General features: G+C 37.8%; 18 protein-coding genes and 1 long non-coding RNA gene across 34 annotated transcripts; 14 read left to right on the forward strand and 5 right to left on the reverse strand.

The window, feature by feature from the left end:
• The first annotated feature begins 397 nt into the window (after positions 1–397).
• Positions 398–6900, forward strand: cyld2 (cylindromatosis (turban tumor syndrome) 2). Its single transcript, XM_079596798.1, has 13 exons — positions 398–882; positions 1257–1383; positions 1623–1867; positions 1968–2130; positions 2242–2374; positions 2461–2568; positions 2753–2832; positions 2955–3021; positions 4089–4221; positions 4363–4471; positions 4593–4711; positions 4849–5053; positions 5879–6900. Exons 1-13 carry the CDS (start codon positions 460–462, stop codon positions 6070–6072), a joined length of 2106 nt encoding a protein of 701 aa, XP_079452924.1. The 5' UTR covers positions 398–459; the 3' UTR covers positions 6073–6900.
• Positions 6901–8126: 1226 nt separating this feature from the next.
• top1a (DNA topoisomerase Ia) lies at positions 8127–21907 on the forward strand. The gene is made up of 21 exons (XM_079596874.1): positions 8127–8353; positions 8756–8780; positions 11752–11848; positions 12085–12208; positions 12367–12413; positions 13951–14040; positions 14223–14304; positions 14407–14504; positions 14698–14813; positions 15180–15301; positions 15388–15510; positions 15601–15788; positions 15866–16010; positions 16746–16889; positions 17115–17300; positions 18247–18315; positions 19538–19652; positions 19756–19883; positions 20006–20100; positions 20218–20367; positions 20461–21907. Exons 1-21 carry the CDS (start codon positions 8321–8323, stop codon positions 20561–20563), a joined length of 2280 nt encoding a protein of 759 aa, XP_079453000.1. The 5' UTR covers positions 8127–8320; the 3' UTR covers positions 20564–21907.
• Positions 21908–22515: 608 nt separating this feature from the next.
• On the reverse strand, positions 22516–66518 carry zhx3a (zinc fingers and homeoboxes 3a). Of its 4 annotated transcripts, XR_013795841.1 has the most exons (5): positions 66393–66518; positions 64033–64172; positions 24186–27295; positions 24003–24104; positions 23204–23655 (listed from the first exon to the last, which is right to left on the reverse strand). XR_013795841.1 is itself a non-coding variant. In XM_079596872.1 (4 exons), the coding sequence occupies exons 3-4, from the start codon at positions 27134–27136 to the stop codon at positions 23622–23624; spliced, it is 2985 nt and encodes a 994-aa protein (XP_079452998.1). In that variant the 5' UTR covers positions 27137–27295; positions 64033–64172; positions 66393–66518; the 3' UTR covers positions 22516–23621. The 4 variants fall into 4 exon arrangements, 2 of the variants coding, with proteins under 2 accessions (XP_079452998.1, XP_079452997.1); XM_079596872.1 differs by lacking the exon at positions 24003–24104 and having other exon boundaries at positions 22516–23655; XR_013795842.1 differs by lacking the exons at positions 64033–64172; positions 66393–66518 and adding an exon at positions 33581–33809 and having other exon boundaries at positions 23519–23655.
• Positions 36342–43106, forward strand: fam83d (family with sequence similarity 83 member D). Its single transcript, XM_079596875.1, has 4 exons — positions 36342–36920; positions 41312–41479; positions 41604–41728; positions 42112–43106. The coding sequence occupies exons 1-4, from the start codon at positions 36447–36449 to the stop codon at positions 43034–43036; spliced, it is 1692 nt and encodes a 563-aa protein (XP_079453001.1). The 5' UTR covers positions 36342–36446; the 3' UTR covers positions 43037–43106.
• On the reverse strand, positions 59080–60826 carry mafbb (v-maf avian musculoaponeurotic fibrosarcoma oncogene homolog Bb). Its single transcript, XM_079596879.1, has one exon. It carries the CDS (start codon positions 60500–60502, stop codon positions 59552–59554), a length of 951 nt encoding a protein of 316 aa, XP_079453005.1. The 5' UTR covers positions 60503–60826; the 3' UTR covers positions 59080–59551.
• On the forward strand, positions 62112–65833 carry LOC306990272 (DEP domain-containing mTOR-interacting protein). 3 transcript variants are annotated; one of them, XM_079596876.1, is made up of 9 exons: positions 62112–62328; positions 62541–62719; positions 62880–63003; positions 63770–63948; positions 64087–64293; positions 64860–64997; positions 65173–65243; positions 65321–65425; positions 65520–65833. In XM_079596876.1, exons 1-9 carry the CDS (start codon positions 62246–62248, stop codon positions 65643–65645), a joined length of 1212 nt encoding a protein of 403 aa, XP_079453002.1. In that variant the 5' UTR covers positions 62112–62245; the 3' UTR covers positions 65646–65833. The 3 variants fall into 3 exon arrangements, with proteins under 3 accessions (XP_079453002.1, XP_079453003.1, XP_079453004.1); XM_079596877.1 differs by having other exon boundaries at positions 62112–62302; positions 62620–62719; XM_079596878.1 differs by having other exon boundaries at positions 62123–62302.
• adnpa (activity-dependent neuroprotector homeobox a) lies at positions 66409–71724 on the forward strand. Its single transcript, XM_079596873.1, has 4 exons — positions 66409–66865; positions 68234–68346; positions 68487–68576; positions 68674–71724. The coding sequence occupies exons 2-4, from the start codon at positions 68239–68241 to the stop codon at positions 71371–71373; spliced, it is 2898 nt and encodes a 965-aa protein (XP_079452999.1). The 5' UTR covers positions 66409–66865; positions 68234–68238; the 3' UTR covers positions 71374–71724.
• Positions 71725–74112: 2388 nt separating this feature from the next.
• On the reverse strand, positions 74113–78991 carry gata1a (GATA binding protein 1a). The gene is made up of 6 exons (XM_079597438.1): positions 78871–78991; positions 77023–77230; positions 76166–76657; positions 75937–76082; positions 75207–75332; positions 74113–75121 (listed from the first exon to the last, which is right to left on the reverse strand). Exons 2-6 carry the CDS (start codon positions 77228–77230, stop codon positions 74837–74839), a joined length of 1257 nt encoding a protein of 418 aa, XP_079453564.1. The 5' UTR covers positions 78871–78991; the 3' UTR covers positions 74113–74836.
• A 5487-nt stretch (positions 78992–84478) lies between these two features.
• LOC306990457 (ras-related protein Rab-7a) lies at positions 84479–86551 on the forward strand (the record flags this gene model as incomplete). Its single annotated transcript, XM_079597333.1, has 5 exons — positions 84479–84645; positions 85183–85309; positions 85484–85702; positions 85961–86086; positions 86462–86551. Exons 1-5 carry the CDS (start codon positions 84593–84595, stop codon positions 86549–86551), a joined length of 615 nt encoding a protein of 204 aa, XP_079453459.1. The 5' UTR covers positions 84479–84592.
• Positions 86552–88164: 1613 nt separating this feature from the next.
• Positions 88165–110846, reverse strand: hcfc1a (host cell factor C1a). 8 transcript variants are annotated; one of them, XM_079598516.1, is made up of 29 exons: positions 110675–110846; positions 109349–109553; positions 107259–107407; positions 106578–106738; positions 106285–106493; positions 106096–106180; positions 105892–105998; positions 105259–105438; positions 104776–105114; positions 104494–104645; positions 104202–104396; positions 101187–101405; positions 100987–101091; positions 100673–100886; positions 98144–98286; positions 97913–98045; positions 97580–97776; positions 96085–96945; positions 95877–95979; positions 94325–94452; positions 93210–93542; positions 92719–92944; positions 92361–92630; positions 91736–91839; positions 91501–91638; positions 91213–91398; positions 89674–89971; positions 89515–89578; positions 88165–89097 (listed from the first exon to the last, which is right to left on the reverse strand). In XM_079598516.1, the coding sequence occupies exons 2-29, from the start codon at positions 109542–109544 to the stop codon at positions 89058–89060; spliced, it is 5535 nt and encodes a 1844-aa protein (XP_079454642.1). In that variant the 5' UTR covers positions 109545–109553; positions 110675–110846; the 3' UTR covers positions 88165–89057. The 8 variants fall into 8 exon arrangements, 6 of the variants coding, with proteins under 6 accessions (XP_079454642.1, XP_079454643.1, XP_079454644.1 ...); XM_079598517.1 differs by lacking the exon at positions 110675–110846 and adding an exon at positions 110458–110584; XM_079598518.1 differs by lacking the exon at positions 110675–110846 and adding an exon at positions 109912–109987.
• LOC306991060 lies at positions 110782–117187 on the forward strand. The gene is made up of 4 exons (XR_013796022.1): positions 110782–111444; positions 112384–112761; positions 114583–114639; positions 117147–117187. It is a non-coding gene; the product is annotated as an uncharacterized lncRNA (long non-coding RNA).
• A 3444-nt stretch (positions 117188–120631) lies between these two features.
• opn1sw2 (opsin 1 (cone pigments), short-wave-sensitive 2) lies at positions 120632–124016 on the forward strand. Its single transcript, XM_079598520.1, has 5 exons — positions 120632–121544; positions 121697–121865; positions 122030–122195; positions 122989–123228; positions 123365–124016. The coding sequence occupies exons 1-5, from the start codon at positions 121172–121174 to the stop codon at positions 123470–123472; spliced, it is 1056 nt and encodes a 351-aa protein (XP_079454646.1). The 5' UTR covers positions 120632–121171; the 3' UTR covers positions 123473–124016.
• A 3618-nt stretch (positions 124017–127634) lies between these two features.
• On the forward strand, positions 127635–130387 carry LOC306991057 (red-sensitive opsin-1). The gene is made up of 6 exons (XM_079598519.1): positions 127635–127968; positions 128371–128667; positions 128785–128953; positions 129119–129284; positions 129367–129606; positions 129705–130387. Exons 1-6 carry the CDS (start codon positions 127866–127868, stop codon positions 129801–129803), a joined length of 1074 nt encoding a protein of 357 aa, XP_079454645.1. The 5' UTR covers positions 127635–127865; the 3' UTR covers positions 129804–130387.
• A 1085-nt stretch (positions 130388–131472) lies between these two features.
• LOC306991059 (red-sensitive opsin-2) lies at positions 131473–133281 on the forward strand. The gene is made up of 7 exons (XM_079598521.1): positions 131473–131547; positions 131629–131738; positions 131831–132127; positions 132215–132383; positions 132465–132630; positions 132721–132960; positions 133062–133281. Exons 2-7 carry the CDS (start codon positions 131639–131641, stop codon positions 133158–133160), a joined length of 1071 nt encoding a protein of 356 aa, XP_079454647.1. The 5' UTR covers positions 131473–131547; positions 131629–131638; the 3' UTR covers positions 133161–133281.
• A 1276-nt stretch (positions 133282–134557) lies between these two features.
• gnl3l (G protein nucleolar 3 like) lies at positions 134558–149422 on the forward strand. Its single transcript, XM_079596549.1, is given in 23 exon segments — positions 134558–134688; positions 134786–134826; positions 135224–135331; positions 135479–135595; positions 135890–135973; positions 136100–136235; positions 136320–136423; positions 137140–137284; positions 137366–137453; positions 137558–137792; positions 137798–137830; positions 137834–137976; positions 138533–138669; positions 138771–138934; positions 139094–139265; positions 141907–142133; positions 142691–142915; positions 143813–143908; positions 144902–145013; positions 145122–145178; positions 145271–145346; positions 146181–146328; positions 146464–149422. Coding segments are annotated over 23 exon segments (3105 nt in total). The 5' UTR covers positions 134558–134675; the 3' UTR covers positions 146908–149422.
• Positions 149423–149686: 264 nt separating this feature from the next.
• LOC306990872 (uncharacterized protein) lies at positions 149687–153667 on the reverse strand. Its single transcript, XM_079598192.1, has 6 exons — positions 153551–153667; positions 153034–153062; positions 152377–152521; positions 152158–152295; positions 151865–152086; positions 149687–150402 (listed from the first exon to the last, which is right to left on the reverse strand). The coding sequence occupies exons 3-6, from the start codon at positions 152492–152494 to the stop codon at positions 150089–150091; spliced, it is 792 nt and encodes a 263-aa protein (XP_079454318.1). The 5' UTR covers positions 152495–152521; positions 153034–153062; positions 153551–153667; the 3' UTR covers positions 149687–150088.
• Positions 153668–153949: 282 nt separating this feature from the next.
• cxxc1b (CXXC finger protein 1b) lies at positions 153950–159473 on the forward strand. Of its 2 annotated transcripts, none has more exons than XM_079597009.1 (14): positions 153950–154202; positions 154644–154759; positions 154841–154941; positions 155068–155207; positions 156598–156753; positions 156827–156964; positions 157153–157263; positions 157354–157532; positions 157749–157956; positions 158085–158195; positions 158299–158348; positions 158757–158853; positions 158971–159123; positions 159204–159473. In XM_079597009.1, exons 1-14 carry the CDS (start codon positions 154200–154202, stop codon positions 159348–159350), a joined length of 1710 nt encoding a protein of 569 aa, XP_079453135.1. In that variant the 5' UTR covers positions 153950–154199; the 3' UTR covers positions 159351–159473. The 2 variants fall into 2 exon arrangements, with proteins under 2 accessions (XP_079453135.1, XP_079453136.1); XM_079597010.1 differs by having other exon boundaries at positions 155068–155192.
• Positions 159474–160412: 939 nt separating this feature from the next.
• Positions 160413–169957, forward strand: mbd1b (methyl-CpG binding domain protein 1b). 2 transcript variants are annotated; one of them, XM_079597098.1, is made up of 17 exons: positions 160413–160543; positions 161035–161822; positions 161952–162089; positions 162184–162307; positions 163298–163659; positions 163760–163842; positions 163976–164007; positions 164670–164840; positions 165453–165515; positions 165604–165636; positions 165724–165804; positions 166623–166787; positions 167389–167613; positions 167688–167762; positions 167963–168058; positions 168511–168651; positions 168740–169957. In XM_079597098.1, exons 2-17 carry the CDS (start codon positions 161068–161070, stop codon positions 169214–169216), a joined length of 3021 nt encoding a protein of 1006 aa, XP_079453224.1. In that variant the 5' UTR covers positions 160413–160543; positions 161035–161067; the 3' UTR covers positions 169217–169957. The 2 variants fall into 2 exon arrangements, with proteins under 2 accessions (XP_079453224.1, XP_079453225.1); XM_079597099.1 differs by having other exon boundaries at positions 160432–160543; positions 167389–167571.
• An 8170-nt stretch (positions 169958–178127) lies between these two features.
• On the forward strand, positions 178128–193095 carry ccdc120b (coiled-coil domain containing 120b). Of its 2 annotated transcripts, none has more exons than XM_079597439.1 (11): positions 178128–178271; positions 183144–183249; positions 183340–183435; positions 183779–183909; positions 184298–184405; positions 184479–184599; positions 189882–189938; positions 190061–190217; positions 190312–190413; positions 190924–191937; positions 192824–193095. In XM_079597439.1, the coding sequence occupies exons 3-11, from the start codon at positions 183393–183395 to the stop codon at positions 192921–192923; spliced, it is 1833 nt and encodes a 610-aa protein (XP_079453565.1). In that variant the 5' UTR covers positions 178128–178271; positions 183144–183249; positions 183340–183392; the 3' UTR covers positions 192924–193095. The 2 variants fall into 2 exon arrangements, with proteins under 2 accessions (XP_079453565.1, XP_079453566.1); XM_079597440.1 differs by having other exon boundaries at positions 178130–178271; positions 184479–184566.
• The last annotated feature ends 13174 nt before the right edge of the window (positions 193096–206269 follow it).

Genomic DNA, 206269 nt, shown 5'->3' on the forward strand with positions numbered 1-206269 from the left:
TGGTAGACAACATTGATATAGCCTATACCATATAACATTGTTATTATTTTATTTTATTTGTTGTTGTTCTTGTTGTTTATTTTATTCATGTTTTGCTTTTTATTGTTTTTTTATTTATTATTACTATTATTAGGTAGGCCTATTTATGATTGTGCCAAAACAGATTTAAATAATTCATTAATAATCGGTTTAGTATTGGTTATTGGAACACTTTGAAATATGTATTGATTATTTAAAAAAATCTCTCATCTTAAAAATCAATGCATTTATTAGCCTATATTAATAAACCAATGCATACAAATCTATGTGTATTACACTTTTTGTATTACCGATTTCCTGGTTGACACAGATGGACATCTTTAGAGTCACATGTCAGCAATGAAATGCATGACATCACGACTGTAGATAACTGACTCTCTGTCTTGAGCGACCGCTGAACACACACACTCATCATTTAACATGGAGCTGGACATGGAACGACAGGAGCGCTACTTTATTGTAGTGAGGAGAAGCAAGAAGGGCTTATCTCGCGGGTCAATTTTGCGCGCGGACGCGGAGACAGCAGCAGGAGATCTCATAGGAATGGTTCATGGAGGAGGTGGCAGTGCCAGGAGCAGTGGTTCGGTGAAGAAACAGAACACATACCCTCTCTCACGCCATCAAGCTCAGCTACTTTTGTTCGTTTCTCCTGCCAGCAGAAGACTGGAGCTCATGTGCAACGTCCAGCTCTTCAGTGCAGTCTGTGACCTTACTCAGGATGATCTTGTTGTGGTCAAACACAAGAAGGATTTTCAACCATGCCTGGTCAAGAATCTGGTTCAAATAGGCAAGAAGGACAAACCAGGAGTCTTGCAAATGCTGGGATTTGAGCTGAACTTAATGGTGAGGAAAGGCATCTTTTGTTTTTGCCTATTAGGCCTAATTCATACAAAGAAATGCACTAATATATTGAAATAGACTAAATTGTTTAAAATAATACGTTTTATTATTGTACATACAATTTGTATATACAGTTTTGCATATAGAGGAAATGTTTGTCTGTAGTTTTACTTTAATGGGGAAATCCCTTATCAAAATTTGAATCAACATATGACTGTGTAACATTACATAATCTAAACATGCATTTTCCAATGGTGACGTAAGTGTCGACCTTTTGATCACACAGATAAAATACTTGAAATGCAAAGAAAATAGTCATGTTAATGGCGTAAAGAATCCACATGGATCTGTTGACATGCAGTTGAATTTTTTCACAGGAGGCTGAGCAGGATATTTTGTCGAAGAAGACTGTCCCTCTTCCCTTCTTCAGTGCAGCTGACATTGTCCAGGTGGTTCCATCACATTCAAACACCAGGCAACCGCTGAGAATCAGCATTGATTTGGGTCAGTTACTTATCTTTTTAGCCCTTAAAACATATTGAAAGTATCTAGGATATTGGATTGGGTACTTTTGTAGATTAAAAGAGAAAAAGATTGCTATCTTAAACTGGAAAGACTGTTCTGTCATTAACAACTCATAGCATCTATCATGCTTTATATCAAGATTGAATGGGGTCAATCATATGACTTGAGAAATGTCAGGTGATGATATCTGCAATAATATGATTTACATATCTTTTTAGGTTTGAACAGGAAAGCAGTGTTGCGCATAAATTCCATGCCAGCTCTTAACTTACGCAATGCAAAAAAAGGAAGTATCTTCTCCAACAAGGATGTGTCCAACTCTGTTCAGGCCTTGTCCCATTATTCTTTGGAGGTGGGGTCCATGGCAGAGGCCATATCTTTGAATGGACTGACTGTATATGGGGTGATCAGATGGATTGGAGTTCCAGATGGAAAGACAAATGACTGGGCAGGACTTGAGCTGGTGAGCATCTACATTTTTTTATCTTATTACAGAGCACATGCTGATTATGTTGTGTTTTGTGCATGCAATTGATAAAAAAAAATCTCTCAAATCCTTTCAGGACAATGAAGCAACGACCTGTTCGGGTGGGACGTTTGGTACAATACGGTATTTTACCTGCGAAGGAAACAAAGCTTTGTTTGTGCCACTGACCAACTGCAAACCAGACAGTAGATTTCTGTTCATTCCTAATGAGATCCAGAAACCACTTGAACCTCCCTCAGGTGAGGCCTTTAATTTTGCTATATTATTCCACTTCTAGAAACAGAGTTTTAAAGGCCTCAAAATATATACTGTATATATATATTTCTTAAAGTACCTTTTTTCCCTCTTAGTCACACTCCTGGAAGATTTGGATGAAGATGTTCCCCCTGTTGCTGAGCAAGATGTTTTGTCTCATCTGGTGGGCAGAATGAAAGGGATCCAAGGTCACTTCAACTCTTGCTATTTAGATGCCACTCTCTTTAGGTAAGCCTCTTAAGAAACGCATGTTATGTCTGTTATTTCACGTTTCTATCTCTATTTTCATTTTCTTTTATTCTCTGCTTTTACAGTCTCTTCACGTCATCCATAGCTTTCAGCAGAATGTTTAACAGATCAGCCGATAGTGAGGAAGGCATTTCACACATTTTAAGACGGGACATTGTGAACCGTTTACGCAGGTAAAAGCTCCCAAACCCCCTTGATGTAGGATAGTGTGATAGTACATAAGAAAGTCACATTACAAAGCTAATGCACAGCCATATTTGTAGAGCTTGAGTAAACACTCATGCTCATGTGGGCATGTGTTTATAGTCATCAGGGTACTCACAGTTCATTTCATATGACCTCTGCCTCCCTCGACAGATCGGGCTTTGTTCCAGCAGAGAGTGTGATGAAGTTTCGTAAACAGTTGGGTTGCAAATCTTTTGCTACAGAGGAGAAAGGTATTACTTGTCACATAGCGGCCATTTACTTTTTTGATGTAGAGCTGCAAGTTTTTAATCTATGGCTTAGAGGAAACGTTACTCTGATACTAAAATAAAATATTGTTACTCCTATCCTTCAGATCCAGAGGAGTTCATCACCCTACTATTAAAAAATGTTTTACACATAGAGCCATTGCTCAAAATCAGGTAAGTTTCAGTTGCACTGCTTGTCCATCACTCTAGATTTGTTTATCTGAGAAACAAGGCTGAGTTTTTTACATTTTACTACAATTACACAACCCTTGAATGAATATGTTTTGCGCACAGGTTAAAAATTTATATGTACCATATTTATTAAAACATTATTATATTATTATACTGTATTATATTAAATTATATAATATTTTATTTTATTTATGTTTTTGAATGTATACATACACAATGGTTCACAAGTTTGGGGTCAGTAAGTTTTTGAAAGAAATACTTTTATTCAACAAGGATGTATTAAATTGATCAAAGTGGAAATACTTTTGTAATGTTACAAAAGGTGTCTATTTGAAAATAAATGCTGTTCTTTTGAGCTTTGCATCCATCAAAGAATCCTTATCAAATATGTAATATTATACCACAAAAATATTAAACTGTTTTAAACATTGCTAATAATTATTTCACAAACGGTCGCAGTAAGGATGAGATGAGCAGGATCTGTATGCAGCAGTCATTTTATTAAATACAAACTAAAAGAAACAAAACACTCAGAATACGCAGGAATAGCAAAATACAAACAGAACAACCGTTACACACGGACGAGATCAGACCATGAACAGAACGAACTCAGGGTTTAAATATCAAAGAAACGAGACACAGGTTCACATGAAAACAAAATCAATAAGAAACCATAGAAACCAACTCAAACACAGGAAACGTGCAAAAAAACCACACAAAAAAACAGACACAGACATTCCCTTACAAAAAAATAATGTTTCTTGAGCAGCAAATCAGCTTATTAGAATGATTTTTGAAGGATCATGTGACGCTGAAGACCTGGAGTAATGATGCTGAAAATTCAGCTTTGGCATCACATGAATATTTGAATTTGAATTATAATATTGCGTTTTTACTGTATTTTTGATCAAATAAATGCAGCCTTGGTGAGATTAAGTGACTTTCAAAAACAAATTTAACTGGCCAATCTTTTTTTAACGGTAGTGTACATTCTGTGTAAACAAGCTTAAACTGTATTTCTTAACACCTGTGTGTTGTGTTGTTTGTAGGTCACATGGAGAGTCTTCACAGGATGCCTATACGCATCAGATCATTGTAGAGAAGAATCAGGTGGGAGCCGTGCCTTCAGTTCAACAGCTGCTTGAGATGTCTTTAGTATCAAGTGATCTGAAGTTTGAAGAGGTTTGTTCATTTCTTAGACTCTACTGTAAATTAGATGATTATTTATTATATTACAGTTTGCATACCCCATTTTTGCCAACTACCTAGTAGATATATTTCAAACAAAAGTATGCATTATTAATCAAAACTTTTTTATTTTAGATTCCATCTTGCCTTATAGTTCAGATGCCGCGATTTGGTAAGAAGTTCAAGATGTTCCCTAAAATCATTCCCTCAACGGAGCTGGACATCACAGATGTCTTACATTGTTGTGAGTTTAACTAGCATACTTCCAAATGAAATCTCCTCCTGATCATATTTGTTTAGTGGAAGCAGATATTGGACTGTTGCAGATACAATATCTCTCATGCTTCTCCTGTTTTCTCTGGCAGCTCCTCGGGAATGTTTTCTGTGTGGTCATATTGCTGAATATGAGTGTGGCCAGTGCCTGACGGACCATAAGCTCCAGCCTGGCAAAATTAAGCAGTATTGCTCTACCTGCAACACACAGGTAGTAAACCTAATGCTGAAATCTTATTTATGTACTTTGTATTCCAACAGTTCTGTGATATAATGTATTTTACATGCTTTTTTCATCCACATGCCTTCTCCCACAAACACTACCAAATATGTTTGCTCTTTCTACAGGTTCACACCCATACCTCTCGACAGGAACATACTCCTCACAAACTTACAGTTCCAGATCATCTTCCAAAAGATGCATCAGTACAGAGGCACCAGATGCAACTCTTTGCAGTTCTCTGTATAAACACCAGCCATTATGTGTCTTTTGTCAAATATGGGCCTGACCCACGGTCCTGGATCTTCTTTGATAGCATGGCTGACCGATGCGGTATGTCATATATGCTATATTTCAGTGGCGTGGAGAGTAAGGCCGGTGGCATTAGCTTTTGACACGACGAACACAAGTTTCCCATCGCATATCAACTCTAACAATAAAAATTAAGAAAATATTCAAAAAGTGAAATTATAGTGCCTAACCTGTATTTAATAGTGGGAATAAAGTGTTTAACGGGTAGGGTTAGGTGTAGGGCTTTAGGGATAGTGACAAGTAATGTCCCAATGAGGCAGCTTTCATATGATCATATACATTAAATATGTTGTTATTATACTGTTTTATAATATACCACAATACACTGAGGTGCAAATAGTATCTGCCATAAGTATAAATAGCATCTAACAACTATTTACACTTAGTACAATTAGAAACAAACTACTATAGCCTACTCATAGTGCACAGAAAATGCTGCTGTTTTGGTGTAAAATATCTAGCCACTGCCAAAAAATAAATATGGTATCTGAAAGTTGCTTTTTGTGATCAGTTTGTGTGTAAATGTACAGTTTAGTCCAACTTTTTCCACTTTTGAATTAATTTCTAGTGCGAAATTAATATTGTAGTAATTAAATATTCGCTTAGTTATCACCAAAGCTTTTGTTGTACATCATTAAACCGTTATGCTGCCTCAGAAGTCTGTCTGAAATTAGTTTTGTGAGGTACCTTCATGTACAAACGCTAAAGTCAGCTGCTTAAGATTTCAGACACAGCTTTTCAGAAGGTTTCACAAGCCCTCCATTACTGACCAGATAAACCCAGATAAAATGCTGACATAGGTGTTGGAATTTAGTTCATTCCTGACCATCTTACTTTTATCCTTAGGTGATGATAACAATGGCTACAACGTTCCCGTGATCAGGTCCTGCCCTGAGGTTGGAGACTTCCTTTGCCAGTCTGAAGAGGAGATCTCCACAGCAGATCTGAGTCAGTGCAGTGAGCTGGTGCGCAGACTGCTGTGTGATTCATACATGTGTCTGTATCAGAGAACAGACAATCACCCTCAGCTTCATCAATGAGCAGAGACATTTCTGATATCTTTGTCCTACTATATCTATTGTGTCATTGCATCATGAGAGTTGACACATGAAGGATACTGATGTTTTGCTTTGCTCTGTTCTTTATCAAATTGTTCTTGTGATTTATAATGGAAGTTGATTTGTATATAAAAGGGCTCCCAGCTGTACATTCAATTTATTAGCCAGAGATATGCATTTATAAACAATCAACAATACAATTTGATTTAATATGACAAATAGTGCCAGGATGTCATATGAAGGTTCAGTATGATTTTTTTTTTAAATATGATTTATTGTTAGATAATTTAAGTTTATTTGTACTTTTTTAACATATTATATTTTTATTGAAATTTATTAAAGTTGTAGGATGTTTATATTTGCATTAAAACATTGTTGTACCATCTGTATTCATTTTATCCATGGTAGATATTATGTTATGCAGAGTTTTAATTCTTTCCTAACTTTTACTCTTTGGGTCGTATTTGTATAGTTTATGCGTCATTGTTGACAAGTATAGGTTACAGAAATAAATTACCTAAAAAAAAATAATTAGAAAATAGAAATGTATAAAACCTGGGATAAGTATTGAGCATTGGTGGGATTGAATGTATTGAAGGTCTAGCTCTAGCTGAATAGAAGTAGGGGCGATGACGCCCTCTATTGGAAACACCAGCATTGACTCCGATAACGATGTTTACAAAGACTTTACCACGTTCTAAACTGTGACGTCTGATTCTTAAACGAATCGTTCTTTTGAATTGATTTGCCAAACAATTGAAACGAACTTATGATTATATTATATTATTGTAATATTAAAATATCGTTTCTAAAAAACAAACCAGGAAATATTATTATTCGTCGTTCATTTGTGAGTGTATATGCACAGCAGTAAGTTTAAGTTAAAAAAGAAAAAAGAAAAAAAAACTGTTTGTTTTTAGGCCCAGTTGTTGCAGAATCCAGTCACATTTTATATTAAGTGGCCACTATGTACTAACATTAATACCTGCAAGACTATGTGTTCACTATAGGCTACATGTTGTTCAGGAAAATTTCCAGATTTACTGCTAATCATTTTGAGGTTAGGGTTATTACAAATATGAATTGCATGCACATACTTTAAATGTTATTACCATGCACCAACATGTATGTACATAATAACCTATATTGTATGAAATGGATAAGTTGATATCACCTTATAAGATGTGACCCAAAATTCTGTTACTGGTCATTGTCCTTTAAATAGTTAACTGTGAAAGCTATCATTATTTAAGTTATAGTGTACAATTAGTATGACAGTTGCCTCACGAAATTCATAAATAAGACGTGGTTGTGAAATGCGAGTCTTTGCCTTTGTACATCTGTTGTCTGGACAGAGTATAGCCCTACTGCCGGTTTAAGATAAATGTGGCCATTGAGGAACAAGGCATCATACTTTTTAGTAAGCACACACACACACACTCACTGTCTGGTTCGCTATTTTTGTGGCTCTCCATAGGCGTAATCATTTTTTTACTGTACAAACTGTATTTTTTATTCCCTAACCCAAACCCTACCCCTAAACCTATACCCATCACAGAAAACGTTCTGCATTTGTACATGTTAAAAAAAATATAACTTATTATGTTCATTAACCCATTTCCCTGGTGGGGACCGCTGGCTGGTCCCCACATGTAGGTAAGCAGGTTTTGCTACTTGTGGGGACATTTGTTGTTAACAGAAAGAACTGCGAGTATTGTCGAGGCTGATGATTGAACTTGTTAAACCAATCAATGATGTGCCAAAGGTTTCTTGATGCCTTATTACTTTAATATTCTAGAGTAGGCCTACTATAAATGTATAATAGCTAGCCATGTGACAGTCAACTTCATTCCATCAGAGAAGGCTTTGTAGCTAGTATTTTGTTAATCAAATGTTACAAATGTATTGTTTATTATTATTATTACAATTGTTATTATTATTATTGATAATAATCATTGTTTTAACAAGCTTCTCTTCACTTGGTACCACGTGGCTCTTTACCACCATAGTAAATGAGGGGAACGTCACAGAGCGGAGCTGTATGGGAGGAGCCAGGGGCAGGAATAACGCCTTTTTATCCTTTTAAACGCGTCTGACATGCGCAGTACTTTAAATTTCGGGCTTGGTCTGTTACACAACTGTGTCTTTCTTCATTCTGCCTACAGCTCCTCGCCGGCATTTTACTTTAACTGGCTTTTAACTGTGTTATTTCAAAATAAGACACATAGAAATGAGTGGGGACCATTCCCACAACGATTCCCAGGTAAAGTGTTTGTGATTTAACGTTGTCAATAATTTTTTTTCTTTCTTGATGGTTTGTAGTCACTAGCTCGGCTGTTTAAATTCCATCCGCAGCGGCAGTTTTCCCCAAGCATGCTAAGCTAACAGGCACCAGAAGTCGGCTTTGAATGTAATAATTTAATATTTTCAGCCCCTGCTGTCCTTTGCCGCTTTTCTTACATTAACGTCCACTAACAAATTATTAATTTTGGGAATAAAAACTTTAAACAGTCCCCTGGCTTCCGCAGCGGTGGTGTTTAAACGCTGTTTTATGAACAGGCTTGTTAGCTCGAGCGCTAACTCCGACTAGCATCAAGTTGAAAGTTAGCAGCCTATTGACATGGCACGGTTTAACATTAACTTATACACCACTGTTTTTCCGCAGATCGAGTCGGGATCCAGATATAATGGTGAGTGGGTCTTGTCTAATCACCACATTATGATAAAACACATACGTTTTATACATTTAACGTGATCGCTCAGCAGCTTGCCTGACGACCAGTTAGTTTTAAGGACAGAAATGGCGTCCCAGAGACTAAGTCCTCTCGCTCTCTGACAAGCGCCTATTGTTCACATTGAGGCCTTCTAAATCATATTTATACTACTTTTAAATAAACGAGAAACGGCGAATTTGAAAGAGAAAGAGTTTTTTTGTCAGTTAATGTAGCTTGATCGTTTTTAGAGTTAGAAAAATGGTTAAACGGGGGTTGTGAAAGTGAGGGTTTGGGGGTTGAGGACTTAGTCTCTGCGCCATTTTCTTTTTCTGTCTAGCGGTCTGAATGTAGTGAACGTTAAGTGCACATCGACGTGATTATGGAGGAGAAGGTTTGAGAAACGTGTGTGACCTGTTTCGAATCCTCGCTCGAGATAAACACTCTAGCTCAAATACACTTTTATTCGACGAGATCTCATGAAAAATGGACGTTTACCATTTACACATTAACTGTAATTATGCAGGTATTTAGTATCTATAAAACTCATCTTTTGTTATGGTGTACTGTATACTGTAATCTAATCTGCGTCAAATGAACAGTCACAACCAGATATAATTAATTTAAATGGTCCAGTTCTGTAGGATTTTTTGTTGTTGTACCTAAACCTGATTTCACACAACTGTCATTTGTGATCATTAGTTTGGTCATGCAGGTTCAAAATATGACCAGCCAGAGATATTACTAAACTCACAGCCTTTATTATAGTTTTATTTATTTATTTTTTAAACCTCCAAAAGATCAGTGACTAATGAGAGTATTTCCTATTTCTATGCAGTTTAAAACTTTTTAGCATGCCATGACAGGAAATTCCACTTAGGCACCAGACACTTGTTTCTTTTTGTGTTATGCAATGCATTATAAGGGTGCCTACAAGTGCTTATTTAAAAGACAAAAATGAAAACTCGTGATTTTAATTGATTTATTTTCATATTTCTGACACACACGTAAATAATCAGGTTTATGCACTTTATTTCACACACTTCTTCCACTGCCTATTATAAGTGCAATGATGTTAGCTATAAGTCAGTCATCATGCATTTGGATAATTTTTTTTTTTTATTCCACTGGGAAATAATAGATTCAACAATGAGGGTGGGTAAATTATTTCTGCCGCAGCATTTTATCTTCTTCTTCAACTCATCTCAAATAAATGCTTTTTTAATATTTTTTTTCTTGCTACACTTAAAATCCACACAGTTCATACTTTGAATGTGCATGATGCTTCTGGTAATCAATTTTGCTCCCCACTATCAGAGCATTTAGGATGTTTAACTGATGGCTGTGTTGATGCACAAGCTGCCTGTTTACACCATGCCATTCCATTGAGTGTCCAGCAAGTGCTTGTCAGGGTTTGGGGATATATTAAAAAGCCACGTTCAGCCCTGGAAACAATAAAATGAGACCATATTTTTAATAAAACAGTGACACAATGTGTAGAAATTTGCTTTTTTTTCTAATTTTGTGTGTCTGCCAATATTTTACTACATTTGCATGCATGATATGTACCATAAACAATGTTATATATCTGGTATCATAGTGGCAACTTTTTGAAATCACACAAAGAATGTATTGATTCACCAATCTTAATAAAATATATGTAAGGACAGTTTTTGCATTGGCCTAGCATGCACAAAATCTATTTTTTTGCCGTTTGCCGGTAATTTTAGTATGATGCTTTTCTTTTGCGTTTCCTTTGTGTGGTTCGTTCAATGCATTCACGTTTAGTCAAGACTTATTTCAGACTTCATTACTGTGGATTTGCTTTTTGTAATGAAGCTTCATTGTCAGCAGAATTGTTACATGCTGAACTTGTCCACTAGAGGGAACAGTTCACAAATAAGTTCTCCCACAGTCCCAGATGTGCATGTTTTGCTGAAGTGCAAAATGGACATGGTGAATGGTTGGCTCATAGTGAACGTTCCTTTTAAAACGTTATTAATAACATGTAGCACAAAGCTAAAATGTAACCCCCACACACTTCTAGATGAATAATATGCCTGAACAGGAGTTCAAGTAAGGATGCATATCTAGAGGTAGAGGAAGGTTTGTCGCATTTGGTAAAGCGCTCATGCGTACTGTAGAAGATAAAGGATTTGATTTCACGTCCTAACTGAGCACTCCTGTCCCTCTTAATGCTTGAATGCACCCTACTGTAACATGAGTTTAATTGTTTCTCTGTGCTCTTAAAGGATGACATTTAAGTTTGTTTGGATTCTGAAGCCTCGTATAATTCCCGTTCTTTTTTTTGGTCCTCGCGATAGAAGGTGAGATCGTTTTGCCTTTTGGGAAGCCTGTTACTAAACACCTCCAGCTTTCTCACTGTCCGATACAGTGTTAGTAGGATATGCCTGGCTCTCGTGTAACCCAATCCAGCCTACCAACCTACACATTTCCTAAAGCAATAGTCCTCTCAGAGTAAACAGCCTTAGCTGAACCTTGCGAAGAATGGCGTGTCTATAAACACCATACATAGCTGAGAGCGAAAACTGGACACTTCACCTCAAGAGGTAAAGTGCCAAAATCTACAAGGTGTGATTAATGTGTCTGCAGTAGGTCAGCAAAGACAACCCAAAATGTGCCATGCTGTACTTATTTCAAACCAGTTGTCTGTAAATGGTCTTCAGCATTTGACCATTCTCAAATGGATTTCTCATTTAGGTGTGAGGAAAATGATCCGCCATAGTTTTTCCAGGTTTTTGTTTGTGAACACTTATAGCACCAGAACAATGTCAATGTAGAGGTCTGTTTGATTTAATTCTTTTGTACACTTTCAAACCCCCAATTTTGCTTTTAAATCTGTCTTTCCTGTTCCAGGGACATGCTTTTGTTGCCAGGTGTTCGTGGCCTTTTGAATGTGCTACATAATCTTTAATTTCTTTGTTGGCAGATTCTCACAAACACAAAGATAAATACAAGGACAAAGAACACAGACACAAGGACCACAAGAAAGACAAAGAACGTGAGAAATCAAAGTACAGCAACAGGTATGACGTCACTTTTATTCTACAGTAGATATATAGGCGGTTTATAGCCCAGTTTGCTCTTTATGGAGTGTGTTTGATAAGCAGGGCGTGGCCTTTAGTGTTCAGACCACAGGAAGGAATGTTGGCTTTACTGCAACTTCCTTTGTAAACACTATCATCTATTTGGAGCTGATTTTGTTGATGGACCAGACCATTGTGGCAATTAGATCACAACATGTTTTATTGCATTTTGGCAGCGAACACAGGGACTCCTCGGATAAAAAGCACAGAGATAAAGATAAAGAGAGGCTGAAACTCAAAGATGGATCCTCCTCAGACAAGCAGAAGGACAAACACAAAGAGAAGAAAAAGGAGGAACGGGTGGGCAGAATCCTCTAACTTTTACATTGCAGCATTTTTATCTGACCTGAATCCTCTGGCTATGGAGGAGTTGTAAATAGTCTTTTGTGATTCACACAATTTTGAATGCTGTTATTGACCGCTTTCTCTCTCTTTTTTTCTGTTTTCTTCCTCAAAAGTCTTTTGATGGCAAGCCCAAAAAAGAGAGGGAGAACGGATTTGCAAGGTGAGTGAGAATCCTAAATCTGACGTAAATTATGCAACCGTAGCCATAAGAGTAGATGTTCATTTTAAAGTGGTCATCATATCACAACTTTTTTTTTCCTCCAATATTTTGACATGACTGGTTCAGAAAAGTTTGTACTAAAATAAGCCACACAAAACAACCCTCTACAATGCGATTAAATTACTTGCATATGCGACTAAATCTTCACTCTGGGCGACTAATATCTATCATTAGCTATTGACTAATAAATTCTTAGATTTTACTCGCCTGTGTGCTAGAGTATAAACTTAGCATAGATATATTTTCACTCACTGAACACTGAGCGCTTGAGTTTCACTCTCCGTCAAGCGTTCTGTACTAGTATTTTAGTTCATCTCAATGGATGCGCAGTATTTGATGTACCGTAAAGTAAGCTCTAGTGCAGGGGTTTTCAAAGTGTGTGGCGTGCCTCCCCAGGGGGGCGCCAGAGCATACCAGGGGAGGCGCGGCGAGTGGTAAAAATTATAGCCTAATAATGAATTAGTTTAAATTAATAAATGTAAAAAGTTAAATTGTTATTATTCTTAAAATAAGTCCTCGTTTACACTGCAGGTCTTGATGCCCTATTCTGATTTGTTACCTTTATCCAATTTTTGCCATTGGGTAAGTTGTCAAAAGGGAGGCCCACTGTCTTAGACTTAAAAAAAACCTGCTCTAGTGTGAAGGTGCACAACTCGCCGTCACTTTGCTGAGAGTGCTGTTTTTCTCTCACACACACAGAGAGAGAGTCTTGCATACCACGCAGAATCAATGCGCTACGTTTAAACAATATATTATTTATTGTATTTTCTTGTCAAAATAATACAAGCCGAAGACATGCCGGTTCCTTCCGTGGGAGCTAATCCGCAAACAGCAATCTCATTGGCTGGCGCTCATCTATTACATCCCTGTTTTACTAAAGTTTTATCATTAAATAGAACTTGATTATCATATCATAATATAATGCTCGATTGACTGATGTTAAGTGTACATTTATATAATTAAAAAGCTGTGCCTTTTTACAAAGATAAGCTGATTTGGTGGAATTATTATATTAGTATATATATATATATATATATAAGTTTATAATACCAGTCTGGCTAGTAAACAAACATTTTCCAGCCAATGGCGATTCTACTGCCATGGTGTGCGTAGAGGGTTGCAAAAGATCCTACTTAACTGATCAGCAATCTTGGTATACATAAACTTCATCTGCCAATATTGGGACTTATTCAGCTGCTACATACACCAGTGTTGGCAAACTTTTTATACCTTATTATTACTCGTGAACTTCTGTTTTGTATAATAGCATCTATACTGCTTTCTCTGAACACTGAGTTTTGTTTATCTTACAAGATCAAAGAACATTGTTTTCTCATATGATCCCTTTTAAGACCAATGGCATGGTTGTAAGCACATAATTCAAAACATGAATTTATCTTGAGACAATTTAAATGGGTTCTCAGTTTTGATCAACTGAGCAAGAAAATGAATAATGAGTGTCCCATTCTTTATACAGCCCTTTTATTAAGTCTGAACCCGAGAATGATGACTTCTACCACTCTCCTAAGCACGAGAAGTCTCTGAAGAGAGAACGCGATGATGACGAGTAAGTGTTCGCAGGCCATCTTAAACTGACTGTAATCACAAATGCATTGATTCTTTGTTTATAACGTAAAGCTTTTGAGCAAATAGGAAGTGATTATATGGTAACTGAAAGGTGTTGGGTGCCAGACAATTTAAACAAAATGGATTAAATATATATATAGATATATTTTTTTAATCCTTCAGTGCTGAGGTCAAGCCCAAAAAGATTAAAACCGAGGATGACAGAAGTGAAAAGAAGGCAAAGAAACGGAAACAGGTAGAAGAGGTATGTTTAAGGCGTTGGCTTATCTCTCCCAAGTTAGATTTTCCAAGATTTTTTTTTTAAAATTTTTATCATTGATAATTTGAATCTTCTGTTTTGCCATAGGACATAAAGCCCAAAAAGAAGACAAAAGACAAGAAAGGAGAAGTTGCCACAGATGGCAAGAAAAAAGCAAAAAAGGAGCCAGAAGATAAGTGGAAATGGTTAGTCTCACATCCTCTCATGGTCAAGTAATTGTAGTCGGACTCCTCGTCTTGAGTCTGTTTTGATTTTATTCAGAGATATGGTGCAGATCACAAATGTCCTTGTTCCGGCACTTTGCAGAGCCATTGTGGTTGCCTGTATTGGGATGTTGGTTTACTACCTTCCATTTATGTGCTTTTTCATACTATTTAGGTGGGAGGAAGAGAGGTACACAGATGGCGTGAAATGGAAATTTTTGGAACACAAAGGGCCAGTCTTTGCGCCTCCATATGACCCTATTCCCAGCAACGTCAAGTTCTTTTATGACGGTAGGTCTTTTAATGACTCAATGGCTGTGTGTGAGGTGGGTAGACCATCCTGTTCTGGAGTTATTCTGATTGGATGGCCATCAAAACTGTCGGAGAAGCAGATGTTGGATTGTGTAAACTTCAAATGTTTTAAACAACTCTGTTCCTTTGAGTTTGGGTGGAGTCTTTAGCAATATACTAATGGAACAAAATCACAGTGTGTTCAAAGTTCTTTACAATGGGCATTGGCCTTTATCTTCAGTAATTGGCTTTGTAGTTGAAAGGTTCAGACGCTGAGGCTTTAGTTACGTTGAATGATCTTGATGAGAAGATGGATTTAGCTCTTTTTGCAGCTGTCCTGAACCTGCTTTTATGGTCTGTCACCAGGTAAACAAATGAAACTCAGCCCTGAGGCAGAGGAGGTGGCCACCTTCTTTGCAAAAATGTTGGACCATGAGTACACCACCAAGGATATATTTCGGAAAAACTTCTTCAAAGATTGGAGGAAGGTAATGTTGCCATGGTGTCATCCTCCCCGCTTGCTTTTTAAAAGGTGTGTGACTTTTATTAATCTTGCATGATGTTGTCACTTTAGGAAATGACGTCTGAAGAGAAATCCAAAATCTCAGATCTGAATAAGTGTGACTTTTCTGAAATGAGCGAATATTTCAAAGCTCAATCCGAAGCCAGGAAGGCCATGACTAAAGAAGAGAAACTGGTATTTTGATGCTTAATTTTACCCAAGTAATTGTTGGTAAAATATCTGGGTGTTTTGTCTCGATTCAAACTTTCTTTTTTCCACCTTAAGAAAATTAAAGGGGAGAATGAGCGCCTTCTGCAGGAGTATGGCTTCTGTGTTATGGACAATCACAAAGAGCGCATTGCCAACTTCCGTATTGAGCCTCCAGGCTTGTTTCGTGGCAGAGGTGACCATCCCAAAATGGGCATGCTGAAGCGTCGTATCCGACCTGAGGACATTATCGTTAACTGCAGCAAGTAAGGAGCATTCCTCACAGCGCAACATCAGCCCATCTGCTGAGAATGTTTTTGTAATCCAATGCTTCTCATTGTAGGGACTCAAAACATCCTAAACCACCTCACGGGACGAAGTGGAAGGAGGTGCGTCATGACAACAAGGTGACGTGGCTGGTGTCCTGGACTGAGAATATTCAAGGCTCTATCAAATACATCATGCTGAACCCCAGTTCAAGGATTAAGGTAAATTATAACCGGCATCTCATTTGAATAGAATTAGGATTTCAGTAGCACTGACTTTGATTTGTTTTATACAATTCAAAATATTTAGATGTACTCTACCGTTGAGAAGTTTGCTGTCAGTATTATTATTTTATTTTTTTTACGTTTTGGAAAGAATTTTCTTATGTTCACCAAGGCCGCATTTATTTGCTCAAAAGATAATATTGTGAAATAAGTTTTTCTATTCGGCAGCCATTACTCCAGTAATCAGTGCCACATGATCCTACAAGTAACATTTCTTTCCAATGTAGAAAACTGTTATGCTGCATAATATTTTTATGGAAACTTTTTTTCAGAATTTCAGAATTGAAAAGAATATTCAGAAAAGGCAGAATAGTATTTATTTATGGAGATCTTTTGAATTTTTTTACATCTTCACTTCTGCTTATCAATTTAATGCATCCTTGCTAAAATTTAAGTAAGGTTTTCAGTATTAATTTCCTTTAAAAAAAAAAAAAACTTAGTGATCCCAAACTTTTGTGTAGTAGTATATATTGGTATCATCTGTCTTAATTTATTGTTTAGATTAAAATTCCCAAATCTGAGATTTTAGGTTGGTTTTATTTTTAAATAGACAAAATGGCGTAGATTTCAGCCATTTTAAATATCAGCCATAATGTGAAAGTATTTATCGACTTAAAATATTAATTATCGGAATATAATATCAGTGCGTACCTTGTGTTGTATTTCTTGCAGGGAGAGAAGGATTGGCAGAAATATGAAACAGCCCGTCGGTTGAAAAAGTGTGTAGAGCGGATCCGTTCGCAATACCGCGAAGACTGGAAATCAAAAGAGATGAGGATCAGACAACGTGCTGTTGCTCTTTACTTCATTGACAAGGTTTGCATTGCTTAATCAATGTAACATCCTTCACTTCAAGCTCATGACCCTGAAAGCATGTGATGAATGGGTTCATTCAGATGTACTCTATAAAAGCTCTTGAAGCATTTGGTTCAGTTAAAAAAAAAAATGTCCATGGTTGTACATTTTAATGCAAGGTTTGTAATATATTTTTGAGCTAAAGCAAAATGGTGTTTTACCTCTCCTTTTTTCTATGTGGTGTAGCTGGCTCTGAGAGCAGGTAATGAAAAGGAGGAAGGAGAGACCGCTGACACAGTGGGCTGCTGCTCACTTAGAGTGGAACATCTATCTCTCCATCAAGAGATGGACGGCCAGGAGTTTGTTGTGGAGTTTGACTTCCTCGGTAAAGACTCCATTAGATACTACAACAAAGTCCCTGTCGAGAAGAGGGTAAGGTTTTTTTTTTTTTCTTCTCTCCTGTCCTTCTCTCTATTACATTTTCTACATTCCGAACAATGCTTTAAGGCATCATAGGTACACATCTGAAGGCAAATTTTAGGTGAACCATAAGGCAGCATCACATGTATCCTTCACATAAAGTGAGGTTTTTGTACCCTATAAGAATCAATCTATCCGAGATGGGGCAATATAAACATTGATTTATAAGTTCTTGAAAAGATTATGCATAGGCTCTTGTGGTGTGCAGTTTGCTGATGTAGAGCGTTCCAAATCAGTCACTTGTAAGGTTTTTTCAGTTAGGATGCTGCCTGAGGCATCTCATTAAGTTTTTGGTACAGAGCTAATATATCCAAAACTCTGCAGCCTGTGCACTTACACCAAAAAGTCCACTCGTATCATTCTCCAGCAACTTCACCAGGTACTAAACGCAGGCAATAAAGTTCTAATTACAGTTTTTAATGCTCGTCATGGGATGTTGACCTGAATTGATTCATTTTTATGCCATTGTGCACACTTTGAACCTCCGTTGCCAAGATATTAACTAAGTTTTGATTGTCCTTCATGGGCATTAGATGCTTCTAGGTGCCCATAGACTTGGGAGTGCTTTCCTTCAGCATCTGTGAAGTTTTGCCCCCCCCCCCCCATATTTTAATTGTTAAAACAATGTTGATTGCTTCTCCAAACCGCAGTCATCAATTCATGCCAGTTGCTCTTTCCAATCCACTTTTTTGTATTTTGTTGTCTAACAAAAAAAAGAACAAAATCTTTTGACAGTCTTTTGTACATTGCAAGTGTCCTTGGGTTTGTGAAAAGCGGTTTATAAATCAAATGTGTGCTTCACCAATTTACTGTGCCATGTACAAATGAAAACTCCTTATCTGAGTGCTATTGATTAGCAGTTCTACCTTTTGTTAAAATCCCATTTAAAATGTTACAGGTTTTCAAAAATCTCCAGCTGTTCATGGAGGACAAGGAGCCGGAGGATGACCTCTTTGATCGTCTCAATGTAAGTGGTCTTTTTCACCAGTCTGTTTATTGCTTAGAATACCCAGTAAAATGCTTATGCTAAATCAGTGGTACTCAAACCTTTTACACAAAGTACCAACTCAGAAAATATGTGGCTCTCCAAGTACCACCATAATAACCAATATGGAAATACAGTAGCGTAGTAGACCTAACTATTCATCTACAGTTATGCACAGCTCAAAAAGGAGGTAGTCTTATTTCTAATAAGAATATTTATTATTGCCAGCCACTTTAAACATTGTAAAAACACAGTTTGAATATTAACACTGCTCTGTGCTGCTTGCATACAGGTAAATAAAAAACATAAATAATGATTAAATTAAAATGTATTGCACCTAAAAGTGAAATAAATACTGTAGCCTACTTATAGATTATATTATGAAAATGTATTGTACTTAAAATATAGTTTTAAAAAAAGTACTGTAATTAATCCAAAAAAATGAATACAGGCTGTGTATTCATATTTAACCTTTTTACATATACATTAAAAAAAAATTCTGTCTGACCCCCATGAGTTTAAGGCGACCGTTATTTAGAACTGATCATGTTATTGTTTCCATGGTGATGCGTCATTGCTTGCTACGTGACACACCGCAGCCACAATATTGATTGATGATGATCTGCTTATTTCCTTTTTTATTAAAAATAGTCACAAATTTGTTAGCTATACCACAAAATATGTGATTCCGGTTGTCAAATATGTGCATGTGGAAGTGTTTTGTTGTTTAAACACCTTTATAACGATCGCATTAGTTGAGCTTTATGTGCAATGTGCGGCGCCATGTTAGTTTGTGCTGCAGACGCAGTTCAGAGAATTGGGATCTGTTTTTGGGATCACAGATTTACAACGCATGAATTCATCCACTTCTCCCGAAATACATGAAAGTGAGTGGCTGGTGAACTGGGAGAAGAATAGAGTAAACTTTAAAGTTACTTACACGTGTATCTGATATGAATAAAATGTGTTGAACAAAACATGAACAAAACACTGACCGCTCTACTCACACCGGTGTGATCGTACACTCTAGGGACCAGCCAAGACTGATCACACTGGTTTGATCGTACGTGCAAAATTCAGTCATTCCTCTGCGTACCACTAGAGGGAGCCTGCGTACCGCGTACCACACTTTGAGAATCGGTGTGCTAATGCATCAAATTAAGACCAACATCCTCAATTGTAAAATGACTTCCCTCTATTGCAGACATCGATTTTGAACAAGCATCTTCAGGAGTTGATGGATGGCCTTACGGCTAAAGTGTTCCGTACTTACAACGCCTCCATCACACTGCAGCAGCAGCTGAGCGAACTCACAAACTGTAAGTTCCGTTCACTGTATATAAAGAATTAGATTGTGTCAAGTTACCAGAAATGGAGTTGGTTATGTACAATATGTGACTTAAGTTTATTAATTGTTTTTAGCGGAAGAAAATGTTCCTGCAAAAATCCTCTCCTACAATCGGGCTAACCGAGCAGTAGCCATCCTATGTAACCACCAGAGGGCACCACCCAAGACGTTTGAGAAGTCCATGCAAAATCTTCAGACAAAGGTATGAGACGTTTGTGACCTTGTCCTCGTTGTCTTTATGCTGGTATTTTTTTTGTTAGTGCAGGGTCTGTTGGACCATCTAAATGTTTGCCTTTCCTGCATTCACTTGTTCATTAAAACCAGATTGACGCAAAGAAGGAACAGCTTGCTGATGCTAAAAGAGAACTGAAAAGTGCCAAGGCTGACGCCAAAGTACGCAGAGATGAGAAATCCAAGAAGTGAGTGTCAAAATATTTGCTTGAAGGGCGCCCAACTGAATTTGGCCCCTTTGACGCTCATTGTGCGTTTGTATGTGATTGTATGCTGCTTTAATGTTGATGGTTTTGGCAACCCAGGGCCGTGGAGACCAAGAAGAAAGCCGTGCAGAGGGTCGAGGAGCAGCTGATGAAGCTGGAGGTACAAGCCACTGACCGGGAGGAAAACAAGCAGATTGCCCTGGGTACCTCCAAGCTCAACTACCTGGACCCACGCATCTCAGTAGCTTGGTGAGATGACATTTTCACAGGTTGTGCAGTAAGTCTTTTGGATTTATGCCCCTTTTTGAGTTTGACATATTGTTTCTTTTTATATCCTTCCAGGTGCAAGAAGTTTGAAATCCCGATAGAAAAGATCTATAACAAAACTCAGCGTGAGAAATTTGCCTGGGCTATTGACATGGCTGAAAAAGACTTTGAATTTTAAATCCTCCTTGCGATTTTACTTTTCCCTCCACCCCATTCTATTTTTTTTTTGTATAATTCTTTTAGTCTAAGTGATTTCCGGCAGGTTGTGAACCTGGCAAGGGAAAGATGTGAAACAAGCATAGTGTCGAGAGGAGGCCTAAATGCCATGATTTGGGTGACTGATTTTAATTTTTTTTTTTTTTAGGCTGTGACCTGTAATCTTGTAGGTTTTATTGGGTCGTTCTTTTAAGAATGACGTATGGAGAGTCTGTACGCAAGGTTGCATGGTCTTTAAGCCATGAACTGGAAAATCAGTGGCCGACCTATTGAACACTTTTACTGTCTCACTCCCCGTCCATCTCTGGACAAAGGGGCCCGAGGATGTCTGAACTATGAACTTGCGTGGTCCTATAGCTACTGTATTCAACTACAAATTGCTTTGTGGATCATTTCATTTTTAGTTTTGCTGTATTTTTAGCCCTCCTGTATTAATAATGAATTCTATATTTTAATAGAAGATTAAAAAAAAAAAAATCAAAGAATTGCTTAAGTACACCCACACGCCTTTTTAGGAGAAGAAATGTGTACACCAGGTGTGATATTTTATGGGAAATATGACCATGTAAAGCTGTGTGTTTGAGTGAGTGTTACATGAACTGTTCATTTTGAAACTGGAGTTGGAACTCTTGTGTAAACTATATCCAGACCACAAAGTAGGATGCTTGGATGAGCTACGGGATTACAGCTTCAACTATTATTTCCTTAAACATGCAGAATGTGAATTGCTTTTTTTTTTTTTTTTTTACAGCGTATATATCAGGGTCTTGTTTCCAATGTAAATGTGAACCAATTTAACCCCCCTCCCCCCCACACACACCTTTTTGTCTCCAGTATCCTACAGATTGTCTTCATGGCTTTGAGTCTCCATCTGGTTTTAACTTAATGTGTAATGACTGTTTCCATAAGATAAAAAAAGATAAAAAACACAACTGTATCTGTTACTTGAAGATATCACTATTAGGATGTATTATTTCAGGGTATGGCAAAAGGTTTTTTTTTTCTGAAGGGTATGTGAGGGAAATCAACTTTGCCAAAAACAAAAGTCTGTTCTAATTTTAAGCTGTTTTATTTTGTAATTGTTTTAAGAGTTAAGGATAGACTTATTTTAACATTAACTTGAACAGAATCTTTATTGTTTTTTTCCACTCCAGTCTGGAAAGAAATGTTAGTGACAGCCATGTAACTTTTTCCAACTTATCAAGCTCATGCCATAACTTCTGATCATGTTTTTTTTGTTTTGTTTTGCTCATTTGTAGGTTATTTAAAAATAAAACCCTACAACATGATTTATACGTTGTTTTCAAAGAAACTCGCTTGGTTTTAGCTTTTTAAAATCTCTTCTAAAATCGGAACATCGTTTCATCTGCGGGTGAGATTTTGCGAGAACTCAATGCTTAAAGATGTTTTCTGCTTCGAATAATGGGTTGAAGAACTTCCTGTGTTCCCAGAACCGCGTGAAACGAGCACCAAGTCTTGCTTTGAGAACAGGCCTCAGGAAGATCTCAGAGGGGGAGCGTAAAAAGACCCAGCCTGTTTGTCTTGGAAGAACGGCCTGTATGATGTATTAGCCAAGCTGTAGTCTTAGGCAAGGTTTCATTCCTTTTGAAAAGCGCACCGGGGACCTCTCTGTGACTCTTGTGCTCCGCAAAGTATTCTAATCATTTGTTCCCTTGGTTTCTTCTTCCCAGATGGCGGCTTCTCCCGCTTCAACGTTAATGAAACTGATTGAAGCGACAGTGTGTTGATCATTTTCATGTGCTTCATTTTAGCCCAAGAAAACGGCAATTAACGTAAATCCTAGCAATTGTGCATTTGAATTACTACATTGGAACTTTTGTTAGAAAAGACCTTTGCCAAGTCATTGTGTACAACTTTCAATAACCCTGAAATGCATTCAAGACGCCAGTTCTTAAATTTGACATTCTCCATTTATTACCAAAAGATTTGTAATGTGTAGAAAGGATAACACTCCAGTGCACTGTGTTCTTTTAGACAGACCTGCACAATGGGAACGGACGGGAAGGTAATACTGTTAAGTCCAGATATTATCTTTACGTGTTAACTTTTAAAAGAGAAACCACGTTCGATACAAATGCAAATAATAAGGGATGAAAAGCACCTGTTATTCATTTTGGATGGTCTGAACTTAGCAGCATATAAATGATGCATAATGTGTGTGAATATATACTATATATATTTATATCGTAGCCCAACTCAAAACACGGAATATCCAGTTAGCAGAGCACTTGATATGACTGTGAGAACTGTAATACCCCTCAGATTGTAAGCACAACATTTTAAACTTTCTCCACCATAAATTAACATTTCTTGTTTCTTTTTTTAAGCTTTTCACATATATAATTGTCTTCCTAATGCTTATTAAAAAAAAAAAAAAACACTTCCGAAGATATAGCAGCAGTTCTGTTGGGATTTCAAACCCTCAATTTATACACACATCAACACAGTTGCTAAAAAGCTTGTTTGTGCAGCCAGTCATAGAAATAGAAAGGTGACAGTTTAAGGCAATGTCTGGCCAATTCGTTGTGTGTGCAGACAGACACCACTAAAGCGAGTTATAGTGCATGATTTGTCACTAACTGCTCGATGTTGTGTGGAAAAATAAGCCATGGAGAACTTATTTGATCTGGACATGAAGGAAAACTGGTTGGAATATCCCAACAAATATCGTAAAACCCAAGGCATTGCAGAAGTGCTGATCATCTGACATATTACAAAGTATCACAATATCTAACTGACATTCCTAACGTCCAGTACACCCTCGATAGTGCAGTTTCAAGCATATACATCATAGTTTCCTACACAAAATTTACCTAAATCAAATCAGACCTACATTTGGAGCGGCTACTCTCTGGATTGGCCGTCTTCCAAAAACTCAAGTCCATTGACCATCACAAATGTTACAATCTCATCTGCTGTCATATTTAAAGAAAACTAGAAATGTAATGTTCAGGATGAATATGGGATCCTCTGCCTTTTCATCTTGCGGAGTGAAGTCCTTAAACTTTCAGAAGCTCTCCTCTCAGACAGTCTCTGTAGGGAAAAAGAAAAAATGTGTAAGATCAGCCCAAACACAACGAACAGCATCACACCATGAACTCCACAAGAGAGCCAAGATTCCAGCACTTTGTTACACACAATTTTCATTATTTATTCACGTTAAGACACACTTTGAGTAACTCTATAATTCATAAGCTCAGCCTTCACTAACACCAAAAATAGCCTTTTAAATAAAGCGCATAAACGTTCGTGCCAGTGACTAATTCAAAATACTGTATCAAAAATCAGTTGATCAAAAGGCCAAAAGCTGTTAATATGCACATAATTTAATTCACATTTCCCAATTAAACTAATTTTAAAATTTGTGCTACTTTGATTACCTCAAAAAAGTAATGTGATGTGACAATCCAAGAGTAGTAGACAGCAGTTGAAGACTCAGTCAGTCTCAACAAGTCAGTTGCTAGAAAAACTACAATGGGTCTCTTGGGAAAATGCTCAAAATTAGCTTTTTTTATTTTTCTTAAATAAACTGATTAATGGTCCATCAAGTCTGCAGCTATTACCTTGATTGACTGTCTTGCGCTTGATGCCCCCTCAAACTCTGGTTGCCCATTGGTTGCTGATGCTCCTCATCCTTTATCTCCCAGTAATCTTGTTCTCCCGCTGGTGATTTGTCTAATTCCGCCATAGCCTCTTTTGATTTTTTCTTTATCGGCAGCATTGGAGTTTCAGAGTCTAGACTCTGAAAAATACTTTTCTGCTCCGGGCGCAGATCAAGTTTAACTTGCTCTGTTTCAAGCCCCACAAGGATATCTGGTTGATGTGGTTCGGTGTTACCTATATCAGATATACGCTCTTCAGCCTCCACCGGTATGTGCCGATAGCTTTCGTGCCATTCTGAAGAGTCGTTTTTATGGCTGGGACCACTGACATTGATCAAGTTTTCCAACGGCTTGCTGATTAGCTGCTTGCTGTTGGTCTTGTACAAACTATCTTCATTGTTCAACGCTATTACGTTTATCTTCATAGGGCTCAAGCTTGACTCTTCAGGATAGTCGCTGTTGCTTTCCCATTGGTCCACTTCTTGTATGTATTGACGTAAAAGCGGCATGCCTTGTTTAGCCTTGTTAGTGTTATCATTTGTGAAGCTATGTAGTGTGTTAACAAGGTTGTTATGCTCGTTCTTGTCAGACTTGTAAAATGTATTCGTAATTCCGCTGTGCTGTTGAGAAACCCTTTCTTCGTTTTCTTTTTGTGTTATGTTTCTGTGCAACCTTTCTTTATCAAAATTTGATTGCTTGGAGTCTTTGTCTAAGGCAGGTAAGTGCTTGGGGTCATGTTCCTTGTAATGAATGGCAGTAAAGTCTGTGGACTGGACCTGAGGTGCTCCCAGCAGGATTTTTGGAGGATGTTGCTCCTGAGGAGCAGAAAGGGTTGGAGAGGAGTGCTGATTCTGTTCCTCCAGAAGATGCAAACTTGCTGCAGGGTTAGTTTGGAGGGAGCTCTGGGGCAGGTTACTAAACGGGCCCCCCAAAGCAGACTGGGAGTCTGTAAAAGTACGTACATGGTATAGTTGACCTTGGGGAGCAAGAAACTGCTTTTGTTCTGGGAATGAGTTTTGGATCAAGCTTTTTCTCAGAGTGCCTGGTTGCTCAGGTAATACCTTGCCCTTTCCAAGGGATGGATCTATGAGACTTCCAGGCTTTGGGACCAGGCTATGGGTAAGGGGTGGTATGAACTCTTTAGTTCGTATGTTGCTGCTGCTGCTACAAATGGCACTAGTGTCAGAGTTGCTTTTGCTGGTGTGATCTAAGATATTTCCCTCCCTTTTAGTGCAAATAGTACTGTGGCTGGTGCTTTTGTAAGTGCTTCCATTGTTATATTTGCTGGTGGTGGCGAAACTGCTGTTACTGCTTTCTTTCGCATTACTGGATGCTTTCTGTTGGCCATAAATGGAAGTTGGACTGAAGTGAGATTTGCTGGTGCAATTTGTGTTCCTGTCATTGACTTGACAGTTAATTTTCCTGACTATGTTCGTCAGATTCATAATGCTGCCCTCACTGTAACTGCTGTTTTGACTCTTGGGAGTGCCAGGCAAGCAGCTAATGCTAGTCTTGATGGATGAGCTGAAGCCAGTCTCACCTTTTCCAGTGTGTCCATGATTGCTCACGCTACCTCCTCGGCTTGCAATGTTGCAGTTCTCAGCTGTCCGACAAGATAATTCATTTCCAGTTTCCTTGGTGATGACAGCAGGATGAATATTTACCTGTGGCGTCTGGACCACTGAATGCTGCTGCTTAAAGGATGTAGCCTGGGTCACACTAGGCTGGCTGACTATGACCCCTCCTTTCCAACCCATTACACTTCCCTTTGGTATCTGTTGTATATAGTTAGAACTCAAAGAAGCGGATCGGACAGAAACACAGTGTTGGGAAATGTGGTGATGCGACTGATTCTGTGACGTTTTCGGTGTGGCTTGGAATACAGTGTTGAACATTTTTCTACGTGTGTCCTCAATTTCCTCAGGAGACCAACTGATCCCTTGCTTTAGCCTTTGGGCCGTGAACCAGAGCTTGATCTGCTCCTCTGGGAAGCCAGAGACCACTGTCAAGTAACAGAGCTCTGCTTTGGTAGGGTAAGGAAACTTACCAAAGGACGTCTTAAGAAAACTGCTTAAATCCATGGCTGGATCATAGGTAGGGATGCTACTTAGAGGGATCATGACCTTTGGGAGATCAATGTTTGAATCAGGTGACGACGGATTAGAGTTCCACAGAGGACCACGTTTATGCATCCCTGGTATTCCATGTGTGTTTGGGAATTTATGGACCGGAGGGGCAATAGTGCCACAGATGATATTTGATGTTGTTAGGGGTAAGGTCCATACTGAAGTGCCATTGGTTACAGTTGCGGGCTTTTCGCTGCTAGGGACGGCCCGGTGTACCTCAACAGTATGGGAGACGACAATTTTTTTGTGCCCCCCTTTGGTCATTTTCATTATGGGTGTCTTGGTAATAGATATTCCAGATTCACTGAAATCCTCTTCTGTAAACAGGGTTTGCTCCACTGTGATAGCCCCATCTCTTTTGGTAACCTGCAAGGATACTCTCTTGTGCGTGGTATGGAGTTCTGGATGTGATTTTGCATTATGTAAAGCAAGACCTTCAAACTTCACTGCTGAAACCTTGCAAGACAGGCAGTAAAAGTTTGGTTGAGCATGAAAGTCCATGTGACAGTTGTCCATATGGTGAAGAAACAGGTTCAAGTCTCCGGACTCAAAGCAGCACAAAGGGCAGCTATATGTTCCCCTTTCCCAGCATGAAGTCTTCGGTTCGGCTTTCAAGAGATCATGGAATCGTTGTGTATCCTCATCTTTTGAAGAGATACTGAGAATGCTGTCTTCGGGTATTGTGGGTAAGAGCTCAGGTAAGCATCCTAATATTATGTCCTCCCGCAAGTGCTTGTTTTTTGATGGAATCATACAGGGAACGGTGGATTTCCTCTTGCTGGCCATAGTGTAGGATTGTGCAGTGTAAAGAGTCAGAAACAAATACTGGAATTGTATGAAGTTGAGGTGTCATCAGCCAGCCGTGATGAACCAGCAATTGGTAAAATTTTCAGCTATCAGGACTTCCCATTGTAAAAGGGAGCAAAGTAACAACTCCCTGTGAACCTAAGGAGAGAAAACATGACATTTTTATATAAAACACTGATACAAAATAGAAATTAATGTCAGCATGGAATATGCATCACAATATTTGTCCTAGACAGTTTATTGAAATGCTCTCACCAACCACTGTTAAATGTTTATTATAATAAAATCAGTAATATGAAGTAAAAACTCCTTTTCTCTTTGTCTAGTAGAGCTAAATACAGTTCCTTATTAAGAGCAGAAATATTGTACTGATGCGCTGAAATAAAATCGTTTTTTTATGAGCCAAGAAAATGAACAAAATGTACTCGTAAGGTTTCATTATAAGGGCTCTAAAATAAACAGATAGCAAGATTCTTGTTTCTTGTTATAAATATACTCCAAAAATGTTTGTTTCCAAAAATGTGAGTTTATTTTCCTGCATAGCGAATCAAACCCAGTTCTACACACACACACACACACACACACACACACACACACACACACACACACACACACACACACACACACACACACACACACACACACACACACACACACACACACACACACACACACACACACACACACACACACACACACACACACACACACACACACACACACACACACACACACACACACACACACACACACACACACACACACACACACACACACACACACACACACACACACACACACACACACACACACGTTTTGCTATACTTGTGAAGACATTCCATAGGCGTAATGGTTTTTATATTGTACAAACTGTATATTCTATCCCCTTACACTGGCCCTATCCCTAAACCTACCCATCACAGGAAACATTCTGAATAATTTTTACATTTTTAATAAAACATTGTTTTTTATATGTTTTTTAAGCTATTTGAATCATGAGGACTCATGAAACGTCCTCATAAACCATGTTTAAGTTGTAATACCAGTGTAATACACGTTATTATACAAATTTGTGTCCTCATAAATCACATAAACACACACACACACACACTCCTTTTGCTGCACTTTTCCACACACAACACACGTTGGGCAGTGTAGGAGCATTTCAGGATAAAGTTAATATGTGGTTCACATTTTTCCGCCAGTTGTTTTTAAAAAATAAATAAATATCTTGTAAAGATTCTTACATTTACCATGTGTAGTCGACTTTGAAACTTAAAATATAGAAAATTTGAAACATCAGTATCAATGAATGTGTGTTAATGTAAACCTATAAAAACAAATAATCGCGCTATAGATTGATAAAAGTATGTGTTGTCTCCATCTTGGAAGCTGATAGCAGAGCACATAAATTAGTTTACCTTGTTTGAGCAGTTTCAATAATTCAGCTAAAAACTAGCTGGTGAATAAATCTAGTAGGCTATAGCCTAATACTTGATTTTCTATGCGTTATGCATCTGCAAAAGATTCTAATTAAGCCACCCAAGACTTCTGTTTGGTGTTTAGCTCTAAATTTCCTTGACCTTCTCTTTCATCAGACTACAAATAAATTTTGGATGAAAACAATGTGGTGTCCATGTGTATATATATATTTTTTTCAATATGGCCAGCTGTCTTTAAAAAAAAGAAGGGTAAAACCATTCAAAAGTAAAAACATTGCCCAAAATACACAGTGCTCCCAGACATGGCAGTGACGTACTCTTTTGCAACTGACTCTTTTATTTCTCATGACGGCTGCCTTCCTGCCAGAAAAATAAATAAATAAATACAAATAAAACTAGGTCACCAGCAACTTATGCTGTAATCCTGGTTCCCTGCATCCAGACGTGGGCATTTACTGTATGTTCAGCCTGCTTATGAGTGCATGATACTCAGATTTCATCAATGGATGTTAACCCCTGACATGAATCAGGGTTACTGAAATTGCACCAGACTGCTCTGAATAGAAACTTTACAAGAAGTTGCGTAATAATATTAACAATGTTCATAAATGTGTGTGTACTTGTTTTTGGAAAGAATAGAAGAAAAATAAATCTATCTTTGTTAATAAAATATGTGCAACATAACTTACACACAAGTTTTATATTTGTAATAAAGTTATAGAGGTCTAGCTGAGTTAAAATCATGTGGAGTTTGTCTGAACGAATGAGGGCACCTACTATTCTTTCAGATGGTAACAAAAATCTGCTCTCCAGATTCTTCTATTATAAACCATAAAATGCTAGTTAACAACAACAGACATATTAATATCTAGATGAAGCTTTGAACGACTAGCCTGATTAGCACCGAACAAGTAGGAGATGGTTCAAAAATGTTATATAAAAAACAGGTCACCCTTCAAAGAATGGGATGCTTTATCTGGCAACCGAGACGTGCGATTAGACACAGGACAAGAGGTTTCCAGACAGTGAGCTATTGAAAAGGGAACTCAGAAAGAGAGGCCTCGTGTTTCAGCACCGGGGTGAACCAGTCTCACACAAAACAGTCTATCCTGCTACTGTGCGTCTCAGTACTTTCGTAGCTTTAGCGGCGAAACCGGAGGCCTTTTTATCCCGGCAACCTGTGGAGTCAAGGCATGCAGTAGATTTGGTGGAAAATTAGCACAACAACACTGACCTACATTTACGTCTTTGAACCGTTTGAAACTAAAATATTACATCATGTTAGATGTTTCACATTTAATAAGTCTGGCTCTGCTTAAACATTTTAGATAGTGATGCACAGTATTAAATGCAGTGTGAGGGCAAAGGCCTGGCATTACGGGCCTTACATAATAAAGATCCTCTCTCTCATTATTGATTAAAGGCCGAAGCATCCCAGACTGGACGTCCTTTATTACATAGGACGACGCTGAATAAGCCTGCAAAGATATCAATAGATTCTCAGCATGAACATCTTTAATAAGGCAGCTGTAATAAAATCTAGATTTGTCTGCGCAGCAACAAAAAAATGTTTTTCATGATAAGGGGTCTAAAATAAACAGAATGTTATAAAGTCACATTTTTTAAAGCCGCGAGTATGTTTGTATTCTTACATGCAATATTGCACCCAGTTCTCTTTTATTTGATCATTTGCTCACACACACCCACACCCCCCTAAATCCTCTTCTTTTTGGTGCACTCCTCCACACACACTTCAGGCAGTGCGGGAGCATTTTAGGATAAAGTTCATCTGCGGTTCACATTTTTGTCTCCAGTTCTCCAGTAAATATCTTGCATTGACTGTTAATCTGAGTGTCGACCATATGTAGTAAAGTCATCGCTGTGTATATATATCCTAATATATATCTTCAAATTCATTAAAATATTGGCAGAAGATTTGTGCGAGTAACGTGCACTGATTAAACCTTTGCTTTTAGCTCTGAATTTTCGTGAGCTTCTCTTTCATCAGACTATAAATACATTTTGGGTAAAAACAATGTGGTGTCCATGTGTATATATTTTTTTCCAATGGTTCCAGCTGTCTTTTAAATAAAGGAGGAAACCATTCAGGAATTAGAAAAAAAACCCTGCTGACGACCCAAAATACACAGTGCTCCCAGACACGACCATGACGTCCTCTTTTATTTCTTAGACTGGATCTGCTTTATTACACGAGGCTGATCTGAATAAGCCCATAAAGATTTCAGTCAATTTTAGCATGAACATCTTTCATAAGTGCTGCATGAATGTGACTTTTGTTTAACGCCAAGAAGCCATAACAAAGGTCAGTGAGCACATGCTGTAATAATTATATTTCTATAAGTACAAGAAGAAGAAAAAAAAACGGGTCATCATAAGAGTCTGTCGTGATCATTTTTCTTCATTCTACACAATGCCGCTCCCATTTATGAGGGAAATATGACACTGAGCCGGAAGCCATATGCAGTGCCCTCAATGCTTGCATGCCATTGAAATATTTCAATGAATGTGTGTGCCAGTACTTAAGATGGGCATGTGACTACATGCCATCATTGTCCGATGCTGTTTGCGAGATATATCAGTGACGGCGTCAAACACGTCCATATTAATTATGTAGATACTGAAGTGCCGCTGAGGCATCCTACAGTTCACCTTCATTATAGGATGCGACTCATTAGCAAAATGCCACCAAACACAGGCGTTTTTACCTTCAGCTATTTCTAGGCTGCCCGTGTTTATGTTTAAATCCAGTCAATGAACCTTATGCGAGTAGTACTACAGAAAGCTGGGTGCCATTAGAAGTGCCCGCTTTGCCCCCCTTACCTCGGTGACTGCTGCACGGACTCTTGGGAGGCCAGTCTGCGCTGCCACTCATGTGTTAACATTGCCATAGCAACCCCTCTCCTTTCCCTTTCCTTGCCCACAACACACAGAGGGGACTAAATCCTCTATTCTTCACCAAAAAAACACACACACTTGGGGGACATTTTTTGTAGCCCTCCAACCCAAGAGAAACAAAACTCCAAATATTTTATTTGACTGTGCTATTTGTTTATGCCAATATACAAATTGGAAACAAATGAGGATCCATCCCTTTTTCCGCTCTGTAATCATGGCAGTTTTTCCCCCCCACTAACAGAGCACCCCAGAATTTTACAAAAGGCGGTATTTGCGTTTTCAGAACTACTTTACCAGTCTTGTGACACACAAATCTGTCATTAAAGGCACGGAAAAGATTCAGAAATCCGCATGTGAAATAAGTACTTTGTACGCCTTCAAATAGGAGAAATAATCATTGATGTGATGTGCTGAGTTTGATCACCGGTGCGACACACTCATTAGTTACAAAAAAGAAAGATGGCGGAGCACCATGAATTGTACTGAGTCAAGTGCCAGGTCTCGGCGAATGCCAGACTCCTCCATACAAAACCGCGCTGGAACAGCTGAAATACTTGTATGGCCGACACTCCGCCGTTAAGCCAAAAGTTTGTCTCAAAAAGTACTGAGGTTAATACGGGCTTTACGGGGAGGTTTTGGGGATATACTCCTATTGTGAAGCTCATTCCTGTCTGTTACTCCACGACATTCATCCACTCTTTAGATTTACAAATTTAATAAGGTAATGTGAGATATCACAGAAGGGCATTTTTGTTATTACATGCACAGTGAGCTTTTCATTATAAATAATTTAATCATTTTGACTGCTTTTATAGCACGGATAGAGGACATAGAGCCTCCATAATTATAATTCTGCTTAGAAAAAAAAAACAGTTGGCATTAGACAGACAATTCTCTTCTCTTAATTCAAAGAATATTACATAAACCGGCAGCTTTTACTGGAAATCAACATACAATAAAGTGCACACACAAGCGACTTAACATTTAGTCCTTCATTTTGTGCCGTCATGCTGTTCTAACTGGACACAATAAGAACAGAGCAAAGTGTGCATGCATGTACAAATCACATTTTTCTTTGAAGATTTTTTTTTGTGTTACAATACTTTGGGAAGGTCACGTTCTAAATGGTTTACTGTTCTAATTGCTCAAAATCGGGATGAAAGGCAATATTGCTATGCCTGATTACAACACTGCAGACCAGAACACTAGTCCCACAAGGGAACAGACGCTATAGAGAGCATGCATACTATAGCCTACTTATAATACATTTAACAATGCTATTCTGCATGCTGACTTTAAAAAAAGTAGTGTACTTCAGCAGAAAGTGATGTTTATTGAACAGATGCTTGCGAAAGAGAGTTGAGATGAAATGCCCTAAGAGCATATCATTCTAAATAATGATTTATTATCTGTGATATCAGAGACAGGGTTATGATCTGGAGTTAAATCTGAGTTTGAGTACATTCTGTACCCATTCACAGTTGATAGCGCGTGCTTATCCAGATCTGCGCCAGCTTTAAACTACAGGAACCCCCCGAAGCGTTCGTCATAGTAAAGATCACTTTTGGAAATCGATTATGTGCCAATATTTCCGTGCTCCTCGCCGGTGATCAATCCGAGTCACGGGTCTCATTTTGACCCCCGTTTGAAGTAGGAATCTGACGCGTGACGCTCCGAAATGGACAGACTATAGTAACATCACACAGGCACGTTGTAGCGTGCGAATAATTAAATTGAAAGCAGACGAGAACACTGAGTAACAAACTGTAACAAACTGGTAAGTTAACCCCTTCGCTTCGTATTGAGGCAGTAGTAACCTCCATCCGGCTTGACGTTTTTATCGGGAGTTTGAGTCTATAGCGCGGCGCAATATTTTGGCTATTACCAAAAATTTTAACTAAGCACTCCCATCTACTGTCGCCATTTTATACATAGAGGCGACTTCACGCGCCGCATATGAGTAGAATAACAAGGCACGCTTCTCTATACTAGAACTACTTTTGAGGACTGTTCACGTCACCTAAATAAATCGCTTTCACTTCTTTGAAAAGTCAAAGTTCCCTACCTTTTCGTCGGCTCTGGTGACTGCGAATGGAAATCCGTTATTGATACAGAAATGAATAACATTTAGGTTTCGCTCCGCTCCGGGTCTCGGGGGAACAGGAGGGGCCGAGACCTCTCCTCAGATGAACCCTGTGAACTAACGTGAACCCGTCGGGCCACCGCGATAAGGAGCATCTACTGCTTTATGGCACACTGATTATGTGCCCGGCTGACATGGGCGCTGCTGGAGTGGCGAGAAGGGAAAGAAATGCACGCCAGGCGCTCTCAAATAAGGGCACGTGATTAAAGCGCGTCACCCAAACCCAAAATCCTGATCCTACCCCTCTCTGTTCTAGGACGGGCTGAGCAGACACACTGAAGGGAGTGACTCATGCGCAAATGTCTAATATAGCCAGAAATATGGAGCAGCGCTTTCGGTCAGTAGGTCGTATAAGGACGAGGGGGGAAAACAACCTACTATAACGATCATGAACATGTGCTTACTACATATAGGCTACTACGATCGCATGTTTGGAACAACCGTATGAATAGAAAATAGGAAATGTTGCGCGCAGTTTTACAATAGAAAAAAAGAAAAGAAAAAAAGAATAGATTAGAATCTCTATAGCCACACGACCAAACTAGAAATGATTGCGCTACATGTAATGTATTTTAAATGCATTAGGATACATATTATTAGAAAAAAAATCGAATATATAGCCACAAAACCAAACTGGAAATTGTTGTGCAATGCTATACATATTATTGTTAGAATAGAATATGATATCAATTGCCACACAACCTAGGGGCAATGAATGTGCGACATGTAACAGAATACATATTATTATTGGTATAGTATCAATAAAATAGAATGGAAAATCTCTATTTCCACACAACCATGATTATGTGGAACATACAATTAAATTCAGATTATAAATAGGCCTATATCAATCTTAACCTATTATTATTATTAGAACAGAATAAGCGACTATATTGCCACAATAACCAATTATTATTGATGTTGCTATCTTGGAGTAATAATCACCAGAAATATTTATACACATTTTTTATTACCAGTGATAATAAATATGCACAGCTGCATGTGTCCTTGGTTCTGCCATATTATTACCACTGAGACCACGAACAGTTTCAGAAACACTGATTACAATATATTTTGAGAGGGTCATACAAGGTGAAAGTAAATCTGAGAGTTCCCATACTGTTGTGCTCTCTGGACTGATAACAACTATAGTCAACCATGAGCAACAAACACCAGCCTGTCTATTATCAACAGGTTGTGTGATACTCAGTCCTTTCCTTGTATGTGGGCACACAAAATACGTATAATGTTTATACGTATAATATAAAGTCTTTACTTTTCTTAGGACGTGGTGCGGTGGTGGTAGACCTGCTATCCAGGGGCTCCCCCTCACGCCACACTGGCAATTACACCTTTACGTGCAGCTTTTTTGACAGTACAGGCAGAGATGAATCTGATTGGATAAAGCACGAAAACACCTACTGTCCATTATGAGACGGTTGCCATGCGGTTTGGGCTTTTCCTTCATTAAGGCCTCGGCTCAAACTTGTTTTTTTGTTTTTTTTTTCAGTGTGAATGCATGGTGGAAATAGCTTAGCTTTATAAATATTATATAGAGGACACTGGGGTTAGTAAGTTGTCACAATTACTATATCTCAGTAATACGTTTTTTTAGCCAAAAATCTAAAGGCATACATGTGTTTTCTCTAGCACTGGTTTTGTTTGTTGATTTTAAACACCTAGTTCAAAACATCTTAAATCTTAAACCATTTAATGAATTTTGTCCACAAAAAAAAAAAAATATTTTTTTTTGCTATAGGCTACCTGTTGAATAATCAAGTAAACATTTAATCACACTACAATCAAGAAAGGGTTAACTATATTATGAAATAAACTATTGAAAGGTATGCAGTGATAAACTGTTCTCAGGACTAGTTTCATGTCAAGTTGGGACGAGTCATGTATTTTAAATGCTCGAAATGCATACAATTTATTAATTACAATAAGTAATTACTTACAAAAAATAATGTTTTAGTATTTAACATTAACTTCTACTTTATTGGTTACATTAATTATTTTGTTTCACAATTTATTTACAATTTTAATTTTGCTCAAAAGCCTGTTTATTATCAGACTGACAACTTCCTCAATATAGTGGAAACCCTTTTGACAAAAAGTCAAAATGTGTTAAATTATTTTTTGTGTGTGTGTGTGTGACAACTTGCCCCATTCTGCTCTATGCTGTAATCAAAGGCCGGGAAACTGCAATAATATTACACACCAACTGTTATATTGTAGCTTTATATTTTAAAAAAATGACTGATCATTGGATTATTTATTATTAATAACATTATTATTGTTAAAATGTATAATAAAGCATGAAATATATTCAGTAATAACACTGCTGAATAGGCTAGCCTGTCTATCAACATTTTAAAGTTAAAATAACGAGTTACTTTAACAATGGGAGTTATGGGTGAGGGCTACTTAGACATGCTGCCATAATCTCAGCAGATTTTATATCAACTGTTTATATGGAGTATCATTACCTGTATTTTATGAGGCCTTTTAGTTTTCCAACACAACACCATCGTGAATATTTCACATTCAACGGGGAGAATCACACACACGCCGCATTTGTTTGCCTCCGAATTCAAACTCTTGGCCAATAGGCGCAGGGCAGATTGTCCAATGGCGTTCTTACTCGGCGGACACGTGACGCAACAACTCGACTGGCAACAATGTAGCGACCAATGGCAGTCTGGCGGTGGGATGGGTCCTCTCTGAAAGTACAGGATACAGGTGTCATTCCATTTAGGAAACGTTAGTGATTGATAAACTTTCAGTTATGGCTCTATCCCAGTGTCTTGAAGATTCGCCGGGCTGGCGGACACCGAGACCAGCCCAGGATCTAAACGTTAAAGAACTTTACAATGAGAGACACCGACTCGCTCTGGAGGAGCTGGTCGCTGGTGGAGTCGATTCCTTTATGGGATTCCTGCAGAAGGAGAGAATCCCTAACTTTCTCTCCGACGACGAGATCAGGCGGATTTCTCGCGCTTCTGTTGTGCCCAAATCACTCTCTTCGATCGGAGACGATTCTCATTTGGACCATTCTGGCACACTGGACTGCTCATCTGTCACTTATTTCCCCGAGGTCTCTGACATTGAGCCCCCAGTTTTAGAGATGGGCTGGCCAGCGTTCACTACAGGGTCGTTCCGCGGAGTAACGCGTGCAGTCGCCTACTTCCAGCCGTGTTATGGAGAGTGCATTTATAGCTGCAAAGAAGCGGCCAGGAAGATGATAAAAAATGCAAAGGAGGTATGGCCTGTACTGTTAAAAAAGTTGGTAACACTTTACAATAAGGTTCATTAGTTAACATTAGTTAACTACATTAGTTAACGTTAACTAATAATGAACTGCACTTATAGAGCATTTATTCATCTTTGTTAATGTTAATTTCAACATTTACTAATACTTTATTAAAATCTTGTTAACATGAGTTAATGCACTGTGAACTAACATGAACAAACAACGAACAGCTTTATTCATATTAACTAACATTAACATAGAGTAATAAATACTGTAACAAATGTATTGCTCATTGTTAGTTCATGTTAGTTAATACATTAACTAATGTTTAATAAATGAACCTTATTGTAAAGTGTTACCAAAAAGTTGTATATGAGGCACAAATAGACTGTTACTTAATTCATCTGTAGCAATAATTCATGTTTATCCTTGTGCTATGACAAGCTTTAACATTTAATCATTAAAACTATGAAGTATCCTATATATATATATGGGTCAGTGACGTGCCGCACTGATTTGCACTTCCAGGAGCAATAAATATTATATATTTATATAAAATAGGTTTAAAATTATATATATGTTTTAATCTCACATCATTTGTCCTCCTCACTGTTCATAATTGTGTGAAAATTTAAAAAATAGGTAACTTTTAGACTATTAATGTGGTCAAATGTCATACGGTCAAACGGAATTCACTTAAAGTTATTTAAGACAATTGCATTTAAAATTATTAAAAATGTTTCAAAATTATACAATTTTTCATTTGGCATATTTTTTCAAGTCTTAAGAAAAGCATATTAAAGTATCAGTAAGATAGACCTTTAAGAAATGGCATTAGTATCTAAAACAAATTGTTCCGCAAAGACACATTTTCTCTATGTCATACGGTAAAACAAAGTTTAGAAGCCATTTTGGAACTGAATATTAATGACTTAAGTCATGTGACATTGGATGACATCACTCAGAGGACCCCCTGAAGACCAGCCAAGTTGAAGGTAAGTTTAAGATTTTGCTCCTACATTTGAGGTAATTTCATCTTTTCCAAGTGTTACCATGTGTCACAGATTTGGGTGTCATATGGTCAAACGTCAAAAAAGGGTTTAATACATTTAAAATGTGAAAAAATATTGATTTACAGGTGAAATATAAAGTTTAAAAGTCAAGGTTAATGGTAAAGGTGGAAGGAGGTGGCCAAGCAACTGCCTGTTATAAATGACAAAGCATGAAACTGTCATAAGGGCAAACAAAAAATGTCATACAAACAAACGATTTTACCGTATGACATGTTGTTATACCATATGACACAGAGCTTTTAACTGAATTATTTAGTTATTTCTTAATTGTTATATCACATATATAGTTTGTACAACTAATATGAATTAATATTAACATATATAATATATTTCTGCCTATTTTAAGCATTTTTTCACATTATTACAGATGTCTCTTTCTAGTAAGGAGAGGGGTGCACATTTCCGTGCAAAGCTAAGGGCAGATCCTGCATCTAGAGAGGAGAACCTAGCCAAGAGGAGGGAAAGGTATAACTGTGAGAGTATATGATGACATAGTCTCTCCAGCGTGTCCTAGGTCTTCCCCGGGGTCTCCTCCCGGTGGGAACAGATCCTCGAGCCACCTCATCTGACCCCTCTCGATGTGGAGGAGCAGCGGCTCTACTCTGAGCTCCTCCCGAGTGACCGAGCTCCTCACCCGATCTCTGAGCGATCGCTCAGCCAACCTGCGGAGAAAGCTCATTCCGGCCGCCTGTGTCCGGGATCTTGTCCTTTCGGTCATGACCCACAGCTCATGACCATAGGTGAGTAGGAACGTAGATTGACCGGTTAATCGAGACGACAGACCGGTACACCGACCGCATTACTGCAGAAGCTGCACCGATCTGTCTGTCAATCTCCCGTTCCATCCTTCACTCACTCGTGAACAAGACCCCAAGATACTTGAACTCCTCCACTTGAGGCAGGAACTCTCCACCAACCTGAAGTAGGCAAGCCACCTTTTTCCGACTGAGGACCATGGCCTCGGATTTGGAGGCGCTGATTCTCATCCCAGTCGCTTCACACTCGGCTGCAAACCGTCCCAGTGCATGCTGGAGTTCCTGCTCTGAAGGGGCCAACACGACAACATCATCCGCAAAGAGCTGAGACGACATCGTGTGGTCCCCGAACCCGACACCCTCCGGCCCCTGGCTGCGCATAGATACTCTGTCCATAAATATTATGAACAGAACCGGCGACAAAGGGCAGCCCTGCCGGAGTCCAACATGCACCGGGAAGAAGTCTGACTTACTGCCGGCAATGCGAACCAAGCTCCTGCTTCGGTCGTACAGGGACCGGACAGCCCTTAGCAAAGGACCCCGGACCCCATACTCCCGGAGCACCCTCCACAGGCCGCCACGAGGGACACAGTCGAATGCCTTCTCCAGATCCACAAAGCACATGTGGATTGGCTGGGCAAACTCCCATGAACCCTTACTGTTCTTTTTAAACTAAATGTTAAAAACTGATTTTTTCACAAGTTATCTCACTGTTGTAAATCTGAATGATATTGTCATGTATTACATATAGCACGTCCTATGTGTTCCTTGTATTGAAAGAGAGTTGAGTTGACTAAAATAAATATTCATGTGTTGGTAAATATATTCTACTGTTAATAAAAGGTTCACTTGAGATGCCTTGTGTTTCTTTGAAATCATTTTGAATTGGCCTACATGTATTTATTACATTAAAAATGCAATGAAACATTGAAATTGTACTATGTCATACGGTAAAACAAAATATGTCATATGGTAAAACATTGCATTTTAAAATAAATAAAAATAAATACTTTGTTTGTTTACATGGTTCATGAAAATAATGGAGGAGAGCTAGTATGATATAAATATATATATAACATCAAGGCATTTTTGACTAATTTCTTTTAAAAAAATAGAACAAATGTCCATAGATGACATGCTGAAGTTGTTAAAAAACAAAATATTTAGTATTTGTGGTGTAGGTGTTTACATTTTGCAACTTGTTATAGAATACTTACAGATCAACTATTACATTCATGGTTGTATTTAACTGTGTCATGAATATCAAATTTAATTTATTTCTAAAAATCACTTCGTTTTACCTTATGACATTTTCAAGGACTGTATACAAAGAAACACATTAAAATGTCATATATTGTTATTTTTTATAAAGGGCACTAATAAAAACAAAAAATATACACATAGATTTACACAAAAAATGCTATATTTAATTTGTCCTTTCATTTTTATTTTTTTACTGATTTGAAATTCTAAAACGTCACTGACCCATATATATATATATATATATATATATATATATATTACTAGTAGGTCTATACATTCTGAAATTAGTAGTAGGCTATATAATCAATAGTAAAAAAAAAAAAAAAAAAAAAAAAACCAATAGTGACAAGTAACTATTCCAATGTAACTGGTAACAGATTTAAATTGACCAAATTTAATTATGTGGGTCACATATAAACTTTTGCAACTCCTATGTGTTCCAATTGTTGCTGGGACCTATTTTATTACTTGTAAATATTTAGTTATTATTCCATTTTTCTTGTTCTTTTTGAAAATGCACTAGTACTAGTAGTGTAAAAACAATGGTAGCTAACGAATAGCAACTGGTGAAATGGAAAAAGGAGGATTGTCTCCGTTTGAATGATTCATTGAAAAAAAAATATATATAAGGAATGTACAAATGTATTGTAACATGTTTTTATTGTTGTTTTTTTTATTGTAAATAAGTTCATTTTCAAGTTCATTAGTAAATTAATTTGCTCTCAGATTTCCCTGCTTAAACTTTTAAGAGGATTAAATAATATATATATATATATATATATATATATATATATATATATATATATATATATATATATATATATATAATAAATAAACAAGCAAGCCATCTTGAAAAAAAAACTTTATTTCAGTTGTTTTAGTCAAAGTTCAGTTTTCCAGGTGATGGAAGGGTAAGTGTGTGCTCTGGATCTTAAGTGTGGAATGGGAAGAATGTGCAGAAGCGTCTATCGCACTGAACTGTTACCTCTAAGGGTCTGAACCTGGAGGTGCCACAACAGGCTCTTCAGTCCTTGAACTGAAGGGGGTTTTGAGTTGAATGTATTGAGATTATACCTCCAGGCAGTCTGGATCTGTTTCAGCTTGCATGTACTTAAAGGCCAAATGTAATAAAAAATCATCAAGGTGTGTAGCCAGCGGCTGTTCAGTCATGACAGTCATACGAATGAGCTAGAACATCGAGTTCACGGATGCGGAAGCTCTAAGCTGTAATTTCAGTCCATGTTTAGCCCGAAAAGAATAGTAATGCTTTGTTAATATCTAATTAATCATAAGTGATTTTTATCCTTAGGTGATTGCTATTGTAACAGACTCCTTGACAGACCTGGATATCTTCCATGACCTGCAGGAAGCTTGCACACGCCGCAGAGTTCCTGTCTATATTCTTTTAGACCAGTCTTCTGTCCACCCATTCTTGCAGATGTGTAAAAACCTTCGTGTACAGCTTGATGAACTGCTGGTATGAGTTTACAACTTATAGCTATGTCACTTTGAAATGTCATTATTATCTGTTAAATAGCCTATTAATATTGTTGTTGTTTTCATATTTAATATATTTAGAATTGAATACTTCTTTTTTTTAGCAAATGAAAGTACGGACCATAACAGGCTCTACCTACTACATGAGATCAGGTGCTCGGATCACTGGGAAAGTTCATGAGCGTTTCATGCTGATTGATGGGAACAGAGTGGCTACAGGTTCATATAGGTATTAGGACTCCCTTTCCACAAATCTTGTACATCTTAAAGGGATAGTTCAACTAAATGTGAAAATTACATGTTCCAAACATGTATGACTTTTCTTTCTTCTGTGCAACACAAAACAAGATATTTATAATATATTTAAGAAATGTCTCAGTGTTTAAAGTCAGTGGGGTCCAATATTGTTTTGGACCCCATTGACTTTCTTTGCATTCTTCAAAATATTTTCTAGTTTCATTTAGAGTGGGTGTGACCTTTTAGACAATGATAAATAAAATGATCATGAAACATTTTGCAGTAATTTAATATTGTTTAACTGTGCAAATGTCAGACAATTGGTACATAATAGTCTTGACTAAATGTTTATTTTGGCACCTTTTTTATCTACAGGTTTAACTGGACAGATGGCAAACTCAACAGCAGCAACCTTATCGAGTTATCTGGCCAGATAACTGAGAAATTTGATGAAGAGTTCCGCATCCTCTATGCTCAGTCCCTACCGCTGCCACCGAATACAAGAGCTCCCTCTAGTGCCAGAAGCAGCGTTTTATATGACCATCTTGTCCTCAAACCACCTGGTACGCCTCCCTCCTTCTTGGCACGAACAACAAAGCCTCAACCAGAATGTCTGACGAGCACTCCAGCCAGACTTCATACCCCAGAGATCCAACAGATGAATAAAGACATTGAAGATCGAGACAAAAAGAGTAACCCAGTTTCTGATACTTCCACTGTTGGTGAAGACTGGATCGAGCAAGAACTCAGAGAGGAAGCGCTCACCTCGGATGACCGTCCTCGTTTGCCGGCAACGACTGTTACTACTCAGACCGAGACAGTCGATGTGATGATCTCTCTCCCTGTACCTTCCTGCCACATCTCAACACAAACGACCTGCCACACCGTAGACACGAGTGTGCAAACATGTGCCGACAACAACAAGCCTCAGAGCTCAAGCCCTAAATCGCAAACCTCCTCCAGCAGCAACCAGATCAACAACAGTGCGACGTCCGCTTGCAACCTTCAGGAGGTGGACTGTCACCCACCTGTCTGTCTTCCCCCTCAAGACGCCAACCTGAGGGAATGCTTCCTCAAGATCACTAAAGAACGACAGCACCACTACAGCTCCATTCGCTCCAAACTCGACCACATGGTGACACTGCTCTCTCACAAGAGGGAACTAGTGGACCTCACCAACCTGATGCTGAGGCCCGGCCTGCACAGAGGACACAAAGGTCAGCAGGAGGGCAGGCAGGTTCACGGTACACATGACAATGTTATTATGGGAACATGGCCCAGTTCGAGATGTCTGCAGTAACATGAACTTAGGAGAACAGCGCTGGTGGTGGGTGTATTGGTGTTAGTCTGCTGTTTTAGTACTGCACTTTTTTAAAAATCAGAACAAATTGTAGATTTATCAGAATTTTTTTTAATGATGTTATGTGAGAATGCAGTGTAAAAGTGACAAATGTGCAAAGATACTGATTTTTATTTTTATTTTTTTTACTTCATCTTAATTCTACTTATTTTTTTAGGATGAGGGAATTATTAGCAGTCTTTAAATACTGTAGTCAAATGAACCAAAGTACTTTTCTTTTCAGTGCTATTTTGAAATCCAGTTTGTAAATGTGTATTTGGTTGTCTCTGTTTCTTTCTGCGTTGTTTGTTTAAAGTTGTGAAGTTATGAAAATTACTTTTTTGAACACTATTACTGTTATATTCATATAAAAAAACAGTCACTCATTGATATGTTTGATGTGTTTTGCCTTTTGGATGATGTTAGTGAAAGGACTGAATCAAAGCAGTTTTGCTAAATTGGAGACTTGATACTTTTACTATGCTTGAGGCAGTTGAATATTTATTTCACCAAGGACACAGATAAAACAAAAGTTTAATTATTTATGATTGCCTCATATTAATAAAACATTAACAATTGTTTATTGTACATTTTTGTGAGGTTGTGGAACTTATTTATAAAGGCTCAATTAGTATAGTATATTACATTCAGCTTTAATATATTTTTAAATATGTAAATTCTAATATAGAGAATTTATAATATACACTACCATTCAAAGGTTTGAGGTCAGCAAGATTTTTTGAAAGAAACTAAAGGGGTGGTATAATGCCCTTTTCACAAGATGTATAATAAGTCTCTGATGTCTCCAAAGTGTGTATGTGAAGTTTTAGCTCAAAATACACCACAGATATTTTTTATAGCATGTTAAAATAGTCACTTTTTGAGGGGTGAGCAAAAACGCTGTTTTTGTGCGTGTCCCTTTAAATGCAAATGAGCTGCTGCTCCCGGCAGAGAGGGCGGAGTTTTAAGAGCTCATGTTTTAGCAGATCCTATTACCTCACACAGACTGACACACACTGAAAAATTCAAAAACTGTTAGCCTTTTATGTTCAAACTGGAGTTGGACAAAGATGGAAAGACTCAAGAAGAAGTGACAACAGAATGAAACAGGACATTTCTGAATGGTTAGTTGATGAATTTATATAACTGATGTGGAGTTAACTGTCTTGTAGTCATTGATTAGCATAGGCCTATTATGTCAAGGTAATCTATATAAATCGCTTCCCGGGGGTGGGATTTATGTAAATTTTAGGGTTAGTGATGTCACTAACCCATGAAGAAGCTCATTGTAGTCCCTACCAGCCGTTTGTAGTCCTTAAAATTAAAAAAAGATTTTTTGTAAAAGAAAATATCTCCCTTTGCTTTAAACTTTGAGCGTTGTAACTTTGCACATGTTGTTTATGCTCATTCAGCAACATTACACACTAACTAAAGTTAAAAAAGTTCAATCATAATCAACCACCCCTTTAATACTTTTATTCAGAAATAATGCATCAATTTAATAAAAAGTGAGGCTTTTATAATGTTACAAAAGATCATTTTGTATAATTTCAGTTGTTTGCTATCTATTCACCAAATGTATTATGGTTTTCAAACATTAAACCGGCATATTAGATTGATTTCTTAAGTATTTTTTAAAATTAATATTATTGTTTTTACTGTATTTTTTAACAAATGAATGTGGCCTTGGTAAGCATTAGAGACTTCTTCACATTCAGAGTATCTGCTGACCCCAACATTTTGAATGGTAGTGTACTGTATATTTTAAAATGTATATAAATATAACTTACCTTCCATGCCTTTGTTAACTGAATGAGGTTGGGTTATGGTTTCTAAATATGTGTAGGCCTTAATGCTTCCTCAGAAAAACCCTTGATCTGCTTGATCTGATTGTATTAACCATGAGAGTGAATTCAGGTAAAGTGGGCTATTCATCTCAATTAATTTTTTTTTTTTTAGGATTTTAAATTAACGTAAAATGAACGAATAATGTGATTTCTGCACTATTTTAGGTCACTATTCAAATAAGCAAAATTGTGACACATCATGTGAACTAATTTGTACAAAAGGTCAGATGATCTTGTTTCCACTGAATCGCTCAAGAAAATGTATGTACATTTTAAAATTCAACTTTCTTACTCAAATCATCATGCTGGTAATTTTAGACCAGACCTGGACCCCACCGTAGTTAAAATAATGTAGTGGATCTCGCATAAAAGATTCTCATTCTGACTCCATTGCAAGAGTTATTTAGGCAGATATAAACAGAAAATATATAGGCTAAATAAAAAAACAGTAACCCTTATTTTAGATCAACAACTGTGTTCACAGAAAGAGGAATTCTGGGAAGTCTGTCCTCATGTAATACCAGCAGTAGTCCTCTGCTAACTGAAGAGGGCGCTATCATCTTGCACCTTGCCAGTATACTTCACGACCTTGATGTATTGGATACCATTGTGGGAAAATGTATACATACAATCTAAGTCATACTCTAAAATCACTTTGGATGCAGGTCAAGACGATGGTTAACTGATAAACAAATCAGAGGAGAGAAGGTTTGGTTATTTTACAAATAAGGCACACACACACACACACACACACACACACACACACACACACACTGTTCTAAAGAAATTGATACATTTATTCTATTTTTTACTATACTTTTATTGAATTAAACTGATAAAGTCATTAAATATATTTATAATGTTACTAATTATGTCTGTTTCAAATAATTGCTGTCTATTCAATAGTATTCACCAAAGAATCCTGAAAAAAAAAAAAAACCTTCCAAATGTTAAGGATCATGTACTGAGGATTGGAATAATGGTCTCTGAAGATTCAACTTTGCCATTACAGGAACATATACATTTGAAAATATTTCATAATATTACTGTTTTCACTGTATTCTTTCTTAAAATGCACTCTTCACTAGACTCTACTTATTCTTATCTTAATCTTACTGACCTCAACTTTCGAACGGTATTTTATATTTGTGTTTTTCCCACACAGGAGTCTCTTATTGATTACTGGATCATTTGGAAGATTTATGCATACTGCCTCATAGCCTAAGTGCCAACATATTGACGAATGACCCTCTTAGATATGTGTTGTTTTCTGTAAATCTGCAGTGTTTGTATATAATGGATTGTTTATGGGAATTGTAATGACATTTTAGCATGCAAAAGTGCATTTTAAAAATGAATAAACAGAACATAAATATTTTCAACATGAAATTCAAGCAACGAATTAATACTCAAAACAAATTAACATTCAGATGCTGTTTAATACCTTGAATTATCATACTTTCAAAAGCCACCCCTGAGGTTTACTATTAATAGCTTGATTAAACAGAACAACAAGTGATTGTTGGCGGTTAATTATTGATCTTGTTTTCATGAGTGTTTTGAGCCACAGCCGCCCCCTCAGGTACCGCTCAACGACTGTCCAATGATCGCAGCCTTAATCACTCCTCTTGAGTAATGAAACCTGCTTGTGTTTTTAAAAGCAGTTGTTATACAGTTCACGCTTACTCAGAACACTTACAAAGTTTTTAAACCCAACCATGTGTAGGCCCATAATTCAATAACTGTTAAAAATGCGATGAATCTATAAATTACAAATGGAATTATGATCATTTGTGCATTAAAATGGCAGCTAAGTTGCTAATTTTATGTATTATATTTATGTGAACATTTATGTGAACTTAGATGCCATTTTAATGGCTATAGCCTGATAGGGTTGTTTTTAAAGGAATAGTTCAACCAAAAATTAATTTACATGTTCCAAAATGGTATGACTTTTCTGTGGATTATAAAAGAAGATATTTTCAAGAACTGTTTTTGTCCGTATAATGAAAGTCGAAATAAAATTGGAGAAACTTTCAATGTGAAAGTCGAAACTTTCAATGTGGAGACAAAAGAAATTTTTGCGTTAAGAAATAAAGACAGGCTTCGAACAACATGAGGGTGAATAGTAACACTTTACAATAACTTTACATGAACTGACAACGAGCAGTGTATTTTTACAGCATTAACCTTTGTTAATAAAAAAATTCTTGTTCATGTTTGTTCACAGTGCATTAACTAATGTTAACAGAGTACAGACCCATCTTTTGATCGTGATAATGTATTAGTAAATGTATGCCATTAATAAGTATTGTTCATTAACTAATGAAACCTTATTGTAAAGTGTTACCGGGTGAATAAAGGATTTTTGCGTGAACAATCTCTTTAATTTCTCGACAATCCTTTACCGAGCATGGATAGATATATGCCCACAGAAATGGATGCAAGAAACTCATGGCAAGATTTTTGCTAGGTGGAAAACTTTACCCAAAATAAGTGTTGAAAGGTTTGTATGCTATTGGCAATTCTCTTACCGTTCTAAGGGGATATGGTGCTAATTTGGCAAAACATGGGTGTAAATCCATCCCTAATACAGGTATGTGTCATCCCAATTAAACTAGACTCGCAGGTGGAGACCTTTTGTTACCCGTCTGCCCTTGTCAGCTCTTCTGCCCCCTCATTGGCTCTGGTAAACATCTGACTTTCCATCAAGAGGAGACTAGAACAGTCACCATCTGGAGGAGGGTGTTTGGCCCGAGGATACAAAACAATGACATGAAAATACAAGTCAGGGGAAAACAATGTGATGACGCGTGCCAAAACGGCCCGGCCACGTCTTTTTGTAGTTTACAGGAGAGATTTCGGTTTCAGCGCCCCCGCTCCTATTTTCGTCCTTCAAATGATGATGACACACGGTTGTTTTCAATCCCTGTGGATCCGGCGGAGCGCAGCATGTTCGAGTTGTTGACGGCCTGTGTAAACTTTTCTGCTCGTTCCCTGGTGTAACATGTTCTTGCCCTTCGTTTCGTATCTGCTCCTAGTACTTTTAGAGCTCGCCGGTTCATTTCAGACTGTTCCTTTGGCCAAAAAGAGCGGACATAAATAATAACACGAGAGCTATTCGTCAGTGCTTTAGCTTTATGACCTTGATTCACACACTCTCAGCACATGAGTAATACAAGCCACATTATAGTAACTGCTGTCAGTGAAGGTAACCACTGCTACTTCTAGATGTGTGTGTCAGCACCACTGCCGAACCGTGCTATTAATAGAAGGCACAGTGTGTCTCAGGTGAAAGCAGTCTTTGTGTCCTGTGGTCTTTGCTGTGTGGGCTGTGCGTGTGGCTCGGGGAAGGTGACAGGTGCAGATCTGTGTTGTGGCCAGCTCATCTGTTTTACACTTTTGTCCTTTTAATGCAGAAACAGTGCAGAGAGTATTCAGTCCAGGAGGAAAAGTTCTTTATATTATATATGGGACGCACAATGCACCATATCAGTCAATATTAAAGATATTTCTTTTTCTTTCATCTAACACTCATATACCGACAATAAATCGGATGGATTCATACAAAACAGATGAAGAAAAAAATGCAACATAAAAGTATAATTTTTCAACTTATCGGTCTCAGCTGATTTCCCCTATTCTTATATTTAGATGACTATATACTTATATAGACTATATATTTATATACTACTAATAAATCTGATGCATTCATACAAAAAAAAGAATGTTCAATATAATGCTTATTGGTCAATATAACTTTTTTCAGTATTAGATCATATTTATTTAGTTGTGGATATTTAATATTCATGTTCTCCTATTTTTACATTTAGTTTACCTCTGCTGTCATCTAAATACTTTTTAGTGTTTTATTTTTAATTAATTTAGAATTTTAATAGGAGTCATTTATCGGTTATCTGCCATAACATGAATATAATTCCTGGCTTATTGTATCAGCCAAATATTTTGATATGAGCATCCCTGATAAAATTCAGCAAAAAAGCATTAGTATTATTAAAAAGTTAAATAGTGAAGTACAAAACGGCATTACTGAAACACTATTAGCCCCTATGGCTCATGACCACAAGTTTCGGTTTAAATTTCAATAAAGATTAAGGTAAATCATGAATCTTTTATCTTTTTTTTTTAAATATTAAGATCAAAACATTTGATTGCATGCGGTTAAAGAGATGCCTGAGAGGACAGCGCTGTTGAAAACAGATAAGGCCCCTTTCTGCTTCACTCGCTCACCCTCATCCAACGTTTCCTGCTGCCTCATAGAGTCTTTATCTCAACCCATCTCCCAACTCGGATACACCGCAAACCCTCTCACTCTCACGGTTTAACCAGTCGCAGTCGAGGAGGCGTGCTTGCTCTACCAGCTCTCTTTCCATCTGTCTCATCAGTTTAAGAGTGTGAAGTTACAGCTGATCCTTGAGCTGTTAACGCTTTTCTAAAACATCCACTAGCTGTGACCAAATAAACAGTTGACATAAATATTCGCTTTTAAGATAAGGAAAATCCTTATATGTTCATCACATTTCAACTTACTAAAATGAACGGGTGGGAAAGTAGTTGCTGGTGCTTGGCTAGCTGTTAAATAACATGTGTACTCTTGGTCATTGATCAGTGCCTGTTTCACAGACTCTCCATGCACTTATTGATTCATGCAAATAGATTTCATATAGATTTTGTGATGTAATCTATTAGCTGCTCATGTGTCTGCTAAAGGCTTTTAAATGATCAGACGAATTGAGCTGTCGGCCGAATGAGGTCAAGAATAATGACCTGTGATAAACTGCAAAGAGACTGAAAATGAAACAAAGAAGGTTATAAAAAAAATTAAATGAAGCATTATGAAATTACTGAGATAGGAAACAGGGAAGGTCTAGTTGATTTAGATGATTTATATTGCATAAAATAAAGCTCGTTTTCAGAGTATATGTTTTTAATTACAAGTCTATTGACATTTTTTCTTTAATTTTAAGCATAAAAGTTCTTGTCCTGTGTTTAAAAAACTATTTGCCAATGGGGTAAACTTCAAGATATATTCTCTTATTATCTTTTAGTATTATCTTTAAAGGGGTGGTTGATTATGATGTCACTTTTTAAACGTTAGTTATTGTGTAATGTTGCTGTTTGCAACATCTGCAAAGTCACAACGCTCAAAGTTCAAAGCAAAGGGAAATATTTTCCTTTAAAGAAATTGTTTTTTAAGGACTACAACAAATGGCTAATAGGGACTACACAACATTCCTACCGGGTTAGTGACATCACCAACCCTAAAATTGACATAAACCCCACCCCCGGGAACGCGATTAAAGATTATCATGACAGAATATGCTAATCAATGACTAGAAGATATCTACACATATACGCTACATAAATTCATCAACTTCAGAAATGTTGCCTACATGTTGTCACGTCTTCTTGAGTCTCTCCATCTTGGTCTGACTCCGGTTTGAACATAAAAGGCTAAAAGTTTTTGTAATTTTCAGGATACAGACTGTTGAAGCTCCGCCCCCTGTGCCGGGAGCAGCAGCTCATTTACATTTAAAGGGACAGACACAAACACTGCGTTTTTGCTCATCCTCAAAAAGTGACAATTTTAACATAAAAATTTCTGTGGGGTATTTTGAGCTAAAATTTCACCTACACACTCTGGGGACATCAGAGACTTATTTAACATCTTGTGAAAAGGGCATTATACCAGTCCTTTAAGCATTTTTGGGTAACACTTTATTTTGATGGTCCTGCATTCCAATTGCTTTGGGCCTTATAAGTCTTTTATTTAGGGTGGCCAAGGTCAATGATCCTTCATGATTATCTAATGTTTTACATTAAAAAAATATACTAAGATTAATTTCTTATGTAAAATGGTAATATTGTTGTATAACAACAAGGAAGCAGCAACTGCGATCACATTATTAAACAGCCAGCAGCAAAATAGCTTTTTTATTCTGGCTGACCTTTTGCAAAATGTACAATATTTATTCTTTAAGCTCAAAATCAGTTTCAAATCACACTTTGGATTCCTCAGCCAAAAAGCTTTTGGATGAAAGCAGACAACTATGCATTTATAAACATTTACTGTCCCTTTAACAGCCCAGGGGGTTACATTGCATGTTTGAAAGATTGAGAACTTAATGCAATCATGAAACAATTAGTCAAAAGCACTTGTGTGAACGCTGTCTGAATTATGCAGATGGTGCAGATCTGTATTTCTCCTGTGAGGTGCTATGAACTTGAATTAAACTCAAGGGTACGGCCTGCTCTGCAAACCGGCTGGCCAAAAGAACAAAACAAATCAGGGTGACGTCTTCTACACGTGCTGGCGTTTATCATGCTACATTCACTGGCAGTAATGTGTTTAGACGCATGTCAGGACCACTGTTGTTGGGATGGAGGGGGATGGGAGACTTATCTAGTACTGCTAGATCAGCACAACTTTGATTTCATTGATTGAGTCGACTGCAGAGGACATCTTAACAGTCATAGTACACAAAGAAAGAAATGTAGCTTACATATTCTGCTGTCTATATAAACATCACGCTCTTCTTAAATAACAAATACATTTAAAGCATAAATATTAAATTACCTTAATAAAACTATGATATAATATAATATAGTTAATGTAATATAACTGAAAAAAATTGGCTACATTTCAGATTTGTGTTTGAATTACATATACAATTTTCACCCATTTTGATTACACAGTTTTAACATAAACCAATAACAATTAGTGTGATGAATATTTGTGAGTCATATAATGAAACTGGCAAGATTTCTGTAAACTGAATGTTTTAAATAGACAATAACCAGGTTTATATATTTATCATCAATAAATCTAATTTGTTTCTCTCATACATTTTAATAAGTGAAAATTGCTTGTTCCAAAGCCAGCCGCATGTTCATAGTTTTTCAATGAATAAATTTCATTGTTTTCACAATGAACAGATTTATGCTGATTCTAAAGCACTTGAAAAAAAATGCATTATTTAAAAAACAAAACAAATATGCAAATAGTTTCTAATAAACTATACCAAGATTTTTTTGAGTGCAGAAATTGTGTTTAATTTATGTATGACTTGCAAATATGCATCACATCAAGTAAATTAGTTTGCTTATGTTAAAACTGTGTAGTTCAAAAACATAAATCTTACATTTTGGCCTAAATATTTTTCATAACATAACATAACATATATAAAATAAAATAAATAAAAAAATTATTGATTAATTAAGTAATTTAAAAACAACATTTTTTTTTTTTTTTTTTTTTAGCATAGTAGTATTTATTTTAATTTATTTTTTCCAATGCATCTCATTATTTTATTTTATTTAATATATAATATTTACTGTAAATGGAGTGATGACATGGATAAAATAAATTAAATCTGAGTGAATGCCTAAAAGTCTGTTGATATTTCCCTAAATTTAATAGGCCTAAAACAAATCTTGAAAATCCTGGTACTGCATTATACATTAGGACACGACTTCCATGGAACACCCTGTTGGCCAATGTCAAGCACTTTTGTAATGACTTATGACTCATTATGGAAGCATAGATAAAATAAGACCCTCTATCTGTGTAGTTTAAGTGTTTTACTCATTTGATTTCTGTCAGATCATCAGTACGAGTTATTATGTATACAACAACAGACATCACAGAACATCCAAATCCTGTGACTGACAAACATGCAGTTTCTCACACCACAGAAAGACTTTCTGCCGACTCAGTGCTTTGTTTATCGGCGGTATTTATACACTTCTTCTTTATGGTGGCTTGACAGCAGGGAGTGGCACGCTACTGTTCTCAGTATCACAGTTTGCTGTGGAGGTGACAGAGTGGATCTTTTCCCATACTTGTATATTTCGTTCTCTCTCCAAAACAGAAAAAACTAAACGCTTATTTACAGTGCAGTGAGATGGATATTTGCATGAATTTGATAGTAAAACCATCAGCAGTTACAATGAAAGGGGTCTGGGTTTTTTTTAAACATGGCGTCTGTCTTCACACTTGTGATTGAGGTTTCCCCTGCTGACCATGAAGTTCTGTGCATGCCAACTTTAAGAAGTTCCATGCCTATAGATTTCAAAAGCTGTCTCATCGCATTGTACAACCAGCCTTTTGGTTTAAAGAGAGATGAGCCGCTGATGCATAAACAGATAAAATAGCTTGTCACTGTGAAGGCCGGGGGCCGAGATGCCAGATCCACTCTCACTTGGCTCCTGTGGGAAGGTGGGTTTCTTCACCTTTCCATCAGGTATGAAAAAACAAGGTCAGAGAGCAAGGAGGAGGAGAAACACTGACTGGGGACGGAGCATTTGCCTGTTCCTCAGGGTGTTTCTACGGGCACTTTTGGCTCAGTCGATTTTTAGAAAATAAATTCTTTAAACATACTCTCCAAGTTATTTTGTTAATTAAGTTTAGGTTTTTGTATATATTTGTTTGTTTTGTTTTTTGTTTCAAGTAATGAAAAATATTTTTTAAGGTTTTGGTTTTAGTTAATTATAATAACCCTGCTGCTATATCTTTTACATCTCATATTTGATTGTATGCATGCTTATTACTGACCAAATGCTCTCTTAAAAAACTTTATTAAGACCCAAATTTTTGAGGGATAGTCATAATTTGTGTTGAAATTTATAAATAATTTTTAAACAATGAATATTGAAATGGTTTATTGTAATATTTTTTTTATTTATCATAGTTTTAATTAAAATAAAATAGATATAAATAACAATACAATCTATGCAGGTATTTAAAATTTAGCAAAAATTAAAGCATGCTAACGTTTCCAAGGGAGTTTTAATATATCAGAAAAGAAAAGAGCCTGTAGTTGAAAAAACACCCATGAAAAACTAAGCTTTGTTTGATTATATGGTTTTGTGTATTGCGGTATCTATTACAAAAAACTATACATCATGCAGTCTCGTTTCGAGAAACAATAACGCAGATATGTGGTTCCAATTTGTAGCTGTGAAATGTTACCTCAAATTAACACATTACTTCCCCATTCTGTTGAAGCACAAGCCAGAGTGAGAGCGTCAAATGCCCTTGGTGGTGAAAGTGCTGACAAGCCACTTTGACATGAGATGGCGAGGCCTGATAACACCTTTTGAAGCCTGATCCCTATATGCCACCTGTGGGAAAGCTCGTCTTCTCTGTCCCCCATGTTCTTTCCCCATCATGGTCCTGTCACACTACACGAGCTGCTTTCAAGATCAGCAGACAAACATGATATTAAGGAGACAAAAAGAGCTGATTCATTATTTGCAGGGTTATTATCATATGAAAGCCATATGAAAATCCATTACTTGAAATATAATAAACATTAACCAAAAAACTAAACTAAACTACAGTTAAGGCCACGTTTCTCATTTACATTTAGTACTAAAACAATTCAAAAACAAAAAAAGCTACGTGAAAATATATATAAAAAAGACTAAAATGAAAACAGAAAATATTAAAATAAAATCCCATTCAAAATATTTACTAAAACTATAAAAGTACTGATGAAAATGATTCTGTGGTGAAGTAAAGAAATTAGCAAAGAAATTAAAGTGTAAATATCAACGTTAGTAAATTAAGTAAAACCTACTCAACTTTCTGATACTGGTGTTCCCATCATGCACTGGGGCAGGAATAATTAATAAGGTTACATGTTTTCACTATCAATGCTTTTGTTGTTAGGTTAGGTAACTTGCTGTTTTATGCATCTGGAGTTCATTTTATACTCAAAATGACATGTTCATACTGATCCATGATCCAACGAATGTTACCGTTATTGTGTATTGTGTACACAATACTGTTACCGTTATTGTGTATTGTGTACACTTTGGATGTGTAAGTTTTAGACAATACAATTAAGAAGATTACTGCTACATCTGTATATATCTACCTATTTGCTTTATACGAGGAACCACTGTCATTTATTCCATTACACTGTGAATTACTCCATGTTATCCGGCTACATTTGTCCCATACATGACATTAAGATGAAGACATGTTGAAAGTCTGTTTTCTATGAAAAAACTTCTGTCTTCAATTCCATGGACCATCGTGACACATTTCTGAGCTGATTGGGTAATTGAACTGTCTAGCGGATGTACAACTGCCAGCGAAGCACTGCAAATCTATAAAAGCTCTATGTTTACTTTTAACATCTTTTGGCTCCAGATTTAAAAAACAAATCTTCTTCAGAAGACATCAGCCGGACACGTCTATCTCACTGTTTTGTGTGCTGAAATATTCAGGATGCAGTCTTTGCGGCTCCAGACTTACGGCCTTGAACCTTTTGTCAACTCAGTGCTCATGAAATGTTCAGTGTTTAAGTTTGTGGCTTTAAAATAAAAGCGTGCACATGAGGCTTTAACAAAAGCGTGACCCAGTGAGCTTTTATGGCCGGTTTAATCTTGTACTTTAGTCAGGCTAAAAGACAAGTGTATCAGTGGCAGAGGTTTGAGAGGGAGAAGGAAGTGACAGTGTGGGAGGAAGCCTGAATTCTCCTAGTGGGTCATGTGTATGTTGTGTGCTCATAAAGTGCTGTCATCAGTTCTGACGCACAAGAGACCAGCCAGCATCTGCTTATCTGAGGTTTTCTTCTGTAGAAATGTACAAGACACTTGAATGCAAAAAATCGAAGCTTCCACTTATTACAAACCCTATTAGAATGCATCCAGTAAAATACTCAAAATGCTCGTCTAGTTCACCCAAAAAGTATTATTATTTCAGCCTCATGTCATTCCAAAAAATCTATGACTTACTGGTTTTTGTCCTCATACCATTAAAGCATGTGAAACTCGAAAAATGTGAATATCGTGCAAAAGTTCATTTATTTCAGTAATTCAACTTAAAAGGTGAAACTAATATATTATACAGAATCATTACATGCAAAGTGAGATATTTCAAGCTTTTATTTGTTATAATTTTGATGCTTATGGCTTACAGCTATGAAAACCTTTTCACAATATTCTAATTTTGAATTTGGGGTTTTCATAAGCATAAGCCATAATCATCAAAATGATAACAAAGGCTTGAAATATCTCACTTTGCATGTAATGAGTCTGTAAGATATATTAGTTTCACCAAGTTGAATACCTGAAATAAATTAGCTTTTGCACGATATTCTAATTTTTCGAGTTTCACATGTAGGTCTAAAACAACATTGGACCCCATTGACTTTCATCAAAAAACATATCAAAATATCTTTTATTTATTTATTCCACTGACGAACGAAAAAGTCATAGGCTACATGTCTTGGAACGACATACATGTGAGTAAATGTTCATTAAAACTATCCCTTTAATCTTCATGTTTGACTTTGATATTCAGCACTACACTGCTGCATATTGTTGTAGTAAAATCAGTTCCTAGAACTTACCGAAACTGAGACGATTCATTGATTTAAATTGCTTGTGAAACGGTAAATCATGAATCACAACACCCCCACTAGCTGTCATTGCTCCTAACGCAGAAACAAGTGGACATCCTGAGCGGAAACCACTAACCCCACCACCGCATTGCATTCCTTCACTTCATCTCCCCTCACTCTTGAACAAAGTCACTTGACCAGACCCCTATTTAGGAAGTGAAAGAGGAAGCTCCATATATCCCCATCCATCCTCACTGCCACACGGCTGCTGCTGTTCACGTGAGGGGTGAGAGAGATAGAGGACATTGGTATTATCCACACTAAAAAACAGCCTGAAAGCAGGAACAGACCAGTTCTGACCAGCCAAGTTCTGCTTGAGAGATCAGGCACTTTTGACTCAGTGTTCGGCCAGAGGATGTTACTTGCTATAACTGCAGGTGGACAAATGTACAAAAAGAAAAAAGAAAAAGAAACACTAGAACTCAAAATGTTTTACAAATAGCGCAACTTTGTTCTCATTTTAATATGATAAATCAATATTATTACATGTCCAATTTTAATATAAAATTAGAAATGTAAATTATATAAAACATTATGTATAATACATGTTGTAATAATGTAATTAATGTAATACATACAATGCATCATAATTTAAAATAATAATTGAAATAAATATAGGCGACATTATACAGTTGTAAATCAAATTATAAATGTATATTACATAAAATGTATAAATATATTTATTACATTTATACATTTAATATAATATGCATTTATATTATACTTTATAATATATATGTATTTCATTTATAATTGTAATATTATATTCATTATAATGTATATTATATTAAAATTACAAATGAAATAAATATATACAATTATACATAAAAATGAATAATATAAATGCTAAAATAAAACAAATGCTAGAATGTAAGATGTTCTACAAGGCAAAATGTAATTCTAATTTTAATATAATTAATCAATCATTATTCATTATAGCCTATATATATATATATATATATATATATATTATTGATAAAATGTATAATAATGAATAATATTTAATGATATTGATTAAAATATATATATATTAAAATGATCACTGTATTGAAAATAATATTATATTTAATATATACAATTGTAAATGTGTAATAAACAACGTACATAAATACAGCTATAAATTATATTATTATAAATAATACAGTTATAAATGTAATAATAATAATCAATAAAAAAAAATAAAAAAAAATGTTCTGCCAAATTATATAGTTTTAAACTGGTAAACTTTAAAGTCGTTTACAGTTCCCGAACATTGTAGCAAGCAAACAAATGTATACACAATAATAATGATCATCTCATCCGATCAAATCACAACCCGTTTTACAACCAGAATGTTTACAAGTAAAAAAGCCACTGTTAGTCTGTTTTCAACTCTTTTTGCGCTTTAGCTTGTTCTCGGTCTCTTCCTGCCTCAGTGTTTCAGTGACCCTCTGGTGCCACAGAGAAGCAGACACCTTGGGTAGAGTGCTGACTCAATGGACCGAAGGCAGAGTGGGGGAAGGAGGGGACCGAGGGCTCAGACATTAGCCACAATATCTCATGCGCAGGGAGAGAGGTTGTTAGTGACTTTTACAACTGCACTGCGTATGCCGTGATAAAACACTGTACATCGAGTCATTTCTCACTACAAGAAGAGCACCGTATGAAAACAAAGCACCAATGATATATAGATTTACCTACATTTCAAAAAAGTGATTGTCATATAAATGCAACCCGAGAAATGATGATTATGTGACAAATCCACAGCAGACAGCTTAAGAACGAAAAAATGATTTGAATGACTCGCTAAAGTCTTAAAGTCACATTATTCCAGTTTTTATTGATCAGAGTCCACAATGCTTTCAATCATTCTCGCTTATGAACGACAAACTCGCCCTAAATGGGATGAGAAAGAGACCATAAATCTGTTGCTACGTGAAAAACTGCTTTTGCACCTGTGACCCTGTATTGCACAGGTGGCACGTCATTACAAAGAGGTCAATCTTGCACTAACTGTTAAGGAGCAGTTGACAACAAGGTCGAGGGTTAAAGGCTGTTTTGCCACACATGTTGTTTGGATCCCGAGAAAAGGAGAGTTGTGTAAACCAAAAATAACAAGATCTATTTATGTCAGTGTTGTGAAAGTGCATCAGCACTGATGCTACTTATTTCATTTACTTTTATTGACAAAGTGTGCAATCCATATTTGCCTATAGTTTAGGTTTGCATATTTAAATCCTTTTAATTTATTACCAAAAGTGCAAATATTCTAAAGCTTGTTTGTAATTTAGGGTTTAGATTACTCATTGTTCTTGTAAACTGTTATTGGAGTTATAGTTTACGTACAAGAGAAATGAAGCGACAGTTCGGATGGATGGCCCTTGCTTTCCTCTTAAGGAGAGGGCAGAGGGCTAAACTTATTTCCACCTTTGTACAATCAGTGCCGTGCAGCTCTTCTCCGAGTCTCTCGAGTCATTAGAAACACAGTTGTCTCAGGAAACAGCCGCTAAGCAAGGTCAAAGGTTGCTGCAAGTAGACATACCTGCGTTTCTTTTTTTTGTAATGCTCACATGATATTTTATGTGTGTGTGCTGATGCATGTGTGTGTGTTTCAGGTCAATCTGGGTTGACTTTTTATGAACAGTGTGGTTGATGGGTTACATATAAAACATCCCAGTGCATAGGCCTACACATACAAAAGTAAGAAAGATTAGGGAACTCGAATACTTTTTTTTTTGCTTCAAAAATTTATTCTGGAGGTAACAATGCAAATCACAATCATTTACTCTTCAAAAGTTGCAAGGAACAATTCTTGAAAATGGTACAACTGATTAATGAAACAAATGAAAGATATAGAAAAAATGTTCAAACAAACAAAAATGCCAATGCAATGCATCTATTGCCAAAAGGGTCAAATGTCATTTGCATAGCTGAGATGGCTGATGGTGGCTGTTGTGAAAACTCAAAGATAAAAGATACATTATCAAAACCAGCTTGACATGTCAGAGATAAGGTCGAGTGAAAATATAAAATACTGAATAAGAGAATTAAAACTTTCTCCTCCGCTGACAAAAACAAAACAAACAACCATAAGATGGTTTGCTGGTCTTGAAGCTGGTTTTAGAGGGGTTTAGGGGCATCAGACCAGCAAACAATCTTATTCTGGTTTAAGATGTTTTTAGCAGAAACTTTAGAAATCCTGAATACATTTTGAACTACCGCAAAAACTCGGGCGATGATGGATTTTCACAAGAGGGTCCGTTACTCTGGCAGTTCATTCCGACAACTAGCCTCTCGCATTTGAGTTTATATGCGTCCCTCTCGCGCACCAGCCGACTGAGCTCGTGCTTCAGCTGCTCCACTTGCGTCGCGAGGTTCGTCTTCTCGTGCTCCAGTGTGTGTTTCTGCTGAACACGTTTGTGCCGGCACGACTGAGCGTACCCGCGGTTCTTCAAGGTACGGCGTTTCTGCTTCAGGCGGATAATATCGTCCTTGCTCATGCCGCGGAGGTGTCGGTTGAGCTCGCGCACAGACATGGACACCAACTGCTGGTCGGAGAAGCGGCTCTCCGCGCGCTCGCTGCGCCTGTGGTGCGTCTGATGGTGGGACTTCATGTGCGTCGCGCCTTGAGATGAGCAGTCGATATGCTGCATTAACTGATCCATGCTTTTGCTGTGCGCAAAGCCGGGATTGTGGCCGAGCTCGGTGTACTGCTGCTGCTGATGATACTGATGCACGCTCGGCGCGTGGAACTGACCCATGCTCCTGTATCCCTCCATCTCTGCCTGGTGGAGCTGAGGCGGGTGTGCATGCATGAGATTCGCACTTAAGGCTTCCCGGACATCCTCGGGTGTTAGTTCAAGACAGTGCGGATCTGCGTGCTGTGGATAAGTCCCCGTGCTCAGGGTCCAGTAGAGATCGTCAGCACTGCTTCTCTGTCCACTCGGGCTGAAGCTCGGCGATGAAGGCACGGAGCTGCACGGGGTGCTCACGGGTGTGCTGGACACGGAGCCTGGCACGTGTAGACCGCACTGCTGGATAAAAGAGCGCTCTGGTCCCAAAGCTGCAGTCTCCTTCTTCACGTCAAACCTCATGTCAAAGTCACCGTAGTCCATATTCAGCTGATTTTTTGCCAGCTCCAGAAGACCATGATGCTCCGCCGTCATGATTTCTGCTGATGTTTCGATGAAGTGAACAACTTATTACTGTGGTTTAGGTTGCATTAAGGTTCTGAAAACACCACTTGGGCTATGAAATCGAGCTGGATGTGAAGACACCGCTTTCAACCACCCTCCTGAACAATGTAGCCAACGGAAAGTTAGCAGGTTTTCGCCTTTAGGTCTCAGATGGTCTCTCGTTGACCAGCGCAGGATGTATGTTGAAAAGAAAGTAAATCACGCTGCTTTAAAAGCAGCCGCGCAGCGAGACCACGCCCTCTTTCCTATCACAGCTGTCACTCTCACCAAAACACGTCTAAGTTACATTTACCTCAAATCAAAAGAAAAAAAAAACAAGAAGTTGTATTTTGCACAACGAAAAAGAAACCTATTAATGAGGTTAGCATACATTTTATTTTCAATTTTTTCAGGGTTGATTCTCAGTAGCTATATGATTCTCACTGTAATAGCCTAGGCCTATTGTTTTTTTAATTATATTTAAATAAGTATATACACGTCAAAGGCAGTGCAATAAACAAGCTACTACCACAATACACTTTCCAGTATAATGATCTGACAGTCACAAGCATTACTGTATTGTTGTACAGTTTTGGTGACTGTATGCCATATAGGCTATTTCATAGTTCCTATAATTGTTATTAAATTAGCCTACATAGGCCTAATGTTAACAGGCCTATTTGAGCTAAAATCTGATTGTCATTGTAAAACGTACTGGCTGGTGCAACGGAAGGCCACACGATCCCTCTCCAGCAACTGTGACCAATAATAACAAAGAGAGAGCACAGTCTACACAAGACCATCAGGGTAGCACATGACACTAAATTAAGGCTATAAGCATGAACTAAATAACATAAAATGCAATAAAAATAGGCTACTCCAATGTACATTACAGATAACAAAAATAAAATCTAAACATCTAAAAAGTCTGGGAATGCCATTTCCCCTATTCATTGAAGCTTTACTTAAATAAATCCCCATAATTGTTTAAAAATGTATTACATTTGTATTACTATGTGTATTGCTGTGTTTAATTTGACAGGTTTTTACTGTTGTATTTTTAGTGTATCATAAAAAAAAATGCATTGCAGTAATGAGAATGCAAAAATATTATCATGATTTAAGCGTGAGATACCTGGATGTGTTTCAGTTTTGTGAGATTCACACTGCCAGTGAAAACCAAAACAAAAAAAATTATAACTCCTCTCCCCTCAGCCATGTAAGACAGTGCAACTATAATCCTGTACTGAAAATAAAGTTTAAACACTGCAATTTTGAGATGAGCCAATATAAGTTAAGATGGTATTTGTACCCAATGATTAGTCCAGGTTAGAAGATCCTCAGAAAACGCATGCAGTATATTGGTGTATGTTTCTCTGATAACTCTATACTGACACCATGTGGCCATTATGTGAAACGGCTGATTTTTGTAATTTACATTTACAGTTAAGACAACATCAGTCAGTGCATCTGATTTTAAATGTATTATCTGGAGAAGGTTGGCTGTGAAATCACCCTAAACTTGGGAAAATATTTAAAGTTCTTGTGACAAATGTAGAGAGAGCGAGAGAGAGAGAGAGAAAGAGAGAGAGAGAGTGTGTGTACATTTGTATACACAACATTTCAAAGCGTTGAAAAACTGGTGCCTCGGTTCACTGTATATTTAGTAAACACAAAAGCACTAATAAAGCGAAGAAAACAAGTGCACAAAAGCAGAGTCTTGACAGAACATTCATGGAGCAACTGGGAAACATTCAAAGTACAATGATGACAAGACACCAAAAAGCTGAGGTAATGATTGCCGGAGAACAGCTAAGGTACGCTATATATTCACAAAGCTTAGTCCCAGGAGGACATTTACACAGTTATAAATCTCACCTACTCACACTTGCAAGACTTATATATTATATATTGTATTATTTGTTGGATATTGAAACACTATTCTGTTATACAGTAGCCTAGGTAATATAATCGTATTTATTTATTCATTTTTTACATAATAACGGTTCTAATAATCTGTCTTTTGAAGATTACGACTACATGATAGCAAGTTGATTAAGGACCACAGACACCATTTGCGAACGTACCCGAATTGTTTTGTGGCTCAGGAGTTAATTGATTGGCTGATTGCTCATAAAGAAGTGCCTGACCGAGAGACTGCTGTCCAGCTCATGCAGTACCTCATGGACCATGATATCATTCATCACGGTAACATTATTTACTGTACACCAAATAACAAAGAATATGATACAGCAAGGTCATTTCTGCTTTCTGTGTTGTCTCATATTGGGACCTATTTATTTGACTCTTTGTGTTTGAATGAACAGGTTGTATCAATGTATACTTTACAATTTTCTCATCTTAATAGTGTGTGATAAGTGGCCCGTGTTCAAAGATGCCAAATACTTGTACAGATTCAGAAAAGATGATGGCACATTTCCTTTCAACATAGAAGTTAAGATCTTCATGCGTGGACAGACGCTGTATGAACAGTAAGACATTTTCACAGGAAGTAAAAAAAAAAATCTTAAATGTTAATTTAGCTTTAAATTGCAGTCATTCCTCATTAATACTATACATAATATACTTTCCACCCAGTCCATTATGTTGTCCAAGAGTTTTCAAGACCTTCAGTCTGTTCTGAATTGGTTTATCTTTTTTATTTATTTTTTTGGTAACACTTTATAAAGAACATTTCTTAATACATTAGTGTACTTAGTAAATTTAAATGTTAAAAAAGTTTGGGGTCAGTAAGGGTTTCGTTGAAGGAAAATAATACTTTTATTCAGCAAGGATGATTAAATTGCTCAAAAGGGACAGTAAAGACATTAATAATGTAATAAAATATTTATATTTCAAGTAAATGCCTTTTAAAACTTTCTATTCATCAAAGAAATCTGAAAAAATGTATCACTGCTTACCAAAAATATAGCGCAATTGTTTCTTTAACCCCAAATCAGCATATTAATGTAATGATTCCTGAAAATTCAGCTTTGCCATCACAGGAATAAAATACAAATGATATTAAAATAGAATGATAGAGTTATTTTAATAATATCTCAGAATATTACTCTTTTATGGTATTTTTGATTAAATAAATGCAGCATTGGTGGGCGTAGATCTTACCGACCCCAAACGTTTGAATGGTTGTGTAGTAGTACATGTATAAATTAACATTAACCTACATTAATAAATGTTTCCATTATTAGTCTCTTTTTCAAAATGCCTGTATCAAAAATGATCTGTTTCTTTTAACAGTCTGATTACAAGCAAAGACTCCATCTTACAGCTGAGACAGGAAAAGGAAGTGGCTTATGAACGTTCTTTCCCTGGTTACATGTTAATTGATTGGTTGCTACAGAATGGTGAAATAGAGAGTCGGCGGCAAGGACTAGATCTCTGCAAGGCCCTACTGGAGCATGATATCATTCAGCATGGTAAGAAATATTATGATAGTGTGTGTATTATTTTGCCATTATGTCAAAATGCACTGCGTGTGAAGTCAATCTATTGCAACATACCTGGGTATAGCGATAACTATTTCAAGCTACTCCACTTTTCATTTCACTCTGCAGTCTCTCTGAAGCACCACTTTTTTGACAGCGGGTTGCTGTATCAATTCTGCATTAACTTTCGCCGGCGTCGCCGTCTCTCTGAACTGCTGCATGAGACAGAAAATGAAGAGGTTGAATGTATAACACAACATAACCAAGACCAGGCTGACAGTCCCTTCACACTGCGCAAAACGTCTTCATCTGAGAGCAACAGTGACTTTTTATCTGGTATTAAAATGATAAAAAATGCTACAAATAATTTACATGCATTGATATGGAGAGATAGAGTTTGAGATGTGGTACTTAGGCAAATAGCTCAATTTATTCAGAGTGACTTTCAGCACAATAATTGCTGGGTCAGCCCCCTCTGGAGCAATATAGCAATATGAAGTTAAGTACCTCGCTCAAGGGCACAGCTGAGATATCACAGTATAATGAGCGCAGTAACTCAACATTTCCGTCCACATCCATATGCAACCTGCAACCTTTGTGTCAGCAAGCTAGCTCCTTAACCTAGGGTTTCTCATTATTTTATTTTACACCAAAGGCCTCTTTTCATAACCCCAAACTATTCATGGACCCCCAGACACACAACAAAATGTAATACTGGACTACCATTTGGCCAATATAACAATATGAGCAAATTACTGGAAAAAAAAAATCTATAATATATACTGTACATTACTCTGTATTTTTGATTTAATATGCAGCCTTGATGAACATAATACACTTCATTCGAAAACAGATTACATGAATAAACTTTTCTAATTCATAATTCTGATTTCTAATTCCAGTTGAACCTGCCAAGGATTTAAATGTGCCTACAAATGGACACTGTGGAAGTTTGACCAACCAGCAGCATAGTTCATGTGGATACCCACTCACTGTTTCTCTTACCGCTGCTCTTGCAGTACGATGCAATCCTACATCAGGTTATAAGACAACATGTGCATGCTTTTGAACATTTGTTACAGACACAATTGTTATATTTCAACATATTTTTTAAGAGAAAAGGTATTAAAAGATTGTCAAAAATAAAACGAGTGACATTATTATATCTGTTGCCAAATTCTGACCACAACATAAGTGTATTATTGTTATTGACAGTGCTGAAAAGACATGTAACCTGTGAGGAGCTGTTCTCTCCAGGTGCTCCTTATACAAAAAGAGTTCTTACGGTAAGTCTTGCATATCATGCTCAGCTAGCCATGAAAAGAACCTTGAACTACAGTTTATGTGAGTTTTATAATTAAAGATCCTCGGTGATGACCTAGGCTGGGGCATTGTAGTACGGGGAAAATCACCTTGTTATGTTCAAGCGGTGGATCCTGGAAGCCCTGCTGCGGCAGCAGGAGTTAAGGTGATCATAACACGTAAACACATTGCTTAAACAATAAAAAATTAGAATCCATCATCAGCTGGTCTCCAATCTTTTTCTCTTTTTTTTTGCTAAGGTACGCCAGTTTGTGTGTCGAGTGAATGGACGCAGTGTGCTTCACCTGGACTATCGTACCCTCTCAAAGCTGGTGATGACTGGACCCCGTTTTGTTACTTTGGAAGTGATGCAACCACTGGATTAATTCGGCATAGATGGAATAAAAAAAATTATACATTTTGAAATGAGTCACTACATGTAGTGCTAGGTGAAGGATGTGCAATATTTTTTCCTCATATCATGTAAATCTTCCAATATATCCAATAAATCTTATTATATAATATAATGGGGGAAATACATATTATTTGGTAGTTAAAATAAAGAAATCATTACAAAAAATCAAATGGATCTAGTTCTATGTCTGTTTGGAGTTTTGGTTTTACACAGAGGCGGCATTTGTTTCAGTTCAGGGCTTTGAAGCCCCGTTTCAAAGAAACAATTGGTGGGCCCCATCATTCAGTCAAACAATTTGATCAAAATGCGGATTAATTAAAAAATAAACAATGATGTTCTAAATCTAAAATGAAAGTCACCATTTTATTAACTATAATAATAATGTTAACTTCTTGTTTGCTAAACTGTTGTATGGAATCAATAGGCTATCACATTTTCAATTGTGCTGATATTTTGGAAAACAGCACTCTATAGCCTACCCTGTTATAAATATTAAAAACAAGAACTTATACAAGAACATTTTTACAAGGACAACCATTCTAAACTTAGATATAGTAGCCTATTGTAATATGGTATTTTAGCAGAAACGGTAGTGTTTACCAAGGTGTTGTAGTGCATCTTAACTTCATAATCTTAACTGATGTAAACCCAAGCAAATATCAAGAACAAAAGCTACACTTTGTGCAATTCTTTTGCGAATCAACTACTTAAAACCTACTTGGTTAGTCTTGTGTGGCGTTGATGAATGACCACCGACCAGACATCAGTGTGGCCCCTTTCGAACCTTACACAAATTTATGTCATTTCCGCTTGCAACCGTCCGCCATTTTGAACAGGCTGGGCTGGTATGTGTGGTACAGTCTCGAAGAGAAGAAAAAAAAGTATTTTTTCTGCCCAGTGTTGGTATTGAATTGGCACAACAGGCTATCCAAATCGTGAATCAAAGAACAAGTTCATAGGACCAATAGAAACTGCCCTGTAGTCTGTGTAAATCCAGTTGAGCACACATGGTGCGGATTCTCAGGATGAGTTGCCTAAATCCACCGGCGGCAGCAGCGGCGCGAAAGACTGCAGCATCTGCCCGGGCCGAATAAACCACAACCTGCCTCTGTCCTCTCACCCCAACCATTAATTTGGTCCGAAAGCGAAACTCTTGAAAGGAATTCGATGCGAGACCGTGAAGAAACGCAGGTAATATGCCATTATAAACGTTTGTTTTTCTTTCTCTGCCATCAGTGCTTTTGTGTGGAGTTCAGTGTGCACATCAAACATCCCGTTGCTAAGCTAACGTGCTAACTGCTTATGTGTGCATGCAGTAAGAATTGCCATGTTATCGCAAAAGTAAAAAAAGAATACAAAATGATTTATAAATTAGATACACTTAACTGTCATTGCAAAGTTTGTACATGTGGTTAAGGGCAACGCAAACGTAGTCTGTCAAAATAAATGAGGTATTATTTTGCTGAGTCCATCAAAAAGGCCTGCTGTGGCCTGTATTGTCTAGTGGAGTTGCATTCAGGAGCAACTGGCTCAGTTGCAGGGTTGCATTTGCGGCATGCAATTTTATTAATTAGGTTTATTTAAAAGTGGTTTGTTTACATTCTGTTAAATCTACCAAACATTGACTGTATATATAGGCACGATAACTGATGGAAAATTAACACCTAGTGAAATTATCTTTCATACTACTGTCTTTGATACTACTACTTTTATGCATGGAGATGCATAAAACAGTATATAAGCAAATACTAATACTTTAGTTGTTTAAAACATTAGCAACTATTCACAAAGTTGTGTTTTCTATATTCAAAAGTTTAACATGATTGAATTGTTTACATGAATAGTAGCCTACTTAAATCGTTACTTCACCCAAAGAGGAAAATTCTGTCATCATTTACTCAGTAATTTCAAAGCCTTAACTTTTGTAGTTTTTTTCATGTTTGAAATACAAATTTCATGAAACCTGAGAGATTTCTGTTCCTCCTTTGAAAGTCAATTAACTAAAAACTTTGAGTCTTCAAAAACACACATTAAATGGGCTGGGGTAAAAGAACCTTAACTGTACTTGCTAAACACAAATCTTACTGGTTCTTGTGGAAGCTAAAATGTGCTTGTGACAGAAAAAACCTCATTGCTTCTTGGTGTCTCTTCAGAAGACTTGGTTTAACCTGTTTGATTCATGGATTACTTTTGCAATCTCTTTATGAACTTTTTGTTATGTTTGCCATAATGGACTTTCAATGGAGGGGCTGTAATCTCTCAGGCTTAATTAAAAATACCTTAATTTGTGTTTCGAAGATGAGCGAAAGCCTTAATGGTTTTGGAGCGATATGAGAGTGAGTGGTTGATCAAATTTCAATTTTTATGTGGACTATTCCTTTAAAATTGTTTGTCATGTAGGCTACACTCTCATGAGGCTACTAACTTTTTGCATGGTGCTGCATCCATAACATTAAATGCATAGCTAGTATATATGGGTTTGCACAACATAAAGATTGCTGACTGCATATTTAATTGTTGAGAGTTTAACTAAAATTCTTCTCTCTTTTTTATACATAGAAGAGATGTTTCAGCTTCCAGTGAATAACCTCACTCGGTTGAGGAAGGCCAGGAAAAAAGTAAAGAGACTGCTCAGTGACATTGGCCTTGACTACTGCAAAGAGCATGTGGAGGTGATTATTTTTGAATTTGCAGATGTTTCGCAGTCATAATGAACATCAAATTACACACTCACACACACACACACACCTGCTCTGTTAATGCATACACTTAAGACCTTCACTGATGGTATTTCCTGTCCATTTTCCTGTAGGACTACAAAGATGATACCCCCAGTGATTCTCACATGAACCAATTTTACCTTGACATTTGTATGTGGGATTCATCCTGGACAAAGTCACAGGTATGTCAGCCACTGCAACAGAAGTCCTCTAAGCAAAAAAAAAAATTCACATTACATAAAATTTTTGTAATTCTGCTTTGTCTCTAAAATGTTGCAGGACTACAGAACAAAGCAGTTTTGCTGCTCAGATTGCCCATTTGCCTCCAAGTATTTCTCTGCCTACAAAAACCACTTCCGTAATGTTCACAGAGAAGACTTCGAGAGCCGAATCCTTCTTAACTGCTCATATTGCACATACAGTGGGAACAAGAGGACTCTGGAAACTCATGTCAGGCTCTTCCATATGCCTCACAATATGGTACGCCAGGGTGCCGCTGTCTCTCATGGCGCTCCAGTAGCGGTTAGGGACGGTATGCGGGTAGACAAGCCCTTGCTAGGCGATCGAAAGGAGCTCCCAGTGTACTACTGCAAGAAGTGCACCTACCGAGATAGACTGTACAATGTGGTGCGCAGGCATATCTACAGGGAACACTTCCAGCATGTGACCACACCTTACTTGGGGAAAAACTCAGAGAAGCAAGAAAACAGCGTAGAGACCCCTGGCAACAGTCATGGAATTCACTGCAAGAGCTGCCACTTTGCGCCTCGTTCTTATGAAGCACTGGTGCAGCACGTCATTGAGTTCCATGAGCGCATTGGCCATCAAGTTACCGCTATGATCGGGCACACCAATGTCATAGTGCCGAGGCCCCAGGCCAACCTAATCCAAAGGGGTGTTGCGATCACTCCTGGTGTGCGTCCTCAGACACCTCAAATAAATCGCTTCAGTATGCCGAAAATGGTAGGGTTACCTGTCGGCAACCATTTCAAGCAAAGCCTTGCAGGCCACTCCATGGCTGGTCAACCAGTGCGCGTTACACTACCTGATAAAGCTTTTGTGTCTGGTGCGGCCTCCCAGTCACACACAGGAAAACAACTTAGTAGCTTTGGAGTCCATGGTGCTGCACACTTTAATGCACATTCAGCTTCTTTCTCCCCCTCACTGAAGAGCCTACCTCTCTCTTCATCAGTGCATTCTGCTACTGCCACATTGACGTCACTGCAGGCCAAGAAAGCTGCAGCCAATGCTCTGAACACCTCACAAACACAAAAGTGGAAGATTTGCACCATCTGCAATGAACTTTTCCCTGAAGGCACATATAGTGCTCACTTTGAAAAGGAACACCAGGCGGAGAAGGTGAGGGCGATGGCTAAATACATCATGAAGATCCACAATTTTACTAGCAAGTGTCTGTACTGTAATCGTTACCTACCCAGCGACTCTTTGTTGAACCATATGCTAGTGCATGGGCTATCATGCCCGCAATGTCATTCCACATTTCATGAAGTTGAGAAAATTGTAGCACACAAGCGCCTGGCTCACCCTAACGAGCCAGGGATTCCGCAAACTGGTTCTCCTCTCACATTTGATCTTACGCTTCAACAAGGAAGTCCCAAAAATGTTCAGCTTATTGTAACCACCTACAACATGAAGGAGAACCCCGAAGCCTCTTCAGCTGCCAATCAACAGCCACAAAACAGCACCATGGCCAAGCCTGCAAAGATGGCTGCAAAGCAGCCAGATACCCAAAGTGATTCTGTGGTCCGAAACATGTCCCAGTCTTCGGTGTCGCAAAAGAAAGAAGTTGGTAAAACTCTCTGCCCACTATGCTTCACTATTCTCAAAGGTCCCATCTCGGACGCCCTAGCCCATCATTTACGGGATCGTCATCAGGTACTCCAAACGCTGCACCCTGTAGAGAAAAAGCTAACCTACAAGTGCATCCACTGCCTGGGAGTGTACACTAGCAACATGACGGCTTCCACCATCACGCTCCATTTGGTGCACTGCCGAGGTGTTTGCCAGACCCCCAAAGGCACCAAACCCATCACGTGTGGACTGCGTTCACCTGGAGCCGGGGCTCTCAAACGTGAGTTAGTTACCCCGGATCCATCTGACCCCAAGAGAAGAAAGATGGTAGACCAGTCTAGGTATTACCCTACAGTCTTTGTTGAGAATCCAGGAGAGCCGGTCGTGCTGGCCTTAGATCCGAAAGGCCATGGTGACGAGTCCTACGAAGCACGGAAAGCTTTCCTTTCTGCGTATTTCAATCGGCATCCCTACCCTTCCCAACGAGAGGTCGAGAAACTTGCTGCAAGCCTCTGGTTGTGGAAGTCCGATGTCTCGAGCCATTTTGCCAATCATCGGCGCTCATGTGACCGAGACTTAGTTACCCGCAAACCTGTTGTGTTACTAGGCTTTAACATGCGGGCAGTGAGCCAGCTTAAGCATGACATGAGCTTTGACGCCAGCTGTCTGTTTAAAGTCAACAACGATGAAAAAAGCGGATTCTCAAGGACCTCAAAATTTAGGCTGAAGTCTCCTGTTGGTTTCTCTGCAGACTTAAAGGGGGAAAAGCAGCCATTAAACACTGGACAAAGTAGTCAAAGCAACTGTGCCTTCAAGTCATGCCCCGGATCATCCTCAGAACCTATTGCCATTGACTCTGACAGTGATTCAGAGCCAGAAGTGATGCTTACTGAAAATCTAAATCAACAAACTGCGGTGTTAAGGCCTTCAGTAGTTCAGTCCCACACAAAAGGGACATTGCTGCGAGAGCGCTTCCGTTGCGAAAGAGCTGTCAGGGGGAGCAGAAGTTCTCCCAGAGTTGGTCCAAAAAGTCTAGATGGCTCTGTTTCTGGTTCGAGTCCTGACGAAGCTACCTGGTCAGGCAGCGTGTCTTCTGAAGAGACCCACTACAGACCAGCGGGGCGATTTGAAGTGAAAGGGAAGAAGGTGGGGTTGCTTGGTAGATGATGGCTTGTGGTGATGGTCCCCTTTCTCTCTAACTCTCCAGGCCCCGATTTGTAGGTCAGAGCTTTTACCTCACATTTGGGTGACAGTTTAACGTTATGATGTGAACATGTAAAGCCGGAGGAGTTACACACATTTACTGAAAGTACTGTTTACTCTTAAACAATTCTGCTGTCAAAGAGCGGAAAACTATTATACTGTATCCTTTTTTTTCCAACCGACCCGTTGTCTTTGGAGTTTTTCTTTTTCTTTTTTTGTATACTGTTCTCTGTATTTAATCATACACTTGTTGGAATTGTAACAATTGATAGGTCTATTGTTTTTCCTGATCAAATAAAAGGACCGTGTAATTTACAATCAAGTGCTTCATGTTTTTTTTTTGTTGTAAAATATGCTGAATTCAATTGTATTAGTAACAAAAAGCAAAAATTCCCATTTGAGACAAATATCTGATTTCGAACCCTTTCAGTAGATCCTATTTTGTCATGTAAATTTTAGTTAGTTTACTTAATTTTAATAATATTGTAATAGTCAGACCACTATTTCAGTGCAATGTGAAGCTTGTTTCTTGAAGAATGTTTCTTACTGGAATCACTCAATAAAGGTAACTCTTCCGATTATTACACATTTGTATTATCTCAACAAATAAACATCTTTCCTTTTTATAGTCTTTTTTTAATATTCTTGCCAAGTAACTTAACAGTTGACCTCTATTTTGACTTGTATTGACACCGCACTGCCCTTAGAGGTCACTGTCTATAAGCTCACAGTCATTCAATTATTACAGATTTTAATTTACATAACACGTTCATGGCAGCTGCATTTTGCCAATTCAGCAATCCTAAAAGTTGTTGTTCATGTTTGCTTGAATAATGCCAGTGGGGAAGTATTTGCACAGACTCTTATTACATCATTAGTATGATTAATTTTTGCCAAATTTGCACTGTGCGCCGTTTCATTCATAAAGGGTATACATTTTAATGTCTATATGTTGCAGTTTGTGCTCTGAAAATGCACTGATTCCGTAGACCTTTGATAAAAGATTTAGTAGTGGACATGTATCATATGTGGTTCGTATTAGCAAGTATTTGTGAGGGAAGAGAGACTGAGACAGAAGGACTGTAACGGATGCTGTTTTGAATTTGCTCTGCTGGTCCTGTGGTTGCTAATCTCTTGCAGTCATTTGTCACCATTTCCCCAATACATGGCTGGTCGTCCCAGCAGATAAACTCAGTGAGGACAAAACAGAAAAAATAGATACCCACCTGCCACTCAGAGTTTGCTTGTTTAACGTTTCAAACGGGGACAAACCATAAAGGTTGCCTTTTATTTATCAAGCCCTTGGTATTTGTGTATATGTTTTCAGGATCTAAAGCTGTAGTAACTGTGTCACTATAAAAGGCTGAGATAAGACAGATTTATTATTTTTAGAATATGCAAATATGAGTAGTGTTAATATTTAAGATCAGACTAGTTTATGTAAGTCTTTGCAAATTAAGAGTTTTCTGAAACCATTTCTGAATGAGTCAGCTAGGGTTCATGATTAGTTGACATCCACAGATGTTCATGGTTCCACGTGATCTGTTCTTCACTTTTGCACATGACTAATGATCAATCATGCAATGATTTGACCTCAGTATATGCAAGTATGCAAAAAACGATGTATTTCTGGAATTGCTCCATCCTCCATGAGGTAAACTAGTTTATTTTAAGGCCTTGCTGAGAAACTAAAATTGCAGGTGCTTGAGTTGCTTTTACATTTTTCTTATGAGTTTCAAAAAAACTGTTGACTTTAAAACCCAACTATGTTAAAGCCAAACCATTCAATGTGCATTACATTTTTGTTTATTTCAATGTAAGAGATTCTTTAAGCATTTGTAGTCTTGCATGAAAAGGTTATCACTTTCTCCTTAGTCTAAACTAAATTGTCCCAACACCTTGTAAAAGGGTAAGTGCTATAGGATAACATCTGAGTAAATTACTTTTTGAGTTTTTGTATATGTGGTCACAGAACACATGGGTCAAAGGTCAATGTCAAGTTAGTATGTCTGAATGTATTAATCCTAAACACCTGCATACCAACAGAACATTTGAATTCATGAATACTATGACAGTATGTGTGTCGGACCAATTGTTTTTCAGCATAAATTGGTTCTCATATTCTCCATGTTAGAGTGTCAGTGCAGGTGCATCTATTTTGCCAGCATCTGGGCCACACGACAACCTGCAGTTGCGTTGTGTACACAGATATAACAGTTTTTCCGTGTGAGCTAAATTTAGGACCTGGGACAAGTGGAAGCTTGGTTAAATGTTTTGTCGCCCTCCGCCAGCTTTATGGAAAGTGTTTAATTTGCATGTTCATGCTCCAAAAGCAGATCAATTGTTAAAGTCTCTCCAGAGTGGATGAATGGACAATGACACTGTTATTGCATAGCTGGAGTGACACGAAGTTCAAATAGTGAGCTTCAAACCACAAGCTCTAAAACAGTTTGCGAAATTTAAATACCATCACCACACTGGAAGTGCTCACCTTTGAGAGTCACACAAATGTATAAAATTACACACATCATTTAATTTGCTTTCCTTAAAAGGAACTGAACAAATGTATAAATCATAGAGGTTTGTGTGCATGTACATATCTTTTCAGTACCTTTTTAGGAAAGAAAACAAAATTGTGCAGGTTTTTGCTGTAAACTGCACTAACATGGTGAGTTTTGACCCACAGAACTGATGTTTTTTTATATAATAAAAATGTGATGGTAAGGTAGTGGTAAGTGGATCACATATCTGGTTTGGTGTCTGAGGGGTTACTTGAGCCTTACTGGTGGTGTTATCCACCTTATTTTGCAATGCACAATCAATTTTCCATGAATGTGCGAGACTTCTGATTCATTAGCCATTAAGGTAAATAGCTAGAAGAATAACAAAGTACAGTATAACTACTTGCGCTACAAACCAGTGTGTTTATAATGACAATGAATTAAAATCATATGACAACAAATACCAGTTTGCAATTTCAAGCAGCATAACACACTGTTTTTGTACAGCTAAAACAACAAAGCAGATGACACTGGAAGATACAAATGGCCGTTCCCGCTCTTATGTTAAAACTAAGGTGGATATAATATTTTGTTATACCTCAAAAAATTTAATTAAAAGACATTTATTGAACGTCTCAAAATAAATCATAACATATGATTATAGCACATAAAATAAGGCCTAAAATCATAAATATTTACATATGTCATTATATAATATAGGTGAGAGTTTCAGCTACCAAGTTTTTCTGTTCCAATATTCAAACTACATAACTGCTTCAAAATCCCTGACAAACTGTTAGACTGGCACTGTTATGGAGTTGCTTTACGCATTTTCTCTTTATTTAAAAATGTGATGTGATGCGTTATGTGTGTTTACTATATCTACAACGTAATGTACATGCCTCACGGTCCAACGGACATTTCCTTCACACAAGCGTGGGCATCATGCCAGAGTTTGGGTGGTGGCTGTAGGACAAAGTGGGAGAGGAGTGCAAGGCGGAAGGGGGCAGTAGATGAGGGGTGTGGCTATAAGACAGGAGCGGTCCTGGGTTCATAGAGTAGGGTCCTACATGCTCATCAGGAGGTGCGATGTGAGACATGTCAGGGTAAACCTCTGACACTGTGCTCTTTTTGCCCTTCTTGTTTCTGTTAGACACCTTGCGATTCCGTGTCTGTATGCCATCCTTCTTCATAGTTAAGGGCCTGTTGACCTGCAAAAAGGCACAACAGAGATATTAAATTGGGCAGTTACTCGTTTTTCCTTCCGGTAAATATAGTATAAATGTGTATACTCACATTGTGCAGTTTAAAATAGAGGCCGCAGGCGTTGCACACAGGCTCGCCACTGGCATTGCGTCTCCATAGCGTGGTAGTGCTTGTGTGGCAGTTGGCACACTGCGTTCCAGCGCGTTTGCTGACAATCTGACACACAAGCAGAATTTATTGTCAAAAAGTTGATATAATCACCACACAATGAATGATTTTATTAATATATAACCCCAACTATAACTATAAACCTAGTTACATACAGTACACTAATGTAAAACGGAATATACTATACCACAATATAGCAAATCTTAAATGCTTGATTGTTATATCATCAAACTATATTATTGCCCAGCAATATATTAAAAGTTGGATATATAGTACATCCTATTTTACCTGCGTACATACAGTAGAGTACACTCACGGTAAGCAATATACTATGTAGCAAATCTCAGCTGTGTGATTGGTTATATTTTCGCAGAAATGTAAACTGTATCGCACAGCTCTATAGATATATAGATTATATCCAACTTTTTCCAACTTTATCCACATAGGCTGCTCGTGTTGGGCGATATAGCAAATCTCGCTTTATAGCAAGATATAATCTACTATCTAATCTAATGAGACTATAAGCCATGAATTTCTTAAGCTATTATAAGTATTAACTGCTTTGAACCAATGTGAATTGTGAAAAGTGCGTTCACTTGACTTGATAAAATCACAAACTATCACCTGTTTTTTTATTTATTATTTTACATACCAGCCTCTTTTTTGGTCTGATGAGGGGTCTGTTCTGGCCATTCATCTTATGGTACAGTCCGCAAGCATTACAGAGGTAGTGGCCTGTCCCATCTCGACGCCACAGAGGGGTGGCAGTGGCACCACAATTTACACATTCACGAGCCTCTGTCAAATTCAAAAGTAATTAATATTCAGAATCATGCAGGATTTTAACTTTCTCAATCATTTTCTAGAGGAAATTGACTTACCTGGTGGCGAAAGTCTCATCTTGTTGCGAAGTTTGGGTGAGTATGACGAGGGGCTCATCCATGGTCCACCACTAGAATAGAGTGCCGCTGAACTATAGTCCTGTGACGTGGTCATGTACGATCCGTATGGACTCAGCATGTGTGGAGAAGGACCATACACACCTCCAGAGGCTGAACTCAGATTGAGAAAGCTGCTTCCCCCTCCACCCATGGGACTCAGGCGCTCGGCTTTTAGGACTTCCTGGAGCCTGGGACTTTCCTTCCCATCATGACTCAGGGAAGGGAATCCCTCTTTGGGGGATGTGAAAGATGAGGTCGCACTGTTCGGGTAGATGGACGTGCTGGTGTGAGGGTGGAGAGGTGTCTTTGTGAATGGGCTGCTTGCCCATACAGTGGATGTGGGGTTATAGGAAGAGTTTAGAGAGTGGCCTACAGAGTTGTCCAGCCACTGGATGTTTCCCAGTAGAGATGGAGAGGAGTAGACTTGGCGAACTATTTCAATGGAATAAAAAAGTAACACATTTTGACTATAATGTCCCTCAATATTGATAGTTTTGAAGGATGTTTTTGTCTAAAAAGTGACAATGGGGTTCAAAACAACACCTCTGGACCTCTGACTTTCAACAATTAAGACATTGTGTTTAAGAGAAGGTCATACAAGTTTGAAACAACATTATGGTGAGTAAATAATAGACATTTCATTTTTGTGTGAACTATCGTTTTACGGAAGTGTGAAAACCAGTGAAACAATGGTTGCATGTCTTCAAACAACTCCTACTGATCTCTTATTATAATTGCAATACCATTCGGAGATGCAGAAATGGCACATTTCACTTGAACTACAGTGAGGATCTCACCTGGACTGTGTCTGTAAGACGACGAGGCTCGACTCTGGACACTAGAGGAATAATAAGATGGGAGTAAGTCAACCTCAGAGCTGGAGTAGAAGGGCTCATCATCTTCACCGGGTGGCAGTAAACCAGGCTCTGTGGTGTAGTTTGCTAATGGGTCGGGACTGATCAGGCTGGGGGACACCCAACGAGACTGCTCAGATGAGTTCTCCATCTTACAAGTGGGAGAAATAACATTCAAACAATAGTTTTGAAAGAATTATGAATTTAATCAATTCCAAAGTTCAAATATTTTTTCACAATCCTTATAGCTGAGAAACTGCCATCAAGATGAATGGAAATGCTAACAGGTAGCCTGACAGGTAGGCTAATATAGACCTTGGTCCATAGAATATTTTATTAAGGTATCTAGACAGTACGGCCTGTCACACTTCCCTTTAAAAGGTCCTCATTTGACTGTGGCAAAAAGTCAGCACTAAAAATACAGTATGTCTGAATTTCTCACAGTTAGCATTAGCTCACAACAACGTTCAATCCCTTAGGGAAATTGACTATTAAAAGCTTAACAGAAAGACCATATTGTCTTTGAAACAGAATAACGGTCGAGCAAGATCAATGATTAAATATCTTCCCTGAAAAATGGTCTTGAAACATCATTTACATTTTTTTATCAGTTTTTTTTTAAAGAGTAGGCCTAGCCTATTTACAGCTAGTTAAGCTCAGAAGGTCGAACAAAATTTGTGGGTACAGATCTGTAGGATATTGCTGTGTAAAAGAATTTGATTACTAGATAATTAGATCATTATCAGAACCACATATATTTATTTATCTCGGAGCTAGTCTTTATTGCATTGATAATGCATTCAGGTAATTATGTTTTTTTTTTTTTTTTTTTTTTTTTTTGCTATAAATTAAGCAAGGTGCCTATTTAAGTTAAATTAAACTCAACTACAAACAGACATTATAATTTCACAAAACAATTTAGTTAAATTGAACTAAATATGATTGAATATAGCCTATACATAGTAATTAACAATAATATTGGAACATATTTTCTCGCAATTTTCGTCAGTCAATCATGTTAGGCCTATCACGTTAAACAGAAAACCCGTCAATCTTGAATGATCGTGAATAGCATCGCATATTCTCCTGATAACTGTTTTATCATTATCAGTCTCAATGATTGCACACACTGCACTGTATAGCCTATATTAGCATAATGCTGTGCGATCAATGGGAAATTATTGAACGAATCTTGACTCAAAGCGTGAACGACCTATTTTCACACAAATATATTTACATTTAGGCTAGAAATATAGTATATTGATATATACCGAATTATATGTTGGTAATTATGTTTTGGCAGACATTCCGAATTATATTTTTGTTTAAATTTAAATTTGTATGATAGTAACAATGATTACAATACAATTTGAATAAAATGAGAAAAAAAATACATTTCACTAATAATTAACACCTCTTTTTTTTGGCTCATTATTGTTGCAACTTGCAAGCTCTTAAATACAGAAAGCAATACATTTATTAAATGCTCATTTTAAAAATGTGCTGGTTTAATAGCAAATAATAATTCATATAAAGAATGATCATATATACAAGTTTATAAAAAATATTGCAAACAGCACACATTGATTAATTTGTTTATATGTCCACTAAATGATTAAATTGGCTTATTTTTAACTGTAATGTCAGAACCAAGTATATTACATATTTGGCAAATATTAAAGATGAATTTAATAAATAAGAAAAATCTTTCTTCCATATCTAAACACAAAATAATTTAGTGAGTAACGTTGAGACACTTTCACTGGCACGGCACTGCACAGAAGAACTTACCTGCAAGTGATGTATTGAGTATCTTTGTTTATCAGGTGAGTAGATTCACACCACTGCACAGACCATGGAGGACGGCTTGAGAGTCTACTGGTTCTCTGCTCGCTTGCTTATCTCCTTCAGCCTTTAGGAACTAGCAACTTCATTTAAAATTGTAGGGCACCAATGGGTGGGGTTGGGGTACTTTTTTTGGACACTCCTACCATACGGCCATGCTTAGAGTTTTGAATATTCTATGTCAGATCTCCGGCTGACACAGCAACTAAGTATAGATCACTTTAACAATGGTGGTTTGTATCAAATATTCTTGACCATTATGATTGTGATCGGCTATAGGACAGGATTTTGAACACAAAATTGTTAACTATTCAGACATCACACTCAAACGTCAATCAGTTATTGAGCTTTTTGGTTGACCAGAACAGAAACATGCTAAATTATACCAGTTATTCTATATACGTTCTCACAAACCGGTTATATAAAAAGGGTTGGTGTATAAATAAAGATAAAGAGGGAAATCTAACTGCTCATTGCCTGAGAAAATCCGACAGAGAATATGAGAAACCTTAGTTTACAACAACCATAAACATATCGTACATATGATTCAAGCACAGCAATGATAAAGGAGCACTGATGCGTAAAAAAAAAAAAAAAATTCATAGAGCATGTATGCCATGGGATAAGTATGCCATGGCACCTACACAATAAATTCGGGAATTAAAATGGCACAAAGAAGTAACAAAGACCAGTCCAAATGGAAACGGTGACTGTGAACAAAGCAAATGAAAATGCAAAAGCACTTTTCCCTGGTGCAGCTCAGCAAAGAACAGTAATGCAAATAAACTCAAATGCTGCAATCATGGGCAGAGATATGGACGCAGTACGGCCTGGCTGAGCACAGGACTTAGACTGTCACTGTCATTTGACAGTCAAAACACCTTCAACTTCCCCCCACCATTGTGCATTTATAATTTTCAGGGAAACTGGGATGAGATCCAGAGAAGCAAATCCTTAAACAAGGGCCAGGTTATTGATTTACATAAGGACCTATTTTAGAACTTGAACATACGGCGAATACATTGTTACATTAGGATATAGTTAAACCAAAATGTCATTTACTCACCCTCCTGTCATTCCAAACCTGTAAAACTTTCTTCGGTGTTTTCCATTTAATGAAAGTGGATGGTGAGCTGGGGGGCTGTCAAGCTACAAAATACACAGAACAAGATAAAGCATCGTAAAAGTAGACCATACGACTTGTGCACTATTATAGTGCTATAGTCAGAGTTTCATGAAGCCATGCGATAGTTTTGTGTGAGCAACAGGCCCAAATTTTCATCATTACTTTTTAAAATTGAGCTTATTTAACTTTCTTGACATCCATGGTCCCCATTCACTTTCATTCAGTGGAAAAGAGTTGTTGAGTAGGCCTATTCTGCTATAAAAAGATATGATGAAATATATGAGTGAACTATCATTTTAAAAACAAACCAATAAACACAAAACATGGCTTAATTTCTGTCCTAAACATTTTGAAAGTTACAAGATGAGTCATGATCAGTTTTGTAAAGATGTAAAACTATAGATATAAATATATTTATTTATTATGTGGTTTTTTTCTTCATCTGTAGAATTTAAAATACTTGTATATTACTGTAAGCGGATCTCCTCACAAAAGACTGCCAAATAAAAAGAACACTGAAGACCAAAAAAAAAAGGGGGGGGGGGGGGCAGCGTTGAGGGATGTGGCTGGTGGCTGTGTGTGTGTGTGTGCTGGCTGCTGAACTGTGATAAGAGGTTATCAAGATTGGAGTGGGAGGCTGGGGAATCGTAAGACTAGCCATGACACTAAATGAACAAACTCACAGGAACAGTGACACCCTACAGTGGTAGTAAGACAACCTTCTCTTTTACACACACACACACACACACACACACACACACACACACACACACACACACACACACACACACACACACACACACACACACACACACACACACACACACACACACACACACACACACACACACACACACACACACACACACACACACACACACACACACACACACACACACACACACACACACACACACACACACACACACACACACACACACACACACACACACACACACACACACGAGGACTTACTTCAGTTGTGTAGTATTTTTATTTGAAGCTAATTATGATGACATATCGAGGCCAAAACCAACAAACATGTTTCTCATTTTTACACAAACACACTCAAAAACACAGGTAATTACACAATACATAAATATTCGGTTTTCATGTTTTATGCAGACGTTGCATAGACATAATGATTTTTTTATAAACTCTATCCCTTAACCCTACCTCTAAACCCATCACAGAAAACTTTCTGAAATTTTACATTTCAAAAAACATCACTTTGATTTATAAGTTGTTTTCATCATAAGGACCAAAAAGATTTCAGGTATTGCCATAATGTACATAGGGTATACCTGAACCATACACCATATACTGTATATATATACTGTATATGTATGTATAGACTTACAGTTAATATAGCCTACGTATATTTAAAAACTATAAATAGAAAAATTATCTACAAACACACTTATTATTGTTGTTTAAAACAGTTGAGCTGATTCATATTTTTGTGTGTAAAACAGAAAGTTCAAAAGAACAGAATTTATCTGAAATAGAAATCTTTTAGAACATTACAAATATCTTTACTGTCAGTTTTAATCAATGTAAAGTGTCCTTGCTGAATAAAAAAAATATCCCAAATGTTTGAACATACACATATAAAAAGCAAGATAGAGAGAGACTTATATTGTATTTTATTTCAAAATATTGCATTGGTCTCTCCATAATTTAAAAGAAATTATCTCAGTACAACTATATGCATGCAACATATATGTAATACGTTTGCAATCCAGGGTTTTGTTTAAGGGGCACAGTGAGTGAAAACAGTAGATGTAACAGTTCTTTTAGTATAATGATAACCATTCCCGAAACCAGGAAGTCCTTAGATCCAGATCATCCAGGTGCCAAATACACAATGCCCATGTGCATCCAAAAAGATGTTTCAGTTGGGGAGTGACACAAGACCTCTGCGGGAACTGTTACTGGTCAGGATAGTGCGGGGGCCAGAGCAGAAAGGCCAAAGGGTTGGGGGTATTTGTGGGTTCTTGGGGCAGCGCTCCAGTTCCAAGAAAATAAACTTCCATGAAAGCATGTTCTTATCTCTGCCTCACACCGCCAGCTGAGCAGCACTGTGTCATGAGGGTATACGACTCAGAGGACCGCCTCTTTCTCTCTCTGCCCCGCCGAATTATTTCTTTTTTTATTTCCAAAGTTAGAATAAATTTCTTTCAGATCATCCACAAAAGGAAGTGCTATTGCCAACAATTATCTTCATTCCCAAATCTCTCATCCTCAAGACTCAAAAAATCATTTCTAGTCAAAAGTCTTATCCCAAAGATAAGTCTGAGTGAGAGAACACAGAATGTTCTTGTCTATGGGTTGCAGACTGTAAGAGGATATATCGCACTGAAATAATTTCCAGTCTGTCCCTCCTCCTCCTCCTCACCACTTCATCCACAACATAAACAATAAAGCTATTCACTCATGTCGTCATTTTGTAGGCTAACACGGAAGACTGTTCACCATCGGTTCCCTGGGGAATTTATCATTTGTTTTTAGAATAGTGGCTTTCAACAAGTTACAAGACAGACCTACAATGGTTGTCAGATTCTTCAAGCATAAAAACTCACATCCTTATGGCAGTAGCAGTTCTTATGTAGCATGTCATAAGATATAATTGATAAAACTGAAATATTGTGAAAAATCAATACAATTTTAAGTCTCAAAATTCACATTTGAGTGTATAACTTTTGTAGAACAAAATGTGAAAGTATTTAAAATTCATAGAGAGAGCAATGCATGAGATGTTAGAGGTGAAATTCAAAACTTTTTAAGAAGAGGATGTGTACCTGACCTCAAAGCCACAGCTCCCATAAGTAATAGTGTGACTCAAAGGTACCAGCTAAGTTTGTCTGTGTTTTGTGAGGTAAGTTAGTCAAAACCACGTTTCAGTTGAGGACAACTGGTCTCAATATTCACTGTTACAACCGGTTACAATTTACAGTTCTGCCCTCCACACCCTTAACTGACACAGAAAGACACCTCCCATGTGAGGACCTCTGACATAGCGGGTTCTGCCAAGTGTTTGCCTCTATCTTTTGAACTTTGAAAGCAAAATTAATGATGATAAGCTACACTTACAATGCAGTGCTGTGGTGTATACCATACAGTAGCCTAGCCTCTCTGTAAATGGTATTACATGGTTACACCATGGTACTTTGATATAGGCCTACTATGGTGGGCTACTGAATATTATCAAATGTATGGTAGCCTATTGTGTGTGGAACTCCAAGTTATTTCAAAGATTAGTGTATAATTACAACGATCAAAAATCTGTAAAAGCTGACCAGACCAAGTCAGTTGTCTACCTTAAGTCACAGATTTAAAACAAAACAGGTGTACAATATGAGATAATTTGTGTTTGCTTGTTTTACCTGTAGGCCTATCTGAGTTCGAGCAAGCAAAAAGACGAACAATTTTACAGTAGGCTACGCCTAATAATAATGTTGAAGTCTTCTGAGGTAATTTTCACTACAATCAATTTGATGCATGATGGCACCAGACTGTTCACATTTGAACAACACAACACGGTAAAATCCGAGAGAGAGAGAGAGAGAGAGAGAGAGAGAGAGAGAGAGAGAGAGAGAGAGAGAGAGACACACACATGAAGTCTGTCTTGTTGACCAGTCAAAATCAAGTATTGAAGAGCGCGGATATTAATCTTTAGCATATTCGTGTTAATTTCTACATTTACTAATAAATTGTTAATGAATTTTTATTTTATGTCATATTCGAGATTCGGCTAGGTTTAGTATGTGCAGGATGAAGGATGATCGCATTTTATATTTTGTGCTGTGATAAGAAATTTAGCCAATATTTTTTACTTATTTACCTTAATATCGCATTGGCTATGCATCATTAGCCAATGCGATATTAAGGTAAATAAGTAAAAAATATTGGCTAAATTTCTTATCACAGCACAAAATATAAAATTATTCAAAGAGGAAATCTTACCCCACTTCTTGGGTAAGCTTTTATAAATTGTATAAAATCAAATAAAACTAGGCCTACTATATATAGCTCTAGGCTATATAAACTCCACCAATCTAAAAATGTTATCTAAATCACAAAAAACGTTGATACTCAACATAATGTCATAGATGAATGTCACTAATTTACAACTAGCCTATTAAATAAATGCTGTAAAAATAGTTCATTGTTCATTTATGATACCTATGCATTAGTTGATGCATAAATAAACTTTCCAAACTTCTGTCACATTTGGCCTATTGAAAAATGAACAGCAATGTTATGTTGTAAAATACCAGATCATGAAATTTAAAGCTGTCCAGGAAGAGCACAACATCAACATCATGCACTTTTGTTACACCACCTGTTTAGTTTAGCAAGGCGTTTGTTTACCTTACACTGCTAAGGTGGTTAACCATTACCTATTTTGCCATGTTTTCTTATGGATCAGTGATATGAACAGGACACACACTAGTCTGAAATGCAACAAGGAGAAGTGTTGACTAAGATGAGTTCCTTCACGACCTCCTTTCATTGAAGACAGCTTTGGTTATTTTTATCATGACTGAGTGGAGCACACCACACTTGAAAGTGATTCTTATCGGAAACTCTGGGTGAGTGTCTGTCTTAGAAAGTAATGATGGTATCTAGTAGTAAAGCACATAAATGAATAACAGCTTTTCCAGCAAATTTTGCAAGAACAAATACATGAATTACCCTTCAAAGGTTTGGTATCATTATGACGTTTTTATGTTTCTGAAAGAATGTGATCATTTTATTCACCAAGGTTGGATTATATTGATAAAAAACAATATTGTAAATACATTTGATTCATATTTTTAAAGATTACATAAAGTTTTCAAGATGTTTTAGTGATTCCAAACTTTTGAACACCAGTGTATGTGCGACCCCAAAACAAAAGCCTATATACTGTTACACAAAAACAAGGAAGTACAGAAAGTAACTAAAAGAAGTGACTCTCTAAACATGAAAAAACCTCAACAGCGGCTTGTGTTTCTAAAAAGTTTGTCATTTATAGAGGCAGCTGGTTCTGTAACTCAAGGTCAATGCACTGCATTGTAGTTAATCGTATAATTTACCAGTAAATTCTCTGGTCAGTTAGTTGTCCCTATTTCTTTTTGTCTTAACAGAGTGGGAAAATCTTCATTCATGACCCGGTTTGTTGACCATCGCTTTACTAAATTGTATCGTGCCACAATTGGGGTAGATTTCCTTGCTAAAGAAGTCACTATTGATAAAAGATCAGTGATTCTTCAGGTGAGATGCATTTACATTAATGTATGTTAAACCCACAAGATTTAAAAAATAAAATAAAATCCTTATCTTCATGTCATACACAGGATCCACAGATAGCTTTCATTATAATAACACAGTTTACATCTCAACTGGTTGAACAGGGCTCTACAAACTATGTCATGCAATACTCACCAGATCTGGGACACTGCAGGTACAGAGAGGTTTCATTCCCTGGGTACCGCACTGTATCGTGGAGCTCACTGCTGCCTCCTAGTGTTTGATGTTACCTCGTCCGTCTCCTTCGATGCACTAGACGTCTGGAAGAAAGAGTTCCTGGTGCAGGCATGTCCTTCTGACCCCACTGCCTTCCCTTTCATAGTGCTCGGCAATAAAATTGACTTGGATCATCGTGAGGTTAGCCAACTCTATTGCATTATGAGCTATAGATCTAGGCCTGGTTTCACAGACAGGGTTTATATTAAACCAGGATTAGGCTTTAGTTAAAACAGGTCATTGTACCTTGATTTGTCTTGAGACATATTTTAAGATATCTCAGTGCAAGTTGCTTTCGTTAAGACACCTCAAACATACAATTTAGTTTAAGCTTTGTCTGTAAAACCAGGCAATAATGTATTACTTTGCTTATAACTGATAGCCGGATTTGATTGACAGGTGTCCCCAAACAAAGCCCAGCAGTGGTGCAGTGAAATCGGAGCTGAATATTTCGAATGTAGTGCCAAGGAAGACGTTGGCGTGGACACAACCTTTCACAGTGCAGCACGAGCTGCCCTGCAGTATGTGAGTTCAATCATTTTGTATAACCAAAACTAAGTTAGAAGTATTTTCACAAATATTTTTACAGACTAGGCAGTCCCAGACTAAAATGCATGTTTGAGCTGTTTTAACTGAACGCAACTTGCACTGACAGATCTTAAAAAGTGCCATTGTTTTGTCTTAAGATGCACACAAGTAATGTTTTTTAAACGTGAAGGCACGTTTAAATGTCCTAACTGAACTAAGGCCTAATCCTGGCTTAATCTAAGCCCTGTCTGTGAAACCAGGCCATTGAATTTAGTTTTTGATTAGAGACACTAGCCTAACTGAATATTTAATACTCAGCTTGACCAAAAAAGCAGCATTAGGTTACATTTGTGTGTGCCACACTCTCTACAGCTCAAAAGCCACCATGTGGAGAATGGAGAAGACATCCAGATTATACAGAAACAACAGGATAAGAAGCCAAATAAAAAATGCTATTGTTGAAGCAAAGACAATCTCTTGTGCTACTGTTGTTTAAATCAACATGAATTCAAAACAGTTATTTTTATGGAATATTGCAATATTTATTATAATTTATCTGTGCACATGGGGAAAAAAAGACCATTGCAACTTCGGTTTCATGCGGACTTTAAGGCCCGTTCACAAGGACGTTATCTATTATGATTACTATACATTTTTAATAATCGGTCTAATACTATGAGAATAGTGAAGTCCACACCACAACTATAACAATAACAACAAAGAACAATGTTGTTGGAATCACTTTAACTTTTCTTTTTCCAGCTGATGAATAAGTAATTGCGTTCTGGCAGAATTAGTCATGTTGTGAACGCGCTCTTTTCACCACATTAAAACATGGATAATGAACTAATGCAACATTTAATTTTTTACAATAAAGTGTAATACAAAAACATAACTTTTAAAAAAACGTTTATTCAACGTTTAAATATATAAAATGTATCTGTCAAAAAAAAAAATTCTAGTCAACTAAAATGCTGTTTTAATGTACTTAAAATTACCATTTTAGTCAATGTAAAATTTACTAAAATGAGTAACAATGAAATGGATAAGATTAAAAATATTTATCAAAAACAACAAACTGTTTTTGATGCATGTGTGAAAGACTTTTGTATGAAAAATAAAACCTCTTGAACTACTTCATATGAATACTATGCTGGGATATCATTCCTTTATTTCAGAAGAAATATCTCCATGTTAAATGCAAACGAGTTAAGCGCCGTATCTATTCAGTTATCCGAAGGGCGTTTCATCAAATATAGCTACTCAAATTCACAACTCTGGAAGACACTGGGGATGAAATTAACTCCCAGGATGTGCTGCATGAAACTAAAAGAAATTGCTAATAATTAATCAGGGAGACAGTTTATATATTTCGGTTTCTTTTATAAGTCAAGACAAAAAAGGCAATCAGGAGATGACCAACATGTAAAAACGTTGTACAGGTAAATATATAAAAGGCCAGAATATCATCTTCACTTCTTGCGGTATGAATGAACTATATTACAGTCAAATCCGAACTTGGCTTTTACCAAGAATGAGAACAGCCATCCTCACCCACATGGAGACATACAGGTATACACTGAACATTTAGTTTGCATACCTCTCAGATAATCAAAGGGGAAAAAAGTAGAAATTCATCTTCACATGGACAATTTCCTTCACAATCTAGGGCAGAGAAAATTCTACAGTTACATTGTGAAAAAGTTAAGAGGACAAGCCAGAGAAAGGGGAAAAGCTGGGTGTTTACTAATAATGGCGATTTTGGTAAGGTGAGGAATTAAAAAAAAAAAAATTAAGATTTTTACATCTCAAGGTTTGGCATTCACAAACACAGAGTGGAAACAAGCGTAGAAAAACTCAGTAAACAAAGTAAAAGCCCTTCAGATGTTTACATTTGTTTACATCCTTTTCAGTTGTAGCACATCACCACTCGGCTTGAGCACAAATACAATGTGTCAAAGTATTTGACAACAGCACAGCCCTCCGGAGAAAAGCCCTTCATCCCACAATTCCTTAAACCAAAGGTGGTTGGCCAACAATTTTTAAAAATAAAACAAAAAAATAAAAGTTGTGAGTTAAAAAAAAAAAAAAAAAAAAAAAAAAAAAAAAGCACACAGACATACACATACACACAGGAGAAAAGCTTTAAAAATACAAAAATAAACTACACAAAAGATCTTCTCCATCGTCGCTCACTAATTTTTTGGGAAGTTTTGCGTTTTTTTCTCTTTTTTTTCCATTTTTTTTTTTTTTTGTATGGCAAATCTCAGTTTTAGCAAAGTCTCTGTCCTGCCGGTAATGTACTTCCATGGCCATTTCTTTATCTGCAGTTCTGCCTCTATTTCCGCTCAATGCAAAAGTGCACACTTCACCAGAAGGCTTGAGTCCAGAACGAATCCGTATGCAGATCTTATTTCACTTAGCCATTTGAGTGAAAGAAAATCCCCTCTTGTCTGAGGACAAGTGCTTGGTTTGTTTTCCCCATTTCTGTTCCCCTCACATGAAAATGACTCATCTCCATTCAGAAATCCTCCCGCCATGTCCACATATTTAACGTGAACTAAAACTTCACCCTGAAGTCCATCACAGAAAAGAGTAACTTCATTTGAGCCCAACTGACAGAACGAACATTACAAATATCTTAAAACTGGTGTTTGAATTCACTGAAGCAAGATACATGTTTTGAAAGAAATAGGGGAGAAAGGAAGACTACAATGGAAAATGCAAATTAGTTTTTTTTCCCCTCCCACTCCAACTATGTTGAAAAATACTCAAAAATATGCAATGTGCTTTTCTCCATTCATACTATTAACAAGAAAAAAAAGAGCATTCCCTAGAAATTACTTCCTTGTTGATTTTTTGCTGTTTTAATAGATGGTTGCAGTTGAAGATGTGTTGAATCCAGATGGTGGAGCGCTTTGAGTAGTGGAAGTCTTCCTGGTCTTGAAGGACAAATGGAGAGAGGGGCTTATTGGTCCATTCTTGCTTTTTTCTGACCAATCCCTTTCCTGCAATTAAACGTACATATATTTTAATACTCATTCGTACTCAAACCTGTCAAATATGACTTTTTAAAAGAACTTAATTTTATTTAGCAGGTATGCGTAAAAAGTGACAGAAAAATTCTCATTTAATAAATGCTGTTCCTTTGAACTTCATATTTATCAATGAATTCTTAAAAATTACTACAGTTTCAATCATAACATAACATTGATAAGAAATGTTTCATGATCACCAAATCAGAATATTAGAATGATTTCTAAAGGATAATGTGACACTGAAGACTGGAGAAATGGCTGCTGGAAATTTAGCTTTACCACAGGAATGTTACATTTTAAAATATTGTAATAATACTTCACAATAATACTGTTTAACTTATGTTTCATCAAATGCACTTTTATGATACTGGAGATATGGACACTTACGTATCTGGTGAAGAAACTGCTCTTTTTGGGGCAGGCTTTGCAGAAAGGCCATCTTTGTTAGACTCTACAAGGCGAAACGCAAAGAAAAATAAGCAATTGTAAAATCCACCTTGTCACTGGCTGAAACAAAAATCTTTTCTCACCAAAGAAAACCTGTACCTTGCAGCCATCGCACTTGTGTAGCCGGTCCGTAACCTTTCTCGTTGCGAGCGGCGATGCGGAAGATGATAGCGGGTTTGGTGGTATAGTCTATGTGGGCGTTGGACAGGCTGGAGGACTGAACTAGGCAGGAGGGGTTTGGCCCACAGTACACACGCATGAAGGCAAGCTGGGCTGGGGCCGAGGGTTTCGCCTCGGTGGTCTGGCTGCTCTGGATGGCCAAATACACTGAGTATTCTGTGATCTTCCCTGATGTCATCGATGGAGGCTCCCATGTAAGGTGGGCACCGTCTGGACTCTGAGGAGAGAAACAAGTGAAATGAGTACACATTTATATGGATGTCAATTGCATCCAACATAAGTTTTTGATTACATAATATATGTGCATGCATGCATATATATGTACATATATGCAGAAACACACAAAGACATATATATATAATACACATAAAATCTTATGTTAGATCTGATTAATCGATTTGAAAGCACTTGTTATTATATTAAAGCTACACTGTGTAGGAATTACTCCCATCTAGCAGTGAAATTGTATATGACTACCAACTGAATATTACTTTAGCCCCTCCCATTCCGAGGGCGTTTAAACTCCTACGGTGGCCGTATTATTTCAAATATGCCGGCAGTCGTGAGTAATCTCCCCCTCGCATTTGTCACGGTGCCACTGAGTGTAAAAACGCAAAAGGCGAAGCTTGAATTTCCAGGTATGTCCCTCTTTGGCTAATGTATTTTCAAGATGGAGGCGCAACATGGCTTCCGCCATTCGAGCAGCTCACCCGTATGTATTATAAATGGTAGATTCTACGCTTACGAGAATACTTGATTAGTTGGTAGAAGTAATTATACATTAATGAGCACATATAATTTTGAAAGAACAGTGTTTTTTGCTAAGAATAAACTTAAATTACACAGTGTAGCTTTAATGTTTTTGTTGTATTTTTAATCAAATAAATGCAGTCTAAAAGACACTTCTTTAAAACAATCTTACCAACCCTAACGGGTTGAATGGTAGTGTAAACTGTTTGTGCTGGTCAGTAATTGATTAAAAATATATACATTAGGAAAAATCCTAATAAATACTACATTAAAATATTAAAAGTTACTGAATTAAAGGGATAGCCTAGTTCACCCAAAAGTTTTAATTCTTGTCAAGTTGTTCCAAACCTGATGACCCCACAGACTTCCATAGTATGGAGAAGAAGAAAAAATACTACGGACGTCAATGGGGCTCATCTGTTTGGTTACCGACATTCATCCAAATATCTTTTGTGTTCAGCAGAAGAAAAACTTTGGAACAGATTTGGAACAACTTGAGGGTGATGACAATTTTGATTTTGAGGTGAACTATCCCTTTAAAATCATAGTTTGGTGTATCGATAATTCTAAATTTAAAATTCAAAATGAAGTGTGAATCATGTAATCATGACAAGCATTCTATTCATTTAAACTTTTCCTTATTAGAAAATCAATCAAAAATTAGTCAAAACAAATCTTTGAAAACTTAAATTAAGATTTGAGGTGTACCTTGCTGATCTTTATGGCACACGGTGCCCCCGGGAACCCTGGTAAACAAGTCTTGAAAGCAGATATTTCAGAAAAGGCTCCACGGCCACATGTGTTTATACCCGCCACACGGAACTTGTAGGCGGTCCCGGGCTGAAGCTCCACCTTCTTCATCTGGCTGTAGTCAGGGATTGTGCCTGAATCATCCTGCAACATAAAACAAGTTCTGTCAGTATAATTACATTTTGAAATAAGCAATGTAACGGCGTCTAACAATATTGTATGAAGTACAATCTCATTATGGCTTACCTCAACATAAGTGGAGTCATCTGCAGGCATGTAGAAATGTGTTACAACCATATTGGTCACTTTGACAATGCCAACATCAAACCACTGGTTTTCTTTCTTCACTTGAGGTTTGACTGTAACAGTGGGAGGATTTTGTCTCTGTGGGGAGAAACAACACAAAAAGGATTTTTTAAAAACTATTCTTCCACATTTCAATGCATATTATCGTGACCCTTTACCCGATTGTTAAACTTACCCCAGCCTGAATGCCATTGGCCACTTCAGTGAGAGCTGCAGCTGCCTGCATCTTAGCTGGACTGGCAACTACAACAGGTGCTAATGTGCTGGATGGAGCCAAGGCTACAAAGGGAATAAACAGAATTAAAATGGAACATGTGGAAAAATACGATGTACCATCCTGACATTTAATTGAAATAAAACCAAGCCTACAGATATAAACATTACATTCAGATTTTAAAATGTAGTCATGGAAAAGGCTTCACAAAGGCTTCCATTTCTTAAACATAATTTAACTGCATTAGTTAACATAAACCAACAATGAAATACTTCTAAACCACTTATTGATCTTAATGCAAATTTCATAATTTACTAATATTCTAAAAAAAGATGCATCTGTTAATATTTAATGAACCACATATAAACAAAGCACAAACAGTATTTATTAACTAACGTAAACAAAGACTAATATATACTGTAACAAAAGTATTGTTCATTGGTAGTTAATGTTAGTTTACAATAAGGTCCCGTTAGTTAATGTGTTAAGTGTTACCTTTTTAATTTACAGGATATTAACTATAATTGTAAAAAAACAACTAACATAGTCAATACTATTGAAGAGTAAATTGAAACATCACACATACTCTCTGCTGTGGTGCGAGGCAGCAGTCCGACTACTGCACTTGTGGCAGCGGCGGCCATCTCGTTGTGTCCATTGCTTTCTGAGGAGGGATCATTTAGGCTGTCAGCTGGAGCCAGGCCCTCTGTGGGCAGTGCGGCCTGGGCAGCGGCTAGTTGCTGGGCTGCCTGAAGCTGCTGTTGCTGATGAACCAAAGTTGCCAGTTCCTGCTGGGTCAGAACGATGGGTATGGTGTGGGTCTGGTGGTCTTCTCCGCCATCTCCGTCACCTGAGCCTGAGGGGGAATGAGGAAGAAGATGCTTACTGTGAGTTTTAGACTGATTTTAAGGTTGGGGTTTTGTGGATAAAAGATGGCGACTCACTCATGACAGCCTGCTGTGCTGCTTGTAGTACAGCCTGGATTGCAAGGGCCTGTGCCTCCTCTGTCGCTGCAGCCTGGGCCGCTGCTTCGGCGGCTGCCGTAACAGCCAGCTCCTCTGGTGTCAGACCAGTCACCATCAGCGTTGTGGGTTGTACATCCGACATCAGCTCTGGTGGCAAAGCCAGTGCCTCGGCCTGTGATGCTGATGCCGCCTCTACACCCTCCATCTACAAGAAAAGAACAGCATTTATTGAAATATTTTTGTAACATTATAAATATCTTTACTGTCACTTTTAATGTGTCCATGCTGAATAAAAGAAAAAGAAAAAAATATATAAAATTATATATACATATACTTTTATATATTAAAATGTATCTTTCTTTAGATATTCAATCATTTGTCCTTAAAATGAATTATTAAAAGCAGTATCCATTAGTCTTAATTTCCAATAATAACTGGAAATTGTACAGCCAGAATGTAAAAGACTATACCTCTGCTGTTGGTAGCTGCTCCTGAGCGGTTTCTCCCTCTGCCATGCTAGAAGCGTCATGCTCCATGGGCATTGCCCCTGCCTCTGCCTGGCTCTCTGCCTGCATGGCTACCGCCATGGCTTCTCCCTGGAAGTCACTTGGCAAGGCCGCTGCCTCCGCCTGGAAGTCACTGGGCAAAGCTACTGCCCCCGCTTCTGCCTGGAACTCTGCCTGCATGGCAACTGCCTCCGCTTCAGCCTGGCCTTCTGTCTGCAAGGACTCTGCCTCCGAGCTCTCCATAACAACCGGCTCAACTCCTGCCTCTGAGGATGAATCCGTGATGGAAGAAATAGACTGCAGGAGAAGGACAGAGAAAGAAAAATTGGTGATGTTAGGAATCCCTTTTTTCTCAACCCTGCCCTCCTACCTTCAATCTAACATTTAGGCCTACTTCAATTGTATGCATCAGTTCCCAAAAGTCCAGCCTACAATTTCTGTAATCTGGATGCAAATATGATATTGAATGAGTTAAGTAAAGCTAGGGTATCTGGAGAGTTTTTTTTTAAATTAAATTTAAGAATTTTAAGAAAATTTTACTTAAAATTAAATTTGTTTCATATGCATTACTACACTTCACACCCTACTACCAAAATACACTGGGACACTTTTGAAATGTCCATGCTTGACTTCTTCCAGCTGCTCATTTAAAAAGATGACGGAGATCAAATTTGATATAAAGTATCTTACAACCATCTACAACGTATTACAATATAAAAACCATAAAGTAAACTATCACAATTCAGCAACAGTAGATCATAAGTAATCGCTTGGCATACATATGCGGTATTCAAGTCTGTAGAACGTGCAACAGCGCCACGTTTTGACTTTGAACATGTAGAAAATGTATTTAATTCAATCATCTTTTGAAGGCATATCATGATTTCTGTTTTTTAGTTCCCAAATTTAAGAACTCTTAAAATGACTTATTTGACCATTTAAGATATTTAAGACTTTATATCACCTTAAATTTGATAGGTATTTGAGGACCCACAAAAATGGGTGGCATTTTGACTTAACGTATGTCGATTGTATTGAATTAATAGTGTAGCATCGAACAAGTTTGTATCGCCACTCACTGGAACAGCTGGTCCGGGTAGAGGCGTGGCCTGTGTGACTGTGGTAATGGCTCTGCTCTGGGGCGCAACAGTGGACGGCAGGCCCTCTGTGGTGGTGGCAGATTCTGATGCTTCACCACTCTGCTGGGCTAAATGCACAAAATAAATCATTACCATAAACCTTTCAAAGACATAAGTACAAAAGTACAAATGGTAGTAATAAACAAGAAAAAGGGAACTAGTTAAATTTTCCAATGGCAAATTTTATTTAACCAGTTCAATTTTCCTGTTTCATATGTATTGCTAAAATTCACACCCCACAAAACCAAAAATATATTAGCTTTCGCATGTATTTTTCAGGAAACTAACAGCAACCAGCTACAGAGGATTTTTACAGGGTATATACAGCAATCCTTAAGTTAAATTTAATACTTTTTAATACCTTTTTTACTACCTTCAGAATTTTTTTTAAAACCATCACGACACTGAATTGCAAGTGTTAATCAGCAACCTTTCTATTATTTACACAGATTTTGACATATATAACATACAAACAGGCATAGATTTAGAGACTGATGTTGACAACATATTGCACATATTTATTTCACTTAGTAAATAAAAATAAAAAAACTACATAAAATGTGCAATGGAGAGAATGGATAGTTCCAGCACACTGGCTGGCATTCACTGCAAGTTGATGCATTACAAACTGGCATCTTCTATGAACTGTTGTTGATGCATTACAAACTGGCATCTTCTATGAACTGTTGTTGATGCATTACAAACTGGCATCTTCTATGAACTGTTGCCAATTCACAAACTGGCATCTTCTATGAACGACCACTGAATATGACGTCAGCATCAAACATAAGTTGAGACGGAGACGAAAGATCTTTGATTATGTGCCCAGATATGCTAAAGCACATATTTAAACGAACTAACGCGAACGCAGATGGAATTTCAATCAGAATAATAGGACACCTGATAGTCTGAAAAAATAATACCTAATTTGGAAAAAATAATACCTCTGAGACCACATTTAACACTTTTAATGGCCTTAAATTTGACAATTTTGATTTATCACTTTTTAATACTTTTTAAAACCCCGCGGACACCCTGTTTTAGTGCTTTTCAGACCACTAGTCTGAAAGAATGGTGAGAAAATGTATTTGGTTTTGAAAGAGCAAAGTCATTTGCGGTGAACAAATTTGGTGAGATTTCCTACAATAAAGTATCTAGTTACAACCGGTAAGTTAAATCTCTTACAGCACAAGTAAACAGTGCTTTGTGATGGGCTCAGATTATGTCAGAATGATTTCTAAAGGATCACGAGACACTATTTCAGAATGATTTCTAAAGGATCATTGAGACACTAAAGACTGTAATGATGCTGACAATTCAGCTTTGCCATCACAGGAATCAGTTATATAGAAACAAGCTATTTAGTATTTTGTATATTTCACAAAATTAATGTTTTACTGCCTTATAAACCCAACCAAAAATTTCGATTGGTAGTAGTGTAAATAATGTTTGTGTGAAAGCTGAAGAAGAATCTTTCTGAAATCTGAAGTACCTGTTCCCTCATCTGTCTCCATACTGCAGGTGGCAGTGGTGGCAGTGTTGGTGGTGCCCGTCTCGTGAGTCTCACAAGGTGGATTTGAGCAAACTCTCTGCACCTCTCCCGTTTGGTTTCCGCCCATGTTAGATGAAGCCGTGGTGGCCGTGTTGGTGGTGCCCGTCTCGTGGGTCTCACAAGGTGGGTTTGAGCAAACTCTCTGGACCTCTCCCGTTTGGTTTCCGCCCATGTTAGATGAAGCCGTGGTGGCCGTGTTGGTGGTGCCCGTCTCGTGGGTCTCACAAGGTGGGTTTGAGCAAACTCTCTGGACCTCTCCCGTTTGGTTTCCGCCCATGTTAGATGAAGCCGTGGTGGCCGTGTTGGTGGTGCCCGTCTCGTGGGTCTCACAAGGTGGGTTTGAGCAAACTCTCTGGACCGCTCCTGTTTGGTTTCCGCCCATGTTAGATGAAGCCGTGGTGGCCGTGTTGGTGGTGCCCGTCTCGTGGGTCTCACAGGGTGGATTTGAGCAAACTCTCTGGACCGCTCCTGTTTGGTTTCCTCCCATGTTTGATGAAGCTGTGGTTGCTGTGTTGGTGGTGCCCGTCTCGTGGGTCTCACAAGGTGGATTTGAGCAAACTCTCTGAACCGCTCCCGTTTGGTTTCCTCCCATGTTTGATGATGCTGTGGTTGCTGTGTTGGTGGTGCCCGTCTCGTGGGTCTCACAGGGTGGGTTTGAGCAAACTCTCTGCACCATGCTAGTAGGAGCAGTGCCCATACTTGAAGATGCTGTGGTTGCTGTGTTGGTGGTGCCTGTTTCGTGGGTCTCGCATGGTGGGTTTGAGCAGACCCTCTGAACACCACCCATGTTGGCAGATGCTGTGGTGGCAGTGTTTGTTGTACCCGTTTCGTGCGTTTCGCAGGGTGGGTTGGAGCACACTAGAGTAACAGTGCCAGAAGCTTCGCCTGCACCAGACTCAGTAGAGGTGGGCTGCTCAGACGTGGGAGACGCCAGAATGGAAACAGGCAGATCTTGGCCAGGCTGAGCCTCCACACCAGTGGGTGTAGTTATGAGAGTCACCTGGGTGGGCTATTAAAAAAGGATGACAATTAGATAGTAAATACAGATAGATGTTTTTTCAGTGAATTTAATGTAAATATTGTGTAAAACTGTTCATTTTAAATACAGATTTTTTTTGTATCCTTAAATAGTATTTTATATAATTAACATAGTTATAATTAGTTATTATACATTATATAAATTAATGTATATAAATTAATTGACTACTGTTTGGTTGGGGTCAATTTTTTTAAGAAATAATATTTATATTTAGCAAGGACACACTAAATTGTCATTTATAGTTTTACAAAATGTAGATTTTTACATAAAATAAATTATCTTTTTAACTTTGTTCAAAGAATCCTGAAAAACAGAACCATTTTAAATATTGATGATAATAATGTTCCTTGAGGACCAAATGACTTCTTAAGGATCATGTGACACTGAAGACAGGAGTAATGATGCTGAAAATTCAGCTTTGCATCACAGGAATAAAATAAATAAAAATAAACTGCAGCCATATCAATTCGGGGGGTAAAACTATATAATATACTTACATAATAGCTATACATTTTTTTTAAAGACACAAAATGGCTGCAGTAATGAAAGAATAATTATATACAAATAAAAATCTAATCAGAAAAGATAATCTGGTTCCAAGTACCTGCATGTTGGAGGTGACAGTGGTCAGGTTGGTCTGAGCAGCTGACACAGCAGTGGCATTGATGACCTGGTTGGAGAGGGTGGCAATCGTGCCCAGAGTGGTGATGGGGGTTGCCAGGGTGGCATTGGCACTGGCTAGGCTTCCTCTGGCTAAGCTGGTAGAAACGGTTCCTGTGACTGTGCCAAGAGTTGTTACACCTTGGAAAGAGGAGAGAAACGGCGAGAGGGAAATACTTTAATCATTCATCAATAGCAGTTGCTGAATTACACTTGGCAGAGAAGCATGAAGTCTTTCAGGAACATTAAGTTTTGACTATCAAGGTCACATCCTTACCAGTTGTTCCCTTGACAACCAGCGTGGTTACAGTTGGCTTGACCCCAGATACTGGAGACATGAGACGCACTCCTCCCATCGGCATGGTGCGAAGAATGGTTCCAGGCTGACCAGGGGCTCCCTTCAGAACAACCTTAGGAGAGAAAAACCCAGGTAAGAAAACAGACCTTCAAGTGCTACAAGCACATCAGCTTTCCACCATTTTTGCACCAGATATTCTGACCCCAATACCTGTGTTAGGCCTTGCTGGCCAGCTGCTGTACCAATCTTAGGCATTGCTGTAATGAATTTGCCAGGAGTTCCTGTTCCAGATGTCATCACCTTTGTGGTGTAGATGGTAATGGGGCTCTTCATCCCGGTACTACTAGTCACGCCTACAACAGAAAACAGGCACTCATTAAGTGCAAGTAAATAAAAACTATATAAAAGCTATTACTACTACTAACTATTATTAGTAGTAGTGAGTGAACATTAATAATAATAATTGCTTTTATTATTATATCAATTTAATGATACATATGAATTTAACAAATAAATATAAATGTATTATAATTGCAACTAATTGTTATTAATATTATTATTGTTGTTAAAAGTAATATTCATAATTTAATGACACTTAAATATAAATAAAACGAATGTATTTAGTATTATTACTACTAGTAGTAATTATTATAGCTGTAGTTACCAACAACAATAATAATAATAATATTACTGACAAATGTTATATTACTACCTCTCCTAATCATTAATATCTCTCTATTCTGGACAACAAAACAAAAATGACTAGGGTTGGGGTTTTTTGGGGGTTTTTTTGATACCGGTGCCAAATCAATACTTTAAAAAAAGCCTCAAAACTATGGTGAATGACATTAAAGAACGGCTTTTTTTATTGAAAAAAATCAAATCAAAATCTTAAAATTGAACAATATATTACAAATTTTAAGTATACTTAAATACATTAATATAAGTAGCCTAAATAGAAAACACCACTTCACAATAAAACCTAAGCCACTTAATCCAATTGCAATAATTTAACACTAAAAAACAGTTACAGTACTAATAAAAGCAAAGTAGTCTGTACTCTTGGTATGTTACAAACTAGCTAAGTTCAGCAATACTTTTGCAGAAATATGACCACATTTTTGCCTTCTCTGGCAAAATACGACACCTCTCCTGACTTATTGCATGTCCTGCACAAGGGGAGTGTTATTTTAGAACGCACCTTAAATGCCGTGACGCAAAACCCCTCGTGGAAGAACGCTGCAATGTTAGTTGATCTATAACGCACAATGGGCGCCATGTTAGTACACACTAGGGCTGTAACGATACAGCAAACCCACGATTCGGTTCGTATCCCGATTTCTGACCCACGATTCGATACAAACCGCGATTCTTTCGAGGAGGGAGGATTTTAAAAGCCAAATAAATAAATAAATAAATAGCTAAAGCTATAACTCTGTTTTCTTGTAACAAAATACTTTTGAAAAACAAACAGAACTATACTCCATTGTGGAGATGATTCGAGCATGTTAAAAATTCTTCTGAGGTAACCAAGGCTTACTGTCTGTGCTGTAAACCACAAATAATATATTGCCTATTCCGCATGACCCGCATCTCAAGCGCAGGAATAACGCTTGCCACAAAGTGAACGCGCATAGAGAAATGCACAATTCCTACGAATTAGCCTAAGCAGCCATTTCTTTATGTTTTGAATTAACGTTAAATCAAGCAAAAGTATTTCAAGCTTTCTATATAAGTTTCGATTCGTTTATGAGGTGAGCTCCAGTTCACGCGCGCGCCGGTGCCCCACACACACCGCGCGCTTTGCTCACTTGCTCTGGTGTGTGTGTGTGTGTGTGGGGGAGAGGTGCGATTTTTGAATAATAATCAAATGATACCCAGCGATCTTCGAATATTATTTTTGCTTGAAATTCCCATACCTAATATGTAAAAGACCCCGTCACAGCCCTAGGATCTATTCTGGACGAGAAAGATAAGTCTGGGAAGGGGTGTGTCGATCGCGATCTGCCTTCTCACACCGTGACACAGGTTCGTGGATCTGAGTGTCGCGATTTCGGTTTAATATCGTAAATCGTTACAGCCCTAGTACACACCGCAGTTCAGAGAATTGTATCGGTCAGATTTACAACACGTCAATTCATCCATTTCTCCCGAAATACATGAAAGTAAGTGAAGTGTGAGAAGAAGAGAGTCAATTTTATAGTTACCTACACAATGTGTATCTAAACACGTCAACAATTTATAATTGAAAGGATTATTGCCGCTTCTATAGACAACAGTGTGTATTTTACAAACTATAATTGTATTTTTTTGCTAGTACTTGTGTATTTAAATGTCTGAAACCTAAAATAATTCTTATGTGGTTGAAAACAGTAAAAAGTTGTGATATATGACAGCGCTGAGCGCGTCCATCTCTGGCTCAGCACCTGCCAACCTGCGAGTGCAGATTTAAATTTAGAAGTTGATGATCACACGATCTAAACGTTCTAATCGCACCGGCGTGAACGATCGTCAAAGGGTTAATTAGCAATCACATGCAGTGATGATGTTTCTTACGACCGTTTCGGAGAACCAGAGGGCAAATATTTCAACCGATAGCTGAAGTATTTAAGTGGCAATGAAATGAGGCACAGAAATCTGCATTTTGATACGGTCCGGTCACTTCGGTACCAGTTCCATATTGGGACCGGGTTTCGGTACCCAACCCTAAAAATTACACTTCTTGAGAAAATGGTTTACCTGCAGCTCCCTGCTGTAGAGCAGACATTGGGATAGTTTTAATGATAGTGGTAGTGCCCGGTTTGTTGGTAGAGGGGGACATGCCACTGATGCCCAAGATAGTGGGCTTGTTTCCTGTGCCACCGGCTTGACTGGTGGTAATTATGGTAGTTGGTTTTCCATCCGCAGATGTTACCAGCTTCAGAATGGTGCCGGGTGGAAGGGTACCCTTTGACTATGGAATGAGAATGACATAAAAATGTATATTATTTCAAATTATAAATAATGTGAGTGTCTGAGAAAACTATAACTAGTTATACTTATGTTTAACATACTTGTAAAATCTGAGCCAGATTGTTGGAGGCGGCCTGTCCAGTCAAAGCACCTGTCTGGACCGGTTTGGTCTGTACCATTGACACCATCTTGCCCAAGTTAGAGATCTAAAACAAAGAAAAATAATTAGATAATAAATAATGTCCATTCATGGTTTTACCATTCAGGTTTATCCCATGCCAGAATTTAAAATGTACTGTACCAGGTTTCCTCCCATGGAAAGAGGACTCTTGACAAGAGTGATGGTCTTGGTGACTCCGCCCACCATAGTGGTCACAACCTGAGCCTGCTGTGCTACGGTAACTGTGCCGGACTTGTGCACTGTGATGATGGGTCGAGCACCTGTATTTGGACTGGAAACTGTCGGAGTGCCCACCTGTGCTGCGGCGGTCTTCAGCATGCGAGTGGCAGGGTTGCTTACCTACGACAAAAAAAATTGTGTCATGAGACTAGGGCTGGCCGATATGACGGCAGATGAACAACGTGACAAATTGCCACATAAATATAGAATTGAACTGATGTGTGGTCACATACTAGCTAATGCAAGTTTTGAATTCAGCTCATCCAATCAAAGCTTTGCAGTTGAGTATTTTGTTTTTTAACTCAAACATTACATAATTTGAAGGTATGCTACCTTTCAAAAAATGTGGGTTCTGCAAGTCTCTTTTGTTCACCAAGGCTGCATTTATTGGATCAAGAATACAGTAAAATAGCAAAATAACTATTTTAATTAATTTATTCCTGTGATGGCAAAATGTAATTACTTTAGTCTTCAGTGTCACATGATACCTCAGAAATCATTCTAATATGCTGATTTGGTGCTCAAGAAACATTTATTATTACCAATGTTGAAAACAGTTGTGCTGCTTAATATTTTTGGGAAAACCATTATCTCTCTCATTAACTATTACAGTCGTATCCGACTCTTGATGATTCTATGGCCATCCAGACAGTCCATGATTTTTCTTGCCAATGTTTTCTCCGGGGTAGGTTGCCAGGTCTTTCCCGAACCCTCCCTATTACATGCTTGGGACTCACACGGCCAATTTGGCATGTCCAATCCACCTAACCTGCATGTCTTTCCATACTTGGGCACATACTGCATTGCAATCATTACCCAAAATTTTTCTTTTGTGTGGAAATATTATGAAGTCTGTAAACAGGATATTAATACACAGGCAAGAGATGGAACACGCTGAAGACAGATGCAGAATACTGTACCAGGCACAGCAAGCTCACTTTTCGCGATGCCCGAAATTCGAATCAATATTGAATTGGGGGTGGGGTTTATATGAATATATCTATAAAGGGAACTGACTGTCTTCTACTGTTGAAATGAGTATTCCATAGATACCCAGATGGTCTACTTTTTCAGGTGAGAATCCAAAGTGCAGATCCATGCACACTCTTAACAGCTAACATTGGCCACAACTCATTGCATGTTGGACAAGTATTCGATTAGAACTACAAATGCGGATAAAATGTTTAAACAACTACAAACATGGTGGGTGTGCGAGTCCGACGGTTAAGATAGAGGTTTGAGTGATTAATAATCAGTAATCTAACCTGACAAAAATATATTTATTCAATGTTATCCACATTATCTTTCATCTGCAACAACATTGTGAAATTTTGTGATCCGTTAAAGATGCAATTATGATGAAGTAGTATGTCCCAAAGCTTGCCAACTCTTCTGCTACACACTCAAAAGCATGTACTAGGGTTGTGCCGATAGACGATAGTATCGTGTATCGACGATAGTCAGTGATATTGCCGATGGCAGATGCCTTTGACGATATCAATACGATAATGGGCTCGTTTTCTTATTAATGTATTAAATTATTTGTATTATTATTATTATAATAAGGGACTATATTAGGAACTACAATTAATTTGCCTTGCCTAAATTTAACGACATCACCTCATAGCCAAACACTTGCGACATCACCATCACGCACGTTTGATGACTCCAAGATTATAATTTTTTTAAACAGACACACAAAAAACTACATCCACATTAAAATTGAATTGCAAGGTGATCCATTCACAAATTGTCACAAGTGCTTGTTTTAACGGACGCATCATTCTTATACAGATCCAAGATGAAAACGGCATTGTTGTTCGTCAGTAGGCCTATTGTTTCCATAGCACATTGGTTACACATTTGTTAGTTAACAAAACATTTAATGACATTAACAACACTAAAAACAATACAATTACAAAATATTAATAATAATAATAATATCACTAAAATAGCCGGCGGCCTAATAACATGTCTTTAGATCACGAACACAGCACGACTCTTTAAACACTTGTTTAACAATAAATATTCTTCTAATTTTTTCACTGTCATTAATGTAGGTCCACAAGAGAAATATTAAGGCAGTAAATTAAGATAGTTGCTATACCGTTATATCCATCGTCGTCTCTGAGAGGAGAATGTGGCGTTGACAGATGCCAGCGAATGAGCGCGTTTACAAGCACATACTTAACCTGATTATGCTGAATAAACTGACAATCCATGTGGTCATATAAACGCATTAACTGTTTTCCTTCATCGGAGTCAAGTCAGAAGTTTTAGTATAAACCGATCGACTCTGTTTGCCCTTAACTCTGATTTCTCCCGGCATTTAAAACACATTAACCCGCGTTCGTTGCGCTTATTGAAGAGCGCATGTGAAGTGCATCCAGACAGAGAGAGCACTGGTAGGAGGACATAATCCCAAACTCCGATCTTTCCTGATCCAAGAAATTATTAAAACTGGGTTCTAATCTCATGCAGAAATAGCCTACAGTCAGAATAATGCATCTGTAACGAGCATGAGAGGATGTGTGTCCGTAAATTTCCCGCTGACATTTTGAAATACTCTGAGTCAGATACAAAAAATTTTTCTTTTAAAAAATTTGATCTTTTTTTTTTCTCTCACTATACCGGGAAATAACCTGATTTAGCCTATTAATACACACTCCACCTTTACCAGCAAAATAGTAAAAGATTATCATATATAAAACGAAGTAATAAAACAAGCAAATTAATAAGTAAAAAAGCAAGTTAATAATCAAATAAGTAAGCCCCGCCCCCTCACGATAATATCGTGTATCGCCGATCTCACAGGCTGACGATAGGACGATATGAAAATGGAGCATATCGCCCAACACTAGCATGTACGTTTTGGGAATTGGGACGCAGCAACAGTGACAATCTTAAGATAATTACCATGACAGGTGATGCCACTTTAACTGTGGTGGGGTGAGTGGTGGATCCAGGTGTCATAGACATCGTTTTGACAATTGTAGCCCCAGCCGGCATACTGAGAACAGTGGCTCCGGGGGAAGGAGGGATTTTCTGTGTGGCTGCAGCAGCTGCAGCCAAAGCTGCCATTCCACTCATCTGAGGGTTGCTGCCGATGACCTGAAAAAAAAAAGAGATTAAAAGTACACCTTTGAATAAAACAATTTATGAGGTATCAACGGTTTTAAAGATTACTCCTTTACTATTCGCTTCATACCGTTCCTTGAGTGGTCTGTGGTGGCACTACCATGCGAACACCTGCAGGAAGTGATGTCACAGTGACTGGGGATTTGCCAGCCTGGTTGGCTTGGCGCACAGTGACAATCGATGCCCCGGTGCCTGACTGAGGGGCTGCAACTTTCAGAATAGCTTAAATATAAAATAAAAACCGTTAAATTGTGTTTTATTACAAATACTATGAAAAAATGCTTTCATTTATTATTACATTCAAGTAAACTGAAAATATTGCTGAACTATTAACAATTTAAAAAATCTGTACCTGGGCCACGCGCCGTTGAGGCAGCCAGAGGACTTCCGGGCATGTTGGGTAAAACTGAGGCAGTGGGCGAAGCAGCCTGGGGCACGAAGGTGATGCCACTATGCGGCAGACTCTGAGCAGACGGAGCAGCTGCAGCGGGTGCTGGACTCTTAGGCGAGTTTCCAGGGAGGGAGGGAGCCGCATTGAGGGCTGGTGATGTGGCAGCAGTGGCTGTTGGGATATCATATTTCTGAAGCTGAAGCAGGTACATGTCTGCTGTAGACACCGCTCCCCAGCTAACCTCCAAAGAATTTGTGTTGGCCCGGACGAGCTGTACCCGTGAAGGAGGATTAGGTCGCTCTGCAAAAAAAAAAGGTCAAATTATGACTTAATACATTAATTATGCAAAAAAATACTCAATATGTAACTTATGCATTTGGATATTTTTACAATGCAGTTCAACTGTGTCAGAAATGCTTTTTACTGCATATCTGCTGTACTCACCCGTCTCTAGGTACCACAGGTCTTTGCAGCACACCTGATTGTTCCATGCTTTGCGGTACCCATCACGTCCACTCCAGACATAAAGTCTGTTGTTAATGGCAACAGTGCAATGTCCTGCTCGTGCACGTGGTATGTTGTCCTCCAAAGTGTCCATCAAAACGGTCTCCCATGACAAGGCGTCTAAAAGGAAGCTCATTTTTTTATTTTAAGGTATATGGCATAATATGAAAAAAATGCATCAATAAAATAGGGCTCAGTAAAATAGTCCAAACATTTCACACACAGGAATGTCATCATACCAAACATTAAAGTACCAGTATATACTACCATTCAAATTATTTAAAGAAATTCATACTTCTATTCAGCAAGGATGAATTAAAATGATCAACATTGACAGCAATGAAATTTATGTTACAAAAGATTTATATTTCAAATAAAAGTTGTTCTTCTGAACTTTATGTACAGGTTCATGTTTCCACAGTTTTCAACATGAATAAGAAATGTTTCATCAGCAGCAAATCAGCATATTAGAATGATTTCTGAATGATCATGTGTATAATAACAGTTAGGCCTTTAGTTAAATACAATTATTTTCACTTTAAATACTACATGTACTTTATAGTAAGAACATACCCAAGTTCAGGCAGGCCAGTGTGTTTGTACACTTCCATTCCTTCTCATGCGTGGCCACCTTCACATCATCCATCACCAGGGGAACCCAGCCACCGAAAACATACATTCTACAAATAAAACAAAGGGATTAAAGGTCAGTAATGCCATGGTGTACATTTAGGGAATGCATGTGGTGAAGCAATTCTAGATTACACTGAAACTTACTTGTTTGTAATAGTGGTGGCTGAGTGGAGGCTACGGGGGAGGGGAGCAGCGCCACTTATTGTAGGCTTGTTCCAGGTCAGCGTATCTGAAAAGCAAAGAATGGCCTAATTATTGCTTAACCCAATTGATTGATTGAATGAATGAACTATGTGGCAAACACCACAGCAAAAACAGCCGTGATCTTCATACCAATATCTAATGTCCAAAGATCTCCCAAACGACAACCACTCATTCCTCCATATATAACAAGTCGGGACTTCTTAGTAGTTTTTTCAGTATAAATTACAGCAGTGTGGCTCTCTCTTGGAGGAGGGAGTACTCCATACGTGACCGGTATATCCCAGCCCACAACGTTGGAGCCCGGACGCAGTTCGAGGGTATAAAGGTCATTCAAATATCTGGAAACACACATAAGAGAGTCTATGAATAAAACCATATAAATACATTTATTTACTAACCACATTATTATATGGTAGGAATACCTGGGAATGTTGTTCTTGGGGTCTTCGCTGTCATTGGCAAGCCCCCCAAAAAGATAGCACTTGTTGCCCACAAGAGAAAAACTGTGGCCGAGACGAGGACATGGTGGTGCTCCATTCTTAGGGGCTTTTGGTTTCAATTTTTTCCATTCCCACCTGCTTGCCTAATAATCATAACGAGATAATTTCAGATCTGTACTGACAGAGTCACCAACAGTCAATAAAGGCTGGACTACACAACATGACTTTTAAAATCTGAGCAGATTTTAAAACTTCATAAAGAGTTACAGAGAAAAACTGCATCATTCACTACAGAAATGAGGATTGCACACTACCAGACTTTCAAGTCGTTCCAAACACAAACTTGCGCAGATGCACGCACCTTCATGGCTATAAGATGTATAGCAAATAAAAACAATGTTAGAAAAAAATTAAATCAAACATGTTAGATATCATTCGACTGGATGGAATCATAGTCTGAAGCTGAAAAAATAGAGTTTGTGCCCATCATATACTACGCGATTTTCGGTGAAATCTATCAATGGACTGCCCAAAATCAGCAGACAGATATGACTTCGGCAACTAGCGTCAACTCCTCCATACTACAAACCTGGGTAAAAGTCATGTAGTGTATTCCAGCCTTTAGTCACGTAACAGAGTGATTTTAAAGAAGTGTTTCCTTACCTGTAACTCATAAAGGTCATTGCTGTACTTTCCATATTCCACCATTCCACCAAACACCAATAGTCGTGTACCATCACATACAAAACCATAAGCCGCACAGCCTGGAGGAATGTCTCCGCGAACAGCTGGTATGAACCACTGGTTTGTTGCTGAAAAAGAAAACAATATTTAATTGTTCAGTCAATGTCTCAGTGATAAGGTGTAGACGACTTGCAATAAAACTCTTGCAATTCAGCTTATCTGGAAGTGAAATTAAAAAAAATTCATAGCACTTTTTAACTATCAAAATAACAAAATGGAGAGTAGGACAAAAAATCTGAGAAATGGGGCGGTTCAAGTACAAGTTTGGTGAACGGTAGTCTCAGCCTCACACCGTGTCCTAACTACACGCGCCGCGACACGCGATAAAAGGTATCTTTTCCATGTTAATCAGAGTTTTTGTCCTAACCAGACGCGACGGCGACACGCAAAGTTTCTAATTTAGAAACGGTTCCTATTTCTGGGACGTCACGGCTGACGTGTGCATCTTCAGATGTGTGCGTCGCATTCTGTCGCAAAGCCGCTGTATTTACAACTGTGACAACGAGCGCTTACCAGGATTAACTAATCTGAATTAACTAACCAGGATTAGCTGAATTTTCTAAAATATGTGAAGTTCACGTCTCTATTGTTGTAGTAAACTTGCACAATGTTCTTGAATTAATAATTTATTTGATGCACACTGCTCTGTTATTTAAGGGACATTGACATTATATTGGCACGCCCCTAAACATGATGCAGAACCAAATGAATTGTGATTGGCTTGCATTGCATTATGTCAGTCAAACATTCTCTTGGGCGGTCTTAGGGTCATGAAAAGCTGCGAGTGTCCAGACCTTCTGCCGTCAGTCTGAAGATCTGGCTATGCAAGACTAGGTGAACGATAACCTGCAAATTCGTATTGCGTGAAGACGTGACCAATAGAAGAACTATACATCACGCTGTGATCTCTAAGTTGAATTAAAAGAACAAAATGTCACGATGAAACTGAAGTAGCGACAGATATTTTTCTGTATTGTGAAGTACATCCGAGTGAAACAGAGTATTGAAAAGAAAAAAATCGATGGACATTTCAATTAAATAAGAAGGTCAAGATATTTTAAAAATGAAACATATGCACACATGAATTGTTAAGATCTATAACATGCATTTGAAAAAAATAAATAGGGTGAATTTTCATTTCATGCCAACTTTAAAGCTGCAGTTAACTAAAAACATTGTAACATTGCAGTAAAGTGGAGTACATTATATAAAACATACAATGTATTTATTAATATTTTTATATATTTTGAATTTAAGCTTGAATTTAAGTGAAACATATCTTGTTCTTTTCCGTGTCTAAAGAAATCTTGCTCAGGTTTAGTGAGACTGTGCCTTCAGAATTGAATGACAGGAAGAGAATTTTACTGAATTGCAGTTCAAAGAAATGCAAGAGTCACAGAGGAATTATGTTTTTGGCTCCATTAGGAAGATAAATAAGAGCATTCTAGAAATCAAGTGTTCTTCCACTATGACCCATAAATGAAAGTTAATTTATTGATGCAATTCATATATAGCCTACATTTCATATATTACTATAGTAGGCATTTTAAACGTTGTATCAATATCATATAATTTCTGGAAAATCCTAAAGCATCAAATGCAAGGTATTGTCTACTCTACTGTAGCAGCATAATTTCCACATTATTGCTAGCGTCATTGTGGGTTTAACAGCCACAATGCTCGGAGAAAGATAACAAAAATGGCCAAGGCGCACTGGTGCACGTGCAGGAGGGGCGTGCGCGTGACGCGGCGGCGGCCAACGTCCATTTATGTTTTCTGGCGCCTTTTTTTGCTTACAACACAACAGTCGACCTGCAGACGAGGCGCGGCTCTGAACCACCACAAACATTGCAAAATCACACGGAATGCGTCATATACATATTTAAGCAAAATGTATAGTTTTCTCCGTAAAGCAGACATGTGACTATGGCTTACGTTACGTCTTCATCCTCTCGCGTTAGAAAATATAACTTAGTGAAAACAGTTAACGTTACACACATTTTACTTACCAGTATTATAAACGTGCAACTCGTCAACGATTCCTTCGTTTCCTCCACCGAAAACGACCATCAGCTCCTTGATGGCTACGGCTCTGTGTCCGTGTCTCGGTCGGGGTACCGGCCCGGACCACCCCAGAACCCGCTTCCATCGCGGCTGCAGTGCAGCTCCGGTGGTTCCAGGCACAACGGAACCGGGGGACGTCATGTCCTTTTACTGGAAAAAATAATGCACTTGAGCGACTCTTAGCCACACATATCCGTTCTGTTGTAACGTTAAGCTTAAGCCAACACAAATATTTCACACGCGACCCTAGTATATATTAATAAACACTTTCTGCATAAATGTATGCATTGTAATAACATTACAGCGGTACAATTAAAGTATTAAACAGTGTGGGTTATTCATAAGTTTGATTAATTCAGGAATGCCGCCATTTTGGCGCTTGTAGGCGGACTAAAAGCCGGTCAATTTGTCTAAAATACCGCGTGCAGCAGCTTGAGCATCGATAATTACACATACAGAAAACCACATTGCACCAAGTTCTAGTTCCAAAGGCAAACAACAAAATTACATCATCCAGTTAAATGTCCCTGGTGCAGAAAGAGTATCAACCCATGGAAGTCGCCATCTTGAAACAAGCCTCCGCCAGTCTGAAAAATGGCGGCGCGGCAAATAAAAACAAAAAATTTGAGTCAGCTTAGTAGCAAATGCAAATAAAACTCTAAACGAACTGCGAGAGTTATGTTTTCTAAAATATAATTCAGTGAAACGCTGCAAAACTAAACAAAGATACAAACTCAGAGACTACTCGAAACCCAGTCCCCATTTGCTGCAGAAGGCTATTTTCATGCCTCTCTGGGAGTCGCCATCTTGTCAGCCGCTCAAAATAGCAACAATAATACATTTTAAACGTGCGATTTTACTCCAGTGCACTGCAGATTCAGAAAATCGACCGAGTTCTGCAATTTCCAAGCGGTATGGGCATTTAAGCTAGACTTTTGCGCGTGCATGAAATCATGCAGTGGAATGCGGCTAGCAACGCAACAAAAACAGACATCTAGTTACGTTGTTACGTCCACAAATAAATACGTAAACGCAAATACAACCCGATACATACTGCGAGAAATATGTTTGACCAAGTCTCCTCCGAGCGGAAAAAAGTCGATGGAATGAATTTTTATTTAATTCATGCCGCCCCGGTGTAAGCAGCCATCTTGTCGTTAAATCAGCCCACTAGCAGCTCCCACAAGAAAAATGGCGGCTAAGTTTATGTTCGCGATCAAAAAATACACATTTCGGCTTAATACAGTCTCCTCGCCATCGATCATACGTACGAGATTCGTATTGCAATATCCAGGGAGATCTTTTGACGGTCTGTTTTTGAGATGATAGTCCAGGTTCATCCAAATTTGTTAAGAAGTATCCACTCTCATGCCTGCCTGGAAGCCGCCATGTTCTTGACAATGTACAGCCGCTCCTGCAGCCACCCGCAACAAATATGGCGGAATTACCACGTCCTTAACTAGAGCTCTTTGTGAAACACTCACTTACAGTTTAGAAATACAATCCTGCATTTCTTTAGCGATAGTTTTATAATTATTATATCATTATATGTATGTATTTGAGATTAGCTAAAACTATGGAGATAATTTGAGCATATTTTTTATACTTTATATATTTAGGGCTTATTGTCCCACACTAAAGATGGCGACCTAAGTCGAAGTTTATTGATAGATTTTTCTCTCTGCCGCATTTTCGTGCAATCCACAATTATGCATTAATACATTTAACTTAATTTTAAATAATACCTCACTTTATCGCCTACATAAAACCTATTTTGTAATCTTCTTAAAATAAAAACTTTGTTTAAAAAAAAGCATCTGTCAAATGCAAATTGCTCATTCTTCAAACGAGTGGCAAACCAGAGGCAGAATTTGTAAAAATGCTTGTTTTTTTTTAACCCATTAACTGTCTTCCTGCTTTTTGAGCATTGACGTGAAAATGCACAACCCAAACTTAAATGTTTGTAATTCATGAATGCTTTGAAGTACAGTCAAGTTTGGTCTCTTTTTAAAAAAGACACTCAGCAGCACTTCAAAAAAATGTAAGTATAAAAAGTGTACCATTTTTTTTTAATTAAAAATATGTAGGCTATTTTAATAATAGGCTATCTCTAACCAAGTTGTGTTCCAAATTTGAAGTTGATATCACAAAACTTAAAGTTCCTGAGAATTTGTTTAGGTGCTATACCAAAAATAACCAGACATTCTATCGAGTTTTTTTTTAATGCGTTCACCTGTAGGCTAAATGTCTATACATTTCTGTCACAATATCACTTATAGCACAAAACAGTCACCAAATATGAAACTTTGAGACTCAGACCTTTCTGACTATGTGTTTTATCAAGATTAGAAAATTAAAATATTTTTTGTAATATGAAATTACACCGCGCACTAGGGGGAGAAGCCCGGTTTTAAAGTAGCCTACCGTTTTCTTGAAAACCCAATGTTCGATATCAAAACGGTTTTCACAGGATGAATTTTAAGTATTTAAGCTTTGAATGATACATAATTTATGATGATTACTAAAATATGTGATAGGGAAAAAAGAGCGGCAAGCATCTGTCTACCGTGAGGATAGTAAAATGTATTGCTGCGTATTTATAATGAGTGACATCCATTGACGGAACGCCACAGAGAGAAGGATGGCGGACATAACATTTAAAAAATATGTATTAAAAAACAATAAAATTCAATTGTACATGTTAATTTTTTTTTATTAATAATATACACTACCATTCAAAAGTTTGAGGTTGGGGCGTTTTTATAATATTTTGTAAACCTGTCTCTTGCTTACAAAGGCTGCATTTATTTGATCGAAAACAAAATATTGTGAAATATTACAATTTAAAATAGTTTTTTTTTAAATGTATTTTAAAATGTAATTTATTCCTGTGAATGCCAAGCTGAATTTTCAGCATTATTACTAAGCCTTCAGTGTCACATGATCGTTCAGAAATCATTCTTGCTGATTTGGGACTTAGGCGGAGCTGGTGCGCTTGAGGACCAAGGTGGATCCGGAGGGAGCGGAGCCCGCTGGAGAATGAGTGGAGAGACGCAGCGGCGTGGATGGCTTGTAAGCGGCGCAGGCAGGGTGACGGCTGACCAAAGTGGTGCCGGAGGGACGAGGGAGCCGGGTGGACCCACAAGGCTGATGGTCTCTGGTGGTCCCGAGAGTGGGAGGAGCCATGGCGGTGCCGACAGGTTGACCGGTCGAAGGGGAGCGAAGGGATCAGAGGCCGGAGGCGGAGACGAGGGATTCTCTTGCTTGGGTGCAGCTGGAGAGTGTTCGACCTGAGGCTTGACCACATCTCGAGGCGTTACAGCTGTTACAGACGAAGGGCTGCAGGCATACAGCTGAGGTGAGGCTGGAGGACTGGCTGAGCTCTATGGTGAAGGTGAGAGAGGAAAGCTGGATGGGATCAATGACGTTAATTTTTAGCCCAATAGTTCAATGACATTGTTTTCAAGCTGGACCATAACCAGCAGCAATGAAGACCCACGATGATGAAATCGATGATTCAGCGTTGGGTTGGGTGGGAAGAAGCAGTATCTGAATGCAGGTCTATTAGCCAGTCCTCCGTGTCCAGTTCCACCAGGATTCGGTGGTTGCTGGCTCACACCGCTGGTCAAACTTACATTTAGGTGTTAGGGCGACAGTTGTCTGTGAGGGGCACGGGCGAATTAGGGTGGTGGTGGGCTGGGCTCTGGATCTGGCTGTAGAGATAAAGAACTGAATGACAAGCAACTGACACAATCAGTGTCCATAGAAACGAATGAGTGGAAGGAAACAAAGGAACATATGTGACTGAAAATAACAAACTAAAAGTCCATGAAAATGAACTAAACAGAACCGTGATATCGTGAGCGTGATAGCGTTAGATCACCAAACAGATGTTTTGTTAGTTTTTGGCAGAGTTTTCTAGGCACGAGCTGTAAAGTCAAAGTGACAGCGCTATTCTGGATAGTGGGCGGGGAGCAGCGGCTCATTTGCATTTAAAGATACATGCACGAAAACAGCATGTTTTTGCTGGGCATTTACAACATGGTACAGTATAATAAATGAACTGTGGGGTATTTTGAGCTGAAACTTCAGACACATTCTGGGGACACCTGAGACTTATATTACATTGTAAAAAGGGAAATATAAGATTAAAAAAAAAAACATTTAAATTATTGAACTATTAAAATGTTAATGTTAAAATTTAAAGAACTAGATTTTTAATAATTGAGTGCCAGTAATAAAATATAATAATTGAGCAGCAAACCAGCATATTAGAATGATTTCTGAAGGATCACGTGACACTGCTGAAAATTCAGCTTTGCCATCACAGGAATAAATTACTTCATTATATTCAAATAGAAAACAGTTATTTAAAATTGTAATAATACTAATAACTTTTTACAGATTGCACAGATTTTTTTTCACCCTACAAATATTTTATGATTGATTGGTATTTAAACTTTATTTCAACTGTTGCAAAGAGTTCGTCACCTCAAAAGAATGACCCTGATTATTAGAATTAAATATAAGTAGTTTATTTATTTCCAAAAATTTTTTTGTTTATACATTTATTTATACGTTTGTTCTATTTGAGTAGACATCTGAATGCAATTTACATGTGAAATTGTGTAATAATTTTTTTTAGATTAAAATTTACCAAAATTTTGATCTAACTTGTGACATGTTTTATTTTATTTTATTTTCATTAAACAACAGTAAACTAATTTGACTATTTAACTACGGTAGTAAGTAAAAAAAAACTTTCTGTCTTTCAAGCTAGATGGCAGTGTAGCATCTCTCCGTTTTCATCCGCTTTCAGTCTATCATCACAACAAGAGTACCTACTATCTAGCTCTTAAGATACAATGTGTCTGTAATGTTGGCCTCTTCCTTATTAACATTTTCCTGGAACATTTATTCACTGAAATAAACAAAAAAACAAATACTTTGTTGTTGGCACAGCTTTCCAGGCAATCAGAAAAGATAATTATTATTAATAGAAATTTCAGACATTGATGTTGACAAATATGCAGACAGTTTGTGTTGATATATCTTCTGAAACTATGACATGTGACATTATTACTATTTCCCCCCTTTTACTCTCCATGTAATCCTATTGCTTTATGGGTTAACAATTAGCCTACTTTGAATTGAGATTTGGGTTTGATCTTTCCTACAGGTGGCAGTGGAATCCAACGCATCTAAATACAGACCTTCACAGATGATCCATCAAAAGGTCAGCATTCAGCAATAAGCTTAAATTGAAAGTATATATCCCTGTACAAATCTACTGAAGAACATGTTTATGGACCCAGATTAAGCACAAAGTGTTTGCATTTCTTATGGTTGCATTGCAACCATGTAGATGTCTTACAAAGAGGCTTGTGATTATTAACTTTATGTTAGCCTCCTCCTTCTTCCGGACTTGTTGCTCTGTCAACTGTTAATCACTATGACCCTTCAGTCTTTGACCTGATCCATTTCACTAAAATCCATTACACAAGTGATGGAAAATTCTATGTTTGTCAGAATGTGAATTTTAGTATCAATTATGCATGCCAATTTTTCTTTTAATATGAGCATAGCAGAGCTATATTGGTCAACTCAATTTTGAAAGCAACCAGTCAAAACTAAATTTTGAAAGCTTAATGAAAATGGAATTTAATTAAGCAAGCTTCTATTTGCATTCAGTATACATTTGCATACACAATAACACTTTATATTAACTTTAATTAATAAATCATTAACAAACTATTATATAATGCTTAACAGATCATTAGTTAATATACCGGTATTCACATAGCTAGAAATATGAGATAATGTGCTTTTTAATGTTTACTAATGAACTTATTACATGTTGATTGATTAACCGATCATTATTTAATGTCAATTGAAATGCTTACACATGTCATTAAACTCCCAATTCATATGATTATGCACTTTTTTAAAAATCTAGTGATTTTTACAGATGGTTTACAAAGATTAAGCTGCATCAATAAATCAAAATTATATAATGCTTAACGGATCATTAGTTAATATTCAAATAGCTATGAGATAATGATTCTTAATGTTTAAATAATCTTTTTAAAGATTACATAATTAACAAATTGTTATTTAATGAAAATAAAATGCAAACAAATCGAAATAAACGTCAATTCATTTATTAAATGCACTTGTTTATATTTACAAATGTTGTGGAAAAATAATTAGGTCATTTAATTACTAATTTTAACTTTACTATTCATGTTATCATATTTATCATTGACTTATAACCACAGTCTGTAAATTTCTTAGGCCTAAATGGTCTTCGTTTGTTGGGTTTAATATTGTTCACAAATCATTTAAGTATTTGTTCATGTTTTTGCAGTGCACAATCTAAAGTTAAAACTATTCATTATTTGTAAATGTTTATAAACATTTTTCATTTATACATTTAGTCATCTCAATGGCAAAAGTGTCTCAAAACTATTCATTTTGTAATGTTTATATAAATGTTTACCGTTAATAATTTACCTTTATGAGCGCTGGACTTTTAGCTACTGTAACAACGTTTGTTTAAAGGGTGGTTAGTTAAGTTTAGCTAAATGCTGCTAAAGACTTAACAACACCATATAATTGTAATGTGGGTGCAAAACATGTTTTTATTGCCTCAACACTTATAGCTGCTATGGCCAGATTTACTAAACAGGGCAAATTAGCGTGAGAGCTCAATTCCAAAAAAGCACCGATGTTTGATTTTTTTGGCCGGTAAATAATGGTGCAAATACCCTAGTAAATCACCTAACATGCTTCATTCAAATACTCTCCTCTCAGAAGTTTTGCATCTGAAAGGGAAACTCCTACAAATGCATATGTAATAAGGTCAGCTGCAAAAATGTGTCCACGCTTTTTCAGCGCTAATTTTTCACTGCGTGTCTTTTTTTTAACAACAAAAGAGGGTCTGTGCTGGCGACAGCTTTAGTAAATCTGGCCCTAAATCATTAAACGGGATAATCCTTGAATCATAGCCTACATAAAAAATATATATATATATATATATATATTTTTTTTTCAAGAAAATACTTTCTTTATTAGACATATCAAAACAATGTATTATAAACAGTTTGAACCGTGAATCCTTTATAGTAATGAGACAGACCCCTGTGCACTGTTGACCCCTTAACCAAGCCTTAAACCCATATCACTAAACCTGTCCGTATCCCGCCCCTAAATAGCAGCAAATGTGTTTTATAATAGAACATTAACATTGAACATGAAGTACATTTAACAATTAAGTACATACCTACTTTAAAGTGGGACCAGTCATTCTTAAATTGTTACATTTTCTGTTGAACATCCAGATCACTCATAGCAAACGCCTTTTTGCATTTGCACATTTGTAAACGTTAAAAAAAGTGCATTAGGTAATATATGAACTGAAGTTTAATGACATTTGTAGATTATCAAGAAGTGCATGATAACAATTTAAAGGTATAATATACATTTGTATTTTTTTAAATGTACATTATATAATGATCTCTTAATCAACAAACATGTAATACGTTTATTAGTAAACATTAACAAGCACATTATATAAGTGAATGCATATTAACTAATGATCTATTAAGCATTATAAAATGTTTTTTAATGATTTGTTAATGAAAGTTATTATAAAGTGTTAGAAACTACCAGAATAGTGAAATGAAGGACTGGTGTATGTGTTGATTAGATGAACTAATTAAGGCATCATGCAATGTGCTTTAGCAGGTGCAGGCTGTGGCGTAAAGAGATGAAAACAATTACCGGTAATCCTCTCTAAATGCTTACTTTCACCCCAAGTGATTTTGTAACTGCACTATTTTCAAGCCCAAGCATCAGTCAATTTCATATTTACATTTTTCAAAGAAGAGCCATTAATGTTAATTATTTGTATGTGTTCAACAATTTATAATGTCGTACCGTTATTAACATTAAGTAAAATTAATGCATTTCATAATACTTATCAACAATCGACTTAAATCATTATTGCATTAAATACTAATTTATTGCAAAGTTAGCAAAAATCTGTTCCACAGCAGAGCTGTGATTTCAGTACTTATTTGCTCTGGGATGTTCACTTTGTAACGTTGATCAATAATAATTTGCCTTAATGACATTACATCCAATTTATAATTGTTAACAGATCATTATTACAATAAATGCTCTGAAACTTATAAGCCATATGCAGAACAGTACAACAGCAAACCTTCACTTGAGAGTATTTGCTTTTGCTTTTGCTTTTGTTATTGTACATTTACTTGTTTATGTTAATCACTAAGACTGGTAAATATAAAACTATAAAATATCTGCAGGCATACTGACATAAACTCTGCTCTGAAACAGGTTAATAGGCCGGAGATAACTGTGACGCACTTAGAGGTGTCTTTACCTTAGGCACCCCTCTTAACTGGTCTACACTGACTGTGGTAGTTAAGAGCCTTAGCACAAGTCCAATAATTAGTCTTAAGCCACTAAACAGATCATTGTATGGGTCATACAAGTGAGGAAGACCAGAGATTAAAACAGAAGAGGAAGGAGGGGACAGAGCTTTGACCACTGAGGGTGATGGAATGGACAGATAAAAAGAGGTCATCTGCAGTGATTTTGGTGATAAGAAAATGAGAACGATTTTAAGATAAGGTTAATACTTCAACCTGTGTGTATCCCTTTCATACACTACTCTTGTTAAGCAAAGTGTCCAAGGTCCTGATATACTTACCAGATGAGTTTTGAGCAAGCTTATGTGACAAAATGAGTATAACATAAAATACCACAATGATACTGGTGTTGGATGTTTTGTTTTGTCATCTTACCTTTGCAACATGGTTGTATGGGAAATCTGCGGTTTGTTTTTCAGGGAGAGATTAGCTGAGAGGAGTATTATGGAGTATTATGATGAGCCGGAAGACTTTCATTTAAAGGAACACGCCGACTTTTTGGGACTTTAGCTTATTCAACGTATCTCCCAGAGTTAGATAAGTCATACCCTTTTCATCTCTGTGCGTCCCGTAACTCTCTCTGACGCACCCACCGCTAGCCTAGCTTAGCACAAAGACTGTTTGTTTGTTGCGTTATTTTGTCACTTATTGAGAGCAGTATGCTAGCTGGAGCCGTTTACCTCCAGTCTTTGTGCTAAGCTAGGCTAGCGGTGGGTGCGTCAGACAGAGTTACGACACGCACAGAGTTGAAAAGGGTATGTGTGGACTTATCTAACTCCATACAGTGAATAAGCTAAAGTCCCAAAAAGTCGGCGTGTTCCTTTAAATCCTGCTTTCCTCATGCAATGACTTTTCACTGGATGACACAATGAACCCTTTTTACATTTCCAGGGTTTTCAGAAGTGAAAGTTGTCATAGTTGGGTAAACTACAGTGGTGAATGGGAGACAACAACAAATACAATTTTTGCATTCCCATTTGCTCCAATAGCAAAAAAAAAAAAAAAAAAATCCATGATAGCATTTCCACAACTTTCTAAAAGAGGGAAAATTGATTGATTACGACATGTGATTGATTTATTAATTGAGAGATTGATTACGTTGGTCAAAAGAAAGATGTCAAATTTTCCATCACACTTTCAGCTGTTGTTTCAGAAGCAAAGTATAAAGTAAAAAAATGTGTATTAATAAAACAATATGAAAAACTTTATAGTTTTGCGATGTTCATAAATCTGAAAACGTTTTATCACAGTCTGTAAAAGGCTCCATGTGACTGTGCCTGTGCTTGATTAATTTCTTTTTATATATTTTTCAAAATATGTATAAATCACAAATATTGCTAAAATATTTATTGAATAATTCTGTTGTGACTTTTATTATTAAAACTTATGAACAATTATGAACTAAACTCTATCTTAGTATTTGTCTATCTTAAAATATTTGGCAAGGTAGTGACTGCCTTAAAGTCCCCATGAAATCAAAATTGAAGTTGTTTGGCTTTTAGTATGAATATGTATATATAGTCTTACAGTTATCTATAAGCTAGTGTGCTCCTAAACATTGACAAAATTTGCATCTAGAAGATATAAGCATTCAAAACTGATGGTCTCTCACTTCCGCCAATATGGATAAATGATTTTGATTTCTTCAACTTCTCATCAGATGTTCTGTCCAATCAAATGCTCTCTAGAATCTACAGCGTCCCGCCCCCCAAATACGTTTAAGCTGCGACTAAAATGGTCACTTGTTCACACATTTACTCTTTTCTACATTAATGGCATATCCACTAGGGGATAGGGAACGATTCAGACAGTGTATAGGCTTTCCATGCGTTGGGGCAAATGAAGTCGTGTTTCAAGGTGTCACGCGAACTGCACGTTTCAAGGCACTTCAGTGGGTCTTTAATGAACTATTTTACCTGCCATCTGTTATACGGTTGGGGGTGCTGATACATCTTCTGAAAGAGTACAGAATATCCGGATCAAAACACAGGCGAAAAAGAAGCAGAAACAAGCGATATCATATAAGCAGATGCAAAATAACGCAATAATAAACATTAAACATATAAATCAAAACTGCCTAATGTTACCGAATGAAATGTCAACCAAGGACGAGGTATAGGACGGTGCAACCAGGGGGTGTTGATACTCAATCTACTCCATCTATGTTTTAAACACCAATCTGGATGTACTCTTTGACAAAAACACGATTGGCTCAGCTCTTTGCTCAGCTCTTTGCTCAAAACGTTGCTTTTTTTTTATAAAACTTACCGACATTCAAGTGTTGATAAAAAAAAGAATGCATTAAACTGCATTAAACTTTCATTTAGCTATATAAGTTTGTTCAAATAAAATACAGAACATTAATTAACATAAAATAATGAACTGTCATGAACTGGCTTTTTTGTTAATGAAGAAAACAAATGTTAAAAATGTATTGTATTTCTGCTGATCAACACAAGTTAATTCTTTAAACGTTATTAAAAAATCATAATTATGTGCGATTTAGTTGCTTGACAAGCTTGTTTTATCACAGCATTTAGTAGTGACCTCTTTTTTGCTTCTGTTTTGGAGTTTAAAGTAGCTTAATGTCATTTGCTAACTCATTCATGATTATTTTATCTTTTGTCCATACAAGATGTTCATCACTAAGTTGTGAACATTTCACTTCCAATAGTCCCTTTCTCGGCTCTGACACAAGAACCCTCTACAGACGAGTGTCAAGGACAATCCAGCTGTCAAGTATTTAAGGCTTTTCACAAAGGCCATGATTCCAGGCTCAAAGCTGGAGATAATACGATGGGAATCAGATTAAAGAGGGGTTAACTACGAGTGATTAGCTGCTTTATCTGCACTGGGCGGCAGATTAACTGCCATCTCTAACACAGAACCACACTACAGGGTGAAAGGGATGATCCGAATTAGCCGGGTTTTGGTGCTGGAAATGAGATTAAGTGAATTGTGTGTCTTGCACTGCACAAATGTAGTTTTGCATGTGTTGAATCTGTTTGTCATGTATTTGTGTGCCTGCACTAGAGCCTGTGTGTTTGGCAGATGACAACAAACTTCAAATCCTTCCATCAGGACCATTTGGGAGGAGCAAAATGGTATCTTTTGGATCCCTATAAAAGAGGGATCACTTGACAATAGTTTGAGGGAGCCTTCATCTGGTGTTCACCGAAGAGAGAATTTACATCGATACGGGTTGGACTCTTTTTGCGATGCTGCAGTAATCTACAGAAGGAAATAACACAATTGATTGAAGCTTTAAGGTGTTACAGCGTTCTCGCGGAGTGGTTGCCAGTTTTAAGCAAGATGAAGGTAGTACCTGAGTTTCACGATGACTTCTGGATCCCCATCCCTTTAGATACCAACAATATCTCAGCTTACAGTCCTTTCCTGGTCCCCCAGGACCACTTGGGTCACCATGGCGTATTCATGGCCATGGCTGCCCTTATGTTCTTCCTTTTCGTCGCAGGGACTGCGATCAACGTCCTTACCATTGTTTGCACAATTCAATACAAGAAACTCAGATCTCACCTTAACTATATTCTTGTGAACCTTGCCGTTTCAAACCTGTGGGTGTCCGTTTTTGGTTCCTCGGTAGCGTTCTACGCCTTCTGGGAGAAGTACTTTATCTTCGGGGTGATAGGATGTAAAATTGAGGGCTTCACTTCAACAATTGGAGGTATAACATGCAGCCACATCATTTTAATGCTTCTGTGTTAGCCTGTTGTAGTTCATAGATTTAAAAAAAATGAAGCAGAACTTATTCTTACATTCTGATTTGAGATGGTTTCACCAAACCCTTTTTCCATTTTTTTCTCTCTGTTGTTGCAGGAATGGTGAGTTTGTGGTCTCTTGCTGTGGTGGCATTTGAAAGGTGGCTGGTCATTTGTAAACCCCTTGGGAACTTTACCTTCAAGACCCAACATGCCATAATTGGCTGCATACTTCCTTGGTGTATTGCATTGTCAGCTGCAATCCCTCCACTGTGTGGATGGAGCCGGTAAGTCCCACTGCTCACACTGAGGAGGACACAATGCCAAATATCAATGCCTAACACCTTTTTCTCCACTCCTATACAACTTGTTCAAGTCCCTGACTGAAGTACTCTGATTGAATTGTGCAGAGTTGTCTATCCCATCAACCTCACTGAGATTTGTTTTACAGGTACATCCCTGAAGGTTTGCAGTGCTCTTGTGGACCTGACTGGTATACGACTAACAACAAATACAACAACGAATCCTTTGTCATGTATTTGTTCTGCTTCTGCTTTGCGGTTCCTTTCAGCACCATCGTGTTCTGTTATGGTCAGCTGCTCATCACACTCAAATTAGTAAGTACAAATTGCGTTTACCATTGAATACTGCCTCAGAATTATTCATTTGTTCCTGGAAAAGAGTCAAAATTTAAGTTAGGAAGAGGAATTTTATGCAAACATACGGTGTTGTAATTTAGACTTGATATTTCAAGTAATCTCATTTCCAGCACCAAAACCAGGCTAATTTGGATCCCTTAAAAATCCCTTTCACCCTGTAGTGTGGTTCTGTGTTAACGATGGCAGTTGATATATATTAAATAAATATTAAAACCACGAAACCATATTATTTTTCATATTATGTTAATTCCTGTTCTTTATTTTGATCTGAATACTAGGAAAGTGAACATTCAAATGATAAAATTAAATGCACACTTTTCTTTTTTTGAAGGTACACTGTAAAAAATATTTTCATGATTTATCACAACTTTTTATCTTTTGTCAAATCAACTTCGATAACTAATGTGTGAAGATAATATACTATTTTGAGTTTCTGTTTATTAAACCATTCTTCTTCATTGTATTAACTCAATTTTTTAATTATAACAAACTCAAAATTTTAAGGCAACAAGGTAACTTGCTTTTTTAAGTTAAACCAAATTTTTTACAGTGCTTCACACCTTCCAAATTCTAACACAACTGATAAAAATTCGATTTATTATTGATTTGTTTTTTACATAAATAAATTATTAATGTGTTTCATTGCTCTGCCACATTGGGATGCACATCCCTTTCCACTAGATGGAGACTATGAATGGATTACTGTGGTCATGTTGCCCGTTGCTTTAAAATCCCTTGTTTGTCCTACCAGGCAGCCAAAGCTCAAGCAGATTCAGCTTCGACCCAGAAGGCAGAGAAGGAGGTGACAAAGATGGTAGTGGTGATGGTGTTCGGCTTCTTGTTATGCTGGGGACCATATGCTTGCTTTGCTCTCTGGGTAATTACCCACCGTGGTGAAACATTTGACCTGAGACTGGCAACCATACCATCCTGCCTTTGTAAAGCCTCTACAGTGTACAATCCTGTCATCTACGTCTTAATGAACAAACAGGTATAGTATTGTGTGTATATTTGGAGTTGTATTGTTGAAGTTTGTTCCCATAAGGCTACAGTATTAAATGCCATGTTCATGTGGCGTAACTGATCACTTCAAATAATATCTGCTACTCATTTCTTTTGAAACCCAGTTCCGTTCCTGTATGATGAAGATGGTCTGTGGCAAGAATATTGATGAAGATGAGGCTTCTTCTTCATCTCAGGTCACCCAGGTCTCCTCTGTTGCACCAGAGAAATAAACCCATTCTTAATGTAACCTCATCCTGCGGACAGAACCACTCTGCTGCATGGCAGTGATACATAATTTTTCAATGAATGTAAATAATAAACATAGACCCACTAGGAATTTTTGCTTTTAATGTCAAAATTTTTGTAACTTGGTCTTGGCTCGCTGAACAAGTAGAATGAGTAGAAGTTCATTGTTATCATTAAAAATGTACAATAAATGCAAAGAAAGAAAGAATTGTGGTGTTAAATTGATCAGTTCAAGAATTGTGACATACAAGTTTATATGAATTATATTACATTAGTCTTATTTCTTCCTGTTTTAAATGGACTGTTTATAGTGAGCACACCATTTTACAACAACTAACACATGAAAACAGAAGTATCTCATATATCTGATTGTAATCAAGTCCGTAGCCCTTCAGTTATGAGTAATGGAGTAACACATCCAGGGAGGGTCTGAAAAGCAAAGTCAAACAGAATATTATCTATTATGCAAAACTGCTAATTAATCATTTTTATTAATTGACTAAAAATTAATAATGAGAATTTATGTGCAGTGGTTTTCAATGTCTCTTTAGAAATACAGAAGAAATTTATTACTTTCATACTCACCTTAACTTCTTGTACTTCATCCAATAAGTAGTTCACTTTCAAATCAAGATACAAGTGCAAAGAAAGAATATGAAATTAGCTTTTGTCATTTCCAAACTAGCCTAACACAATAAATACAAGAACAATATCAATATAGTTAATCTAGAAATTAAACCACAAATGATGTTAGAGAAACAATGAGCAGTGAAAGCAAAGTTTTGCCCATGTTAGATTAACATCTATTATATGGATTAATTCCATTCAAAAATGTAAAAATTGTTAAATAAACGTTCAGTACTAAAAATATACTCAATACTCAAATACCATGAATATAGAAGTTGTCCAATGGCAGACCATGTGAGACCAAACTATTATCTTGAGCTTTCGTTGAAAATTCAGTTGTATATCCGAGTTCTGCTAGTAGTGAACTTTTGCCAATCACGAATAGTTCAGAACTAGCGGAATTCCAGACATAGGACTGACTGAGTGCTGCCCCTTGATACTTTCTGATCCATCTGGTTCTGAAAAACATCCTTTTCAACTACATCTCTGAATATCTGTGATTTACACTGTGAAACAGCAACAAAAAAACACTATAGTGACCCTTGACTCTCGCAAAGCGTACATTAATTCCATTCCAACAGTCTATTAAACTTCAACTTATTTCGATTAGCTTCCACTTTAAAAGGAAGTGTAAACGATCAAAACGAACAAATACTCGGTTTGGATAAACGCATGTATATCAGTACAATTCTCTGCAATTTTAAGAATGAAAAGGAAACAACTGATAGAGTAAAAAAGTGTACAGACTGCTCTCGTCTTCGTGTTGGCTCCATCCTCACCCTGGTTTGGTCTGTTCACGTCCTAGTTATCACTTCCTCCTGCTCCACTTTGCCACAGTAGAGGGAGAAGCCGATGTCTGAAAAAAGAAAAGAAAACGCCTATCGTCAGAAACAGGGAGAGATTAAAACTGACCTCATCAAGATTTTCAGATAAACCCTGCTTTCCCTAAACTGAACCAGCAATCCATTGGGATTAGGAAGGTTTGGGCTGCATCCTTGTCAATACTAATTAGGATCTCATGAGGGTACCTGGGTACCCCAGTTGTCCCAATAAGCTGATTTGGACTTGGACTGTAACCTAGATGTCTGACTTACATCACATACTGATGATTGAAACTGTGTTACATTTGTTTTAATTGGACATGAGATAATATGAATGATTAAGCATTTTTGGGCATGAACTTGATATAAATGAGAACCCCCTTTTTTTTAATAGACATGAAAATGCACATTCCGAACTTAAATGGTTGTAATTTAAGAATGCTTTGGAATATTGATGTAAGATTGGTCTTGTTTAAAGACGACATTTGACAGATTTTTGTAGAAGTGAAATAAATGAAGAAAGTTAAACAGAAAAAAAGTTATAGAAGTTTGAGTTTATGAAAATGTACAATGTTAAAAAAATAATTATTCATATTTTATATAAAATATATATTTTCAAAACCTGGTGGACTCTAAAAATGCAAAAAAATCAAAGCCAAACATCTGAACAAGTTGTGTTCCAAATTTTAGGTTGATATAAAAAATAAGCTTTCAGTAAGATTTTGTTTGGGCGCAGTACCAAACTTTTTCACTAGTTGACATTACGCCCCATTTCCATCTGAACCATTATTTTTACAATTTTCATACAATTTATGAAGTAGACATCCTATTCAGAAGTAGTATTGGAAGTTTGGCAGATTGTGAAATGAATTCAACCTCTACGAAACACAAAAAGAACAAGTATGTGCATTATAGCTCACTGCCACATCACAAATGGTGAATCTATTACTTTTTTTCTTTATATTCAAAACATTTTCAGACTTTTTTTCTAAAATAATTGAATGGATGCCATGTTTTGAACTTTTGGCATGAAAACAAACAGAGGTTTCTACCATTGTTTCATGATATTTCATGTTCATCACTATTTCAAAATAAAGGTCCGAACACAACTTAGGAGTATGAAAATATTCTTGTTGCAAATTGATAAACTACGGCTCCTCTGTAATTTATTTTGAAAATCAGTCACCAAATATGTAACCTAGAGATTGTAAGCTTTCAAATGATATATAGTTTGAAGTTCAATATTAGTTTAGGTTTAGTGTGGGATATTACTGTTTTAAATATGTAATGGCTGTGCCAATATAAGGGGCTTAAATACTCTTTAGCCAAATTATGCAGTCGTTTTGTCATTATTTAAGTGTTTTTAGGTGTTTCACCACTAGGCTATCGGCAGCACTTAATAATCAGTAGTTTGATAAATATTAGAACCTCATCGTGTAAGAAACATGGGGGCAACAGAATCCGATGGCAAACAATCCAGCTATCGAAATCTGTTACCCCACCCTTATGATGAGAGATTTTGACGTAGTTGCTTAAAAATGCTGATTCTATTCTGTCTGTGGATAGAGCTTAAACAGCTTCAGTTTAAATAATATATTTTTTGCCGTCTCTGCTTTTTATTTTAACAGGACAGTATTTGATAAAGAAAAGTCCAAGAGCCTGATTTGAACACGGGTCACCCAAATCCCAAAAGCACTAAGTGTTTTGAAATGTCCTGAAATCTTTTGAAATATGAAATCCTCTCTAATTAAATAAATATAAAAATGATAACAACAACTTTTTCTGCTGAAATGTTTGTGCGCTCTCAGGAAAAAAGGTACAAATGCTGTCACTGGGGCGGTACCCTTTCAAAAGGTACACCTTTGTACCTTATTTACACCTAAGCAATGCATATCATCTTAAAGGTTTTATTATAGTACTCAAATGGTACATCATATTACCTTTCGAAAGAGTACAGCCTCAGAAACAGTTTTTGTACCTTTTATTCAGAGATTATTAAATTCACATTTATTTGTATAGTGCTTTTCACAATACATGGCATTTAAAGCAGCTTTATAGAAAATGCATGTCTACATTACAATTATGCATTGAATGTAATGTAATAGAATAGAATAAAAGATATGCAATAGATTCTATGCAACTATGCAATATTCGTAAGTGTGTGAATATACGCAAAGATGACATATTTGTGGAATGTACCAAATAATTAAATCTACAGTTCTTTACTCCTTCAGGCAGCTGGGGGCCATTATATAGAAAAATCCTAACTCTAGAATCCTATCTTATCTTCTTAGAGTGATTTCAGTCAGACACCTTAGAGAAACTTTTACTTTTGAAATTTAAATATTGACTTAAAATCCCATTTGGAATGTTTCTTATATGCTGCTCTTGTTGTACAGAGCACTCTAATCTGGTGCTATTTCAGAGAATGACAATGGATTTGTTGTTACTTTTTCCCCAATAATGATCTCATGCCTCTTTAATAAGTGTGCTGTACAGTAATACTGTACAAGAAGCTTCAGTCAACACAAAGAGGTCAGTAACCTAAAATTAAAACTGTAGAAAGCATCAAAGGGCCGTCACCTTATAATCACTCTTGTGGTCTTGCCAAAGGTCACGACCGCACATTGTTTTGGTTTACCTGTGATGGCTTCAACAATCCAAGGACGGAACAGTAGCTTAGGCCTCCTGTAAGCCTAATAAATGAGTTTTTGTTCTGCTCCTGATACCTGTTTTGACCCCAACTATTCTCCTCCCTGTAAGCCAGGGCATCCTCTTTTTTGCATATAAAAGCGCTTTCTTAAGAGCCCAAAGTCTGTCGGTGTGAGTCGGCCAGAGACAGAAGGTAGTAAAAGCACAAAGCACAGAGGCCCAGACCTTTACAGCAGCTAAGTGACTACAGGTTTGGGCTATACAACAACCTCCAAAAATGGCAGAGCAATTGGGAGACGTGATGTTCGCGGCCAGGCGAAGGGGAGATGAAACAACGAGAGAAACAATGTTCACATATACCAACAGCAATAACACCAAAGGTGAGCTTTTAAAATTTCTTCTTATTTCTATTTTAAATTGTCATTTGAGTAGGTTTAAATAGGGAGGTTGTGTGCATTCAAAATGTTGACAAAAAATTTATAGGAAATTGTTCAATCATAGCTATTCTGTTAGAATGATAAAACCACGTGAACGTCTTTGTGGGCTTATAAAGCTTCCACAATAGTGGCAGTGTAATAGGACTGGAAATGTTGGCAGTCTTAAACTTCAAATGTGTGGTCTTTTGACCTTAGCGCTCTGCATTTTGGCCAGAAGTATAGCCAGAGAACAATTTCAGACTGATGAATATGGAGCATCAGAATAATGAGAGTTGGTTACAAAGGCTGTTAGGTGAGAACTCCTTCAAGATGATAATATTACTGCTCTTTATTTCTCATTTCCAGATCCCTTTGAGGGACCCAACTACCACATTGCCCCTCGATGGGTGTACAACCTCTCAACATGCTGGATGATATTCGTGGTCATTGCCTCGACCTTCACCAATGGCCTGGTGCTGGTGTCCACGGCCAAATTCAAGAAGCTCCGTCACCCTCTCAACTGGATTTTGGTCAACCTCGCTATTGCTGATCTAGCAGAGACTCTGTTGGCCAGCACCATCAGTGTGATCAACCAGGTCTTTGGCTACTTTATCCTCGGACATCCCATGTGTGTCTTTGAGGGCTACACTGTGTCTGTATGTGGTAAGTTACTGCCCAAAGACATCATTATGAATACATTAGACCAAAGTTCAATATATTTTTTTTACATCATTGAAACTTTGTGAGTTTTTTAATGATATCTAACAACACAATCAACAGGTATCGCTGGTCTGTGGTCTTTGACTGTCATCTCTTGGGAGAGATGGGTGGTCGTCTGCAAACCATTTGGAAATGTCAAGTTTGATGGTAAATGGGCATCTGGTGGCATCATCTTCTGCTGGGTTTGGGCTGCTGTCTGGTGTGCACCTCCCATATTTGGCTGGAGCAGGTAAAATTACTTTAATTATCAATAAGTAATGAAGGCATTTGGCAGCTACGTACATTTATATCTTAGTAATTCATCATGATATCGTTGAATTTTTTGGGTGGTAAGACCAACAAATAAGTTCCACACAAGCATAAATGTGGATCTTTCAAATCCATTATTTTTCAGATATTGGCCTCACGGTCTGAAGACCTCCTGCGGCCCTGATGTCTTCAGTGGAAGCGAGGACCCCGGGGTCCAGTCCTATATGATTGTCCTAATGGTCACCTGTTGTATCCTCCCTCTGGCAGTCATCATTCTCTGCTACATCGCTGTGTACTTGGCCATTCATGCTGTAAGTTGTCTCCCTGACTGCTTTCAAAAGTTTATTCCAGTTTCTAAAAAGGCACTAAGCATCTATCATTTCTTTCCAACAGGTCGCCCAGCAACAGAAGGATTCTGAGTCCACACAGAAAGCTGAGAAGGAAGTGTCCAGAATGGTGGTTGTCATGATCATGGCCTACTGTGTTTGTTGGGGTCCTTATACGTTCTTCGCCTGCTTTGCAGCTGCAAACCCAGGCTATTCCTTCCATCCACTGGCAGCAGCCTTGCCTGCCTACTTTGCCAAGAGCGCCACCATCTACAACCCTGTCATTTATGTCTTCATGAACCGACAAGTAAGTCAATGCTGTTTAACAAAGCTCAAACCTTGAGCACAATGAGAAAACTTTGCATGAATCTTTGCAAAATAATGTTGATTTCTCTTTCTTCACAGTTCCGCGTATGCATCATGCAGCTCTTTGGAAAGAAGGTGGATGATGGGTCTGAGGTGTCTACATCCAAGACAGAGGTGTCCTCTGTGGCTCCTGCATAAATTGCGCACCAGATCTTAGAGCAATGGTCTTGAGTCAGACATGGGAAAAAATATGAAAATGGGACTTTTTATATTCCTTGTTTACCCTCAACGTATCTCGACAACTTTGCTTCCAGATATTTCCCTTGGAATGATGGGGAATACCTTGTTGCATGGCACTGTGTGTTAACACATTACTTGCTCAACGGGCCGTTGATCCACCGGAATGATGTTACAGTTTTTATGGTATTCATTTGTCACACAATCATTTGTCCATGATACTCCACCCTCTGACTATTCAGAAGGTTGTATGCCTATAAATAGCACTGCTTTGTGGAAATGTGACACTCAGCGTGGATTAACTAACAGCAAAAAGTAATCGCCTCATTGTAATGTACAATTTCTGCTGAATTGCTGTTCAGTGGCAATGTAATAATATCTCTATAATCTTAATTTTGTAGCAATCTTGCAAGAAAACAAAAATGACAAAAAAAATGGTTTGATAGATAGAGGCCTGCCCATGTACAGCATGTAATATGGTTCTATTTTTTGCTTTGATGAAAATAAAAATAAAAAAGCAGCAAAATAAATGTTCTGTTCTCAGTGTCTTTCATTGCACATGCACATCTCTCTGAAATTATTTCATTGTGGCTCTCCATAGGGCAGCAATTGAAATAGTCAAGACATGGTCCCTTTCACAGATATGCATTTTCGGATATCATTTTCCTATATTAACTTTTTTTTTTTATGTATGTGCATTTATATTGCTATACTTTATTAAATCCCCCTGGCATTACCTCCTAACACAACAAGGAGGTTACTAATACAACTGCTAAATGAGTGACTAAAAATATGTGACATCCTGATCGCTTCTGACTGCCATGATCCATCTCTCTATATGTTTTAGAAAATCTTGGAAATGCAATAGTCGGTTTTATCTTTTTTTTCCCTTTTTTTTTTTTTTTTGGCTGAAGCAAATGGGAATGGAAAAATAATATTTGCTGTGGTCTCCCACGTACCTCTACAGACATTTATCCTGCTATAGTTTAGGCCTACTTCTGCATTCCTAACCTGGAAATGTGAAAAGTATCCATGATCTTGTTTAAAATGTGTCCCTAACTTCACTTTCGTACACTTTCGCTAGATTTCATTTAATAGAAAGTACAAATAAAGAAATTGCACTGAAATCCGACACCCAAACAAAAATCCACTTTAAGGAAAAAAAACTTTCAATTCAATGTTTTTTTTGTTTTTGTTTTTGCTAGAAAGGATTTAAAGCTTAAAAGTCACTTAGAAGTCTGCAAATAAGAGGAGCAAGTCAAGTGCAATTCCTCCATTTAAGCCTGAGGGGGCTAAGCAAATTCAATTGGAACATGACACTAAAAGCACTGCTTATCTAAGGAAGATTAACCTCAAATTGAAGTCTTACCTTTTTGAATCTGAGTATCCCTGTGCCCCCGTGTGCCTGGGGCTAATGTATGCATGGATGTGTGCTTTCATCCCATATGGGTAAGGTCATGAACAGAAGTTAATGCCTATACTTCCCATGCAGATTTGGGGGCACTTCCTGTTATGCGAGACAGCTGTACCTCCCAGCTAGCCTTAATTCGCTTCACGTCAGAAAGTCTTAATTGCGATGAGCTGGTATAAAATGCCTCTGACACCGTGTGCCAGTTTATTGGTTCCAATTTCTACCACAAACGGAGAAATAAAAGGCAAAGGAGGGACCAACCACCAACTCAGGCAGAGAAGAATCCTGTGACAAGTACAACCACTGCAAAATTTACTATTTTTGGTCACATAAAAATGAGTAATTGTGAATAAATCTCAATTCTTTGATCTCCAGGGTTTACAAAATGGCAGAGTTGGCCAATGTGATGTATGCTGCCAGACGACGAGGGGACGAGACAACAAGGGAGTCTATTTTCGTTTATACCAACAGCAATAACACAAGGGGTATTTTATCTTCAAGAACACCGCAGAATGTCCTACACTTTATGAATGAGTAGAAGAGGAAAATTGTATATTAATATCTCATCTGTTCTCAGATCCCTTTGAGGGACCCAACTACCACATTGCCCCTCGATGGGTGTACAACCTCGCAACATGCTGGATGTTTTTCGTGGTGGTCGCCTCGACCTTCACCAATGGCCTGGTGCTGGTGGCCACGGCCAAATTCAAGAAGCTCCGTCACCCTCTCAACTGGATTTTGGTCAACCTCGCTATTGCTGATCTAGCAGAGACTCTGTTGGCCAGCACCATCAGTGTGATCAACCAGGTTTTTGGCTACTTTATCCTCGGACATCCCATGTGTGTCTTTGAGGGCTACACTGTGTCTGTATGTGGTAAGTTACTGCCCATAGGGAGCAAATAAATATGCTATTTATTTGGACCAAAACTTTTTGAGTTTTTTAATATCTAACAATCAACAGGTATCGCTGGTCTGTGGTCTTTGACTGTCATCTCTTGGGAGAGATGGGTGGTCGTCTGCAAACCATTTGGAAATGTCAAGTTTGATGGTAAATGGGCATCTGCTGGCATCATCTTCTCCTGGGTTTGGGCTGCTGTCTGGTGTGCACCTCCCATATTTGGCTGGAGCAGGTAAGGACTGAAATATCGTAGTTTTCCATTGTAAATTATTTGATTCCGTCATATATAAAGAAAATCTTCCCTGCTCTGAAGATATTGGCCTCACGGTCTGAAGACCTCCTGTGGCCCTGATGTATTTGGAGGAAGCGAGGACCCCGGTGTCCAGTCCTACATGATTGTCCTAGTGGCCACCTGTTGTATCTTCCCTCTTTCCGTCATCATTCTCTGCTACATTGCCGTGTACTTGGCCATTCATGCAGTAAGCTAATCTTTTATGAAATCTTTAGAGGGAAATTTTTCACTTGGTTTGCTATGGAGAGCTGAGCTTGTTTTCGATCTTCTCTGGCAGGTCGCCCAGCAACAGAAGGATTCTGAGTCCACACAGAAAGCTGAGAAGGAAGTGTCCAGAATGGTGGTTGTCATGATCATGGCTTTCTGCCTTTGCTGGGGTCCTTACGCTTCCTTCGCCTGTTTTGCAGCTGCAAACCCAGGCTATGCCTTCCATCCGCTGGCAGCAGCCATGCCTGCCTACTTTGCCAAGAGCGCCACCATCTACAACCCCATCATTTATGTCTTCATGAACCGTCAGGTAATATTGCATTGTATGGGCATACTCAGGTGGCTTATTCTTAAGTTAATTTAAACCGCTTTTGGTAGGTCAACAATCAGAAACTGTCTTTGCTTTTGCAGTTCCGCGTATGCATCATGCAGCTCTTTGGAAAGAAAGTTGATGACGGGTCTGAGGTGTCCACATCCAAAACAGAAGTGTCTTCTGTGGCTCCGGCATAAACCTCATGTCATTTATAGCTCCTACCGAACAAGAGAAAATGGGTTTCTGAGAACTGGACTTATAATTGAAATAGTCTTGACTGTACATATGTTGTTAAAAGTCTTCTGAAAGAAACTTTTACTGTCCTGGGAAATGTTGAATTAAAATTGAACATCATTTAGCAAGGCCTAAAAGGATTTATTTGCAATGCAATGATGTTTGAATGTCACTCAAATCTTTCATGAAATTTCTCATATGCAAATATGCTGAAAGATGTAATATATATTCAAAAACAGGTCCAATGAATAATGTAAAAACAATTATGGGAATTATTGTTGTTGTCACAGAGCTATATTTTGTAGATGGATTTGCAAATGTAAAAAAATAAGAAAAAAAATAAATTTTTATGTTATATTGTTTCATTGTTTTCTGAAGAAAATAAATCATGCAGCAAAATTGAAACATTGAAGTATTTGCTTTCAATTGTCGACACTGTTCACAAACTGTAAATAGAGGTCAGTCAATGCATCGTTTATTTTAGAATCTTGATTGTTTCAGCCCACTGTTAAAATGCACCACTGAAAACCAATGTAAAGTTGATGGGCAGAAGAGAAGAACAAGTGAAGATAACTTTCTAAAAAAAAAAAGTTTTATAATTAAGTGTTTCCAGAAGATTCATAGAATTGGAAATCCAATGCAAGGGTTTTATAGAGCACATGAAGCCAGGTAACATCTTGTAATCTCATATAAGCTCTATTCCACATCAAGCGGATAGAGGATTTCACCTAGCTTGGCCAGTAAAGTCAAGACTTTTGCTAGGAAGCTTATATGACGGAACTCATTAGGTTAAAACACTGTTGAGTGTATTTGTGTATATGAGGGCATTCATGTGAGTGTGGGGTTGCGTGACTGTGCTGTGGATTCTGCATGTATTTTTGTCTGAGCTAGACTTTATTCAGGGTAATTGCGAGGACATGCTGTCATATTTACGTGCACAATAATTTGTGTCAGTTACTGATGGTGAGAAAAATGTCTAAACAATGAAAAATAATGCACCTTTTTAATAGAACAACTTATGCTCATTTTAAAGAATAAACAAATAAAAATGTCAATCAAAAAAGTGTGCATCATAAAAAAATACTGATGTCTATTCTATTTTATTCTATTACAAATATACCTGAGTAGACTTCAAGACTTCATTTTGGACATCGAATAATAGATCTATACCAGGACAATACAAATTTTCAATGCTTTCTCAACATTCTCATTGAATTCAAAGCTTTTTTGCACATTGCAACACATTACAGTTAAAAGTCTTTATTAAAAGTTTAAGGTCTCGCTTTAACGACTTCATTTCTAAAGTCATGTCATGTTTGTTTCACTACTAAGTTTGCGGCAGTATTCTCGCATTGTGCCACCACCATACACAGTACAGGACGCTGGGGGTTCTCTCTCACTTAGACTTTTATTTTGAAAGACGGGAGTTTGTTTGTCGCTGTCTTCACTTGCGCTTTAAACCAGTCACACGTGGAGTTATGTCCAAAGCAAGTGAGTATATATACATTTTAGTCATTTTTCACTTATAGAGCATTAAAAAGTGCGGACATAATGGCCATCTTATTGAATTACTTTAACCATTTTACAGAGCAAAAACGAGCGAAACGGCTGGGGTTTAGCGGTAAAAAGGTGCGTAATCTAGCCTACATGCTAACTAACTTAACTACTGTCAAATCAATGTTCTGTTTAGTTTTGTTGAAGTTAAGATGCCATGCTTATATGTCTACGTGTATCACAACAAGAAATACTACCAGTCAAATGCTTAAACACTCCTTCTCATTCACTGTAGTTATTTACACATTTTAAATAAACAACACTATAATGGAATTGTGGGAATTATGTTGTTTATCAGAAAGATAAAAAAATCAAAACTATACCATATTTGAGCTTCAAAGTGCCACTCTTTGTCTTGATTACAGTTCTGCACATTTTGGACCAACTTTATGAGGAATTTAAGATAATGAGAAACATAGATTCAGTGTCTCAGCTTTTGACTGGCAGTTTATGTTGACTGTCTTCTCTAAAGACCAAGGATGGGCAGCAGTCTCAAGGAGGGAAGAAAGATCCTGGCGTACCCAATATGCGCAGCTTCAAAGAACACAGTCAGAGACAAGCTGAACTCCGAAAACAGAGGGTGAGGAATGGATCTGTACAACCTTTTCTAAATATGTTGCACATTTCCAGATCTGAGTAACATATAAGTTTACCTTTATTTATAGCACTAATGTTGATGTATATCACAACAAATTCTAATGTGCAGTTTGTGTCAACTGTTTTCTAGTTGGAGGAGCAACAGGAGAGGCAGAGGTTGTCAAGAGATAAAGAGATGATGAAAAGGAGAAGTCTGGACAGTTTCCAGAAAGACATCCAATTACGACAAAGAGAGTTTGAACAGAGGGTTGGTGTCTATGACATTTTACTATTGAAGACAAAGTATTAGGATTGAATAAATTCATTGTTTTAAAATATACTATTTTAAATATACCATACAAACGTACCATATAACGTACCAGCCTTTGCCAAATCGTGTGCCGTTTCATTTTGATTAATCGTGCAGCCCTAATTTAACCATGTCACTATATTGTTCAACCACTGTAACACATCTATAAATTTATCTTTTTTGCAATTGCAAATCATTTTAAATCTGCACCTTTGTCTTAATAACTTTTTATTGTTAATGCAATGAATGCAGGAAGTTCAAATGCAAAACCTGGAGAAGCATGTAAACTTTGAAACTGAGAACTCAAGAAAGGCATACTGCAGAGAATTTAAAAAGGTACTATTTCCTGTACTGGCATGTTTAGGGTTAATTTTGATAACCCATTATACTTCCCCTTAAAGATGAACCTCTATTGGCCAATTCTTAATGACAATTTACTTATTTTGTCTCTTTTTATATTAGGTAATAGAGGCATCAGATGTTATTTTAGAGGTTATGGATGCCAGAGATCCCTTAGGCTGCCGCTGTCCACAGGTTGAACAAGCTGTTGTCCAAAGTGGAACCAACAAAAAAATTGTACTCGTTCTAAATAAAATTGGTAAGAATTTTTACATGTCCATTTAAAAAATTTAATTCTGCAACAGACAAAAAAAAAAGTTTTTTTCTTGAATTTGTCCACCAGATTTGGTGTCCAAGGATATTGTGGAAAAATGGATCAAGTATCTTCGCAATGAGTTTCCTACTGTGGCTTTCAAATCCTCCACTCAGCATCAGAACAAAAATTTGGTGAGAGCTACAATTCATAGTTTTCAATCACATGACTGGCGCAGAAACCAGGAGGGCAAAACATCCATAGAACTGAAGCACAGGCCTGTCAAAAATCTGTTTCAAGCCACGAATATTTAGATCACCTCTCAAAAGAAAGAAACAAACACACAAACTTCTTTGTGATCCACAAACATCACCTGCTGTAGTGTTTCAATCACTAAAAACAGACATTCTAAAATGCTTAATGTTAAAAAAAAAAAATCAGTATTATTAAAATGATCTAATTCATTTTACACCTTATTGGTGATGCATTCTATATACAGCTGAGCAGTTGAGCGTGGAATATAAACACAATGTGCTAAATGGTAATTATTTTTAAATAATGTTTTTCTATGGAAAAATGCTTAACAAGTAACTGCATGTTGTGTTTAAGGTCTTTGTTCATCTGCTTACCTGTGCATAGTGTGCATCATTAATAAGGTGTATATTGAATTTGGTATTTTGATATCACTGTACTTAGTACAATCCTGGAAAAAATGACTGGCAAGCATGGGGGACAGTCTTGTTTTGCTCTCCAGGTGGGCGGTCCTGTAAAGGTGTGACATCATGTACAAACTATGAATGGAGATGTATTTTATTATCAGACTCAGACTCTTTTTTTTTTAATTTTGTATTACTGTGACCTATTTATTACGGTATATAGTGTTACAGTAACGTTTTTCTGTTGTCCACAGAAACGCAGTCGTGTGCCTGTGACCCAGGCTACTCAACAGCTGCTCGAAAGCAGTGCGTGTGTCGGGGCGGATTGTTTAATGAAACTATTAGGAAACTACTGCCGGAACCTAGATATAAAAACGGCCATAACTGTAGGAGTGGTTGGTAAGTTGTTTTTTGCAACATGATATGTACTAAAAAATTATTCTGTCGTAAAAGTCTATAAAAGTTAACTAAATGTTTCAGGTTTTCCGAATGTGGGGAAAAGCAGTTTAATTAACAGCTTGAAGCGTGCTCGTGCGTGTAATGTTGGAGCTACTCCTGGAGTTACCAAGTATGCAAATAAGTTTTATTTTGTCAGTATTTTTTGTTGTAAATATAAAGTCAATTTTTCTATCATTCTAAGCTGCCTTTCCCTCGAATCAATGTGTTTTTCAGGTGTTTACAGGAGGTCCATCTAGACAAACATATCAAACTTTTAGATTGCCCTGGTATTGTAATGGCAACCTCAACCAGTGATGCTGCCATGATCCTTCGGAACTGTGTGAAGATTGAGCAGCTGGTGGACCCAATTCCACCTGTCGAAGCCATATTGAGGCGCTGCAATAAAATACAGGTTTGCAACTTATATTTCAAGAATTTCAGTTTAATTGAATGTGGAATCAGTGTTACATATGATTGAGAGCCAGTTGGTTTTTAATCTTTCTTGTGTAGATTATGGATCATTATGGAATTCCAGACTTCCAGACAGTACACGAGTTCCTGGCCTTACTTGCACGTCGTCAAGGCAAGCTGAGGAAAGGAGGGCTTCCTGACTCCGACAAAGCTGCCAAGAGTGTTCTTATGGATTGGACTGGGTGAGGTTATAGTCCCGGTGAATTTAACGTCAGTTACGTGTTGACCTTTTAAGAATTGTTTACCCAAAAATAAAAATTCAGTTATTTACTCCTACCTTGTTCACCTGTCTTCTGTGGAAGAAAAAAATATTTTGAAGAATGTTTAAATTGTTTGCACATACAATGAAAGTGAATGTTATGGTTAAAAAAACCCAGAGACATTTTTCAAAATATCTTCTTTTGTGTTTCACAGAAGAAAATCTCTTTAAGGTTCAACTTAATGTAAATAAGAGAATGTGATATCAAGTGAACATCATTTTGAAAAATGTCATAATTTACTCACCCTCATGTCGTTTCAAACCCAAAGTACTTTGAAACACAAATAAAGATGTTTTTAATATTCTCTCATCATTTTTGTCCACATCAATGCGCCATGCGTATTACGTTTTTAGTCTATAGGCGTGTAATGTTTATTTACAAGTGACATTGCCAACTACTGGCCTCGGATTCATAACACAGCGTTTTTAGTCGTCTGTAGTGTAAAGTACATTTAGAAGTTTTTCTCTGTCTTGTACAGGGGTCGTATCAGCTACTTCACACATCCCCCTGAGACTCACACGCTGCCCACGCATGTCAGTGCTGAGATTGTAGCTGAGATGGGCAAAGCATTTGACTGGGATGAACTGGAGAAGGGAAATCTGGAAGCTCTGGCTGGTAACTCTGGCTATACTATCAATGAAATAGACATAACATATTTATACCTATATTTACCTATACACACATTTGCCATTTATATTTTGTTTTTTACAATTTAGAGTGTGGCACATCTGATGCACAGATGGGATTCTGTATGGCTACATCTGGATTGACAGAAGGCGGTCAAGGAGAAGATCTTGCAGAACTGCAAATGGACAAACCATCAGAGGACCCTGAACTTCAAGATACGGTTGAATCAATGGATGCAGATGAGGACCCAGAGGTACATCCATTACATGGTTCAGTTCCTAATTCAAGATCATTTTACATCCACCTATATTAATCATTCAGTGCACTAAGGTTAGTTTGGTGGTGATTTGTGTTGGTGTGATTTCAGACTCGGATCTCATTTTTGACTTTCAATTGTAATTCTTCTATTAAGTTTGGACCGATGACTGTTGAGCTCAAGGTTCCCAAGACAAAAAGCAGTGGTGCAATTGAAGCTGGCCCAAAGCCAGTGAACCTAAAAGACATTCTGGATGTTGACCCACTCCTGCAAGGTCAGGCCCTCTTGGCTGCCAACAAAAGACGAAAGAAGCAGCAAAAGAGAGCTGGTAAGACCCTCTTTGTTTGGTTATAAATTCATCCATGAGTGATCCCTGTGCATAAATGTATTAAAAGCTGAGCACACTGCTTTAAAACTATGTATTATAACATCACTTCTCTTTTTTTCTTCTTTCATAGATAAACTCGGCACCAAACTTTCAGATTCTCTTACCTCAGCTTTAAATTTCTCCTTCTCTGACAGCTGATGAGCATTAAACCAAGATGCTCTGGGAGTTCATTCTACTTTCTCCTTAGAAATACTAACGTACTTGTATATTTAAATGATCTACAATTTAAAATATGCAAATAAATCATCTTTTCTCTGACTGAAAATAATGACTCAACTAGACCTCTACGACTATTATTGACCTCCTTTCTACCCATAAATCAGAGAATCAGATTACATTTTTAGTCACTGTGACAACTTTCTCAAAGTCCTGGTACCAGTTTATTCACTTTTATAACTACTAGTCAAACCAGATTGTGAAGGAAGAGTAGCCTATAATTTAGTTAAAGCATGGCTATTTGCTTTAAAGTTGACATGAAATCTAAATTGACCCTATTTTCTATGTTAGCGCCATAGACTGTAAAAAAATAGGTTTGCGCATATTACTAGTCTTATGGTGAACAATTAATCCGTGCAAGTTAATACAAAGAAAATAATTGTTTGCCGTGGTAATCTATAATCAAAGTCTGAAAAGTTACTTCGGGTCTGGAATGGCGTTCCTTTTCTGATGACGTCAGTTTGACGGCTTGGGTTGAAAACGCTTAACCACTCCCCTCAAACCGTTAGTCTGCTATGAGCAGAGATGGAGAGGAGCCTAAATCCCTGCCCTCTGTTAAATTTTCCGTTTCACTTGGAAATACGTCACAACACTGGAGAAAAGTAATTTGCAACTTCAGATTCACGGCGACTTTAACTAAATTTATACATAAATGCATAAAATAAAAAAATGCACACATACATAAATATTTTGATGTTTACATTTTTAGCCACAACCTTTTCCCCATCCTTCCCCATTGTCATTTCATAATTGTGACTTTATTACTATTTTCCACATTTTAGAATAACATTGTAAAAGTGAGTGTTTTTCAACTTTTGTCTGGTGCTGTACATTTAAAAAAAATATATATATATATTCTTTAAGGTTTGAAAACTTAGATGTACACGTGTACATGCCTGTGTTCTTGTGGGGGGGAAATATTATTCATTATATAATATTATATTATAATAGTTTTTATTAATGTTGAATGATCTTTTTTTTTTTTAATCTTTTTTATGTTTTTGTCATTTTTATTCGTTTGGTTTTGTCTAATTAGTGTTAATTTATAAAAAAATGTTTTTAGTAATTTTAGTAGTTCATCTTAAAATACTTTTAATTACAAAAAAATCAAATTTTCTTAACTATTCAATTAAGTTTTTCATTAAATATTTTATTTCATATTTTTTTGAATGAACTACAACTATTATTAATAGATTTAGTTTGTCAACAATAACACAATAAGATGGTTGAGTGTGTGATGGGGAGAGATGAGTGTCCAAAACAAGGAAATCCTCATGCGAGTAATGGCGATACTTCCAGCAAACTCGCTGTTCTTCTGGTAACACCAGCCTGGTAACTCAACTAACTTTATTTCCACCTCTTGACGATCTGACACGTATGTATAAGCCTTGTTAATCTCACAGTAATTATGCGTGAATGGAAGTTAAAGAAATGAAATACAGGCAACGTGCCAATTTGACGTTGGATGACATGTCAACTAAGTTAGCTAGCTAGTTAGCCTAGCGCTAACAGCTGGATGGTGCCAAAAACAACCATTCCGGGTTTGTTAATTGCGTTTTAGGGATTGTCATATGCAGTTACAGTTGCTTACTGTTGTAAATAACTAATACACAAGTTAATTTGGTTAATGTTAACGAATTTGCTCAACTTCGGCTAATTCCGACCTATAGCAAACTATTACGTAACTCACAGCAGAGCGAACTGCACTAGTGTTTTTGGCCATTTATAGCTAAAGGAATGCGTTCAGATTAGTGTTTGTGCCTGATATTTTGTTGGTATTTAGAGGGACAAGGCAAATCCCACATTTTATTTTATTTTGATTAGCTGTCATCTGGTAAATTCTGTACTTCCCCATGATAGAGCTGCAGATTTAAATTATATATATATATATATATATATATATATTACGGATTCATCTTAAATGTTAAGCAGTATTTTTTGGTCAGACTTGTTTTCTTGTAAATTAAAAACATATTTCACTTGTCTCTGTCATTTCATATAGTTGTGTATGTTTTATTAGTTAAATGGTTAGTGTTATAGCCGTTACCAATACTGTATTTATAATATATATAAAAAAAATGTGTGTATATGTAATATATATATATATATACACATGAACTATAATATTCTTCATGCTTAAAAATTCAGAGAGGTTAATGTGTTTGCTGATTGTGCTTTGGTAGAGTATTATATTTCTCTGTGAATGCAACTATCTGAGTGATGACTCAGATAAGTACAATTTCCCTGTTCCTCAAGTCTTCATTGTCCAAAAAGAGAAGTGATAACCCCTGTTATTTCCTTTTATACTGCTGATCCTGTAGCATTATTACCAACTTTTTCTTGATGCTTTCACCATTGCAGCTAGTTAATTCTTCTCATACTTGCCCCTGTGGAACCAGCGTAGCCATGTCATCCCGAGTGTTGCTACGGCAACAGCTGATGCGGGAGCAGGCGCAGGAGCAGGAAAGGAGGGAGGTGGAGCAGCAGGCGTCTGTCGCTCAGCTCCGCCCAACAGATTCCACTCCCGCCATCTCCGTCACAGTGCCACCCATGGCTGCCCGCCCTCCTCCAGTACCGGTGGAGGTTCTGAAGGTGGGTCGGACCTTCTTATGAGCCTTGAAGAAGTATCCCTCAGTTGAAAAAATGTTCTTCTACTGCTCACTCGAGTAGCATCCTAACTGCTGTCTACATGTCTATTAACCGTGACACAATTTGCTGAAAGTTTTGAAGCTTGACCTAAAAAAAAGCATTGTTAGAAAATGAAAATAAACATGGCAAAATAAACTCTTTGGTATAATTTTTATTTTAGAATATTTTTTTGAATAAATACTTAAATTTAAGAGTGTAAAAGTAAAAAAAACAAAGTAAATGTAATTCTTTTTTAAATATTGCATGATCATTTTTAAACATGTATTTTTAAATATTAAAGACATTTTCAAAAGGCATTTTGCAGTCCACTAAAATTTAGTTTTGATGTCACATGCATAAAATGTAGAGTCAACATAAGTGCGAGTTCCCTTTTTTTATATAAAGTGGCAACATTTCTCTCATGATTCATGACTTATACACTGAGTGAAACGTATTGTAGAGAATTAATGTCACTGATGTCTTTACATGACCATTGACCCAGTGTTTTTACTTTGCTGTAGGTGCAAACTCATCTTGAGAACCCAACTAAATACCACATCCAGCAGGCTCAGAGGCAGCAAGTGAAGCAGTACTTGTCCACCACGCTAGGCAATAAAGTTGCCACACAAACTCTTGGCGTATCCCCCGTCCCGCAGTCAAGCTCTGCTCCGGAGATGGGCCCTTCTGCAAGCAGTGCTCCCAATAGCCCAATGGCACATCTTAACCTGGGCTCCAACAAAGAAGAGGTAAAGCACATGTAAATATACACTGATATATTTATTTATATCTAAACAGTAGCAGCCCCTTACCGTAAATTTAGGTAGGGCAGATTCTGGGTATTAGCGCCAGTTTATGGTGAACATTTTGTAAACTTTATATTTTAATCGCTGAACAAGCAGACCGGTTGTTCTGGGCACCATCCAGCTGTTAGCGCTAGGCTAACTAGCTAGTTAGTTGACATGTCATCAAACGTCAAATTGGCACGTTGCCTGTATTGAACTTCTTCAACTTCCATTCACGCATAATTACTGTGAGATTAACAAGGCTTATACATACGTGTCAGATCGTCTAGAGGTGGAAATAAAGTTAGTTGAGTTACCACCAGGCTGGTGTTACCAGAAGAACAGCGAGTTTGCTGGAAGTATCGCCATTACTCGCATGACGATTTCCTTATTTTGGAAAGAGAAATCTATTAATAATAGTTGTCGTAAATTATGCATAATTAGCCCTAATCCTAACCCTAATTCTAATGTAAGTACATGTAGTTATTAGCATTACTCAGTACTTGTGTATATAATTATACTGTAACAAGGACACCTTCAAATAAAGTGTAGCCCAATTATGTTTTTACTGTGTGCCACTCTCTTGACACGTGAACATGTTTACCTTTCTCTGTTCAACTTGCCCTCTCACTAGTTTTGTGTCGCATTTAACTGCAAAATACCACACCAGCAGCTTAATTATATCTGCACCCCTCTTTCACACCAAACAGCACTTCTGCTTTAGATCTCCCATAAAATACACTCTTGTTAAGAATACAGTTCATTGGTTCCCTAAATACGTGTTTATAACCCACTTTTTCTAAAGCGATTAGATATGCAATAAGACAGTACTCATTCTAAACCTTAATTGCATCCCCTCAGATGGATGATGTAATCGACGACATCATCAGCCTCGAGTCCAGCTTCAATGATGACATCATGTCACTGATAGATTCTGGCCTACAACTCCCGAACACGGTAAGCTGAGCGATGATCTTCATTATTGATGAACACATCCATAACATTACGGCAATGTTCTGAATAAAAGGCTCTTTGAACCCCATCTATATTTGTGGTAAACCGCCACAAGCCATTCTGAAAGCTACGGAGGGATCATTTCCTGAGCGCAAATGTCCCCACCCCTTTTAAGAGTGAATGCTAACCACTGCACTTATGAGGGAGGCGATAAATGAGGGATGCACCTCGGCAATCGACATAAACATTCACTTCTGACACTTAACTAACACCTGCCAGGCAGGAATTAACAGGGAGGGCATAAAAAGGACTGAACGGACTGTACAGAGCATGGCACATGATAGAAAGAACTCGCATAGAAAGAAACCACTGGCGAAGGATTTTCCTTTATTTATTTTCTGGAGGGAAGAGAAAAAAGTGAGTTGACGTAACATGAGGATTTTAGTTTTATTGCAGGAACATGAAAGAAAAAGAAAGGTAAAATCTTATTCTTGAATTACTAGCCATTTATTAGTCTTTATTCTTAAATAAATCTGTTTTGAATCTGCTGTTTTGGAATTAAAATAATTTTATTATAATATGCATTTTAATTATAATATCAGGAAAATGTATATCAGAATAAAATTGCATTATAAAATAAAATTTTAATTAATGTTGATTAAAATGAATAATTTGTCTGCAAGTTGTTGTTTTTTCCTCAATGTGTGAATAATATGAATAGTTCAGTAATTCAATTTGGATGTAATTGTAATAATGTATTCACGTCCAGAATTATAGCACTACATTTACTTTGAATAACAAAATGGCAAGATTTTCCCTCAGTTATAGCACATCAATGTTCCGGCTTGCAGAGTTTATTTAAATTCATGTTCTTAAGCAATAGTATACTTGATTTTAATCAATGTGTTTTAAACACCTTACCACAATATGTTTCCTGGTACAGCTCAGTGTTTTGAAGAGTTTAGATTGGATTTCTCTTCTCCGTTGTTGTCTTAGCTACCAGGAAACCTTCTGGATGTCTACAGCAGTCCTGGCATGGCAATCGCCAACACCACTGTCAGCAATTCCTGTCCAGCAGATCTGCCCAACATCAAAAGGGAATATTCTGGTAATGTTTTACTCAACAGCCGCCTTCTGTGTTCCATTGGTTTCAACTGTTTGTTGTGTTATGAATCTACAGTATTGTGTAGTTGTCATAATAGCTGTTTATTGTCAGACACAGATGCAAGAGCTTTCATAAAGGAGAGGCAGAAGAAAGATAATCACAATCTCAGTGAGTTCAAAAGACACATGCTCCAGTCGTGTATTGTTTGTTTACCGTGTCGTTACATGACTCAGCCCAAATCTGTGTTTTTCCTTGTGTAGTTGAAAGGCGGAGAAGATTCAACATAAATGACAGAATAAAGGAATTAGGGGCTATGATACCCAAATCCAGTGATCCGTAAGTTTCTTTCCTCGAATCCTTAAGCTTTGTGGCACCTTTTTTAAAGAAAGCACACATAATGTTTATAAAAAAACATACAATACCAGTAAAAATATTTGGACACTATTGGCTGATTTTTATTTTATTTAAAAAAATGTCAGAATCTTAAAAACCTTTTGATCTAAAGGCTTATGCTTGAAATGAGTTTTGAAGAAATTTAAAAAAAATTTTAGTTCTCTTTTAAAATTGTCATTAGTTGAGCCACTGCAGTGTATATATGGTACATCATAGAGTGATTGTTATACACTATTATAAAAGTTTGGGTCAGTCTTTATTTTCCTGAAAGAAATTAATACTTTTATTGAATGCTTTAAATTAAAAAAAAGTGACCGTAAAGACAGTTATAATAAATACATAATGTTACAATGTATTTCTATTTTAAATATAAGCTGTTCATATGAACTTTATATTCATCAAAGAATCTTGAAAAGATTTGTCCACATAAATAAGCAGCATAGCTTTTAAACATTAATAATAATAAGAAATGTTTCTTGAGCACCAAATCAGCATATTAAAGTAAAGTAATGGCTGCTAAAGATTAAGCTTTGCCATCACAGAAATAAGTTACATTTACATCATACAAAATATGTTCAAATAGAAGACAGTAATTGTAAATTGTAATATTTCAGGATATTACTGTGTATTACTGTATGCTTGATCGAATAATTGCAGTTTTGGTGAGCATAATACATTTCCTAAGAAAAAATCTTACTGACCCAAAACTTTGGAATGTGTGTACTGTGTATATATGCATACGCATAATATTTATCTCCTCTCTGGTTGAAATGGCAGGGAGATGCGTTGGAACAAGGGAACCATTTTAAAGGCTTCTGTTGATTATATAAGAAAACTTCAGAAAGAGCAACAGAGGGCCAAAGAGATTGAGATGAGGCAAAAGAAAATGGAGCAATCCAACCAGGCCCTGCTGCTCCGCATACAGGTATATGAAACGTTAGCTTTCCTGTCTGCGCCAAAAAAACATTCCCATTTAACACTTAACTTGTTCCACTTCTTTATTATGTTAAACCCTGTGAAAAGATAGACTCTAACACCCCCTTCTGTTTGTTGCACACAGGAATTAGAGATTCAAGCTCGTCAACATGGCCTCAACACAGCTGTGTCTCAAGGCCTGAGCACAGATGCTTCCTTCCTTCAGCAACAGATACTACAGGCAAACCAGTCCATGCAGTCTGGCGTTGGGGAAGGCCAACCTCAGAGCCACCTCAGCATGGAGGCTGCCATGGCACAGACTTCCTCCTCTCCCTTCCTCACTATACCTCCCTCCGGCTCCCCGGCTGCTGCGGCGGTGAGCGGCCCTCTCGATCTGGATACCTTTAGCTTTGCAGACCTGGACGACCCTACGGCCTCCGATCTTTACTCTGACGTGGGTCTCAGTGACATTCTGATGGATGACAGCTGCACGATGTCCACCGTCAGGTCTTCAGATGTGCTCTTTTCCCCTGGAGCCTCCAAAACCAACAGCCACGATAGTAGTGTAAACATGGAGGATGACTTGTGACAGAACTGACCACTGTATGTATGTTTCTGTGCTTTTCCTCATGTGGGACGACGTGGGATGTTTTAATGGGACAGTGAGTTCTTCAAAATTCTGTCATTTAGTCCAAGCCTGTATGACTTTCTTTCTTCTGTAGAACATAAAGAAGATATTTAGCTAAATGTTTCAGTTAGAGCGGCACGATTAGTAATGGATCAAGTGGTCTTTATGAGTGAGTCATTGAATCATTCATTCAAATGAATTAAACATTTTTATATAGACTGCAGCAATTAACATTTTGTCAGAAATTCTAGAAATGTACGTTATTTAGAATCGTAGGGCAGGCAATCATGATCTGTATTTTAAACCAAAAAATTGTGATTCTCAATTTATCCAGAATCATGCAGCTCTAGTCTGTTGTGTTGAAGTCAATGATCACCAAAGCAGTTTGGTTACCAACTTTCTTCAAAATATCTTCTTTTGTGTTCTGCAGAAATTTTGATGGATTTTTCATTGTTTGGTGGACTATCCCTTTAAAGGACACTCTGTGTTGTTGTTCTCTTTGATTCAAGGCAGTTCGTTAAAACAAATTAACTGTAGTATTACAGCGTTTCATTGGCAGTCAGTGATTGCAACACTCCCAAATGTTTATACCAAGTCTGAAACGCACCCAAACCGTTTAGCCTTTTTGTAGCTAAAATGTAGGACGTTTTAGCCTTTCTAAGCCTTCCTTTAGCCTTCAGCTGCCATAAGGGTAAATCATGTGACATTTATTAATGTGATAGATGTGTTATTAGACTCTGCATTCAGAGCATGCAAGTGCACATATATATGTTTTTGGAGTGTAGTAGTCACTTTATAGTCACTTACCATACCAAAGGGATGTTTCGGAGTTGTGTTTAATTGCAAGAACTTATTATTTATATTGTTGATGAAAATGTTCAAGCAATATTTACTGCGTATATCAGAAAAGTCTATTTTTTAACACTTTGCTGGCTTTGCTTTCAGCCAAGTACTTGCATATTTACTACTAACTGGTTTGAAATTTCTACTTTTTATTTGTTTGTTTACAACACTTCCTTTTTAAGATTAGTTAATTTGACCTTTTTCAATGTTACATTGCTAAACAAATTTGTGACGGTGCTGGTGTTCTTTTTTCTTTTTTTTTGTGACACTTTAGAATAAGGTAAAATGTATTTGGTAAAACTTTACAATAAGGTTCAATTTGTTAACATTAGTTAATTCATTAGTTAACATGAACTTGCAATCCATAAAGCATTTATTAATCTTAGTTCATGTTAATTTCAACATTTACCAATACGTTATTCAAGTCAAAAGTGGTATCTGTTAATATTATTTGATGGATCTGAGCTGACAAACTAAAAATGACCAGTTATATATTTTTTTAACTAATGTTGAAAGATGAATAAATGCTGTAATATATTGCTTATTGTAGTTAATGCTTTATAACTAATGTAACCTTATTGTAAAGTGTTACTTCCTAAAAATATATATATATATGTTCAAAAACATTATTTGGCATTAATACGTCAGGTATCATAAAAAACAATATCAAACAAATTTCTTGTTATCCTAGAAGTTAATTTCTACCAATTCTAATACATTTAAAAATAATATATTTAAAGATTTTATGCTTAACAATGTACAGTAGTATATTTATAAATGAACATTTAACCTTAATTAATTGATGTTGTAAAACTTGTTGTTCATTGTTACTTCTTGATACCTGACGCATTAACTTATGTTAATGAATTATGCGCAAAGTGTTACAGATTTTTGGAATGTATATAAGGAAACAAGCCACATAAACATCATGCACAAATAGCTTTTCAGGTGTAAAACTTCACAAGCTACCTCTGCTTAAAGTGCTTTTTTAAGTGATAGATCTAAATCAGCATTTTGTTAGATGCAGCTAAATATACACTTACCTGCGAATGTAAATGTTCTGTAGATGTGCTCAGAAACATGACATTGAGCGTATTGCCGGTCAAAGCCAAATTAAGTTTCATCTCTGATCAGACTGTGCCTTTAGCTTCAAGGAACAAAAGTCATTTGTTTGGTTTGTAAATATAGAGAAATGAATACAAATGAGTTCTGCAGCAATTCAAATGAATGTATGTAAAACTATATGATTTAAAGCTAAAAGCATAGAGAAAATAAAATAGATGTAGATCTTGTAAAATAGATTTCAAAACTTGAATGTTTGAAATGATTTATGTGAAGTCACAAAGCAATACAAATGTTGGTCACATGTGCTGACAGTACAGTCCTTAGAAATAAGCATTGGTGTGTGTCTAAAGACATATTTCTACTCATTAAAACCGAATTGCCAGTTATTTTTCAGTTATTGCTCTTTATTGCATTCTTTACTTTCATTACATCTGTACTCAATTAAAGGAAGATGTTGTCCTTTTTTTATATTATAAACAGATTTTTTTTCAAGCGCATAATTTATAATTTTTATTTTTTATTTTAATGTGTTGGTGCATTTAATTGGCTAAAATAAACTGATCTGATGAAAAAAATCGTATGCTTGACTTTTTTTTCAAATGTTTCTCTTGTTATTTAAAAAAAAAAAGATCTCCATACAACAATATCATTCATTTGTCATTGTTTATTCAATCAAACCTGTACATTATTAATTTGCACATTTACCTCCAGTTTTATTAATTTAATATGCCAGGTTTGATGTGCAAGTTATCAGTTTTAGCTAAACAAATCTAGTATCTCTTTTGCACACATTGGCTAACTTGCATTATTTTCACACAAAAGAGCTTTAAAACATAAAAAAGAGAGAACTGTTTTTATTTTTTATATATAATATAAGATACATTTAGTATAATGCATTCTAACATTGTCTTGCCATATATATATATATATATATATATATATATACATATATATATTTTTTTTGCAGTGTGCCTTTGACAATTTATGTTTACTCTCAAATTGCAATGAGCTGGACAAAAACTTGAATATTTTGATATATTGTAGTTCAGGTGATATGTAAACAGAATATGCATTTTTCCTCTGATGCAGTGTGAAAACGCAGACGTGCAGTATCATAACCACAGTCAACCAGCAGATTTACATGCTTGTGAAATCAGCACATTACATTCGCTACATCCCGTTCCGGCCTTATCTGATAGTCATGACCAGTATATAAATGGCGGCGAGACTGCAGCTAGTGAAACAGAAGCTGAGAGAGTTCCATGCCGAGCTCCAGACACTCAGCCGTCTGTAGACAGATGTCGCACGAGGAGCAGTCGAAGGTGTTTTCTCCACAACTGCAGCCGCACGCCTCCACGTACTCGGCACAGCTGCAACATTGGCAGAAATCTATCCAGTCCTCCAGAGAGGAAGGGTCGCAACAACACGCTTGAGAGCAGAAGGATGTACAGATCGAGGCCACGCAGAATTGGCAACCATCACCAACGGCCAGCAAGCAATCCCAAAACTTGCAGAACAAACACGCTAACAGGAAGGATGCACACAGGTCTAGAAGTGCAGGGAAAAAGAGAAGGAAATGTATTATGTGTGAGATTAAATGCATGTTCTGCATTCAACACATTTTTTTTATTATTAAAAAGAGGTTACGGTGAGCCATTTACAATGGAAGTGAATGAGGCCTTTTATATTTATATTTTATAAAAGCACTTACATTGGTCTGATAAAGTCACTATGAATTTGAAATCAAAACAGACAATTCTTGCTTGTTTTTTATGGAATATTGCAGTATTCATTAAAATTAATTTGTCCATGCACATCTTTTTTATTTATTTTTATTCATGTGCCATCGTAATCTTCAATAAAAATAACTTCCCCTCCCTCTTGCAGCGACTTCTCTTCTCTTCTTCACTTCCCTTCTTCACTTCCCTTCTATTCTCTCCACCTTTTCTTTTCTATTCCCTTACCTTCTCCTCTCCTCTTCTCTCATCTTCTCTCCTCTCCTCTTCTTCACTTCCATTCTCTCCTCTTCCTTTCCTTTCCCTTCTCTTCTCCACTTCCCTTCTCTTCGCTTCCATTTTCTTCTCTTCACCTTTTCTCTTCTCTTCCCTTCTCTTCTCTTCTCCTCATCTCTTCTTCACTTCCCTTCCCTTCTCCTCTCCTCTTTTCCTCTTCCCTTCTGTTCCCTTCCCTTCCCCTCTTCTCTTTCCTTCACTTCCCTTCCCTTCTGTTCCCTTCTCTTCTCTTTTCTTCAGGTGTGAGGGTGGAACAAACTGTTACTCACATGAGATCACAACAATAGCAAACCACAACCATCCAATCAATTCCCGATGGACAAAATCAAGTCCCGTCCAGTTTTCATTGTTCGAGAAGCTGTTTCACATATACGTCACAACAGGGAAGAAAAGACTTCCGCAACTTCCGTTTCATGTCGACTTTAAAACTATTATTTGAGCTGTAAAGTTGTTTCAATCGTAATTTTTTTACAGTCCTTTAATGTTTACACACATTGTTTATATCTTATGGCCCCATTCACTTCCTGAGCGCCTCACTGTAAACTAGATTTTTGCTTTTTTTTTAAGAAAAGGAGGGAAGAGTCTAAATAATTTTTTGTAATAATCAACAACATTACGCCACAAGTGCTGTCGATTGAGCTTAACTTGTATTGAACCCGGAATATTCCTTTAATGGCTGTAACACAGACAAAATATTGATGTGGTAACCACAAATAAAGCAGCTTTGCTGACACTGTAGTCCATCATAAAACTGCTATCCTGTTTGTAGAAGTTTAAGAGCCCTTTACACTAATCAGCACCACACTAAGAAAGATTGGGTTGCGCATGCATTCCCTCATAAATTTAGCTAAATACTTATGATAAAAGAGGACAGGAAGAAGGAAAGCTGTTATCAGTCCTGCTAGCGAGGATTTCAGCGGCATCTATAATGCATTAGATGTCATAAAAATTGAATCCCTCATTTCATTGAGTCAAATGTAATTTGAGGTGTTGCTTACCTTCAGCAGGGGCTTTCAGGCTCAGGCGACTTTTCGATGTGGAGGTGGAGGAATGGCTGATTTTGCGATGACGGTGTGTTGCTTTATAAGCGGTGATGTGTGAGCTTTTGAGGTGGTTTGCGGGTAGCTGAACGCACACAGGAAACGCATCACTCATGTCTCTGCCAGGTGTGTCTTGAAGTGGCTTTTTCACATCTGCTGGGACTTCTTTGATACGCACGTCTATGATGAGGAGACAATAATAAAGTTATTTGGATGTTGGCTTAAAGAATGATAGTGTGAAGGATATTTACCAAATGCTAATGGTTTCGTTTTACTAAGAGGAGAAATAAGACATGAGTTTTCCTTCCCAGAGTGTTCATCTGTTGGTGAGAGTTCATTATCCTTTAGACATGTTCTGGAAGATTCCAAGTCTTTTTTGTCAGGTGACTCTATATATAATAAATAAAGCACATTATTAGTTGCTCTTTTCCTCTATGCTGATGTATTAAAAGAGAACAGAAAAGTCTTACCAGAGTTTTGAAAAGTTGATACACTTGGAACTGAATGAACTTGCGGGTCATCTCCACGAAAGCTGGATTTTGATCCAGTTGGTGACCGCCCATGTTCCTCGTCATGGTCACAATTCATCTTTTCAAACTCCTCTCTCAGTATTTGCTACAACAAGAATGAGTGTAAAGATGTAAAGTGAAAATGCCAGAGTATTTGAACTCCCAGCCATGTCATAAAATATTCAAACACAGGAAGCACAGAGAATAGCTGTGCTATAGTCTGTGGCATATATTAAATACTAATGGTAAAATATTATGGAGAAAGCTAATTGATCACTTGACATGTTGATATATTATGGTACTAACAGTTAATAATGTGAACACCATTTCAGTTTTCTTGTTTTGTGACTAATATGACTACTTTTTACTGATGGATGTAATCACTTTTGATTTATACATTTGATATGCGCAAAGTATATTCAAAATATTATACATATACGCAAACAAATACAAAGCTTAGCGTAAAAAAGCACTGATGGAGCAAAAAGTGCCAGAGTCATTAATCTATTATTAATCTCAATCCATTTGGCAAACATATTGTGTGACAAGGATACGAGGCATCCTAGATGTAAAGAGGGCAATAAATTTCAGCAACCTATTAGTCCAATGTTTGCTTACCTTGAGTCAAAGAGATGCCCGGAAAATTTCTTTCCAAGCAGATTTCAAAACACAAAGAAACAAACAAAAAAACTAAGTTTACAGGATATAAATAAACAGATAGCCTACCTTAAATTATTCAAATACAATAGAAATTAAAACAAAAATAGTATATGCGTATAATATTCTTATTAAAAAGAATTCAACATTACAAGACAATCTCCAACCTAAATTTCACCAAAGAAATTGGTGTTTTTGTTCATCGTAAAAACACACTTCTGACTCTTCATCATGTTAACAGTAGGATAGTATAACTAGCGGCATTATCACCAAATGTATACAGATATTAGCAGGCGAACAGTGATGTAATAGGCTATTTATCATTGTGTAAAACTAAAACAATTCATTTAAATCAACAAACAACAACATAATGTTGCCTCCCGTATTTTTCAACTTGTTTTCTACTATTGCCAAGTTATACCATACAATATTACTTATTATTATCTATGATCATTCAAGTTGATGAAAATGCACTAACCTTCAACACCACATTCATCTCATTCTCATCGCCCCTCAGCTCAGATACCAGATTGATACTTGCTCTGCAAGGGCCGTTGCCTAATCATTATCCATTCGTTAGCATGCTCATAGTGTTGATAGGACCACACCCCCTACCAAAAAAAAAAAAAAATGCAATAACATTTATTACAACAACAATTATTATAAATAATAATAATTGTTATTATTATTAGTATTAGTATTAGTACAAGTATAATTGTTAGTATTGTTGATGTTTTTAAAATATAACTTAATTTTTATTTGTATTTTTAATTTTACAGAAAACATTGATTATTAAGTATATCAATGATCGTCATGTGATAGAATGTACTTTGTCTGTAAATGCCCTAGAAAATGAACATAGCTCTCTCTCCCCCCCAATCATGAGGACTTTTATTATGACAATCATCCCTCTCCCGAAACAGAACCGAAACAACGCTGTTGTCCAATGCCCACGGTAACAATTAGGTTTGTAATATTGCTCCAGTTCCTAGCTTTGGTTAGGAAATTTGACTCTTATCAAAGTCGGATCATTCCGGGCATGAACGTGTTCATGCAGTGAGACATTATCTCAATTTGTCCTTATTCGCTCTGTTTGATCGGATCTTCTTGAAGGCGGGGAAGCAGACATGGTAAGTCTGCTATTATGATTTGATAGCATATTAGCACCGGCTTGAGCAGTCAAAATATTAAAAAATTAGTTCTCTAAAAGCGATCGTTGCAATTGAAAGAACGAATTATTTATTTCACTAACTATGTTGTAAACCAGCACTAGATTTTCAGCACTGGATAGTTAATCTATTTTCTCGCTATCAAGTGTGCTATCATGCTAATATGTTATTGTGACACTGATGTTGAACTTTGGCTAAAACATGTACTTTTTTGTTTTGTTTTAAATGGATAACTAATTTAAAGTGTTTTTATTGTTATTGTTTATTATTTCTAATTAAATGCCATACAAACATAGTATATGAAGCACGATAATGTTTTGATGATGATATTTCCATTGAGTGTGTTTTGCAGTTTTATTGTATTGTATTCTTTTCAATGTTTTTGTTCTATTGTCTTCACAGGACAGCGAGATGTCTGATATGGACCAGGCTCCAGCTATGAAAAAGACTGTAGTAGATGGAGAGAATGCTCCTCTCTACTGCATTTGTCGAAAATCAGACATTAACTGCTTCATGATGTGAGACAAATCTCTCCAAAAATTCTTTCACAAAGAATATGAATATGTATGCTTAATTTGGATCACATCTTTTCTCCACAGTGGTTGTGACAAGTGCAACGAGTGGTTTCATGGTCACTGTATAAATGTGACGGAGAAGATGGCCAAAGCTATCAGGGAGTGGTACTGCCACCAGTGTCGGGGTCAGTGATTAATGACCTTTTTTCTCCACTGTTGTTCACCTTCAAATATTTAAACATGCACTTTGTCATATTAAAATATATTTTGTTACAATATCAGTTAATCAGTTCCAATTCTTTATCTTTTAGAAAGGGATCCATCTCTTTCAATACGCTACCGGAAAAAGAACCGTGATAAAGACATTGAGCCAGAGAGGGTTGAAAAACGATCCAGCACTCCAGAGTACAAGATCGATAAGCGCCGTGGGTCTAAAGTTAGTGTTTCTTCAGTATGTTCTTATATCTAAGTTTGCTTGTTATACACTCGGCACTTTCTCTATTGCATTATTGTTGGGCAGTTTGACAATTTTTTTATGGTATATACAGTAATTTGCAAAGGTCTTTCTTGGGCACGTAAGTATTTTCACCAACAATAAAATGGTTTTAAGCCAGTGATTTATATCTTTTGGTGTAGTTTTTCAAATATCAGTTTACATTTCTAAACATTCTTTTTGCCGTTAATTCTAATAATCCAGTGAGATTTTGTATGCACAAGGAGTTCCATACGGAGATCTGATCTCACCATCATCAAGTCTGTCTGGGATTACATGAAGAATTAGAAAAAAACAGACTTTCCAAGCATCTCGGAGACATTGTCACAGTTCTTCTGGATTTACTCTGCCTTAGTTTTTTTCTGTTTCTTCATGTAATCCCAGACAGACTCGATGATGGTGAGATCAGATCTCCGTATGGAACTCCTTGTGCATACAAAATCTCACTGGATTATTACAATTAACGGCAAAAAGAATGTTTAGAAATGTAAACTGGTTTTTCCTACTGACACACTACAGCAAAATATATAAATAACTGACTTAAAAATATTTTATTTGAGGTGAGAATACTAACAGTTTTAAGACTTTTGCACAATACTGTAGGTAACACTATTTTAGGGACCTAATTACGTATAGTTATGTAATTATCCAATTAAGTACTGAGTAATGTTAATTAGCAACATGTGCTACTATAGGGATAGGATTTGTGTAACAAGGACACTGTAAAGTAGTGTTACCAGTATAATACAATAGTTGTTTTTCTGGAATATTAGTATTTTTTTATTTTAATAATAACACTGTGAGATATTTCAAGTCTTTATTGTTATAATTTTGATGATTATGACTTACAGTTTATGAAAACCCCAAATTCAATATTAGATTATTGTGAAAAGGTTTTCATAGCTGTAACCCATGATCATCACAATTATAACAAATAAAGGCTTGAAATATCTCACTTTGCATGTAATGAGTCTATATGATATATTAGTTTCACTTTTTAAGTTGAATTACTGAAATAAATGAAGTTTTGCAAGATATTCAAATTTTGAGTTTCACCTGTATTTATATATAATATAATATATTATATTTATTTAGTTATTTATTTTATTTAATAGGTACACGTGTGAACAATAAACATGTACCACACTACAACATTTATAGCCAAGGCTAATTTGCAATGTCCGTCCCTAGATATCTCATCTTAATTTATATTTCTTCTCAATTTGACAATACCTAACCTAACAACCTTCATAAAGTTATTAAACCTGAATGGATACTTTAGGAATTTATAATTATTACATTTATTAGTGATAATATAAAACAATATAATCCTCTAACTGCGTTCCAGGTGAAGCGATCAGCCCGTATGTGTGGTGAATGCGAACCCTGCACCAGGAATGAGGACTGTGGTCAGTGTGACTTCTGTAAAGACATGAAGAAATTTGGGGGCCCAAACAAGATTCGTCAGAAATGTCGTCTAAGGCAGTGTGTCGTCCGTGCTCGGGTGAGTGTCTTTATAAAGGTGCTTTATTAGGTAGTTTTGTTTTGATGCTAACTCTCTCTCATTGTTTTTGCAGAAAATGCTACGTGTTCGGGACGAGGAGTTTTCTCTGCGTGAGAGGAAGGACAATATAATGCACAGAGATAGACGATACTTAGATGATTACGACGAGAACGATATGGAGCCATATGAGCGCTACAAGGACAGAAATGCGGTAACGGCTAATTGCTGTTGCTCAACCACAACCACTTAGTATATACATGCATTCATTTGAACTCTTGTCTAGTTACAAGATGTTTTTATAACATGATTATGTTTGATATTTGCTTGTTAGGGATGATGCTTTAGGTCTCAGCACTCAAAAATAAATCTCGCCCTTCTCTTGTGACCTGTTTTTTTTAGTCATGGGGCAGTGATGATGATGAAGACGGCGCACTTTACAGTCCTGTCCCACGGAAGAAAGCTATAAAGGTCAAGCACGTCAAGAGGAGAGACAAAAAAATTGACAAAAAGGTGCAATGAGGAACACAGTGCTTAATACATAATCGTTTTTTTGATTGCATTTAATAAATATTTTTTGTTAATTGTGCTCATCTTTTACAGAAAGAGTCCCGTCGCCACAAGCAGAAACAGAAGCACCGTGATCGTTTGAGGCACAGCGAGAGGGGGGACAGCAGACATGGAGGAGACGTGCAACAGTGCCTGGGGCCGAACTGTATTGAGCTGACACGTCCGAACTCCAAATACTGCTCTGAGGACTGTGGCATGAAGCTGGCTGCCAAGTAGGTTATTTCATTAAAGTCGGCATGAAACAGAAGTTGGTTGATGCCACAAGTTATTTATAATAAATACTGCTTTATACCATAAGAACAAGAAATTGAAATTTCATGATGACTTTAAGTGCAGCCAACTAGCATTGAACGGTCGCACAATGTTATACCAACACCAGTTTGATGTGAAAAGATCGTATTGATTTATTGATCTGCCGATCTGTGCAGCCGAATCTACGAGATCCTCCCGCAGCGAATCCAGCAGTGGCAGCAGAGCCCCTGCGTCGCTGAGGAACAGGGCAAAAAACAGCTGGAGCGCATCCGCAGGGAGCAGCAGGCTGCACGGATGCGCCTTGCCGAAATGGAGCGTCGTTTCCACGAGCTCGAGGGCATCATTGCCAAAGCCAAGCAGCAGGTGGTCCAACAGGATGAGGATGTGAGTTTCCAGTAATGCTTTCTCATGCTAATGTCGTTTGAATTTTATAGAATAACTGGTAAGATAATTTGTGTGTTTCAGGGATTTTGTCATTAATTAGGGTGTAAATCTAATGTCCTTTCGTGCAGGTGAATGAAACTGACAGTGAGGATACAGACCTTCAGATATTCTGTGTGTCCTGCAGTCACCCCATCAACCCCAAGGTGGCGCTGAGGCATATGGAGAGATGTTATGCCAAGGTCAATATATGTTATTGTCTGAGCCCATATATTGGTCACTGATTTATGATCACATTGAAAATTTATTTGTGTAATACTAACGCTTGGTTTATTATTTGAACAGTATGAAAGCCAGACCTCATTCGGTTCCATTTTCCCCACCAGAATAGAAGGGTAAGAGAGATGTATTTGCAATTGTTATGATCCAGTACAGCAGTTATGATTAAATGTCCCTGAATACCCTCAGTTAGAGAAACTCTATCATAGTGTGCTTGTTATATCGACACTTCCTCTATTTGCTCGTTATTTTTCTGGAATTTAAAAATATTTTAATAAATACATTTATTATTACTTTATATAATAGCCATGTGATAATGGTTAGTTGCAACTTAATTATTGTTAAACTAAGACTGTTGGTTAATTTAAATGAATATTGTAATTGAATATAATAGTAAATTGTATATATAATAGTAAAAATACTTATATATATATATACACACACACACACACACATGCATATTTTATATATAATAGGTATATATATTCGGGTTTTTAAAATAATTCTTTTTTTTATTCTGTCAGGGCAACAAGACTCTTCTGTGATGTGTACAACCCTCAGAGTAAAACATACTGCAAGAGACTCCAAGTTTTATGTCCAGAACATTCCAGAGACCCAAAGGTGAGAGTTTAGTTACGGTCTTGCCATAATTCTGCTCAGACTACACTACATCTTATAAAATCTCTTCATAACTTGATTTGTGTTCAGTACATCTCCATTCTGCTTTTCTCTTCTCAGGTCGTAGCAGATGAGGTGTGTGGGTGTCCACTAGTGCGTAATGTGTTTGAGCCGACTGGAGACTACTGCAGGGTTTCAAAACGCAAGTGCAACAAGCATTACTGCTGGGAGAAGCTCCGACGGGCAGAGGTGGACCTTGAGCGTGTCAGAGTGGTCAGTTAAGTTCTTCAAAACTTATTGTCATAGTAGACTTAATGTATTTTTATGTACTCATATTTCCCCCCTCTGAACAGTGGTACAAGCTGGATGAGTTGTTTGAACAAGAACGCAATGTGAGGACGGCCATGACCAACAGAGCAGGACTACTGGCCCTCATGCTCCACCAGACCATCCAGCATGACCCCCTGACCACTGACCTCCGCAACAACAAAGACAGATAGCCATGTGAACTATCAGTGCTCACTTAAAAAATTATTTGTTTATATTTGTATACTTTTCATATTGTATATTTGTCACTATTTGGACAGTCATTCATAATAAACATATTCTTCATGTCTCATTCAGTCTGTATTGATTTATGTTAGGGATGCACTGAAGATTTTTCTTAAGATAGTCAGTTCTCTTCAGATATATATGCATTTAACCCCCCAACATTTTTTTTTTCCTTTCAATATTTCGAGTAACTCGAACAGTGAGCTTGCTTTTTCAATGTGTCTCATCTCTTACCATTGCCAGTGTGTTAACATCTTGTTTACAGACTTCATAATATTTCCACACAAATAACTTTTTGGGAAATGATTGCAATGGAGTTTGCGTGCAAGTTTGGAACAGACATCAGCCAACATAAAATAAAACAAAACAAAAACTAAAAAATGGTTCCGATTGATGGCCGGTTGATTGGTGCATCTCTTAAGTATTTTCACCTGTGTACAAGTAATTACAAAACAGTAAAAAAAATGGTGTGTTGTTCTTAAACATACATCTGTGAATCATTTATAAAACAATTTAATCTATTAATCTAATCTATTTATATATATATATATATATATATATATATATTATTTTAGTGTTCAGACTTTTGGATCCCACTATGTATATGAAAAAAATCTGTTTTAAATACCTAGACATGGTAATAAATATAAAAAATAGTCAGAGAAATTAAATGAATATCCCAATGGGATATTCATTTCTTTGACTATTTTTAATTTGAGTATTCCATTTTAAATTTGTATTACCGTGTCTAGGTATTTATAACATATTTTTTCATATAGGCCTACATACAGTGGGACCCAAAAGTCTGAAGTCTAAAATAATAATAAATACATTTTATACAAATGTTTTATATAAATATTCACGCAGATGTTTACACTGACAGTAATTTGTATATATATGCTACATTGTTAAATAGCTAAGATCTGTTGTGTAGCAGTACAACGAACCGGATGACAGATAAATGAAATAAATGTAAATTATACATCAAGCTACGCGACATATCTTTGTGTGACGTGATAAGGGATCTTTAATTCAGAACGCTTGAGTCACGTGTTTCCGGGTTACAACAGCACTTCCGGCTTCTCTCCTGTATCAGTTATTTAAAATATATCAATGTGAGGGCTTGTTTAGGGGTTCACAGGTAGGTTTTTTTCTGAATGGCGTATTGTATGTATGACTTTTAGTTTAACCGAACCATTAAAAACAGCTAATAGTCTCGGTAAACATCAGGATCCAGTGTTATTTACTATAATTTCACGCTTGCTAACACTTAGCCACCTCGCTAAATATTGGCGCTTATACGTGTTAGGCTGTGTCTCAAAACCTAGTGTGCTGACTACCTAGACAGTATTTTGCGCATCAAAAGTCGTGCTTTTGTAAATAAAACGATTGGTCCCTATATGGAGAGCAACAATAGGCAGTCAGCTGACCGTTGAATACAATTGCAGGTGTCTGAGCTGAATGCATAACATAAAGAGAAGAGAGTATTCAGATAATTCGACTTTATAAAAGCTTCAGATGGACAAAACGTAGATGTTTATCTCCTTTTGCCATTCAGTTATGTAAATCAAGGATTTGTTTGTTTGGTTGAAAGAAACTGTATTTCTACTAATGCATATTTTCTTATTGCAGCTCAAATAAGCAGAACAGTGAGGCTTTACTAACATGGAGACAGAGGAAGTAGCAGCTGAGGCACCCGCAGAACCAATATCTGAAGTAAAAGATGCAAATACAGAGGAAAATAAAGTACCTGTTCCTGCAGAACCAACATCCGAAGATAAAGATGCAAATACAGAGGAAAATAAAGTACTTGTTCCTGCAGAACCAACATCCGAAGATAAAGATGCGAATACAGAGGAAAACGAAGAACCTGTTCCTGCAGAACCAACATCTGAAGTAAAAGATGCAAATATAGAGGAAAATAAAATACTTGTTCCTGCAGAACCAATATCTGAAGTAAAAGATGCAAATACAGAGGAAAACGAAGAACCTGTTCCTGCAGAACCAACATCCGAAGGAAAAGATGCAAATACAGAGGAAAATAAAGTACCTGTTCCTGCAGAACCAGTATCTGAAGTAAAAGATGCAAATACAGAGGAAAATAAAGAACCTGTACCTGCAGAACCAACATCTGAAGGAAAAGATGCAAATACAGAGGAAATCAAAGAACCTACGACAAGCACAGACATTCAGGGCCATGTCACAGACAAAAAGGAAGCTGTAACTGAAATGGAAGGTGATTCTTCCAAAGATGTCGACAAGCCTCCTTGTGACTGGCTGGAGCCACTCGATGAAGACTGTGAGGACGTTGATTCCCAGAGCGTCGATGGAGAAATAGAGAGCCTTGCTGGTAGCGAGTGGAGTGGGAGTGTGGTTAGTGTTTTGAAAACTGCTGGAGAAAGAGGTGGCAGAGGTGCTGGGTATGTACATGACCTGGATTTTTCCTCACTAAACGCATCAAACTTTTGTTTATTAAAATGCCTTTCGTCTTATACATTGCATTACATTGTTTTGAGCTAAAACAAATGTATGGTTTTCTTTTCATCTAGGAGACCTAGACGGAGAACACAATTAGAGATCGATGAAGGTTGGGAAGATTGTCCGCCATTAGGGAAAGGATGGAAACGCAAGCAGGTTTTTCGTCGGTCCGGCAACAGTGAAGGACGCAGTGATACATACTATATAAGGTATATTTAAAACAGTCTGTTTAAAATGTAACAGATACAATCTGAATAATGAGACTTTCATTTTGAAACACTGTTTATTTTGTCCCCCTTTCAGTCCAAGAGGTCACAAAGTAAGAAGTAGGGTTGAGCTTATGAAACATATAAACGAGTCTGTGGACCTCACATTATTTGATTTTAAAACGGGCCAATTTCTTGGTGACGGTCCTCGAAGAAGAAAGGTGAGGAGATGTTCAGCATGCTCTTTTAATTGTCAAGTCACCTTTATTTATATAGAATATACAATACAGATTGGTTCAAAGCAGTTTCACAGTAATAAATGGAAAAATGACAGAATCAATGATCCAAACTTTGTCAAATATGAGACCAATTCTGTTTTTAAAGTCAGACTGTAAAATCTATGAATCGTATCTAACATAAAAATCTGTGTTTACATAATATTTGTGCATGTTTATATATATATTTCTGTTTGTGTCTGTGTATATTAACTTATACACTCTCACACACACACACGCATACCAGTATATATGTGACTCTGGACCACAAAATGGGTCACATGGGTCAATTTTTTGAAATTGAGATTTATACATCATCTGAAAGCTGAATAAATAAGCTTTCCATTGATTTATGGTTTGTTAGGATAGGATTGGTTGAGATACAACTATTTGAAAATCTGAGGGTGCAAAAAAAATCGAAACATTGAGAAGTTATCCACTTTAAAGTTATCCATTTATGTGTGCTTTTTTAACGCATTCACTCACAAAAATAAGTCTTTTATAAATTTACAGTAGGAAATTTACTAAATATCCTTATGGAACATGATCTTTACTTAATATCCTAATGATATTTGGCATAAAAGAAAAATAGATAATTTTGACCCAAATATACCCGTGTTACTTGTGACTGGTTTTGTGATCACATATATATTTATATATATACAGTATATAAATATGTGTGTATACACACAGACAGAGATATATATATAAATATTATATATATATACATACATACATATATTGTGTAAACAGACTTTTATGATAGATGCAATTAATCGTGATTAATCGATTTTACAGCCCTATGTAAGCAGCTCTAAAGAAGACAATAGAGTCATTATTCACCTCGAGTTAGTGTTGATTCAGTTCAGTTCTATAACAGTGTCGATGTTGCAAAATGCATTAATTATAAAACAAATTTGATTCCGGTACCCATAGAAAAGGAGAGTGGATTCTCCTATGGCACAACATGGCGGCTCTTCTACACCCGGTTTTCAAAATGAACTAACGAATGCCGGTGGCACGGCCTGCAGTCCAGGGTCTTCAGCAAGTCTCAGCTGTGGTACTGTTCCAAAGTTGAGCACATATTCCACCCAAAAGGCTGCGAATACGGTGACCCCACCGAAATGCAGTACCTTTACTGGTTCTGGGACAGATACCACTTTACCAAATGCTGCCACTCGCCCTCCTGTTGATCTGACTGGAGTTGCTGCAAATCCAACTGTTCCTCCCTTGGCTGGTTCGGTGTCTGCAGGTAGGCCAATCAATGGCACCGGTGGAGCTCGACCAAGTTTGTTTGGGTAGGCAGTGCCTTTTCTTTTTCTTACACTATAGCATACATGTCAAAAACAGAGGTGTAAATGTCTTTCTTCATGTCACTCTCATTTTGTTTGTACTCAGCATCTGCCTGAGATGTAATAAAACCTTTACTTTTGAAGAAGGACAAACTATGTGCCAGAACTGCAAGCTAGAGGTTAACACATGTAAGTCAAAAGTATTTTTAGCATTACATTCAGTTTTGTGAGTACAAGTTATCAAGCAGCTTTATTGTAATATTAGAAGTGTATTTTTTGGCTATTGCTGTTCCTTTGGTGATCACGTTTTCTGTTGTTTTAGCAATAGCGAGACGCAGAAAACCCTACAAAAAGGTATGTTTTTATTTATTTTTGTGTTTTTGTGTGTGTTATGTAATCAGGGCTTGACATTAACACCTGCCAGATGTGGATGGATTTCAGCAGTGGCGTGTAGCGCTGTCACTCCTACTAGCCACCTTAGTGGGTTGAAATTTATTTATAATATAGCCTAAATAACTTCTTTTTTTTTTAAAGTGTTGTCAAAAATATGGATTTTTCGATGCATATGGATATTGAAATTTATCTGAAACGCTTCCAATACTCATTTTCCGCAGAATAGATACATGTGTACGATACCAGCTTCGCTTTCTCGCTCTCTCATCTCTCAGACAGCGAGTTGACACAAACCCGCCTCTTTCATTTGCTCCGGATGAATATTGTTGGTGTTTCAGGGCTTAAATTTCAGCGTGAGATTGTGTGTATTGTGCATAATGTGTCAGGTCTTAAAGTGACAGCAGCCTAATATACCTGCTGCCAAATTTTGAGAGAAAATAAAAATATCTATAGTTTTTCCCCATTTTATCGATGTCAAAATTGTGGCCAGCGAAAATGCTGAGTGGCTAGTAACTTTGGATAACCACTAGCCACAGTGGTTAATGGCAAGCCCTGTATGTAGTGTATTGCATTACAAATATAAAGACATTTATTTGTTTTCTTTTGTATGCGTGTGTGTTTAGTGGACTCCATGTGGCCGATGCCGAGCATGCCAAACTACAGTGGACTGTGGAAAATGTGTTAGTTGCCGAAATGGTCGACTACGCCTACGACTTAATATCCACTCTCGGAAAGTCGTTAAATGTCGAAAACGGAAGTGTTTGCACCCCATCCGTAAGGACAAGGGTGTAAAGGTACAGTGGTTAAAATCTGAAAATTATTATCTTTCTTTCTTCTTTTTTTTCTTCAGTGGGCAGATGATTTTCTATGTTATGTCTAAAATTGTGTAAGAATATAATCTACAATTGTTACCTAGAAGGTATTTGGACCCTTGGCCATACTTGCAATGTATGAATGCCATTGGATTAAATAACAAAATAAACAGAATAATTTATTCCTAGTTTTGGCAAAGATGAATTTTCAGCAGCCATTACTCCAGTCTTCAGTGTCACATGATCCTTTAGAAATCATTCTAATATGCTGATTTGGTGCTCAAGAAACATTTCTTAGTATCAATGTTGAAAACATTTGTGATGCTTCATATTTTGTGGGAAATGTGATTAATTTTTTTTTTAGTATTATTCTATGAATGAAAGTAAAAAAAAAAACAGAATTTATTTTAAATGGTAATCCTTACAATCACTTTTGATCGATTTAATGCATCCTTGCTGAATAAAAATATGAATCTCTTGCAAAATACATCTTACTGGCCCCAAACTTTTGAAAGGTAGTGTATATAAGGATTTTAATTTTTTGTCTAATAATTAAATAGGTCACTTAAGTACCCATTTTTATCTAATCCACAGATATCAGAGGGGCAGTTTTCAAAAACCGCAGGATCACTCAGCACAGCTCCATATATTTCAAAAGTGAGGGGAATGTTTTTTTTTTTTTTTTCTCAGTGTACTATTACTTCATTATGCTTGTAAAAGCATTAATCGTTCATTATTTTTTCAGCCCTCAGTCTCAGAGGAATTTGAGGACTCACAGGTAACACTCTTATAAATAATCTGTCAGAAGTTATCTGAGGGATTGCTGTAAAACAACTATATCTAAATGTTGTTTTCCTGTGAGCAGAGTTCCTATCTGCAGTACAGTGACTCAGAGGATCTGTCTATGTTCTTTGGGGGTAATGATGGTGACAATGGTCTGGATGAGGTAGAGTTGTGGCTACACTGCATTATTACACTGCAGTAGCATTATCCAAGTGCCTTGATCACAGATATGCACATGATTTAAAGAGAAAAACAAAGTATTTGTTCCCCCACCCTCATGTCGTAAGACTTTCATTCATCTTCGGAACACAAATGAAGATCTTTTTAAATCTGAGAGCTTTCAGGACTACGCAACTACTACTATGACGCTTCAAAAAGTTCATAAAGAGATTGTAAAACTTTTTCCCAGAGATTGGTTTAGTCCAAAGAGACACGATCACTTTATATGATGATTGAATTTAGGCTTTTATTGCATGTTAGCTTGGCTCGTGAACCAATGAGGTTCATTCTCGTGTTGCACAACACATTTGAGCGTCCACAAGAACCAATGGGGTTTGTTCTCTCGCGTCAAGCAGTTTCTGTTTGTTCGCTGATCAGTGTTTATATGTGAATAAAAGCCTAAATTCAATCTGTTCATCATATAAAGTGATCGAGTCTCTTCAGAAAATTTGGACTAAACCACTCAATTTACGTTCTCTATGAACTTTTTGAAGTGGTAGTTGCATAGCTGTCAATGGAGGGACAGAAAGCTCTCAGATTCGATCAAAAAGACATTTGTGTTCCGAAGATGAACGAAAGTCTTATGGTTTCAGAACGATATGAGGGTGAGTAAATGACAGAAATTTCATTTTTGGGTGAACTATCCCTTTAAACTGCAAATATTTAATACAGTCAGATGTAATTAGAGACTTAAAATAATGTCCTTAATAGTAAAAAAAAAAAAAAGTTTAATAGATTCTATTTTTATCACTTGATTTCCAGATGGGTGTTCCTAAGGTGCGTCGTCGTTCCTGTGGGAAGTGTAAAGGCTGCGTTCGCCGTACAGACTGTGGAAGCTGTGATTTTTGCATGGACAAACCCAAGTTTGGAGGCAGAAATAAAAAAAGACAGAAATGCCGTCTACGACAGTGCCAAAGAGAGGCTATGGTGGGCTTCCAAAATATGATTTTCATTGTATTATGTATCTATTTATTTTAGTTTTCACCTTTTTATATGAATTAGAATATTGTTGTATGGGTTATTATTGTACTTTGAGTTGTCTACTAGATTTAGGACTATTGTCATATAATATTAATTTATTATAACATTATATTAGATATGTAATAAAAAAAGAATATATTTTTAAATAGTCAAATTCAATTTTTTAACTGATTCATGGTCAATGACTTTTTATAATCTGTTTATAACCTTTTAATGATCAAAATATAAAAATACTTCAGTTTGAAAGGAACCAAGTACTGTTACTTGTCATAAATATATTTTCACTACAAGAATCATAAAGATATTTTCAATACAAGAATCATTAAGAAACTGGAATTTAGTGGAATGTGAACAGTTAAATCCCTTATGCTTCTTTGGTGGTGTTACTTTTATGTTATATTTACCTCCTGTATGTTATGCTTCTCATTTAGCAGCTTTATTTATTTATGTTCCTTCTGGTTGGCTAAAAGTTATTGTGTTGCTGATTATTGCGTAATACTTTTTACACAAGAAATGACAATCATGTAAATTGTGTTGTGTTCTACAGAAGCATTTGCTGCCCATGGATGAGGCCGAGATGTTGTTTGCTCAGGGCTGGGTTACCCGCGGTAGGCCACGTTACACGTATGGACGCGGTAGACCCAGGTCCAAAAAGTTGTGGGATTTCGAGGTCTCTGATAATGAGGCTGAACAGTATGTGACAAAGGCTTCCTCGGTTGCTGGCCGGATGGTAAATACAGACAGGCTCCTCCAGCCAAATTACAATGGAAAGGTATCCCAGTGGAGTCCTTAAAGCATTATCGCTTATTCCTGTTAGCTTCAAGTAACTTTCTTCTGTTTTTTTAGGCTTACGTTTATACTGATGTTCCAAACAGTCATATGATGAACAACATCCCACTCTACAATCCACAAAAAGTTGAGGTATGTTCTCGCCATGAAAATCAATAAAACACCCATATAATATTAATCAAGTCATGATGATTCCAAAAAACTAATCCCAGAGAAGATTTCCCTAGAGACGTAAATAAGCTTATTTGGTTGCCAGAATACATTTTTCTTTATTGTTTGAATAGTCCTGTATAAATATGTTTGTATCTCATCATCCCCTTTCTTTTGAGAAGATGAGAAGCCCTCAGCTGCACGCAGGACGGGCGGAGATGATCAAAGAAAACGGGCTTCAAGGCAGTGTCATCAGTAGCAGAGCCTTTCTGTCTGTGGTAAGCTTCTTATGGGTGTCTCTTCAGCTTAAACAAATAAAAACAAACAAAAAACTAAAATCAGCAAGTGGGAAATAAACCTAATAAGTTGCATAGCCATACACTTCTGATATTGTTCCCACACAGAGAGGAAAAAACAAGCAGACTCAGTGACTTCTTTGAAGTGTTTCAATAATTACATTGATTTCTGGTTGTCTTGACAAAATTTTTTCTGAGAAAATAAGACTCAAATGCATAATGCATGGCCTTTAGATTATCATTAGTGTATTAAATTAAATAATACTTGTCAAATTAATATTACTGCATTTAATGTATTTTTGACTTCTTTCAAAACATAAATAAATGTAGTTAAAAAACACTTGTTCCGGTACACGTTGTCGATCGATTAATTGCTTGCCTTGTTCGCTTGTTCTGATTAACCAGCTTTATTTGCATTTCCCATTTATTTATAGAGACCAGAGGTCCTTTCTGCAGCTAGATGCAGTACCGCAGCATTTCCACCAAGCTGTGCTGGGGAGAGTTTCAGGGAAGGAAATCGATATCAAGGTTCGGCAGGTCAAGAAGATCAACAGGAGGGCGAGTCTTGTCCATCGGTAAGGAGCTATTTTATGGATATTGTCTGAATCCCATAATACGGAAGTCATTGTGGTAACAGTGATTATGTACATCTGCCTTTTGCAGATCACTCAGATATTCAGCATGGCAGACAGTGACCCCACCATCCAAGGCATCGACATCAATCATGAACTGATGCCGCTCCTGAAATCTCTTCGTAGCATGGTGCTTCCCGTCCTCTGGTTCTGCGTTGTGGTGGAAGGGCCTCGGTTACAGTTGATGCAGTGCTCCAAGCGCTCCACTATGGCAGACACCATAGTTCATATTGAGCCCAGTTTCCACTACCACATCAGCGTCCAGGGACAACCCCTGCTGCCCACCCACAAACTCTACGACAGCCACCCGTCTCGTCTCACCACAACAGAAGAGGTTGTTGCCCTCCTCGAGGAGCTGGAAAGGTACTCTGTCTGCCAGGGCTCGGGGCACAAAGATTCAGCAAAAGCGCCAGAGCCTGTGCTTCCCGAGCGGGCGGCTACCTGTGACTTCCTCATTTACCCAGAGGCAGAATGCTGTGAAAAATGCAAAGCTCCACAAAAGGCATAAAGAGACTATTCAGCACATGGAGATTGGTCTTCAAGTAATACATCTCTTATTCCAGCCCACTTGCTGATTCAATTTCTCCCTACTCTAATGTAAAAACATTAGAGCACCGTTTTGTTTTGTTTTCTCAAAGAGATGCCACCATTACATTGACTGCTGAATTCCCACATTATTGAGTGACCACTTAACATAAAGATGTTTTTTGACCCTAGAGAATGTGACACATTTTGGTACCCGCTCTGGCCAAGAATGCACATTGAATCCTGGTCATATAAATGGAGGCAGTGAATTGGGATGTTTTAATTTACACAATTAAACCTTGAACAGTTTAACTGTACATCTTGCCTTGCACTAAAGTTATAATAGTGCTTCACATCCATTTAGGTTTAATTCCTCACACCAATGTTATCTGTACATGTTTGAATGCTTATGTACTTCTCAGGGGGGATTTTTCAGAATGCATTAATCATGTGGAAGATCCATGTTTGTTAAAAGATTTAATATTTGCTGTATGAAATGGGGTGAGGCTGCTCTCTTGTTTTGGATAGACAATTTTTGTACATAGTGCAAGTGGTGGCAGAGAAATTAAATCAAATATAGTGAGAATGTTTTTATAAACATGTCTTTTGCTTTCCAGAATTTCTGTTTCCTTTATTATAAAACACTCTGGATTTGTTTGTATGTGCTTTCATATGAATTATCTGAATTCCGTTTATTTAATAAATCATATTATCTGTTGGATAACCGTCATTGTGCTCGTTATATATCACCATACTTTCTCAGTTAAGCAGTATGTCGTTTTACAAGTTTTCTGAAACCTTGTTTAAATATGCAAATTATGCATGATCTAATTAATAAATTCACTAATTTGCATAGATTTAAAGAACAGAAAACTAAACATTAAATAAAGCTAGGTTTAAAATTCTTGTTTTATTTTGATATATTAGAGTTAAAGGTTTTCACAGAGAGGATTTTGGTCTGAAATACATTTTTCACCACATTTCTAGGAATGAAATATTATAAATCAGTGCGCAATGATATATGAACAAACCCCTTGTAAAAAAAAACATCTGAATTAAACAGAGTTTGGGCTAAGTGCTACTGAAGATTTCTGGCTTGGTCTAAAAAACAATGGTTTTGCCTGTATTGTTTTATCTTAATGAGGCCTCACTCGGAAACAAAATTTAAATGCTAGATTTAAAAAAGCATCACTGATGTTGGATTAACTAAAAGTCTCTTTAACATACGTTGCAGCATCCGCATGTAAATTTTCTCCTGCGGTATCACGGATCAAATATGCAATACACACGTGCGCTACAGGGGGCGCCATAACACAGTATAACCACCTCTGCATTCAAGAATGCGAAGTTGAACTTCAAATGTAAAAAATTTTTCCCATTATTTGTTTTTCATTATGTAGTTATTAAAATACTATCATTTATAATATATAAAAATCGAATTATCTAAACATTTCTTTATAGCACATGAAAAGTCGTTCACTGGAATGCCTAATTCTTTTTTAGATTTTCGTTGCGATCTTAAAAAGCAGTGCAAGTCTCAGTTCAGACACGCTGTATAGTTACAGGCAATTGAGTCTATATAAATAGGCAAGACTGAAAGAGTTAATCAGACAAGTGGATGCGTGTTGCTCTTCCCTGTTTGCCAGTCTCGTTCCAGAGGTGTGACAGCGCTTTTACTGTGGATAACTGGGATGAATGCTAAAATGTGAGGATGTTATAATATCATTGGGCTGGCGTTATGCAGGGACCCATATGTTTTTCATAAAGGGGAGGATGTGATCTGCAAGATGTGACTGAGGAGAGCCGCAGAAGAATATTAATTGGCATCGCAGGTCCGTGTGCATGGTCTTTTCTTACGATATCTTCTATGAAACGTCGCCTTTTCTCAAACAGACAAGCATGTATGGGAGTAATATTTGAAGCATTAATCACTTGATTTATATATGGTTTTGAGATTTCAGTCAACGTAGGCTCTAAATGCAGGGACGCATGAGGAGAAATCTGCCTCCTGTCGTGTCAGATTTCTAGGACCTTTTTGGTGTTGTGCTAAATGTTTTTATTAAAACGTCTTGTCATTGAAAACCAGCGTTCACATTCTCTTATCGTCACATTCATCCAGCATGTAGTTCTGCTGATGAAAGCGTCGCGCGTGACTTTAAATGGGATTTTCCGTGGCATGTTGCTATGCGATGGATTAATGCTGCAAAACAGTCACACGCCTGTTATTGTCTTGGATTGATTAACAGTAAATGTGTCGTAAATGTGTCAATGTGTTATTTCGGGTAAGCCACAATGATCAATATTGCGATACAATTTATTTATCCAGGCGTGTGTCTCAGTTTGATTCATTATAAATGATTCGAATCTTTTGAATCAGTTACAGTAAAACGATTTGTTCAGTGACCACTTCCGCAGGTTACCTCGCCAGTGTGTGGCCACAAGTCTGAATTCGGAATAGCATACTAGTCTTACTATGGCATCAACTAAAGTGTAGGCTACTAATGCTACTGAATTCATTTTGTGTGTCATGACATGAGTGAGTCAGTCAATCGATTCATTACAAACACTGTCTGAGTCATTCGAAAGTATTATATTTTAAATTAAACATTTTCGTGAGGCTACAAATCTATCAAAAGAGTGATTGAGCTTCCAATTTCCCCCACAAGTGACAAAGGAACCAGCTCTTTCATGTTTTTTTTTTGTTCTTTTACATTCTTTTTATAGGCTACCATGGTATATACCATGCATAAAAACTACCATGTCGCATCAATATCATCTACAGAATTAATTCAACAACTGTAGTATTTTTGTGTAAAAATTGCCAGCATCAGTGGATTTTTTATTTTATATTATAATTGTATTTATTAATATCTATTAATTTATTAATAATAATTATTAATTGTATTTATTAATATGACTTCTATTTTTTATATATTTCAGTTTTCATTTTAGTTTGTGCTTTTAGTTTACTTTTTAGTATTTTAAGTATTTCTATTAAACTTACATTTATTTTTACTTGAGTTTTAGTTTGAATCATTTTAGTACTTCAAAAAATGTTTAGTGCTGTCAAATCGATTAATCGCGATTAATCACATCTAACATAAAAGTTTATAAATATAATGTCTATATACATATTCATTTACTACTTTTGATTTGAATGATTTTTCTCATTTTCGTTGAAGTTTTTCATCTAACATTTATATTTAATTTTATTCCAGGTTTATTTCAATTACCGAAACCAATTTATAATCATTTTAGTTTTAACATAAAAACACTGACCCGCAGCCAGACAAAAAGCACTCATGTGCCAAGTCTTGTAGAGGTGTGGCAATTATATTATGTGGTTTTGTTTTACAACTTTTCTCCACCCCACATCATAATGCTTATTTTGTATGACAATCAGCAGATTCCCCCATTCATTCAAATGAGATTGACATTTTGCCTGTCATGGCACATAATGAACTGCGCTTCTATAATTGAAGCTCTTGAGTTGAGCTCCCTCTCTCAGGTCGCGCTATGTTCACTGCTAGCTGAGGATGGTGTATGTGGTTTGAAGTGTCTAGACTCTGAGTCACTCTGCTTTGCAAAGCACAGATTTCTTGCTCTATCTAGCACTGTCAAGAGTGTATTTTCAGCAGATCTCCCTTTTTTGACCTCCTCCCTCTCCAGGGTGCAACAGCAATAAAGAGTTCACACCGAGTCAATTGTGGCTTGATGTTGTAGCCATGTGTAGACAAGCAGGCACAAAAGACTCATGCTGGGAATTTCAGGTTAACATTGGTTAAGCTTGTTATATTTTCAACCCGTCTTGTAGCTTGCAGGGTTTTGAAATATGTTAGATGGTTATAGAAAGTAACAATACAGGTGAAACTCGAAAAATGTGAATATCATGCATTTATTTCAGTCATTCAACTTAAAATGTGAAACTAATATATTATATAGACTCATTACATGCAAAGTTATAATTTTGATGATTATGGTTAGGAGCTTTTGAAAACCCCAAATTCAAAATTAGAATATTGTGAGAAGGTTTTCATAGCTGTAAGCCATAATCATCAAAATTATAACAAATAAAGGCTTGAAATTTCTCACTTTGCATGTAATGAGTCTATATAATATATTAGTTTCACCTTTTAAGTTTAATAACTGAAATAAATTAACTTTAGCACGATATTCTAATTTTTCGAGTTTCACCTGCATAGAGGCAGCAACTACATGCTGAAAGGGATCATTCACATCAAAACAAAACATTTATGTATTGACAAAAACATTTTTCAAAATAGCTTCTTTCGTGTTCCACAGAAGACAAAGTCATGACAGAACGATGACAGAAGTTTTAATTTTTGGGTGAACTATCCCTTTAAAGTCTAGAGTCATCACCACAAATTACAGTGCAAGGGTGTGAGACTGTGAGTGTTAGTGTTCAAACAAATGGCTTTCTGTTATCTGTCCAGCTGCCATGCTGTCTGACCCCAGGACAGGGTCTGAGGTGGCAAAACACTGTCTCCACCCCAGCTAGGCTGTGTATGTATTCATGTTTTCACAGAGGGATTTACCACAGTGTTGCCAAGCTGTGGTCAGCTTTGTTGTAGACTGTCTGTTTTGTCTTTGTTTATCCAGTAGCAAAGAAAACACGGAGGGAAGAATTTCATCTTTGGGTGGACAAGAAAGAGGAGTTGAGCAATTACTCAGGCAGAAATAACACAAATTTAAGCCGCCATTCGATTATTCTATGAGAGATTTAGCTTCATTTTGGGTTTTGTAAGGCTCTGATGTTCTGTAGTGCAATACTGCTCACATCATCTTCGAATTGAAACAGTTTTTCATCTTAAAGGATAATACTTTTACCTACTTGGCTGCTCCTAACTTACTCTAACAAAACATAGTGTAATGTTTACTAAAGCTGCACTTAAGTTCACGCTGGTTCAGACAGACAAAAAATATTCTAGAAACCATACTGAATATGACAAACGAGATATTTTCACTTATTTTAAAAGACCCAAAAGTTGTTCCAAACCTGTATAACATTCTTACTTCTGTGGAACACAAAAGAAGATATTTAAGTATCTACATTTTTTTATTTGGCCTTACAATGAAAGTCAATGGGGTCCAACGCTGTTTTGAGACCTGAGGACTGAAAAAAAAATCATACAGGTTTTTTGTTGTTGTTGCTAACTTTAAATAAATAAGAATAAGAGGACATATGATCTCTAATACAAACATTTGATTATTAATGGACCAGTGACATCGTCATAATGCTACCTTAGGTCACACATGTTGTAGGAAAGCTTTTTGTATGTCACTTACTTTATGACTGACTATGAAAATAAGGATATACAGTAGGCTACCTATACAATATACTTGTCTAATGTTCATAGAAGATCACTTGTAGAAGTATGAAGGGCGATTCTGAATAAGCAGATCTGTTAAGTCAAAGCATATAAAGTGCTTAATAGGGCAGGTCCTTGATTCTGCTGCTAAAATGGGTTGAACATAGTGATTGTTGTTTGACCCCTGTAACCTGATCTGCAGAGATCAAAGTGAAAGAGAGTAGAGGTTGGCAGGACAGCAGCTGGTTGTTCTTGAGAATCAGATGTAAGGAGGAAGGGTCACTCCTGGTCATACTTGCTCAGATGAAGGAGCCGTATTTCATTATATTGAGCACAGTCCTCTTTTATTAGTTCTGCCCTTAACTAATGGTCTTTGAGATTACTTTTGACAACTTTGTTCACAAATCACTGCTATAGGGTTACACAGTTCAATCAATAAGGAATAAAACAGACTCCACCTGCAGTGTTTTTCCTTTTATGCTCATTAAGTTTAAAGTGCCCCTATTATGCTATTTAAAATTTTGCTTTGGAGGTCTCCTACAACATGTTTACATGCATCCAAGGTAAAAAAACACTTTAATTTTCTTATAATATACATTGCACACGACCTCTTTCATCACAGTGTCTGAAACGATCAATTAAGGATTCAGACTCTCTAAATCCCTACTCTGCTCTGATTGGTCAGATGGCTCAGTCTGACTCTGTTGTGATTCGTCTACCGCTTACAGCGTATGTCTGAAACAAAACGGCCATTACCACATCTGAATTTCAGCTCCGGAGGCTTCCTTAGCACTTGTATACGCAAACAGTAACAATGGCGTCGGTTTTACCCTATCAAATCCAGCGTGAGTCCTCATCCTTTGGAAGTGCATGCAAAATAGAGCCGCAGCACAGAAAACAGCGTCTTCTCGGCATGTTGCTACAACATGTTGCTGCTCAGCTAGTGCTTGAGCTCAAACTAGGGCTAAGTACTAAGTAGATGTTGTTTGCGGTCAACCAATGAAGAACATAGGCTGGTATTAAGCAAATTTGTTACAAACCTACATAGATATGTTACGGAGTTGAGACTGGAATTGCTGACGACTCATTTCGGCAGTTCAGAATTGATTCTTTCTTTAAGGAGACAATGACTTTATTTGGCGTGCACTTTGATCTTTAAAACTTTGCAGACCTTTGACATTCACAAACAGCTATAAAAGGTAATTCTCAAAAAGGCATAAGGGCACACTTATGGCGCTTTTCCATTACCAGTACCAGCTCGACTCGCCTCGCCTCGGCTCGGCTCGCGTTTCGCTCCGTTTTCCATTGCAGATAGTACCTCCACAATAGTACCTGGTCGTCATAGCGACGCGACACACACCCGCTACCCACACACACAGGACAATGGAGGAAATCGAGTGTATGCTGTTTTACATAATATTAGTAATGGGTATATCACGCAATCTCTGGCAAAACTACTTAAAAATGTGGGGGTTATTCAGGATACTCCGTCTGGCGCGTGCAATGATGACGCAGTGAATAGTGACGATTCTCTCTGACCAATCAGCAGTCTGCCGTGTGTCACGTCACATTTTAGTATCGCCTCAGCTCGCTGAGAACCTCGCTGAAGGTGATACGAAAAAAAGTACCCGGAAGCAGGTACCGGTACAACTTTTACACAGTGGAAAACCAAACAAAGGCGAGTCGAGTCGACGCGAGGCGAGCTGGTACTGTGCAGTGGAAAAGCGCCATTAGTGTACACTTATTTATATGTAAACTGTCTTAACCTACAATTGTTAATATTTATACAATCAAATTGTTTTAGAGACTACACTCCATGTCAATTAAATGTGTCCTCAATTATGTCTTTTTGTTTACTTACAAAATGCATGATTACCCTCAAAGCATGCCCCATTAGATGATGCTCAAATACTTTTGCCTGTGACCCAGAAACATTCTTCATTGCACCTCTGTTGTATTTTGAACTCTGAAGTGATGCAATGGCCAAAGAAAGACAGAGAGTGAGAAGGAGCGTAATCTCCCAGCAGTAATCCTCTGATTCTTTGTAGTGCCAGAGCCCTATTGGTGTGCTAAAACAGGGCAGTGCAAATGAGAGACAGGTCATGACAAGTCCTTGGAATTGCCTTTGTCTGCTTTGAGAAAGCACTTCTCCCCCAAGCGCTAATCTCAGCCCCTCCAATTTCTACTACAATAAGGTCTCATGGTCACAAATAGCGTCAGATCCCTCTGCTAGCCAATTCACTATGCTGTCGTGTGCAGGAAAAGTGTGTCATAAATTTCTAGGCTGCATGTTCGTTTCATCATGCTCATGTCATTTTGTATGATAGTGTTGCAGCATTTGTCAGACATTCTAACTGATCCCATGGAAAAAAAAACATTAACTTTATTAGAAGCTACTAAGCTAGTGATTTCACATAGCCTACATTTTTACAATGTTTCGTTTACAGGGAATGTACGATTCTTAGAAGATTTAACCCTAAAATTAAATGTCAGGTCATGTAAAAAAAAAAAAAATCAGCAATACACTTCTCTAAAACATTAGATAGATTTCCAAAAAAGAAATGCAGTTTGCAGATGGAGGTGTAAAACATTGCAGAGAACTAATAACAAGTGTGCAATGTGTCATGTTTAGTGCTCGAAAGCTCATAAACTCATTTTATTTCCAAATTTTCTTTAATAAAAATGTCACCTAATAACAGACTGACTGCACTGAATCAAATTATAGAATACTTGATTGTTTTAAAGCTTGGATAAGTCTGTTTTAAAACAATATAAATGACCTGTGGAATTGTCACAGTTTTTCTTCCAAAGCATAGAAGAAAGCTGAGAGGAATGCTGCATGCAGAGGTCAGTAACTTGCTAAGTAAACACTGCTGACACTTAATGTTTGTTTGACCACATGCCTATTGACTTAAAGGAATAGTTAACCTAAAAATGAAAATTCAATCATCATATATACTCACTCTCATGTCATTCAACATATGACATAATTTCAGCTGTGGAAAAAGGGACACATATATATATTTAAAAAAAAAATTTTTTTTAAGCAATGCCTATTTTAAAGGGAAAGTTCGCCCAAAAATGTCTTTCTTGAATGGCGGTAGCCGAACAGTTGATGTGCCCCAGTTTTTTCATAGCCAGTGAGGTCCATCGTCCATGATGAATTGTTTGCTTACCCATGTTCTTCAAAATATCTTATTTTGTGTTCTGCCGAGTAGGCTACTGCAATGAGAGTATACATTCTTGTCTGCGACGTTTATATTATATTATAAGTTAGAAACCATATGGTTGTTGTTACGGACGCCACAGCCTCACCTGTCCGCTTTTCAGACCAAACCATTGACTTAATCTGCATTTGAATAGCTTATTTGGACTTTCGACTTAATATACAGCCAAATTGCCCGGACAGACCCAAATATAATTTATATATAACTTAAAATGTATAATACAATTTACTTGTGTATCTTTAATATTTTATTGCCATTTTATGAGTGTGTAACCCCCGTCAGCGCATGTAAATGGTTTCGTCCTTGTTGCCTTTAGGGCTCGTAGAAATTACTGTCTGAGTTGCAACGTCTGCAAAGAAGAAACGCGATAAACATTTGACGTCGTAAAGTAACACGTTAATTATTTCGGACACGTAATGAAATAAGCTGCTACTTTTCTCTCCTTTTTCGGATATCTTCTTAGCGACTTAATTCGGTCAAGGTAAGTCTTTGTAACTGCACATTAAAGCAAAAAGTTTCCCAGTAACTCAAGCGTGTCACACGTGATAAATAAAGCTTTCAAAACGTTAGTTAGTTAGAATACTTTTTTTCCTCTCGTTTGACTTGCGTTTGCTGTTTAGTTGATGGTGATGATATGATAATCTATTAAATGAAAATCTTAGCCAAGTATAGCGGATCATTTATATATTCACATCGTTTCATATACGTTGATTTTGTGAGTTCTTAATTTTAGAAGGTTTTTGACACTTGGATGTCCTGTAGATACTCCAAATGCATTGGAGTCACAGCTGTGTATAGGCTGTCTCATCTGCCACAGCTGTCATTAACATGTCAATTCACACACTCTTATGTTTTGTTTTATGATGGTTGTAAACAGAAACAGATCAGTCATTTCAAATAGACAGACAGTTGTATCAAAAACAATTAAGGTGAAATTGTTCGCCACTTACACATGAATTCGATTTTTTTTTTCTATTAAAAATTGTTGTGATAAGTTGTTCCAAACCTGAATAACATTATTTCTCCCATGAAACACAAAGAAAGGCATAAGTTTACAGCCACTGTCACCATTCACTTTGATTGCATTTTTCCTCTTGTGCTGCTGAAAGTGAATGTCTGAGACTCATTCTGCCAAACACCTGCTTTTGTGAATGTTTTCCAGGTTAGAAATGACATCAAGGTGAGCAGATTGTATCATTTTTGGCTGATGAATGTAACCCTTTAATCAGGTTTTACATGACAAGCGGCAACTCTACGCTATCCTACCAAAATTGTACCTCAAAATTAAACTTTGAATTTTATTAATATTACATGATATACACAGGCCAATGAATATGAAATCTTGTAATTGCATATACAACAGCAGAAATGCGATCAGCCTAACATGGAACAAACACTAAATATGAATTTCACTTTCTCAGTGTTTTATCTTTCAGAGATTTCTATCACTATGCTTGATACTGTAGTTGCATTTTGGTATTTTCCTTTAGTATTTTTTTTGTCATTTTTTTTTATTTGTAAGTCAGTAATGAATCTCTGGTTCTCTTGCTTTTCCCTCGCTCACACTTTATCTCTTTCACATATTTTGTCCCAGGACATTGGGTGCTTTGTCATCAAATTCCCACAAATCCCTTGTTTATATCTCTCTCTCATAGTTCTCTCTGAGTCAGGTTTTGATCCCGGAGCATTTATCCTCCCTCTCTCCTCCCATCATGCTCTCTGCCAGGTCTCTACAAGAGCCGAGGTGTGCGATATCTGTTAGCATGTGTCTGCCAGATGTGCTCATATTGTTTTGAAGAATCTTATTCGTTCAGTTGTTCTGTTACGGAGTATGAGAGCAGCTTATATATATATATATATAGCCATTTTTTTTATAGCATGTACATAGGCGTCGATTTCGGGGGGGACGGGGGGGACGCGTACCCACCAGATTTCGTCATGAGTCATTTTGTACCCACCACTTTTTAGGGTTGCTAGTAGGGCTGTAACGATACACCAAACCCACGATTCGGTTCGTATCACGATTTTTGACCCACGATTCAGTTCGTATCACGATTTTTTGGGGGATTTAAAAATTAAATAAAAATAAATTCGGTGCTGATGCAGTGGGGACCCGTTCATTTAACATATAGGCCTAAGGATGGCGCTGCCAATAAAGCACCTAAAAGCTGCCACAAAGAACTGGCAAAAGTAGGCTAATCTGAATATGTAAAATATAGCAAGGAGACATTTTTATTAATAAACAAGTGTTTTCTGTGTCGCTGCAAAGATGAAGTTGACGATGAACGCGGCAGAGAGAAATGCACATTTCATACGGATTACATAGTTTTCTTTCGTTTTGAATTGTTATGTTTAAAAAGTATGATTTAAAGCGTTCTGTAGATAATATATATATTTCTCAGGTCTATGAGGCAAGTAGGCTGTGCTGAGTTTCGGTTAATTTATGAGATGAGCTCCAGTTCATGCGCCGGCGCCTCCGTGTCGTCGTGATATCTATTATCTGCTTTACTTATTATTTATTAAATCCAGGCAATTGGCTGATGAAACATTGATTAAAATTAAGATACAATTAATACAAAACGAAATTCACTTTAAAGAAAGGCTTTGTGCTTTCTGATTGAGGTCTGTGAAAGTTTTAAAGCATATTTTAGTGCCGATTTCAGAGTGGTCACGTCCGTAACATTGTTTTTTCCTCATAAATGCGAACTAAATAAAATTATTAATAAAATTAATATTTTATGTTCTGTGGAGCTCGTTTTATTTTTTTCTCACGTTTATATTAATTTCTGCTTAAATAATGAGTGTATGGAGGAATATAGCCTATATTCCGCGCTCAAGCGCATGCATAAATCTTGCCGCAAAAGCAGGCTAATGATAATATGTCTGAAAAATAATGAGGCATTTTTATTGTTTATTAATAAAATATATATTTCTAAATCAGTGTCGGCTCCAAACATATCTATATACATCTCGACTTGGATTACAGCCTAATCAGCCTGTATTTGCTTTCGATTCAAATTTTTTCGTTTAAGTGGATATTTCGAGCTTTATATAGAAATATTCATCACGTTTTTGAGGCTATACACTGCATTTCAGTTCATTATTGAGACGCGCTCTAGTTCACGCCATGGAGATAATTAGGCTATAGCGCGCCCTGTTTGTTTTATTTTATTTTACAAAAGCACAACGTTTTCTTGTAGTTGTGAGTTTACCCAAATAAAAGTAGGCTACTTACGACTGATGCGTTATTCCTTTTGGACCTCAAAAAAGATTGAGTATTTAAAGTTGTTTCCTCTGTTGATAGGAAAATGCAAGTGTTCGCGCCGACGCCTGCCATGCAGTGCGCGCTCCACACTCCGCACACACACTTTGGATATGCACCTAATATCCATATAGGCTAAGCTGCCATGCCAAGACGGATAAGTCCTTTTCATGTTTAACAAATCAAATCATGCATTTTCTACCTACAGTGAGTAGCTATAAGCGCTGCGCTGCACCAGTTTGAAAAGTGTAAAAGCAGTAGCGAGGGGCCCCACTGATGTTGCTGCGTCTTTATATTAATATTTCTGATTGTTTAAATGATCAGCCCTCGGGGGGCCCCTTATAATGCGGGGCCACAGGCAATTGCCGCCTCTGCCAGACGGAATGCCATACTAGGTTTTTGTGAAACGCCGCCACTGCTAGTAGCTTGCAGAGATTACATTAGTAAGCTTCAGGACATCGTCTTTCAAAACATGACCTAAGCGAAAGATAAAAAAAAATGAATGCGTCATTGTACCCAGCACTTCTGAAAATGCACTTCCGAATGCGTCTCTGTCCCCAGCACATTTCAAACCAAACTGACGCCCATGAGCATGTATACCCCTACTTGCAATATTTTACATTCATACCCCTACTTACACTTGCTATTCTTTGTTGTCTGTTTATCCTGCACATGGTGGTTTTATGTCTTGTTTTGTTGTTGGGTGCATTCCCAGCCATCCATCGTACCACATGACCCAAGCCACTTCCTTATAAACAAAAACACTTTCTGCTTGTTCTGTCCATTTCTTGCCAGGAGGCTTTATAACCATAAGTGTGATTCATGAACAGACTGTTTTGTGCCATTTGGGGTGTGAAATGTTGTGTCTTGTTTGTAAAAGTATAGTGGATTTAAATAAATTTTAAGTGGACGTCAGTATGCAAATTATTTTATGTCATTAAATGCATTGACATTTTGACATTGACAAAATTGACATCTTTACCCTTTATTTGAACATTTAAAAAATGTTGTTCAAGATTTGTAAGCGTATTATTGCGTAGTTGTGCTTGTGCTTATAAGTCAATTGTTTTATTTGTGATAACGCAATGAAACATTCCAAATTTTGCATTTTCCAAATTTTGACTTAATTTTTGGCCAGGCTGTCATACAAAAAAATGATGAATACATGGAAAAACGAGAGAACCAACTAAAATATTAATAATTGATAATGTTCTCTATATATGTTTTTTTAAATGCATTTTTTTGCATAGTAAAATAAAACTTGTGGCTGTAGTTTACCTCTTCTTTTTTGCCAAATACTTTTGTCAGATAAAAACCTTAACCAAGTTTAGTGTTTTGTTCTTCCCTATATTTTCCTCATATTTTGATGACTTAATCGAGCTTTGAGGCTCACGCAAAACAAATATCTCCTCCGGACATCACTTTTGGCCACTACTGTAGTTAAAATGTATTTAAAAAAAATTCATCTGAAGATAAAATTTCTGTATTTTTTTACATCATAAAAATAAGAATTATTTCAGTTTTTAAAGACTTTCATTAGTAAGCTCAGATTTTTAGAAAAATAATTTTAGCATAGCCTATATTGGTGAAATTGTTGACATTTGTTGTTATTTATTATGTTTCATTAAAGTTACTCATTCGTTTGAATCTGAGCTATTTGGTTGTGAGACTCAAAAAGTTTCTGCAACCCCAGATTTGAACGTTGTTGTAACATTGTTGGATAACCTGGGTTTCCACAATGACCTTACCGGTATATAAGCTTTCACACCCTCGGTCATGTTACCCTCTGATGACATAACTTCCAGTAAGAGGAGAGGTCATTTTTAAATTAATGATTTAGTGGCACAGCAACGATTTAAGTATAAAAACGATCACCATCTTTTTTCATTTATTTTGATGGCACTGTTTGCCTCTCTAAATTAATGTGTTCTGATGTCTTTAAATTGCATTTTGAGGCAGAACAAGCCATTAACCTCACATAAGCCATCATTTAGAGGACTGAGTTACAGCCAGAAGTCAAAATAAATCGATCTTAGGAACATATAGAAGTTATTAGTGTATAACAATTATACTTTTTTCTTCCACACTAAGGGCTCACCAGTAAATCGAGAAGTCGCACTGTGGCTCCCTCCGCAGTCCACTGGGATACTGCAGTATTGTGGCCCTCAACACTGAATGACATGCCTCAAACTATAAGGTGATGGGAGGTTCTTCTCAGATCAGTCTCAGCTCATTAGTGTCTTAATTTAGACACGTTCATTAGATATACATTCTTCTTTGTCTGCAGGAGCTGAGGGTTAATTGGGAGCTAAATTCACAAGACTTCCTGAAACACATTAAATGGAGGTCAAAGGTCACCTGATCACTGCCATGGGCTTACCAGGTAAGTCTACTTGAATAATTCCTTGTTGAGAATTCCTTATGGAAAGCAGGGATGCACAGTATATATTCTATATTTTTGTGTTGGTTGATATTGGGGGCTTATTTGTACCATTTAAACCTATTAAGTTGAATTCTTGGTTGTTTTAATAATACACCCTTTTTAACATTATTAACGTATTTACTATCACTTTTTTTTATTAATTTAATGCATCCTTGCTGAATAAAATGATTACTGACCCCAAAATTATGAGGGGAAGTGGATATTTAATTAAGAATGTTGAACCCTTAGAATGGATTTATACAACTTTGTCTTTCTGTCTCATGCACATTGTGCTCGTTCACAGATGTCAAGGGCTGTCAGGACAGCAAGCTTCAAGCAGAGCGAATCACAGAGCTGCAGGAGCGAAAACAGAGTCTGCAGAGCCTTTTGAACAGTCGTCTCGGAGAGCTGCGGCAAGTGTGTCTTCTTGAGGCGGTGAGATGGTTTATTCAATTTTGGAACAGTATTTTACTGTTAGCTAGTCGCTATAAAATAGTATTCTCTCAAAGAAACAAACACAAAATGATGACTTCAACAGTGAAGGAAATGTGCATCGAGCTGATTCACAAAGGTTCTAGATCTGCATGATTTTTTCTTCTTCTTTTTCTCCCTAAGTTTTATTATTTGATGTGTGAAGTTTGGGTGTTAGGATTTGCATTTATATGAAGAACTGTTTGTTATTAAGTTTTACACAAGTTTTATATATAAATCTGAACTAAGCGTACTTATTAGAACCATCTGTTCTAACGAATGGCAACAAACAGCACAATATTCCCCTAGTGAAGTGATTGAAACAAAGTACAATTTTTAAATGTCTGTACAGGAGCTCACAGGGAAGCTTCCACAGGATTTTCCTTTAGGAGATGGGGAAAGACCTCCCTTTGTTCAGCGCCGAGCTGGCCTGGCCCCTCATGTCACCTCAAAAGGAGAGGTGAGTCTGTTTGCTGAAAGCTAATAAAAGGAACAGTTCAATACAATTATAACCATATCTGTTTTCCATGTAGGATGACCCAGGTCAGAGAAGGCAGATGAAGGCTCTCTTCAGTGGTGCCCTGCGCCGGAGCATCGATTATGATAAAAACACATTGCACAGTAAGAGGACTGTTCATCGGGGATGTCACACGGGTAACAATACACACACACACACAAGCACAAATTATACTCTGGTTAACATTGGTTATTTGGTACATTTTACTGCAGATGTTTCGTTTCGTTTATTCATTCATTCATTACCTCTTCAAAACATTACAATAATACTGTTTTAAGGTACACAGTAGATTAGGTACAGTGAAATGGGTCTCCCAAAGAAGCAAAAAAAAGCTTATAAGTAGGGGCCCATAGTTCTTAAATGGTTAGTTACAGACAATGTGCAGTGAGACACAATAGATACACACAAAATGTACTATAACATACGTTACAACAACATACTTACTCATACATACAAACATATACATACAAACATACACACATCCCAGTAATCCATGAAGATCAGTTTTGGAAAATTAGATATAGGTTAATAAAAACTTGTGTTTTAATTGTCTTTTGAAGTTGGAGATAGAGGGTAACACCTTAATACCATCATCAACCCTGTTCCAAATCTGCGGCCCCCTACAAACAACACTCATACTGGCGCGCACATGTCTGCGATATTTTCCAAATATAAGTGGTTTGATTCTCGTTTGGTATATATGCTGGGAGCTGGAGATAGGAACAAGATTACTCAATCTAGGGTTCATGTTATTTACAATTTGAAACATTAAACAAGCATTATGATATTCATTTAGCTCAGCTAGTCTCAATAACTTAAAGCGATAGAATAGAGGGCGGGTCGTAGAATTTGTCTCTGACCAGGACAGAGCCCGTATGGCTTTCTTTTGCAACGATTCAAGTTTTTTTAGATGACTTGTGAAGGTGTTGCACCATATAACATTACAGTAATTGAGATGTGGTTCAAACAAAGTTTTATACAACATCATAAGGGCAGATAGAGGAAGAAAATGTCTGATCTTATAAAACAAGCCAACATACCTTGATAATTTACTAACAAGATGGTCAATATGACATTTAAAGCTAAGAGAATCATCAATGAGGACCCCCAGAAATTTCGTTGAGTACACTCTTTTTATCACCTGCCCATTAATTTTAATCAGGCAGTGAGCAGGGTTTTTAAAAAAAGACGATTTTTTGTTCGAATTAAATAAAATGAAATTTGTTTTGCTGATATTTAATGACAGTTTGTTGCATTTAAACCAGGTGTCAACTTTGGTTAACTCTGAGTTTACTATATCTTGTAGCATATGTGGATTCCTGTGTGATGTAAATAGATTTGTGTCGTCAGCAAAGATTATTTTATGAAATATTTTAGAGGAATTTATAAAATCATTTATGTATAGAATGAATAAAAGTGGCCCCAAGATTGAACCCTGGGGTACCCCATAAATGATAGGCTTACAAATAGAGTTTTGATCATTGACATGGACATACTGTTCCCTCTCATTTAGATAACTTCTGAACCATTCAAGTGCGAGACCTCTGATACCATAGTGATGTAATTTGTGCAATAAGATATTAAAGTCGATGGTGTCAAATGCTTTTGATAGGTCCAAGAAGATACCAACACCGCATTTTCCCTCTTCAATACAGTCATTAATTTGTTCTAATAAGTCGAGTATTGCCATACAGGTTGTGCTCTTTTTCCTGAAACCATATTGTGAAGGAACAAGAATATCCAATTTGTCAAGATACCCACTGAGTCTATTATATACCACTTTCTCCAATACTTTAGAGAAAGTGGGTAGAATTGATATGGGCCGGTAATTGCTCATATCATTTTTGTCGCCCAATTTAAAGATTGGGATTATTTTAGCAATTTTTGTCATTTTAGGTACAATACCAGTTAATAAAGAAAGATTAATACAGTGAGCCAATGGCTCTACAATGACGTTCGCTATGGCCTTCATGATCCTACTACATATTCCATCCACACCAGCGGAGCATGAGCTCCTCAAGTCTAAGATGATCTTGAGGAGTTCAGCACCGTCTGTTGGCATCATAAAAAATGAGTGAGTGTAGCTACCAGAGAGAAAATGCTTGAAGGTGACACCCTGGGGTTGGCTTATCTTTTTAAACAGATTTGCGCCTATTGAAGCAAAATGATTATTAAAAGTCTGTGCTAGATCAGCTTTGGCATCACTGATGTCAGGTAGAACAGTCGATTTATGTCTCCTATTAAGAACTTCATTTAAGACATTCCATGACCTCCTGCAGTCCCCCTGCGAAGCTTTTAACAGTTCCGTGTAGTGAAATCGTTTTCTTTTTCTTATGATCTGTGTTAATTTATTTTTATAGGAAATATATTTCTCTTTTTTTAAAATAGAAGGATTTTTTATGTAGGATTTATAGAGCCTACCTTTATATTTAATCGACTTCAAAATCCCCTTTGTAATCCAAGGGCTCTGGAGGGTAGTGCTGCATCTGACAGTCTTCTCAGGAATTGTGTCATGGATGGAATCTTGAATGATCTTTATCAGACTGTCATATGCAGCATCAGGAGTCACACTGTCATAGACAGAGTCCCATGGCTTGGCCTGTAAATTAACAGTTAACTGTTGTAAGTTTCTCTCGTTGGTGATTTTAAATTTAGTTTTTGAAAGTGAAGGAGAGGATAATTTACCAGAGCCAAAAAATATTACAATGGGGAAATGATCTGTGATGTCAGACTGCACGACTCCTGTCTCCATCTTAGTATTTTGAATATTAGTCACGATATTATCAATAATTGTTTTGGATGTCAGTGTAACTCTAGTAAATCTATTGATGGTGGGAAAAAAAGAGGAGGAATGCAATGTGTTCATGAAGTCATGTTTTGCCCTGTCTTCCTTAGAGATATCAATGTTATAGTCACCAAGAATTATGCAATCTTTTTTTTGCTTATTTAGTTTATGTAATAGGTCTTCCAATTTACTGCAAAATGTGTCGAAAGCAGAATCTGGTGGACGATAAATAACACCTACAATAAATGTTTTGTCAGAATTTTTAATCTCAATAAATAAAGACTCACAGTGGTCATCCTCTAAGTAATAATCACAGATATTAACTCGTAGACTGCTCTTAACATAAAGGCAGACCCCTCCACCTGTTCTATTTGGTCTGTTCTTAATGTGTAGATTATACCCATCGATGTTAAATAAATCGGCATTTGAAAAGTCATTGAGCCAGGTTTCACTACATCCAATAACATCAAAATGACAGCTTAAATTAGATAATAGGGAGGTTAAATCAGAGTGATGTTTGTTTAGGCTTCTGATGTTTAAGTGCAACAGTGAATAATTATATATATAATTTAATGGTTTTAGATTATCAAGGTCAAAAGCATTACAAGTTATATTGTCACCCATGTCAATGCAGTGCTGAGATTCTCCAACGATATTAAGATCATCAAAACCCATTTAAATAGTACAACTTGATCATGGAATTTTCTGGAATTACATTGAAACATTTACACGGCAGTAGCCACAAACGCAAACGTAGCAACAAAACACACATACATACACATAACACACACATACGGAAATATTGTAGTACCATTGTGTAGTAATTTGTACCACGCCGCAGTCATCAGCGCCAACTTGCAAAAAAAAAAAAACCCCGTAAAATGTCTCACCTTTCCGTCCTGAAAAACATTGTCCAAGCCTCCCGTAAAAGGGAGTAGTCTATTGGAGACATTAAGTCATGATAGAGTCAAGATAGAGACACTGTCTCCCGTAATCAGCAAAAGTGGGTGCAAGTCACCGTTGTCAATGGAGGATGCAAAAATAGGAACTCTACTTCAAACAACAGTAACAAGTCGTAGCCTGCAGCATCCTCGTAGCATGAATATAGGCGACCATGATCTTATGCGTTCCGTGAGGGCAAGGAGACAATAAAGGCTTTGGCCTCAGCAACAGTTGGAAAGTGTTTCTTACCTCCCGACTCCATCTTGATGTAAAGCCTGGCCGGGTACAGCAGGGCCGGCTTGAACCCTCGCTCGTACAACTCCGACATGACCACCTTAAACTCGTTCCGCTGCTGCACAACCTCTGGAGGATAATCCTCAAATACAAGGATGGAATGGTCCCGGAATTTCAGCCTACCCCTCATGGTCCGGGCATGACGGATGATCTTGTCCTTTACCTGGAACCTGAGGAGACGGATGATGACCGGTCTTGGCCGCTGGTTGGGTGGTGGTTTAAGGGCCAGGGCTCTGTGAGCCCGTTCACACTCCACAGGCGAATCGATGACCGCTCTAAAGACCTCCTCGAGCATCTTGGCGAAGAAAACTGTCGGTTGTATCCCCTCCACGGATTCAGGTACACCGATTACCCTGATGTTGTTACGCCGGCTTCGTGATTCGAGGTCGACAACTTTAATTGCTAGTTTAGCATGGTCCGTCTGGAGCTTGACAATAGCTTCATTGGCAGCTTTCAGGCATGTCTCTCGCGCGTCACCTTCACTTTCAAGAATTTCGAGTTTCTCAGCATGTTCTGTCACTGTAGTTATGACACCGTTCAATTTGGTCTCGAGAGCTGAGAGAGTTCGTTTGAAGTCCTCGGAGATGGCGGTTCGGTGAGACTCAAGCAGGTGGGTGAGTGACGCCATGGTGACCGCTTCGGCGTTTGAGTCGGTTTGCACTGCTTTAGCCTTCGGCATAGTTGCAGCAGATCAGCAAGATGTATATCCACCACTTTTAGATTTTAGGAGCGAATTAGGTTACAATCGGTGAGGTTATTGGGCAAACATTTGCAAGAGCGCGAGACGCAGCGTGCCTCACATGTTACCTCATCATGTTGGGGATCATACACTGGGAATCATACATTGGGAATCGCTCTACAGGAAATGCATGGTAACTGAGTCATTTCTCCTCATTATGCAAGACTGTTGTTTTGCTCGAAAAGGACAATGGACTATTGTTGACAGACTTTGATATTTATAAATTACTTGATTATATGTTTTTTAACCAATAGCTTACTCCAACAGAACATTTATATTTTTAAAAACTTGTGCCGTCAGACACATTTTTTTTTAAATTAATACTTTTATTCACAAGGTGAATGCTGTATAGCAGCACAACTGTTTTCAACTTTGATAATAGTAATTTTCTTGAGCACAAAATCAGAATTAGAATGATTTCTGAAGGATCATGTGACACTGAAGATTGGAGTAATGCCATCACATGAATAAAAGATAAAACAAAAAAACTATATTACATTAAGCAAAAAAATCTTTCCAACCCTAAACTGTTAAACAGTAGTGTAAACAATTGTTAACTATATCTATTGAGTCAAGAAACAGTTTCATCTTATGATATAGAAAATCTGTTCTTTGTGCGATTATTTTAATGGAATTGTTCTCATTTTTAACATTTTCAGAGGAAACTGTGAAGTCAGAAAGCAGTTCAATGTCAGACTCAACATCACATGACAATGGTGAAGACTCTTAACATTATAAAACAATGAATGTATATCTCAATACTCATTTGACCACACTGGCCTGTTTTTGGCAGGCTGTAACTGTGATATTGTACAACTCTGTCAACTGTGGTTTACAGAGGATTCGTCTCCCAGTGTGGCACCTGAGCATCGCTCCTTGTCTCACCCCCGGCTGGCCCCAGGCAGTCCTGACAGTAGGCTCTGTAGGAAGCTGTCGCCTGTGGAGATCTACTACGAGATGAGGACTCGCCGCAACTCAGCCTCAAGCTCTGTGAGGTGAGCGGAGGGGCGGAAGGGATGTTTTCACAAACTGAAATGGGAAAGGTTTGCACTACAATTAAAACTTATGAATGTATGAATGTTCATCCAGCCCGAGTGACTCTATGCCAAGAAGTGCATCCAATGTGGAGGGTAGAAGTGTTCCAGCCACACCGCTGTTGTCCCGCACTGCACCAGTTAGTGTCCATGTGAGGTACTAACTCTTTTCTGACCATTCCTTCTGCTATTTGTACACTGTAGTGTCTACACTTTGGCTCTGTTCTAAAACCTAATGAGTTGCCTACTGCCTATATAGGCAACACCCAAACTGGCATTTGCGTGGCCAGCAACACAGAAATACCACAATCTGCAAGAATGATTCTAATATAGTTTGAAATTAGCTTGTTGTGAAGCTAACAATAAATCACTCTTATAAGCATAGACATTCAAAAGATAGTTATAATAAAAAAAGTAATACAAATTTCAAAAGAACAGCAACAATTAAACAATTTAAAATGAACTTTTACTTTTAAAACTTTTCAGTATGAAATGAAATACTTTATATTTTATGTTTTAGAATTGTTCTTGGCTTGCTTTGTCTGCCGTCTTCTCACTGAGCTCAGTAAAATGCTTCCTAGATTGGTTTTAGATCCAAATGTTTTTTTCTTTTTAAATCTTATTACCACTAATGACTTCTTATTGTCTTATCTTCTCCTTCTGCTAGGCCGGAGATGTCTGGTGGTATTGCACTAAAGCAGTGGTGTGGCAGTCCAGATGTTCCTCAGTTTGTCCCACTGGCATCTTTGGAGGGCTCCTCATCTGAGCGCCGCAGCTGCCCCTACAGCTCCCGCGCTCGCCGTAGCAACAGCTCTGAGGCACTGCTTGACCGCTCGAGTCTCCCTGAGCCTGGCCCTCCCCGCAACGGCATGCCACCCCGAGCTGGACCATACAAGAGCTCTGAGTCCCTCACGGATGGGAAGCTCCGTCAGATATATCAAGGCAGCCCAGAGAGTCAGATGATGGGCTTTAAGGACCAAGGTCGAATGCGCTCCTCACTTGGTGGCAGTGGCACTGGTTACAATGAGATTTTGATAGACTACATTTGGGGCAAACAGCAAAAGAGGCCCGTCCAGACTCCGCAGAACCAGTCAACAGGACGAATCTGGCCGGATTTCTCCACTCCTCAAACGGGCACCCCTCCGCATTATAACGGTTTCTCACATTCGCAGTTACATCTGGCTGCTGCTCCACCTTCTTATAGCCCCATGCTACTGCGGGGTCAAGAGTCTGAACCCCGTCGGGTCAAAGTGACGCGAACCAAATCCTGCGGACCCTTCATCCCACAGGATGCCGTGTTGTTCTCGGCGTACGATCTGTCACATCCCTCCTCTGGATCCACGACCTCTTCTATTCCTAACCTGCTCCCTCACCACACAGAGCTGTCCACTGCTGCAGCGTTCGGACGCAGGCCGCCTCAGTTCTCTCTGCCCACTCCTGAGGACTCCACCCGCAGTCTGCACAAGGCACTGGCTCTGGAGGGACTCCGGGACTGGTATCTGAGGAACGCCTTAGGCTATTCCACTACGGCCAAAGGTCACGACGGACTTTCCATGCGCCACTCACATACTCACCACCACCTAGTGCACCAGCCTCAGTCCATCCCAGCCGACCCACTGTACTCTGTGCACCGTCAAATACCTCAGTCAGCTTCATTTCACGGGCATCCCTTGCATGCCAGGTGAGTTTTTCACATTTCTCTTTCACCCCACAGCAGGGCTCCCATAGTTTTGGAAAAGCTGAAAATATCAGAGAATTTGAAATAGTCATGGAAATGACTGGAATAGTCATGAAAATTACTATAGTAAATACAATTTTATAGCTAGTCATGAACATTTTGATTGATCATAAGGTGTGGGAACAATGCTACAAATATGAAATTATAATAATTATTATTAGTAGTTGTACTACTACTTGTACCAGTAGTAGTAGCAGTGTTATAAATGCATACAAATATAACCATTTTTATTATTTATATTATATTTCATCTTACCCTAATATACTGTATGTAATATATATATATTAGGGACATTTCTTATGCTCACCAAGACTGCAATTATTTGATAAAAAAAATACAGTAACAACAGTAATGTTATGAAGTATTATAACAATTTAAAATAATAGTTTTCTATTTTAATTTTTTTTAAATTAAATTTATTTTTATGGCAAAGCTGTTCAGCACCCATTACTTCAGTCTTCAGTGTTACATGATCCTTCAGAAATCATTCTAATATGCTGATTTGGTGCTCAAGAAACATTTCTTATTATTATCAATGTAAAAAAAAACTAACAGTTGAGCTGCTTAATATATTTGTTGAAACGAAATTGTTTTGATGAATAGAAAAGAACAGCATTTCTTTGAAATAAAAATATTTTGTAACAATGGAAAAGTCTTTACTGTCACTTTGTAATAATTTAATGGATCCTTGCTGACTATATATATATATATATATATCACAATGTTAAGGAAAAAATGTATCACAATGGTTTTGATTGAATAGTTTACCTAGTTAGACATTTTCTGATGCTGCCATTTTCAGTTTGTTCTTCTCTCTTCATCATGGCAGGTCCGTGGAGCTCTCACTCTACCCAGAGCCTTTCCCGTCAGAGGGGAGCACTCAAAAAGAGTCCGGCTCCGAGCCCCCTTCACCTGGAACACTGGTCTGACTGGTAGCCAACACACCCTAGGGCCTCTAATGCAACATGTTGCAAAATCAAATGCAAAACGTCACCTTCTTATAGGGATGCACCGGTCTGATACTGTGCTCAAGTACTAGTACTCCTTAAGAAAAACTGATATACTGCACCCTTAGTTTGTAGCATAAATGCTGCAACACACAAAAAAATTACAGCAGAACAAAATAGCATTTGGTTGGAGATATTGAACATTGATATTATTATTTATTATTATATAAATTATATATATTTGTAACAAAGTTCACGTTCAGGGAAGGAGGCGGGAACCGGCGAACGTTCATCGCAAAGTTTTAATCATTAAATAAACAAATAAGAAAACGAAAGTAAAGCAGCAGCTTCTCATGGATGACTGCCACATATAAACGTAATAAATACCAACCTAAAAGGCCAGGCCTGGTCCTCTCTCGTCTTGCACTGTCACTCCTCCTTTTATCCTTCCGGAGCTCCTCCGCGGGACTGGAGGCCCGTGTGACGCGCAGGTGACGCTCATTAGCACGCGCTCCGTTCCCACGGCTCTCGACCCCGCTCCGCTTGCCACAATATTATATAAATTACGACATTATTTAAAAGTACAATTATTGTACTGCATTCATCCCTATTGATTCATCCCTACATTGTTCAGCAAATCAGGAGACGTCTTTAAAGGCCACAGAACTGAAATAGTAGATCATGTGTTGGCTGTCATAGATCTAGCGCTGCGCTTGATTGTAAACTGGTGTTTACAAGATACATTTTGTTTATTTTTCTCCATGCTCTGTGTGTGTATTTATGGGATGTTATTGTAATGTATCTATAATTTGTTTTCAAAATGTAAAGTTAATCATCTCCACTTCATCCTGAGATATATTTATATATTTTCAGAGAATAAAATAGATTATAAGATATATGTATTCTTAATTACTATTTTGTAACTAATATGTTTCAGGTTAACAGTCATTTAATTATATACAAGACTACTCTAAGTTTAATGAACTCATGCATTTTAATGTACTATAACAGCAGTGAATGTGTTGCATACTTGTTTGTTTATATCTATATATCTAAATATCTATATGTAGCTATGAAGAGTATGATAAAAGCATTTCATATAGAGGACCTTGAAGTGATGAGCTTTTTCTTCTGGAAGGCTTATATTCTCTGAAGTTCTAAACATATGCCTGGTCTCTAAAATGAATTTTAAAGCTCTAATACAGGGATTTATACCATTTAGTCCACAGTTATCGATTCCACAATTTTAAAGAACTTGAAAGGACTGTTGATCTAAAATATTGTGATCTTGAACTGAAATGGCAGTTTAGCGTGTTCACACACCAAGTAAAAAATAAAAATCTTAAAACTTGCATGATAAGATTTCAAAATGAAATTATGCATCCCTATGAAATCCTTTACAGAGTCAGAAATTTATTGTTTATTATAATATATATATATGAAAAAATATTTAGTTGCTTTTTTGTTTCAACAATTTTGAGAAAGAAAATTGTTTGCATATATTTTATACTTTCATGGTTAGTCACATCCGACTTGGCAACCCCTTTAATTGATATTCTACAGTATTCAACAAATATATCTGAGCATTTACTGTAGTTTATGTTGAGAAGTGGCATAAGCTGGTCTTATGTTCGCACTTTTTGGAAGCAAATGACCTTATAATTGTCTAAACCAGTCAGTATGTCATCAATCTGTTTACTAGTTTGGCATCTTGTTTTTAAGTCCTTTTGTTACAGTTCCTGAGTTGATGGTTTAGTTTTTCTTCTGTAGATTGTTCTTCCTGAAATAGTAATTCTGTCATTACCGATTATTACCCTTGAAATCAGTACAATTTGGTGTCCACTATTAAAAACAAGACTGTAGACTAATTTGTCTCTATGTTAAGCCTATGTATTATCGCTAAAACTACAGAACATAGGTCATAAGGTGGTTTAAGTTTCAAATGATGATGGTTTATTTAATACTTTGTTAATTAGACTTGAATAATTCACGTGTATTTACTACTCTTCATGTTGCTGGTTTGTGAGGTGCCTCAAGCTGGTATCTGAAACTCATGACCAAACAGCTGTGTATTGCTAGTCTCTCTTAGTGTTTTTTGGTGACATAAATGTCTGTACTGTAATTAATTATAAATAACGAAAAATACCTATATGTAGCAACTTAAAAAACAATATATATTGTATATTTATGAAATTATCAGATTTTGTATACATATTTATTTGCATAGTACATGCCTCTTGTTTGTTTACACCAGCGAAAGAGACTCTTGTTGTCTCTTTATGAATGACACCCTGTTTTGGCTTTAAATTGTGCTATCATTGCAGCTTTTAGAATCATATGTATTGCTAGATTTTTTTTTAAATATACTTTCTCCATTTTTTTTTTTTTTTTACATTTCACATCAAGATGGTCTGTTGGGAGGGAGGGAGGGAGGGAGGGGGGGGGGGGGTCATAATAAAGATCATGATATAAAGTCTAATCTTTTTCCACATAGTGTCACTCTTCTTTCAAAGCTGAATTACACCTACAGTAAGTGTATATTTTAAATTACAATTCATCATGTGAGCACAGATTTGGGGTTACACAGTACATTCTGAAAGGCTGTTCAGTTCACATTCCTTACGTTTATCTTTGGTCTTTGGTCACATCACTGCATGCCCCACTGAACACTTGGAATGTGTTGGAATGTTTTTCGGCCACTTCAAGTGATTCTCTCCTATTCAAATTGGCGTACAGGCAGTTCTCTTTGATACATGCTTCATCTATTCTAAAATATATTCATATTGAACTGATTTCTATATGACTAATACCATGTTTTAAGCATACATATAACAGAATTTAGTAAGTTACCGTAATGCACTCAACCCCTTTTACTCACGGTTTGAAATGCAGAATGACACGCCTGCACAAAAACTACCCTGTGACCAGGTGACATAAGGAAGACCCTATTCATGATTAACCCATGAAAGGCTGCAGGTCCTGACAACATACCTGGCTGTTTACTGAGAGACCGTGGCTGTGTACCTCAGTCAGTCTGTGACGGCCACAACACTACCAGCACCAGCACTACCACACTGAGCACAGGAGCCCCACAAGGCTGTGTGCTCAGCCCGCTGCTGACTCATGACTATTTAGCTCCAACCACATCAAGTTTGCAGATGACAAAACTGTAGTAGGCCTCATCAACAACAATGAAGAAACCACTACAGAGAGAAAGTGACACATCTGGCTGAATTGCACAACCTGTCTCTCAATGTGGTGAAGAACCCCACCCATCATTCCCACAGTCTCTTTCAGCTCCCGCCGTCAGGAAGATGGTACCGGAGCATTAGAGCCCGCTCTAACAGACTACTCATCAGCTTCTTGCCCCAGGCTGTGAGAGCCTTCAACTCCAGTTACGCCGCTCACCTCTAAAACCCCTGTCCAAACTCCTACCTCCTGAACCAGAAGCCACACACAGGATGAGTGGCCTGTACAAACCCTCCATCTGTGGTAATACTCTCTTCTCTCTCAATTTTTCTCGATTGCTTAAACACATTTCTTGAAACTATGCCTCGTATTCTCAAAACAGTAAACACAAATCCATAACGTCTCACCCAATTCCCCCAACCATCCTATTTTCAGGTGAAAAATTAAGCTCTACACTCAAAACCATTCACTCTTGCTGAAAAATACAAACTTTGTCCTCCGACATTAAGGCAAGGCAAGTTTATTTATATAGCATATTTCATACACAATGGTAATTTTAAGTGATTTACATAGAAGAAATTAAAATAATAAAAAGAAATAAGAATAATTAAAACAGTTTAGAATAAAAAATTAAATACAGTACAAACAGTCGGACGAACAGTGGCACAGTGCTCATTCATTAAATGCACAGCTAAACATGTGGATCTGGATCTGTTGGGTTTATATTCAGTGAGCATATCTGCAATGTATTGATGCATTAAATGATTTATATACCAGTAATAATACTTTAAAATCAATCCTATATGAAACTCGGAGCCAGTGTAAAGACCTGAGGACTTGTGTGATATGTTCATATTTTCTGGTTCTGCTCAGAATCCTGGCAGCAGCGTTCTGTATGAGCTGCAACTGTCTTATGGTCTTTTTGGGAAGGCCAGTGAGGAGTCCATTACAATAATCCACCCTGCTGGTGATGAAAGCATGCACAAGTTTCTCCAAGTCTTGACTGGAAACAAAGCATCTAATTCTTGCAATATTTTTTCAGATGATAATATGCTGATTTAGTTGCGTTGACATGACTACTGAAGCTAAGGTCTGACTCTAGAGACACACCAATATTCCTGACTTGATTTTTAGTTGTTTGACCTTGTGGTGGAAGTTTTATGATATTCATTGATCTTTAGTAAAATATAGATGATTCAAAGAATGTCACATGTGTGTCTCTCACTTGTAGTGAGAGAAGATGATGTTTATGTACCTGGGGAGGCAGAAGGGAGAGACACTCCAGAGAACAGACGAACAAGGACCTCTGACCTAGAATGTCAGAAGGCCGTTTGGTGAAGGAGGGCTTATGGGCCAACTAGTGATGAATCTAAACTAGTGTTATGGCTTCTTTGTCTATGGAAAACTACTGGATGTAAATCTACTGGGAGGAAGGCTCTGGGGGGGAAGAAGACCTTGGAGATTAGGATAAAAAGGTGGTTCAGTCTGTCTGGGGGTGTGTCACTCTTCTGCACAGGGTAACAGCTGTGTATTAGACTGCTCCTATTCTTGCAAGATACTTCTATTTTATAATTTGACTCTGAGTCTCCCTTACGCAGTGATGTTTGTTTGATGAATTTTTGCCACAACAACCTCTAGAGTGAAGGTGCATTCACCTTGAGAACATCATTGTTGTTTCCAAACGCAATGACTTCAGTTTTGTCTTTGTTTAACTGAAGAAAGTTTTGGCACATCCAACTGTTTACTTCATCAATGCATTGGAACAGGGAGTCAATGGGGCTGTAATCGTTAGGGGATAGGGCTAAGTAGATCTGTGTGTCAAAACAACATTTCCAAAACTGGTAAGATATGTTGCTAGATCTGTGTGTCAATAAATTCAAAACAACATTTCCAAAACTGGTAAGTTATGTTGCTTGTGACCCCCCACCTCCACAAACCTTTTCACATGATGAACAAAAAAAAAATTACACAACCAATTGATACATTGGCACATTTTGTATTCCTTAATGTACAGTACAGTACATTAAGGAATGTACTGTATCTCTGTACACCCCCCCCCCCCCCCCCATCTCTGATCTACCCCTGACACGCATCAACTGAAATATTTGGCAGGCTTCTTCCATTTCATTGTCTCTGTGTCCTAGAAAAATAGAAGTACTGATTACTGTAACTGTAACACATCCTTTTTACAAAATGGAAGCATTCAGAAAACGCTATCTGTACAGTGCTATGCATAAGTTTAGACACCCATGCTAAAGTTGACTAAAAAGAGGAATAAAAAATCATCTTTTGGAAATTGAACTTAATGCCTTAATTTAAAAAAATAGGAAAAATCCAACCTTTAAGGACACCAATTTTCTTTGTGAATGAATAATGTATCGTAAATAAATAAATGTTCTTCCTTAAAATACAGAGTGCATAAGTTTGGACACCCCTATGTTAAATTCCCATAGAGGCAGGCAGATTTTTATTTTTAAAGGCCAGTTACTTCATGGATCCAGGATACTATGCATCCTGATAAAGTTCCCTTGGCCTTTGGGATTAAAATATCCCCACCTCATCACACACTCTTCACCGTACCTAGAGATTGGCATGGTTTTATTTCAGTTAGCCTAACAGCTGGTTTGATTTGCATTGAGAGATGATCTTATGAAAAGTACTCCATGCCAATCTCCAGGTATGGTGAAGGGTGTGTGATGATGTGGGGCTATTTTAATTCCAAAGGCCAAGGGAACTTTATCAGGATGCATAGTATCCTGGATCCATGAAGTAACTGGCCTTTAAAAATAAAAATCTGCCTGCCTCTATGGGAATTTAACATAGGGGTGTCCAAACTTATGCACCCTGTATTTTAAGGAAGAACATTTATTTATTTACGATACATTATTCATTCACAAAGAAAATTGGTGTCCTTAAAGGTTGGATTTTTCCTATTTTTTTAAATTAAGGCATTAAGTTCAATTTCCAAAAGATGATTTTTTATTCCTCTTTTTAGTCAACTTTAGCATGGGTGTCTAAACTTATGCATAGCACTGTATGTGAGGCAATTTGATGCATTTCTTTTTATTACAGTAGTATATGGAAACCTCTACAGTACATTTATGTGTTGTAACAGCATAGTACTGTGCTCAAAAGTTACAGTCTGAAGTACATCTACTGTAGCTGTGTTTTTCTCCCTGAAGGTTCTTATGATCGAGGTGATATGGTGAAGCGACTCAAGTTTTGCTGAACTCGTTGCCCGTTGAAGTAGTATAGTTCTCTTACGTAGAGTTCTCTCGTACTGCGTCGAAAGAACGCTACGGGAAAGTATTTCTTTGTCGAGATTGAAGCCTAAAAATTAATCCTTAATTTTGTAAACATGTAAAACGCTTTTCTGTAGCATACAACCTTAGGCGGAGCAATATCGCTCACCCATTGGCTGCTCCGCCAGAAAAGCACAGCCTATGCGAGGCCAGAGACGCTGACCAATGAGGACGCTTCGCGCCCATTCTGCGTCATCTCCCGCCGAAACAGGCGTGGCCTAGGCCTATAAATACGAGCATAGCTGTCTAACACACCGATTTTCTAAAATTCACGAAGCTGCACGCATCGCTGAATTGGATTCGAGCCGCCACAGCCGTTTGGAACAGCACTTCAGCAGGACGAGCCCTTATCTGAAGTCGCCGCCGCCTTCGCCGCCTTCAGCCGCCGTTCCCTGCTGCGCTTCTCCGGCGTGGAATATCCTTTTGCTTTGTGTGTGTTTTGTGTGTGTGTTCGCCTACTGCGACACGCATTTTTTCTCACAGAAAGAGCACGAGTGTCTTTTTAAAGATGTCTCGCGTTTCCTGCGGCTCCTGCCGAGCCGCGCTCATCGACGGGGACCACCACCTGCTGTGTGTTTCCTGCTTGGGCGAGGAACATGCAGCTATCGCTCTCGGTGATGGCGGCTGCCATCACTGCGACATGATGCCCATCGCGACTCTGCGGACTCGCCTTGCATCATTTGCCGAAGCTGCTCACCCACCCCCTGTAGCGCCGCGCCGTAAGAAGCGCCGCGCTCAGCGGGTCCCGGAACCTCCCTCCACGAGGAGCTCGCCGCCGCCACCGCCGCTAGCTCCTCTCAACGCTTCGCTCGAGTCGCTCACCGACGGACAACAGCCGCAGCCCGCCGCTATGTCCGTTATGGAGGATGACCAGCAAGCTGTATCTGAGGGGGATGACGACTGCTGCTCGCTTCTCGCTTCGGAGAGCGAGGGATGGGCGAGCTCCGTGGACCTCCCCTCCCCCGCTGTTCCGGAACGCAGAGGAGGGAAGATCAGCGTTGAGGCAGAGCTGATGCGTCTGCTCACACAGGCCGTGTCGAGCCTCGGCCTCGAGTGGTCGATGCCCGAACAACCTGCTTTTAACCGGCTGGATGGCTGCTTCCTTTCTGGAGACCGCGCTGCGCCACCCTCCAGACACGCCCCATTTCTTCCTGAGCTTCACGAAGAGGTAGCGAAATCGTGGAAGGCGCCATTTTCAGCCAGAGTGCGTACTTCTGCCTCGCCAGCATTCTCCGTAGTGGACGGTGCTCGAGACAGAGGCTACCACGCTCTCCCTCCGGTCGAGGAAGCTGTAGCGACTCACCTCTGCCCACCCTCTGCTGGACGGCGGGCTAAGGGAGTCCTACCATCCAGAGCTTGCCGCACATCGTCAGCGTTGAACGGCCGCGTGTACTCCGCCGCTGGACAAGCTGCATCGGCGCTGCACACCATGGCGGTGCTTCAAATCCACCAGGCCAACCTCCTCCGCAAGCTAGACGAGGAAGGCCCGGGCGCGATCAGTGTTCCGGACTTACGTAGCGCCACAGACCTAGCTCTTCGTGCTACAAAGTCCGCCACACACGCCATCGGCAGGATTATGGCCTCAGCTACCGTTTCCGAGAGACATCTGTGGCTAACTCTCTCCGAAATGGCGGAGTCGGAGCGCTCGGCGTTCCTCGACGCTCCCGTTTCGACGACTGGCCTCTTCGGATCTTCCGTGAAGGACTTCGCGGACCGATTCGCCGAGGTACAGAAGACTTCGCAGGCCATGAAACATTTCCTGCCAAAGCGCTCCAGTTCCGCAACAGGCCGCCCTAAACAGCCGCCTGCCCGAACTCAGCAGCGCCCCGCGCCCGCCGCACAGGCCCAGCAGCAACAGGCCCAAGAGAGACCACGGTCTCGCTCCGCCGGACGCCGCCCGCCACCGCGTGGTCCTCGGCCCAAGGTAACACTCAAGCCCGAGGCCTCGGCGCCATCCTAGCTATGCTAGGAAAAAGACGGTGTTCGGGTCCCGCCGCGGCCGGACTTCCACCCAAGATTCCCGCTTGTACAGCCCTAAGTTCCGTGTTTGTACCAGTGTATTCAGCAGCCAACAAACCGGCCGTAAAGCCCGTTTGCCTGCACACAAACGCCGTTTTCACGGCGACCCAGATAAATCGAAAAAAGAGTTTATTTTCTGGTGTTCCGGCCAAGGCCGATGGTGTAATGTGTGTAACTGCAATGCCCACCCAGTGCCCATTCATTCACACAAGCACAGCCCCGTTCAACACAGGGTTTGCACACATAAAATCGGCTCATGCCGATTGTGCTTTACATGTAGTGAGCGTGCCCGCTGTCCAGTGCCCACAACCACTACACACTGCACGTTCCGCGGTTTCTGTAAAAACGAAACCAACGAGCGGTCAGTCAGTTCACAAACACAGTGTCCCCGGTGTTATAAATGTGCCCGCCACCAAGCGCCCACGTTTATTCACAAGCATAACGAGCCCTACGGGGCTCTCCCCGTGCGCTCTCTCGCAACTCAGAGAACAGAGCGCGCGCGGGACGCATACTGTGTTAAGCATGCCCCCCGCCTCAGACGCCACGGCGTCCATGTTACAGCACACGGTTGCTCTCGTGTCGCCGCCATTTCGCGACCAGGGCCCACATTACATTCAACCCCTAGTCACTCGTGCAGATGCATGGGAAAGACTTCCCGGGGTCTCAGAATGGGTGCTAGAGACTATAAAAAGAGGCTATTCGCTGCAGTTTCATCGACGCCTACCCCGTTTCACGGAGAAAGTCGAAACCACGGTAAAAACAGAAGTAGCACATCTACTTCGAGCCGAAATAGCGAAACTATTGAGCAAAGGGGCCATAGAGCCTTTATCTCAAGCTCAGAGCGAAGGGGGTCTGTACAGCAGATATTTCCTGGTACCGAAAAAGGACGGGGGTCTCAGACCCATTTTAGATCTGAGGCGTCTGAACAAAGCGCTAACAAAGCGAAAGTTCAGAATGCTCACGACCAGAAAAATCCTCGCGCAGATTCGCCGAGGAGACTGGTTTATGGCGATAGATCTGAAAGACGCGTATTTTCACATACAAATTGCGTCACGTCACAGGCGATTTTTGAGATTCGCCTTCGAGGGCCGGGCATATCAGTACACAGTCCTGCCATTCGGCCTATCCCTAGCACCTCGTACATTTACAGTGTGCATGGACGCGGCGCTGGCACCCCTGAGACTCCGAGGCGTTCGAATTCTGAACTATTTGGACGATTGGCTGATTCTGGCTCAATCGCCTTCAGAACTCGCTCACCACAGGACACTAATACTCGATCACCTCGAGTGCTTAGGTCTGAGAGTCAATTGGGAGAAAAGTTCACTGTTTCCCAGTCAAAGGATCTCCTTTTTAGGACTGGATCTGAACTCGCTATCTATGACAGCACAGCTGTCATCACAGCGCAGGCAAAATACCCTGCAAATGGCGAAATCCTTCCGCAGCGGCCATATAGTGCCGCTCAAGAGATTTCAGAAAATGCTGGGCCTCATGGCCTCAGCCTCATCGGTACTGCAGTTGGGCCTGCTGCGCATGCGCCCACTGCAGTTCTGGTTGAAAGCGCGCGTTCCGCGCCGAGCATGGTTGCACGGTCGCTATCGCCTCAAGGTCACTCAGGAATGCATTTCAGCCCTGACACCATGGAGAGCGTCAGACTGGTACCGGTCAGGTGTAAGCCTGGGGACTTCCTCGAGCCTGAAGGTGGTGTCCACGGACGCGTCCACCTCAGGCTGGGGAGCACTGCTCGACGGCAGACCGTTCTTTGGCCAGTGGGCAGAACGGACCAAACTACCGCACATAAACTGCCTGGAAATGATGGCGGTGGACCTTGCGCTGAGGCGTTTTTGTCCCCGGATAAAAGGACACCACGTCCTGGTCCGTTCGGACAACACGTCGGTAGTAGCCTACATAAACCGCCAGGGTGGCGTGAGATCCCGAAACCTATTCAGGTTAGCGGAACGCATACTGGTATGGGCCCAGCACAACCTGCGCTCGCTGAGAGCATCGCATGTGCCAGGCCACTTGAATGTAGGCCCAGACAGACTCTCACGGAACAACGTTCCTACAGGAGAGTGGTCCCTACACACGCAGACAGTGCGTCTGCTGTGGGAAACGTTCGGCAGAGCGGAAATAGACCTGTTTGCAAGCCAGGAAAACGCTCACTGCCCAGAATTTTTTTCGAAGAGCACGAACGCGCTGGCCAGTGTCTGGCCCCGCCGTCCGCTCTATGCTTTTCCTCCTGTCTCACTCCTGCCTCAAGTGCTGGAGCGGATCAAGGAAAGCGGATGCTCGGTGCTACTAGTCGCTCCATACTGGACGAATCAACCCTGGTTCCCAGTTTTGATGCGGCTGAAGAGTACTGCCCCGTGGCCGGTTCCAGTGAGGAGAGACCTCCTCTCGCAGGCCAAGGGCTCGATTTTGCATCCTCGCCCGGAGCTCTGGTCCCTACACGTATGGGCCATAAACGGGTACCCGCTAACCTCCCAAAGGGAGTGTTAGACACGATCGAACAGGCTAGGGCTCCGTCTACTAGACGGCTCTACGCTTCCAAATGGTCGGTGTTCTCTGGCTGGTGTTCAGACCAAGGTCTGTCACCGCTCCAGTGCGGGGAAACGGAGATTCTCTCCTTCCTCCAAGAACTGTTGGATAAGGGAAGAACCCCATCCACGCTCAAAGTCTATGTGGCTGCCATATCAGCGTTCGTTAATCCAACGCTTGGCCATTCACTGGGCAGAAACGACCTGGTGGTCCGTTTCCTTAGAGGAGCCAGGAGGTTAAACCCTCCAAGGCCTCCTTCAGTCCCCGTTTGGGACCTTTCTACAGTGTTGAACGCTATGAAAGGGGCCCCTTTCGAGCCTATTCACTCAGTTGACATGAAACACCTGTCTTTCAAGACCGTGTTTCTTCTGGCTCTCGCTTCAGTGAAGCGTGTGGGGGATTTGCAAGCGCTCTCAGTTAGAGCTTCTTGTATGGAGTTCGGGCCAAACGACTCTGTAGTCGTGTTGAAACCGAAGCATGGGTACGTACCTAAGTCCCTCAACACACCGTTCAGGGCTCAGGTCATCTCCCTGTCGGCCCTGCCGGCCTCGGAGGACGGAAATAGCTCCCTTTGCCCGGTCAGGGCATTAAGAGCTTATGTGTCCCGCTCTGCTGTTTTTCGACAGACGGAGCAGCTCTTTGTTTCGTTCAGTGGGCGCTCTAAAGGGCGAGCCGCGACGAAACAGAGTCTATCTCGATGGGTAGTGGATGCCATTGCGCTAGCCTACGCATCTAGAGGTTTGGAATGCCCCCTGGGCATCAGAGCACATTCTACGAGAGGCATGGCCTCTTCGTGGGCTTGGTATAGTGGAATCTCGCTTCAAGATATCTGTATGGCGGCAGGCTGGGCCTCCCCGTCTACATTTATACGGTTCTATAACCTAGAGGTTCCTGCGCTGCAGGCTAAACTGCTCTCGGTCTAGAAGACTATGTTTTGGTGTTCCTGCCCCGCGTTGCGGCCCAGGTCACTTCAATGTTTAAGCATCACTCACTGACATGGTGTCCCATGAGCATGCTATTACCCCTCATATATATATTTATATTAATCATATATATGTTATTATGCCCTTAGAGGCACTACTATAAAGGGATGATGCTATTTTAGCCGCTCTCCCTATACTTCTTGGGGTAGGCACTTGTATGCCAGGGCGCGCGCGCCCTTAGGTGTCTGTGTCGGTCCAAGAGCACGCACGGCGTTTTACATGGGGTTCCCGTAGCGTTCTTTCGACGCAGTACGAGAGAACTCTACGTAAGAGAACGTACTCGGTTACTAACGTAACCTCGGTTCTCTCTAGGAGAGGGAACGAGTACTGCGTCTCATGCCGTGCGTGCCCACGCTGCGTCGCTTTCGTGACGAAAATCGGTGTGTTAGACAGCTATGCTCGTATTTATAGGCCTAGGCCACGCCTGTTTCGGCGGGAGATGACGCAGAATGGGCGCGAAGCGTCCTCATTGGTCAGCGTCTCTGGCCTCGCATAGGCTGTGCTTTTCTGGCGGAGCAGCCAATGGGTGAGCGATATTGCTCCGCCTAAGGTTGTATGCTACAGAAAAGCGTTTTACATGTTTACAAAATTAAGGATTAATTTTTAGGCTTCAATCTCGACAAAGAAATACTTTCCCGTAGCGTTCTTTCGACGCAGTACGAGAGAACTCTCCTAGAGAGAACCGAGGTTACGTTAGTAACCGAGTACGTTTTTAGATTATGTATAAGTATATGTGTACTTGTATATAGTAAGTGTGACTCGTGCCCTGGGTCTGTGTTAATTTCTGTTGTCATGTGGACTCTTATTTTGAAGTTATTTTCTGTTCCCATTGTCGGATTAGGTCTCTGGTTCCCCTGTTTGGATTATGTTCCTGTTTATGTCTTGGATTATCTTGGCTTGTGCTTTTTGAATAAACTGTTGCTGCACTTGGATTCTCACTTCTCCTCATCCCTGCTTAAAACGTAACAGAAAGATTATATATAGCATTGGTATAGTTAGATTACTTCTTCCAGTTTATGTGTTGGTTTATACCTGTTTATGTTTATAGGCTATACTTCTACTGTTTATATTTGTTTTCATGTAGCATGTGGTCCTGCAAGGCATGACATTTCGTTCCACTGTATGTCTCCACATATAGTAGAATGACAATAAAGCTCACTTGTTTTGACTTGAAAAGAGTGTACAGTGCTACGTTCATTTTTAGCATCAACTGTTATTCTGGGATAAGAAATTACTGTTGAGAACGGAGAAAGACATATGACGTGCTCTCCTGTCTGCATCAAAGTCTGTGAATGGTCTC

Source organism: Phoxinus phoxinus (genome assembly GCF_949152265.1).
Source record: "Phoxinus phoxinus genome assembly, chromosome: 22".
NCBI classification, from domain to species: domain Eukaryota; kingdom Metazoa; phylum Chordata; class Actinopteri; order Cypriniformes; family Leuciscidae; genus Phoxinus; species Phoxinus phoxinus.

Bases quoted from the DNA above. Each gene is read 5' to 3' on its own strand.
- LOC306991057 (XM_079598519.1), top strand. From the start codon at position 127,866: ATGGCAGAGCAATTGGGAGACGTGATGTTCGCGGCCAGGCGAAGGGGA. The intron at 128,668-128,784 runs GTAAGTTACTGC...CACAATCAACAG, and splicing joins CTACACTGTGTCTGTATGTG to GTATCGCTGGTCTGTGGTCT. The intron at 129,285-129,366 runs GTAAGTTGTCTC...TCTTTCCAACAG, and splicing joins TGTACTTGGCCATTCATGCT to GTCGCCCAGCAACAGAAGGA.
- LOC306991059 (XM_079598521.1), top strand. From the start codon at position 131,639: ATGGCAGAGTTGGCCAATGTGATGTATGCTGCCAGACGACGAGGGGAC. The intron at 131,739-131,830 runs GTATTTTATCTT...ATCTGTTCTCAG, and splicing joins CAACAGCAATAACACAAGGG to ATCCCTTTGAGGGACCCAAC. The intron at 132,631-132,720 runs GTAAGCTAATCT...CTTCTCTGGCAG, and splicing joins TGTACTTGGCCATTCATGCA to GTCGCCCAGCAACAGAAGGA.
- mbd1b (XM_079597098.1), top strand. From the start codon at position 161,068: ATGGAGACAGAGGAAGTAGCAGCTGAGGCACCCGCAGAACCAATATCT. The intron at 161,823-161,951 runs GTATGTACATGA...CTTTTCATCTAG, and splicing joins AGAGGTGGCAGAGGTGCTGG to GAGACCTAGACGGAGAACAC. The intron at 165,637-165,723 runs GTAACACTCTTA...TCCTGTGAGCAG, and splicing joins AGGAATTTGAGGACTCACAG to AGTTCCTATCTGCAGTACAG.
- opn1sw2 (XM_079598520.1), top strand. From the start codon at position 121,172: ATGAAGGTAGTACCTGAGTTTCACGATGACTTCTGGATCCCCATCCCT. The intron at 122,196-122,988 runs GTAAGTACAAAT...TTGTCCTACCAG, and splicing joins TGCTCATCACACTCAAATTA to GCAGCCAAAGCTCAAGCAGA. The intron at 123,229-123,364 runs GTATAGTATTGT...TTTGAAACCCAG, and splicing joins ACGTCTTAATGAACAAACAG to TTCCGTTCCTGTATGATGAA.
- top1a (XM_079596874.1), top strand. From the start codon at position 8,321: ATGAGTGGGGACCATTCCCACAACGATTCCCAG. The intron at 11,849-12,084 runs GTATGACGTCAC...GCATTTTGGCAG, and splicing joins AAATCAAAGTACAGCAACAG to CGAACACAGGGACTCCTCGG. The intron at 15,302-15,387 runs GTAATGTTGCCA...TTGTCACTTTAG, and splicing joins TCTTCAAAGATTGGAGGAAG to GAAATGACGTCTGAAGAGAA.
- adnpa (XM_079596873.1), top strand. From the start codon at position 68,239: ATGTTTCAGCTTCCAGTGAATAACCTCACTCGGTTGAGGAAGGCCAGG. The intron at 68,347-68,486 runs GTGATTATTTTT...ATTTTCCTGTAG, and splicing joins ACTGCAAAGAGCATGTGGAG to GACTACAAAGATGATACCCC. The intron at 68,577-68,673 runs GTATGTCAGCCA...AAAATGTTGCAG, and splicing joins CATCCTGGACAAAGTCACAG to GACTACAGAACAAAGCAGTT.
- LOC306990872 (XM_079598192.1), bottom strand. From the start codon at position 152,494: ATGAATTGTGACCATGACGAGGAACATGGGCGGTCACCAACTGGATCA. The intron at 152,296-152,376 runs GTAAGACTTTTC...TATTATATATAG, and splicing joins ATCAACTTTTCAAAACTCTG to AGTCACCTGACAAAAAAGAC. The intron at 152,087-152,157 runs GTAAATATCCTT...TCCTCATCATAG, and splicing joins AACGAAACCATTAGCATTTG to ACGTGCGTATCAAAGAAGTC.
- ccdc120b (XM_079597439.1), top strand. From the start codon at position 183,393: ATGGAGGTCAAAGGTCACCTGATCACTGCCATGGGCTTACCAG. The intron at 183,910-184,297 runs GTGAGATGGTTT...ATGTCTGTACAG, and splicing joins AAGTGTGTCTTCTTGAGGCG to GAGCTCACAGGGAAGCTTCC. The intron at 184,600-189,881 runs GTAACAATACAC...TAACATTTTCAG, and splicing joins TCATCGGGGATGTCACACGG to AGGAAACTGTGAAGTCAGAA.
- zhx3a (XM_079596872.1), bottom strand. From the start codon at position 27,136: ATGGCCAGCAAGAGGAAATCCACCGTTCCCTGTATGATTCCATCAAAA. The intron at 23,656-24,185 runs GTAATAGCTGCA...TTTTCCCTACAG, and splicing joins GCGCAAGACAGTCAATCAAG to AGACTGTCTGAGAGGAGAGC.
- cyld2 (XM_079596798.1), top strand. From the start codon at position 460: ATGGAGCTGGACATGGAACGACAGGAGCGCTACTTTATTGTAGTGAGG. The intron at 1,384-1,622 runs GTCAGTTACTTA...ATATCTTTTTAG, and splicing joins GAGAATCAGCATTGATTTGG to GTTTGAACAGGAAAGCAGTG. The intron at 2,131-2,241 runs GTGAGGCCTTTA...TTTCCCTCTTAG, and splicing joins ACCACTTGAACCTCCCTCAG to TCACACTCCTGGAAGATTTG.
- LOC306990272 (XM_079596876.1), top strand. From the start codon at position 62,246: ATGGAGCAACTGGGAAACATTCAAAGTACAATGATGACAAGACACCAA. The intron at 63,004-63,769 runs GTAAGACATTTT...TTCTTTTAACAG, and splicing joins GGACAGACGCTGTATGAACA to TCTGATTACAAGCAAAGACT. The intron at 65,426-65,519 runs GTGATCATAACA...TTTTTTGCTAAG, and splicing joins CTGCGGCAGCAGGAGTTAAG to GTACGCCAGTTTGTGTGTCG.
- cxxc1b (XM_079597009.1), top strand. The intron at 157,264-157,353 runs GTGCAATGAGGA...CATCTTTTACAG, and splicing joins ACAAAAAAATTGACAAAAAG to AAAGAGTCCCGTCGCCACAA. The intron at 157,957-158,084 runs GTGAGTTTCCAG...CCTTTCGTGCAG, and splicing joins TGGTCCAACAGGATGAGGAT to GTGAATGAAACTGACAGTGA.
- mafbb (XM_079596879.1), bottom strand. From the start codon at position 60,502: ATGACGGCGGAGCATCATGGTCTTCTGGAGCTGGCAAAAAATCAGCTG.
- fam83d (XM_079596875.1), top strand. From the start codon at position 36,447: ATGGCTCTATCCCAGTGTCTTGAAGATTCGCCGGGCTGGCGGACACCG. The intron at 36,921-41,311 runs GTATGGCCTGTA...TTTTATCCTTAG, and splicing joins TGATAAAAAATGCAAAGGAG to GTGATTGCTATTGTAACAGA. The intron at 41,729-42,111 runs GTATTAGGACTC...TTTTATCTACAG, and splicing joins GTGGCTACAGGTTCATATAG to GTTTAACTGGACAGATGGCA.
- gata1a (XM_079597438.1), bottom strand. From the start codon at position 77,230: ATGGAGAACTCATCTGAGCAGTCTCGTTGGGTGTCCCCCAGCCTGATC. The intron at 76,083-76,165 runs GTAAGTCAATTT...TGAATTTGACAG, and splicing joins GATGAGACTTTCGCCACCAG to AGGCTCGTGAATGTGTAAAT. The intron at 75,122-75,206 runs GTGAGTATACAC...GCCTTTTTGCAG, and splicing joins TCTATTTTAAACTGCACAAT to GTCAACAGGCCCTTAACTAT.
- hcfc1a (XM_079598513.1), bottom strand. From the start codon at position 109,544: ATGACGTCCCCCGGTTCCGTTGTGCCTGGAACCACCGGAGCTGCACTG. The intron at 104,397-104,493 runs GTATGAAGCGAA...TTTTTTTTTCAG, and splicing joins CACAGACCACTCAAGGAACG to GTCATCGGCAGCAACCCTCA. The intron at 93,543-94,324 runs GTGAGTGGCGAT...CTTCTCCTGCAG, and splicing joins TACCCGGACCAGCTGTTCCA to TCTATTTCTTCCATCACGGA.